The sequence below is a fragment of the Sturnira hondurensis genome, unplaced genomic scaffold, assembly GCF_014824575.4.
Source record: "Sturnira hondurensis isolate 20B ecotype Veracruz unplaced genomic scaffold, ASM1482457v3 Scaffold0022215, whole genome shotgun sequence".
NCBI classification, from domain to species: domain Eukaryota; kingdom Metazoa; phylum Chordata; class Mammalia; order Chiroptera; family Phyllostomidae; genus Sturnira; species Sturnira hondurensis.
This window is the reverse complement of record NW_028094846.1, coordinates 12,496,511-12,702,718: the sequence shown is the minus strand read 5'-3', so window position 1 is coordinate 12,702,718 and position 206,208 is coordinate 12,496,511. Positions and strand designations below refer to the sequence as shown.

The 206,208-nt window shown below is 47.2% G+C and overlaps 1 protein-coding gene and 1 non-coding gene across 2 annotated transcripts; both read right to left on the bottom strand.

Moving 5' to 3' along the window:
• Positions 1 to 29,800: 29,800 nt before the first annotated feature.
• Positions 29,801 to 145,973, bottom strand: CUNH1orf21 (chromosome unknown C1orf21 homolog). Its single transcript, XM_037034871.1, has 5 exons — positions 145,754 to 145,973; positions 115,627 to 115,721; positions 56,590 to 56,666; positions 49,466 to 49,526; positions 29,801 to 30,602 (listed from the first exon to the last, which is right to left on the bottom strand). The coding sequence occupies exons 1-5, from the start codon at positions 145,845 to 145,847 to the stop codon at positions 30,564 to 30,566; spliced, it is 366 nt and encodes a 121-aa protein (XP_036890766.1). The 5' UTR covers positions 145,848 to 145,973; the 3' UTR covers positions 29,801 to 30,563.
• Positions 145,974 to 163,883: 17,910 nt separating this feature from the next.
• Positions 163,884 to 163,990, bottom strand: LOC118979285 (U6 spliceosomal RNA). The gene has a single exon (XR_005064875.1). It is a non-coding gene; the product is annotated as a U6 spliceosomal RNA (small nuclear RNA).
• Between the last annotated feature and the right edge of the window lie 42,218 nt (positions 163,991 to 206,208).

Sequence of the window (206,208 nt, the reverse complement as noted above, 5' to 3'; positions counted from 1 at the left end):
ATCTGTCACAGGGGAGTATTTACACCACAGAGATTGGAAAGCAGCAAATGCTACGTTCAGGGCTACTTCTTCATTACTTTTATATGTGTGTTTGTTTACCAGCACACTACTTGTTGGGGACAGTCCCCAACAAGTGGCAGGCTTTGCCGCTTCTCAGTGAGATGGTCCTGCCGAAAACGCTTCCCAAGGTTTGTGTAGCTTTGGTAGACTTTGTAAACATGCTGAGTGAGAAGCATGAGCTGCTCCTGCTTGGACTGGAGGAGAACAGGGCAGCGTTTGTACTGGGGACCTACAAGGGCGAACCAGAAGAGTTTCTGTTTATGTTCCTAAACCTGGAATAAGGGGATTAAAGGAAGAGCCTACGAGGAAAGGGCAGGCCTGTCCCCAGGAGTGGCCAGGACCGGTTAGTGCGAGTGAGCAGGAAGTTCCGTGTTGCAGAGGCCCCCTGCCCAAGACCAGGCTGTGGTGAGGAGTGGAACGCGCGCTCGGAAGGCTCTCTTGAGCCAGGTGGGGAGGATCGGAGGCAGAGGGTCTGCGTGCTGCGAGCGTCCGCAGACCACTGAGCAGCCTTCTTCATCTGACAAGTGAGGACGCAGGGCCCGGCGCAGCTGGAGGACTTTCCCAGATCCACAGTTAAGGGCATTGAACTCCCAGTTCAAGGATCCGCCCTGCCTGGCCCGCTACCCAATGGGTTGTGGGTAACGTACCTGTAGGCACATACATACGAGCCGAGTTGAAGCGCCTTCAAGCAGAGTCTTCGAGCATAAAGACTCCGTTTGTCTTTCTTTGGGAGAGAGCAATACCATAGACCGGGCAGCTTACAAACAACAGAACTTTTTTTCTCGCTGTTCTGGACACTGGGAAGTCCAAGATCAAGCCGCCGGCAGAGTTGGTGTTTGCTGAGAGGCCATTTAGGTCCATCAATGGCTGTTTTTTCACTGCGTCCTCATGGGGTGGAAGGGGTGAGGGATTTCTCCAGGGTCTCTTTCATACAGGCACTAATCCCACTCATGGGGGCTGCATCCTCTTGACCTAGTCACCTCCCAAAGGCCCCACCTCCTCATCCCACCCCCCTGGGGGTCAGGGTTTCAACACATGAACTCTCAGCAGGGGCCACATACACATGCTCTGTGGGACTGTGCAGATGCGGGAGGGGGAGGAACTGGTGAAAGGAAGAGACCGGAGAAAGGAAAAGAAGGAAAATTTGGTTTCTCGATAGTCATGAGAAATCAACTCGTGACTGGTATGGAAACTGGGTCTAGCTTTCCCAAATAATATTTTATTTATATTAATGCCCACATTGAGAAGACCCACAGCCCCATCTGGCCTCCGTACAGGAAGTTGGCCCCTGCAATTATTTGTAAGTCCCCCACATCCACGTGATGGGGCAGGGCTGTATTCTTCCTCCCCCACGTGTCCACTCTCTCGGCAGGCCACTGCCCGTGCAGCCTGGGTTCTCCGGTGGAAGTCAGGACAGAGTTTGGGCTTCACGATGTTTGCTAAAGAGCAACACCTGTGTGAGGATGGGAGCGAAGAGGATAGGGCACGGGAAGAACTTCAGCACGCTCCCAGGGAGGGCTCTGCCAACCTGGTGGAAATCGCTGCAGAGAGTTTTGCTGTCCAAGAGTCTGTGTCTCGAAGGCCCCAGGGTAGAGCTACCCAGGAAGGGAGAGGCCCAGCAAGAAGGTCTCCGCAGGGAGGGGGACACCCCCCCCCCCCGCCCCCCGGAGCTGAGCCCTGGGGGCTGAGGCCAGTGCACCCTGCAGCCCAGCTNACCGCCCCCCCCCCCCCCCCCCCCCCCCCCCCCGCCCCGCGCCCTCCTGCTGCCCCCTCATCAGAGGGCAGCCTCCCTTATTCCCCCTCTGCGTTGCTGCTTATAGGAGAGAATTCCTGAAGGTCCGGGGACGTCAAAAGGAAATTAGGACCCCGTGGAGAACAGGACATAACCAGTGTGAGACAGGACCACGCCCAGAACTCCCGGGTGCAGACTGTTTCCTGCCGGTTCCTCAGGCAGGCGCCCCAAACCTGTGCGTGTAGTATTGAAAGGGGAAACAAAACAGTATACAGGCGCCGTGTTCCTCAGTAGGCACGTGCACAACTCATAGAATCCTCAGTAGAGGTTTTACTTAACTGGGTATATAATCTTAAAATTCACGTAGGAGATCGAATGCCCAAAAACGGCCATAAAATAATGACAAAAGACTAGTAAAGCAGGATTCTCCTACCAGAAAATCGGTGATTCGCAAGTGTCCCTGTAATACAAACCAAAAATGGGCCACAGGATTTTTTTTTTTAAATCAGTAAAATCCCTGGAACGACACGGAGAGCCCAGGAACAAACCTTCATACACAGAGTAACATGATAGGCTGTGATCAACAGGGCTGGCACCAAGGGCCCACTGGGAAGAAGGTCATCCCTATTCCACACCGTGTCCGAAAATAAACTTCTGATCGTTAAAGCCCCAAGAGCATAAAAAGCAAGTTGGAAAAGACATTGAGGCATCTGTAGTATTACCTGCCTGTTGAAGAGAGCATACAGAGAGAAAAACCAGAAGTGCTATGCAGTCTACTCGAATAAACACGTTGAAATAGTGGACTCCATCATACTTCTAAAGGGCTACTTTGTCATCTTCAGGTCAGACGGTTTAAAGATAGGATTTAAAATTGAGTGGGGTAAAAAGTAGCAAGTGATGAAGCGATAGAATATCTTCCCAGGCACCGCCCCCCCACCCCCACCAGAGAGCTCATTTCTGAACTGTTTACTGAGGAACCTTTTTATTTATTTATTTAAAAAACACTTCTCTTTTTAAAAGATTTGCATTTATTTATCTTTAGAGGGGAAGGGAAGGAGAGAGGGAGAGAAATATCAATGTATGGTTGCCTCTCGTGCGTCCCCTGCTGGGAACTGGCCTGAAACCCAGGCATGTGCCCTGACTGGGAANAGAACTCCCGGGTGCAGACTGTTTCCTGCCGGTTCCTCAGGCAGGCGCCCCAAACCTGTGCGTGTAGTATTGAAAGGGGAAACAAAACAGTATACAGGCGCCGTGTTCCTCAGTAGGCACGTGCACAACTCATAGAATCCTCAGTAGAGGTTTTACTTAACTGGGTATATAATCTTAAAATTCACGTAGGAGATCGAATGCCCAAAAACGGCCATAAAATAATGACAAAAGACTAGTAAAGCAGGATTCTCCTACCAGAAAATCGGTGATTCGCAAGTGTCCCTGTAATACAAACCAAAAATGGGCCACAGGATTTTTTTTTTTAAATCAGTAAAATCCCTGGAACAACACGGAGAGCCCAGGAACAGACCTTCATACACAGAGTAACATGATAGGCTGTGATCAACAGGGCTGGCACCAAGTGCCCACTGGGAAGAAGGTCATCCCTACTCCACACCGTGTCCGAAAATAAACTTCTGATCGTTAAAGCCCCAAGAGCGTAAAAAGCAAGTTGGAAAAGACATTGAGGCATCTGTAGTATTACCTGCCTGTTGAAGAGAGCATACAGAGAGAAAAACCAGAAGTGCTATGCAGTCTACTCGAATAAACAAGTTGAAATAGTGGACTCCATCATACTTCTAAAGGGCTGCTTTGTCACCTTCAGGTCAGACGGTTTAAAGATAGGATTTAAAATTGAGTGGGGTAAAAAGTAGCAAGCGATGAAGGGACAGAATATCTTCGAAGGCCCCCCCCCCCAGAGAGCTCATTTCTGAACTGTTTACTGAGGAACCCTTTTATTTATTTATTTAAAAAGCACTTCTTTTTAAAAAAGATTTGCATTTATTTATCTTTAGAGGGGAAGGGAAGGAGAGAGGGAGAGAAATAGCAATGTATGGTTGCCTCTTGTGAGTCCCCTGCTGGGAACTGGCCTGAAACCCAGGCATGTGCCCTGACTGGGAATCGAACTGAGGATCCTTTGGTTCGCAGGCCCGTGCTCAATCCACTGAGCCACACCAGCTAGGGTGGGATCTTTTTATTTTCATTTTTACCTTGGGCAGGCTGCTCCCAGTCTATCCAGACAGGTGCTACTGAAGAAAACCTTCCTGGATTTCAGCAGAATGAGGTGAGGGTGTGTTCTCTCCCTTCTGCTAAAGATTGCATTTTCCATAAAATTGGAAAAAAAAGAAGTTGCAAGCAGAACTTCATCAATCACAACACTTAAGAAATGCAGAACCCAAGCTTTGGATTTTATGCCATAAATTGAGTAAAATGTAGGAAACTGTCTTTTCTGATTCATTGTTGAAAGGTTTTTTTCAGGCTCCGCTGAGAAAGAAATGCCAGTCAGCCATAAAGTAGGCAATAAAGAGCTTTATTGGGGTTTGTGCTCTCGGGCGCGGTTTCCCCGGTCTACAGAGTGAGGCTGGGGGAAGTTGCACCCAAGCAGGGAATATCGTGGGGTTTTATTTTCCTTGGGTCCCCGTGGGAGCTGGGGATTGGTCCCCTTTGAACAAAGCAGCAATACAGCATTGGTGGGCTCTTCCTCTGTCTCAGGTTACTGTGAGGATGTCCGTCTTGGCAAAGTCCACCTGGAGCTTCCTCCTATCCCCACCCACCCTAACAGTTGTCTACCTGTGGGTCCACATCTTGCCCTGGGAGGAGAGTCATCCCCCTTCTTAAAAATAACTTCTCTCTGCAGAGTCCCAGTTACTGATGAGAACTAGCCTGTGCAAGAACACCCTTCCATGTGAAGTCAGTGATGCTGTCAGACTCTGAAATATTCTTACGAAAAACATTAAAAAGTCACATCATGCAGATTCAGCATCACATTGCACCATCAAAGACACAATTCTTTAAAAAACGAAAAACTCTGACCAAATAGAAAGTACTTTTTGAACTGGCATGGGGGTTTGATCACAGACCCAGGAGGAAAAGGTAACGTAGGGTGGAAAGATTTGGAATGTGTGTTTTTTTCATGACATAAATTTATCTTATTTATTTTTTGCAGAAGACAGGAAAGTGTTTTGTTTGGGAAATGATTGTCTCGCCAGGTACCATGGCAAGGTATGAAAAAGCAACATTCTTTCTCCCCAGCGAGAAAGCTGCTTTGCATGAGCCAGGGCAGTTTTCCCCTGAAGGATCCTGTCTCAGGTCTGCCTGTATTGCATTCGCTGTAGCGGAGTTAACTCTCTCCAGTGAACTTCGTCTAAGGGTCTTCTCCTGCCTTGCGCTCTGTTTTTAATTGACCGCCAGACTTTGGCCTCGAATGAAAAGTCCCAGACCCTTTCAAACAGCGGGTGTTTGCCTAGAACAAATCATTTGTTTGTTTTTCATTGATTTCCCTTCCTGACCCAAATACTACGTTGAAATGACACTGAAAGTATCGACCTAAAAAGAAGAAAAATTCAAGGGATTTGCTCCATTTAAGAAATATGTGTCACTGCTCTGAAGCACGAAGGACAGGCAAGGCTGGGGAAACCAGTGAAAAAACCGTTCGGGTTTGACTTCTACTTTTATTTCGCTTTGCTTTTACTTTATAACAGTAATAGGTAATACGAGGATGCCCTGTCTGCTTTGCAAACTGTTTTAACAGGCAGATTTGATCTTCACAGCAGTATAATGATAACACACTATGATTATCCCCATTTTATGACTAAGAAAATCGAGGCTCTGAGAGACTGATGTTACCCAGGTTTTCCCATTAACAAGAAGCAGAGCTTGAAATCAAGTGTCGTTATTCCGACTTCGAATTCTTTCTCCCCACTTGGCCTTTCCAAAGAAGACCGGAAACCGTGGAAGCCATTTACATGGTATGTCTTAATTAATTCTCTTTCAGCAGGCTGAGACCACTTTTTCCTGCACAGTATACCAACGTCTAAATCTTCTAACAGTAAGGATTCACAGAAGTATCTTAGCGTAATTTACTAATACCTGCCGTTTCTCGTGTACTTCCCGGGTGCCGGATGGACATTTCCTCTAATTCTCACAGCAAGTTGTCAGCAAGTTGGGTACGACTGTCTCCATTTTAAACAAGGAGAAGCTGAGAAGCCCAGAGAAGGTCAGTGACTCCCTCTGACTCGTCCAGCTGGTGCGTGACGGGTGTGAGATGTGTGTCCTAGGACACCTAATTTCTCAGTCGTGGTCTTTCAGGTGCCTTGTGCCACATTCTGTACCATTAACAGCCTCTCTGGTTGGTAATGGCTGTTGTGCGCATTCTCCCGCTGAGCTCCTTTTCTCCTCATTGGATGGTGCGGTGCCTTTGAATGACGTCCACGAACTCCCGGATTCTCCTTTCTGTGCGAGCTGGAGTTTACTTAGTTCCCCTTCACTCGAGTGTGGCCTGAACTTAGTGACTCACTGCCACCAAATCGAATGCGGTGGAAGCAGCAGTGCGTGACTGACTGCTGAGATCAGACCATACACGGCATTCGAGTTCCTTTCTGGTCCTCTCTCTTGGGTAGCTGCCCCGGGGGAGGGCAGCTACCCTGTCCTAAAGGCCCTCCAGTAGCCCTCTGAAAAGACGGTGGAGGTGAAGGGCCGAGGCCTGGTGCCCGTAACCGATGAGGAACTGTCAACAACCTCGTGAGTAAGCCACCCAGAGCCTGTGGGGTGTCTGCACCAAATTCAGCATCAATATGGTGACTTCCCAGGGGCGGGAGACCACCAGCTTGTCTATGGGGGGAGGGGGTGTGAACCAGCCCAAGTCAGAAATGGAGCAGGTCAAAATTCCCATGCTATCCCCGTGTGAGTGGCCACCACACTCCAACCTGGGCCACCTAGTGAGATAGCGAGATCCCGCCTCTAAAATATATATCAGGAAAAAGAGACAAACAGCCAGCCAGCAAGTAGGATGGCTTGGGAGGGGTAAGCGGTGCCAGGAGGGGGCAGGCTAGGGCAAAGAGGCAGGAACGGCTGCTTGGGGTGGGGGTGGGACAAGCTGAAGTGGAGGGGTGCCTGTTGAGAGGTTCTGTGGGACACTCAGAGGGACACCTCCTGTGGCAGCAATGAGAGTGGCCTATTCGAGGAAGAGTAAAATGACACTTCCGGATTTCGGCACAAGGATTCGCAGAACAAACGCCCCTGGGGTTGCAGTGTTTCGGGAAGAGTCTGTCTCTGCAGGTCAAGTCCTGTTCGTTTTGGTGAGAAAATAAAAACCATGTGAACGACAATGTCTCCCTTTTGGCCTCGGCTTCCGGAAAGCTCAGAGCCCAGTTCCGTTCCTTCCGATGGCGGGTAATCAGTTCACATCTCAAGGGTCTAGGAGTAGCTGCCTCTCTCTCATTCTCTCTCTACGCTCGTTCGCCCTGGCCTTCCTTAGAGTATGCTATGTTGCCGCCTCAAGTTCACCTGGAAGAGGGTAGAAGAGTTAGGTTTCTCATTGTCAGCCAACGGGCTCCCTGCTGCAAATAAAGAAGTAGCAAGAGAACCGCAGATTCATTGCCTCGTTCGCTTATCACACAAACTTGGTTGGCTGTGCCCCAGGTTCCAGGCACTGGGTCGGGCCTTTGTGGAAAGAGGGAGGAGGTGGTTCCTGCCCGTAGTGTGTTCCCTCACACGCTAGGGTACAGTGCAAACTGAAAAAGCTAAGAACTATAACGCATCTGATGGAAGCTGGCACAGAATGGGAGCCCAAAGAGGGCAGTGGCTCATCCCGGGGAAGACTTTGATGGGAGCAGGGTCTGTGCACAGGGTCCCGGCCCAACCTCGTGGTAGGAGGAAGGCAGCATCAGCCCCTTCACCTGCCCTCCCGTGCCATGGAGGGTGGGGACCAGCCACCCAGCTGGCGGGAGGTGTGGGCATCTCCAGCCCCAGGGCACTGGGGTTTTAGCTACAAGGCTTTCTGGACAGAGAGAAAACGAGATTGAAAATGTCTCAACTCCACATGTCCTATTTTTAATTGATTTACACACAGCCTCTTCAATCACAGTATTAATATTTAATTGTCCTGTCAGGTCAGATCCTTCCTGGTTGGACAGTTAAAAATGGCTGGAGACAGAGGGGAAATGAGGTGGGTGGACGGTGTGAATTGAGGAACAAACCTCAGGACCGAGGAGGAGCCGACCCGGCCTGGCGTCCTGGCGGGAGGAATGCCCGGTCCCTTCTCTGCCTGGGTCCCCGCATTGCCCACGTCCCTAAGGACAGCAGTGCGTCCCCCCGAGCCATGTAGGGAACCACGGGAGAGTCTGCGCAGCACCATGGCCTGTGGAGCAAGTGAGGGGGTTGGGGAGAAGCCAGGAGGCCAGTCCCAGGAAAGATCCAGAAGATGACACGTTCATGCCCCATGGTTTTTCCCAGTTTGTGAGGGGCCGGTTGATGTTTGACACCCGATTTACAGGCATGTTTCTGTGAGACACAGTGCCCTTCTTGGTTGCCCAGCGTCTCCGCAGCAAAGAAAAATGGCTCGAGAACTATTTCAGGTAGACACCCTCTCCAAGGCAGGGAAAAGTGACTCCATGTGACTCATTCTAAGAGGCTATTAATAGGCAGGAGATGAGAAGGATGAAAGAATGGGATTTCATTCAGCCTTAGCCACTTGCTTTATTTCTATCTCCTTTTTAAAAACAGACACCAGCAGGTAAAGCTGGTCTTGCCAGGCTTCTGGTGGCGTGGGGGGTGGGGGGGGGAATGGCTGCCCACCTCCCCTTCTCCCCCAGTGCAAGCTCCTCACCCTCCAGGCCTACCCCAGTCTGTTCTGATGGTGGCCGATTTCTGGGCGGAACCAAAGCCTAGCAAGTCCGGAGACTCACAGCAAATCAGGCTGAGGGGATGCTTCGTTTTCAGCAAGCTCTGAAGAAAAACGTAGAGCCATATTCAGAAAAGCCTTCAGCGTTGCTTTCCTGTGTGTGCGCGTCTTCTTGGCCTGGGACAGCGGTTCTCACAGGGAGGCAGCCGCCAGAGCGGCCTCTGGAAATGCGTGGCTGCATTTGGCTGTCCTCATGCTTGGGTCGGGATGGTGCTGACAGCCTGAGACGCTCTGGACAGTGTTCCCAACCGAGGACCGTCCTCCATTCCCCATGGCTGCTGGGCACTCCTGAGTGGAGTCCAGAACACTCGGAGTCTCAAACTGAGCTCCACCGGGCGCAAAGCGTTGGTCACACGTTTTCAGATGCATGGAGCTGTCCAGGGGCGCAGCTGTTGTGGGAATCAAGGAAAGACTGAATTTTGTTCTGTTCCAGACCTTGCCGAGAGTTGCTCTCCTTTTGGGAAAATCACACCCCTGTTGGCAATGCCACTTGGGGTGTTGGAGTCTCCACAGTCGCACACCTACACCAGCCTGCACTGGCAACAATCAGATTCATGGGGCTTCTGTTCTAGCATGCAAACCCCCGGCTGCGCCACGCGGGCTGCTAATGTGGCTGCACTTAGACCTTTACATAATGACACACTCGTGATATTGTCATGGTTTCTTTTATTTCTCTTTTACGTTTCCATTAGGGCATTATGCTCTTTTTTAGAAAGGCATGAAAGTGGGGAATTTTAATTTAATTTCAGGAGCATAAAGGGGGTGTTATAGAATATTTGTTGGGGGGAGGCATTATAGAATATTTGCTTAGGGTCCTAAACCCCAAACCAGGATTGATGTAACTGGTTTAGGTTTTATTTTTATTTTATTTTATGTTTAAACCCTCATCTGAGGATGTATTTATTGATTTTAGAGGGGGAGGAGAGGAGAAAGAGAGAGGTGGATAGGAGAGAGAGAAAAACATCAGTGTGAGAGAGAGACATTGGTCGGTTGCCTCCCATATGCACCCCGACCTCAGATAAAACCCGCAATCTAGGCATGGGCCCTGACCAGGACTCAAACCCACAACCTTTCGGAGTAGGGGATGACGCTCCAACCGGCTGAGCCACCTGGTCAGGCAACTGGTTTAGGTTCTAGGACAGCACAGGCAAGTGGAAGAGCAGAGCCACGCAGGTGGATCATCAGCATTTGGACTCCCTGAGTCACGTTCTACTTTGAGGCTCAAGTGCGTCTGAAAACACAGCTGCCTGCAAACACGAGGCAGGTCATGGGAGGGAGTGAAAGGTCAGAAAAGCGAGAGTGAGGGGGCCGTGCCTGGGACCACTGTCACCGTGGAGCCTGCGGACCTGGGGGCTCAGTGCCTTGTGACTATTGCCCTGCAGGATTGCAGGCACAGTGTTGCTGAATCTCCTATTTTTTTCAGTGGAAGCCGAAAAGCTGACATGTTGGCAACTGTATTCATTGGCACGAGGCTAGTCTGCTCTAATGGAGAGAGCCAATAGTATAATGCATTGAGGAACTTGGGTGTTGATCTCTTTTGCAGGTCAGGGTCAAGGTCGGGCCACACCTTGCACAGTGTTATTAAGGCCCAGACACAGAAGTGGCCAACCTCAGTTCCACTTCTGCATGTTCTCTGATTGGTGGAGAGATGTCTTTATCTGGCCAATCGTTGCTTGTTTGTGACACTGATGGTCTCTGCTGCAGTACCTAAGTTAAGTGTTTAAAATGCTTTGTGTGGCCCTGGTGTAGCTCAGTGGATTGAGTGTGGGCCTGCAAACCACATGATCGAGGTTCGATTTCCAGTCAGGGCACATGCCTGGGTTGCAGGGGATGCATGAGAGGCAAGCATACATTGATATTTCTCTCTCTCTTTCTCTCCTTCCCTTCCCCTCTAAGATAAATAAATAAAATCTTTAAAAAAATGCTTTGTGTGGACTGAGCCTAGGCAGACAGCAGGGTGGGACTTGGCCCAAAGACCACCAGAGTTGATCCATTATTTGGAGATTTAAGTTCCACACGTGGGGACACAGTTCAGAGTAGAGGAGGGGGGCAAGTGGGACAAAGTGAGTTGGCAGAGGGGCAGAATGCTCAGAGCAAGCGCTCCTAAAGGGGCACATCTTAGAGGATAGAGGGACATAACCTTGAATGCAGTCGAGGGAGTGTTCATGCAACTTACCCGTCCCACCTCTAGGAGCCCTCTCCTGATAAATCCCTTTTGGAACAGCCTCCATGCTCCTGTTACGCATCCACTCCCGGTGCGGTGGCCACCCCACCCACTGTTTTTCCAGCATCTTTTTGCCTTCCCATCTAGGCTGCAATACATTCTGCTCACCGTTTCGTCCCCAGAGTGCTGTGGGGTAATTGGTAAAGGGTAGGTGCTCAGCAAGTGCTGTGGGGTAATTGGTAAAGGGTAGGTGCTCAGCTTGATGAATGACTGAACATAATCCTACGAAGAGGAGAGAATGAACACATGGTTCTGAGCCGGTGCAAGGGGGTCACAGTGCTTTGTTGGGAAGATTAATCTGCTCATTGTGTTCCAGAGGCCAGAGGAAGCTAGAGAAGACAGCGTGGGTGGCTCGTGGAGTAGCCGACTAGTGAGGCGGGCATCCTGTGTGAAGGGATGATGGGCTTCGAACGGCTGATGGGTGGGGACTAGAGAATTGCAGGCCCTGCTTCTGGGTGTTCAGTGAAAGCCTGGGCCAGGGCTAACAGCTACAGGTGGTGTCAGCCACGGAGGGAAAACCCGAGTCGGGGAGACAGCTGTGAGCAATGAACTGGTTGGGGGTTCCGTGGGCTACTACGCTGCATTTAAATAAAAAATTCTAAAAGAGGCTACTTGGGTGAAGGAGCCATTATGACAGGCTTAGAGGCACAGGAAAGAAATATTCTAGAAAAGCGCATCAGCCTCATTAATCTGCTAGCAATAGAGAAAGAGCCCGATATTTCTGACCGAAAGAATAAATTGCAAAAGGGATGAATGGCGGTTATGGTTCGGACTAGACTCTGTGGAACAGCAATAGGAAGGACCATCGGGTCTTCTCAAGTCAGAAAGCTTTGGGTGATGCCAGGCCTTGTGCTCAGGCCCATTGAGGAAGGCTGGGGTCCCTGAGGAAGCGGGGTTCCCCTGGATGTGGGGGGGACTGCAGCGAGTGGTCCGGTTATCCCTTACTTGAGTCAGTGGTGTAGGAAACAACGAGCAGGTGGCAGGCCTTGCGGCGCAGGGTCACCCCAGCTGCTGACCAGTCACATCGACTGGCCTGTGAAGGCTTTTATGGTCCCCGGGCTGGCAGGAGGTCCCAGCATGGCTAGGGCTATCTTGCAGGGAGTCAGATATGCATATTCTTAGAATCAGGTCAAGAAAAGGGCTTCTCTGCCAACAGAGCAGGTACCCGGAAGTCTCAGTGCCAACTCACGATGCTTGCAGGAGGCAAGATTGAAAGGCTCAGCGTGGCTGGTGGCCAGGCTACAAGCAGAGCTCAGGAGCTGGGGAGGGGGAAGGGTTGGGCTTGGTTTTAGGTCTTGCAGAAGGAGGCTGTGAGTGTGGCTGGAGGGGGAAAGGAGGCAGAGGACCATGCTGATGGAGAGCTAGGCTGGAAGTCGTTAGATTTAGATTTTTTGAATTCAAGTTTCACCAAGAACCAGGTGACCATGAGTAGGTAATTTTTCTTCTTTGTGCCCTCTTTTCTGCATCTGTCCTGCTCTGGCCCAGGATTTTGGGGGATGGGGGTGGGGTAGAGGGACATATTTCGAAGAGGCACAGAGTCCCCGCTGCTGTGAGGGGCTAATGTATCAGTGACTGTGATTTCTCTGCACTTTATGGGCGCTTCATGGATACTCACTCAACAAATGTAAATCAGCGACAGTTCCTGGCTCGGGGACCCTAATCTGGAGGGTCTAGAGCAAGGGTCAACTAGGAATAAAAGGTTTGGGCCCCCAAATTAAAAACAATTCACCCCCAAATATTTCCTCCTTCCAAAGATGATGCTCCAAATAATCAAGATTCTGAGTGAGACTGAAAAATGCACTCTGGGAAAAAAGATTAGATTCCTTTGCAGAACAACAGATGAAGTATTTTTGAAATCACCGAGAACAACCAAGATCAAATATCCAAACCCACCTGATGAATTGATCAGCCAGGGAAAAAGACATTTCCATTATCCAAGATGTTAGCAAGACTTTAAATATAGGTATCTTGGAAACACAAGGATGTCATACTTGGAAGGGACCTTTAAAGATGAATTCAGCCCAAGATACTTTACAGATGAGTGGGGAAGAGATTATAGTACAATGTGAAAACTGCACATGCTTGAAGTTTTACCTTCTGTGCTGCATGGGGACCTGACTACGACGCAGCGGACAGCCTGGGCACGGCGAGGCTGAAGTGGGGCGATGTGTGCTTTGATCTCACCCAGCATCTTCTCCTTCTCCCGGTCTGTCAGTTAGGGTGCTGTCCTGGAAGGGCCCTGCAGGCCAGCCAGCAGTCGGAGGGACTGGTTTGGTGTGGGTGCATGATCCAAGCAGGACCCATTAAAGGCTTTTCCTGGATGGCTGTATGGGTGGTTCCAAAGCTTCCTGGGCCAGGGAGGCGTGCCTCACTGATGGCAAAGAGGGAGCTGTTCGAGGGAGGAGAGAATGAGGCTACTCTGGAAGGAAGAACGAGCAAGAGTAGGTAGCTCATTGGTCAATGGATGCATACCTGTGTATACGCAAAGAAAGAGAAGGAACCAGCTCCTACATTTGCTAGTTCTTTTGCCCGCGCTAGTTTGAATTAAAGTCTCTGCCACTTGCAAACAAAGTATTGTGATGAATACAGTGGGAACACAAGAGAGTCGTGACTTTTCGATGATTAAAAGCTGATACATTGGTTATAGCGGGGAAAGAAATGAGAAAACCCAGATGGTCTTCTGCTAGTTCTCTGCAACGTTTTAGCTAAACTAATTAGCTAGTTGGGCACTAGCTAAGTGCCCCAACCTTTTCCCTGAATTTCAGGGAAAAGGTTGGGGCACTTCCCACAAGTTGCTATTCTCTGAAAGCTCCCCATTTTCACTGGCCTTTGCAGATGTCATCCTCTCTGCTCTTGGGTCACTTGCTCCTTTCCCTTTGTGTCTCTCTTTGGCTAACTCTTGTTCATCCTTTAAAGCCTGGCCCTGACCCTCTCTCAGCCATTCTTTCTTCTTTTGTCAAAAATTTACTGAGCCAAATGCTGTACTTGGAGCTAGGAATACGGCAGGGAACATGACATTCATCCACCTAACCAACAGATATTTCTTAAGTACCTACTATGTGCCAGTCATAGCTTTAGGTACAGGACATTTAGTGGTGAGTAAGACAGACAAGGCCCCTGCTTATATTCTGCTGGGCGATAAAAGATGGAACTCACTTAGGAGTGAGATGTGAGTTCCTGCCATTTATCTGCCCTCCTTAAGAGGGATTTCTTACCTGTGTTCTATTGCTTCATGGGTGAGAAAACAGGCCCAGAGAGATTAGGCTGCCGGACTAAGGTCAAATAGCTGGGTGGAGCTCAAGCCAGGATTTAGCTCTAAGTTCTGTGTCTGCAGTGAGCTGAGCCCCTCAGGTAGGATGTGAGGAACTTGACTGACCCTCCACCCTGCATCCCTGGCCCCATTTCTTCACTCCTTCCCTCTCTCCATCTGCCCCTCCCCCCCATGACTGTGTGGGCCTCTGGCTGGGTTCCTACTCTGTTCCATTAATCCATCTACCTTTTCTCGTGTGCTATACTGTGTGTGTCCAAGGTCACACTGTCTTTCTTTTTGTAGCTTTACAGTAACTCTTCAATCAGGTAATGTTGGTCTTCCAACTTTGTTCTTCTTTTCCCAAATTGTGTTTGCTATTCTACATCCTTTGTATTTCCATATAAATCTTAGAAGCAGCTTGTACAAAAAAAGGCTATTAGGATTTTGCTCATTTTGGACGGATGAGATGAACACTATTCCTGACTTTGGGTAATCTTTGAAGCAGGCTTTTGTATTTCAGTAAATGAATCAGTTTTTAATTACGCTGAGTTTGTAGAAGCCTGCGATTCTCCATTTCTCTTCTGATTTCAGGATGCAGGGAAATGAAGCATCGCTCTGGTGACAGAAACAGCTGGAGGGTCCCCGAGGCTCCAGGGCCATGGTTTTGTCCTGAGAGGAAAGCCAGCTTCCTCCTTCAGGGGACTTCCATCCGTGTGTGCCATGGTGAGAGGTTCATCCTCACAACTCAGATACCAGTGAAGCTGTTTCTCATGTTTCCAAACAGCCTCCCTCCCCCGTTCGTCCAGAGCAAAGGCCATCTGGTTTAGGAAACATGGACTCATCACAGCCCAAGAACACCACAGGCCCCAGGAGTGGCGTGTTCTGGGAAGGGGTTGCAGAGAGGCCCAGAAAAAGCCAGGGCAGAGGCCCCCTCTTGCGGAAGCATCATGGCCAGTGGGGTGTCTTCCCCCAGTGGATTGTCACAGCAGGGCCAGGATCCCCAGACTCCGCCCCCCAGAGTCACCCCCCCCCCAACCACCCCGGGGAGGGCTGCCCTCAGAGAGCGGCCCTTCAGCAGCAGGATTGTTGCCTGCTCTTCGTACTGAGGATTGTTAGCAGGTTCTAAAGAGACCATTCACTTTTCCCTTTGAGCACAGAAGGGTTTCTCAGCTCCAAAGACCACCAGGGACCCAAAGGTTTCAAGTCAAAACATCTGTCAAACCGCAGCCCTCGGCTGAGATGCAGGGCTGGCCAAGGGCTGCGAAGGAAAACAACCACCCAGCAGCTGGAAACCACTGAGTACACAGGAGGCTGGGTCACTTCGCTCCCTCCGAGGCTGGGAAACAGCGTTTTTAGCAGAGTTAATCTGATGAAGCCACATTCTTCCCTCCCAGTGCCTGCCTCCACTTCCCCTCTGCCCCAGGAAGTAAACCCAGTCCCGAGGCTGGGCCCGGAGGCAGGGGGCGCAGGCATCTGGAGGACCCAATCTACCCTAGCCCCATCTGCACCCCCACTCCTCAGTCCCCAGTGTACAAAAACAAAAACAAAAACCTTTGGTAACATTCCCAACACACACTACCCAGACCCTACTAGGTCCACTGAGCACCTCTGGGGACATAAGTGTGGCTCTTGGGGCCCTGGCAGCCACCTCACAGATGACAGATAGCTGGGAGGTCCTAGTGGACCCAAGTGGCCACTTTCTGGGAAAAGGTGGCTTAACCCAGTGCTTCGGGATCTGGGACAAAAACAGACACCAAGGAGGTTGTTCGCAAATAAGACTGTGCCTAAGTGCCTGTGGCTGAAGCCGCAGCACCGGACAGGGAAGATGCCCAAAGATATAGCCATTCCCTGCACCCTGGCCCACCAGCACTTGTGGGCTTCTGTGGATTTTGGGGGGACAAGGACTTCACGTTGGGGTTGCCGGAGCTCTGCTGGCGGAGATCTGTCCTGGGGCTGCACCAGTGGAGGGAAACCCTGACTGTATTGAGGCCCCACTACCACCTGTGTCTTGGCTGCCAGGACCTGCATGGACCAGGACCTCAAGATGGGCAAACTCCTCCTGGGTGAGGCGCTTGAGGCAAACGTAAGGGGTTTGGACTGGCAACCACAGTCGAATGTGAGCAGAAGAAGACCCAAGGTGCTGAGCAAGAAAGGGCACAGTTTCCAGGTGGGCGTGTGATTGATCCAGGTGTGCCTTGTTAGTGGGCAAACTGCCGTTTGAGACTTCTTGTTTCTCTTGGGATCAAGAAGAAGGGGCTTCCTCTCTCCTGTGGAAGAAGATGCTTCAGGCAGATCCCACTGCCCTCCAGCTTTTCACAAGCCGCTCTAGATGAGTGTCCTAACTCTTGCCTGTCCCCTCATCTCCTGCCTCATCATTGCACCCAAGTTTTCAGTCACTCCCAACAGTCACTCCCAGCAATCAAAAGCTTCTCACTGTCCTGAGTGAAGGCAGGCATGGAGACACCCATGCTCAAGCGTCCCTGGAAGAAAGAGAACCCAGTGGTCCCAGAGATGAGTGAAGTGGTCGAATGCCACCCTGGTGACATGCCACAGCAGCTACACGGCGTCAGAGCCTCCGCACCCTCAGAGTGGGGGCTGGTGAAGTAAGAGGGGACTGGGGATCCTGCCAGCATCCCCGTCATCTGGTCAGCAAGCAGGGGGGCTATTCAGCCAAGTACGGGTTCAGGTGACAGCTATGTGGTAACAGCGTGAGGCTGTGGGCTTCTATGTCTCCACTGTCTCATCCCCTAGGAGGATAGTAACAGCCTGTGGGATGCAGAGCGTAGTGGCAGAGAGAGTCCCACTCATCGAGCGCTCCCATCCCCGCTCCTTGAGTGTTCCTGAAATGGTGTGAGAGAGCCCTTGCAGAAGGCGATGCCAGTGGCACGCCCTGGGAAGGCGACGAGCCAGCCTGATGACCTGCCCTGCGGACCTGGTCTCACACCTGCCAGGCCACAGTCCTATAGCTCAGTAATGGCTGTGGGCAGATCATCTTCTCCAGGACCCAGCTCGTCCTGTGTCCACCGACGGCAGCTGCGACCTACGTGGAGAAGGTGTGGGGCTTCCTCAGGCAGAGTGTGAGCCTTCTGGGGCTGAATGTGGACGAGCTGCTGAGCTCATGCTTGGATACAAAGTGCCGCTGAGCCTCCTCATGGGCCTCCGTCCCCCCATGCCTGGTGCCCCTTCTCACCCTCACCAGCACCCTGGGCCCACTGTGGGCAGCTGTCATGACGCTGTGTTTTTTTGTAATGCGTCTGCCGTCCTGGAGGCTGGGGACAACACTGTCCTCCTTGCAAGCTGGGGCTGCTGTGTAAGTTTGGGTGTGGCCTTGTGGCCTCTTCCCCTTCCCTCTTGACCTCATCATGTGGATTGTACAGAATATTAATAGTGAATTCAGGAACGTCCTTTCCTTGGCTTTATCCTCATTAAAAACACTTGAATCTTTACTGAATTAAAGGTGCCTGGATTGTTATCATGGGCTCTCAGGGGCTGCCCGTCTCAGCCAACAGCAGCGGCAAGAACTGAGTACTCCTGAGGCAGGGGGCAGAGGTGGCTCTCCAGGTAGACCAGATGCCCGCCTTCACTGGCCATTAGTCCAACGAGGCATGTAGCAAGTTCAAGCAAATTCAGTGACGGCCCGACACATTAGCAAGTCCTCCACAGAGTTCCTGTGACACAAGGCGGTAGCCTGGGGAGAGCTGTGGGAGAGACCCTGGGCTGACAGGGGCTGAGGATGCTGCAGGGCCCCTTTAGTGGGAACAGATGTTTCTGGTCTCAGGGGAAGAGGGGCGGAACTTAGGAGACCTCTTCTGAATGACCAGTGCAGACCCCCACTGTCTCCAGGTCATCGAACTGCTGAGCTGAAAAACTGGAAAAGCAAATGGAAGCGCGGGAGGCAGTGAGGGAGAAAGGAAGGAGGCAGGAAGGAGAGCCAGGAGCCCTGAGTGCTGGTGCTGTCAAGGCAAGACTGCCTGTGCGCACTCGTGCGCCTCCCAGCAGCTGTGTCCGCCAGCGAGGGGCTCTAAGCGGTGTGCAGTCCAGGAGGCCCACGTCCAGGGCTGCCGTCTCCCTCGAAGGAAGGGAAGGCGAGGGCACACCGGAGGGCAGCTGGAGGAGGTGGCTGATGCTGGTCTAGAGAAAGAATGGGATCGGACAGAGGTGACTACGGCTCGCCAACTCCAGGAGCCCAGGCGAGTATCACTGTGACTGAATGGTCACGAGCCAGGCCCCTGGGACAGGAAACCTGGTCCTGGCTCTATCCACCTACTCCTGTGTGGCCTTGGGCAAGTCCCTCAGTTTCTCCGAGGCTCCGCTTCCCCAACCATCAAATGTGGGGTCAGCACTCACTTTAGAGGGGTTATTGGGAGGGTGTCCTGAGAGAACATTGGGTCACTGTTCAGTACGTGGCAGCGACTGTTGTGAGGATGCATCAGTTGGGGATCCGATGGTGGCTTTGATGTCACACGTCCCCTGAACCACGTGCACTCTGCCGGTGTTTGGCAGACTCAGCTTCCGCTAAGAAGCCCATCGAAGCTGGGACTCGAAGGTGGGAACTCGGTGCCCATCACAACCAGCTCTCCATGTGTGTGGATGCTTCAGGTTGCCCCGGGGACTCCTGCTCATCCTGGTGACCCAGTTTCCTTACATTCAAGAGGATCCTCAAGTCCTTTCCTTCCAGTTGTGTGTATGTCTTCGAGGGGGGCTTGGCTAAGGGGGAGAAGGGAGATGTTTGAAGTCACCACTGTGGCCTGTGGCAGGAGCTAAGGGGACCAGAACCCCAGAGGCACAAACACTGGATTATCTCAAGGATGAAAGAGGATTTAAGGTGACTTGATTTAAAGCTTCCCTTTTTTCCAGGCAAAGGCCTGGGAGCAGGGGTGGGAACTGCACACAGACAGAGCCTTGTTAGTGACTTGAATTTTTCCCCTGTAGAGGGAAGGCGCTTTGGGAAGGGGTTTCTCTTCATGTGCCCCTCCCCTCACACGCCATTGAACCCGCTCTTTCGATCCCAAAGCCCATTTGTATTCCAGTCTGATCGTGAGAGACGCGCATCCCTGGGGGCCCCAGCCTTGGTCTGTAACTGACATGAAATGTTCCGGACCCTGGGGGAGCCAGCCAGCACACGTCCCTGCACCTTCCCCCACAGCTGGGCCCCCGGGCTGCGGGGTGGTGGCAGGTCCCCCTTTACAACTGCACACCATGGCACTGTCTCTGTGTTGGTTGTAACCGAGGCTCTCATCCCTGACAGCACAGCAAACCGCGAGACCCCAGGCAGGTCAAGGACCGAGTGCCCAGCATACCAATGAGCAGGCCTTTTGGGGACCGTTGGAGCAAGTGCTTAAAATTCCAGCCGGGAGCCTGGCTGCTCCTAGTGGGGAGCCGCTTGTGCATGGGGTAACACCAGCTGGTGATTCCCGAACTTACCAGCAAGTCAGCCTCTGCAGCCCCCGTTATGAATTAGAGCACCTCACCTTTTGCGAAGGTGCTGGGGTGTATGTACTCCCTGTTTTTCTGTCTACTGAGCAGAGGGACTCTACGGAGAAGAGAGGCAGCCACTGCCCTCGGCCCCTTGAAAGCAGGAACCCCTCCTTCACACAAAGGCTTTCTTGGGGGGTGGGATTCGCCTTCCCTGAAGTTTATCCATTTTGGAGGAAGGGCCTCATTTCCTGGACCATGTGTTCTAGCCTGAACGTGGCGCCCCCAGCCAGGGGTGTCCTGAGGGTGGGGGTGCAGGGCTCAGGGCCAGGGCCAGGCAGGAGCAGGTATGGGGGTAACTATGAGGGGTAACTTGTGCCCAGGAGGGGCATAGTGGCCGATGGAGGTGGCAGGCTCCCTGCCAGGGTGTCTTCATGAAATTCTCTTTCTTCGGAATGTCTGGAGGAACATTGTGTCTGGGTCCCAGATAGACGAACCCCTTGGGGCCTTTGCCTCATAAGCCTAAGTGCTCAGTCTTTCAGGGGTTGACTCATTTTATTGTCCCACATCGAGGGACACCCCTTTGAGTGTCCCTGGGAGTCCCCACTTTGTCTCCTGCCTCTCCCTGCTCTGTCCACATTTCATTTCCTGCTCCTTCTCACCATGAAGGACAAGGGCGGGATGGTTGCTTCCTGTTCTGGGCTCTCCTGTTGTATGTACAACCCTGCACCCCACTATTCCATAGCTCCCAGGGGTTATTCTGTTCAGCTCAATTGCGGGCGTCCATCTCCCATCTCAGTGCCACGCAGGGTAGCAAGTGGCTCTGGGACCCTCCCTGTCACCTGGGGAGAGACTTAAAAATGCCCAGCCCCCACTCTGGAGGTCCTGACTCAACTGGCCGGGGACACCGTGGTCTGAGAAGCTCCCCACGTGATTCTAATGTGCACCCACGGTGGAGAACTGCCTCCCACCCACCTGCCCCTGAGGACACAGACCGTCAACAAAAGCTTCTCACATGCCACAGTGAGGTAGCTTGGCCCAAGGGACACCACCTCTTTCACGTCGTGGGTCAGGGGCATTCTCAACCCTACCCACGCCCGACCATTTCCTGACTGTTTGTATCATCTGCTCGAGTCGTAAAACTCTCGGGGGAGCCACGTTCAAGCAGGGGAGCTCCTCCGATGTTTGGAATTGACTGAGTGAATCTTAAGCTATTCACTCAGTTGTCCAGGTTCACGACACCCCATGCCAAACATCCTCCTGAACATCTTCTAGGTTGCAAACCACAGTGTGTGAGACGTGTAGGAAGAGGTCATGGTCAGGTCCCAGGGACTGTGTGTAAGGTTCCCAGGTGGGCTGAGCAGCCCTGGAGGGAGCACTGTTTCTACTGCTAAGGTACACCTGGGTCAGGAAGGTCGAGTGACTGGTCCAAGGGCTCGCAGCTCGGATGGTGTGAGGGGGAGCGTGTGGGGGGCATGCGCAAAGATAGAAAAGGGTCACGCATCTTCTTTACCATTGCTCATTCTTACAACCTCATCCAATCTGCGGGTTTGTGATGTTGCACACGCTGATAGGACAGAGCGGGCTGCCTGTGAGAGTTGGAGGCGATGAAAAAAAGATTGGGGACTTTCTAAGTGGGTGCTTGATGCAGTACACATCCTGTGTGAACAGGAGAACTTGCAATATTGGAAAGGAGAAGCTCTTATGTACATAGAACGAAGAGAGAAGACCAGCGGGACAAAGGTACAAGATCTTTCTCATTTATCATGGCCCCTCCCTGAGATCCAGGAAGGAAGAAAAGCACAAAAAAGAACCAAGGCAGGTCAACTGTTAAAAATTATTTAATAGAAAGTCCAATGTCAAAATGTAACAATAAACAAAAATACACGTGTATAAATATGTATATATAATTAGACCTGTACACTTTCTCAGACCCTTCTCAAAATGGAACAGAATCATCATTACAGCTTGGTGGCCAAATCAAAAATAATATTCAAGCGACGTGAACCCCCTGGTGCTCTGGGGAAAGTACCACCGACACACATTGACGGTTCGGAGAATTCCAGTCATGAGAGAGGGGGGTATTGCCAGATGCCCTTCTCCCGAGACCCACGGATGGGAGATGAGCGGCCCCGTGGCTCCGCCCGTTGTCCCTGATCTTTCCTTAGCACCCATAGTCACTACTGCCTAGGGCGGGGTTTTCCATGTCAGTTTATGCTGTTTACAAGTCGGCTTGGAGATTTCGCCCTGAGACCTCCCTATTCTGCAGGCCCAGCGCCTGAACGATGGTTTGGGGTGGGTGCCATCAAGATGCGCCGATTCGCTCTGAACACAGCGGTGTCCAAAGTGAGTGTGCACATACCAGGGGGTCCCCAAGGTCCCTCCTTGGGGGTCCAGAGAGAAAAATACCAGAACCTCCGACTATAATATTTTGTATCTTATTCTTTTAAAATTTCTATGTCGTGTACTTTTTATCATGTGCCTAATACATTGGTACAGAGGTGGGTGAACACAGGCTTTGGATAAATCAGTAAACCTAGTTTTTGCTGACAGGAGCGCTGGGGAGGCCGCCCTGTAGGGCTTCGTGCCCACCACCGAGGCCTCACAGGCGCTCAGAGGAGCTGCCGGCCCGGAACCACTCAGGCCTGACCGAGAGCTGGTGCCTCCTCATCATGCCGCCAGGACAGCACAGCGTGAAGGGCCTTCTTCCTCCATAAGACACAAACGTCCCTTTAGAGAAAAGAGCGAATGTGCAGCCATCCACGAGGGGCGGCCCTTTTGCTCTCTTCCTGGTGATGGAGTGGGGATTCGATGGGGCAAACAATGAGGAGAGGGTGCCTAAGGCCTGGCTGGTCATGTGCTACGACCACCCCTCCCAACCCCTCCCAGGGGACCTTCTAGGGCCTTCATTCTAAAGTAGGTGTGTGTGTGTGGGGGGGGGCAAGGGTTCTATTGGTTTCTAGCATCTCGATCCACAGGTCAAATTCTAATCAAAATGCCTGGGCTTCTGGGATCTTCGTGGGCGAACCAGGAGACACAGAATTGGAAATTCCTCAGCGAGGAGCCAAAAGAATGTCTGGGAAAGGAGTGGGTGTCTGAACTCCCGTCTTCCCAGGGGTCCGGAGGCTGGTGTTGCTGTTGAGTGGGCCAGGCTGCACCCCGGGGGCCGGGCGTGGGGCTCTCGCTAAAGGGCCCGGCCCTCGGAAGCATTCAGGGCCCTTGGGGATCCCCACGCCACTCAGCTGGGACAACTGCCCTCAGCCCCAGATCCCTCCAACCTCTCCAGGAAATTAGGTCACTTGTTTGAGCCTTTTCTTGAGTTTCTAGAAACCACAATGCACCACAGCTGGTCTTTCGGTTTATCTAATTCTTTCCTGCTCTTCATTGAGTTTCTAATTATTTGTCTGGTGAGGGGTGTGAGTGAACAGGTTCTTTGGAAAACCTTAAAGGCACTGCGAGTTATCTCCACAGAGACCCCGCTGGTCTCTGGGCCTTCCCTGCCTTGTGCCCTAAGAACGCAGGGCTCTGAGCTCCAGGGACCTCACTGTCCCCACGAGGTCCATGGCAGCCGTCCAGGCTTGGGGGTATTTTCCACGTGCATGCAGTCCATTTGTGCTTGAGCTTTTCTCATATCTCCTTCTTTGGCGGGACTCAAGTGCACGCTCTAGACACAGCACAGGCCTGGCCACCAGGAGGGACCCCACCCCCAGGGGGGAGGCTGTCCAAGGGTCCAAGTGCAGCTGCCTTTGGGTGGAATGAATGGAGGCGTCACACAATAAGCCGAGGAGCCCTCCGCTGCCTCCCCTGTATTCATCTGAGGGTGCACCCTCACCCCCGCGTCTAAGCCAGCCTGCTGCCAAGAGGTGTTTTTAGCCTTGGTGGCTCTACAGACAGGTCAGGGTGACCCAGAGCTGTCCCTTGGGTCCCTAACCCAGCCCCGGCCCGGATCACAGCCCTTGAATTCAAACAGCTTTTGGAGAGAGAACAAGCGGTTGGAGTCGGGGCTCCCAGAGAATAACTCATCTCAGCAAGAAGTGGGCGGTTCCACGGCAAGGAGGGGAACGGGTCCTGCCGCTGCCCACACTGACCTCTCTGGGTGACCTTGGCAGTGACCTCTGCTTCAAAGGGCAGAGTATTACCTACAGGTCTTCTTCCTGCCCCTGAGTAGCCAGCAGAGCCCACGGGGCCCTCTGGGATGGGTCGACGGTGGCCCTGGCCTCATCCTCTCTCTGCCTCCTCCAGCTGCTTGACTGCACGCAGGCCCCCAGGCCACAGTTGCTCCTTTGGTGAGTCCCATCCTGTCCCCTCAGCCTGCGAGGCCATCTGCAGCACTCTCTGTAAGTCCTCTGACAATCTTGGGGGTTGACCTCCCCTCTGTGAGGTAGGCCCCTGATCCCCAAAGGTGCTCGGCCACCTGGTGAGATGCTCTCACTAGTACTGATCCCTCCCGTGGTACTTCCCACACTGTCCCTGGGACGAGTGGCAGGCTCCTGGAGGGTGGGAGCCGTGTTTGGGTCAGCTGTGTATTGCTTGCTGGCGGTGACTCGGTTCCGGTAGTACGCTGGGGTGCCTGGAAGTTGAATGAATGCGTCCTTGCCCTCAAGGAAGGCAACGCTAAGCAGGCTATGTCTGGGACACCCCCCACGAAGAGGCCCTAATTCCACACACAGGTGCTGGAGCGTCCCAGTGGAGCTGCTGAAATGCCACAGTCAAGGCCACACTGGAGGAGCCAGATAGTTCCAGGAAACAGCTGTGGCTGTATAGAGCTGGAGTCGGCAGGTAGCCTGGGGGACCCGTCCCTATTGTGCCTGGGGGGGGGGGCGGGGAGGGCAGGGCCGCCAGCCATGATGTCCAGGCTAGAGGCCCCCGTGAGGCAGCTGTGCCCGTGACAGGGCAGGCTGGGACAGAGGGGCACAAGGCAAGACGGGGGGCACACCTCTGCTCTCCTGCTCGAGTCTGATTCAAACTTTGCGAGAGTGACCCCTAGCTTTGCCCATTTTGGTATTACTGTGGTTAACTAACATGTTCCTAGACATTACCATAGGGATTAGGAAAGGGCAGAAACACAGCTCTTCCTTGAACTATTTCGGTGATAAAGTAGTTACATTTTCTTCTTCCATGTACTGTTATGTGCGTGTGTGTTCAGGATATAGATCCAAATTTAGAGTCCTAATACGACAGCTGCCTGGTTCTGCTCCAGAAAATTAGATACAATTTTTTAAAAATGAATTTGCATCTCGCTTTGAACAGCAAAGCTGGCTTGCAGTCTATTGCGAAACTTCCCATGCTCCCTGGACTGTGGAGACAGAGCAGCCCCTGAAGGTTTGGACTGAAATGTCAAGAAACCCAGGGCTGTTCTCTCACTTCTGGGTCTAGGCCAAGGGGCCCCCCAAGGCTCCAGAGCTATTTTTAACCCTAGGGACCCTCGGGCAGTTCTGGCTGAGTTTATGGTGTTCTTTTTACTGCCTCAAAGTGTTACTCAATCAAGTTCAAAGCCTTGAGCTAAAAATAACCCCTGGAAAGGGAAGAAGGGAGGAAAGACAGTATTGGAATGAGGCCTTTGGTTTAGGGGTGAGTCTTGCTGAATTAAAGCAATTTCTCTGACTTCCAAGAGAGAAGAGCCATGTCCCACATTATGGTGAATGAACCCGACAGTCACCTGGTTACAGCCACCTGGTTAGAAGCAGAACCCTGGGGACAGTTTTCAGAGGAAAACTGGTCATAGGAGCCCTCTCTGCACAGGGAAATTCTTTTGATTCCTTCCAGATAAATAAGAGAGGGTGGGGGCGGGGCCTCTCTAGGCAGCACCTTGCACAGTTGCCATGGAGATGTGAGTCCTCTTCTTTAGAGGACGGGCATTTAGGAGCCAGGGGAGAAACTTGGGAGAATTCTTCGGCTCTTCTTGCTGGGGACAAGTCATTTAAATGACACCCAAGTCACTACAGGACTATCTCAAACACTTAAGGTCTAGCATGAGATTTACATCTCGTTTCAGTGCTTACACTAGCCCGGAAAATGCAGACCGCCACCCCGTTCAAAGATCAAAAAAAGATGTCAAATCCTGGCCCACAAGGAAAGCTTTCAAGTCAATACTCCAGACTTTTCCTCCATCTTTAGCGATCAGATTTTCCCAGTCTTCTCTGCAAGGCTGCTCACCTTAAAAAAGGTGCGGCCTGTGATAAAACAAGCCTTGGGGAGGTCAGGAAAAGAAGCCACAGATGCAGGAGCCTGTCCTGGCTGCAGCTGAAATCTAACCAAGGAAGCTTAACCAAGGTTCCCTTTCTACATGCGACAGAAAGTTCCCAGGAGAGAGACAGGGGCCTGCATTTGCAAAGTTGCCTACTTCTCCTCCGGGGCACTGATGTCCTAGTAGCCAGCGGCCTCTCCCGGGTTGTGTGTAGCTCATCAGATACGGGAAGGCAAGTCAAACCCTCTGGTGGGGAAACCAAGCAGCCGAGGAGCCTAAGAGAGATTCTGGAAGGTAGGTGGCCCCAGAGGGTTGTTTTCACAGTGTTGCGAAGGGCAGAGTGATATTAAAGAAATGGGGAAAACACTAGAATGACACCTTTCCTTCTTTCAACATGGGCTTTTATGTCGGGTAGATGTACTCTGCATGGAAGATACGCTACTTAGGACACAGGGGAGCGCGCTCTCTGTCCAGTGTGATCGTGCGGGTTACACAAGACGGTTATGAGACGGCCCAGCGCAGGACTGGCCAGAATGAGTACAAGCAATAAATATCAGCTCCTTTTCTTCTTTCGAGATTAGAGTGGACCCCAGATACAGTACAAGCCTCTCCTGGAAAAACACCGCATGGCTAGTGAGTGCGAAGGTTCATCACCAAAGGAACAACACGTCTACCCACACTCCTCGTGTTCTGCCATAGCTTTTTGGCCCTTTGCAGGGACATACAGAAAGGTGACTGGAGTCAAGGACATTTTCCCCACGTCCATTCATTGGCACGAGGCAGTTCATAGGCCTCGGTCGTGAAATTCCAAAGGCTTATCGCAGGGACAGTGTGAAAGCCGATCGCCTCACTCAGCTCGACGCAGGTGTGTGGGCGCCCATGACCCCCCTGTGACCTTGAGAAGCCGGAGTTCCTCCTTCAAGCCACCTTCCCATTATGCCCTTAAATACAGAGGCCCCCTCCCTGCCCACCACGCCTTCTTTTGTCCCAGGGTTTAAGTAACTTCACAATAAGTTTAATTTTTGAGAGGCACAAAGAAATAAAGCTCTGAGAATGCCTTCCGGGGAAAAAGCATGAAAGGCAGATTTTATGTAAAATTATAGAGTGCAATCTAATACATTTTTTAAAATGAGGGAATTGGGAGAAGGAAGGAGAGAGCCTCAGAAACCAACTGTTTTGTCTTTCATAAGGAACATGTTACAGTCCTGGAATCCAAGATTCAGAGTCAGTATTTTCCTGGATTCAGAATTTAATAATTTTTCTCCCTATAAAGCTGACATTTTAAACCTTGCTCCCCCCCGCCCCCGCCCCAACCCCTGCCCGAGATGGGTAGAGATGGAACACTGCTTAAACTCTGGCTCAACGTCTAGGCAAGATCGATTGCAATCAGCATGCCAACCTGCTTCACGGGCTCCTGGGGTAAAATTATTACGAGGTACAGTCTCCGTTTTCAGCAGGCTCAGGGGACAGTCTGGGCCCTTGGAGAAGAAAACTGTCTCCACGAGGCTGGAAAGACAAAGTTATAACCCTGGGCCCGCTCCCAGGGGCCGTCAGGGTGCAGGCCTGGCCATGCCTGATGGTGGGGGAGGCTGGCCCCAGAGCACAGGCCTGAATAGACGACCGCGGCTACTCCTCGGCCAGGTCATCTCTCACTTGGGTCATCAGAGCCCATGGGGACATCAGAGATGGAGAGAGTCCTGTCTCCCAGCAGGCTGTGGAGGCTGCTGCTGATTCTGAGGGGACCTGGCTAGCTGGCATCTCTGGACTCATTGTCCCTAAGTAGGTAATCACACCACTCTGAGTCCTGGCCTGGGACCAGGAGGCAGCCATCACTGAGGTAAGAGCCTGCATCAAGCTTCTCTGACAGTAACAAACACGTCCTCGGCGACGACAGTGGTACTCCGCGATCTTGAATCCCCGCCAACCCAAAGAAAGCCATGCACACACGGCTGAACTTTGACGGTTCTGCAGCTCAGGGCACATAAGGCCTGTGTCACTCAGCTGTAAATCTCGGTGACAGTCTGTTTTGCCCAGTGGCTGCCAGGCAGCGGGCTGGAGGATTGCATCCCGGCACACTGCCACGCTATCCACTCTCTCTCCTAAATGCTCCTCAGTCCATTTCTCGTCCTTTTTCTGCCTCCATCCGCCAGCCCATTTCTCTCTCTCTCCCTCCCTCCCTCTCTCCGGCCATCTCCCTGAGCCTCAGAGATCACAGCCAGCGGAAGCTTCCGAATGACTCCTTCCCTTGTATCCGAGACAATCTGCTGCGTGTTCAGATCCGCGGGGCACAAAAAAAGGCAAAATAGTTTCACTTTAGAAGGCATTAAGAATAATGTACAAACACAAATCACTTGACAATTTTATGATTAAAACCAACCAAGGGAAACAGACAGTTTTGGGTGCCGCTCACATCATCGGGCATTTCGTTTCATGCCAACCCGCTCAGCCGCCCCGGCCGTCAGATCTACTTCTGGATGTACCCCATGTGTGTGCAGATCAATCACTTGTGCACTTCAAAGAGGGCCCCAGTGTCGAAACGGGAAGCCAGGGCGCCCGGCAAAAAGTCACTGTTTCACGGGAACCGGTTTCCGGTTGTACGAGACACTCAAAAGTCAGGTTCCCAGGAAACACGTGGTGCTGTGGACACGTCTGTCGTGGCCAGCAAGACGTTAAACAGGACTGTCAGGAAAATGACATGAGCATGTTTCATCTTCGGGCAGAAGGCGGTGATTTTCTGGGAAGACACAACTTGAGACAGCGGAGGGGGTCACGTGGAAGACAGTTAGCGTTTGCTTCGTAAGAACAAGAAATCCGGGGACAAAGGCATCCGCACAGCAGTGAACCAAGGCCTCAGTGGACACGTCTGAGGTGGGGCTTTGCAGGAAAAACTATTTTAGTTACTCGGCCAAAACCACCCAAAGGGAGGGAGCTTAGAACCCTAGGCGACTCGGCTCTCCCTGCATTTTTCTGCTTGAAGCAGGATGAAAAGCCTTAAATTTTGGCTGCTTCTCTATTTATGTAACAGCCACAGCTGCTCCCCAAAATAGCTGCTGCTGGCTGAAAGAACGAAGGGCTTTTGTTGTGAACGTTCGAGTCCACTTTCTATAGCTCTTGAGTGAGTTTCCTTCCTTTTCCTTTTGCTCTTTTAAAAGGACACGAGGAGTCTCACCGTTAGCTCTTCGATGGTGCCGTCAGTGTTAAAGTCAGGGCTCATCTTCTCAGCAAGAACAATTTAGCTTCTTATTCTATTCTGCAGCAGGCGATCTCTTGGCTACCTGGTATGGACTAGCTAGCCCCGCTTCGGAGAGTGTCAGGGAGACCGATGGCGAGGCCCTGTACGTTCACAACCCCCAAAGAGGCCAACAGAAGGGGCGCCTTCTGTGTTCGGGTGGGGCCAAGCCCAAACCTGGACTGCCGGCAAAGCCCTGAACAGGGTGCCCTCCCCGGAAAGTAACAAGTACAACCCTCGTTGAGGCTATCGGACGCGTTAAAAAAATACAAAAGTTATTTTCTCCTTTTGATGGCTGTTGACTTTGTGACAACATTCGTTAAAAATATTACTTCTGTCTTTGGGAAGAGGTCATGCTCTTCATAAAATATGGAAAAATAAACTCTACCAAACCCACAGTTGACATCCCCCAGGCCTGCCCCGGGGCTCCGGGTGGCGCATCTCCAAACACCGTGGGAAGAGCCAGTGTGCTGTGTTTTCGGGTAGGCGAACGTGTCTCACCGTGCAGCCAGGCAGGGCTGCAAGGGAGAGAAGAAGGAAGTGGAGGAGCTCCTGGGAGGGAATGAGGGAATGAATGGGAGGGTTGATTTGCCAATGAAATGACGGTAACAGGGTGGTTTGGGGTCCTCCTATAACCTCGTGGGATGTCCCCTCATCTCCTCTGACCACTTGCTGCCCAGCTAATGCTCGGGGCAGGGGGGTCATTAAAGGGAGGGTAGAAAGCCACTATCACTGGCTTTGCAAAGAAGGGCTCCTCTTCCACACCAAGGATCAAAGTAAAACACTGGACTGGATGAATGGGAGAAGACAAGGATACATAAAAACAGTAAAATGTTTATTTTCTTAGAAAAAAAAAGTGGGGAAGAGGGATCCGAAACGAGTGCGATCACACTTCCGTTTGCATCTGCGCCAAGCCAAGGTCGCAAGCTTAATCCTCGAGCCGATACCTAGTAAGTGAAACCACCTGCTGCTGGCGCCCGGGTCACGCCCAGCAGTCGGGTCACAACATGCTTTTAAATCGGTAAGAGTTTCTCTACTTCTTCTTAGCAGAGAAAGAAGGCTTGCCATAGCAACTATCCCATCCCCCAAGCGCCACCTCTGGCCCTTGAGAAGCAAGGCTCTGGACCACTGGGGAGAGACGGGGAGGAAGGAGGGAGGGAAGGAGATGCTTCGAAGCGGACCAGTCTAGAACAGAAGTTTGACAGATCTGAGTTCACCACTACCTCATCTTATAGAAAATAGGTTGGACAGCTTCCGTAAAGCCAACGGTATCTTTAAGGTGGAGTCGCAGAGTTTGGCTGCATACCTGGACACAAGAGAAGTGAAAAGTTGCAACGAGTTTTAACTAGCAGCAACAAAGAAAGTTCGGTTACTGTGTTTGTTTGTATGTTTGTTTTTAGCAATATTCCCTTGCAAGTTCATTAGGAAACACTGGAGTTTACTGGGGCATACGATATGGAACGGTCTTCTTCTGCCAGAGTGCTGTTCCTTGGAGAGGACCGACCTTTGCAAAGATTTCAACTGGGGTGTCACCTATATATACAGTAGTCACTCCTGGTTGCAGAGCTGGAGTGGTGCTATGTGATATCTTCTTCTTCCGAACAGTAATCTCGACCCTGGAGGGGAACAGAAAAGAAGGACGTGTGAGTGAGAAATTCAAAGCCCAGCCTGAGACCGTGACACGTATCCATCTTCTCCCCACGTAGGTCTCCTAGCACCAAACCCCCAGGCTTCCTCAGCGACCACCAGGCATGAGATAGAGACATCATAAATATGTTTTATAAATGGTGTGCACCGATTTACGAACTGCATGCATATACCGCCAAGCATGGCAGTTGTACCAAGCCCCAAACAAATCCTCCCTTTATAGGGGTAAGAACTTTTACTAGGCACATACAAGACTCAGCCTTTCACCAAGAGATTAGCAAACGGACGACCCATTCAGGAGACCAATTTCTTCTGAACAAGAGACACTGAAATGAAGAGAGAACAAGTCACTTTCAGCTGGGGCCAGGGCTGCTCACATTCTACAGCTCCACGTCCACGCCCGGAGTTTACAGTTTTACGGAGGGGAAGGTCTTCGTTTTCATGCACTCTAAATTAAAACAGCCTTACAAAAAAACAAACAAGGACTCACTGAATAGGACCTATTTTAGGACTACGTTTGGTATGTGTGGGATGCACAAGAAAGGCAAAAATGCTGATTCATTTGCTAACAAAACAGGTTCCTAGCAGGCTTCGGGACTCCATACTGTGGTCGCCTTTGACCATGACCTGTCTTCTCTCCAGGAGGATATACACTCTAGGGAGACACCATTAGGGCCAGGATCGAAGCTCCGTGTCTGACCCGGCTGGGTTGCCTCAGCCACAGCCCACGGCTTCCTGGTCTGCAATCCACCATGCACAGCACAGGAGTAAAGCACCTCCTTGCCACAGTGTCATAGATTAGGGTTCCGTGTCACCCCAGCAAACTCAGTAACAATAGTTCCCGGATTAATGCAAACTGCCCCCTTTGACTTTTTTCTTTTAAAATACATACTATATGTTTCAATTTTGGGAGGGGAATTCCTTTAAAGACAGAATTTTCGAAAACACTGGGCCTTATTTGTAAAAGTACCTAAAACTGCAAGGTTATAATTTTGCATAAAACCCTTTATTAAATGTCTTATGTGTTTCTTTCTTACAATATCTGTATATTGGAAATGTTACACATTCTCCTAAGAGAGAAGTGTCATCGTGACGAGTCACTGTATCGCCTGGCCGGGGGCAGTCCCGGCTCTGATGCAGCAGCTCTGGGGTCTGGATTAAGTCGCCTCTCTGAGTCTGTGCTTCCCCGCATCTAAAATGAGGGTAAACGACAGCACTGACGTCACATGGTTGTGGAAGGCTGGATGAGTTCATAGTAGTGAGGTGGTTAAAGGGTCCCTGCACACAATTCATACACGTTGTACATATGTGTGCATGCGGGTACGCCTGTATTTGATAAACTGAAAAAGGCTACCACGCAGCAAGGTGGTCAGGGGCGGCCTGCTCCCAGGCTACCTGGCCCCAGGTTGCCTGTTCCCCGAGAATGCAGCTCACTGATTGGCTCTACTTTCCCTCCCACATCAGACTGCTGACCCCACCCCGCCGCCCCTTGCAGAGTGTCTGACCCCAGTGTTTTCACCAGCCTTGTTTTACTTGCCACGTGAAAACACCTTCTGGGCAGAGAACCTGGGCAACCGGTCTTCCTGAGAAGGGGAGCATGCACTCAGAAGTCAACCCCGCTGAGGGCCTCCCTGGCGATCCCTCCCAAGCAAGTCGTGACCCGTCCGGAGCCTGGGCCCAGAACACTCAGAAAACACTCCCTGGGCCACATGGGGAGGAGCTGGAAGGGACCCTGACACCGGCCCTCATAGCTGGGAGTTTATTTCGCGCATCCGGACACATCAGCACAACGCTGCACACCTACCCAGGTGAGGCTCTTCACAGACCCTCCGCACGGGGGGTGCAGGTGTAGACCCCCCCCACAGATGTGGAGTGTTCAGCTGGAGGGAAGGGCAGGCTTGTGGAGTTTTCACTAAGAAAGGACAGAGGATCTTTCCAGGGTGTATGTGGCATACACACTGTCGTGTGCCATCAGGCAAATTACTGGGCTTCGGTTTCCTGGGGATAATTGCGGCCTCTGCAGGGTTGCAATCAGGACTAAAGGGGAAAACTATAGTGTCTGGTGGGCAGTCAATAAATATTTGCTGCTGCTGTTAGTTAAGACAGAGGCCATTAACCTCATGCTTGTCCAGTCCCCTGGCACAGGGATAGGGACCTCCTTCCGTGTGGCTGTCAGGTGGGGACTGTGGTCATCAACTGTGACCTGATGGATGTCAGGGCATTCCTCCTCTCACTTCGGCCTTGCACCCAGGACAGGCCAGAACGTCATGTTCCTGATGGCAGGTGCCTGAGTCCCTTCCCTTATTATATCTAAGTGAGGCCTCGAATCAAAGTGAAGGCCCAGCTGGCCAGCATGGGGCTCAGAGGACACCTTATCCACAAGGAAGACTTGGACCCAGTGATGGACAGGCAGACAGACACACACACACACACACACACATGTCTCCAACTCTGTCAATGAGTTGCAGGGTTATGAAACAGAGGGTGCACCTCAGACCCTCCAAGTTTACGGCGCCCATAAGAAAGCGCCCCCCTTTGAGGAACAAATCTATAGAAACTTCTGTGTACACCTAAGACTGCAGCTTTCACTTCCCAAGCATCCCCGCCCCCTGAAATCCCTACAATTGCTGTGAGAAGAAGGAAAACCGGCTTGGGTGCCTTGCAGACAGTGCTTCACTGGTGTTCACACCAGCCCTGTAAGCAGAGAGTGGCGCCCTGTGACTTGTGGGCAAACCTCCGGCCAGCCCAAGAGCCCAGGATAATCCTTGCCTTTTTTGCTACGACTGTAGTTGACAACTAAATTCAAATTCAAATCAGTTTCATTTTTGTTCGTATCACCTGTCAGCGGCTCTGAGAACCAAATATGTGATAAAGAGAAAGCTTGGAAATCAGAACCATCCAGAGGGTGAGCCCTCCTCACCCAGGGTCCCACCTGCACTCCTCCAGCCCTACGGGGCAGCTCAGGGCACTGGCTTCTATAACGGACTTCCCATCTCATTTAAATTTTGAAAGAGCTGTGCTAAAAAAGAGGACCTTCCAACCTTCAGCTGTCAGGAGGCAGGAAGTGGGAGGAGCTGGGTTTGGGAAATACACAGCCATTCTCTGAGCCGAAGCGCGCCCTTTCCCCTCCTCGCAGGGCTGCAAAACGGAGGTCTTTGTCAAGACGCTTGGCGACGTCGGAACCAGGGACAGTTGGACACAATTCCGCTCTTGCGCAAAGGCCGCACTGAAAGCTACAGAGAGCACCATCCCTACCAGGGCCCCCAGCAGCTGGAAGACCGGAAAGGCCCCACGACGGTGACAAGGAAGGTTTGTTGGGGGAACGACGACGCGGGCACTGCCGTGCAGACACCAGAAATCGCAGCTTTTGCGTACTGACAGGTCCCTGACCATGTCCCTCCTCTGAAGGGAACACCCAACACCCTCGTCAGTCATCTGCATTCCTTTGGGAAACTTAGAGAAGTTGAGGTCCACTCAGAACACACATTTCCAAGGTTCTAGGGTAAACGTTTTTGTTTGTGGACATATCTAGGCTAAGAATTAGAGATTTTAAGGAGCAGCAAGGGAAAAGACCCACTTATAATTATCCTAATTTTAAATTCTGCAAGTTTAACGAGGAATACTCAAAGAGTGACTTTAAATACTAAACTTTTCCTGCAAAGTCCCTACAGCACCTTTTTCTTCAAGTTTAAGGAGATAAATAGCATAGGGCCGGCCATCCAGTTTCAGGGGTAATTTTATGCTAGTCTTAAACAGACAGAAACAGGGTGGGCAGAAACTCACCGATACCTTGTCATATCCTCAGGACTTAAACTAGTGTCGGGAGCATGTCCGATGCTTGATGAATACTTGTTGAATACACAAAAGGATGGCCAATATCTAGAGAGTTCGGAAACTGTGGAGTTGGAAAAGGACCTGGTGGTTGTCCTCTCCGACCTTGCACCTAACGTAGGATGGGCCGCCTTTTACCGAGTTCCAGACAGGAACCAGAGGAGGGGTCTCCCCAGATTAACAGCATCCCTCCATCCATTACCTGCAAATAACATGGCTGCCATCCAGGTCTCCCTCCTTGACACATATGTCAGTTTCTGCATGTGTTTTTTCTTAATGGACCCACCCCAAATATTACCAACACTGAATAAAATATCACAGGAACACAGCCTAAGAGAGGTGAAAATTAAGTATCTGACAAAGGGAATCCAAAAGAATCCATGTGCTAAATCTTAGTAATCGTTGAACAGACTATAAAACTGAACTTCTATCAGACCTCTGGAGCGAGACATAATACTCAGCCTCAGAGGAGAAAGACAAAGAAGAACTCATCTGATCATGCAGAAAGGAAATTTTGCACGTGGAAAAATAATGCAACACAGTAAGAAGGCTCATCCCACAGTGGGAAGAAGGCCTTCAGCGTGCAACATGTAAACGCGAGAAGCTCACACCTGCCATGAAATGAACCAGTGAGAGGGTCTCCTTGCTCTGGGGGAAGGGCGTGATGTGGAAAGTCCTTCCGGGCAAAGTAAAACCAGCGCGCGCGCACACAGCCAAATGGTCCGCTTCGGGAATCAAAAGTACAAAGGAAAAAAATGAGAGATTACTTAAACACGGCCATGCCCCATTCTGAGAGTGCCCAGTGACGTGCAACACTCACACGCCACTGGCCTCGCTGTGTGGTGGAGAAGCTGCTTCGGAGAGTAACTGGGTGATGGGTATTGAGTCATAAAAGTGTTCACACCCTTCATCACAGAAATCAGTCTCGAAGATAAACTCCCAAACACACGTTTTTAAAAAAACCATATGCACTGGGTCCCTGGGGCTGGGGGTGCGAAGGGGGACTGACTACAAGCAGGCAGGAGGGGGTCTTACTGAGGTGACGGGGATCTGGAGTGTGGGGAGCGATGGTCATGCAATTTGGTAAATTTACGAAAATTCACTTCATTGTACATGTCAAATGAGTACATTTTATGGTATGTAAATTATACCTCCATAAAGTTATTAGAAGTATATCTACACATATTTTCATTGCAGCACATTTTTTAGACATAAAAAAAATCAGTTTGCTACCTCCCCCAAGCGGAAAAAAAATACTGAAATATAATAGCTCCTGTACTCACTGCTTCCAAACAGACAGCACCACGGGGACCAACCACCCATAGGTCCCAGGCAGGAAGGTCCTTCTGGGGTAACACTGTGTTTTCATACATGTTGTTCTCTTCCCGCACACCCCTCCCAGGCTCCTCTCCGTGTCTCTGTCGTCTTTACCATCTCGCTCCAACATCGAATCTTCAAGGGCATTTCCCCCGGTTGTTGGAGGGTGAACTGGTCTCTCCCTTTCCCAGGGGTCCTTCCATCCCACCACCATGTTTTACAGCAAGCTTAGCCAAGACGTCTTTCTGACACCTGGTGGAATCCTTGTGTGGCCCCTGTCCCACGGTTATGGACACTTGGGTGTTTGGAAGGAGGCCGTGCTGTGTGTGTGTGTGTGTGAGTGTGTCGGGATGAAGGCTGTTGAATGATGTGATACGGGAGGTGTCCTGGGACTTTCATAAGTGGAGCAAATTTTTCAAAGCCCGCTGGAAAAAGCAACCCTCTTGAACAATGCAGCTGATTGATAAAGGTAAGCAAACATGAGTTTTTGAAATGAAGGCTCATTATAGTAGTTTGTTTAAATGAGGCTGATTTCTGTCTGGAGGTGTGAGCTGTTCCACTCATCACAAAGCAGATTCTTGTTTGTTGACCGACTGACTGACTGACTGACGAGTTCATTGCCCTCTCCTTCACCACTCAGGAGGAGGTCGGGAACACCTGTTCCTCTCTGGCATTATTTTTATTCTCTGCTTCCTGTCTGTGATTCATCTTCCCCCTCTCTCTTTCTAACTGTGGGCTTCCCGCGTCTCCATCTCTTGACTCAGCGATGCCTCCTGCGTAACCTTCCACCCTGCACTCTAGCTTTCCAAGCACCGAAGAGGCCCCTGAGTAATGAAACACAGTTGCCGCATCTGTGTTTTGGCCCGTCTTCCGTCCCTGCCCACCTAACACCCCACCCCCAATGTTTTCCTCCAAGTACCACCGCCCAGAGACAGCCTCAGATCCAAGTGTCTGTGAGAATCTGGACACTTACGCTCTGTCCCGGAACCAGGAATAACAGGGTGGGAGAGACGAACTCTGCCACTGGAACATCTGGGAACCCAGAGCTCGAGTCCAGAACAAACATGAGGAGGAGGAGGCGGGAAAGGGTGGAGAAGTGGAGTGAAGGACACCCCAGGGGCAGCCGGTCAGTGCTCCTCCCGTCGGGTGGTGGCCCAAGGCCAGTGCTCCGTCCCTCATCCTCGGGGCTGGACGGGGCAGGGTGCCGCCAGCCAGCGAGCATTTCGGCAGCATTTCCATTTACGGTCTGACAACAATTGATAACAAACGCCAACGGAAGGCCAAGTAATTAGCTGTGCTGTTCAAGTCTCCTCCTCTGACTTACTTCATCAGAAAAATCAATGGAGGCATTAACTAGTGGGCTTTATTCTAATTAGGCTCAGGTCTCATTTGTAACGAGCGGCAGGAGGAGGACAGCCTCCAACTGTCCCTGTGACTGCATGTAGCAAGGATCACTGGGAGGACAGCCTCCAACTGTCCCTGTGACTGTACGTAGCAAGGATCACTGGGATAACTACAGCAGTGACCCCAATTCCAGGACACTGGGTGTTTCATCTCCAAGAGAGAAGAAGTATCAACTAAGCAGCTTTGAACCCCCCACAAAATGCTTATTAAACCCAGACCCTCGGTCTATGGACAAAAAAGGAGGCTATTTTAGAAGCTTTAAGGCACACAGTTTCTCAAGATTTATCTGATGCTGGCACTCAACGTGACTTCAGAGATGCTTTGGGGCCACACGGAGGTGAGCCGGAGTGAAGGTAGAGAGAGAAGCAAGGGTGAAGAAGGGCTAGGGCGTCCGTGTCTCTAGGCCATAGGGAAGTGACGTCCTAGAGCGGGGATTGGTGACTTCCTCCGTCAGGGGGCAAACAGTAAACACTTTAGGCTTTGCATTCCACATGGTCCCTACTACAACTCAACTATGGTGATGTAAGCGTGAAGGCAGTGACAGACAAGAGCAAAAAAAAAAAAAAAAAAGAGAGAGAGAGAGCGAGCATGGCTACCTCCCATTAAATTACTTATGGACACTGAATTTGCAAGTTCACATGATTTCTCACGTCAGTAAATGTTATTCTGCTTTTTGTTCGTCCTCACCCTTTAAACACGTAAAAGCCCTTCTTATCTGGTACACCAGATCTGGCCCAGGGGCTGCTGCACAGACTGGGACCACCGCCAGGGGCTCAGAGGCCGGCCTGCCGAGGGTTTGGCCTTCTTCCTCCCACGGCAGTGGCCATTTCCATCTTGAGAGACCTTTCTCTTGAGACCGGACCACAGCGCGCCTCCAAAATGTCATTTCATAAAGTCGTTCTTATTTTGCAGACAACAGAACCATCCATCAAAATCAAAATTAAATTAAAAAACTTTCCCTGCAACCCTTTCTTCCTAATGGATGGCGTGTTCAGGTTTCATTTAAATCTCTGTCCACAGGTAGGGCCATTTTAATATCGTTTCAATTTATAATAGACACAGTGTTTTATTTTGCCTTTTCCCCCCACTGAATGTTACCTTATAAAATTTTTCCCTGTTGTAACCGATTCCTCACAGTGATATTAGATAGACCATGATTTTTTAGTGGAATTATTTGTGGAAGACTTACAAGCCATTTAGTGGGCTTAATTCAAAGGGGGGTTTTAGTTAAGTCTATTTTCAGGTATAAAAGTTCAGGTTTAAATAGCAGCCTTTCACCCCCGAGCCAGGACAGCCCACTCGACAGACTGGAGACCCTCATGGGTCTCCTCCATGGTTCTCTTCCTTTGGGGCAATGGCTTTAGCAAACCGGGGATTCAATCCAGAGATGTGCCTTCTAGACAGACTCCACGGAGCCGTTTATTCTGAACAAACTGCTATACCATCGAATTTAGGTAGAACATGGCTGGAGGTTTGGGGAGACTAAGCACATACTGCCTTGCCTTAGAGTGTTTAATTGAGCACAGTCAGGAGTGAGATGGGAATGTGCCTTCTTGCTGGAGCAGAGAACCCAGCAGGCCCTCCTGACCCCCTCCCCCCACAAGGCCAAGGCCCTGTGGATGGTACAGACCCACCCAGTCACAGCTGGAGAGTGGAGGATGCCGGGTTTGCCCCTCTCACCGCTCCACGGGCTAGCAGGCCCGAGAGGAGAGAGTGTGAGAAGGCGGTTCCTTTCCTCCCTCCCCACAAAGAGAAGCGACACTGCTTGCTGGACCACAGCACTCACCTCCCCTTTTCTCTTTGCTTTCAGAATAGGAAGGACGTGCATTGGGCCAGGAGGAGAACTGCAGCCATCGATGGGCCGTCTCTACTCACGGAAGGCAGAGAATATGAACTAGCCAGGGAGAGAAGTTGCAGGGGAGAGAAGACTCAGGGGGCAGTGAGGAGGGGGCGTCCTGAGCCCAGGGTTGAACAGAACATGTCCGTTTGGCTTCCCTCCTCTTCCAGGATGTGACTCCGGGGACCAAGCTGCATCCCGGAAGAGGAAGAGGAGCAGGGTCCATGGGACTTCATTATGGAGCCTAAGGAACGAGCAGCTCGGGAGGATGACAACCCAGGGAAGTCCTGAGGACACAGGACAGGCCGGGGCAAGCCACACCAACTGGATTGTGGGGACTATTTAGTCTAATGAAGCTCTGATTAAGTTAAGGGTGGTCACACACTGGGCCAAGCGCCCCAAAGAACAGCAATCGTTGGCAGTCCACTGCCTCTGTAGCCTTGACCGCCAGAGCCCTTAAAAACGGGAGCGATTTCAAATGATATCTAAAAAGAGTTTCGGGGGGGTTTCGCGCGTGGCTCCGCGCCCGCATGTGGGGGCTGCTTGAAGGTTCTCTTCCACCCAGCTGCACACGGCGACACGGGGAAGGGTGATCGAGGCCGGCGACCACGCCTAATCCGCTTTGTTCCACTTGCCATTTCCTGTTTTCAGTGACTTAATTTTGAAAAACGTACAAGGTACAGAGAAGCGTAAAGACTAACAAACATCAGATGTGCCTCACTTAGACGTAAGAACTAGCAGTTTTTGGTAACACTTGCTTCTAGCCGCCCCCCTCCCCACTAAGAAATGAAACTACCATCTCATCGCCCTTCCCGTCCCCCAGGCACAGTGCGGGCCATGGGTTTGCTATGTGTCCCTCCAGCTCATTTTAATGTTCGTATCATATTCATAGCACATCAAGTAAACTGTGCTTTACGTGTGTATGGATGTCTAGAATATATAACAGGGGGCATTTACAAATATAATGTATACACATGTAGCACACAATTGTGGGCATGTTTGTGTGTGTGTGTGTGTTTGTGTGTGTGTTTGTCAGTGCCTCGTATACAGCTGGCAAGTGTACGGTATTTTTTGTGTTTTGAAATTTGTGTGATACTGTATAATATTTATCATTCTGCATGGTCCTTCATTCATTTAATAATATGATTTGCTATGTAAAATAATATACATCTCATTCATTTCTTTAACCTCTACATAATACTGTGGCATAGAAATATATAGGCTTTTATTTATCCATTCCTCTATCATTACACACGGAGGCTGTTTCTGCTTTTTTGTTTTTGATGTTATTGTTTCCTTTGTTTTGCTATTAACACAGAATGCTTCAGTGAACTTTACTGAGTACAAGAAAATTCTAATGATATAGACCTATAAGTTTAATTGATGCTTTTTATTTGTTTGTATCAATAGACTTNTCACGGAAGGCAGAGAATATGAACTAGCCAGGGAGAGAAGTTGCAGGGGAGAGAAGACTCAGGGGGCAGTGAGGAGGGGGCGTCCTGAGCCCAGGGTTGAACAGAACATGTCCGTTTGGCTTCCCTCCTCTTCCAGGATGTGACTCCGGGGACCAAGCTGCATCCCGGAAGAGGAAGAGGAGCAGGGTCCATGGGACTTCATTATGGAGCCTAAGGAACGAGCAGCTCGGGAGGATGACAACCCAGGGAAGTCCTGAGGACACAGGACAGGCCGGGGCAAGCCACACCAACCGGATTGTGGGGACTATTTAGTCTAATGAAGCTCTGATTAAGTTAAGGGTGGTCACACACTGGGCCAAGCGCCCCAAAGAACAGCAATCGTTGGTGGTCCACTGCCTCTGTAGCCTTGACCGCCAGCCAGAGCCCTTAAAAACGGGAGCGATTTCAAATGAAATCTAAAAATAGTTTTGGGGGGGTTTCGCGCGTGGCTCCGCGCCCGCATGTGGGGGCTGCCTGAAGGTTCTCTTCCACCCAGCTGCACACCGCGACACAGGGAAGGGTGATCGAGGCCGGTGACCACGGCCTAATCCGCTTTGTTCCACTTGCCATTTCCTGTTTTCAGTGACTTAATTTTGAAAAATGTACAAGGTACAGAGAAGCGTAAAGACTAACAAACATCAGATGTGCCTCACTTAGACGTAAGAACTAGCAGTTTTTGGTAACACTTGTTTCTAGCTGCCCCCCTCCCCACTAAGAAATGAAACTACCATCTCATCGCCCTTCCCGTACCCCCAGGCACAGTGCGGGCCATGGGTTTGCTATGTGTCCCTCCAGCTCATTTTAATATTCGTATCATATTCATAGCACATCAAGTAAACTATGCTTTACGTGTGTATGGATGTCTAGAATATATAACAGGGGACATTTACAAATATAATGTATACACCTGTAGCACACAATTGTGGGCATGTTTGTGTGTGTGTGTGTGTTTGTGTGTGTGTCAGTGCCTGGTATACAGCTGGCAAGTGTACGGTACTTTTTGTGTTTTGAAATTTGTGTGATACTGTATAATATTTATCATTCTGCATGGTCCTTCGTTCACTTAATAATATGATTTGCTATGTAAAATAATATACACCTCGTTCATTTCTTTAACTTCTACGTAATACTGTAGCGTAGAAATATACAGGTTTTTAATTTATCCATTCCTCTATCATTACACACGGAGGCTGTTTCTTTTTTTTTTTTTTAAAGATTTTATTTGTTTATTTATCTTTAGAGGGGAAGGAGAGAGGGAGAGAAACATGAATGTATGGTTGCCTTTTGTGCATCCCCTGCTGGTAGTTAGCCTGCAAGGAACCGGCCTGCAACCCAGGCATGTGCCCTGACTGGGAATCGAACCGCGATTGTCTGGTTCGCAGGCCCACGCTCAATCCACTGAGCTACGCCAGCCAGGGCACACGGAGGCTGTTTCTGCTTTTTTGTTTTTGATGTTATTGTTTCTTTTGTTTTGCTATTAACACAGAATGCTTCAGTGAACTTTACTGCGTACAAGAAAATTCTAATGATACAGACCTATAAGTTTAATTGATGCTTTTTATTTGTTTGTGTCAATAGACTTCTTTACATATTCTGGCTGCAGATCCTTTTGACGTTTTTAAGGGTTGCAAATATATTCCAAACTAGTTTAGCGGAATAATAAGGTGGATACTGACCCCAGACACTCACCCGGCTCCTGTGTCTATTTTCAATTTGTTTCGAACCCAGAAGGGAAGCAGGGTATGCCCAACCCCCAAACCACCAACGGCCAATTCTGAGCGTGTTGGTTCTCCTCTTCTGAGTGTATTTGGCAAAATAGGACTAAGATGGGGGCAGCCTGGAAGGTTCTGCCCCCAGAGAGCTTTCTGTCAGGAGGGGACAGAATGCATCCCCACTCAACAGGCTTTCAAAGAGACGGGTAAGTGCCCCGCAGATGACAAGATATCGCGGAAAAAAATTTTCTAGAAATGTATCAAACATACGATGCTTCGAAATTCTTTCCCAACTGATACAAATGGGCAGGTGTCATTCTCCACCACAGAGGGTCTGTTTAGCGGGAGTTTAAAAAGTTGGTGATAAATTCCATAAAATACTCTCTATAGTTCTTCCCAACTCAAAACCGTATGCTCCTAGATTAGCAGCTCCCTAATGGCAAGGACCCAATTTTATAACTCATTACTCTCCCAATTCCTCATTTCTGGGCCCCCAAAATACATTTCAATTAAGCTTATTAAATGAATTAAAGAAATCAGTCTTACCATTGTAATGATTTTGCTAGGGAGAATGATTCCCTTTCCTAACTTTTGACTATTTTTTGTTGTTGTTACAGGCATTTTAAAGCTGGTATTAATGAATACTTCTAAAAGCAGGTTTTATAAACCCACAAGAGTTAAAAAAGAATAAACCCTTCAAACAAGAAAAAATATAGAGACTCAGCCGGACGGAACTGAGTCACAGGCTCATTCTGTTATCACAGCTACAAGCTGGCACTACAGGTTAGTTACTGACAAATCTAATTCCGTAACATCTTTATACCACATAGCGGGAAAGTGGGTCATTGCACTGGGAAGTTCCCTCATCTAATAATCAACCTGCAAGGAGACACCTGTACCACAGGAAAGGGTTTGCTCCAGCAAGACGCATGCTGGTAAGTCCTGCATTCTCAGTTTCAGTCTCAGCCTCCCCACCCCAAACAGTCCCCAGCCCCCGCCCAGATCTTTACAAATGGCCTTGGTGGTATGGATACAGGCCTTGTCAATCAAAGTGAAACTACCAATCACAGAGCATTACAACACTCATAAACGCTCTGCTAGAGAATCTAAAGTGATTTTTCTCTAATTTCCAAGACAAGTTAGTATTACGATCCACGGTGTGTGTGTGTGTGTGTGTGTGTGTGTGTGTGTGTGTGTGTGTGTGTGTTTGGTGAGGGCGCAGAAGATCAGAAAGGTTAACCAATTAGCCTGGGGTCACACAGCTGCTGCTGGAGCTGGGGCTGGGATTTGGCCCCCATGGGGGGCACAGGGTCTCTCTCTGCTCCGTGTTGCCTCTTTCCCTCAGTCCCTCTATCCGGTTTCTCCGCCCTGTACCTGCTCTGTGCCTACTCTGCTGCTCCTGGTCGGAGCGCCTCCCATCTCACCGAGGGCCCTTTGCTGCGGGACTCTGCCTGGCCACATGTCCTTCCTTTGTGATGTTCTGCTCCTGCTAAGCCCTGTGGCCTTAGCTGCACCATTCATTCACTGAACAAGTTTAGTGAGTGGCAGTTTTGTCCCAGGTTCTGGGGAAACAAAGACAAAGGAGAACCTGTTCTTATCCTCACAGAACTGCCTGCTCAATGCTTCTTCAGTCCTTTTAGACATTCTTAGATCATAAAGTGGCCATCACAGAGGGTGGTGTCCTCTCCGTCCCCAGGGCCCTCTGCCCTGAGGGCTAACACCACGCCCAGGGCTGCCAAACAGAATGGCCATGGGGAGGCAGGGAGGAGGGAAGGGCGAGAAGAGGATGGGAAGGAGAAGCCGAACACGGACATGTCAAAGGGAGGACGTGTCAATGTCCCTGGGTCTCTGCTCTGGGCGGGGCCTTGGTCATCTTCCCTTGCACTCGGGGTGAAAGGACCTCGTTGACTGAGCCTCCTGCTGCTGTGGAGCTCAGAGCATTGTCGGCCACATCACTCGTGACAAACTGAACAATTCTTCTTTGCATTCAAGTACTTACTGCCTTTTCCAGAACCCGAACACTTCCCATCTGCTCTTCCCTAAAAAGCCAGACTGACAGAACCTCGAGAGCTAAGAGTCAAGTCCTCCAGGAAAAAGAAAGCAAGCAGACACTGCGTGCGTGGCACTTCGTTTAGGCGCACTGCCCGCTTTACTTTCCTGGCTTCTCCACCTGCTACGATCAGCGACACTGGAAAGCTAAGCTCCTTCGAGTCCGGAGCAGGCACACCACCTGGCCAGCGGCTCCTGCAGCGGACTCACCATCACGACAGTGGAGAAGTCACTGTGTAAAGCTATGCAGTAGGGAGGTAACAAAACACCTCCTTAGCTTTGTCATGACACCTTTAATTTGTCTGACAGACGAGAAACGCTACACGCAAGAGAGGAAAAAAAGGCAAAGCAGGGAGATGACAGGAAAGGAGACACAGGAAAAGGTGGGTTACTAGCAAAATCGATAGCCACGGAGCAGGCAATTATTAAACGGGATAATTATGATACGGGCAGCCCAGTCCACTTCCAAAATGCACGTCAGTAACAGCATCTCTTCATCAGTGCTGAGGGCCTGGGCTGTTACTGAAAGTAACAGGTCGGGGAGGGACACGCTGTGACTTCCTGCACACACAGGACAGGCCGTGTGACATTCTTAGGACCTCAGATACAACAGTGACATGTTTTCCCATCCCTCACACGCACTGGTGAGGCCTTTACACACACCCCAGAAAGTAAAAACTAGCATCAGCTATGCCTGCCAAACGTTATGTTTTATTCTACGGCAGCTCTCAGGTTAAGCAGCCTACTACGGGGACAGTTTATAAACAGAACCAAACATTGCAGCTCGCAATTACACGCAAGTCACCCTCTCCAGATGAAACGCGACCACCTTCTGATCTCTGATAGCCCGATTCAAAATGTGTTCAGATTCACCCGACACGATGTTAAGAGAGGAGCCCTTGAAATAAGTAGAGAAAGACAGACTGACAGTGATTGTTCTCACCAACAAGGTTAGTTCTGGGGCCAAGAGTCAGGCCACTTCAGGAACCCAAACAATTGCTAAGCATAAATGGGTTTTCAATAGATGTAGAGATCTCCAGATAAACACACATCTTTCAAAACCCGCTGACTCCCAATCTACACCCTGCTTTTCCTCAGGCATCCCTTTAAAATGTCACACTGAATAATTCCAGGCAACAGTGGAGACTCTCAAAATCCGACAGGGGCCAAGGACTGGGAGTAAGTTTTGTGAAGAAAGGGAAGTAAGAGAGAATGGGGAATGGGTTTGCATGTTGTTATTTGCCCTGTTTCCTCGTCCTCGTTGCCGTCAGAGGTCCACAGGGATAAGGTCACTGGGGCCGACCCACCAGCCTAGTGGGGCCCCAGATCCCGGGGAAGCATATTAATGAAACACACCCTTAAAAAGTCCACATGTTCTTTGCCCGGGGCCCGTGGACGGGCTCCAGGAAATCACAAAATCCTGACATTTTGCTTAAGAATTCTGTGTATATGATATCATGTGCATTTTTATAGAAAGAGTCTTTAAAACTTTTACAAGATTCCCAAAAATGCCCAGTGGCCCAACAAAGCTGCAGAAGTCTTGCGTGAGAGAAACTAAGCAGACGCAAATGGCATTGTCCTGAGATATTCTTCGTGTGATATTCAGGGTTGTGTTTGAGACTCTGTGGTCATCAGCTGTTCTTACATCCCCACGAGGCAAAGTATAACTCCCTGCATTTTGCCTGGAGAAGATACTGATATTCAAGTACTTTAAAAAAACTATCGACTTTTTCTGCTTCTTACAAGTAAACTCAAATGTAGAGCAGAAAGCATGTTGTAAAACCAGGTGTCACAAATTACTCTAAATTTGAAGTTATTTCCAAATAAAAGTTTAAATTAAAAAAATGAATCGGGCGTGATCTGGATTTGCTATTGTATTGAGAAACTCCCACAGGCCCAGGTTTAATAATCCAGATACTGCCTTTCTCCTCTAAATACAGTGTTTAAAATCATTATCCTGCTACGTGGTAAACTATTGCTTTCTTTAAGCTGCAAAATTAATCAAACGTCATCACTTCCCAGGAGGTGCGGGGGGGCGGGGAGGCGGCCTGTTAATCGTGCGGCACAGCAACGATACATCCAAATGGGATAATGATGAGATAGATGAGCAAAAAAACAATGAGGTCAAAATAAGCAAGACCCTCTCATTGCTTCACAGGGTTTTTACTCTCCCCCACAAAACAGAGGTCATAAAGGTGTTCTGAACTCTCACTGATCTCCTGACAAAATCTCTCCCTTTGTCATGTCCAGAGATGGCTCAGTGACCTGGCCTTCCACCCACCAGCAGAGTGAAACGCTACCCAGGGCCCAACGAGCTGTCTCAGCAGCTCCTTCATGGACCAGGCTCACATGGGACACAACACGCCCTTGTGTTCAATACAGAAGGATGTGACTCACAGTGACAATGGCGGGCCGGGGGGTGGGGGGTGGGGTGGAGGTGGAGAAGGACTGCTCCATCAGCAAAAGAATTCGACTTTTAAAGAAATTCACTTTCAAAATTGAGTTCCTCTGACAAGGGACGGTTTCCTACTTATTTCGTATCCCATATTTCTCACTTATTTTTCTATCCTGAGTAACAAGCCTAATATCTGGTACTCAGTAAGTGCTAAATAATTGTTCAAGGCACTTTTTTGCCACCTGCTTGTCTATGCCACCATTAACTTCTTAGGAAACCATGGCTCCACCTGGGACACAAAGGTTAACTATAGCCCAGCACTGTGACAATGTCTGAATTAGAACACCATGGTCCAAAATAAGTTTCACTGTAAATTTCAAACCATCTAATGGTCCTGATTTCTTTATACTAATGGTACTCTTACATCTGTCTTTAAAAAATCATTATTCTATTTTGTATGTCTATCTCGAGGGAGACAGAGTAGAGATTTCTTTTGGTATCAAGAGGAGAATTGAAAAGCACATCCAAGCCACATCCTATAGATATTCAATAAACGCAAAGGATGAATCAAGGAAGGGCAGGTTCAGAGCTCCCTCCAATCTTGTGTCTCATCAATGAAGGAAATAGAAGGAATTCCTGGATATTTCTGAGAGAGATTAAACCTCAAAGTTCAAGGTGTCTCAGAGTGACTGCCCATTTTCAGCATGACCTTGTAAGTTTAATTATTTTTTTAAAAATCAGCCCTATAAAACCTAAAGAATGACTTGTGTTGCATTTATGGTTATCCTCATGCTAGCTTGGAGCAAAGGGATACTTAGCAATGGTTAAAATGTTAGGAAACAACTTTTAAGACTCCAATTTCCAATTTTAAACTGCAGCAAAGATTACATTAAGCCAAACATCGATATTACGAGGGAATCTTTTAATTTTTAGAGGCCTAATGATTAAGTCCTATGCAGGACACCTACAGTATTCAGAAGGATGGGCTTCACACAAGAGAGGGGACACAGGAAAGCTTCATTCAGAGAGGACAGAAAATTCCTCCAGAAATCTGTGACTGGCTGCATGTCACAGATTAAACGACAGCTCTCCGTTGAGCGGAAATGTATCCAATAGTGGGAACACTTGTTTATGCGGAATCCACAAGTGCTTCTTTGTCCAGGGAACTTGACATCTGTCTAATAAGCGATGAAGCTATCAACTTGGCTTCTGTTGTGCCAAACACACCATACTCCACACCCCATGCAAACGGAGACGAGGAACATGGAATTTCGGATGGGAACAACGAATTTCAGTTTTGAGTAAACAGAGGGAGAGTTCCAGTTCTGGAAACACACCGGGAAGGAGTTAGGTCATCTTAAATGCCTCATCAGATTTGTATGTGTTGTTTAAACGATAGACTACAATTCAGGTTTTAATTTTTTCAGACCAACTCTGACTAGTAGGCAGATCTTGTGGTTGCCAGAAAACTAGCAGAGGAAAAAAAAATCCAAACAAACTGAGAAAGAAAAGATCTTCACCAAAACCATGGGTACAGACATTTCTTTTTATGCTTCTCGTTACTAAAACAGAATGTTATCGGCGCGGTGAACAGCGTTTGAACCAATCTGTGAACCTTGGAAATTAGTCCTGGAGGAAATGTTCCCGGTGAAAAGTCGTGCACAAGCCAAAATTAAACTAAAACTGAACATGAAACATTATCCTCCTAAAAGAGCATTTATGCACAGTCAGGGAGCAGTACAGACAAAACCACCATTTACATTTATTCTCCATCTCTGTTTTCCCATTGGTGATGGTTGCTGGTCTTTGAGCTATTCATTAGCAGACTGTACAGTTATCCTCAGAGTGGACCAGCTGCTGAGACACTGAGGAGTGTAAGACCTCTGTTGCCTTCCACTGAGGGACAGGGCAACTTGGGAATTTATGAGGAAATGCTCAGATCAAAGGACCACAAAAGAGAAATAAAGTTAAAACAGAAAAACTGCCAGAGGCAAAATTGGCCTGTGATGCCTTACCTGAAGGACTGATAGGTTCGGATTGAGGATTGTACTCTTCTCCAGAATAAAGCTTTCAAGTGATAACACTTGATTTAATAGTTAAAGTTCGTCCCATGTGCATGGATGAATTTGAAGTCCCTAAGCACGGAAGCCTGTAATGTTACCAGAGTCCGTACTTTGTTCAGGTGATTAGCACGTGGCACCCTGACATCATAGATATGGTTCCATGTCCACACGGATGGACTTCACACCCTCCCGTCGATGTGAAACCCACACATTCCTAGAGAAGCAACTTGGAGGCTCTGCTTTGGAGCCACAGAGAAGTGGTATGGTAATAATGATTATTACCATGATCGTTAGCTTTGCAAACCCAGCTAAGTCACTCAAGCACGCTGAGCCTCAGTTTCCTTGCCTGTAAATGGCAGATAATACAGGTCTCAAAGCCATTTCCCTGAGGTGGGTGTTGATTGCAATACGTACAGGAAGTTTGTAAAGAACCGAAAGCAGTGACAGGCACGAGGTAAGACCTGGCAGGTACCTTCTCGCTTGCAGTCTGAGGTCAGAGCTGCGCTCACGGTGCAGACAAGGTGCTCGCGAGTCTCTGGCTTCACGCACTTTAATTCAGAACCCATGGTAGTTCAGGATACTGGGAAGCTCCATTACACCTTAAACATTCTCATAGCCACATTTTTTTTTGGAGTAGGGAGGGGGACTTTTGCTTTAATGTTCCACCCAGCCCCTTACAAAAATAACTTGGTGACATAGAAACCAGAATAGGGTTACCCTAGCTCCTGGCGCAATTAGCCTCAAAACATGTACTTTATTTTACTTCTTACCTTTTCGATTTTTTCATCCAGCATTCTGAAGAATTCTTGTTGGCTCTCAGAGATGTGCATGCTGAAACACAGAGAGTAGTTAAGTGCGTATTTCAATTCTTTTGCAAACCTCCCGCCCTCAAGAAAAATGCTGAGTCCCTGAGCGCGGAGGCAGACACTGATTTACAGCAGACTTCTCCACGGAAATACTCTGAAGTTATAGTAAGAGTAAGTGTTATTACAGCGATCCTACAAATGCACTTCATAATTGTCTATCCGTGCCTCTGATTTAAGGAATACGATTTCCTTTCACTGTACATGTTATTTATAGTGATGTTACTGGGAGGTGTGTGCCAGATTTTTTCTTCAGATACACAATTTGTGATTTAAAAAAGCACAGGCAAGCAAGCACATGGCCCACTCCACCCTGTGCGCGACTGTACAAAAATATACCCCAGTTATTATACGGAGATGTGTGTTTTACAAAGGTTGTCAGCATCAGCGTGCTCTCCAGCTGACAGTACAGTTGTGGGCTGGCAGCAAATGTGCTGAGAACTTGCCATTGGCCCCCGAATGCTGATTGGCATCGGCGACAGCGAATGTACTCTTCTGCGACGGAAATTCTACTGGGATAAAGGAGGAAGTCAGGAGGCAGGTCTGGGTAGCACTGCCCTGTGTCTGTGCCTGTTCCACCCCACTAACAGCATACATGGGGAGGTGAACGTGGCCACACGGGTAAGGAGAGCAGGGAAGCGCACTGATGGGAAGCTCGGCAGGAGGAAGGGGCCTCGGGGTGGAATGGTTTTGAGACTGTAGTGTCTACCTAGCACGTAGTTGTGGGTCCCAGGGAGGTTCAGGGTGCTGGGCTGAGGGACACACTACACAGTGCTCCTTCCGCCTACTGTTAGTGTCTATTCACTGTTGTGGCTGCGGGGGGCGGGTGGGGAGAGTGGCTCTGGAACCGCTTCTTCCCTCCAAGTCTGGACATGGTGAATAGCCCTCAGCACGGCGCCTCATCCTTTAGGGCTCACAGACAGCGACACAAGCGACCCTAAACCCTCCAGCCCTCCCATGGCAGACAGTGGGGCTCCCAGGAGGCTTCCCCCTGCGTGCAGCACGGAGATTTAAAATCTGGGGGCACGCTGACATCAGCTCTGACGTCAAAGGCAAACAGTAAGCCCACCTGGGCTACGATCCGCGTCCATGGGCATAAAGCACAACTACTCAGGCCACGCAGATCTGCCTCCGTCACGTGGTCGCTGACGCGAGGTCTCTGCTCTGCTTCAGAGACAGGCTGTGTTCCCGCAGGTTAGGAAGGCAGGGCGGGATCTGGGATGATGAGAGTTCAAACAGTCTCCTCTGACTCTGGCTGGGCAGAAAAGCCATCCCGCACAGTTGAGTTCTCCCAGACTCCTTACGGTTTTACGTTCAGCGGCAAACGTTTTTTATTTGAGCCACTTTGGATGCAAGGCTGCTAAACTGCACCCTCTCTCACAGAGGCTCTGTCACAAATGCTACTTAACTTCCACTTCATGACGGGCAGCCACTTCCAGGGTCTTAAATCACCACAGACTTCTGGGAAACCCGGAGAACTGTCTTTAAGCACAATGGCCCTGAACGCCCGGCTTGTGTTCTTCGCCGGAGTTTGAGCTTTTCCCTCGTTTCTTCTTGTCGGAGGAGGTACCAGCCCTCTTTCGGTTTTCTTCCCAGTTGCTGCCTCTACTCTATGCTTGGAACCAGTGTGGCCGGGTTGTTAGAGCCGTGTCTACAGCTGTGTAAACAGGCTCCGGGGGGAAGCTGGGGGACTTGGTGTTGTGCGCCGGGACACGAACAGTCTGGCACCCACTGTGGCTGCTGAGACAGGTTTCGGGAATCTCTCCTGATACTGGCCAAGCTCTCCGCAGATAAGGCTGCTGGACAGCGCTGGGCGCCAGAGCAGAAAGGCAGGATGACACAGATCTCTTAATGTATACCTAACCACATATATGTTACTTTCCCTTGGAAATCCCAAGAGACCTCATAAAAACAGCATGTTTAGGATTTGATGTTCATTGTAAGAGCTTTCGTGCTAAGCTTTTTAGCATATATTACTCTGCATATACCAGGAAGGCAATAAATGTAACATTAATTGATCTCATGGTCTCCACTTAAATGTATGTGAGCCATGACCTCAGAGGGCAGCGCCGTCTCTCCGCAGGGGGGAGGCACAGACTGCTGACGCCTCATCTGTAAGCCCAGGGGCGGGTCCGAGGGGCGGCCCACACTCACATTCTCTGACGGCGACTGACTTCCATTAACTCTTTCTGGAATTGTCACAACCGAAAACGAGGATGTGTGGTTAATACTCAACATACGCACATTAGTCAGACAAAGGGCAGTAGTCGGACAAAGGGCAAGTGTCAGGTAAAAGGGCCTCTCCAAATGTGTCTGCCATCCCAGGGTCAACAATGTCCAGGCTCAGGGGTCCATGTCAAGGGCGTGGGGCCAAAGGAGAGGGTGACCACCCCAAGATGGTAAAGCAAAACCCAAAGCCAAAACCTCAGCGTTTTCAGCTCTGTGTGGTTTAATACATACTTTGTAGCCATTTGCATACAAGACAAAACAGGTAACCCTCGATTAAAACCAACGGGACAAAAGCCACACAACCCAGAATTAATTAGACAAGACCGTGTATTTTCAACCCCACCTGGATCCTGCACTAAAGCACGAACCTTACTCTGGGGCTGAGGTTCAAGTCAGGAAGCGAGCGAGCATCTCCCTGTCCACGTGTGCCCTTTGAGAAACAAACGGTAGCCCCCAGCCCGCCTTCCGTCGGGTGAATCTCTACCCTCACACCCGCTCCCCGCCCCCGATACAGAAACGCTGTCTGATTTTTCCTCGTCTGCGGGCGTTCCAGCCACCAGGCGTGCTCCTGCCTCATTTCAAAACCCACCAGGAAGAGCCACGCGCCAGGCTGGTTCACTGCCCTGCCCCCTGGCAATGCAGCTCCTGGACTGTGTTAGGAGGCTGCGTGGGAAAAAGGTGACTCATTTATCATCAAATCCTGATGCGCACACGGGCTCTTTCCCACACACTGCTGTCCCTGGAGGGGAGGCAGGCACCAGCAGGCGGCACAGATGCCCGCACGAGGACCCTGTTATCTGGGCGTCATCCTAGGGATGAGGTACCCCCAAATCAGGAGGCTTCCTCGGCTTGTTCCCATAAGTTCGTTTCAGAGAGAAGTCCTGAAGTCTCTCCTGTAGGGCAGAGGCAGACCATTTACTCTGATGAGATAAAACAGCTCACACGGATGGACTCCTGCTCAGAAAAATGTCTTCTTCTCACGTGGGAACCTCGTCAACACAGTGGCATGAATACTAGTTTTTACGCTGAAAAGTAGAAACTGCACGGTGAGAAGCAGTCCCTCGACGCCTAGCTAACAGCTCGATTCCAAAACGCTTCCTAATGCGCAATTTGAAGACCGTGAGCAGGCAGCCAGGAGGAGAAGGAGCGCACTGGCCTTCTATCTCTCCTCAAGATGTTGGGAGGGAAAAATGGAATTCTTTGTGATTTCGTTTATAAAGCGAACTTGATGCTAAATTGGATGAATTCATCTAAAAGTCCCTTATGAAAGCCTGCATGCTGGTGCCTGATTTGACTAATGAGGCTTAACAATTTCGGCAATCCTGTTTCTCTGTAAGGACTGCAACTCCACCTGGAAAACGCCAGCGCCCCCATGTGGAGGGCTTGCTGGGGCCCCTGGTCTGCGACGGCAAAGCTCGTGTGAGTTAACCCGCAGCCAGCAGGGGCTCTCCTTCTGGTACTTCTCTGCTTCATGACACTAAAGATGATAACTGAGCCTTGTGGACAAGTAAGCGGATGATCAGAAGGTGGGCCCAATGGGCTTCAGAGCTGAAAGATACGATGCAGCTGTTATGTTCCATGACTTAAAAAAAGTTTCCGAATTAAAAAAAAAAAACAAACCTCAAGCCAGCAAAGTATGAGAAGGCAAGGCCTTGATTCCCTGATAACGTCAGCTGCAAAAATGACATTTAATTATTCACTGGGTTCCTGGCAAATCTTGGCCCCCACACACTTATTTCTTCACCATCATCATGATTATTTTTCAGTTGGACCCCAGGGAAGTGGGGTTACGCCTAATCCCCACAACATGACACACCCTTGCTTGTAGTTCGTGCGTGGTGCACGCTCACTTTTTAGCTCATTGATTTTGTGAGCGCCCATGAAAACAAAACAAAAACCAAAAGCCGGGACCTTGCCAACAACCTGGAGCTAACTGACCTCCCACCGTGGCTTATTCAGTTGCAGTAACTTTTTACAGAGAGGGTCCCGCTGCGCGTGATCTTCCAGGGCTCACTGACCCCTTCCGGTGTGGCATTTGCCAGGCCCATCCGGCCCTGTGCACGGCTCCGGTACATTCATTTTAACTAATTTACGTATTCACTTTCAATGAGGTGATTTATCATGACTTGGCACATCCCACTGTGTGAATACAGTGCAGTTTATTTTTCCCAACTTCTGGTTCGAGGGCATTGGGTGGTTTCTATGATGAAGGCGTCCTTACCAAGCCATTGCGATGAGCACTGGGAGCATGTTGTTATTTCTTGTTCCCCCCAGCCCTATCTGCCTATCTGGTTTTCATTTTCCTCTGAGAACACTGAAGCTCAGAGACCTTAGGTCACTTGTCTGAGATCACAAAGGCCCTAAGAATGTGCCCCACACATTGGAGCAAACGAAGGCGTGAGAATCATCTGCCTTTGTCCCATTGTCTGGTCCGAGACCGTCCTTCCACTCACGGGGAAGCACAACTCATTGTCTTCTTTTATACAACGGCATAATGAAGAAGAGTTTCCTTGATCCCGTGAATCAGCAGGCAAGAAAAGTCAAACTCTTCTCTGGCCCCTCAGAAGGATTTCTGAGTTGAATTCCAGGAACCCGATGTTCTGACTCACAGTTTACAGGACACACACATACACACACACACACAGAAGCATGCTGCTGGGTGAGGCTTTTTCTTCGTAATTTTAAAGTAAAAACATGAGCCAATTTAATCAAATTCCCCGATGGTCAGCCCACGTCACTTTGCAAAGTGTTCTGCTTCGGTGTGTGCAAGTGGAGTCAGCATGCACTCTGAAGGCAAAGACCTTCTCCTTAGTCCAGTCCCTTCTCCTTAGTCCAGTCTCCGCCAAGAACTCAAGAGATAAGGGAAGCATTTAAAAATAGCTCGAATCCAGTAACTGGGATGGAAAGATAATTAGGTCCTGTCATCCGATATCTGCTGTTCCGGAAGGCAGATGAAGTTCGTGTAGAGAAAAGAGATTACCAGGGAAGTAAACTGGAAGGGCTGTGATTGGAGAGAGCATCACACTCACCCAAGGGCGCTAACATGGGCCCGGTCAATACACTGACATTAGAAATGACAAGTGGATCTTGAACTGTCTCGTTTTCTTTGAGAGTGAAGAACCAAACCCCCGAGCTTGTGCAGCACTCCCTGCAAAGTCAGAATCCCTGTCTCACAGCAGCCGTGGCCGAAGCAATGCCACAGACGCTGAGCCAGGTTAACCTGGTCCTGAACGAGGTTATTTCTCTCTCCACTTCCTGGGAGGAACCAGAGACCAACGCAACTTCTACTTACGATTCTGACTTGTGGGACCCTGTATGTAACGGTCCAATTTATTTTGGAGCGGGGTGATGGTGGCAATTGTGTGATCCGGAGCCCCAGGGGGGTTGCTAATATTTAAGGGGAACACCGCCAAGAGACTTGTAGCCTCTTTGAAGAAAGGGGAGGTGGCTTCAACATCACACAAAAAATCCATTTTGTCGCCAGACCAAGGCAGATTCAGTTCTAGAGCAACGTAGGAAACGACTCATTATTCTCTCTAACTTTTTGATTGTGAAAGACATAACACAGAGTAAAGAAAACATAAAATGCTATTTGTCCGTTTTTACATGATAATGAAGGGACACCCCGGTAACCCACGAGATTAGGAAACAGCACCCACAGTCCCCCCCCCTCCCATGCCATCAGAAAGAACCACTATTCCCAATTTAACACCTTGCCGTCTCCTCGCTTGCCTTTGTTATTTACTGTAGACAGATACATAACATAGTGCTTAGTTCCGCCTGGTTCCGAACTTCATGTGAATGACACTGTATGTAGGCCGGTACGACTACCTGCTTTAGTGCTTCAACCTTACATCGTGAGATCCCTTCACCTTGACGTGTGTGGCTATAGGTCGTTCACGGTCACTGATAAGTACCACTCCTATCTTAAGAATGTGCCCTATTTTTTGTTAGATGTTATACTTTTGATGGACATTCGGGTTTTACCTCCAAGGGCTTCAAGAGCGCACAAACAGAATGCTGCTATGGTTACCTATGCAGGTGCGCCCATGCGAGGCTTTGTGTACCCGAGAGTGAAGCTGTGGGGGGAAGGTACGTGCAGGTACAAAGCTACTAGGTACCGCAAGCTGTTTTCCAAAGCAACTGGACCAATTCCGATTCCCACCCGCGGGCGCTAAAGGTGCCCGTGTTCTACATCACGATGCGTGCTTCTGTATTGTCAGACTCCTAAAGTTTTGCTAATCTTGGGGTGTGAAGTGTCATTTCTCTCACGTGCACCAGCCATTCCTGTTTCCTCATTGGTGAAATGGTTGTTCACGATTTTAGCCTGTTTTTCTGTGAGCTCTCTGTCTTTCACTCACTGATTTGTAGAAATCCTTTATATCGTCCGCAAATCCAAATACTGTCAGTTGTACGTGTCACGAATGATTCCATCATTGTGTGGCTTTTACTTTCCTACAGTATGTTTTGCTAAACAGTTCTAAATTTTAATGGGGCCGAAATAATGAATCATTTTCCTTAAGATCTATATCCTTTGTGATTTATTTAAACTGTTTTTCTTACCCCTCAGCCATAAAGATACTCCCCTTTAGTTTCTTCTCCCTGGTCATGTAAATGCCTGCTCTGTCATACACCGTGGGGCTGCCTGGGGCTCCCTAGTCTGCTCCGTGGCACCGAACCCCCCTTGGTCGTAATCACTGACGCTTTACAAGAAGTCTTGACTATCTGGTAAGCACATTGGAATTTACTGAGGAAATAGTTTCAGCTTTAAAAACAATATAAAAATAGGCACTAGGACTTACTTTGCTCTGGGTTGATGAACTAATCCCGGAATCTCTTTACTGGTTTTAAGTCTTGCATTTGAACTGGCACTTTTTTCCTGAAACACATAAACATACACACGTAAAAGATGAGGCGAGAACCGGCAGTTCAACCATCGCACGAAGTTCCCATCCCAGAAGCGCTCTGTGTGTTTGGGACCCTCCGCAGCCGGTCACTCCCCGAGGACAGAAGTCCTCGCAAAGATGCTTCACTGTCTGGGTAGAACCACCAAAGGTGGTCACGAAGAGAGAAATTTGCTTTATAAGAAATCTGTCTGTGACGCAGCTCTGTGTAGAAAATGATGTGTCGTTAATATCTGATTTTCAGGTTGAGTGACTAAAAACAGCAGGAATCAAAGAACAGAAGACTCTAGTGTCAGAAAGAGCAGAGAAGCACAGCCACGGCCCCTGATGCCTCCCCCAGGCTGGCTGACCGGGTGTGTCATCGACTGTGAACACATGACTGTGCTCACCGACTCCTAAAATTTGCACAAGGTTGCGGCTGTGACGGAGGCGAGAGGAGGGGTAAGAACGACGACTGTTTTCCACCCACTACAAACATTGGGACTGAATTCAATAGAATTAATAATATTCAACATTAGCCTGTGTTCAAGAGGCCCTTTTTGGCTATCAGCCTAATCTGATTTCTTATTCCCAGGAAGCCAGCCAGATGGGAGAGAAACATCCTCAAATCTTAAAAATACTGATGTATCAGTAACGGTAATACTATTACTCTGTATTTTTAGACGTCATCTTTTATTTTGATTTAAATTAAATTAATTTTTTTAAAGAGAGAGAGAAGGGAAGGGGTGGGAGAGAAACATCGATGTGAGAGAGAAACATTGATCAGTTGCCTCTTGAATGTGCCCTGATTGGGGACCAAACCCCACCACACAGGCATGTGCCCTGACGGGGAATTGAACCAGCAAATATTTTGCTTCAAGGGACAACACCCAACCAACTGAGCCACGCCAGTCAGGGCTATAGACATTATTTTTTTTTAAAAAAATACATTCAAAGTGCTTTGTTCTTTGCTCACCAAACATACCCCTAAATGAAAGAAAAGACTATTCTACAGCAATTGAAGAGCTAACCATACCCTCAAGGAACCAGAGGTGAGATGATAATTAAAGACCCAGCTAAGGGGAGAAACAGAACATCTGTGGGCCAACCCACCCTCCTCACCACTTGCAAAGCGACAGTCCCAAAAGGAACACTTTTGAGTTCAGATTTCTCCTAGGCCCACAAAAGCCACTTACATCAATGAAATTCCAATGACGTATACATTCTGGTGGTGGTTTGCTACTGAGCGTGAAACATGAGCTTATCGGTAGAACATTAGCATTCCAAAACATAGGGTAAGGGCGTGGTTTTCTAGGAAAAGAAAGAATCATTGCGATCCCTTTGCAGCCTGTCTTACCTTCCTTTCCTCACACTAGACAGGAATGTTTTTATGGACCTGTAAAGCATGAAATCTAGATTTGTTTTCTCTTCCGGTCTAGTCGGGGACAACCAGCGACCTCCCTAATTTCTTACAAAGCAGGTAGGAGAACAACCGGAAATGCCAACGCCCACATCCTCGCTTCACCTTGGTGCCCGATTTACGGGCCTGGCCCTGTCATCCACTATTCACTAAATTATAAATTTTAGTCCATTTCTAGAGCTCTGCAACTATCACCCCAGTCCAGCTTTAGAAAAATTCTTTCATCCCAAATCATTTCCTCCGATCTGTCTGCAGTTCTCTCTTGCTCTCAGCCACCGTCCCAGGAAACCACAGCCTGCTTTCTGCTCACACACAGGTTTGCTTCCCTGGATTCATGTAACTGGAATAACACACAGCCGGGCCTTTTGCACGTAGCATAACGTTTCTGAGGTTTCTCCACCCTGCAGCACGTTTCAGTACTTCACTTATCGCCCGTGCTAAATAATACTCCAGTGTATGGCTACCCCACATTTTGTTTATCCATTTATTCCTCCGGAAAGTGTCTAGTTTGTGGCTGTTATGAGCCACGCTGCTATGACCGTATTCATACAGGTCTCTGTGAGGACGTGCATTTTCATTTCTCTCAGGCAGATGCCTAGGAGTGGAACTGCGAGATTGTATGGTCAGTGTATAGTGACATCTTAAGTACAAATACTCAAGATGTCACCCAACTATTTTCCAAAGTGGCCGCATCATTTTACATATCCCCACCAGTACTGCAGGTGGTTCTTGCTTCTCCACATCCCGGCCAGGGCTCGATTATTGTCATTCAAGTGGGTGTCTGTCTCCTTGTGGGTTTTATTTTAAAAATGTGACTTGGACTGGTTCTTGCATTTCCTTGTATCCTTCAGAACACCTAGCGTCCTGCTACACGGGGCATTCACATGCCTGCCGGTGAGCTGCCTTTGCACCAGTAAGTCAGTTCTGTATTTGCTTATAGACGCCATTTAACTTCTACGCTGGGTGTTTACTGGGGGGAGGGGAGGTTTAAGGAGATGTCTCAAAAAACACAAGGAAGCGAACAAACAAGAGCAGGAAGGGCCGGAGGAAGAAGGAAGCTGATGGGGCCCCCGATGGAGCAGGGCCAATGGAGGGGTTGTGCCCGGCCACGTCTGGGCGCACTGGGAACAGAAACGGGGAATTCAACTGGGAGGTGATGGAAGAGGCAACTAAGAGTTTGTCTCCCTTGGCAAGACAAAACTATCTTAATGGTATTTGACACTTACAAATGAAGTACCTAAAATAAACCAGGGGCAAGGAAGACTAAGTTGAAGCCACTGAAAGACCCTCGGCAGGCAGTTTGCAAGCAGTTTTTTTTTTTTTGGTGAAAGGTCAACATTTTATTAATTATTTATATAGTTATACAAATATTCGTGGTATTATGATTGTACATGTTGTTACTATTTTATTTGTCAATCACGTTTGCATTCAACATTATTTTGTCTTTGTTATAGGTGTGAGGCATCGCAGACTCAGGGAGGAGAGTTTCTCGTGATCCATTCCTACCGGCATTGGAATCACCTGGAAGTGTGTTAAAATGCAGATCCCCAGGCTGAGTGTGCATCTCTGGGACCGAGGCCCAGGAATCTGCATTCCTGACAGGAGGCCCAAGTGACCTCAACTCAAAAAAAAAAAAGTTTGAGAACGTCTAAGGCAGAGAAAAGATACATTCGTGCTTAGGATCCCCCAGCTGGTTTTCCGCCCACCCAGCCCTGGGGTTCTGTGAGCTGCCTTGGGGTCAGCAGAGAGGCCGAGCCGAGCAGAATTCCCCTGAATTCGTTCACCCCCAGGGGCTCCATCAGCTGAAAAGAGCCTCCATTTCTCCAAAGGGCTTGCAAACTAACGTCGGGTAGGGACAGGTGTATTTCAACCGGTGTATTCCTTTGCTCAGAGTCATTTTCCTTCGTTATGAACAGAACACGCTGGTTAGAGTCGAGAGTAAACTAGTCCCTCCCTCCCTAGTTCCTCTGATGGCAGAGACAGTCAGACCGTCTGTATTTACGCTGCTGCTTTCCAGCCCCTGGGGGGCGTCTCCCCAAGGGCAAGTCGGGATGCCAAGATAGCTTCTCTAAAAAATCCCCTCGAACGTCCCCTCCCTGTTGGCAAGGGGTGAAACCGCCTTCTCCCTGTCACTTCTTTGTCTGCCTTGTTTCTCTGAGTCTGAAAGGACCCAGGCAGCGGCCTCCCTGGGAGGGTCCCTGCGTTGGTTCTGGGTTGGAAGTGTGGGAGAGACCTCATTTTCTTTCTCTGGGCCCAGCGGTATAAAGAAATCCCAGGGGCCGGATAAATGCAGGAAGCCGGAGGCCTACAGAGAAGAAGAGGGGGCGGGGACAATAGCTCCCGAGACTGCTAATGAGGTCTCTGCCCAGGGAGGGGACACAAAAGCACCAAAGAGAAACTCTCAAAGCATCCCGCCCTCCACACAGGCTGTGTTTTGGGTTACATGGGGACCACTGCGTTTCGGAAAGGACGTGAAGACTAGAATAGGTCATTTATTAATGAGAATTAGGAGACTTAGGGGGCACATGCATATTTAAAACCCAGGAACAGGCGGAGCTAGAGAACAAATGAGTAATCATGCCAGCTTGGGGGAGGGACCCCCAGAGGGTACTGTAAAGAAACAAGCTCATCTGATGCTGTACTCGGGATCTCCGGAGTGGTATCAACGCAAGAGGACACTGCCTCCTTCCAACATAAGGGGATTTTATCTTCCGTCTGTCGAACGATGCTGATGAGCTGAGCCATCCTCACTCCGTGAGAATTCGGATGGTTAGCAAACGGCAAGGCCCACGCCACCAGATGCAAATGTTGACGTACCTGCCCGCCCAACGAGAGGATTCGAATTAGCGGTGTTGTGCTAGAATTATTTAGTAGGGATGAAGTTGGCGAGAAAAGTCTCCAGGTTATGGACATTCTTTTTCCTGCAAAATGCATCCACGCACCTCATTTTATATCCAGCAAATGTTAAGTGGGGTAAATCTGTTTTAAAACCCCCAATATTTTTCCATGTAGTTGCTTCTCCAGGCAGATTGGAAACATTTAAAATCATCTTAAAGTAAACAGCGATGTAAGAAATTACTCAGAACAGATTTAATTGTGTACTCGAGCAAAGTCTTTAGGGCACTATGCCATTAATTGAAAGGAGGAAGTTATAATGTTGTTAGAAATTACACTTAGAGCTAGGAGTTAAGACTATTGTCAACAAGATGATGACAGTATCCAAGTTTTTGGGAAGAGTAACGTATACACACCCAAGAGAATTAGCCCATTTGGAGGAACCATATTCAATTCTTGCCCAAAATGTTTGTTATCAGGACAGGGTGGGTTATGTGGCAACGAAAACAACCCCGGATATCGTAGTTCAACCACGGACAAGTTTATCTCCTGTGCCTGCTCTGTGTCCGGTGGGCAAGGGGGCTCTGCTCACCCCAGTCACAGTGGGAAACCACAGCAGAGAAACCTACGGGCCCATCCGTCACTAAATCACTGTTTAATGGTAACTCAAGTGCCAGAGGTTGCTACGGGAAGATCCGAGATATAATCCTGGTCCACTAAGAAATAAAGAGGAAGGCGAACAGAGGTTTCTAAACGATAGCAGTACGTGGGGTGGGTGTGCTCCTGATGGATGACACCTCACTCTGATAAGAAGGTCAAGGGCACGGCCTGGAGAAGGGACCGGGCAGGGCTGCAGGGAGGGGAGGAACGAGGACCCTGGCAGAACAGGAGAGAACAGGGCACTCACTGAGAACCGGGTACAGCCAAAGAGAGCCTGGGGTGCCAGGAGGGATGTAACACAGTGGTGAAAAATGCCATACAGTGACAAGGTGGGCAGGGGCTGGACCAGGGAGGACTCACGCTTGGGCGTTTGGATTTTCCCTTGAAACAAAGGGGCCAACTGAGGGAGTTTAGAAGCTTCTGGCAAATGCCAGAGATGGACGCAGAGAGGTGGGCAGGATGCTGCGCCAGTAAAACCAGAAAAGAGCCCATGAAAGGCTGAACTAAGAGGAGGGAGGCACGCAGAGCCGACTGTGGGAGACTGGGACCTTGGAGTCAGGCCGCCCCCACTGCCGCCCTGCCGGCTTCTTGCCGTGTGACCCTGAGCGGGTTTCGAAACCTCTGTGCCTCAGTTCCCTTGCCTGTGAAATGGGAATGAAAGTAGCATTACTTCCTTGGGCTGCCTGTTGTGCAGGGAGTGGGTCATCAACGATAGGTCAGTAATCGGAGAGCTGCTCTGGGAATAGAGATGAGAATTGAGAGTTGCCAAGGAAAACCCTGTGGGCCCACTCCATGCCAGGCACCTTGCTGGGCTTTGAGAGAAACAATAAGAAAAAAAAGACAAAAGAGATTCTGAAAGAAATAACAAGGAAAAAAAAAGACAAACAACAAGGAAAATAGACAGACAAGAAAAAGAATTGCAAATGTCAGAGAAAAACGCAAATGCTAAATTATAATAGGAGAATTCGTAAGATTTGAGGTCAACCAAATGTATAGGGGAGATGGAAGAAGAAAAGGTGTCGTGGAGACCGACGGCCCAATTTTTGGCTTAGCTGACAATTTTTCTCCCTTGCTATCATGCGTAACGGATGGGCTGATGTTCCACCCGAAGGTATCTTTCTGGGCAGCAACGCAAAGGTGACGGGGCTGTTAAGGCAGAAACAGGGCTGGGCAGAAGCGCATTCCTGCTGAAGCAGATGAAACAAGCTTCAGGGCTGGGAAGCAGTGCAGGTGTGGAGAACATCTGTACGAAGGGCTGGGCGTTGCCTGGCTGACCGCACAGGTGTGCTCAGGCCCGAATGCACCCGGGGGACCAGGCAACGGCTCCCCTCACTCCCCGCTTCTCATCTTAGTGCGTCACCTCGGTTTCACCTTCTCACGACCCTGTGGCAAGCCCAGATTCAATCCTTCCCACTCTGTGACCCAGCAGGCTAGAGGGCCTTCCTGGTCAGCCCCAGGACCATAGCGCCCCTCCTGTGTGGCCGCTCTGGCGGGGGTGGGCTCTCTCACAGGAGGGGAGGGTTGCTGGGAGAAAAGAAGCAATAGTGGCCCCAACGCACCTTCTATCCTTCTGCCTGTGAACTCTTAGTATGACATTGTTTTCCCTATTATTACATATTATATATTTTAAAAATGCATAAACTCTCTGTGGCATATATTATGATTTTTTTAAAGTGTGTTGTTTTAGAAATCTTTTTAGGTTTTCCCATACAGGAGTTATGAGTTTCTGACGGGTGGGAAAGAACGGACTCCTCTTTTGCCTCTTATTTCTTCCATATCCCTTCTGTGATTCGCCCTGTGATTCTAAATTTAGCTCCCTGCCCATACACTCTCTGAAACCTCCTCTCCCAGCAGAGGTCGGAGTAAAGAGGGATGTGGATGTCTCACTAGTGCCCCGGGCTTTCTAGCCGAGACCAGCGTCAATTCCTCGTGCTACGATTATTCCACAATGTTATTCCACAATGTGGATGGACGCAGCCAGCCGTTAGACCTCTATACACAGTCCTGACAGGCAAGAACCCAACCCCGAGTTGTTCCCTTATTGATGTACTTTTAGCCCGAGGCTGGGAAGAGATGGGTCGGTGAGAGCTAACATTAGGGTTGAAAGCTCTTTAAAATCGACATAGGGTACTTCGGCAATAAAGCATAAGCACTACTTTTTTTTTAAAAAAAAGATTCTCCTTTTGGAGAAAAGGTGCTGCTAGGTATTATCGTCATGCTAAACTTTGCAAACAGAACTGATCCTGAAATGCTTCAAGGGGTGTGTATAACCACGAGTGCCTCTATTTGCCCGTCTCCCTGATCTTTGAGGAGCTTTCTAGAAAAGCTCCTGTACTTTTCCACATTCATTTATCCCCACGGGCCCTCAGATTCGTGCACCCGCCCATACAGAACGCACGGGAGGCGAGTACTTCCTGTGGATGAGGGCCAGGATGGGCCTGGGCACCCTGGGCGGTCTCGCCCCAAGCTGGGGAGACACGGGGAGAACAAACGGTCCGTCATTTCTGATCTCTCTGAGACTGCTTCATTAGGAGGCTTTCAAAGGAGTGGTGCGTGAATGATCCGAGGAGCCTCAGTTTCCGTGTCTGCCAGAGGTGCTTTCTCAATGTGCGTTCTCAGGTGCTCTGTTCTCTCTCTAGGTCCTACGAGGCAGGGAAGTCTTAAGAGACAGTTTTCTTGTTCCCTTGTTCTTTGCCTCTCCACTTGGGTGAAAATCTTTTCCTGGGTAAAAGGCCCAAGAAAAAAGTGGAACTGGCAACGAGAGAAAATCTAGTGGAGTGAGGATGTGTTGAAGCATTTCGGTGAACGACACCGGCCTGGCTCCATTCTTCACGGACGAGAGCCATGGAGGTGCGTCTGGCCGAGCTGAACCACAGAATCCTTCAGGGCTGGGGGCGGGGGGGGGGGGGGGGGGGGAAACTGTCAGGTGACTATTTGGAACGCACGGCTTATTAATTCCTCTACACATATTTAAAACCACTGAATGCGTGAAAATCACGTTGATTTGGAAACAACAGCCTCCCCACACTCACAGTTCACAGAGCAATTTAGACATTCCCGGTGCAGCTGACACCTGTGTTTGCACGGAGTCACGCACGCCCTTGGGTCTTCTGATGTCGGCCTCGCCCCTTCTGATGTGTTTGAAAGAAAATGCAGTTGGATTTGTCGTATGTTTGCTGTCTCGGAAATTTGATTCCAAGCTGTAAACACCATTGCCCGGTAGTGGTGTCCACCTTGCTGTATTATTATTGTTTCAAAGTAGCTTTCCAAAGGCTGCAGACATGACTCACAGAAACAATAACTAACTTAGAATTTTTTCTCATTGCGCAACAAGACTGATTTTGTCAGGAGACCTCTATAAGCTTCTAAAGACTGTGTTTGAGGCTACTACGTTTCCCCCAAACTTTGTCTTCGAAATAACAAGAGCATCCTACATCATGAGGTTCAGATACAAGGTTGCATCCACTTTTCTGAAGAATAATTACAAAAAAAAAAAAACCCCTGCTCACATTCTGGCATACACTGTAACATGGTGGAAATGCTTACTCGGTAAAGATGACTTAAAGGATATCTTTTAACAAAATCCAAGTTTTCCTGCTGACACTTAATAAAATCAGTGGAGACTCTATCCCATTTTTCAAATGGGGTACTGAAGTAAAATCTCACAAACGTGGATGCTACACCAGTTGTGCAAGCCATTTGGTAGAAAGCACGCTAACGACAAAACAAAACGACCCCCAAACAACGTGTTTTTATGCCGGCACATTGGCCTGCACGCGCTGTTCTTCCCTCTCTCCCTCCCCCACACCTTCTTCCAGCGACTGTTACGGAAGATAAACCGCTGGAGCCCAGACATAACCATCTTTAATTTGCGTCCACGTCAGACCACGCGCATGTATCTCACCGAAGCTCCCGTGATAATCTGACAGCAGAGAAACGGAGCTTTTGATTGCTTGTCACTTACGGTCTCTGATAATTACAAACCAATGGCAACAACAAAAATGACAGGTGCCACTGGCGGCACCCTCGCAGGCGGCAGACCCCACTCGGGGCTGCTGGGCACTGGGTCAGTTCGGAGCAAATGCCAAGCGCGGGTCCTCGACGGGATAAGAGCCTGGTATGTGCCAGCAATTATTACTACTGTTGCCGATGTTGTTACCTGTTACTCCCGTCCTCCCCACGACGACTACAGGCAAGCGTTCACAGAGGAGGAGGTTAAGCAGCTATTTTGCACGTTGCCGAAGATCAGAGACTTACTGGCCAAGAGGATTCGGAACTCTGCATTTGTACCTGTTTCAATGACTGCTTTGTATTTGTTAAAAAGCCAAAATATATATAAAGCCAAATATAGAAACTAAAGAGGGTGGGAGTACAGGCAGCCCAGGCAACTTGAAACTGCCCCCTTTATGTTTCAATACCTGAAGGCGAGACAAAGGCCTGGGATGGACACCCAATGTCAAAGGCACAGGCAGACCCCTGGGAGTCGTGGTCATTGCTGAAAAGCAGTGCCTGCACCTCCCAGATCAAAAAGCAAGTCAAGGCCAGGCAAGCAACAGGAAGGGGAAAGATGAAAAACAACAGAGAATCCAGGGACCGGGCACACGTGGTAAGAGCGGTCACCACTGAGAGCCTTGGCAAAGGCACTTAAATATAATTTTTGGATATATTACATTAGTTTCAGGTGCACAACACAGTGATTCAATACTTATGCTCAATGTGAAATAACTATTGTAAAAAGTCTAGTTAATATCTGTCACCATACGTAGTTACAATTTTTTTCTTGTGATGAGAACTTGTAAGTGTACCCTGTTAGCAACTTTCAAATATGTGGTACGGTATTATTAACTCTCGTCACCAGGCTGTGCACCACACCCCCAGGACTTACTCATTCTACACCTGGGAGTTTGTGCCTTTTGACCCCCTTGACCCCTTTCACCGACCCCACTCCCCTTCTCTGGAAACCACTCAAATTTAAAATTTTAAACCACATGAGTGCTACTGGCCAGATAACACAGAGGTCCAGTGGTAGTGGAAGCTGTCTCTTATCACGAAAACTAATTGTTAAATATTCGGGAATTTTGAGAGGCAGCTGTGGGGAGTTTGAAGTCAGCCTCTTGAGGGTATTTATAGCCTGGAAATTGGCAAACAGTTTAAATCAGTTCCCAACCCCCCCACCCCCGCTGATTTAGCAGCACTGTATATAATTATATGGAAATGATTATTTTAAATTTGTTTGCCATCTTTACTCGGATCCTTGTTCTGTGCTTGAGACAGGGTTCACGACCATGGTAGGGTGGCCTTATGTAATTAAGTGGGAGCTTTTTCCTCCAATAAATACCCTTTTATATTTGGTCAAGAAGAACTACAATCCAGTGGAGTGTTTTGGGTAGACTGGGTTGGAATGACCTCATGCTTTTTTAAAAAAAAAATTGGGTGAAAGGGGCCTCCGTTGTTGGCTTCCCTGGGCTCAGGTCCTAGGGCAAACCGGTGCCGAGGTCCTCTGCAGGGCACAGGGGCCTCTTCCTGCACGAGGACAGGAGACCCTTTCCCATCCCAGCTCATTCACTGCCTGTCACTTCTCTCCCAGCGACGCCCCTGCCCCCAACGCCAATCTCCAAAAAGCACGACTTGGCCACGCCCACCTTCTGTGGTCACTCGTCTTGCAGAAAAGCTCTATTTTACCCTCTGCATCGGGCGGTTGTCTATTTGGGGGAGTTTCTTTGAAAGAAACATTGTAATCTGCAAATGAATGTTTCCCTGTTTAACCTTCCAAAGAAGAGAGAAGTTCAGACTCCAACAACACGCGAGGCAAAGAACAGAATCCAGCTCAACCGAGTCCACCAGGACTTTGAAGGCGGCTCTAGAAAATTCTCAGGCTTCCTCCCAATGCCGGCGGAGCGTGCGAGCGAGAGAGCAGTGGCAAGGAGAACCACTGCGTCCTCGTCCAAGTTAGGGAACCACCGCTGCTCTACGGCTCCTGTGTCCTCCTGACAACTCGAATCCACCAGAGAGGAGGAACCAGGGCTGCAGAAGCGAGTCAAGGGAGAGCCGGGGCCCCATCAGCCTTGGGAAGAAAGGCAAAAGAAAACACCACGTGGACACCCTCGTCCCCCTGGGAGAACCTTTCTCCCTGGCACAGGCTTGTGTCTCAGCTCCTCTGATGACACGTCCCTATTTTCTTACCACAGGTTGTTTTAAATGCTTCAACCTAATAGAACGTAAGCCCCTTAAGGACACTGAGAGTGCCTAGTCTCTCTTTGTAAGGATTTAAGGAATGAACGAACAAATGGACACTGGCCATCCGTTGCTGGGGTGCTACACTGAATGTGGCAATGCGCAACGACTGGGCAGAAGGATCTTAGGCATGAACTTGGGAGGTGAGGCCGAAGGACATGGAGACCGGAGGGGAGAGGGAACGGTGCTTTTACTGTAGCTAACACACTAACACACGCCAACTGTGCTACAATCCTGACCATGTCACACGGGACCTTCCACAGAATACACAGCAACGCGGCGTGGTCAAACGCACAGAGACAGAGAGTAGGACGGCTGCTGCCGGGAGAGGGGGAGGGGAGAGCGGGGAGTCAGTGTTGAACGGGTACAGAGTTTCAGTTTTGCAAGATGCATAAAGTTCTGGAGATGGATGGTGGGGATGGTTGCTCAACAATGAGAATGTACTTAATACCACAAGACGGTCCACTGTTAAAAATGTTGAAATGGCCCTGGCTAGTGTGGCTCAGTAGACCGAATGCAGGCCTGCAAACCAAAGGGTCATGGGTTTGATTCCCAGTCAGGGCACATGCCTAGGTTGTAGACCGGGTCTCCAGTTTGGGTTGTGCAAGAGGCAGCTGATCGATGTATCTCTCCCACGTTGATGTTTCTCTCCCTCACTTCTCCCTCTCTAAAAGAACAGCAAATAAACAAAATCTTAAATAATAAAAAAAGTTAAAATGGTTAATTTTATATTATGTATATTTTACCCAAATTAAAAAAATGCATAGCCAAGGTTGGAGGGAACTCTCGCCTCCAGTCTCCCCGAAGCTTCTTTCAAAAGATTTTCTCATTTGCTTCATCTAATCTATTATTTTATGGTCTCTCCTTATTTTTACGTACTCCCAAACCAACAGAAAACAGATTCATGTACAAAGGTCTGTGAAAATATTTACTTGTAAGCTGATACAGTCTTCAATCTCAAGGGACATTGGCATGTCACATAAGCCACGGACAGCAGGGACCCGCAGTTCAGACACACTGGGAAAAACTACACACACATCCCACCGAGGCTGAGAAAAGCAAGAATTTTAACGATACGTAATTCCACACACTCAGAAGCTTTTAATGCCCGTGGACTCTGAGAACTCAGAGCAAACTCACTGTGAAAGAAAACAGGGTTCATGGTTTGTGTGTGACTCCAAAGTCAGCCCACTTTACCAGGGAAAGATAGAAGCTTCCAGGGAGAGGCAACGAAGCCAGACTCCGGACCAGAAGGAACCAAGGGAAGTAGGGTGAGTTCGACAGCCTCACTGGGGAGGCACCGGTGTTCAGAAAAGAGGGGCGTGTGAGGTCCAGAGAAGAGGGTCCTGGGGGGGGGGCGGGTCTTCAGACTCTGCCATCCTGAGTCTGTGAGCCGAGCCTCAGCTACCTCCTTTGCCAAACGGGGGCAATGGGATGTCTCTCACACAGCACTAGTATCCTGTTCACTGAGACTAAAGTCAATGATGCAGCATTTGGGAGAGGAGAGATAGTCATTCTTAGATGTTATTGTTACCTATCCTCATGATGTATTATATTTACTACTAACAATAAATTCATTATGATATATGTATCATATATATATATGACACACACACACACTTCTAGGAAGTAACCAGGTCAACCTCAGGGTTCTGTCCCGAAACGTTTCTTGCCCTAATGTCGTGGGTCACTGGGAGCAAGGAAGGCCCCCTAAAGGAGGGAAGAGTCCAGCTCCTGTGTTTTATATGGCTGGTAACTGCTGTCTGTACAGAGTAAAGGACTTGACGAAGGTCCCCCTGCCGGTGGCAGAACTGAGAACCCGTTCTGTAATCCAGGCCTCCTTTCTCTCTGCGGTGGAGCTTCCGGAAGCGGCAGGGTTCTTCTCAAAGCAGCTGGACGCTCAAAGCTCACCTTCTCATTCTGAACTGTGCGCCAGTAGGGGGTGGGACACGCAGCAGGTGACTCGCTCTGGCCTGTGATGGCGGAATGTGTGACGACATCAGCAGGCAGTTACCGAGTGCCAGCTCTGTGGTCAGTACACCTCAGGAGCAATCCAGGGGTGTTCTGGGATAAGCAAGCAATGAACAGATCCTAAAACATGAACAAGCCTAACTAAGATGCCTTACAGATGATCAGATAATGATCTGCCCTCAAGAGACCCAGGTCTGGCCCCCTGCTGTCTGTCCTAGTTAAGCAGGGGACGCTAGCCAGCTGACTGGGCACACGGGGAGGGGCATGTGGGCTGTAGGCCTCAGGGGTGTGACAGGGCTGTTTAGTTCTCGACTTGCCAAGGGCAGTGGGCTTGGGTCTATTTCCTGGAGCTGGCAGGGATCCCAGAAAAGGTGCTTCTCATCCTGTCTTGGAGAGTCCAGACCTCCTTGCCAACATCCTGGGAGCCAGACGGGGAAGGCAACCAAGGCCCTCCACGTTCAGAATGCAGACTTGCACTTCAAAGCCCAGATTTCAGTGTGGTGTCCTCGCCTCTGCTATTGATACTGACGTACAGTGCATCCTCTCGTTTCAGGCCACTTTCACCTCCATTTCCAGAGACGGCGGGAGCCAGCAATTTCTGAGCCTTCTGTTCACTTCACAGTGTAATTGGCTTTCTTGGGTTTGCTAAGTCAGTTCCCACTCTATCTGTTTCCACCTTGCAGAATGTTATGTTGTATTCTGTTCTCTCAGTCCTAGAGGAGTATAATTATTCTGCAGAGTCCTTTAACTTTTGTTTTCCTGGCATTTCAGAAGGAAAGGAAGGGTACCATCTCTATTCTTCCTGCCCTACCTAATACAATCTGGGCACTTTGTGTGCATTGTCTCATCCTACAGCTGTGTGCAGTGGGTGTTATTATTATCTCCATTTAGAGCCGAGGAAGCCGTGTCTCAGCAATTTGCCCAAGGTTTCCCAGAGGGTTTGAACTCGTGTCTTTCTGACGTCAAAGCCCAGGCGGTAGGTCATGACCACACACAAGTATCCACAGTGAGATGATGGTGATGACCGCTGCTGATGTGGTTTGTGTGTATTAACGGCAATGCCCCCTGTGAGACGGGCACTATGACTATGGACCCGTGTTACAGGGGAGGAAACTAAGTCACAGAGTGGATGAGGCGCCTTCCCAAGATCACATAGCCCCCCCGAGGGTGGCTCCACGGGCTGTGTTCTTCACACCCCCCAAGGGCAGCTCGATATACCATGTCTACCTTGTGGATTCCCACCATCTCCTTCAGGAACCCCCTGGCTCTGCCCCTTTCTCTTTCCTGTACGACTTACTCCAAACGAAAACAAAAATCTTACACAGCAACCAGAAGAACAGAAGAGAAGCCGGAGTTGAAGTCATGTCATTTGGAAAATATTTGCACAAGAAACTATTCTGCTCTATTACGCTACCCTTGGTTTATAGTTACCTTCAGATAGCCAAGTCAGGAACCATGCGAAGAACACGCCAACATAACCATTCATGTAATAAAAACATAGTTTTTAGAGAGGAAATGGCAAGTAGAATTTGCTTCCTGGTCTGATAGCCTGAAATTATACGTGCTAGGGGGCGCTATTGAACAACGTTAGGGGGTTTTGTTCCCTTGGTGTTCTTTGGATTTTCACAAAGTCATCCCTTGGGGTAGGGTGAGCTTGTAATGTTTAATTAAAACCCGTTTAACCTCAGCCTGGTAACTGTTGGTCGACACAACACGGCAGAAGAAATTTTATAATAAGTGATATTCATTCTATGGGCAGTAGGTTCTTCCTCATGTAGAGCCAACTAATCACCCATTATTTTCCTTCCCACTTGCAGGTCCGAGAACTCAATTAAAAGATAATGAAACGGAGGTGCTAAGCCCAAAGAAGGTGTCGCTGTCTCCAGGGCGTTATTGATGGTATAAAGGCTGTGTCTTGGGGCAGGTAATAGAATCCGTGAGCTAAAGGAAGCACAAAACCAAATTAGTGGAACCAAAACATTAGCAGCGAGGAAATCTTAGCTCTGACTCTGTGGCTCTCCAATTAAGCTAAATTACCTAAGTACGTGCTACGAAATCACGAGGCGGTAAATGCAGAGGACTAGGAAGGTTAGGAAGTCCAACGACGGGGCTCGGGCTGAATTTGGCCACGCACGCTCAGCCCAAGGCAGAGAACGTGATGCAGCTCACCCACGAAAGGCCAAAGGACATGCAGACCCGGATCCAAAGGCCGTGCCACCAGGAATTAATATGTATCGACCTATAAATGTTTATAAATATATATCCTTCTCTGAACTCTCAATAGTGCTCTAAAAAATGGTTCGTTCCACAAACCGATGGTTGCCAGATGGAAGGGGAGGGTTGGCAGGCTGGGCGGAAGTGGGGAAGGGATGAAGAAATACAAATGGACAGTTACGTAATAGTCACGGGGGCATAAAGTATGGCCCAGGGAACAGCCAATGACACTGGGGTAACTGTGGACAGTGTCACGTGGCCTTCTCTGGGTGGCCACAGTATGAGGGATCCAAATGTCTAACCATTACGCTGTGCACCTGAGACTAACGCAGTATGGAAAGTCAAGGGTAGCTGAAAAATCAAAACACTCAGAAAATCATCTACAATTGTGCCTACTGTACAAAATAATTTTCGTAGCGGCCAACATTGTTTTGACGGAAGAGTATCTATTAAGGCCATCACTTAACACGTTTGTAGAACTTGAACACTTGCTTCTTATAAGGGACTAAGAATCGTCTGCACATGCTGCAAGGCCCTATGTGGGGAGCGACAATTTACCGAGATGTGACTGCATGGCCTCGCTCACTCCCTCCCTGCTCATACATCGCTTCTCCCCGTGGACTGAGGGACTTTGGGTGGAAGGCACTCAAGCTACAGGCGCAGCCCTGATAATTTAGGCAACGGCAATAGCAGTTGAGGCGAAAGGAACTCAGTGGACACTTGTTGATGGGCAGGTTGTACAGACAGGAATGTGAGCAATAAATTAGCCCCCGGAGTTTATCCAAGCTTATGGGCGTCTTCCTAGGTTACCCAGGAAGACCCATTACTCTTGTTAACTGTGGCTTCAAAGTGGAGGTGAACCACCTAACACCATTTTGCTGGAAGAACCATTTACCTTCTTGAGAGTTACTAAGTGAAACGTGATTTTTTCCCCTCCCTGTTCTCAAGTCCAAGATCACTATTGCTTATGATTAGAAGACCTGACAGCTTTTGGAGTGCTGGGGTGAAGTGGTTTTCCCGGCTACACACAAAACCACATGAACGACTCCGTGTACTTGTTCTTAAAAACCACTTCGTTTGTGCTTGGAAATAGCTTGCGGCGGCATACACAACACAGAGGTCCTTCCTCAGCTGGCAACTTGGAGACGACTATTCTGGGATGCAGGCTAAAAAAAGAAAACCCTAAAAGCCTTTTTGGTGGGTGTAAATGAGATGATTTTTTTTAAAAAAACAGGGGAAGAAAACCAAAGTGGTATTTATATTTAAAGACATCCTAAAAATACACCCATTCATTCAGTAGGCAATGTTACCGACTTTTAGAACCCAAAGTGGCTTTTTAGGGACCAGTTTCAAGGATTTTGGAGGGAAAACACTTTGAGTGTGGTATTGGGGCTCCGGCAAGTGAACTGGTTACAGGCGCTTTCACTCACACCAATTGATTCCGAGATGCCAGATTTGGGCTTCATCTTGTCACAGAATGTACGCTGTCACCCAGGAGACACCTACTTAATTATATCAGGTGTGGGGCCTCCAGCCCTGCTCAAGGAAGTTTGGCAAGGTTCAACAGGAAGTTTCTCCACTCCCCACCCCGTAGGCTGGACACTAGGGGCACACACTCTCCTGTCTTTGAGGGGGCAGTGATGCAAGCAGCTCCGAAATACAGGAACAACGAGATGCTCACCACTAGAACTGGATTATTCCACCAAGGCCAGAAATGACACCTCCTTGGCCCAAAATTTCTCATCGAGGACACAGACAGATGAGATTGCACCTAAGAGTGCTTAGGCAATGCTTAACGGAATTAATAGTTTACAGAAGGCCTTTCAGCACACCTGAGAACACCGTTTACATCTAGGCAACTGGCAAATGAATGAAAAAGAACTCCTGTCTGTCTATTAAAACAGGCCCCAACTGAAGAGCTGCCATTAGTCACCATCTCATTAATCTATAATCAAAGGCTCATTCGAGATAAAGGGAAGACTTCATGTCGTAGGGGGCATCTTTGCCAGGGACGGGCTTGCTCATGATGGTGAGCCGGAGGTCACGCCTGTCACACTGGAGAGCCCTGGGAGCCTGCTTCTGGGGGAGCAGGGTGTGCTGGTCTGGGGTTGGCCACCGGGAGGGGACTGTTCAGCCCACGTAGGTGATCCTTTATCCACAGACAAGATACCTAAACAATGACTCTTGGCTAATTACAGATTTTCTGGGAAGAGAGGACACTCCAATAGTTGGAAAAAAAAATCTGAATTTTCGAAAAATATTCTGCCTTGCCTTTTATTTTTATTTTTATCCTCATCTGAGAACACTTTCCCTCGCTTTTCGAGAGAGAGGAAGGAACAGAGAGAAACATTGAACTGGACGGAGGATCAAGCCTCCAACCTAGGTACATGCCTTGAGCAGAAAACTGCACACTCGCTGGTGAAGTCCCCCCGGAAGGTCCCACTTCACGTCCGAACAGCCCTGCCCCAATCCCAGCGGCCTCACCTAGAACTCACGGCTCCATCAGTTGCTCTCTGTGGTAGCACTACGAATATACAGGTGGTGTTTTTTTTTATTAAGTTAAAATGAAAGTACTTAAAAATAAACCCAAACTAATATATAATCAAAGAGCACCAAAATCAATCTACATGCTTCCTACGTGGAAACTGCAACTTGAAGGGGAAAACATTTTAAATTGAGCCTCTGAGGCTAACTCCACATGGCAGCAACAATAACGGATCAATTCCTGTTCCCCGCATTGATATTCTCGAGAGTCGGGCACAGAGGTGGAGAATTCTAATTGGACGGGTAAGCTGCCGGTCCAGGCCCACAGATACATCAGGAAACAGCCTTAAGCGGGGGCAATGTTTACCAAGGAGGAGAAACGCTGCTGTTCAAAGCAAGATAAAAACTGATAGAAAATCCCCACAACTAGCATTTCGGGAACAGAGTGGGAGGGGAAGGAGACACAAAGGTTAGTGAGCCTTGTGATGCTCTGGGCCACTTTCATCACAGAATGACTCAGTTGGACAGAAAAATTGAAGTGCTTGTCTGAGCTGAGACACCCCTCCATTCATCTTTCCCTTTCTGAAATTATAGCTGTTATCCCCAACAGTCAGATCACCTTCCCCGCCCCCCCCGCCCCCCTCCCCCCGCAAAGGGTGTTGTGCAGTTCCTTCCCTCAGCCCGGTCCCCCTGGGCCCTGTCCCTGTGCCGATGTCCCCTTTGCATGGCTGGTCCTGTTTTCCCTCCTTCACTGGTTCAAAACCCACAGAATTGTTCCAAAATAAAACTTAACAGCCTTTTTCCTGGTTAAAAGGATTCCACAAGTATGCAAACCTGAAACAATGATCGGCTGTGGTCACACTCGGTAGTGACGGTGGGAGAGATTCCTTCCTTCCTGTTTTGCTTTTACATAAATAGGATCCCCTGCCCCGATTCTTTCTTTGGGTGGCATGGCCCAGCCCCCAGCAGCCTTCTTCGAACAAAACCTCCTTTCACCAGCAGAGGCCGGAGTCTCTCTGCCCGCACCGGAGAAAGGGTCTGCATGTGAGGCTGACGCGCAAAGCCGGGTGTCAGCAGGCACTGCGGGCTCCTTGTCTCAGGCTGGGGGTGGGGGCGCTCGGAGCCAGCCCAGGCTGCAGCCAGCTCTCCTGGGCCTCGGCTGCTTACCCAAAGACACCAGATAAAACCCCAGGAGAATGCAGCCTGTGGTGATCGCTGGGAAGGCCTCCCAGTGTGTGTGTCTGTGTCTGTGCATGGGTGTTGTATGCATGGGCCTGTGTTTATCTACATGTGTATGTCTGTGTGTGTCTTGCATGAGTGTGTCTGTGCATGTATCAGTGTGCCTTGCTTGTGTGTCTCTGTGGGTATCTGTGGGTGTGTGTTTGGAGGATGAAGGAGAGGAGTGAGCAATTACTAATTAAGATAACCTTTTTTACGTATCTTTCTAGAATAGACCTCAAAACAAAGCCGAGAGGAAGCACAAAGCTTTATCTTCCTCCAGCAGTCATCCCAGCCTGGGGTGAAAGTGAGTTCACGCCAGGGGTCCATTGTGTCTAGAGGACCTGGGGGCTGTGGGCTGCTCACGCAGGGACAGTGTGTCCAGCACCACGTTGTCCCCAGGGAAACTGTGTCTTCTGCCAGAGGCTGGTCAGCTGAGTCAGGAGAGAGCTCCGGTGTCCCAGGGAGCTGTGAGGGATGTTTCCTCATGGGAACTTCTGACTCAGCCAGGCCTCCCACCCCTCCCACAACACGCTCCCTGTGATCACTGCCCCCATGGGAGTGAAATAAAGGGGGGGCTTTACCAAACACCTGAAAAGACCTTGGGAGTACAAGGTAGCTAGGAGGGTAACAAGTGTGTTTGTGAGTATGTGCATGCAGGTATGTCTGTATGCACATTCCACGTAAGGAGAGAAGGCCAGCAATGCATTTCCACAGAAGGGTGGACTCAGTGAGAATTATTCCATAAGGAGAGAAGCACCATCTGCTTGTGGACACCGGTGCCCTCAGCTCGGGTCCCGAGGGGCTGCATCAGTGCACTGATGGCTTCTTGGTTCTGGGGGTCCAGCAGAAGACCCCACAGGAAGCCAGGCAGGGTGGGTGAGGGGTAGGGGGGAGAGCAATGCCACCTGGTAGTGTTGAGACTCTGTGACTCTGTTCAAAGTCACCTATCAGGTATCTCCTTGAAATCCCAGGTACTGTTTAGGAACCTCAAAAAGGACAAGAGGAGTCTGCTCCCATACAGCAGATAGAGCCAGAGAAATCGACTGATGGGTCGATTCATTCATTCATTCCACATTAACGGAATTGAGTCTAGCTACGTGCCAGGCATTGTTCTAGGGACTGAGAAGGGGGGGAAAGATTAAAGTTTGCACCCTGCTAGTGCTTTAATTTTAGTGAAGTCTGAGGGCAATAAAAATGAGCAAATATATAAGCAATATCGAGTCCAGTAGTGAGAATCAGTAAGAAGAAAATACAGCAGGATCATAGAGTGGGTGGGTGGGGGGTGGTGGAAGAGAAGACTGTCATTTACCTAAGAAGGTCAAGGTCTCCGGGATTCGGGGAATGTTTACACTGTTGTTAGACACAGACACACACTACACTTTTGAACTTTATAGTAAAAAAGAAAAAGGTTCCATTTTTAAGAATCTTCCAGCCACTGAATTAAAAGAATCCAATTTAACTTACAAGGCATTTTTAAGGAACTGCTCATAAATTTTATTGTATTTAGATTTTATTTTTATAAATTACACCTCCAGGGAAGTGGGCCATGAACTACAGCCTACACATTTTTGCTATACAGAGACTTCCTTAGATTGGTGTTCACTCCATTCATTGAATGGAGGGATGGATGAATGAGTGAATGAATGGGGTGCTCTAACCCAGTTAGCAGATGGGTTCAAAGCCATCACTTTTAACTTGACTCTGAAGCCTCTATTTGGGTAAAATTGTAGTAAAGACCATGACCATGTGATTGCAAAGATAAAATAGCACATTTGGAGTGTGGAGTGCAGAGCTGGGCAAACAGGAAGCATATATACGGACACCTTTTGATTTAAGAATAAAATAGCACGATGTGATTTATGTGCATTCTAAACTTTTTTTTTTAAAAAAAAAATCAAGATAGCTGGTGAAATAACCTCTGAGCCTGGGATTATTAATGGAAATCCAACAGTCATTCTCCAGAAAAAATGGAATTAGTTTATGTTCCTTGGAGTCATACAAAGGTACAAAATGCTGTCAATTTCCTAGACAAAAAAAATTATTTTAGTATTTTTTAAAATCTTTTTTTGCTACTAATAAGGTTAATCCTCTCTCCCCATGTCTATTCTTTTCTTTCTGGTAAATTATGTATTTCATATCCTTGGCCCATTTAAACAACTAGGTTGTTAGGAATATCTTTACTGTCTGACAAAAACATTTTCTACATTAAAAGATGTTAAGCCTTTTTTTTCTGTAGTATTTGTTGCAACTATTTTTTCACAGGGTGGCATTTATCTGTTAAGTGTTGACTGCACTTTTTTGATCTAAAGAGTTTCAGATTCGCACACAGCAAGCGTGAGTCATCTCTGCCCGGCTGGAGCCCCTTTCTGTCCAATTCACATCTTTTTCTTAGAGAATCTGCTCCCGCCAGAGTAGGTAATGGGTCTTCTCTCCCGCCAACCAACGCTGGGTGGTTCAGCAGGGGTGCAGTGGGGGTGCAGCTAGACAGAAGGAGGCAAACACAGGCAGTGCAACTGAGCTCAGATCTACTGCTCAGATTCCTGGTCCTTCCAGATTCCAGAACCACCGCTCTGTGTCCACCACGGGGAGACCAGTCGGATCACAGTCTCTGCCCTTGGATTAACCCAGGATCCCTCCCCAGGAAACCCTCCACTTACTTGTGGTGTTTTGCCTTGGTGCAGTTCCTCACACTCATAATTATCTCTGTGGGAACATGATGGAATAAAGTAATTCTTTCCCTTGTGGTTTCTTTCACTGTTTTTATATTTCAATATCCTTCCCCACCCCAGTATTGGTTAAATAGTCACCTATTTTTACTCCTAAATTTAAATTTTTTTTCTTTAAAAACCATGTAATTCTCTAGCTCTCTGGAGTTTATTTTGGTATGTGGTTTGCTGAATAATTCTTTTCTTCCCCCATTGGTTTGCTGTGTTCCAGTGATCATAAATGTGTCTGTGTGAGAATTTCTGGTTCTCTATTCTGTTCCATTGATTTCTATGCCAGCCATACATTTTTAATCATCATAGCTTTATTACATCTTTTAATATTTGAGATAGCAAGTTTCTTTTCACTTATCTTTTAAAATTTTTCATAGCTACCCTGCCCAACACTATTTTCTTATCAGAAAATACGTGTTTTTTTTTTTTTTTGCAGGGATGGGTAGGGGGTGGGGGCAATGAGGGGCTGGTCAAGGAGTGCCAGCTTCCAGTTACAAGATGATTAAGTTCTGGGGATCTAACGTACAGCATGGGGGTTAGAGTTAATAGTGCTGTATCGTAGACTTGAGATTCAGTAAGAGAGATCTCAAGTGTTCTCACTGTAAACAAAAAAGTAACTACATCGAGTGATGGATGTGTTAATTAACTTATTTTGGTAATTATTTCCCCATGTATACCTATACTGAATCACATTATACACCCTATATATATGTACTCTTGTTCATTATACCTCAATCAAGTTGGAAAAAATCCACTAAAAATAGGTGTTTTTTCATCATGTCACTAACTCGACTATCTCAGGCTCTTGGCAGCCAGTTACGTTTTCATGAAGCTCAGTAAGTCCACATTTCCAAAACTAGGAGAGACTTCACTCCTTCGGAATGCCAGAAGTAGTTAATGCCTACCATGATGCCTGATCATTGGCCTTGTCAGGTGAAATGAAGACGTTGGCCAAAAGAAATTTAGCAAATAAGCTAAATTTTACAATTCAGCAAATGATAAAAAGACAGCATTACAATTTGCCTTGGGAAAAAATGGGATGAAAATAACTCAGTAGCCCACAGAGTTAAAACAAATTGATCTACTTTCCTTCCAAAAGGTCTTTAAAATGGACATTAATAGACTTTACAGCTTGATATGGGACAATAAGCTTTCCTTCATATTTAATTACTATTTAGATTTTAAAAAAAAGATTTTACTTATTTATTTTTAGAGAGAGAGGGAGGGAGAAAGAGAGGGAGAGAAACATCGATGTGTGGTGGACTCTCACGTGTCCCCATGTGTGGTTGACTCTCACGTGTCCCCTACTGGGGACCTGGCCCGCCACCCAGGCATGTGCCCTGACTGGAAGCAAACCAGCGACCCTTTGGTTTGCAGCCTGCGTTCAATCCACTGAGCCACACCAGCCAGGGCTTAGATGTTTTTTTATACTGTTTGTTTTCACATAACAATACACAATGGTTACTGGTACCTTATGGAAAAACATCCATTAACATTTCCAGTCAACTCTTCCATTTTGTCTTTTAACCCTAGGAGGAACTTCTGCATATGATTAGGTGTTCTCAGTGACATATATGTTCATCTAAAGTTATACTATATGACTACGTAAAAATAAGTAGGAAATTTAGTCACCGGGGGACTTTATTGATAAATTTTTCATTCAAAAAGAAAAGAGATACGGGTAAAAAAAAAATCACCTGCCACGAATGTCCCAGGATTGCCTGGCTGGCAGGACCCTCCACGCTGCTCCGCACCTGAGTTGTCACACATCACAGAGGCAATCAAACAGCCAGAAAGGGCCCTCAGACACGCCCCACAGGCAGAGAACAGGTGGGGAATGCCGTGTTATTAACAGAAACTCAGAGAATAAAATATTTATAGAGCAACAACTAAAAGGGTAAAAATGTTCATGGATAGGACACCTTTCCTTTGTTTGTTGAGTACACAGATGGAAATACACAGCCTGATGTCCTGGGTCAACATTTCGGGTTGTTACGAATGTCAAACAACCCTTCCTACAGTTCTTGTGTGAAAGTCCCTCCATGCCACCTTCCCAGAGAACAGGATGTTCACTTTGATTGTTCTCATGAATGATGGGAGATGTTCAATTAATCGGTTTAAGTTTTTCAATGACTCAGATGGTACATTTCAGGTGAAACAGAAAAACATACCAGGCTTCATTTTCTCCATGTTGTATGTGGGAGCGGACATTCCTGTGGCGGTGTGCGTATGTCCACACGTGTGTGTGCGCGCGCATGTGTGCTGGTTGTGGGGACGAGAACAGAGCTTCCTTATGACTTCCCAGGGTTCCTCCTTGTGGTTCTCAGAACCATGTTCCCCAAAGGCATCCCGAGGACTTGCCTAGAGCAAGGATTCGGTTTGCTGGGGGGGGGGGGGTTGAAAAAAGGATTACTTATTTATTTTTACACTATGGGGAAGGGAGGAAGAGAAACACTGACATGAGAGAGAAACACTGATCAGCTGTCTCTCATGAGCACACCGACCAGAGACCGAACAGCCAACCCAGGCACATGCACTGACTGGAATCAAATTGGCCACCTTTTGCTTTGGGGATTGACGCCCAACCAACTGAACTCTATCAGTCAAGGCTCCTTTGCCGTTTTTTAAGGAAGAAAAATAATAAATTTGTATGTATCATTAATTGGATGGGAAGTAGGATCCTAAACACGAACTTACATAAACAGAGATTGATTATATTTATAGACCCCAAAAAGGCAGAATAATTCGGATCCTGTATAAACAAAAGAATGGTGGTCCATTTTAAATTTCTTAGCTTGGCCTTCAAGGCCACCTTCAATCTGGCCCTACTGGCTGGTCCCAGGAGGTCCTTCCCTGCACAGTCCGGACCCTCTGGCTTCACCTCAGCCTGCCCCTCCTCTTGGGCGCTTTCTGTAGTCCCAGTTCCTGGATTATCCCAGACTTTCTCCTACTTCGGGGACTCAGAGAAGCTGATTTCCTCTGTCTGGAAGACTCTCCACGGCCTTCCCCCCCACCCCTCCCGCATCGTTGCAGTAACACCTACTCATCCTTCGGGTCTCATCCCAGCCCTCCCAGCTCCCCCAGGGCCGCCAGGCTCCAGGGCCTGGGGTTCGGCTGGGCAGACTGTGCTCTCTCTCAGTGAGGGCTCCCAGGGAAGGTGGGGGGAGGCGCAGGCTGTTCTACTGGCCAAGTCACATGCCCTGGTACTAGGCTGTATCTGGCTGGAGAAAGATTCCTTTGTGTGAACCAGAAAAAGGCTCCGTCAGCTTGCCAAACTGTGTTCCCACAGGTTTGCATGTACCTGGAGGGACTTTCTTTCCATCTACTCAGAAGGTGTGGCCTTTTCTAATTTGCACAAAGGCACTGTATTATTGGCCTTGCAACTTACCCTGCTTTTACATATGCAGCTGGCTTATTCCTTCACAGCATTTCTTGGAGTCTGTAGTCATCGATTCTTCTGCTTAATTGTGTAGGATCGGTCTCTTATACTAGACAGTAAAATCTATTAGGGCAGCGACGGTGGGTTTTTGCTCACAATTCCATTCCAGTTCTTAGCACAGTGTTTGCTGTAAAGTAGGTGCTAAGTGCACGTGTGTGGAATGAATTAATAAAAAAGGGAGCCATGGAGATGCTGCAATGGAAGAAATTGGGGCACGTTGAAGGTATCCAGCAGATTTACTCACACTTAGTAAAAAAAAAAAAAAGGAAGGATTCGACAGAGAGTAAGACGCGGAAGTTGGCAGACGCAAAGATACACTTCGTAATTTCATAAATCAGAGCGGAATTTTCAGGGTGGCATTTCAGCCCAGGGCAAAAGAGCAACGTGCTGCTTGGAGAAGAAATCAGAGTCAGACCGGCGGTACCTCCACAGGCCGCATGGGAATCAGGGAAGTTTTAGACAGGCCAATACACTGGGAGGAAAACTAAGGGAGACAAAAATCTAATGATTCATACGATTCCAGGTGAGCCGGGCGTCCTGGAACTTGCAAAACTTGTTACAACAAAAATTCTTGCCCAACTGGCTGGCGATACTGAGGCAGGAAGCCTCCACCTGTCGTTCAGCCTGCTCCCTGCACAACAGGAAGACAGGCCGCAAAGGACACGCTGAGGCCAGGGTGGGAATGGACAGTCCCGGCCCCGCAATTCCTGCAGTCCCCGGGGACCCAGGAGAGAAAGGCCTGCGTTGTGCAGTGGCGAGGGCCCAGAGGATGGGGACAGAAGGGGACGATGGCGGGTGGGGGGAAGGGGAGGCCAGCAGGAGTGCTGGTGCAGGCTCTGGTGCCCCAGTTCTCAGTTTTAAAGAGGCAGAGCAGAGGGAGTCCTCGTAGCCGACAGCAATATCATGAGTGTGTATGGGGCCAGGTGGGTACTGGAAATACCAGGGGACCGCTCTGTAAAGTACGTGACTGTCTAACCCATGCTGCTGTGTGTCTGAAACTGATACAGAATGATAGTGAGTGGAAACTGTAACCGAAAACAAACAACCAAACAACTTACTCATTAGGAAAATAAAGGAAGTGAAAAAGATGAAAAGCAATCACTGGTAACAGTATTTCGTTCCAGAAAAGACATGTATGCTATGCCAGATTACATCGATCTGTATAGTTAAAAATTATGTAAATATAGGATACAGCACTCTCGGCCATGATTCTTTATTTAATAATGTGTTTTAAATACATTTTTATACCTGCAATGTAGATCTTGCTCTTATTTTGACGGCTGCAACATCTTCCACAGTATGAGGTACCATCATCTATTTAGCATCGAGATGGCCATTCAGGTTGGTTTTTGTTTGTTTCAAAGCAGCCGCATGTGGTTGGCAGCCCCCAAGGAAGCCCCCCCAAATCTCCGCCTTCTGGTTTTCACCCCTTGTGTAGTCCCCTCTCACCATGTACTGGAGTCAATCTACGTGACCCAGAGTCTAAGGCAGAAATCATAGTATGTCGCTTTCAAGATTAGCTCATAAATGACTGTGGTGTCCCAGCGGGGCTTTCTCTCGTGTGCACTCTGTCTCTCTCGGTTCTTACGTTCAGGGGGAGACAATGACCCACCTTGTGAAGGTACTCAGGCAGCCGGTCGGAAGGCCTAGGTGGTGAGGACCCGAGGCCTCTCAACAGCCACAACAGTGAGCTTGGAAATGAACCCTCCAGCCCCAGGGGAGCCAAGGGACAGCTGGAGCCCTTGTCAGCAGGAAAACTCGCGAGAGACCTGGAGCCGGAACCACCCACCTGAACTGCGCTCAGCTCCTGAACTCAGAAACTGGGTGAGGTAATAAGTGCTTATTGGTTGACGCTGCTAAGGCTGGTGGTAATTTGTTATGCGGTAACAGAGGACTACCTAGATCAAAGGAATATACATTAAAAACTTTGACAGATGTTGGCAAACTGTCTCCCAAAGGGTGGCAGCAACGTATAATTGCACCGACAAAGCACGAGAATGTTGGTTTCTCCAAACCCTGCCGGCACTGCACACCATCAAACCTAAGCAGTTTTGCTGAACTAATGGGTGAAAAATGGCATCTCGTTGCTTTGATCTGTGTTTCTCGAATTTCAAATGTTCTTTTGGATGTATGCCATGCACCATCAGAAATGCAAAGGACAAGACGCAGTGTAAAGTCCCGAATGATTTATTAGGAAACGAGAAACTGCGGGCCACCAAGCCTCAACCTGTGAGCTGCTCTCTTATCATTTAAAAATTCCACAAAATGATTAATCTTATAAAAGGAGTAACCACTGAAGTTGAGTTTGGAAGTAGAAGTAATCATCTCGCTTTGACTTTCTCAAAAAAGCACAAAACTTTTAAGTTATTTTATCTATCTATCTATCTACTTACTTTTTTAGAGGTAGGGGGAGGGAGGGAGAAAGAGAGGGAAAAAACCACCAATTGGGCACCTCCTGCACTCCCCCAAATGGGGACTTGGCCCGCAAACCCAGGCATGTGCTCTGACCAGGGTTCGAACCAGCAACCTTTCGGTTTGCGGGACTATGCCCAACCCACTGAGCCACACCAGTCAGGGCAGAACGTTAAGTGATTTTAATAAAAGGCACGACATTGAACCTCAAACTATGATCCCTAAATCAGAAGCGATCTAAATCCAAATATTAATTCCCTTTAATGTTGCTGAGCTAGAATGTCAAAACCAGAAAAAGCAAGAGTGACTGGGATTAAATGGGAACTAAATGTCTCTATTTTCCCAAACTGCTTAAACGAAACATTGTAACAGTCTCAAGTCAAATATGAACTCCACTGAGTATTTCTTTGGCTTTGGTTCCTGGTGAGTATAAACGGTTCTGGAAAATATGTAAAAGCTACAAAGAAGATTGGAACTCAGTGATACTTGCGAGACACCAGAATGACACTCTCACTAGAGAAAAGCATCTGAACCCCCTAAAAGGCCCCCCACGACCAGCACCCTCCAGTTCCACCGTAAGGAAGGCAAATGGCTACTCAGTTATTTTTAAAAATGAACATGATTTTTGATGTTTCACTACATTATTAAATACAAATTTCTACCACCAAGAGTCATAAAAAACATTTCGAGAAAAATAAATCTGTTTTTTGCAGCAGTTCAGTGGACATGACACCCCAGGGAAATTCTAGAAAGCCTTCCTAAACAGCCAGGTGTCTACGGTCAAACGCTAAGACCAATAGGTTGCAGAAGACATACAACAAAAATGTTAATCACATACATGAGTGACTCAGAGGCTTTGAATGGTTATTAAACTACCTAGCTGACTTCTCACTTAATCTGTGATCATATAATTTGATTACCATTGTTGCTTCCTCAGACTATACTGATCTGCGGATGAAAACTCTGTACGTGTGTGGGTGAAAAGATGGCCCCTTCTCAGGAGACTTGCTGGGGCCCCCATGCCCCTCCCCCTCCCCCTGTTTTCTGGAAGAGAAACCCAGGGCAGTATTAGGGTACTAAAGCTGTCTTGCTGCTCTGCGCTGCTCCAGGGACACCTATGATGGGCAGCCTCTCCCACACCTGGCCCTCACCTGGGTTGGCCTACCTGTCCTGTCCTGGATGCGGGCTTTTGTGAGGGGCTGTAGCCACTCCTCCCCACCCCCCTCCCCTTCCGTCAGCACACACAGATGTTCTCCCCGGGGTGAGGGAGGGCTCTCTCTCCCCTGCTGGGGTGCATCTGGGCCCCCAACCAATGTGGCCTTGCTCTTTCTGCGGCCCTCGGCCCTTTTATTTGGATGATGTGCTTTCCTTCTCCCAGGTTTGGGTGGGAGGACATTTTGGTGACACAACACTGTCACTCCCTAACGGATACGCCCTGTTCACAAAGACAGTTACAGACAAGGCTGTGGATCCGAAATTTTCTTTCCTCTCAGGATGTCGTGGCCATGGGAGGCAGGCTTGTGAGCTCGGGCAGGGGCTCTGGGCCATGACAGTGAACTTGATCTGCTTTCTCCCAAGGGTCTGCAGGATCCCCAGGCAAACACGAGGATGATCACTCTTGTCTTCTCGTCGCTACGTTCTCCACATGACTTGTACGCCACAGAGATTATCCAAAGACCTAAGAACGCGAGAGCGCGGCCGGTCACGTCATCACAAACCCTGTGAATTCTCCACCTATGGGAGGGTAAAGGATTCTCACTCTCAGAGCAGCTCACAATGCTGACCTGCCTGTCAGGTGCTCATCTCTAACCTCCCCACAATGAAAGACGGGTTTTGCTGAAATATGCATTTCCTCTCTCTGAATCACGTTGATCCTATAATTTTCCACCCTTGAGTGAATGCTACTGTGAACGGCGACTAGCTCATTCCAGCCCCTGGAGCCAGCCAGCCTGGCTTCGAATCCAGCTCCATTTCTACTGGTTGCACCTCCCCAGGCAAGTCACGGAAGTGCTTACAACTTCCTTATTCCTAAAGTAGGGATATTAAAGACGTCTCCAAGGTTGTTATTGATAAGCACTAAGTGAATTATGCCTGTAAAAACACTTAGATCGCTGCCCGGCGCGTAGTGGTCGCCGTTAGTATTATCGTAGGAGCTGCCCTGCCTGTCCTATGTGCCAATGTCCCCACACCTGGGGAGATCTCCCCAGAAGGGCTGGGGCTTTTGCTCAATTAATTACCCAGCGGTAAGTGGCTAAGCCGCTGAGCCTCCCGACGTGTTGTGACAATAACATGCTGACAACCAGAGATGACTGCACCCCGCACGGAGGAGGAACTTGCCTGAAAGCAAAAACAAAATCACAGTTCAGGCAATTAACCACCCTCATCCCTCCTTTCCCAGAACATTCGACTTCAGCACATTCAGGAACTTCTGCACTGGAGAAACGGTAAGAGGAGAGCTGGCCAAGCTGATGTGCCACACCTGGCCAGAAGCCACTTGGATGCCGTCACCTTCCCACTCAAGTTCAGACGGTTCTGGCTGAGCCACACTGCACGCCAGCCTGCGTCTGCCCACGGCCTCCTGGTAATTCAGTGGAGAGGCACTCCATGGCACACCTTTCTCAGAAAGCCAATTAAGATCCTAAGTTTCCCATCTGGACCGCCAGGTCCACTCAGCTCATCATGCAAAGGACGACAGCCAGGCCATTGCTCCTTAAGTTTTAACCAGAGAAGCCGATGAACAACTCAGGCTGTCTGGGCCCTCCACAGTATCCGGGAACCACGGTGTGATCTCCCAGCATCAGATCCTGTGTACGGATCTGATATTTTTCTCCCTGTCAGCTCCGCTAGGGTCTGAAGACAGGATTTATACCCTTATTCTGCCACCTGAAGAGATGCAGACAGGCCACCTATAACAAGTCCTGGCCCCGGGACCTAAGGAAGTGAAGCCATGGTTCAGTCGGCTCGGGCGCAGGACAGCAGGCCGGACGTGCAGCAGATCCAAAGGTCAAGGCTGTCTCTGCTAATGATGAGCGTGAGCCTCATCCCCGAAGCTGATGCTCTGAGATAATCCTTTTTTAGAATGTTTGCTTAGAATAAACAAACAAATAAAACTGCACTTTCCGGGGTGGGGAAATCACACGCTATTTGTTACTGGAAAACGAGGGAAGAAGTGTAATCTGTATTTCATTTACTTTAAATGAACATCCGGACCTCGGATGTTCACAGGAGACTGGGAGTTGTCTTCAGAGGTCTTACCCTCCCCCCCCATATGGTAGAGTGTGCATGGTAAGTACATCTTGCACAGCCATCTCCCGCCTCTCTGACAGCTAGGTATGACCACCTGACTATGTTCTGGCCAAGGGGATATGAATGGAAGCTGTGTGTCAGCTTTACATCTTGTTTTAGAAGGACAGGGTGTGCCTTCCCCTTGGTTTTTTCCCTCTTTCTATTGGGTGGTATATGGACACGAGGGCAGGGGCTGCAGCAGCATTTTTAACCACAGGAGGAAAGCAGTGTGTTGAACATGGCAGAGCAACAAGATAGAAGGAATCTGGAACCCTGGAACTTACACAGTTTCGTGTAAAGTTTACACAGCAGCTGTAGAGTGTTTATGCCAGGACTATATGTAAGAGAAACACATGTTTTTCATAAAGTGTTAACTATTCTCATGTCAGCTGGTTTAAATCTCTTGTACTCAGATGAAGAAACTGAGGCCCGAGAGACTACAAGATGTGACCACGGTCACAGAGCTCTCCCCTCTGCAGACTGCCTGTTAACAGGATGGAAAGTTATTCATCTTTCACGTTTAATGGCTACAAGAACGAACTTCCTTCCCATTTCTTCTTTAGTGATTGAATGTCCTAATCAGAAAGGAAGAACAACAGAACTTGATGCTGAGAACTACATCATTTCAAGTTTCTTAGGATAATCAACTTGGCCTTTTCAAAGAAATGACTTCATTCAAGGTAGACTGCCAGGGTTCAAAGCCAATGGAAAATTCTGAAGGTTTTGACTGAGGCAACAGCCAAACTGTTGGAAGGTAATACTCCAAATACATTTCCCCAAGTCCACAGGAAGACGACAAGTGGGTTGTTCTGTATTTGGACTTCTTCCTGAGACGGAACAGTAAGACTTTGGGCGTGACTGGAATTTAGTTCTGCGGTGCAGGCACCCAGCTTTAGGTACACATGCAAGAAACCACAGGTTGCGTTAACAAAAGTGAAGTCCACCCATTGGACCACATTTGCTTTCGGTCAGCCTTTTCACAGGAAAGAAAGGGAAAACAGGTTCTCAATTCACCATTTCCTCGGTATTGTCATCGCTGCTTTAAAATGACATTCGACAGGAATTATGCGGTGTGACATGATTCATGCATCTGATGCCATAAGGAGTTGCGAAACGGCCGGGAACGATTTCAGAGAGCGAAGACCTCTGACCTTATGGTTTTATGCTTTGGATGTGGTTTATGGAAAACAAGATTTTTCTGTCCTTGGGCACGTTCGCCAGAAGCATTTCTTTTAGGTTTTACTTAGTGTCTTCGTGTTTAGAGGGCTGAAAAGAGTCCCAACGTCAGAGAATCAGGGACCACTCACTCCTCAGCTGACCAGCCATCGGAAGGCAAAGCCACTTGGTCAGTTTCACTGACCCCTCTTTCCAAGGTCCCAGACAGCTGTCCTGAGTCATTCTTACCATACTCGCAGAAATGACTGCTAGTGTGAATAGGACCCACTTTCCTACAAAAAAAAACAAAAACAAAAACAAAACCCTGTTGTACTCTCACTTCTCCCCTAGCTCCCATAATCTGCAATTTGGAACTCAGAATTGCTAAAAGGGGACACATTGGTGGCGGTTCTTTTTAAAATCTGATGTCACATACCTTCTTGAAAAAGATCACAGGCTTCCCGTCGCCTAGAGAGTGCCTGAGCTTCAACATCTCGAGACCTTCCGGTCTACCCAACCTGCCTCTCAAGACCTATCTTCCTCCATTGCTTCTCTCTGCCTCAACTACCTTGGACTCTTCTCTACTCCAGGGACTTTCTTACCTCGCCCTTCCGTACTCTCTGTCTGGAGTGATCCCTTATTCCCACTTTTCTTCTTACTATCCAGTGAGCGTGGCTTGCCCTGTGGAGAAACGATCACTTCCCAGACCAGCCTACCTATACAGTGTCACCAGATGAATTTCTGTATCCACGCTGTCTGCTATGTTGCGAGCTCCTCCAAAAGGGGAATCCTACCCCAAGTTTATCCCCAATGTCTGGGATAGCTCTTGGCACACAGAAGTTGTTCAATACATGCTTGCTGAGCCCGGGGTGGTATCACTCAGTTGCGTGGAGCACCATCATGTAAACTGGAAGGTCACAGGTTCGATTCCCCGTCAGGATACATGCCTAGGTTTTGGGTTCTGTCTCCAGTTGGGGCACATACAAGAGGCAACTGATTGATGTTTCTCTTCCTCTCTCTCTCCCTCCCTTCCCCCTAATATCAATAAGCATGTCCTTGGGTGAGGAAATGTATATATATGCACATACAAACTTGCTGAATCACTGTGGGAATAACAGAACAGGGTCCTAAACTCTACAGTCTACATCATTAAAATTAAAAACCCAGCTAGATATGTAAAAGAAGTAATTGATAAGAGTATCCTTGTGTTTCGTCCTTCGAGGTGAGACGGAAAGAAGCAAAAAACTGAAGGTGCCGAAAAGTTGGCTGACGAGCAACTGACGAGGCATCCAAAGACTAGTCGTTTGATTCTCAGGTCTGAACTTCCTGCCTCCCTAACTCTGGGCGATTTACATTCATAAAATTAAACTCTAACTCCCACTGCATGCTAAGGTGAATCTCAGGGGACAGCTGGCAAGGACTATCCCTCCGAGACTTTCTTCTCCTTGTTTTAAAGTAGTTTAAAGCGGACATGAAAACATCTGCTGGATTTCCCTACAGTATGAGGTTCCCACGAGCTGCGGGCATGACAGCACTCCACACACTAGTGAATGGCACCTGAGGGAAGGCAGGATCATCCTGGCAGGGAAAGAGAAGGACACGAGCACCACGCACGCACCAGTCCTCTTCAGAGTGCGTATGGTGGGCCAAGCAAGGTCGCACAGGTGTTAGGGTCCAAAGAAAACCCGGAAAATCAGGACAGCCCTGGCGAATGCTCCCCCTGACAGGGCCCACCTACTCTCGGGGACACTCCCCCTGCCACCAGCTCCAGTCCCCAGGGGTCTGAGTATCATGAACCGGTGGCAAGTCTGGATACAGCAATGAAACAGGTGCACCTGCGAGGCCAAGACATTTACGAGACAGAGAAGAGGGGGCTTCGCTGTGCACCACCCCCAGCCCCGCCCCAATGTGACCAGAGCTGCACACTTCTCACTGAAAATGACCACCAGGTAATTCAATGTTACTCTTTCCTTACATGAAAGAGCCAATAGCTGCAAGTATTTTAGAACATTGATTTTTGAAGTTCGTGAGCCATCCAACCTGGCTCAGTCTTGGATCTGTGGCAAGCATTGAAAACCAAAGACGGTGCCTCCTTTAGCACTGTGTTGAAGGTTCCATTTATCTCCTTATTCATTCATTTCTCTAAGAATACTTATTTAGCCCTAGGACATGCTCGGCAGCAAGCGAGGTAGCGGGACGCAGCCATTAACAGCCAGAGGAGTCCTAAAGCAAACAGGCACACAAGTAACTTTCATTACAACTGTGACCAGAAGACATGTAGCGTTCATGCCCAAATGAAATCTGTGCGGGGGGGCAAGGAGGGCTGGTGAAGGGGTGAGAGGATGGTCTCCCGAGGTGAGGGCGCTTGGGCTGAGACGAGGGTCAGTGGAGCTGGCCCAGGGAGACAGGAGAGAAGGCGGCCCTGGGCGAGGCCACAGGTGGGAAGGAGCTTGGCCAGAGCATGAGCCAGGAGATGAGGGGTGAGGGGAGCCCAGAGAGGCCGTGCCGGGGTCCTCCAACTCAGGTTAGAATCCCCACCCCCACTCCCCAACAATAGGAAGCCACGGTGGGATGGGCTTTAAACAGTGGAGTAAAAAGATCAGATATGCAGGAAAAAATAAAAAACAAAACAGGACTTGAATATGCACAAGAGCAATAAGACACAGAGAACTGGTTAGGAGTGAGGTTGGGGACCCCTTCATTTTCTAGATGAGACACTGACCCTCAGAAATGAAGTCACGGGATCGAGAATACACAGCAAGGTACAGGCAGAACCTCCTATCTCTGAGTTTCGGTCCAGGGCTGTTGTTTTTATTTTATTTTCCTACAGTGGCACCCTCCACCCTGTAACCGTGAATTTGGAGTCATAGCTTTCGCACCCTTTGACTCATAACCATAGAACCGACTTTGAACTTGACACTAAGGACAGCGGCAATCACTTCTCAGGAAGCTGCCACGTGCAGGCAACTCGTTAGGGGCTTTCCACATCTAATCTTCACAATGATCTTGTAAAGCAGGTATTACTTTTACTGTTTCACAGTTTGAAAACACTGGACTCAGACATATTTTTAAATTGCCCAGGTCACCCAGGTCACTCAGTGTGATCAGGACCCACCGCCACTTGCCTCTGGCTCCAGACCTCACCATCGTACCCCACTGACCCCAGGTTTATTGTTATCAAATGCCAAATTCCAATCTGGAAAAAATCAGAATGGGAAGGAAAAGCTTTATCTCCTTACGTTAAAGGGAAAAACTCTACATATGATTGTCTGAAAATTCACTAACGAAAAATATGTAAATAAATCAAATATATACATCCATCAGGAGTAATAAGAACTGAGAAAATCCAGAAGAATTTTTTTTTTTAGTTTTAATGTACCACACAAATGGCATACATTTTTTAAAATGCTCCAACAACCTGTTTCAAGAGAGAAATCTTGGCTGTAACCACGTGGCTGAGACAAGAAGAAAATGTCACCTCAACACGGTCTGATCCACGATCTCAACCAAAGAAACTGTGCTGCTGGTTACTGAAAGGACAGGACAGTAGAGAATAAAAGGATCGTCTTTGACAGTCCTGTTCCCAACCCCTCAGACAGGTGGAAATGAACAAAGTCAGCTTCCATATGGTGAACACTCCAAAAATTGGAGATGTAATATTTAAAAAAAAAACAGAAAAAAAAATCTGACCCTAATGAGAAAGTTACATTGCTCAAAATAAAAAAGAAAACGTAGGAAGATCTGAGAAGCAATAATAATCCCCCCGAAATAAACCTCGCACACCATGCAAGAAATTTTCAGGACACAGCTGGCATTCATTCCCAGGGAGATAAAAAGAAACATCCCCGGGAAGACACGTGAATAGAGCAGGATGCACTCAGTCCGGGACAGAAGAAGTAAGATCACTGCATACAGTAAAGATTAAAATCAAATGCAGAAAATTGGATTAGTGCCTCAGAAACAGGTGCGCGAGACATAGATGGAGGGCTCAGGAATCGTCAGGAGTTGAAAAGAACCTGGGAGAAGATGGCAGACAGACGATTGAGCGGCGGAGATGCAACCTGCAAGCAAGGCGCTTTCTAAGGGGAGAAGAACCAACAAAAGATCGTTTTCCAGAACTTCACACCAAAGCCAAATGCAAACAACCTACAGAAGGGAGACTGGAAGTGTTACTGCCCATAAGCAGAAACATACATGAAAGCAGAACAATTCAAGAGACACAGGCAAACAAAAATATTCTGGAGTCTAAATCCAGAAAACCAGACCCTCTCAAAGAGGGGGAAATGAGCAGAGCTTTCGTTTTTCCGCTGTGAAAACCGAGTGTATGGGAGGGAGCAGCGGAATGATGGTGTAAGGGCTGCAGGGTGTGTGTGCAATCTGGAGAGTATCGAAATGGCTTCTGCATCATCCCAGTAGTATTTCTACACAAATCGGAGACTATGGCCTCGAATATCAGATACAGAAAAAAAAAGTGGAAATCACTTAATGGGATGATACTGGTATTGAAAGGGCTTTGGTGACTGTATGATCAATTTGCCATTCAGCAATAAGAAGGCGGCAAGACCATTGATTCAGGAGAGGACACTTGCTGATTTAAAAAAAGGGCTGTAAGCAAAAAAAAAAAAAAAACCCCAAGTATTGACTAGTGTTGATAGAAAAATCTAATTAACTGATGAAATTATTGACACAAAAGAGAAATATCAGTAAAACTTTAAAAGAAAGAAAAAAAATCAAGACCTTTAAAGTAAATGAATAAAGCATGGGAAAGGGAGAGAGTAAAGAGAAGCCAAAAGGCACACCATTACTCACTATTCTTAAAATAGAGTATACTTTGTCTAAAGTGGTAGTTATCATCATCATCATCAAAGTTATTATTAATATGGCACTTATTATGCAGTATTCTAAATGTTTTAATCCTGAAAATAAATCTGCGTGGTGGGTACTATTGCCTCCATTTCACAGATGAGGAAACTGAGGCCCAGAGTGGTAAAATCACTTGCCGGGTCCCAGTGCTAAGGAAGTGGGATTCTAACCCAGTCCGCTTTACTCTCTTGCTTTGCTATGAATCGTAAAATACAGCGTGTCTGGGACAGATAAATTGGTCACTACCTTAAAGTGATCTCTATCACATTTAAAGCAATCACAATCATTAGAACAACTGCTGTGTGCAGCGGACCTGACCTGTGACTGCCAGGCACTGCCTGCAGCCTTGTACAGAATCGGTTCATCAAATACCAAAAGCCCTGGGAGACACTGCAAAGAGTTTACTTTCACAGTAAAGGTAAACCATAAAGGTATTAAGATTCTTTCCCAAGGGTCACCTAGCTCGCAAGTTGCAAAGCCATGACTCGCTGAAGTCCAGGCTCCTTCTCCACTGCACTACATCCCAAGTATAGACAGGATGTTTACATTCTGAACGGCATTAAAAGGCACAAGGTGTCAGGCTGACTTAAAAAAAAAAGGCACAGTGACTGTTTGTGTCAAGGTCACCGATGATCTCCTATCAGCTCAGTTCAACAGAGTCTCTGCCCCCAGCCCCAAGCACCTGGCTGAGGCCACCACCCGGCCCCTCTTTCAACTCCCTCCTTCCCCAGCTGTCCTCTCCTGCTCCCCCCCATCTGACTGCCCTGCCTTTTCATTCCCCTTGCCTGGGCTGCTCAGTCTCCGCCCGTCTCCCCTCTCATCAGGGCTCTTGGCTTTGAGCAAGTGGTCCTCTTGCCATCCTATAACAACGGTGACCAAATGTTAAACACCTCCAGATTTTTGTCTGGGTGCACACGCACACATCTGTGTGTATCCACATCTGCCTGCTAAACATACTCACACATGCATGTAACTGTAGCATCTTCATCTCTCTGAGAATAGCTCAACATCCGTTCTATTCAAGGGGTCGGTCTGTTCTTCCCTGCCCTTGGTGGCTCCGTATGCTTACCATGCGGGGACACCTTCTATAGTCCTTGTCACAGGAGGCTGAAATTGGCTACTTGCTCATGAATCTCACCCACCAGACTATAAAATCCTTCATCTTTAGCTTCTGCTTCCGAAACAAGCAGTAGAGGTATGGTACAGATACTCAAGAAATGTTTACTAGTTGAAAAATAAAACCAAGAGTGGAAAGGCAGCATGAAAGAGGATATTGCATTCAGTGACATTTTTAAAAAGAATGGATTATTAAAGAAAATAAAAATCAAAACTCCCAAAAAAAATAACACGGCCTGGAGTGTCCTAATTTTTATTCTTAGTGAAATTAGCAAGAGTTTTAAGAATAACTAAAACACATTGCCAGAGAGACTGCCTCTTTGGGTGTTGAAACCGGCCGTCTCTGTGTGCTGCTGGTGGAAGGTACTAGGCAATGCGTGTCAAAAACAAGAAAACTATTCATAAGCAACAGCCCAAAGGACTCGCTCCTGGAAACTCATCTGAAGAAATAAATCAACAGAAGAAAAGGGCTGTGTTGGAGGATATGCTTACAGAAGCATTATGTAGTACATAATAATGAAAAACAGGAAATAGGACAGTCCCCCACAGCAGGACAGACGCTAAAGCAAATCAATTTAGAGTACTTTTACACATCCATTAAAGTTTAACATGATGACTCTGAGGGATAATGGAAAATGATAGAATGCTAAGAAAAGAGTGGAATGCAACATCACGTGCGGGCTGGGACTGCCACGCTCTAACACTAGTACTTACACCCGAGCAAGGACAGAAAGCATCCGAGAAAAGAATTCACAAAAACGAAAACCGTGTTGCGATGGTGAGACTTTGTGTGTACTTCTGAACCACTTCTGAAGATGCAGCTGTCACGACATGGAAAAAAAAAAAACGCAGGCTGAATGCCACTTCTACACTTTATTAGCTATTCTTTCTGCCTTAGGCTAGAGGCTTCACTTCTCTAAACTTAGCTAATTCACCTATAATACGAGGATACGATGATTCTGTCCCTTAGCAGATTAAATGAATCCAACTTCCATGATAAACACTTGGACAGTACTTACTACGTACATGGCACTGTCTGTTCTAAGCACTTTACAAATATCGCCTTGTTTTAATAGCAAAACAACATGTTACGGTGATGCAGAAGAGGCTCAGTAATCTCCAGTGACAACAGCAAGATGACCTTCAGGAGCGTGCAGCGTCCGTGGGATCAAATCCAGCAGTGGCAGCAACCGCTAGCATTTGCTGTCTGCTAAGTGCTTCCCTTACCTCCTCCCATCATCGCATGGAGCCCTTACAAGAGTCCGTTAGGTAGGCCCTATGGTTGTGTCCTCAGGATACGCTGGCTCAGAGAGGCGATGTTGTTAACATGCGGGTGCGTGCGAGAGCTGAGGTCTGCACGGGCGTCTGTCTGATCTCAGAGCCAGGTGCTGAGTCAGCAGAGGATGATGACCCAGGGTACACGGTCCTTGTGAACCCGAACCTTGCCCGCACGCGCCTCTCTCCAGATCTGGGAAAGTTCTGAGTTCACAGCGTGACCTTTGAAGCTCTGGGCCTCTCTGCTCCTGCTGTTGTTCTGCAGCTGGTCTTCCTCAAGACTCCTTCGCCCCTCAAGGCTCCGCATTCCAGAAGCGTGAGAGACATGGTTAATTGTTCCACTGTTTGCTGCTCTTTGACATAGTTATTTGTGCTTCCAAGTCACCAGGTACCACACTGTTTTCATGCTTTTTGCCAGCCTGTTTCTTCCAAACCACGAGCTTCACAAAGGCCACGTTGTACACAGTCTTGTGTACTGCTGTACTCCTGGTCCTGCGCACAGGTCCCAAAGATCCCCCAGGGATCACGGGTCAACATTGGAGCATCATTCGTTACATACAAGAGATGGTGCAGCAGGAGTCCATGTTTCTCTATGCTGTTTGTCACGGGGCTTTGACGTGATAGGTAGTTTGGCGAAATGAGAATGTAAAGGTACCCCTCCACCAGGAAGACTTCCCTGATGTACTAAGTTTGGGTTAAGTACATTAGTCCCCTGTGTTTACCCACCAGGCATGTTCGTACACTCCGTCGACTTTGCCTGCTCACTGGCCTGCCTCCCCTCTTCTAGAGGGGATTGTATGTATTCCTCATAATTCCCGAAACCAAGGACAAAAACAGGCACGTAACTGGTGATAATGGTGATCGTTGACGGACGGACTGAGTGAATCAATAAATGAGGGGGCTTGACACATGTTTTCCCCAGGTCATTGATAACACATTTACTCTACCACACCAGTGCCAACCTTAGAAAGCATTTCTAGTTCACGATGCTCCTAAAGTTGCGTGTAAAAATTAAGTGGACAACTTCAAAAGGGGTTAAACTACTTGCCCACCTATGCCGAATCTTTCTGTACTCTCTTCAATGAGTGGGAAATCCCTGGAGCTTTTCACCCCATTTCACAGGTGGCAAACACAAGGCACGTGGGCCAAATCTGGCCCGGCACCTTGTTTCTACCCAGTAGCGGCGCCAAGCTCTCGCTCAACTGTTAAGGAGTAGTTACGTTTATACAGTCCTAAAATTACCTTCGCCCTCTGGAGGCAACCGCGAGGCTGATGGGGCCCCTGGGGAAAATGAGATTGACACCCCGGCCATAAAGGAGTTATGTTTTCCTCTAAAAAACAGAGTGGAACCTTTTGAAAAATAAAAGTGTTTTCTGCTTACACGTTCTTTAAAAACACACAAAATAAGAAGACTCATTTAGTGGACACGTTCTCTCCCTTTATCCTGAGATCAGCTCAGGGCTGAGCAACTATTATTAGAAAGCTCTCAGTTGAAGAAGACACTTTCAAGAAGATAAGATGTGAGATACTGTGTGTCCAAAGCTAATTTTAATTATACAGCTACTAGGGTTACTGAGATATGCCAAACATTTAGCTAATTAGCAGGCTCTTGAGACAAGAGGCCTGCCTGGAGACAGATGCAATTTTTCCCCATTAATGAGTAGTGGATTTTCACTGGTCCTGAGAATTTACTTTGTTTTCTTTCTTGAATTCCAACAACGTGAGCTAATTTAAATCTGAAACTTCGACGGTAGCATGAAAATGGAGATCTCTCACTTTAAAAGCAGTGACCCAACATCCACCACCATCTTGGAAAACTTTTGTAGGAAAGTGAAACAATCATTAATATTGATTATGATACTATATGTATAAGCTTGAAGACCTGAAACTGAAATTAGTTAGAAGATTCTGTTAACAAAATTGTATGGACGATGCTCAATAAAATAGTAAAACCTAAGTTACAAGCACTGAAGTGCCCGAAACCCTCTAGGAACTGGTAGGTTTTCAAACGTATGATACAGAGAGAAATCAGAAAATAGAGACCAGGGCAAGACAGCTGTCTTTAGCATACTAGGCGTTCTACCAAAACGACCACATTTATTCTTCAATACAACACAGATAGGTAGAAATCACTCCTATTTTATAGTCAAGAGACCAAGGCTCGTGGAGTTCACGTAGGGTCATCCAGCTAGAGAGTAGCCTGGCTAGGTTTGATGCTGAAGACTGCTCTTCCCAGGCTCGTGACCAGGGCCAGCCCAGATCTGAGAAGACTTCCTGGACAACATAACTGGTTTTGTTTCCCAGGATTTGTACATTTACCCTTTTGGGTAACTGGTGTTTTCCTTAAGTATGAGGTAGATATGTTTCTCTGTCAGCTTTTCTTTGAAAGTGGAAATTTGAACCAAGGACATAATCCAGGTCTCTGAAGTCAACGGGATTGCCCACAATCCCTTTCACAGAAAGAGGTTCCTACACACCCTGACATTTGAACACGTAGATGGCGGCAGCTGGCTGTGGTTCCCGAAGATGACTGCTACAGTCTCTCTCCGCTTGTGCCCCTGTGCAATGCAACCTTGCCACCCCCCACCAGGAGGCCCGGCCTAGACTTCCACTCCCTTGAATCTGGGCGGGCTCTGTGGCTGCTCTGACAAAGGATCGGAGAAGGCGCTGCTGCCTCCAGGAAGCCAGCTGTCACATGAGAAGCATGACTGCACTCAGACCACCGTGCTGTGAGAAGCCCAAGCCACGCGGGAAAGTCACATGTAGGCGCTTGTCGGTAGCCCCAGTCGCGGTCAGGGCCAACGTCAACTCCCAACCCCGTGAAGACGCCATCTGGAACATCCAGCCCGGCTGAGCCTTAGCATGGCTATAGCCCCGGCCAACAGCCAAGTGTAAGTGCGTGAGCACCCCTTGGCAGGAGCTGCCTGGCTGAACTCCGTTCATCCACAGAAACATGAGATAATAGCTTGTTATTTTAAGGCCCCACACTTTGTGGTGGCTTGTTAGGCAATAATAAATCATCAGAGCACTGGTGGTGTTTGTTTTCTTGTAACATGAAGCAACTATTTCTTTTAAGCAACTGGGAGTAGATCTTTGGAGAAATACAGGGTCTGGCACGAACAACGTCCCTCTTTTTATTACAAAATCTTTTATTACAAAATCATAAGCATGTAACTCTGTAACATAACAATATCACACTCAAGCATACCATATGCCATTTTAGGTGAAATGTTTAAGTTAAAACTAGAAATTATTACACCCATATTATTACCTTATCAGCCACAATCAAGCAGGCCTTACTTCCGCCAGGCCCTGTATATTAAAATATCCTGTATACCTAATGTGGTCGCTGGGCAAATTCTCTAATAGAGGGTCGTTCTTTTAAAGAACTGGGGAATGATAAAAATGTACCCATATAAACATTCTTACATTTTGGGCTATTTCTCAAAAAATAGGCTATACAAAGTGTTCTGTTCCAAAGCTGATGCTTTTATTTTTAACCAGCGCACAGAGTGAGTTCTCAGCAAAATGATTAGCTATATTTGCAGTCCGTTTACCATCAGGCTGCCAAACACTTGTCTTTTTAGAACAATAACCACTGTACTTGAACAGCAATTTCAAAAAAGTTAAAGAAAAGCCTAGTGCCGTCAATCTACAAAACACTCTTTACTTCATTTCTTAAATAAAAGTTGTACGAAATTCAGCAGTTAAAAAACAAACAAACAAAAACCACTAACCAAACACCAATTACTTCTGGAAGTTTCAGAATGCCGGTCACCTCATTTATGTGCGTGTTTTCTGCCGAATCCCCCCTGGCTGATGAGAGAGAATTCAGCACTAGTGATATCCCAAGTCAAAGAATAAAATGTGAGGAATGGCAGGGGGTGCCAACGATACTTAGAGATTAAGTATAAAATAAAATAATGTGGCCCCGGGCCGGGCGGCTCAGCTGGCTGGGGCATCGGCTCATACACCTGAAGGTTTGGGGTTTGATCCCTGGTTGGGGTGCTTATGGGAGGCAACTGATCCATGTTTCTCTCTCACATCAACGTTTATATTTCTCTCTCTCCTTTCCTCTAAGATCCCTGAAGCATATCCCCAGGTGAGGACTGAAAAGGAATAACGATAATAATGCAAAAAATAAAAGGAAATAATGTGCAGACAAAAGAAATGAAGTCTTCGCTAGCAGATGTCAGAAGGCTAGCACAGATTTAAGCAAGTCTACTCAACTTCTGGGTGTGTTGTTCAGTTTTTGGTGCTTTTAACCGTGACCTTAAGGCCAGGCAAGATACTGAATCATAAAAGAAAAATGTACTAATCTTCAAAATCCTGCACTTACTAATAAAGAGGGAGGCAAACGTGTTTTTAAAAACTTGCAATAACCAAGCAAAAATAAAGGAATCAAGGTGCTTCGTCAGCACATTCTCCATTCTCTGGGCAATTTGGATAACTCATCTTTCCTGTCATTAACTCGAAACATTAAATTTAAAAATTAGTGCCATTTTGCCAAATAATGGGAATAGATTCACAATAGTATTGACATTGTATCTTTTTAAAGAACTAAAAAGCCAAAGCAATTGCCCGCATGTGAATGTATCTACCTTCCGGGTTTACACAGTCTCGGAAAGTTACACACAGATGCACTCCCCCGCTGACCAGGCCACCGAGAGCAGAATGAAGTTTCCACTGGTTCTCAACTGAGACAGGACTTGGCCGAATGGCCCCCTTCCCTCCTCTCACCACGATGCCCGTCGCAAGGAGTAAAAAGGAACTAGCATTGGAAGTTGTACACCCACCACTGTTAATCCTTGGGTTTTAAATGTGTTTCGCATAATTTCCTTTTCCTGAGTTTTAAAAGGAATGCATGTTTACTAAGGAGGGCAACATTTTACATGCAGAAAAAACATTTTTTTTGAAAAGGAGGATGTTCCCTAAGCCCGCTTCCCAGCGATAACTCCCCCATACTCTGTTGGGAGTTTAGTCTTCAGAAGCAATGTGTGAGCCCGTCCCAAAATTCCTGTGTATGTCCCAACACTGACATGGCTTCTGCTTACACAATCAGAACCCCAAGCCAGTATTTCTGAATGCTAATGTGATTTCTTGGTTTAAAATAAAAAAAAAACTCTCAAAAGCCAAATAATAGAAAAGGAAAATGTTGTGAATCAAAAAGGTAAAATTTAGACAGCTCAAACTAGAAGCTTATGATTTAATCAAATTAAAGTATATAGGAAGAGTATATTGTGTAAATTTGATGAGACGAATTAAGTTACAAATGAAGTTAATTTCCCATGGAAACCAATGACACAAAAATAATTATAATCATCGAAATTTATGTAAAAATAAGACAAAGGAGGTTTTCATAGCTAACAGTAAGTTTAAGATAAAAGCTATTTTTTCCATTTATCCCTGTAGGTACGTTCATCTTCACCTTAAAGCAAAATATCACTATTTGCAAAAAAAAAAAAAAAAAAGGAGAAGCAAAACAGTTTTTATTTGAGGAGTAAAAAAACTCACCCTAGCTTCAACTCAGAAAATACTGTTACGGTTAGTGGGTAATCTGAATGCACCCCCAAACTGATGGCTGCTTTAAGCAGTCACTTTTAAGAGTACTTTCTCCAAAGAACAAGACCCATAGCATCGGTGGAAGGACTGCATCATTTACAAGACTCCCAGCTGCCCTGAGATTGAAGCAGGAACCTTGTAAGTTTTGAGGTTCTTGGTCTATAACCTTGGTAACGCTCTTCGTCAGGAGTCTGAAATCCGCTGAAGGACCCCAATCTTCTGGCAGCCAGTGAAGGGATACTGTCCCACTGAACTGATATGTTTCATTCCACACTGTTGGAAATAACTGATGAATATTTCAAATGTTTTAAATACACTGCCCTCTGAGTTCTGCATCCTAATGGAATGGATGTACCAGTGAAGGGGTGGGTGACTGATAGCAGAAGAATATGCAGTCTGGGGTAACTTCGGCTCACGTAATGATTCACTAAATGTCACAGTTCCTTCCATCTTGTGCAACGTTCTCGCGAGGCAATGTTCTGGGTCGGATTCAAAGGCAATACTGTAAAGCATGGGTCAGCTTATCTGAATAAGGTCTAGGGAGGCCATCACTTAGGAATTCCTGCTAAAGACATTCACGTGTGAGAACAGAATTAACCAATTCTCTTTTTGTCCTGCTTTCTTTTCTGGATTCCGGTAAAAGGAAAATCTCCGATTCCAGCAAAACTAAAGCCTAAGGAATATAGTCTGTTCATTTATTCATTCAGCATTTATTAGTACCTGCCTTATGTCAGGTCCTAAATAAAACAGGCAAAGATATCATCCTGGTGGTAGACCTTCCAGGAGAAGTTACAGACACATTTTAAAAGGTGAAAACTCATTAGCAATCAGGGAAACGAAAATCAACACAAAAAGATACAGGTAGCAACAACTAAAACTCGCAAAAGCCCCCACATATTGAAGAAGAGAAATGGGCACTTTTTGGTACAAAGGCAAGTCGGCCTAAGATTTCTTTTTTGGAGAGAGGGTAATGGAGTGTACATGTCTCTCTCAATAATCCCATGTAGTGGGATTTATCCTAGGGGACTGACTGGAGACAAAAAGTATTATGGAAAACTGTTCACGGAAGTGCTAAATTATAGTATATTCAAAAGGTGCAGTGATGGTATATAAGATACAAGTCCACTTTTTATACTTAAATAAATTTTATCATTGTAAATAGTTTTTCACTGTTTATAAATAGACAAGTTCCCTGACACCCTAACCCTACGCTACCAGTTTCCTCTGTTACCACCTTCCTTGAGGGTGGTACTTTGTCACAATTAACCAACCCACGTCGATCTGATAGTCCTATTTCCTGAGCTCTTCCCTGGTGTCCTTTTTCTGTTCAGTAGCCATGCCTCCCTGGGCTCCTCTTGGCTGTGATGGTTTCTCATAGTTTCCTTATTTTGATGACCTTGACAGTGTTCAGGAGTGCTTGCAAAGTAGTTTGTAAGCCAGTATTTCTGAATGCTAATGTGATTTCTTGGTTTAAAATAAAAAAAAAAAAACCTCTCAAAAGCCAAATAATAGAAAAGGAAAATGTTGTGAATCAAAAAGATAAAATTTAGACAGCTCAGACTTGTAGAACGTCCCTTGAACAGGATCTGGCTGATGTTTTTCTCGTGATTTTTGACTGAGCTCCTGGGTTTTAAGGAGGAAGACCATGGAGATAAGATGCCATTCTGGTCCCTTAGTATCGAAGGGATATATTATCAAGATAACGTATCACTACTGACATTCATTTTCACCCATTTTCACCACGGGGCTGGGGTAGTGTTTGTCAGGGTTCGCCATTGTAACCTTGCCCTTCCCCCTCATTTCCATCCTCTGTTTTTTCTAAGGAAGTCCCTGCACACAGTCCGAACTTAAGAAATGGGAAGTTAGGCTCCGCCTCCCCAAGGGCAGATACATACATGATTTGAAATTCTGCTGGAGAGATTTATCAACTCTTCTCCATTTATTCCATCATTTATTTATATCAGTTCAGACTCATGGATATTCATGTTATACTTCGTATAAAGTAAACACACTGCCTCCTATACCAGATTGATAGTACAATCTAAAACTATATTATTCATTTCGTTGCTCAAATTGTTTCAGCTGTGGCCGCTAGGAACTCTTTCAGTGGGCTCCTGCGTCCCTTCGACAGGTCACACTGCTGTCTGTGCGTGAGGGTGTGAGTGAGTGAGCAGGTCCTAAGCTCCGGCATTGCCAGCGCTCCCGGACCATCTCCTGTGTCCCTCAGCCTTACAGCCAGTCACTCATGCAAGCAGTGCTGGTTCCTTCTTTGTTTTTAGAGACAAGACCTGGGCACTGTGTGTGCTTATTGCTACTGGGGTGACATTGCATCCGGGTCCCCTCAGCTAACAAACAAGTGTGTGTGTATACATGTAGCGACACATGCACATACCTATATACACACATGTATCTACATATATACTGCACATAAGTATACACCTAGATGCATGCCCATACATGTGTGTGTTGACATGCATATACATATATCTAGCAGTACTTCTACATGTATCCATCTGTTTCTCTATGAGGCCGAACGTCAACACACACCGATGTCTCCAGCTCTAATCCTCTGCCACAGGGTGACCCTCGTACCTCCTGTTGAGGGCCCATCACCTCTCACTCCAACAGTGAGAACCTGGCTTTACCATCTAACATCCGCTATTTAATTCTAGTCTTTTCACAACGGTTAACTCTTAGCTCCTTAGTAAAAAAAAAGAGAGAGTATAGTGCGTATGTACAGTTGCTTTTCCTCCTAGTCTCACAGTGTCCGTTCATTTCCACAGTTTGGTCTGCAGGTCTCTGCCCCCACCTGCTTCGCCGAGGTTACTTCCTGCATTTGTAATCTGTCGGGTTGTTCTGTCAGTCTACATTCTGTCCTAGAGTCCCCTGACCCACTGAATGTCATTTCATTGTGTAGACGTTCTACGAGTTTTGACGCACACAGAAAGTCGTTCTCTACCATGACAGCGTCATACAGAATGGTTTCACTACCCTAGAAAAAGTCCTGTGTTTCACCTATTCTGCCTTCCTTTCCCCACAAATCCTTGGAAATCATTGATCTATTTGCCATGTCTATCATTTTGCTTTTCCAGTGTCATAAAAGTAGAATCATACCATATTACCTCCTTCCAGACTAGGTTCTTCCACTTAGCAAAATACACTTAACATGCAGCCATGTTTTTCATGGTTTGGGAGCCCGTTGTTCTGATCACTACAGAACACCCTACTGTGTGGCTGGGCCACAGTTTGCTCATTCACCCACCGAGGACATCTTGGTTTCCTCCAGTTTCTTGGTGACTATAAATAAAGCTACTACCAACATTTTGCACGAAGGTTTTTGTGGGATCTTAGTTTGCCAATTCACTCGGGAAAGTATGCCAGGACCATGGTTGCTGGACATGGGGTAAGACTCGGCGTAGCTCTGTGAGAAATTCAGGTCCACTTTTCCCCCCAGAAAAACTATATTCCTATGTATATTAGGAATAGAAACACACACAATTATTATGGGATTAATGTCTAATTTTATTTTTTTTACTCATTTCTCTATTTCCCAAGGATGCTTTAGAATAATTCAAGCAAGCAGCACATTTATAATCAGGGAAAAGTTAATTTAATTTAAAAGGACAGGTAAGTAGAGAATAACAAGGATAAACCAAATCCAAGAGCCACGCCTTGTTTGTCTCATTTCACTAGATCACCAGCTCCTAGCCAGCAGACTGGCTGACAGGAGCTCACGCCTTGGGAGTGTTAGGACGTCATAGGGACCGTCTCACTTGAATGAGATTCTCTGTTGTGGCCCTACAGTTGGTGTTCCTTGTCACTCATTTCAGGCTCAGCCTGCCCCAGATGCAGAACAAGTAAAGGAACCCTCGTCAGCATCTGGGAGACACACATTCGTTCCAGCCAACCTTCCAACAGCAAAACATGCGCTTTGTTCCTGAACCACCCAAACCTCATCTTTTAGTCCAATCCCCAGTTTCCTGTCTTGTTTCTGGTCTAAGTGCCCTCAACCGTGCAAATCCATGAAGCATTCTTTAAAAAAGGGATTCCTCCCACTAAGCAAGCCCTCAAATGATCTAGTTATTAGCAGAAGCCTACGAGCACATGGAAACCTGGGCTATACCATCACACTCTGGGATGAACAAAAAAATGGAGCCAGCTCATTGAGTTTGGGAAAATATCACTGTCATTATCAATTGCTTTAATTTCCAAAGAAGGAGGAAATTGGGCATCTATTATCATCTACAGCACCCAGTAAATAAATTAAATTAGACTGATTATGAACAAAGCAGGCAGTGACAATGGTACCTTCATACACCTATTAGGATGTTGACAAGCTAAACAATATACCCTCCTGCCTCTAGAGGAAATGTATGAATTTTGTCTGCCCGGTTATTTATTTCTCTCTTCTCTGAATGACAGGTATAGAACTTGCTGTCAACATCACCAAGAATCTTTGAAAAACAAATAGGGCTGGTGAATCCTTATCGCTGTTAATACTGGGTATCATTTGCCCCCCCCAGAAAAGTCCACAAGAAGAGACACATCGCGCAGCTCAGACTCTTGGAAACATTAAGGTTTCTTTGGATACTCTCACCTCCAGGACATAAATTATTAATTTCGGGTGAGGCTACCTCACTGAGCGTGCCAACCGATGAGTGAAACTTAGATGCTTTGGTTTTATTTTTAGCATCATGCAACAGATAAGAGAGAAATATGAACAACCTGCAGAAAAGGCACACCACTGTGTTACTGCTCTATATCATAGGTAGCGAACACAAGGTCCATGGGCCGAATCCAACCCTCCACCTTGTTTTATCTGGCCCAGCACCTTGCTTCTACCCGGTGGCAGTGCCGAGCTCCTTGCCTCTAGTTAAGAGTAGTTACATCTATACAGTCCTAAAATGACATGCGGCCCTTTGAAGGCAACCGCGAGGCTGATGTGGCCCCTGGTGAAAAGGAGTCTGACACCTTTGCTCTAGACAGTCTAACAATGATGGTGGAGTCTTAGGTGGCCCTCCGAGTTGTCACTCGCTTCTCCCCATGCTGCTGTTGTCATTGAGCCCCTTCGGTTAAAAAATGCCTGTATTTTAGGTAAATAAATCTAATCTGAAAAATGACCAAGTGGGTCAAATCGAATCAATCTTTTAAGAAGGGCTTCTTTCTGCTTTGTAATGAAATATTATGGTTTGCTCTTGGTGAAGAGGCCCAAAGTCTAAATCCAAGGTATTATTCATGTTTGCTGTCCTTCCCACAGTTAAACAGGGAAAGTGTCAGAGGACAAATGAGACGCTGTCCTTTGCTCAGCAGAAGAAGGTCGGGAGTAACTGTGTACAACAACTTCTAGGCAGCTCCTTGCATCCAAGGAGAGCGTATTGAAAAGCCATCACATTTTGCAACAATGCTGGGAAAAGGGAAGTCACTATCAACACCCTCGATCTTCAAATGAGACGAGCAGAGGTCTGTTCTCATTATTCTGTAGTTATAAACACTGTGCACTGGTTAAAGCATGTGGCCATCTATAAACCGGAAATTAATATGCTGACTTAAAAAAAAAAACAGCCAAAACACGCCAACTAACCAAACAAACCCGACGTGTCCCATCAACCTCCCAGTCTACTCATTATTCATGCCACATCCCCGTGCTTGGCTCGCACGATTCCTTCTGCTTGAAATTCCCTTCCAGACCTCGTCTGCCAGTGGCAACTTGCTGTAGCTCAGGGTCCTGCTGCAGCGCCTGCTCTCTCAGACTCTCCCTGGGTTTCCCAGCCAGGGTCCACCGTTGCATTTTGGTTCTCCCATAAGGTTTCCCTAGGGCCCCTGTCAGAGGCTTACTGTGTATGCATCTGCCTCCCCTTGAGTTTCCTGAGAGTCCCAGCTGTGCCCTGTCAATCCTGACGTTCCTCCAGGGTCCAGACAATGCCTCGCTGGCAGTGAGAACTGAGAACACTGAGAAAAGGATTTATTCTGGAAGTATGTTGTGCCAGGGACCTAAGGATGTGCTCACCTGCATGTGGTCAGTTTAGCGGGCTCGTAGGGAAGAGAGAGAGGAAAAAGCCATTTGAAATAGGATTTCAGCCATGTTCTGTTCTGTCTAGCTCTTTGGATAATTATAGGAGTTGCTCCAAAAACCACCTTCAATTTATTGATTTCTGTATCTGTTAAGTGTCCACTTTATTTTTTTCCCTATTTTTTACTTAGAGAGGAAGGGTGAGAGAGAGAAACATAGATGTGAGAGAGAAACACTGATCAGTTGCCTCCCATATGGGCCCTACCTGGGAATTGAACACGCTACCTTTTGGTGTACAAGATGACGCTCCAATCAACTGAGCCATGTGGCCAAGGCTGTTGAGTACCCACTTTCATACTGCTCTTTCTCAGAGAATGAAGTCGCTATGTCTTTGTTCAAGGGGACTGGCTGTTAACTCTGACTGAAAACCATAAGAGTGCTGTGCTTTAATTTTGTCTCCGCCATGAAATAGCAAAACATCTCAGAAACAAACCCAGGTGTCCTTTGGTGACAACAGCAATCACCATAATTTGTGTTGGGCTTTATGTTTACGGAGCACTTTTGTGGGCATGCTTTCAATCCTCCTAACACGGCATCCCTGAATCAGGGACTTTGCTTCTGTTCGACACTTGAAAATGTAGCAGGCTGGTTCGACAATCCCTCATTCTTAGAGAATTAAACCCTACTCCTGTTCTATGTTCAACAAATTAGCACAGCACCAGAAAAGCCTGTAAGACTTTGGAGGTGCCTGGCTCAAGGAACACGAACATGCTGGCTGGGCATAGAACGTCTCCAAGATCAATAGCATCCTCCCCTCCTCCCATTCCTTTGGTTCCGCAACAAACAGAACGAAAGAGAATGATACCACCCAAACCTCTGCTCTCCTGGGCTGTTATTCCCTTAAGAAACTAAAAGGTTCAGGTAGATCAATCACGTCTGGGTTCCCGACACTATTCATCTAATCACCTGGGAAGACCCAAGGCTGACTTCGACGTCACAGGCGTGAGAGAACAGGAAGTGCGGATGAGATCACTGGTTGGAGGCAGGGGGTCTGGGGGAGTGAGTCTTAGGGAAAGTGATGTCTATGAAGCTGCCCCAGGAAGAGGCTTCCCGTGTCTCAATCAGACACCCTCAGGACCACTCTATCTTCGATTTGGTTTGGGAGCCCTCAGCCCTCTGGATTTTCCCCAACCAGGAATTATCTCCCTCCAGCCCATTCCAGCCTCAGCTGGAGCTCAAACCCAACAGGAGCCTGGAAGGAAGGAGGAGAGGGAACAGGCGCTTCCCAAAGCTGGACTCTGTAATATGTTTTATTTTTTTTTAATTTCACCTTATTCTCGACAGTACTAGGAATGTTTAAATGACTTGGGAATTTGGGGCAATTAAAAATCACCGTCTTTGTCTTATTTGGTTTCTAAAAACACTTCCTTGACCTTCCATGGGAGGATGGACACTCAGAGACAAACAGTCCTTGTTCAGATCACCAGGAACAACCTCTAAACAGAAAAATCAGTTTGCTAATACATTCGCTGCTCTAGAAAGTCACTGAATGAGTAAACCTGGCTGTGTCTGTTAAAAGGAGGCGTTTAATAGACTCTTAGAGGGTTCCCAATTGTGAGAACACCTTTACGGGAATGTATATATCTTGGTGTAATAAACTTACACTGTTCATTTACCTGTATTTTATTCCTCCAGATATGCTCTAATAACGAGAGGGATACAGTGACTGCCAGAAACCGTGCTGAGTTTGCAGACGCATCTTATTTCATTTTCACAACCGCCTGCTCATAAAGTGGGTTTGACTGTGACACCCATTTTGCCGAGGAGGAAACTGGGCCTTGGCATGCTTACCTCCCCCATTAACTCAGGTACCCGCTGTTGGTAGTTTCGGACACATCCATTCAGGTTTTTGTCTGGATCTTATACACAGACTTGTCCTGTTTTATTAAAAAACCTTCAGTGATATCCTATCTATACATATCTATTCTATAACTTGCATTTTCCCATGACAGTTCATAAAGCTTAGTCACTCCATATAATTGCTTTCTACTATACTACAGCTATACCATTCTCCTACTGACAGACATAAGGCTATTTTCAATTTTTCATGACTAGAAACAGACCTGCAGGAGAAGTCTTGCGCAAGCTTCCCCAGGCACACAGGCAGCTGCCTAGGCGAGCGCCAAGGTGTGGAAGTGTTGGGTCATGGGTGTGTATGTTTAACTTTTAATAGATTCCGCGAAATTGTCCTCCGAGCTGTTTACTACTAGCATGTGAATACATATGTTCCTACAACCATGCCCAACTATAATACTATCGAACTTGAAATATTTTTTTTTGCCATTTTAAAGGATCACGTTTCAAGTTGCATTTTCCTGACTACCATAAAAAATGTATTAGGCGATGCCATCCAGAGTGGTAATTAAAGAGTGAAGCCTGTTGAAGCAGAGCCATGTAAAAATGTTTATATTATTCTATGGTAGAAACACAGACGTGCATTTCTTCTCCCTTCTCTTGACAATGAGAACAAGGTCCCCTTAAGTGAAGAACCACACCGACTAGGGCCCCACAGGCTCCCTGTGTGACCCACAACCTGATGACACACATCGAGGATCCCTGCTTTGGTTTCTTCTGTGAACATGAGACCCTTGTGAAATCACCGGAGTGTGGCATTCACTTGAACGGGGAGCTTTCAGTGCTGGGCCTTCCCCGAGGCCCCCTCCAGCGTTCCATTCTCACTGAAATAGCCGCTCTCCTTCCACACTTGTGTGTCACTGGTGTGCACATTACTTACCTAAATCACGCCATTACAGTGCCATTCAACCAGGACAAAGAGGCTGAGAAACCATCACACCGGCTCTTGGAAAACACACAGTTAACTCAGGGAGCAGAGGCACAGGGGTGTTCTACAGAGTAGCCCACCGCCATGCAGGGGAGCATACCTTTGGCGGCAGTCAGCTCCTTTGGGAGAGAAATCTGCGTGTCTTCCAAAGCAGTGAGTTGGGTGAGGGAGCACCCACTGGGCTAGTGACGTGGAGCATCTTTTCCTATGCTTGCCGCCCAATACCCTCTATCTGTTCGTTTCATTTACCTACTTTTCTAATGGATTCTCGTTTTTCTTAATTATTTACAAATGTTCTTTATAAATCCCTGATATTAATCCTTTGCCATTTATATTTCCCCCAGGCTGTTACCTACTAACTACTTTTGTGGCATTTATTGTTTTAGAGAAGATTGAATTTCAATCTAATGAAATAAAACCACTTTTCTTCCTCCATAGCTTTTGGCTTGTGATAGGTTGTTTAAGAAATTCGTGCTGGTTTTCCGAGGCTGATGCCTCCCTTTGCTAAGATTCTAAACACATCCTACGTTTTCTGTGAACACTTCAATCATCTTTGTTATTCCCTGGTTCCAAATATAAACAGCTTGAAGTTCAGAAGTTTTCAGTATTTGACCGAAATTACAAAGCTAGAAATGATGAAACCAGGACCCATATCGCTGTATATCTATACATCATCTTTCACCCACAGCACCTTCCGCAGGAAGGAATTAAAGTCCGAGAGAAGTACTGTGGAACATACGATGCCCAGCGATGTTGAAAACTGGGATAAATGCACATCTCTGTACTGAGTACGTAAATGGTTGATACACAAATGATTCATCATCAGCCTCGGAAAACCAGCACGAACTTCCTCCACCCACAGAAACTGCAGTCAGAGGACCCAAGTGACTGGAGAGCTAAATATTCCAGTGGTAAAGTAAGTCATGGGAATAAGAAATAGAGTAAAAAACCTTGTAGTAACTATGCACGGTGATAGACAGGTACTAACTAGACTTACTGTGGGGGTCACTTTGTAAGGTGTATTCATGTAGAGGCACCACGTTACACACCTGAAACTAGTATAATATTGAATGTCAACCAAAATACTACTGAGCAAACTACTAGACGAAAACTGCTACAGGTCCAACTGCTCTCAGTCATCCAGCGCCCCATCAATTCAAGCAAACACACGTGTACTGAACACCTAACACATCCCAGGCAATGCTCCTCATCTCCACACACACCCTCGTTTTTTGCCCTTTGCTAGACTTCTCCACGTAGATGTTCTGCAAGCTCCTAAAGCTTTGCTTGCTCAAAACCAGCTTCTACATTCACCATGTTCCTTCAGTTGTGGTCGCTTCGGTCACGTGCCTTCTAATTGCTACTGGGAAGTGCGCTGTGCAGGGTGGGATTTATGTCCGATGTGCCTCTGTGTCCTCCAAGGCACAGAGCCCAAGACCCCAGTAGTACAGGTGTTCTGTCAGCTCCTGCTCCACTGTCACATGGTGTGATCAGTGGCTCAACTTTCTCCCTTGAGGACCACACTGTGATCTTGTCAAGGGTGGGCAAGAATGAGGGAGGGAGGGAGGGAGGGGGAAGGAAGGAAGGAAGGGAGGGAGGGAGGGAGAGAGGGAGGGAGGGAAGGAGGGAGGAAGGCCTTGTATTCTTAGCAGACACAATCTTCCCATTGATTGTACCACTTCACTGAGGTCACTATTTATTATGACTACTACTGGTCACCTTTCCAGGGGGTCATGATCTTGGTATATCCCGATTCTTCTGGTTTTTCTTAGTATCTATAATGAGCTGCCATAGCTTGTTGCCTCTCTTACAGCCCAGCCCAAATCCTTACTACAGGGCCTAGCAGAAGGAACACCTACTTGAATGTGGTTGGTCGGGTAATCATGTGAGTGTAATAATTTATAGTTTCAGTTTGAACATGTCACCTAAAATGTCATATGGTGTGCTTGACTGTGATATTGCTATGTCCCAGAATTACGTGCTTATGAGTCTGTAATAAAGGAGGGAGAGTTATTTGTACCAGACCCTGTATTCCCCCTGCCATCACCTTGGTTCCAGCTTGTTGTTTCCTGCAAAAACTATTATGAATTACCTCCCGCCTGTGCACCCCACACCAAGCCATATACGCCTGCTGTTGCCACACAGTCTTTCCCGAATCATAATCTTATCATGCCGAGCTCTTGCGGAAAACCTTCGAAGTCTCCCTTGAATCCACGGAAGTGATTTCAGACATCTCAGCCGGACACCGAGGCTCTGTCTACATTTTGATGTCGCGAGAGCCTCAACATTTTGATTCCCATCAGCATTTTGATTCCAGTTTCCCACTGCCGCCCCACCAACACTCTCTCTTCTTCTCGTTATTAAATCCGGTTTGCGTTTCTTAGTTTTATTACGTCAGCCTGGGGCACTCGTTCCCATTCTGTCCTGCGAGGCCCACTGGACATGCCAGCTCTTTCATGAAGCGGGGGCCGATGCCCCAGCAGACGGATCTCGGCCTCCTCTGATCTCGGCAGCACTTTCTATCGCCTCCTGCTTTGGAATCCACCTCCCCCTGTTTTGTTTCTAGTCATTTTCCGCTTACCTTGTACCCTGCAACTCAACGGCCTGGGGTGAACCTCTGTGCTTCCCTGATTTTTCTATTTTTCTGCAGTCTAGCACAGAGCCCTGTACACAGAGGCCATCACTAACATATCTGTTGAACTGTTCTCTTAACTCTTTTGTACGCTCCTGGGGGAGAGACAGGGACTTTATGTCTTTATACAAAATAGGCAATCAAACTGTAGAAATTCAAAGGCTCGGCAAACATATTCGAGGCAGGATGACGTGACGCTGATGACCATGGGGGCTCTGGAGGCAGAAACGGCCTGGGTTCAAATCTCAGCTCTGCCACTTGCTCATTGTGGCTTCAAGTTACTGTTCTAAACCTCCCGCCCAGCAGCTGTGGGGAAAGACAGCCTGGTGGTGGCACTGTCGGCAGGATCCCACGAGTTGTGCACGGTGTAGATTTTGAGTGCAGTGCCCGGTATGTGACAAGCACCTCGTGAGAGTTAGGCGTTATCGTGTAAAACAAAAGAAAAGAATAAAGGATGTGAGAGTCAGTCTTTCCTTCCTCTTTCCATTAGTTCACCGTGAGAGAGTTCTAGATGAATACTTTAAAGGTTAATGCCACGGCTGCACGCATTTTGAAAAATCTGGCTCTGGAACTGTGAAACTATTTCAAGAAGTACGCTTTGACACACAAAAGCTTCTTGACTCTTAGACTGTTTTCACGGATTTAAAATCAAGACTTGGCATCGATTTCAGCCACCTCCCAATGTAAGTTTCAGACTTAGGAGGCCAGAAGTTTTCCCAAGCAACATACATGGTTAATACCTGGCTAAGAACCCTAAAGGGATGGAGCAGGCGACCAAGATGACATGCGTGCAGATAGGTGAACATCATTCACTTTTGGAAAGCAGTCTGGAGGCCTCAGAATCAACGACTCCCATTTCCTCTCCACTCCTCTTGGAAGTCTTCATACACTTAAAGATTCCAGTGTAGGGTCCCAGCTCTGACTGGCGGGCAGAGTAAAGGGTGTGGGGGTTGTCGCGGGGGATCCACAAGCAAATAGGACCAGAAATTTCCCTCTCTTTGAATCTCCACTCGGTCTGCAGAGCAAAGCCCCAGCGCGGATTCTGGCCGCAGGGCTGGAAAAAGGTTCAGGAGCACCTAGGAAGTGATTCTAAGAGAAAAGGGAAAACGGTGACCTGGCCTAAATGTGACCAGAGCACGCGGAGGGAAAACTCACACGCTGTAAGAGAAAGGTCATGGGAAGCAGAGACACACGCTGGTCATTAGATCCAGGAAATGGCCCCTGCCAGGCTGGTCACCGGTGTCTTCACGGGAGTATTATTAAAGATGAGATTCATAAATCAAGCCAGAATTACATCGAGCACGGAGAAGCTCTGGTTTTCAGTAAAATAAAGTAGGAAAATGACTGCTGATGCTTCAGCTACTCAGGTCTTCTATTTATCTGTTCAGTGCATAAAAGTCTGATAGTACTAACTTCTCCTATTTAGTCATAGCTACCTTTCCCTGGATTTTAGTGTCAATGTTAAAATAGGCCACAGGTTACAATGAATCTCCGTGACTTCAGTGACACCTTAAAATCCAAACCCCATTTTTGGAGCAAGGTTTTATTACAAAGTATTTCCACTCCTTGAAAGCGATCTACAGTACTTAGCTGTTGATACGTTAGTGTTTTGAGTCATGTATCAGATGTTCAGGAAAAAAACAGAGGAAAAAGAAGTAGCCCATTATGTTCATTAGCATATCGTGGAAAATGACAGCCTTAAGTCTCACGGGCCCTGTTAGCATTCTGCTAACCCCCTCTGCTCTGGCAGAAATCATAAAAACAAAGCACATAACAGAAAAAAAGGAGTTTCCGTCAAAGTGAAAATATTTTATGGCACTGCAAGCTTCTTAAAAATGTACTCATTCAAACATGAAAAAATAGCAAATAATCCCAAAAGAAAACAGAAAAGCTATTTGGCTCCATCACAGCTGAACACACGCATACTCTGAACAATTTATAACCGCTTGTAAGAAATCAGCTAACATGACAATTAACTAAATGTTTTCATAGCGATGGAACATTAAGTTGAAGCATGCATGTTGATTCATATTAAAGAAAAAGGTTCCCACCCTCATTTCAGGGCATTATAATTCTCACATTAAGTCAAAACCTACAGCACCTTTACCGCAACTACAGCCCCTCTACCACAAGATGTGAAACGCTGACTGTTTTGATGGAGACCTACCTTAGAAGCACATTATTTTCCTAGGAAAGGCAACTTCCCCAACACACTCCATGTTCAGAATAATGAAACGCATCCATTTAACCCTGACCCGGACAGGAGCGAAAGGGGGCGGAGAGAAAGATAAGAATGGTCCTCTCCCCCTGCATCTCAACCCTACTTCAGGCTTTTTTCTTTAAATGTAACCATTTTCAAGCCCTCATAATTTGGCTATTGTTTCCCCTGGAGCATTCTCTATCAAGATTAAAGAAGGGCTAATTCAGGAACAAACAGGATACAGGAATAATAATGGGGCGGCTTCCAGGCAAGCTATAAATAGTGACGGCATTTTCAAGAAATCTCGGGCCCAGTATGTAAGTTGCCATTTAAATGTGCAGTGCGGATTTTATTACAATGGTGTCACCAAAATGCGTTTTTTTTTAAATATGAGAAATTCCATTCTTACCAAGTTTTCTTGGTTCCTGGCTGCTATTTTCTGCTCGTCTTCTGCCCCGTTTTTCATGTATTTGACCTCTTCCACCGGTTTGATCCTATACTCATCTGAGTATCAAAAAAAAGAAAAGAAAAAGAAAAGATATTTTAGAACTTTTTCACAAGGGTAGGAAAGTGTCAGTGAGAAAAGCGCAATAGCGTCATTTGTTGGAGCCATTTCCCTGTGTCCTTTCTACGGGGTCCATTTAAAATATCTGGACGGAGCTTCAGCAGTCTCCTTTTGGGAGGCGCTGTCCTCTGTCTACTGGGGCAACCTCAGCACCGTGCTGGCAGCTAATGACGGCGTCCTTGCCTGGTCCTGTCACAGAAAGCAAACGGTGGCAGAGGAAATACGCTGTTCCATCTCCAAAACCTTTTGGAGTCTGCACACACCAGGCCATTATCACGCCATGGCCTAAGGAAGAAGGTTCTCCTTGTGAACTGGTATTTTCCTTACAAGAATGTGAGTTCAAACGCCAGAGGCAGTGATGTTCAGCAGTTCATTTACGCCTTACTGTCTCTCGGGCAGGAAAATAAAAACAGTGAAGTGCTGTTTAAGACTATAAAGAGTTTAATTGATCAACAACAAGATATAAACAAGAAGGAATAAATGTTTCCTATTTGTAACTGCCATATTAAATGTGGGGCAGTCTGCAGCTATATCATAAGCTCCACACACACACACACACACACGCACACACTTTCATTTAACTTCTCTGTAAGCCACATGTGTGAAGAGACATAATTGCCAATGGATGTAACAGGGGGTATATCACTCAGGGCTGGAGAGCACGGGGGTTCCTGGCGATACCCAGACCTCACGACAGCGAGGGAGAGCATGCGACAGACCCCGACATGGCCAAACATCGTGAGACAAACTCAGGAAAACCTGCAGCCAAAGCCCTCTTCCCGGGTGGAGGGTTCGTGATGACGATGATGACATTCTCATCGGATTCCTGTCAACAGGATATGACTTGGGCACACTAAGTCAAAAATAGGTAGGACGTTGAGTCATCTTTAGTTTGATTTGTCGGGGGAAAAATCCCTGGAATTACGGACTTAGAAAATTTCACGAACTAACGCATGGGCTACCGCCTAGCACTTGGCATGAAATAATGTCTATGCCAGGCTACCTGAAAGATGCCAGTCACTAAGAGAGACTGTACATCAGCTTAGGAAGTTGCAATCTATTCTCTTATTGCCTATGATTAATTTGATATAATGACTATATTCTTATATAATTTCTTGCCTTTCATTTATACCATTTTCTTTAGTTCCAGGCTTCTTCATACTATCCCTTAAGACACTAGCCCCAAAGACATTTGTTATAGTAACATTTCAACAGCTAATTACGCTGTTCAAAGGTTTCTCAAAATTATCATCCTTCCGAAAGTAACACATTTGCATATGTCTGAATAAAGACTCCTCGTTCCTGGCTAAGCCAATTGTTTTTTTCCACCTGACAATTCAAGGTGGTGATTGCTCCTACTCTAATTCCTTTGGAAGGAAAAGACTGGTGTGAGGCTGCGGTAATGAGCCCTTTATAGGGCCACCAAGTCCTGAATGCACTGACAAGTTAATCAATGAATTCTGGTCTACAATTACAACACACGAGAAACTCACATTCCAATTTCGTATTCAGAAGATAAAAAAAATGAAAGTAAATTATAAAACTGGCACATTTAATTAAGAATTATTTACTCAGAATTTGGAAAAGCAGTTGTTAATAATAAAAAAAAAAGACTGACAAATTAGGCACCCAACATGATTACAGAGATAAAAATAAAGAAAAAAATAATACTTAAAGATGGGCCTCCCCTTAACTTTGGTTTGGGACATTAATATTTATAAACCATGGTTCTCTGGGATAATTACTAATATTTAACTGATGTAAATTGTGATCATAGTTACTTATGGTGAATCTCTAATCATTTAAATATAGCTTGTGCACACACATACATAGCATATATTTTAACACAATTCCAGTGGATTGTATGATTTTCGTCTACAGGACCCCAACACTCACATGATAGACTGGAAAAAACACAACATTTTAGGATCTAAGCGATGTTCCGGGAGAAACTTCCGACTGGCCCTTTGGCCGGCTGGCTGCCCAGCGGATGCTCCTTCCAGAGAGGAGCGCCCCGCCCTTGCCCCTGCCTTCTCCCTGCCCCTGCCCTCTCCCATCCCACCCAGCCACCCCCACCGCTTCGAGCTCCCCAGCAATCTGCAGTCTTCAGTCTCTTTCATCCCTCCAGGGAACACAACTGAATTGAAAGAAGCAGACACACTATTAATATTTTTCTAGTATTTTACTTCAGTGAAATGGAAAAGCTGCTAGCTGCCTGATTTTCAAAGCAGCATTATCCCAGCTACAGACTTTCTTTTAACACCAAGACAGAACCATCCCGGTTTAGCAAGAAGGGTAGGTTTGAGCGTGCCATGAACCATCCCGGCTGGCTAGCCGCTGCCGGGTGAGACGACCCCGCTAAGACTGGCTACAAAGAAAAGCAAACGAACAGCCACGCCTACAAAAGGTAGGTCCAGCCGGACCTATCATTAGTACTCACACCACACACTGCACAAAAGTCATCCTGGCAGGAAACAAAAGGGCCAGCAAGACCCTGGGACGCGCCACCGTGTGTACACAGCAAATACATAAAAATGGTCTGTCAAATTTCTCAAAGGAATGAAGAGGTCCATCTGGAAATAGACAACTCATCACCAACGTGTCACTCATTTCCATGGCGACGCAGCCATCAGGACGGACGCTCGCCAAAGGGCCTCTGTGCAGACGAATGAGCGTCTGGGACTATTTACAGTAAAAAACCACCGCTACAGAAACCCCGTTTTGCGTTCGTGGGAGGCACAGGGGACTCAACGTGGGACTGCAGGCCCCCTGACTCAGACCCCACACTGGAGGAAGTTAGCACGGCCACTGCCCCCAGCCCGAAGGTCTTGGCAGCAGAACACTGTGCCGACTTGATTAAGAGGAAGGGGAAGCAGGACCGTCTTCCTCTGGCTCCTTCACCCCTGCTCACGATTTTTCTTTTCCTCCTATTGCTCTTGTTGGGCGGCTTATTCAAACGCACGTCAGAAACTGTTGGCTGATACCCCGTTCCCCGCCGCTCCCCATCCTTTCTATGTAAACAGTTGCAAGCTGTGCAAACCACAACCGATCTGGGTAAAGGGATGCCCTTGGGGTTAGTTATTGCCAGCATTTCATTCCTCAGATTACATCAGAGGGGGCCAGATCGCTTTTGCCGTGGCTCCGTCACGCTGAAAACAATGTGTTTCCCACCAAATCTCTGTACCTCACTTTGGACATAAAGTATATCCCATGTACGTGCACACACACACACACACACATATATGTATGTATATATTAATGTTTTTAGATCTAGAAGGGGTCCATTGGCGTGGCTGGCTTTAGGTGAGTATGGAATCAGCCCCATTTTCTGGATCCCATCAGCTCTTCCGCTATGAACAACTTCCTGGCCCTACCCCAGATCTCCCAAGCTTTGCAGACAGACCGGCTGCTAAGTTTCTTTTATAATCAACAGAAGTGACTTTAAAAGGAATCAATCAGATGCAGATGAGTTCTGGGCGAGTTTGTAACACCAGGATTATAAAAAAAAAAGTTCACTGTTTTCCTAAGTGCACATGTTAGGTGGAGAAGAAGGAAGACAGCAGAAGGAACCTACGCCGCTGCTCTCCGAGGTAAGAAGGAACTTGCCCCTCCTTCTGTGCCTTCCCACCCAGAGATCCGTCCATAATGACAAGCCCCATCTTCTCCAGCACCGTCCTTATTTTAAAAATTCCATGCTAACGTCCTCATACTGAGGCAGCCCAACATCTGGGGGTCTTCACGGAATGCCCTGGTTGCCGCTCCATCCAGAATCTGCATGAAGATCCCCAGCTAGACTAATTAGTACCCTACGCCCAGGAACGTCGTAGGAGGGCTTGGGAAAGGAGATACAAGAAGTAGTTACAAAAATAAACAGACCAATTAAAAAAACAAACTATTCTGCTTTATAGCACACACTTATTTCCCTTGGGCTTCTCCCATTGAACATTCTGTCTCCCAAGTGAACTAAATTTGCGTCCCCAAATCCTGGTACAACGTCAAATTCTCGCCTAGGATCTTTATTTCCTTACTTGGTAAAATTTTCCAACAGACGAGCATTCATAGTGGCTAACGGCTTAGCCTCTGGAGCTTCAATATGTCGCCTTATGGGCTTGGCTAAATTACTTCTCTTTTCTGTGCCTCAGTTTCTTCATCTGTAAAATGGGAATATTTACGGTACTTGACCTCACACACAGCCACATGAATTATAACATGAAGGTGGTGCCTAGTCCACAGTAAATGCTCAATAAATGCTAGCTGTTGCTTCAGGAAACCCTGCGGGTTCTTCAGGAAACTCTTCTTTTTTAACATCTTTCATTGTTTTAGCGAACTCTATTCTTAATGCACAAAATCCATCAAGGCATAAAAATCCGAAATATAATGTAAACATCAATAATGACTTCAACCAAAAATTGCGACTTCGCTGTGTTGACAAATGAGGAGAGAGAGGAAGTGAGACAAGGGGTTATTGTCCACAGTAAGCCTTTAGTATTTTCTTGGACTGTATGCCTATATTACATCAGTGAAATATAGCAAATAAGTTTAAAATCATAATAAATAATGTTTATGTTTGGAAAAACAAAACATAAAACATTGTTTAAGTGAGACCAGGGGTCTCCCTTAATGCTTCTCTCTTTCTCTCTCTTTGTATATATATCTATATATGTGTGTGTATATATGTGGAGATATATATATATATGTGTGTGTGTGTGTGTGTGTGTGTGTGTGTGTGTATACATATATATCTTTACACTGTTATTGCCATCAGCTCACAGCCTCCCGGTGAGGGCACAAGAATGAATAGGTAAAGCTCCCGCGTGGAATAGGCAGAATGACTGTCTCAGAGCAGGAAGGGGGGAGACCGCTCCACAGAAAGTGACTGGAAGGAAAGCCTTTTTCTGGAAGCACAGAGGCAGGCCTCTGGGACTAGAAAGCAAACCTGGACAGATGAGGCGACTGCATTAAGAAAAAGGAGCCTTCGGAGCTCTCTGTCCACCTCATCAGCTGTTCGTGCCTCCGTTCGTTTACTCATTCGACAAACATGCCCTGGACCTCCGCTGGGTACTAAGCCTGGGTCTTTCTCAGGGCTCATGAGAGGCAGTCCGCTACGCGTGCTTTCTGGGCGCCTTCTTTTTCACTCAAAGTGTCTGGCACGCAGAAGGTGTTAAATAAAGCCTTTTTAAAAAGAGCGTACGTGCTGACCTTAGTTCACAGGTAAATAAACATTTCCCCTAATGAGCGCTTCGGTCCTTTTCAGTCTTTTTTTGTCTTGGGGTTGGTTTGTTTTGTCTTTTTCACCTGCTCGGTTTTCCAAAGAAGAAAAAGATCTCTAAGAAAAAAAATACCAATACCATTCTTTGCCTTTTTGCATACAAGTACATAGGTGTGAAACTGCCCAATTCAAGTTCCCCTTGGTCTGTGGACGTCCTCAGTGTGAAGTTCTTGGCGGCACTGTATTTAGGCTTTGAACTAAAATTCGTATTATTCCCCATTAGGAATTTCCTCCGCATCTCTCTGTTCACTCAAAGATTGTCCTAGCCCAAGTCTCAGTTTCTTTATGAAATCTTTTTTTTTTTTACTCTCTCTAGGCTAAAGTATCTCTTCGCCTCCAAATTCCTAAGGTTTTCACTAAAACTTGCCAAAAACTCCAAGTTATCGCTTTCACATGAGTCAATTTAAACTAACTATAAACGGCTCCAAGCTTAAGCTAAAACTGAATTCTCTAAGAAATTTTATGTTTCTAGACCCTCATGTGGAACATCGCTGGGCCAATGTTAAGTTCAAAGATGGCTGAGCCATGGCAAGCAGGCCCACGTGTTAGCTGAAGCCTTGAATTCAGTGGCATCACAAAGTGTTTATAGCTCGTTAGGGCAGCTTTAACCATTTGCTTGACTCCAGTGAAGGCTTTGCATAAGCCGCGAGTTTCTACATAAATATAAAACTAATTACAATAATATTTATGTGACTGCGAACATCATAGATAATACATGTCACGAATACAGAATAGTATCTGTAGCTTGGTTCAAAATTTAACCTTTTAATCGCAGAAAATCACTCTGGCTTTGAAAGTCCCGCTGCTTTGTCCTTTGAGGGGTAACATCTTCGTCTTCGGTCGGGGGAGAGGTTGAGGGCTGTGATGCTGCTTTTCGCCACAGCCCTACCCCTTAGTTGTCTTCTGCTCTCCCCCACCCTTCAGCTCCTACAGATTCAGACACCTTCACTGATAACAGATGCTGGCATGGCACCGGGGGCCAATCCCTTCATGTCCCGCTAATGACTCTCAACCGTTTGGAACTGGGAAGAGACCCCGCCCACCTCACTCCAAGGCTTTCTGCCTCTCTCGGAAAGAAGGCGCAGCAAAGGCGGAATGTACATCCTGAGACGGACCAGATCCTCAGCTGGAGGAAGGAGAGGAAGAACATACAAATGAAACATGGAAAGGGCCAGAGCGAGAAGACACAGAGGACGTGTGGTCTGTCCTAGGGGCCAAGGAAATGCCATTGAACGTGATCGCAGCCCCTTCCCCCTCCGCAGCAGTGAATCACATGGGTTGGAGTGCCGGCTCTAGAGGGGACTTCTCTTCTGGATCTGGTTTCTCAACCTCGCAGCTGGGTGCCCTGGAGGGAGGGGACAGGGCTCTCTAAGCGAACGCAGTGAGCTGAGATGACTGTGCACAGGGTGCTATGGTCTCTTTGCACTCTAGGGCCTTGTCCACGTATCTGAAGAGGACAAGATGAGAGGTGACATGGCTGCAAAGACAGAGAGGGTGATAAAGCTCCTCTCACTAAGCACATTTAATAATTAAGACTGGACCCCTGCAGGCCCCATTCTTGAATCATTTAATCATTTCAGAGGCCAGACAACACATTTCCTTCATTCATTTGGGGTTCATTATTCAGTGACCAGGGGACCATTATCCAGTCATTTAAGGGCCCCCAACATTCATCTCTGACAAGCTCTGACCGAAGACGTACAGCCTGATCCAAACCCAGCCTGGATTCCTGCAGGAAAGCACATGCTGACCCCAGGGCTTTCTGTGGGGAGGGGGTTTAATTCTAGGCCATGCGGTAATCGTTCCCAGCCAAGACATGGCAGGAGTGGCCGAGGAGGCGGCAGAGCCTCACCCAGCAAGGGAGGGTGTGTGTTATTCTGACAGCAGTTTATCCAGTCTCTCCAGAGCCCCAGTCAGACTGTCCAAGACTGTGGGCTCCCTACCCATCACAGAGCTGTCCACTGGGACACCCAAGAAGCTGGGGACCAGCTCAGTCCTCTCTGCTACTCTCAGTGGGGTTCCTGTTATCCCTAACAACCAAGATAAAGGCCCGCTCATTAATATCTTTAATAACCTTAATAATCACTTAAGACGAAAGCCTCCCAATGGTGTGTCCTCCCCCTTGCTTTGATTTAATCCTCATTGTCAGCCAGTATTACAAGCCCCCTTCTACCGCCGTAGAGGTTAGTCTTCGACAGGCTGGCCAAGGGAGAGCGATGAGCCCAAACCCAGGCTGGTTCGATTCCAGGGAAGAGAGTTTTGGGGAGATGATACAGGTTTAAAGTATGAATGAGTTAAAAAAGGATTTGGACAAATTTCTGTATCACAGAGATATGTATAAAAGTTATAAAGATGCCCAACTTTCATGGGTAACAGCAGAGAAGGTATCAGACCCTTCCTGGCCAGGTCACCGGAGCCTTTGGTCTGTGGAAGACACCGTCGCTGGGTTCAAACTAGGAAATGATGTGATACCCCAGCACATGCGGTGAACCTTTCACCCCCATGGCTACTTGACCACTGCTTCCTCTGATAAAGGAAAACTGGGTTCTCTCCAATGTACAGTAATTATTGCAAGGCCTTTACCAAACTTATTATTTTAGAAGAAAACTTCATTTTAAGGCCTCTGCTATGCCTACTGTAACTTTGATATAATTTTCATAACCTCATATGATCTTAGCATTAAGACCAAGCAATAAATCAAAGATCTCTTCCTTCATTGAAATGAGAAGGAAGATGAAGGGGAGGAAGAAGAGGAAGAAAGAGAGCCTGCTAATGTTCTGGATCCCATTCTGAAAGCCTAACATACAACCACCCACTTACTCTGGGAAGTATAACCATTCATGTTTCCATCCTACAGATGAGGAAACTGAGGCACAGAGCATTCACCTACGTAGCTGCAGCACCGAGCAAATCGGTCTGGGCCCAGGTCTTGAACCCAGGCAGTTGGACTCAGACTCCAGGCTCTTGTTCGAGTTTCCCACACGTGTGCTAGAAAGTGAATTTCTGATAAAAATTACCTTTGTGCCCTGATTTCCATTACAGACCTGTCACAGGTTATCACAACATGTATCCTCTCCCTGAATGAATGTCCCCCTTAAGATAAACCTTTTCAGGTCAAGACATTATAAAATAGAATCTAAAATAAACACGTAACATGATAGTCTTTTCAGAGTAAACTAGAAGACGTAGCAGCACGTAGGAAAAGACACTAAGTGTCTCACACACCCTTCTTTGCACATAAGATCGATAAAACTCCACCACCATCAAGAGGGCCTGAAATGTGGGTTGTTTTTCTAGGACCGGCCATACATTTCTGCTGATTCATTTGCAGTCAGTTCTTCACTGCCATCCTCGATCAATAGTCGTGAATCTGAAGGCTGGTCGGTCAGGATTAGGAAAATGTATGACTGTTCCAGAAACTCTTCCCCACTTAATGTGGTTGCCACAGAGTCATCACAAACAGCAAACAATTTGGCCAGTGGTGTGTGTGTGTGTCTGAAGTACATTTTACTGTAATGTCCATCTGATTTAATTCCTTCAATTGGGTTCTGACTTAAATGGTTTCCTGTGAAGGAGAAGAGTCTCGGATAATAACCAGGACAGAGAAAAGCATTTAGCCCTAGAGCCTCCTAGCAAACCATCGGCCCTCCCATCCCCGAGGCACCTCACCATCAGGCCCGATGCGCCTGGGCTCTTTGGAAAGAGCAGAGCGAACGAGAAGAGAATAGTTATAGCCTGAAGCAGAAAACCCGAAGTGGACAGGGATGGAGGGGAAGTCTTGCGGAAGATTAGAGAAAGGGGGAGGTTTCTGAGGTAGTCAAGGGAAAGACAGATGGAAGGTCACCAGGCTGGCAGACAGCGAGGGATTCACGGGAGCGCATTTCAGGCGGCTGCAGAACCAGCATGCCTCTCTGGGGTCCTTCGATGCTCGTCAGTGAAAATGCAAATTGCTTGTCAGTGATTTTTCTTGTTTCTTATGAACATGTCTCCGGATCGAAGCTGGCTTCCAGGGCCTGACTTGACCTGGGTTGTACCTCGCACAAGGACAGGAAAAACTGGGTGGGGTCATTGTCAAGTTAAAGGGATCCCCGAGTTTATAAGCATCAGCACGGAATTTTGAAAAGGGAAAAACACAGCGGAAATACAATTTGTGATAAAACGGTGTAGCTTCTCCACTTATGAAAAATATTCACGATTTGACTTTCCCTGCAGATCTCATGAGAGACGCTCGTGTTCAGAAGGAAGGCGATGGGCTGCTTGGAGAGGGCTCACACACGATGCGAGTGAGGCAGACGGCTCTCACTCCTTTCTCTCCTCGGACAAGTCAGTGCCTCTTCTCTCGGGAGCATCCTTCACGTAGAACAAGAGATCATTTCCGGTTGCTGTGAATCACCAAGTGATTTCCCTTTGGAGACTGAAGTGTGTTCCCATGGAGGCAAATAACGGCTCTTTAGGAAGAATATACCTGGGAGAGCTTAACAGTGAGTGACACAGTAGATAAAAGCACACTCTCTTCCACCCTGGCCAGTGTGGCTCAGTTGGTTGGAGTATCGTCCCGTGGACTAAAAGGTGGTGGGTTCGATTCCCGGTCAGGGCTCACACCCTGGTTGTGGGTTTGATCCCTGGTTGGGGAGCATTCCAGAAGGCAACCAGTTGATGTTTCTCTCTCACACTGATGTTTTTTCTCTCTCTCTCTCTTTCCCGCCCCCTTCCTCCCTATCTAAAAAAAAAAACATGAAAAAATGCCCCTGGGTGAGGGGGAAACACAAACCATTGAATTCCACCTGGTTGGTTGGAACTAGACTATTTCAGTGACACATGCAGCTCCGTTTGTTTATAAACAACGGTAGCAGTTGTGAATATTCATCTTCTGGGGAGGGGAGACAGAGTCATTCATTCCTAAGGGCGTCGGAGCAGTTCAATTAAATCCCCATCATCCAAACTGGATGGCATAGTAATTCCGGGGTCGGCTCTGTCGTGAGAGCCTGAGGACACAGAGCTGATGGAGGGGTGTCCTGAGGGACCTCAGCCACCACCTGCATGTGAGCTATTTAAATGCAAATTAGGATCTCCAATATTCTCGAAGATAACGTTCCACTTTGCTTCCTTGAGAGGGATGCGGAGTAGCAAAAAGGAACTGTTGTATCACCTGGCACCTGTTAGAATGTCTGTCGTCCACAAGGTAGGAGTCAGGAAGTGTTGGCAAGGATGTGAGAAAACAGAACCCTTGGGCACTGTTGGTGGGAATGCAAACTGGCACAGCCACTATGGAAAACAGGATGGAGGGTCATCAAAAAATTAAAAATAGAGCCACCGTATGACTCAGCGGTCCTTTTTCTGGGCATTTATTCAAAGGAAGTAAAGTCACTATCTTGAAGAGATATTTGCACCCCCATGGACATTGCAGTATCATTCACAATAGCCAAGGTATGGAAACCACCTAAATGGAGAAATACATAAAAATATGATCCATATTCAAATATATACTGGAATATTATTCAGTCACGAGAAAGGAGGAAATCCTGCCATTGATAACAGACGTGGATACATCCCCACAGCATTGTGCTAAGTGAAATAAGTCCAACAAAGATAAATGCTGAGAGATCTCACTTACATGGGGAAACCGAAGAAGCCGAACTCACAGAAACAGTACAATGGTGATTTCCATGGGCCGAGGGATGGGAGAAACCAGGAGATGGTGACCAAAGGGTACGCGAACTTCCAGGCATGAGCTGCCCCTGTTCTGGAGACCCGATGTACAGTGTGGCGGCTACAATTGTTGTACACTTGAAAGATGCTAAGAATGCAGGTTTTGAAGTTCTCACCACAAAGAAAGGGACCTATGTGAGGTGATGGATGTGCTAACTAACCCTTTTAGGGTAAGCATTTTGCAATGTGTGAGTATGTTAAATCACCATATTGTATACTTTAAATTTAAACAATGTAAAATATTAAAAAAAGCAGTGAAAAAAGAAGAACTGTAATTTCTGAGTCTTTGGATGACTTAAACATATAGCAACGTATGAAAGGCCTGCACAAGTCTAGCTAAATAGGCCAAAGGCGAGTTTGGGAAGACAGCTCACACTGAGGCACACAGGCGCCCTCAGTACCTTACTTAGCACATCCCTTGAAAAAGTGCCGCTCTCCTGCAAGTGGGGCCTGCTTTTCTGAGCTGCTGCTTGTGCTTGGGGGCTGAGTTAGATAAAATCTCAGAGTGCAAAGGGTTTCAAGTTGAACACATGACCTGGCCCACGGGTGAAGCAGCGCATGCAGGGTGTTGGAGGGACGGGAAGAGCCAGGTGAGGGGAGAGGGAGGGCTTGTAGGGAAGGGAGGTGAGACTCAGGCACCCTTGGCCTCCAACCAACTTGTGAAAAATGAAAAAGCGAGTCATGTCTCAAGATCCCTTCACACTCAGGGTGCGTGAAGTTTCTGAGAGGCCAGGAAGTTTGGGGGCCCTGAGTGATTCTGTCCACCTGGGCCGGGCCCTGGGCCTCGGTACAGCCAGCGCTGGAACCCACGGGGGAACTGAGCTGCATGCCGTTTGTGAAGTAGCCGGCAACCAAGGAATTTGCCTCAAGGTTAAAAAAAAAAGGTCAAAAGTCATGGATGTAGAATTCTGATCTTATTAGTCTTGCTTGTAGGTATGATTGAATTTTAGTAATATAAATGTAAGCCTCAATTTGGTCCATTTTTTACTTTTCTTTCTTGATTATTTTATAATTTTTATTCTTTTAAAATTATAATTTTATGGTGTATGTTGTTACAGTCATCCCATTTTTCCTCCCGTTGTCTTATGAATCTTCCCAGCCCTATCCTGGGAAAGTCTGTAGTTTTCCTGAAACAATAGTGTCATGTTCCACCCCACGTGGCCGAGGCTGAGAACATGGTCGCTGCTTCAGAACTTGAAAACCTCATATCTTGTGAATGGCCAAAGAGGAAGAGCTTCTTATTGGTACAAAATGTCACCTCCCATTCCCACTCCCTAGTCAAAACCCCATGGACAATGAAGCTTGCGTTTAAAGGCTCCCCCAATACATCCTCAAACTAACCATGGCTCACTACCTCCACTGATATCTCCCTAGTCCAGACCACCGTCCTTCCTAGCCTGAACCGGCCTCAGGCACCTTCTTGCACACCTGCCTCTTACAGTCTGTTCCCCCCAGAGCAGCTGGAGCAAGCCTTGGAACTGAGCACCAGAGTCAGACGGCATCCTTCTTCCACTCCTCAAACCCTCTCCAGGCCTCACTCCAGCCCAGGACGCCCTCTGAGTCTGCCACCCACCCCTGTGCTGGCTTGAGGGCCTCAGGCTTTATCCAGGGCCCTCCTGGCCGCCTCCCTCAGGAACGGGGCCCTGATGCTACTCTGAGACACTGCTCCGGGGGATTCTCAAGGCTTGCTGCCTCTCTTTCTTCTACTCAAAAAGATCCGCTACTCGGATGGATCGTCTCAGACCTATGAGCCTAAAAGAGTCACCCGTCACCCTCTCTCCCCTTTTTATTTATTTATTTATTTATTTATTTATTTATTTATTTATTTATTTATCTTTAGAGGGGAAGGAGAGAGGGAGAGAAACATCAATGTATGGTTGCCTTTTGTGCATCCCCTGCTGGTAGTTAGCCTGCAAGGAACCGGCCTGCAACCCAGGCATGTGCCCTGACCGGGAATTGAACTGCGATCGTCTGGTTCGCAGGCCCGTGCTCAATCCACTGAGCTACGCCAGCCAGGGCTTCCCCTTTTTAATTTTTCTCCTGGCTCATCCCCACCCAACAGTGGATCATACATCTCTCTGCGTCACTTCCTAGGGTGTCAGCAAAACGAGGGCAGCCAATTGCCTGATCACATGTCACATCCCCTAACAGAGGCCTGTTTAACGGTTGCTCAATAAATATTTCTTGAATGAACAATCGCAATTTTTCAGAGTTCTATTGGAGCTAAAAACATGTTGTTCTTTCAATGTGAACACTTGGCAACTTAATAACTGCATTAGGGGAAATAAGGCAAGAACAAAGGAGAAACGCCGTGGTCCAAACTCAAAATCCACACATTTTGAAAATAAAGAAGCATTCCGGGAGTGAAAGAAGGCAACGGGAAGTAAAAGATTAATGACAAAAAAAATGTGTGTTAAACAGCGGACACAGTAAATGCCAACATGCTGGGTGCAACATTAACAATAAACTCCTATTTCATATACAGTTTCACCATTTCTGCCTTGGTCGTGGGTCAAAATGGACAGTGACATTTACACAGGGAAACACGGGCACCTGCAGCTAGGAGGGACGGCAAACGCAACTCAGCTGGTCCCCAGTGGGGTTTTCAGGATGGAAACAAAGCGACATCTAAAGGGACACCTGTCCCGGTCTGGATTTGCATCACAATTTAAAAGTATTCATTAGTTTCATAGGTTGCCGCCTTTCGCGCCACGCATATTCACTTCACCCTTAATCTTATACCTTCCATTCTTCAGGGCCATGCCCAGAGCCTCTGGGAATACATTTAAAGTAAAGATGTAAATACATATCCATTTACATCATAACGAACATGGACTTGAATCACCTTCGAGGCAGTGGGCTGCACACACCCATGTCCCGAGGCCTTCCTCCCTACCCACCAACTCTCCCTTCCCCAGCAAGGGCCCTTCTATCTAAGAAACTTCACCTATGCAACCTTTGAAAATGCCACCCAGGGCCATTTTTACACACAGCTGAATAGTCTGTTGGTAATTATATATGTTAGCAGAGTGTTATTTATATATGCATTAAATATTACAACCATAAGACTATTATCTCTGCCACCTTTTAAAATTTGAAGCTCTGGCTGGTGTAGCTCAGTGGATTGAGCGCGGGCCTGCAAACCACAGGATCGAGGTTCGATTCCCAGTCAGGGCACATGCCTGGGTTGCAGGCCAGTTCCCAGCAGGGGACTCACAAGAGGCAACTGTACATTGATACTTCTCTCCTCTCCTTCCCTTCCCCTCTAAAGATAAATAAATAAAATCTTTAAAAAATTTGACTTCCTGTAAGTTTTGACTTTCTCTTGCCCTTTTATAGTCTGGCTGGACCAGCGCAGTATCGCTATATATATTAATAAACAAAATCCCACCTGGAAAGTGACCAGATTACAGGACAGTAGTTCTTGACCAAGTCGTTAAGCTGGGAATTTAAATGTTCTCTTTTTGTCTATAGACTTTGTTTAAAATTACCTTCTACTATACAATTCATTAGCCCTTTTGACTAATAGAACCAATGCACTCTACCACTACTGTTAACCACACTGTGAAGCGGAACATCAGCACCCTGATCCGCTCCCCGACTAGAAGCTGCACAAACAGGCATCAGTGGAGGAAAGATAAACACCTGGCCAGACAAGACAGAAGCGGGGACAGGGCGCCACACACTTCCAACTTGCTCACCTTCTAGCTCCGGAAGATACTGGTAATACTTCTTTTTAATTTTTTAGAAGAAAAAAATTACATTATGAAGCAGTCAACACCTTAGCCAACTCTGGCCCAGAAAGCTGTTAATTACTGAGCACTACCACCACCATTGTTTCTCTAAAAAAATCAAAACCGCATCATATAGAATCTTTTCAGTGGCTGCAGAGAAATGGAGAACAGGGCATTGAATGAGCTGTCCACGGAGTGGGGATCAAAGCGGAACCTCTGATGCCCCACTTTCCCGGAGGCATCACCAACGCTGAGTCCACTCACTGCCCAGACGCAGCAACCGAGGCTCACCAGTCTCAGTTACCTTGTGGCGGATTCCAGGAGGCCCCAAGATCTCCGGCCACTAAGCCTGTGCCTTCCTTGTAGACTGGGACTACTAGGCTACAGCCATTTGTTTCTATGTGTTTTTAAAAAACCTTACACACTATGTAGCCCCCTGTGATCTTGAAGGGAAGTTACTTATGCAAAGAATTATAGCAGAAAATTGGAGAAGAACCGAGAGATTGAGACTCAAGTCACAAAGGATGAGGACAGCTCGATTTAACATGAATAAGGGGACAGTCCCCACCTACATGGCCCTGCTGACTTCTTCTTGTTATGTTTTGCAATGAAGAGCAAGACAAGGCCCAGTGGCTAAAAATAAATGTAAAATGGGGAATGACCTCATGGTTATTTCCTACCTTTCTGTTTGTTCTCAAATCTTAAGCAACGTATTGGGCTGAAAACAGGTAAATAAAACCTGTTCCTTGACCGAGCATGCCACAAGTTGGCAAAGTGAGCACCTCCCTCAGAGCCAGGAAGTTCACTGTCAACAGTGATCTACGGTGGTGAAGTCAGCGTTGAGAGGTGGGGGTGGGGGAAGAGCATAAGAACTTGGTTATTGGTAACCATTCCTAATGGCTACTTCTGCTAATATCTCCAAGGGGGCAACAAGGACATGAAAATACAGAACATTCTTTTACTAAGCTAGGATCTTGACCACAGTGCTTTTCATATGTTATAACCCAGCTGGCTTTTCATATGTTGTGACCCAGGCCGGCAGTGGCTTTAAGTTAAGAAATAACTTAAATAACTTTAAGTTAAGAAATAACCCTGAAGAGAAGGGAGAAAGGCATAGTGGTTAAATGTACACATTTGGGGACTAAACTAAGAGATTCCTAAGGTATTATAGGATTAAATAAATCCATCCATAGCCAAACACCTGAAATGATGCCTGACACATAAAAAGTACTAAACAAACGAGTAAACTCTTTTTAGAAAGTATTCTAAGATTATTCTCTTTTAAGAGGGATGTTCATCCTAGGGTGCTTCCAAAATTTTTTTAATTTAATTTTTTTTGAAAACTTCCTTTAGAGGAGGAGAAGTTGGAACATGCGAAGAATCCCAAAGGAGCACAAAGGCTTGCGGGTCACCGGTGCCGCCCGCAGCGATGAATCGGCAGCACCCACCCATCCCTCGTCTCGCCTGGGGAACACCGAGAGGCTTCGGGGCAGTCCATGTGAGTGCACGTCAAGTACACACTGTCCTGGGGTCAATGGAGGCACTCCACGTGCACACGGTTCGTAACCAGACGGTTCCATTTAATCCCGTCACTGTAACACAATGAAGTGAACAAGCGGACACACCCAAACAAGGAAACGAAGCCCCGACTGTTGGAAACGTGGTCGTCTTCCTATCCCCAAAGTCTAGAGAATGCTGGATCAACCATGCGATACATTTCGCTTTTCATTTGGCCCATGGAACTGCAGAGCCAGACAGAGTCGGACATGCAGATGAATTCCCAGCCTCTAAAACACAGGCCTGACTTTCCTTTGGCTCAGAAATAGGTCCCCCAGACCTCAGTCAACAGGAGCAGGCTCAGGAACTGAGTACGAAGCAGGGGGCGTCTTCCTACCAAAACTTGTGACTGTTTGTCGGCATGAACCAAGGGAAACTCATTGTGAAACACGGCCCGTAACATGCGTCTGCTCTTCCTTCCGAGCCCTGGAGTTCACTGCTACGGATGAGTCACAGCAGTGAAGGTGCCACTGAGAGGCATGGCCCAGAGGGCTGTCATCCGGGCACAGGGTTCCGGCCAAGCCAACAGGCCCTGCGTGCAGCAATGCTCGATACACTAGAACTTGCCGAATGGCCAACCTGGCTGAGAAGGGAAGTGGTAGGCGATCTGACGCTTTGCTCGCCCTCTACACGGAAAGTTCCTGGACCACGGGAGCTGCACCTTGTTCATTTGAAAAATCCTTATTAGGCCCAATAGGGGCCTCCTCTTTCTAAGGCTCCCAATCTGTTCACTGAAAGTCTGAAATCAGACACAGTGAACAGGTAAATAAACAGGCTCTAAGGGAACATGCTACCTGGATGAACTCAAGCAAGTTACTCACTTCTCACAGCCTCCACTCTCTCACCTATAACTGGGCATAACAGAACCGGGTCATTATCATTAATATTGGTTCACTACTACCAAACAACGTATGTACTGGGCGCTACCATACATTAGGCAATGGTGATGTGTGATTCAATTGTAAGTATTATCTCCAAGGAGTCGACAATCATAAAATAATAGTGATTTCCTGCAGAGGAGCTAGATTTTCCCCTGAGAAGGAGGCGTCTTTATTTTTTCATCAGATTTGACCGCTCTGCCCCTGGAGCAGGCCCCACCGATTCTTCCCACGGCCGTGGTCCTCGTGGGCATCCTGTGCCGACACTCAAGGCAACACTTGGTTTCAGGTTTTCAAGTATCTATTTCTCACCAATTTATTTCCTGTGGGTAAATGGTGTTTTTTTCTGAAGTTGAGTAAACTCTTTGTGGGCGGGTCACCTGACTCTGTTTCTTTTGTCTCCAGGACCCACAAGCATGCGCGCCTGTTTACGAGCAATTGTTTATGATCAGCTGAAATACTCCTCCCCTTGTAACTGGTCCATCAACAACCACTGACCGAGGCCCTGGCCGGTGTGGCTCAGTTGGTTAGAACCTAGTCCTGATGCACCAAGGCTAGAGGTTCGATCCCCAGCCAGGGCACATAACAAGAAGCAACCATTGAATACATGAAAAATGGAACAACAAATTGATGCTTTCTCTCTCTCTCTCTCTCTCAAACCCCTCCGTCTTTTTTTTCTGTCAAAAAAAGCATTGACAGAATTACTATCTCAGAAGTACTTAACTGGATGAAGCAATTTTCCTCACTGTTGAGAATGCTGTTATCAGAAACACAATTAAACTGCGACACCAATCTATGATCACAAACTACTCGGCTGGAAATACCGAACAGCTGAAGAACACTCAGGAAGGCTGGGTGGGTGAATGAGTAGCAGGCCAACTCCTGCTCTGTCCCAGGGGGACAGACATGCCATTGTCACCTCACACTGTGTCCCAATCCTCCCTCTAAAAATTGGGGCAAAGATTCAGGGTTTACCTGCAGTAGCAAGGTAAACCTGCGTGCCTCTCGAGGCGTAACTATGGCCACAGAGTGGGATTCCTCTGTCACCACACATGAAGGATTTCTATGTGACATAGGACACCTAGAGAATTTACTCTGGGGACACTGTAGGGTGCAGTAATAAATAACAGAGTCGTATCCTGATTCCCGTGTGGCAGCATACCCTGACTCATCTGGTTCCCGGATGCTTTAGTGATAATACAGCCTCACCAGGTATTCGAGGCTGTGTTCCTTGAATTAGTGTTTCAGGGCTGGTCAGACCTAACCTGAGGTGGGGCTGACCATTTAGCTTAAGAAATGAGCCGCAGATCCGCCAGACTTCCTGTTCAGTGTTTTCTAAATGCTCAGCCAATTTCCAGACCCCTAGCATAGTTTCGATTCTCGTTACTGCCTGTGTGAGTTTTGTAGTGTTTTGAGAAAAAAAAAACTAGTGAAAACTTTCCAGATATGTAAGACTCTTGTCCTAATGTGAGAGTTTCTAAAGTGATTTCCCCACTGGCTTGGCAAAGCTTCCCCATGTCTGCTCAACGCACCTCTGAGCCTTCCCACCGTCTCCTGGCCTGAAACTCCGGCTCTGCCTCTCTCCCTGCATCTGCTGTGCATCTTTTAAGACTTCGTCTGCTGAAACCTCAACTGTCCTGGGATAAGAGAGCCTTATGCACTGTCATCATGCAATGCTCACAGTTTGTGCTGAGATGCCCATCTCTTGTATCATCAGTTCCTAAAGGGCAGGGACCAGGTTTAATCCATCTTCAGAGCCGGGTGCTTGGCCCCTGTGCAGTAGTCGGTATGCACCTGCAAAACTGAACTAAACCTCTAGGTTTTAAGCAAAACTGGGAAGCACCAGAGATCTGACTCCATCTGTTTACCTGGGTGAACATGTCTGTCAGTCAAGTCCCGGTTGCCCAGGGCTCTTCCCGTGACAGGTCGGGCTTTCTCCTCTGGGACAGATTTCACGTTGCTCCGAAGGCCCACCTGAAGGCCTTTGGAAGATGGGCACGTAAAATTATACTTATCAAAATAAAGAGTGGTGCCGAGTGATACACATTAACTGGGAAAGGTTGAAACCATAGAGGAAAATACAAAGAATAATTAAGAGTCACCTGAAAGGTGACAGCTGTCCCCAACAGAGAGCTTGCCATGGCTGACAGTTTTGGCGAACAGCCTTCCCAGCGCTCCTTTGATGCCCTTGTACAGAGCTGCACACACATTCTAAATAAATCCAACCTACAAGCGAGATGTGCTTTCCAAAGGCCCTGTGCACCTTTCACTCCACAACGTGCTGCAGACCTCTCCTCACCTCAGGGAGTACAGAGTGCCTCAGTCTCCGACGTTCGGGGGTGGGCAAAAGTAGGTCAGAGGTATAACAGGTAATGTGATAATTAATAGATAATAAGAACACAAGGATAAACTGCTGCGTGTACTCACAACTATGAGCCCACTTTTGCCCACCCCTGTGTGTTCCATCGGCGAGCACACAGGTTCGCCTTTCCAAGTATCTCCTTATGAGGACGCCCTGGCAGTGGTACTGAGGAAGCAAAGGGCGTGTTCTCATTTATATGATGTATATGTGTAATTACACGCATGACTGAATACACATAACATGTAATTATATGTAAAATTCACTCATTTATATTTATATGTAAATATATAAAGATACTCTTTATATTTGCTATATGTAGATTAAATATATTAATATAAATAATGTGTCTATATCAAACACATATGGATATATAAATACAAGTTAAATATATATTCATATTTAACATACTTGAATATATTATATAATTTACACATAATCTACGAATATACATTTATATAATGCATATAAAATATATATTTACACATCATGCATGAATATATAATCAGTATATTTATACATTCACATTTATGGATATATATATGACTGAATTATATATAATCATATTTATATATACTGCATATAATATGTAGTTAAATATATAACATAATATAAATATAGTTATATAAAATTACATATAATTTAGTCATATATTTAAATTATATCTATAAACCCATATGTAAATATATATAAATATATTAATTAAATACATTAAATTTATATGTAAATACATGTTTATTAAATATATAAATCAGATATTTATGCTTGTGTGTGTGTGTGTGTGTGTGTGTATATATATATATATATATATATATATATATATATATGACTAAACAACTACAACTACAACAACTTGGGGCCCCCAGAGAACCATCCTGGCTTCACACTCCCTGTGACAGCATGAGGCAGGTGCCTCGCCCCTCCCAACGTGAGCGGTGAAAAACGTTTTGTTTTGCTTTTTTGCGGGGGCTGTGTGGTTTATCTGATACCTACGTTGTATACCTTTCTGTATGTTTATTCTCCTTTTGAAATTTCTTTTCAGTTGCCTGATGACAAACTCCGTCTAATTTCCAATGGGAATGTTATTCCTTCCTGACAGATTGAAGAGCCTCTTCGTATTGGCCATGTCAGCCTTGGCCGTGTCGCACATACTATTCTCAGCTTGACGCTTGTCTTTTAAGTTAGTCTACGCTGGTTGGTTGGTTGGTTGCCGCTCAGAGATTTTTCATTTCAATTTGTAATCAAACTGATCAGCTTTTCTTCAATGGCACCGGACTCTAAAGCATTACAGAGGAGACAGTTTGCAGCCCAAGACTTTAAAGTCACTCCTGTATTTCTTTATAGTGCTTTTATAGTTTCGTGTTTTGTAGTTCAATCTTCAGATTCCTCTGAACAACTCTAATCTGAAGAGATGAGTTAGGAAATTGAAACAGTGCCAAATTTGTGCATCTTTTTATTTCACTGGGTGATGGATGCGTTTATCCAATTACAGTCACTGTGTCTGCTGCGTCTTGGCTTCTCCACGGCGCTTCGCAAAGAAACAAACGCCCTAGCATCTCTAAACATCGTCGCTGTACAGGATAAACCCGAGAGCAGGAAAACGCTGAATCAAACCACACACACATACACAGAGGGAGACGGAAAGGGGAGGGGTTGTATTTGATAAACAAAAATATATTTGTTAACTTCTAGGGTGGGACATTTTTTAACCACACTTTTATAGAAATAAGGCATGATATATTTACTGCTCATAAATCATATGCTTTAGTCTTTTGATTTAAAGATATATTCGCACACCTTACATACAACAGAGGCTGGTCTAGATCAAAACAGAGAAAGAACATTATTTACCAAATAAAGAGGTAGGTATTATGTGGATAAATGAGGAAATGACACATTTGCCATCAATTGATTATGCTTCCCCCACCCCTCAACCAGTGTGATCAAAGCTGCTGGTGTGATGATGACATTCGTAAATGACAGTCACCCTGTGTATCGTGCGGCAAGTCCTGTTCTGAGGGCTTGACCTCCATTGATACCTGCAAGTCTCACAACCGTCCTCTGAAGGCACGTAAGTACTAGTATCACCCAAGCCATACAGATGGGGAAACTGAGGCAAAGAGGGTCTCGGCAATTTGCCAAGACTGCATGCTAGTGAGTGGCTGAGTGAGGATTTGAAGCCAATTTGCCAGATCTCAGGCCCACGCCTTTACCACAACAGTGAATTTCAGGCCCCCTGGAAACAGCGCTAATTTAACTACAGGCGTCTGCAGACGCCCTCCTTACAGCTGAGGAAGAACTGGGGTAGCCAGTGAGCCAGTACTTCCCAAAGACTCCTGAGCAGAGGTTGCCTTGCATGTGGTGGCCCAGACAGACGCCTTATCCCAGAGAGAGAAACGCCCCTTAGCCCACAGTCAGCACTTTCCACGGGGAACGAAGTCGGCGACACTGTGATAACTACGTTCGGTGTCAGACGGGCACGAGACTTCTCGGGCGATCATTTCATAAATCACATGTTACAAACATCTAATCAGTACGTTGTATACCTGAAACTAATACACTATGGAATGCCAACCGGCACTGAAAAATTAAAAAAAATTTTTTTTAGAGAGTCGGCATCCTCAGTTCTGGTCACAGTCCCACTTCTTCAGGTAAGTGAACTGGCACGGTTCTTGGCTTGTTTCCTCTTGTGTGATGTGGGGAAAACAACAACCAGCACGTGGGAAAAGGCCTCAGCAACTATAAAACAGGAGTCAAACAGTGTGCTTTTGATGTACCAACTCAGCAGCAAAACACAGCCACACTTAAGGCCCCAGGTACAGAAGGCAGGTCTCTGCGGCGACCGGGAACGAGATGGGAGCCCCGACAGGTGCTGCTAGGGAGGCGCTACCAGGTGGGCACTTACAGCAGAACGGGTCCTTTCCGCCACACCAGCTGGGGTTCCAGGAAGAAGCGGCTGTTCTGAATTTCTGAATTCTGTGATGTCGCTCGGGAGAAAATACCTCTGAGAAGTGTGATGGGTAAAGAAACCCTCTCAACCCCTCTCTTGTTGCCGAGTCACTTTTGAGAACTTCCCCGGCACAGAACTAGCCTTGCCCGCAGCCCCTGTCCTCCGTGCCTCTCACTGGACGGTGCCAGAGGGCCAGGAGGCGCCTCACAGCATCTTCACTGCCTTCTCCAATGCCAAGTTCATCCTTATTTTCTGCCCGTGGAAGGGCTCGAGGCAGCGACAGAGAAGAACAGGCCCCTGGAGGAGCAAGAGCAACCAAAGGAAACCCCCAAAGACACAAAACGGAAGGGACATCACCAAGGGCCCAGCCACAGGGCCCGGCCAATGGTCTCTGAGAACGCAGAGGCTCCGTCGCTGTGCAATCAGGCTGCCTCCGAGCATTAAGTGACAAAGGTCCTCTTTTCTCCTTTTCCCTGTACCTAACACTAAGAGTACAGGCTCGCAAGACCGGTTGGCAAGGGAGAAAAAAAATTGCACTTGGATTTTTTTCTTTTTTCAATAGAGAAACCATAGAGCCTTGCTTCATTTTCTGTCGTAGAAGATCCTTCCAAACAGAAACTTCATTCTGACTCTGGCTCAGCCAGGTTGCTACGCACCAAGGGGCTTCGGGCAGGGTATGTTCTGAGGTGGGCAAGGGGGCGAGCGAGGAGGCTGGACCAATCTGCTCAGCTCTACAGCTAATGCTCAAGTGCTAATTATGAAACAGGCATTGTTCTAAGTGCTTTCCATTGTTAACACATCTGGTCCTCCACACAGCTCCCGGTGGTGGGCACCATTATTATCTCCACATTATACAACAGAAGAGGAAACTCAGAAACTAACGAGGGTAAGTTACTCGTCGAAGACGACACAAGAGGTGGGGGAGCTGGAGCAAACCCTGGCTGGCAGAAGAGAACTTACGATCACCCCCCCACGATATAGGCTTGTCTCCGCCCTCCCGTCAAAGCAGTAAGTACCTATCAGATGGCCCAGAAAGCAACCAAAACAAGACAACGGACCTACGGTATGGGGGGCAGCTTCTCGGAGTCAGACACTGGGCGGAGACACCGTCCCTTCGGCAGTGCACGATGCACCTCCGGGCCAAGGTGGGCTGACTTCTGTAATTTCACCAACGCCTCGTTCTCTTCTTGTTGTGAAGACTGTTTCCGGGGCTCAGCTCAAGACATTGTGGACGCTTTAGTGACTTAAACCCAGGGCCAGGCTCCCCAGTCATCCTGACTTCGCATTTGTTTCCAGCTGGTTTAGGACGACAACCCAATTCCAGCACAAACCCATCAAAGATGTCTCCTGTCCTTAAGGTTCTTGATGGACTCAATGAAAACAAAACGAGGGGAAAAGATTTGCTCCCTGACCTTTGGGAAATAACAACTTTAGAAGTCCATAGAAACTTCCTAAGTGAGCAAAAAACATTACATTAGAGGCAGCTAAAAACGATGACCTATTGGCATAGAGGGATGAGCAGGTTCGCTTGCTTCTCACCCGCCGAGCCGCCTCGAAATTTCCGTTTCTCTGCCGATGCTGCGCCCCCGAAACCCTGCTCCCCCAAACCCTGCTCCCCAGCGAGGCGCGCCTCCCTCCCTTCAGAGTCAAAGCGGAAGGGGAGAGCTGTGGCCTCCAGTCGAGGGCTCTTCTCTTTGACTCCCTAGTAAGTCAACTCCAAAACTGGAACTTGAAAGGAAATGCCAAACACCAGCGCTCCCTAGCAGGGTCTTAAAGCAGCTCTCTCCGGGAGAAGCACAGTGTGAATTATGTATGCACTTTAAATGTTTCTAGTAGTTACATTAAGTAAGTAAAAAGAAAGTGGTGAAGTTAATTTTTTATAGTGTTACATTTAACCCAATGTATCCAAAGTGGTATCGTTTCAGCATGTAACACAAAAATGATGACTGTTATTTTATATTCTTCTCTTCATACGAAGTCCTCAGAATCCTGGGTCTATTCCACACTTCTATCTCATTTAGGTAAGCGTCGCAGGTGGGCAGCGGCTGCTCTACTGAATGGCACAGATTTAAACCCTCTTCTCTCTGTTACTGTCTCACAAACACAAACAGATGCATGAATCTTCATTTCACACCCTCAGAGATCGCTATAGGAAGAAACAGTGAATTAGTACTTTGCCTCCAGCTGCTCTGAATCTTGAATCTGATAAGTTTGAATCTGATAAGTTTTCTCAGTTAGTCTTCACCGTAACCTGGGAAGTTGGTCCCTGTAACATTTCAGATGGGTGACAGTTTGGCATAATGTCACACACACACACACACACACACACACACACACCCCTGTTACATGTCCTCGGGTCACATTGCCTAGACCAGAACGGAGGTCACACAGCAATATGGAGCCCAAGTGAGAGAAATCAGCCAAATCCCTTACGCTCAGTTTTGCACCACCGATCCAGAAGGATTTTCTGTAATAATCTCAGCACCTCCACTGAAGGGAAACTTTATACACATTAGACTCTCTCAGTCCTTAAGCCAGATTCAGCACCGATTAAGGCCACACAGTCATATGGGAGGGGACTGGCATGGTCAGGGCCCAACCTGACCCTTGACAACCTCTCTGCCTCCAGCTCCGGGCATTCTGGGAGCCCTCCGTGCTCTCTGGGCAATGCGGTCCCTGCCTGCAGGGGACTAAGCAGCTCATCGTAGGGGTGACTCACACACACACAGTGAAAGATCAGACGTGGAAACAAAGGGAACCAAATATGTAAGTAAGTACGAAACAGACAACTTTCTGAAGGGGTTAGAAAAGCTCTGTGCAAGTTTAGGACAAGCAGGATTCAAAGAGATGAAGGCAGGAGACGGGGGCCGTGACAAGCAGAGGTGCTAATTGGTGTCCCGGAGGGCGGGAGGTGTGTGGAGAGGTCACAGAGCGAGTGGTCCGGTCTGGCTGAAGAACAGGGACCAGGACGGACAGAGCACGAAACAAGGCTGCCAAGGAGGGTGTGAGCCGTTTTCAGAGGTTCTGAATGTCCACTAAGGATTGGACATTAACCAGATTTTACTGGTTAAGAACTCCATGCAACAGAATGTTCCAGAGCAGGAGAATAACAAGACAGAGAAGTACTTTAGAAAAATCTGACACAATCTGACATGGTGCAAGAAATGAACATTTAAAAACAAACAAGTACAGCCTGGCTGGTGTAGCTCAGGGGACTGAGCACGGGCCTGCGAACCACACGATCACGGTTCGATTCCCAGTCAGGGCACATGTCTGGGTTGCAGACGGGGTTCGTGGAGATGCGCCAAGAGAACCCCGCGCTATTCTGGCTTACGGGCTCCACCAACCTAAACTCCGGTGGCGGGAAAAGTGATGTTAGAGGAAAGTTCAGAGTCACAGGATCTGGGAACTGGAAGAGACAAAGTCCTCGACTTGAAAGCCTTTGCAAGACAAAAGCCTACATTCCTGGAAAAATGGTCATGGCCTTCATGCAAGCAGGGATGTCAATGTAACTGAAGAGCTTCCCTCTCTCGGGGAGGAGGGGCAGAAGAGACCATGATCCCGGGTTCGAAATATTCATCTCCCTAATCAGACCTGAATGTGTTCTATGCACCTACTTCCATAGACTGCGTGAAGGACTGTTGAAAGAAATCCAAGGATCACTTGCTTTTTCTTAGAACTCGCTTAACTAGGTCACGATAGTCACTTGAACCTGCTAGTCACTTACTTTGTGAGAGCCGGTTTGGCAACCTGCTTGGCTGTCCTCAGACTGACCTCGGCAGATCTGCCGTCCACTCTTCACCTGTGCTCTGACCAACCAGGGAAGGAGGTTCCAACCTGGAGATGAGCCTCTGGCCTGGATTTCGCCTCGGAAAGGACCACGGTATGCAACACAAAACTCTAGATCTGAAACTTTTTCCGCTTCGATATTTAAAGTGAAAGCCCATAGGTAAATGCCAGTGCTAAACTTCCTCCTGGATAACCTCCTGATTTATGAAATCTAGACGTCAAGACGCTCGTCATTGGTCACTTCACCCTTGATGGTGGCACAGTCTACACAAATTCCGTCACACGCACTTGGAATGGTCAGGCTCCCGCATAAACCGAAACATCACAGAGACCAAACTGCTTCATAAAAACAGAAATGACCATTTGTAAGAACACAGTGCTAATCAGTGCTTCCCAGCAGGTCCCCGGAAGCTACAGAATGAAATTCACACCCACAGGAAGAGACGGAACGTGGGTGTACACACGCCGAGAGACACGTAGTTCAGAGCTGACCCCCAAGTACCACGCTTCACAGGCTTTGTCAACACGTCAACGACGTGTGGTAATGACGTCTTCAAACATTTAAAAACTTTGAGCTTTTAAAAAGTGAATGAGGCCCCTTTATTCAGTTAAAAAGAGGTGAGTGGTTTAGAAAGCAGGCTACAACTGTGCAGGTTGGAATACAATCCAGTCGTGGAGTTCTCACTGCCTCTCTCAATGGGTGGGATAACTTGTCTCCAAAGATGCCCCCCCCCCTCCCTGTCGGCACAGAAGAGAAGAACCTTTGTGTTCCCTTGTCCCNCCCCCCCCCCCCCCCCCCCCGTCGGCACAGAAGAGAAGAACCTTTGTGTTCCCTTGTCCCTGGGCGGGTCTTCTGATTTGTGGCTTTCTTGGACTTTGAAGCCCGGGTCTTAAGAGATCTGGCAGCTTCCACTTTATCTTTCGGAAGACACACTCATGTGAAAAGCTGAGACTGCCCAGCTGGAAACAGAGGCCTAATGGACAGGGAGGCCTGAGCCTTCTTGGTCAGCTGAGCCCAGCTGAACTCCACGCCGAATGCGGCTCTGCCTGGAGCCCAGGCAAAAAGAGCAGATGAACCCCAGCCACCCATAGAATTATGAGAAGAAATAAATGGGTGCTGCTTCAAGCCACTGAGTTGGGGGTTCTTTGTTGTACATGGTAATAGATCACTGAAACCGTGGGAAACAAAAGATACCAAATGGTTAGAAGCGGCCCGTTCAGACACGGCCAAGTGATCAGCGGCCATCTGCGACCATTTTGGGGATTGTACACTTTTGCTTGGAAACTGGTTTCAATGGAGAGACACACACAGGACCTGCTCTTGTCCTCTTCAAACACTGGCACTTGGCAATGGCCGGGGTACTGGCACTGACAGGCACACGGTGCCGTGATGATTCTCCCCCCAGGGCTGGAAAAACCACCTCTCGTGACGGGTTTACGAAGCTCTCTCCCTCCTTGTGCTCCTGCCCGTGTTTATTAGAGAGAATAACAAGATGACGAATGCAGGCGTGAATAAAACTTGCATATGAGTATTGGGAGGATGAAGAGAAGTCAGCAGAGGCCCCAGCTGCACGCTCCGGCCCGGACGCCGTACGGCCCCACACACTGGGCCGGCCCAGAGTGGACTGGATGGTCAGCCCCTGTTCTTGACCTTTCTCCACAGGCACACCCTGGCCGTGAATGCACTGTGGTTAGATGTGCTTCCCTGCCTCTTGTCTTTGAACCTGTTCATGTGACTAGACTCGATGGCTGGTACGGGCGCCAGCATGCCAGCTCAAAGCCCAAGCTTAAGCAGGCATCTTGTACCCTTTGAACTTTTGTACCCTTTGAACTTTTGAACTTGTACCATCTTGTACAGCTTGAACTTTTACTCTTTGCAAAAGGAGGGCATGCCCCCTTGGCTCATGGTCTCAGGAGGAAGATGAGCGACATTAGGGCAGAGCCACTCGGGCTGACCCACCAACAACTCGTGACCAAGGGACATGTGCTCACTGCTGAACGCCACTGGGATCTGAGCCAACAGCTACCCAGCACAAGGCTCCTTTATTAAATATAACATTTGAAGACTACAAATGATACTTGAGGACAATGGAAAGCCTTCTTGGCTATAACAGTTGTAACTAAATTAGCAACCGGATGTTTAAGTTCCAATGAGTTGTCTTTCCAGAAACTGGTTTCGATACTCTATCAGGGGTGTCAAACTCATTTTCACCACGGGCCACATCAGCCTCCTGGTTGCCTTCAAAGGGCCAAATGTAAGCTCCTCAACTAGGGGCAAGGAGCGCGGCACGGCCACCGGGTAGAGACAAGGTGCCAGGCCAGGTAAAACACGGTGGAGGCCCGGGTTCCGCCCACGGGCCTTGCGTTCGCCACCTGTGAGATCTAGATGCTTGTTTTCTGAAGATGTAAGGTTTCTCTTCTCAGCTCTAAATCCTATAGCGTCACCACTAGAAGCACATTCACTCCAGGCTTCTTACTTCTTACTTGCGAGTACTTCTTAAAGCAAAAGCAAAACCCTCCTCCCCACGCACACGAGTCCCCTTTGCCATTCGCCCTTCCGCAGCGTTCCCCAGTCCTCACCGGGGTACGGAGGCAACCCTTACGAGGGATCAAAAACTAGGGGCTCTCAGTGCAAGAGAATTATTTGCAGTGACTAAACAGTGCCACTGTAGCTATTTACACGTAACCATCATTTCAGCAAAGTTCTTCACCGAACAAGAGATGAAGAGGTGCTTTCGGGAACACACGGGCCACGCAAAGGTCAAGGAGCGGGTATTGTTGTTAAAGTAATTCAACAGACGCTGCTTCAACTGTCTTGTACTAACTGGATTTTCGTACTGACACCCAGAAACAATTCATCGGGGCAAGAACTCATCTTCCGAAGAACACACTTAAGATGAGATGAACTCCAAAGCCCAGGAGTGGCCAGGCAGGGGCTGGCGGTGGCCAGGGAGGGCGCTGGGCTTGCTGTGCCATTGGTGATGAGCTCAATGGCTGCCTGAAGACCACAGTCATACTGAAGGGGAAACCACTACCTGCCCCTCGGACTGCTACCTCCAGGAATGAAGACCCGGTGGCGTCAGAACTTCGAACGAAATCTGGGGTTTCATGCGAAATGTCCTGATTCTCAAAGGCCATGTTACTTTACATCGTCAAATACGCTGGAAGTCGAACAAAAGGTATCGGCAGGCCATAGGCAGCCACGGGTTGGCCGTGTGCGACCTTCAGGCTTGATGTTCTAAAGTCAGCTTGAAACATCACAGAGAGGCTAGACGATGATTCTTAAATTCCTTGTATTTGTATTTTTGGATTTGAAATTTTATCATCACATAATGCCCCCCACACTCCCCTGCAAACACTTCATTCTCTCATTTATAAATCCTCACTCCCTCTACTTTTGGACCTCGCTGTTTTCAGTCCTAATTCTCTACCAGAACACCTTATATAGGTGTCCCACACACCTGTGTAGGTCCTTCTAGTTATTAGAAACTCAATGCAAATGCTGGCTTCTGCATAAACCCCCATGATCCTCCTCGAAGTCCCCTACATATAAATTATAACAAAATTGTCCAGTGGGTCAGGTCTGCATTGATTTCTATCCCATCTCATCAGCTCCTTTCCCCTCATCCCCCAAACGCTGTAACACAGTTAACACCACCAGGATTCACCCCCATGGAAGTCAAAGGCCTGGATCAACAGGCCAAGATCGGGTTCAAGGGCACTCACCGCCAAACACATCTCCGTTCTGGTAGTTCTTCCCTTTCTGGGCTTCCTCTTCATTTTGAACAGTGGCAACATGCTTGGCGGAGGCACAGCCCATAGTCTCATTCGCTCAGCTTCAGCCGGGCTGAACTGCAAATCATCTCTACAGACACGGGGACATCTTTCTTTTCTTTAAACTCGAAGAAAAGCAACCTTCCCGCTGCGTCCGTCAAGATGTGCGCACCTGCAAGAAGTGAAAGCTGGATCAGAATGCGTGAGACGCAACCCACGTCTGGGTGTCTTTCTGTGCTGCGTGACCACAAGGCACTGGAACTTCTGCACGGCCTCATCGCACTGGGGGTGCGACAGCGTCCCGTAGAAGGCGGTGCCCCAGGGGCCATCCCACTCATCCCCACACGGCAAGCAGGAGCAGGAGGCATGGCCCTTGCACTACACGTGGCTGAACTTTCTGAGGAGATACAAATATATGCATATATTTATTCCAATAAATACCAGAGCACTGCTACTTGCCACCATATATGTAAAGCACATGCATGTTTGCTAATGTTCTGGAATGTGAAAAACCTTCCGCCGGGGCCAGGTAGCTCAGTTGGCTAGAGTATGGTCCCGCTAACGCTAAGATTGTGGGCTTGATTCCAGGTCAAGGCACATACAAGAATCAAGCAACAAATGCATAGATAAGAGGAACAACAAACTGATGTCTCTCTCTCGCTCTCAAATCAATCCGTAAAAAAATACTTCACAAAAAAAAAAACCACCAGAGGAAGGAACGCATGTTTATGAGATGTACATCACTCAGGCAGCTGCAGAAAGTTCTCCCTGTTCCCCCATCCTGTCCTGCAGGCCTGATCTCAGTTCCTCTCACTTGGCCAGGAGGGGACACTCCTCCCACCAGGTGGCTGCTGAGGGTCACTGGGATTGTCGCCCCTGCTGCTGCAGGTCTGCGTCCCTGGCCAGCACTTATCAGAGCAGCACCCCCTCCTTCCACATCTCCAGCTCCACCAGGCAAGATTGCAGGTGTGCGCTCCCAGAATGAGTTCCTTCCTTTTTAAAAAAGAAATGTGGGAAAACCACCTCCCAGTACACAGGTGAGCAGCCAGATGAGAACGGGGAGACCTCCCTTGCCCGTCTGTTGCCAACTCTTCAGAATAAAGAAAGTGAGACTAGAAAGGAGAGGGGGAAACCCTAACAGAACTCCCAAAGAACGGGGGCAGTCCAGGGACAATTTGCAGTCATTGTCCTCTCTGGGGTTCTCTTTCCTCTCCCCAACTCTGATTTCGTGTTCCGGCCTCCCGTGCTACCCAAGAAGTGCACGTAAGACTCTAAGGCGTGAATGATCCTTGGCTGCCCACCCTGGAAAAGCATGGAGTGGTGTTTGAAAGTTGTGTTTGCACCCAAAAAAATCTTCCTTGAATTTAAAAATTTGAAATCACACGGAAGTCAAATACACTGCAGCAGGCTAACAACATAAAACCTGTAAGAATTTTTAGGAGACTTCTCTGTTCTTCAGGCATGGAAGTGAGGGACCTGTGACCAAGCAGATTAGAGGCGATTTACATTCAATTCAAGGGATGATGACTCAGGATGTTTCCATTTCGTTATTTTAAAAAAACAAACGACAAAACCACTATAGTTCAATGCGAGCACTCTCCAAATCATAAGTCGGCATGGATTTTGTTTCTGAAAGATACACACGATATATTTTACAGCAGTAATTTCAAGAGGGGTGTTTTTTAATTTTACAGCTTCCTCAAAATGATATATTACCATTTTGCCCATTTTGAAAGTGACAGGAACCCATTTGAGAGACGTAAGATCTCCAGTTCACAAAGCTGACTGTGGGTCGCCGGGGAACGTTTTTTACTGTGTCATCTTCATTCCGCACACAAACTATTGCCTAGCTATTCATTCATTTAATCAACAGATACTCACTGGAAACTACTAAGTGACAGACCTGTGTTTGGTAAGTCCTGGGTACACAGCAGCAAACAAGACAAGATGGGGTTCACCCCCTCCACCCCCACCGACCACAAACACTCAGAGAAGGGAGATCAGTAGCAAGACCAGTTCCACAGTGACGTAGTCCTTCCACGGCAAGCTGAGGTCACCCCACAGCCATCCAGTGGTTCAGCCTGGTGAGAAGGAGTGTAAAGGAGACCAGGTTCAAGGCCTGACCGCAGCTAAGCAAGTCACCAAAACAGCCCCGAACTGCATCTTTCACGCCTGATGTACGTCGAGGTTTCGATTCTACAGAAAAAGTCTCTTACTTGACCTCCATCCAACAGAGACCTCCAACTGAACAGATCTTCAGAAACGCACCCCTAACGACCACTACGGCAATCTACTCAAAAACATGCCCTTCGGCTTGTACTAGCCTTCACATAAACCCTGGCAGGGTTTTTAGCTTCCATTTTTCCATTAGCTTTGCCCAGCCTTTCTCTCCCAACCCCCACAAGGTTCCACTCCTTTACCTCTTTGAAACCACACCACTCGGGGGGGGGGTGCATCTGAGCGTGCAAACAAGCGTGTAGAGACCACAACACCGAGCAGATCTGAGAGCCTCATTTTCACATATTGTTACTAACGATATGCTATTTCTGAAACTATAGATCACAGCGTGGGAATGAGGCTGAAACATCTCTTTGCTGTGTAATGGAAACTTCTAACTAACACCAAGACCCACTGAGGATTATTTTTTAAACGAAATAATCTATATGATAGGATCGTCAGCCCCTCTAAATCAATGGGGTCTCAATAATTGCCCACAGACAACAGTGTGGTGATGGCAGGAGGGTGGGGGGGCGGTGAGTGGAAGTGGAAAAGGGTATAAAGGGGATAAATGGTCATGGAAAAATACAATGAAAAATAAACAATGAAAAGCGAACAAAAATAAGTAATTGCCCATGGCTTTGTGTAAAAGTCTCCCCAAATGGTTGTATGACTCCATACGTGTTCCAAAGAATAAGTTGTAACCCCTAGCCACGTGCAATACACTGATTTAATTTAGCTCCATCTTTACAGGACACTTTTCCTACTTTTGATAAAATGCATTAGCAGATTTGTAAATCCAATTCAAATTTTTTTTAAAAGGACTAAGAAATGTGTGACCCTGTAGTGTGTTCTTCCCGTCCTTATGCCTCTTCAGTTAATACTTTAGGTACCATTATATCAGGAGAGAGTTCTTTTCTTTGCACAGACAAGTCCATTACTTTTCTATGAATATATATTATATACAGAAGATATGTCTAATCTTTTATAAGGAAACATTATGATAGTTTTTTCCAATGCTGTTCATTTTTAAACATTTTTTCAGCTTCATTGAGGTATAACTGACAAAACTGCAATACAGGCAATGTGGTGATTTGATGCGTATTCATCGTGAAAACATTCCCACCGTGGAGTTTTAAGTGTTAACACATCCATCACCTCACACATTTATCTCTTCCTTCCTTCCTTCCTTCCTTCCTTCCTTCCTTCCTTCCTTCCTTCCTTCCTTCCTTCCTTCCTTTCTCTCTCTCTCTCTTTCTCTTTCTTTCTTTTTGTGAGAACAAAAGTTTTACTCTCTCAGAAAATCTCAATTACACAATACAGTGTTATCATATAGCCAGCATATTATTTTTATATACATTAGATCCTAAGACCTTATTCATCTTATAACTCATAGCTGGTGGCATTTCACCAGCCTCTCCCCACCTCCCCCACCTCCCAGCCTCTGGCAACCTCCGTTTTTCTCTCTGTTTCTATGAGTTTGACTTACGTGACACTGGACAACCACGTAGTATTTGTCTTTCTTTGTTTGGCTTATTTTACTTATTAGCATTATGTCCTCAAGGTTTATCCGTATTCTTGTACATGGTAGTATTTCCTTCTTTTTTTCAGGGTATGTATAAAACCTCACGTTTTCTTGCTCTGTTCACCTATTGATGGACACTTAGGCTGCGTCCACACCTTGGCTGTTGGGGATCATGCCGCAAAGGCACGGGAGTCTCTCCCTGAGCTCAAATCCGGTCTCTGCCGGGCAGTGCTATCCCTACCTCCGTGTGTATTCCCGGGGCGGGCATTGCTCGTGGCTTTTTTCTTTACCTTCAGGTTTTGAACTAGAAGCACAGTTTCATCAAAAAACCTACTCTTCTAAAACTGGGAAGAAAAAAAATAAGCAGCATCTGTTTTCAGAAAAATCAAAGAGCTATCTGACTTTAAAAAAAAAGTCCATGGGAAAATATTTATATTTACGTGATAGGATGGATAATTTCACTTTCCTCCAATTAGTCATGGGCTTTTTCATTTTGGATAGGGATACCAAACATGCTATAGATAGTTTCGTTGTCAAGAAAGATGCTTCTAGAAATGAATTAAAAGTGGCAAACCCCGTAAAGAAATCCTAGGCCAAAAAGAACGTGAATATACCACAGGCGACTTGGAGGACTGGAGTATATCAACAGCTGACTGCGACAGGCATGCCAAGAGCTGTGAAATCAGCAGCTAAGAAAATGATATGGCCATATTACCAACAGATCAGGAGCACCGTACCCCCTTTCTCCCTCCGATTAAAGAGGGAAGCTGAGAGAAGGCGACATCTAAAACCCTTTTTCTTTTATCAAAGAAAGAGCCAACATCTAAGCTCCATATAGAAAAAATGTATGTACAAATAACTGGCCAGTCTGTTTGCCCATCTGCTGGGCTTCACTATAATAAGTGTTAATACAGCAGCCCACTGCGGGTGGGGGGGAGAAAGGCAGTTTAAAAGGGATTTCCAGCCGTGAAGCTTTGGTGTCCTTGGGCCATTGTTAACACCCTTTCGCACTCCGCTGTGCGTGTTAAAAATAATGCACAAAGAGATGTCGAGTGTGACGTGAGGATAATCTGAGAAAGTCAAAGCTTCCTGTTACAAGCAATTGCAGGCATCTGAGGAGATGCCTCACACTCGTCTGGTGGCAAGGCGGTCAGTCAACAATACGCTATTGTCTCCAAAGAAACAGGAAGGGTGGCTTCTGCTTTCTTTGCGGGAAAACTCTCGCTTCCACAAATAATGGTGCACAGACGTGTCTCTCGGGAACAGGAAGAAGACGCCCTGTGCAAGATGATGCATTTCTGCTGGATTCTCTGCAGTGAGGTGTGGGGACGAGGGGGTGTGGACAAGGTGACAAGTGGCAAGAGTGCCGGAGGGGGAGTGGCCGTGGGTCACATGCCTGCATCAGTACCAAGGCTGGACTTCCTCTCTCTGACCCTGTGTCTTTCATTGTATGACCAACCTAAACTCATGCACAAGCCATGCTACGGAGGAGGTTACCACCCACAAAGAGGCCCTTTCGCACCTGGACTCAATTTATGCAGAAACTTTGTTTCAACCCTTATCAGTTAGGACCTCCTTGGAAACTTCTTTTTGCCCCCCGAATTTCCAGAAACCCCATGAGATCTAAAGATTATAATCAATGATGTTTTGGCCCAAGGGTGTTGATTTTAATGGTGTACAAAGTTTAAAGACGAACAGGGCTTAGCTCCCCCTTTCCTCTTTTCTATCCAGCTTTTAATGAATAAAAATAAAATGAATTTTAAAAGTATTTCTTGTAGGAAGCTGGTTAGAAGAAGCTCTTGAAGTAACTCAGCAAAGGATTTAAGAGTTCAGTGCCTTACCTTGCACCTGAACACACACAGGTAGGTTCATGCACGACTAACACTCTTTCTGGGAAGGTAGGACAAGAAAAGCCTGGGTCCTGATTAAAGTCACCCACCCACCCCAGGGTGAACCTATGTGGAATTATGCTGCTTCTAGATTTGGTCCTCAGTGTTCAAGGCTAGTAGCCGGAACTCCTGGACTGCAGAAGTTCTTTACATTCTGGCCACTTCTTAGACCAGAATACCGAGACTGTCTAGGGGAAGCTGTCTATCTGTGTTGGTGGGAAACCTTCTGTACCATGACACCATGCTGGTTCACCACGTCCCTTGGGAAAAAAAACACATGATCTCTTGGTCAGTGGCCTAATCACAGTAGCAGCTTCTACTCTTTTTTTTAAAGAATTTTTTTAAAGATTTTATTTATTTATTTATCTTTAGAGGGGAAGGAGAGAGGGAGAGAAACATCAATGTATGGTTGCCTTTTGTGCATCCCCTGCTGGTAGTTAGCCTGCAAGGAACCGGCCTGCAACCCAGGCATGTGCCCTGACTGGGAATCGAACCGCGATTGTCTGGTTCGCAGGCCCGCGCTCAATCCACTGAGCTACGCCAGCCAGGGCTGCTTCTACTCTTTTTAAGAATTGTTTGCAAAATCCACGTAGATAGTGAAATGTCTTGAAAATCATTTATGAATGCAGGGCAACATAAATGATGCCCTGTGTGTGCTTTGCCACGCCAGGTGCGCGGCATTACTTGTCAAAGTCATGGCATTTCATAACCATTGGGTGGAATCAGTTTGCCACAGAGCTCCTGTAGGTAGCCCCAGAGAAAATGAGTGAAACAGATGAAAAAGGGAAAAATAAAAAATAAGACATGGTAAGAAACTGCCCTGGCTGGTGTGGCTCAGAGGACTGAGCTCCGGCCTGCAAACTGAAGGGTCACTGGTTTGATTCCTAGTCAGGGCACATGCCTGGGTTGTGGGCCAGCTCCCCAGTTGGGGGCACATGAGAGGCAATCACATACTGATGTTTCTCTCTCTCTCTCTTTCTTTCTCCCTCCCTTCCCCTATCCCTAAAAATAAATAAAATCTTCAAAAAAGAGAGAAATGACAAGATACTGAAATTAGAAGAATTATGAATTAATATAAAGGCACAACTTGATTTGAATCTAAACAAGTAAGTCGGTCATGATTCTTCCTTGAATGGCTGGTGGGACACATCCTGGGGGGGGATCTATGTGTTGAAACACACTGTGAAGAACGGGTCCGATTCCTGCCCTTGAGGGGCTAGTGCTCAGTGGGGCTAACAGAGCGTAAACAACGAAATAAAATAAAAGTCCAATGACTAATGCACACTGCAGGGGAAGAAGGGGATCGGGGATGTTCTTGAAAGTCATAGGCTATTTCAAGTTAATTAAATTCGTGCTTGCCTCAGCTTATGTTTTGCAACGAGAGATGCTGGGACATCCAGCACGCTCACTGTGCAACTCTGAGGCCTGGGCAAGCGTTTGCTGACGAGGACAGTGAAACAGATGTCCGTCGGCTTTGAGCTGTTGATCCGCTTTAACACTATGAAGTACAACAGAACGGAAGCTGGATTAACCCCTCGGAAATCGGAATGTCACTTTCACGGGGCCAAGGACGAGTCGAATGCCATTGACCTTGCCTGATGCCCACAATGGGAAAACACGTATGGTGCTTTCATCACTCAACTAAGAATCTCAGGCCGGATTGGTGCAGCTCAGTGGGTTGGGCGTTGTTCCTCAAAGTGAAAGGTCGCTGGTTCGATTCCCAGTCTGGGGCACATGCCTGGGTTGTGGGCCAGGTCCCCAGGTGGGGCATGAGAGAGGCAACCAACCGTGTTTCTCCCCTTCTCTTTCCCCTCCATTTCCCTCTCCATAAAAATAAATAAATAAAATCTTAAAAAAAAGAAAACTACTGTGTTCCACGTTTTTTATTCAGTTCCATCTTTAAACTTAACACCAGCCTGGCTCATGTCTCAGCCTTAAGCCGGTTACTGGATGGATAAAAAGAAATATAACCAACAGACATAAAAGGTAACGAATTATCTAAACTAATCATTAGAAGCCAATGCGAGAATCCTTCCCAAACAACAACAAAAAAAGCCTGCTTATATTTTATTTGCAGACTTTGGTACTAATATTTCTGTATGCATATATTTCATGGCCTCAGGATTACATACTTTTAACAAAGGGATGTAGTAACACTTTGACGAGATCTGAATCCTAGAAACTCAAAAACAGCGTTTCCCCTCAAAATCTAAACACGCATCCCTCCTGCCTCCTAAAATAACCTTTCCTGCTGTCCTGCCTCCCTACTAAAACGAATGAAATCACCCATGAGAGTCTGGTGTGAAATCTGGCCTAAGATTTCTCTCTCTCTCTCTCTCTCTCTCTCTGTCCTCTGCCATGGGCCACACACTCCCAGGTCTGAAGGGAAGTCAGCAGTGATCCAGGGACTGAGCGAACCCACCAGGCCTGCAGGGCTGAGAGATGCTGACTCAAATAAGCATCCCTAAGGGGAAGCCTTGGTATCTGAAATTCTGTCTTCCAGAACCTTCAAGTGCCATCCGAAACAACTCCAGATCTGGAAGCGCCCCGGAAGCTTAGAGAAAGCAAACAGGTAAAATCTTTTTGTTGGTCAAGGGACTTAGTGTGTGTGTCTCTCTCTCTTACACACACACATACACACACACACACACACACCCCATAAAAATTCTACAGATGCAAAGATGATACCCAATATTCTGTGGTTTTGTGAGGGAAGGGGTTGAGTATCTTTGGGTGAGTTACGAAGTTCACAGTGCCCTGGGGCCTCATTTATAAGATGCAATAAGACTGTAGGAATTTTGAGAGGAATAGATTAGATGCTATACGTAAGGTGCTTACGACAGTACCTCACCATTAGTAAACAACTGGTACGTGACAGTTATTGTCATCATCGCCACCATCATTAGTACTTAGCTTTTAGGAATTGTACCAAAGGAGGCAGGCAGACAGAACGTTCTGTAGCAGGAGAGACCTTGGGGTCACGTGCAGCCCCTGCAGAGTGGGTCCAGAGCCGTGTCCGGGGGCGGGGAGACCAGTCTCTACACCATACATCCCTGGGCTCCAAAGGCAAAGGCTGCTGTGTGAGCACAAGGTGAAGGTCAGAGAGCTCTCCCAAGCTTTGTGACAGTCTCATTTCTTCCTGCTGTTATGTGTTTATTTGTCTGTATTCGCCCCCAGGGAGAGTTCCAAGGTAACCACCAGGCCCTCATCATTCTCCATATTCCTTGTGGCACTGGTCAGGCACACAGCAGGCCCACAGTAGATGCTGAGTGAGTGGATGCCCTTAGATAACTCTTCTCACAAAGAAATGCCGGGGGCTTTTGAGAAAGAGTACCTTCCTCAGCCCCTGTCCCAGGTCACTGGCATGGACAGTGGCATCTTTACCTCACCAGTAACAACAGTTAAAGATGTTCGTCACAGACAGTTTAAAATCAAGTATGGTATACACGCTCTGAAAAGCCAGAAAGGGAATGATATGTAATATTATCCTGGTCTGAAGCAATTCTGAAACCTTTTGACACGCCGTTGGTCCTAAGCTGCCCCGGAAAATTACACTAATTATTTATTTCAACAATCATTTGGTGGGGGGGGGGGGAGAAGCTTTTTAGCTCTCAACATTCCATTACAGACCAGAGATTCCAGCATGGTAAGTCAGCCAGACCTTGGTGCGCATTTCCTGACTTGCGATTAAAATCTAGAGATGTTTCGAGATGCTTCTAACACTCACCCATTTGAAAAATCAAGATTTTTTTTTGGTTTGGGTTCAGTTTCTTTTTTTAATTGCTGACGTTTCAAATCTTTGATTAGTTCTTCAAGACAAAGAACTATTTCAGAATGATGTTCTGAGAAAACCAAACAAATTGAAATGATAAAACTCACTTTTGGGCAGCACAAATCAATACCCCTTTAGCCTACTGAGTTTTCACACGGCCCTCAAGAAATGCACAAGACTTTGGGGAGCTCCCCCAGATTTTGTAGAGCTGGGCCCAAAATGCACTCTGGGCAACCATCTACTTCAAGAAAACAAAAAGCAGGAGCTGAGAGAAGAGGCCCAGGAAGACAAAGTAAAGTCGGCTGATAAGGGCCTCCCACTTCTGACTCACAGGAAATGTTCCCACCGCCCAACGAGTTTGCTCCTGACTCCGCAGGTCCCTGCACTTGACCGTCTTCATGTCTGTGAGGTGCAATGGGGTTTAAGATCACTGACGACAGAAAAGGGAGGACGGAAAGCTCCTGGTGGCCCTGATGCTCTGCCTCAGCCTCGGAAAAGCTATTAAAGAACATTACGGGGGGACGGGTTATGAACGAGTATGACCTCAAAAATGTTACCAAAAACCTGCAGTCTACTCTGAAATAATTATTTTCAATCAGCCCAATGTTCCCCAATTGAAGCAGCATAATTAGTGAACATGGTGTTCTTTCCAACTTGTTCAGCAAAATGTACTTAGAGAATGAGACCAAAGTGACAATCTCGCGGGGAGACTGAACGCTGAGGGCAGGGGCAATGGCACTGGGGCCCGCCCACCAGAGAGCACAGGTCGGCGTCCAGACTGGAGCAAGCTCGCTCGGGGATCCGCACCCAGCTCCAGGCTGGCACGCAGTGGGCACAAGTGTTCATCTGACCGGCTTGTTGAAAAACCCTTTTCTTCGACAAAGGGACAGCGTGGAACGTTTAGGATTCGACCAGCTTCTCTGCTGCCCAGCTGTCATCTCTGTGGGACCTCCCGTGGGTGGCCAGGCTGCGGCCACTCTGGTCCTGAATATGACAAAGGCACATCTGGCAAGCTGCTTAGCATTCCTGCATCCGGGAGGATGCCACCTCACTGTCACCTCTGTCACAACACTGCCACCACCACCCCAGGAAGGGTACTGTAAACATTTTCCAACATCAAGAGCTCCCTGGAAATTCTTAGAATCCAAATTCAAATTTGTATGTGTAGATTCCTTTCTGGACCCAGCCTCGAAACCTCTCACTTATTTTATTCCTCAGCCTCTTCTAGGCTCTATTTCTTTGTTGTTGTCGTTGTTTTAAAGATTTTATGTTAATTATTTTTGGACAGAGGGGAAGGGAGGGCGAGAGGGAGAGAAACATCCATGTGTGGTTGCCTCTCATGAGCCCCCAACTAAAGACCTGGCCTGCAACCCAGGTATGTGCCCTGACTGGGAATTGAACCAGTGACCCTTTGGTTTGCAGGCCGGCACTCAATTCACTTGGACACACCAGCCAGGGCCCTAGGGCTCTAATTCTTTCTGGACATCAGAATGGTCCTACCGGCAATTTTAAAAGCATCAGAACATGATTAAAAATTTTAGTAAAAAATTATGCTTCTCCTAAGTTAGTAATTATCCCATTCATTTTCTATAACAAAGACAAATTACGATCCTTAATGCACTGATTCTGTTGGCTCCTTCCTGGGGACTGTCAAGCTCAACCTGTCCTCGGGGAAGCCAAGGTCCTTAATGCTACAGACGGGGATACTGAAGGCCAAGGAGTTCAGGTGACTCATTCAAGGTTCGCCAGGTCCCAGACCCCCTGACCCACCCCGTCACCTCTTCCTACTGCTCCAAGGTAACTAGCATCCTCCCCATCACCTCAGGTGGTCCTACAGACCACCCTTCCCCGTCAACATTCTGCTCCTGTGCCCACCTCTCAACTGCTTACGGCTTTACTCTTCCAGAAAGAAGCCCCCACACCATTCTGTCCCTTCCTTCCTTTTCTCGCTGATCTAAACTCTTACTCGTAGAGTCAATTATTTGGTGTTTCTTTGGGGGAAGAAATCATCTCTTGTATTTGTCTTGCTGTGTAGAGTGCGCTCCCAGGCAGAGAGTAGGAACTCAACAGCCCTTTTCAAAACGGTGGGCTGGCTTGGTCTTCCTACCTCTGTACCTGAGACCTGCCCTGCCTAGAAGGCTCTCCTTCCTCACCTCTGCCTGGCTAACTTCTACTTCGCGTGAGCTGTCCTTCCCAAATGGTCCCAGCATACCTGAGAATCCCCTTTCACAGCCCTCATATAGTACCGGATTCTTAGTTCCTAATTGCCTATGGCTTCGACGAGTCTAGACTATAAGCTCCCCGAGAGACACAGACTATATGTTTCTTGCTCCCTATCGTATCCCCAGCTTCTAATGGTGCTTAGCTCAAAACACGTGCTCAGCAAATAAAAAATGAATGCTTCCTGAAAGAGAGTTTAAACTTCGTCTGATGGAAATCAAGGCTTTCCAACGGCATCTCCAATCTCATCCCATTGTTGGCAGGCTCCAGTCCAGCCTCCAGCTACTGGCTGCAGAACAATGCTCCCATTCTACCCTCGACTGCCTTTGGTCAATTGTCCCTTAAACCGGAAGGCCTCTCCATTAACCTCTGCCTGTTATTCCAAGTGTACCCATTCTTCAAGGTTCAGAGCAAGTCTTATCACCTCTAAGAAACCTTGCCACAGACCACACAGATCTTCGCCTTCTCTACATGTGTCCACACGTGTCCATGCAGCCATTCATCACCGATGCTTGTTGTTACATGTCCACAGTCACCTTCCCCTGTTAATCTAGCCTGGCCTGTGGGACCGCCCCTCTTTCTGAAGTCAGCATTTACCCTCATTTAGAAAATGATTACACACGCAGTCTTGGGACATCTCCTGGACCATTGTTTTATATTATTGGTCTCTGTGCATTTTTGTCTTGGTGTCCTAATTCATTTATGAATTTTTCAAGGCGAGTCATGCTTTTGAGGTCTTTGATTCTCTGCGCAAAGTAGGAGGTTAATAAATACTTCTTACTTGATGTGTTGGCTAGAAAGCAAAAGTGTACAGGCTGAGAGAATTATGCAAATTATGAAAAAATCACTTTTTCCAAAAGTGCAGTTGAAATTGTTTAAGTATTCGAGGCTGTTTAAAAGATCTGTTGATGGTATAATTATACCATAATTTAATAAAATTACTTTCTGAATCAAGGTTATTTTTAAATAGAAACTTTTGTCCATACGATAAAAAATTCTGGATAGAAGAGAAAATGTACAAGAAAAGGAATGAAAAAAGCAAGAAAGAAAAACATATGCCCAAGATTGACACTCCCCACACCTAGCTGTGGGGTGTGCGTGGCTGCAGCATCCACAAATGCATCAGTTAACTTTTATCACAAGGTCAAGTTCATGACTGAGTTACCATCATGGCTCCACAAAAGCCTGCCCAGCAACTGCCTGCCCATGAACAAAACAATTCTCCCAGTATTGCAGGGGGAGGAGGAGAGGAAACCAGTCTCTTTTTCCCAGTTGGCCATCAACGTTTTCTTACGATTATTTTTTGATGTTCTGTGTCTAACTATTTCATTTATTTATTTCCTATCTCACCATGCTCCTCCCCAAAATATGTCCAGCAGCTGCTTTCAACCATAAATACAATCTTGGAACATAAATGCATGCTCAGGATTCAAAAATTCAGAGTTCAGTAACCTAGCAACCGAACGCCAAGACCGCCGAATCTGTACCCTCCGCTGCCGCATAGCCACATACCCCTAAGACATAAGTCTGCAAGCTCACTGCTCACATCAGGCGTGGCTGACCACAAATCAGTACTGGCCAGCAGTGAGAAGGTCACAAAACACAGGAGGCTTTTTGCTGGGCTCCAACGGCCCGAGTGTCGAGGACTATAAATAGGAAGTGTACACCGTACACAATACCAGAGCCCCCTAGAGTGGCCAATTAGAATTCAACCCTAGGAAAATCCAAATGAGCCACATCTCACACATGCCAAAAGCTGAACTCGGGGTTTTGTAGAAACCAACAAACGCACCCACCACTGGGAGCATTCTGCCTAATGAGGACGAAAGGGGAAAGAAGAGGACACCTTAATGTTTTATTTGAATGAATTAGTGAAAGGTGAATTCTCATCCCCAAGACACACTCCAGGAAAGACTCATTTTAAAATAAGAGTCCTAGCCACCTCCTTGCTGTGTAGCTTGTCCTCATCTTCTCTACCTCGCTTTAATGAACCTGGGTTTCTGGGGGCATTTTAGCGAAAGGTCCTTCGTTTCTTAAAAAATACATGTTTTTTTCTTGGTTCCCCTCCCCTACACCATAGTGAAGGTCATGCATGATACAGGAAAACAGCAGAACGATGTGGGTTTTCTTAATCAACCCTTCCAGCAGTGGCAAAAATAAATGGAACGTAGGAGGCTGTTTATCTGTATGTCAGGGAGAAAGCGAACTTCTCCATAGGGTGACACAGTCATTTGTTTCCCCCAATGAGGCCAACAAATCAAATGGGAATAAAACAGGAGCCTACCCTTCATCATTCATGGTGCACTGCGTTCGTGCTAGATTAACCAGTCTCTTTCCTTGTTAGACTCTCCAAAAAAACAGATGTACAGTGACATCAGCAAAACAGCCAAAGATCATCAATCTACAGGACAGGAAGTGCAGCGGCCAGACTTGCATCGTTTTTAAACATTAGCTGGCTCCCGGCTGCTGGCTCTGGCTTTGCTGTGCGGGGTCTGGGTTCCCGAATAAGATGTGCCTTTGAGTAGCAGCAGTGATCAGCAGGCTTTCTGGGTAGCAATGCCCTAACACATGAAGACCCAAACCTGCCAAAGCTCTCTAGATCTGGTGGCTTAAGGCAAAAAAAAAAAAAGTAGACCCACTGAATCCAACGAGAAGCACCCAATGCTGTTCCTCCCCCCTCTGACAAATTTATTAGATGCTAGAAACCAACAACATTCTGTCAAGAAGCCCAAAGACAGAGTGTGCAAGGCACCAGGAAGCCACACGTCTGGCTCTAGCACAGGCCAGGAGGTTACCATGCTGCTTGTAAGAAACAAGTCAGTTCAAGCCCTGGTTGGCTGAGTGCTCTGAGGTCCACGCAAGAGGCGTGGCCAGACAAGGAGTGATACAGGCGCCCCTGGTTTTGGGAGTGGGTCAGGGGCCGACAATGAAAATGCCATCTCTACCAGTGACGCTCAGATGGTAGCAGGTGCCTGAGCATCTTCATTTTCTGTAGAGAAAATGGACATGAGGAAGACAAGAGAAGTGAGGACAAGCTGGAGACGAGGAAGGACACCTGCTCTCAGTGCCAAACAGGGATGGAGAGCTGGGGAACTCAGGGCACCCCCGGCCTCACGTCCACCCCCTTTCCCACTTGCAGAGCCTTTCACTCACCCCACCCGGGCTCTGTCTCACTCACCCCACCCAGGCTCTGTCATCTGCCAGGGTCTGCACTGGATGGAACAGACGACTCTGACAGCACAATTCCAGAGGCCAGTAAAGTTCATCCGATGGAGGACCCCCCTGGAGAGATGAAAACAGGGAAGGGCCACCTTCAGAAACAGAAGTCCTTGCCCCATTTTGATTGCCTTCGCTTGGGAGCCACAGGGACTTGGCGAACAAACATAAAATCAGTGAGAGTTATTAGCGCGTGTTCGATGGTACTGAGAACATCGCCGACCTCAGTACCTCTGGCTGGCACACCCACAACACGGTTTCTGCTGAGCGTCCCTGGAAGCGCCTTTCCTTTGGGGTGTAGACATTTTTAAGGGGGTCCCATTTCTCCTGGCAGTGGTGTGGTTGCTAGAATGGGCAGTGAACCCTGGGGCCTGGGGACTCACTCAGTGACTCCCTCCTGCCTCTTGCAGGTTCCACCGCCCCTAATCTATTTTCTAGCGCCACTTCGAAACGGGGTTTTGAATTAAATCTGTGGCAAAGAGAGTTTCCGATGGAAATGTTGTGATTTTGTCTCTGTCATGGGCTGTCTGGGCTTTCTCTGTTGTGGGGGAGCTGCATGGGGAGTCGCAGGGTGGAAGATGACAAAAGAACAGGAGAGAAATGGGGTGTAAGGGAAAGGCACGCCGAGCAGCTGGGGGTGGAGGGAGGAACCTGGGAACAGCCAGAGAAAAAGCGAAAGACATAAAAATCAAACCGAAGGGAATGAGCGCACAAGCGTTGCGAGTGCTTTCCCCGGCAGGTCAGCGCAACCTCTGGACCTGGTCAAGTGTACAGCTTCAGGAAGGCTTTTGCTCTCCTTGCCGCCACCTCCACCCTCCCCACAGTGTCCGTCTCCAGGACACACCCGAAGTGACAAACACAGGTGCTCCCTTATTCACTTAAAAAAAAATCTATCCCCAACTCCTAGCAAAGTGACTGACGCATAGAAGGTGTTCAATATGTGTTTGCCACATATCGTGAATCCTGAAAATGAAGGTGTTGCTCAACGGATACCGGCCATAACAATCTCAGGGCAGCTTTGGGATCTTAGACGGAGAGCAGAACACATAGCAATAAATGCTTCAATAAGAAAGGAAAGTCCGTCAGTCCCTGGGAAATACACAAGGAAAGCTGTGTGCAGGTTCTCTCCATATTCCACGAGGCCAAATTAGGCACTTCTGTACCCGGCCTCAATCCCTACGGGTGCAGATTTAACGGTTTGCACTCTTTGACCTACAAGCGTTAAGGCACGCCTTAGAAGAGTCTGATTTACCCTTCACCTTGTCCAAGAACAACTTGTACATTGGGAAAATACAGCCCAGTCTGTTCGACTGGTGAACTTCTTGGATAGCAGACCTTACTCAATGACTTCCTTCCCAGACCACTCACTAATTTTCTTTTCTAGTGAAGATGGGAGAAACTGACATGAAATTTAGGGCCCTGGAAATGTCTATGATATTAACATTTCCAAGAAATGAATCAAGCTTCAGAAACAAAAGTGGCTCAGGCCACAGGGGAGAGGGGAGGGGATTTCGGGGGGAAAGGGGAAGGGTTTGCAGGAACAAGTATGAAGGACACATAGACAAAAATAAGGGGGCAGCTGGAGACAGGAGGGAGGTGGGGAGGTCTGGAGGGGTGGGCTGGGGTGGGGGTAAAGGGCAGAAAGCTGTACCTGAACAACCATTAAAATAAAACAAAATTAAAAAAATACTAGTTAGAGAAAGACAAACAAACGTGCCTAGTAACAATCAGCACAAGGTGATTTCCACAGAAAGCAGCAAGGTAATCTTTATGTAAATATAACTACTACTGAGATATTCTGGCTTTGTTTTTAAACCCTACACTTGGCTTTATTCAAGGAATGGGAAAACCTTTCATAGAATTACCTCTAAAACAGGGAAACCCAATAAAAGTACAAATACTACTCCAATCCCTGTTTATTTAAATTGCTCACAAACTCATTCATGCGAGAGTTCATTTCTCACTCTTGTTGAACTTCCAGTATTCTATCACGATTTTTGTTTCCTGAAGCAACTTCTAATTCCCCTTAGGCTCCAAGTGAGCCTAGGTTTGATTCTTTCCAAGGCATATATTTAGAAATGAATGAAAATTAACTTTGTTATGAGAAAATTTCCAGGCTCTTGTGATAACTCAGAACAAGCCAGACTGCTAGACAAGCCGGAGTTGGTACAAATCAATGAAGATGTTGCAGTGACATACTTTTGGAGCATGACTTCAAATTACAGCAAAGTCAAAACCAAACCCATTTACTATTCAGTACAAGACTGCCAAGCATAATATATAGTTTTTGGGGGGGCGCGGTTGTGGGTTTTTTTTTTTTTTTTTGCTTCAAACAGCCTAGATCTAGCGGTATAGACGTTAACCCCTTTAGAGATGATTTCTTTTACTTGTTTCCTCAGTGGGAACCAACATAGATGAACGAATGCCTCGGAAATTATGACAAACCTTTCCCCCTATCAATCTTTGGGTAAACTCCCCAAGAGAAGCAAATATTAGCAGAAGACGGGCAAAAGGGCAAGCACCATTAGAACAGCCTGTACCCTTCACCACGAAACAGTAATACTTCCTCTACTGGGATCACTTGCCCAGCCCGCAGACACCTGGCTCCCAGGCAGAGCTCCATGAGGGCACGATCCAGGGTCCCCTCCGCCATGCAGCTCTCACACCAGGCACAGGACACTCCACACCACTTCCAGAGGCAGCGTGGGGCAGTCAAAGAGATTGGGAAAGACTCAGGCTCTGCTATTTATCAGCAATAAGGCCCCGAGAAAGTGAATTAATCTCTTTTTTTGTTGTTGATCTTTCTAAAAACAAATTTTATTCTTTTTTTTCAAAATTTTTTTATTTAATTATTTTTCAAGTACAGTTTTCTGTCTATTACTCCCATCCCATCCCACCCCTCATGCTCCCCCCTCCCTCCCATTTCCACCCTTCTCAGTTGTTGTCCATGTATCCTTTATATAGGTTCCTCTAAATCCCTCCCTTATTTCCCCTGAAATTCCCTCCCCTCTCCCCTCTGGTCACTGTCAGCCTGTTCTCTATTTCAGTGTCTTTGGTTATATTTTGCTTGCTTGTTTGTTTTGTTGTTTAGCTTCCTGTTAAAGGTGAGATCATATGGTATTTGTCCTTCAACACCTGGCTTATTTCACTCAGCATAATGCTCTCCAGTTCCATCCACGATGTTGCAAAAGGTAGGAGCTCCTTCTTCCTTTCTGCAGCATGAAATTCCATTGTGTATATGTAAAAAATATGGAACGCTTCACGAATTTGCGTGTCATCCTTGCGCAGGGGCCATGCTAATCTTCTCTGTATCGTTCCAATTTTAGTATATGTGCTGCCGAAGCGAGCACTGAATTAATCTCTTTAACCTCAGTTCCCTCTTCTACAAAATGGGCATAATACTATCTACATGGTAGGGAAGTTCTGAGCACTGGAAGCCAAGTCTACAAAGCAACTGCCAGGATCCAAGCACTGAGCAGACACTTAATAGAAGTTAGCTATATCTTATAAATACGTGAATATGCATTAGGAAGTACATGCACTTTTGAATGATAAAAATGGCTATTATTGCCTAAGTGATCTTTATACTAAGTCTCACTCTCATACGAAAGCCTCAGGACTCTCAAAGTTGGTGCGATCACCATTTCCCGTATCTGGGTTATAGCCCATAACAAATCGGGTCGAGAATGGGGGAAGCAAGTACCCTGACAGGTGGCACGATGCCCATCACAAGGCACAGGAGAACCGTGGGCAGATGCAAGAGTCCAGAAGAGTCCACCGGGCAGTGCAGCGACAGCACCTTTTGCTGACCGAGGCCCCAGACCAACGTGCACAAGAATGATCACAAGAGGTCAGAGTGCCCTCGGCAGATTGATTCCACTTCCGAAGACGAGGCTGACAAAAACCTGGATAAAAAATATTTCTGTCCCACGCACTATTCTCTACTCCCTCCGGCTAGAGTCCACGTCTGTGCCCTCGGGTTCTCACAGCGCCTTGCTTGCTTCTCCGGTGCACAGCTGCTCACAGCAGTTTTATTGATCTTTGCTCAATAAGTGCTTGTCCACTGTACCAACTCTCCTTTCCAGATGGCAGATGCAACTCTAGTCACTTCTACGCTTCCAACTAAGTTCCTTCCTATGAGGAACATGAAGTTCAGAACACTCTTTAAATACCTTCACAGTTGACCACTTCTGCAGTAAGTCCGTCTCATGGAGCGTTTACTTGCAACTCTAAAATACCAGCGGCAGTGTTACAATAACGATAAGGCAAGAGATAACCTCAAACCAAATGATCTCCGTCACCTTCTCCAGGAAGCTTCCCCCGATGACCTCTGCCTGGTTTGGTCTTCTCGCTCTCCCCACATGCTCAAACCATTCATTCATTTTGTTCAGTCAATAATCAATCACCCTGCTGTGGGCCAGCACTAGACTAGGCACCCCTGGACATAGAGAAATATATAGATGAAAGTGTTCGGCTCTAGTGGAGTGATCGGTAGGGGGTAAAAGATGAGCAATTAAGAAACTGCACAGAGCGAGCATAAAACCAAGTAGGGGAGATAAAGTCGAAAGGCACGTCCCTGCATGGATTCAAGGAAGAGTGTGCAGAAGGCTGGGTTTGAGGTGACACTTGGAGAATTTTAACAGGAAAAACTATCACACCTGGGACTCCTGCTATCACGATTGTTTCCTTAAAGAGGAAGAATGGCACTATCTTTACTGCAAGAGGATGCAAACATTTCATAGAAGATCATTAGTTTCTATCTCAGAAGTAAAGGCTTCGTATTGCCTTTCATTTGATTCATCACAGAGGAAGTTAAATTTAAGCAGGAAGCAATGAACAGAGGCCAGGCGCCAACCTGACAGCTCCCAGCAAGCAAGAGCCAGGCTCAGGAATATATTCCACACAGAGAATTATGTAGTTTCCTGATGTGTTTTCAGGGACTATGAAAAGGCTGGAAAGTATCTGACACTCACTATCCCTTAATCCCTGAAGTTTCACGTGTGAAAACTAACAGCTATTTCTTGAAGAACAAGTCAAACACAGCAGTTATAAACCAACAACCCAATGAAAAACCAGTTTGGGTCAAGCTTTCTCCAGGAATTAAAAATCAACACAGGTGGCGGAGTCTAGCAAAGTCGAGGCTTTGGAGCAAAAGAGGATATTCACATCAGCACGTTCAGCAAACTCATAAAAAGACGAAACACTGACATGCCGGCCAGTGTTTACCCTGGGTTATTATTTCCTTCGGGAAGATGGAACGCTAGTTTCCTGAGAAAGGCACATCTAGTAAAAACGTGTTACTGCACCATACAATAGTCAATACTTTACGATTTCACGGAAAGCAAAGAAGGAATTGCAAAACCGAAGCAAAATGACGTCAGAAGTGCTGCTTTCTCCTCCACCCACACCCAGGCAATGCCACATCTACCTGGGTCTTCAAAGATGCCAAAGTCCTAATGAAGGGTGAGCACAGAGCTGTCCCCTCTGTCCCTAGCATCTCTGGGGGAGGGAATGGGGCTCCGTTTTTCAGTATAAGCTTAGCCACAACAGGACTCTGGCTTCCTCCCCACAAAGTGATGTGGGCCGTGGTTCCCACCACTTCAAGACATTTCACAGGGTGCTTGCTGCCCAGCCCTCAGATTTTTTCTAGAAACAGGTTGTGCCTCCTCATCGGCCAGCGTGTTTACCATTTAGGAGGGAAATAACCCTGGCTGAATAGAGACCATTGGCCTCTGGAACACAGCAGTTCTCCCAATAAAAGCCACGTATGCTTTTTTCCGATGGCACGTTTTCCATTCACAAGGCCGGAGAAAGCTTTTAAGGCACAAACAACGGCAGTGAGGCAAGGCTACCCAATTTTTTAAAGGCCTTAAAAATTGCACATCAGTAGAGTGGTTTGTAACAGCAACTGCTGGGTCACCAGAGAGATGAAAAAAGCCAGATGCAGTTGACACGCCTGCCCCACAAAACCTGAACAATCTCCCCTACCTGCTGTGACACCCCAGACAGAAGGATTTGTAAAGTTTGTGTTCTTTAACTTCAGAAAGGCCAGCCAGCGTTCGCTGTGAACCATCAGCCGCACAGACACACTGTGGAAAGGTGTACAAATGAGGGCCTTCCCAAGTGCACACGGTGGTTACGCCCTTGTCTTGCCACCGGGCCAAGCTGAGGTCAGGCTGCTATTACATGAGGCAAACAGGACCTTACTTCACAAGCAGAAAAACACAGAGCTCACTCTGGGGGCAACCCTTCCTTCTGCTGTTTCCGACACACACAACGCTATCCAACCACGTGCACCCAATGGCGCCTCCGCCAGGGAGATGAGAAGTGTGACGTCCCTTTGGGTGGATGGATAAGAGAGCTGGTCTCACAGCCACACTTGCAAAGAAGGGGAATTTTGTTCCGACTCAGGCTGTGGGGACTCTCAGCAAAGTTTTGGAAAGGGAACATAGCACGCCCCTTCACAGGAGACCTGAGGGTGAGTCCATCACTCCTGCCTGCCAACCAAGCCTTCTATCTCGTCAACGAGAAATAAGCACCATCCAAGAAGCATTCCAGAAACCTTTCAGCAGGAACACATCTACGCTGCACACACGCACACACACACGTTTCGTGGGAGTTTAAGCAGCATTCCGCACATGACCCAGGCAAGTTTCACTTAAGTACTTTATTTTGGCTGTGGCTTCTGATTTTAATGGTAAAGGCAAAGCAAAAGATCACTTGGGCACTGATTAGGGCTTTTATTCATCTCCAGTAACGAACTAACATTAATATTTACTGCTAAAAACAATTATTTATAAAGGATGTCATCACTCAATGGAACATTTGTTCATGAAGTTTATAAACATGGGAAACTTCAGCTTTCTGATGCTTATAATTCACTAATGGCCTTCTTGTGAACTTGCAGCAAAACAGGCCACCAGTGTGCGGGATACTCATTTTGGGGGGAATTCTGTCGTTAACTTCTAGTTCATTTGTTTTTGATCATGCTGCACAACCCGCTGTTTTATAGAGGAATGTGTGTGTGTGTGTGCATGTGTGTGTAAAATTCTTTAGAGCCGTAAAGCAGAATATTACGATGGTTGGTGGGCAGACTGAGATTAAAACTGATGTTTCAAAATTGGGTAAAACCACAAAATGTTTTTTGAAAAGGCACAGCAATTCTTTTTATGTGATTCATTTTTTAAAACCATAGCTTTAATAAGCAATTTTTACACTGACAAATTCAGAGGTAAGCTGAAACTTTTTTCCCCCTCCATCCTCATGGCTGCTTTTTAAAGAAAAAAGAACTCATTAGCACAAAAAATGAGTTAGTTTTTCTCCCTGACCTTTATAAATCCTTTCATCCAGATAAAATTTAATTGAGTTTAATATTGATATGGACATAGAAGAACACAGGAAATTTAAAGCAAAAGGCAAGCAACTGAGCTGTAAGTTTATTTTTGATAAACTTTCTCTAGCTGTGTGTGTGTTTTATTGTGTGTGTGCACTTTGGGGGGCATGCCACAACCTCCTGGTACCTTACTGGGACTGTCAGTTCTGCTAATGTCATCATAAAACTCACAAATGTCTCATGCTCTGTATTTTCGGCAGATTGACATCCATTAAAATCCATATATAATCAGGCAGACAACACAGTCTACCACTGACACCCTTCGCTAAGTGAGTACTGCAGGTGAGTTGGCTAGACACCTACCCAGTTATGATGGGGGGTAGGGGGTGGGCTCCCAGGGAGGGCAGCCTATAGCACCCCGCCTGGACAGGGCACTGGGCTTAAAGGGCTCCTTAGAGGGTGGGGGCCATGCCCAGTAAGTCCAGTAAAAGAGCATTTCCCTAAGCCAACCCCGAGTGACAAACCCTTTGGCAATCGCTCTGCAAGATGACCCACACACCATCCCCTCAGTGACAACAGCAGCCGCCCACCTGTGACCTCACTGTGGTAATAAACAAGTGACTCATACCCCTGGAATGGAACACACCACACGCCCCGATCCGTCCACAAGATGCCTGCCTCTATCTCGTGGTCTGTGTGTTACCCAGACCCCACACACCAGGCAAGGAAACTTTCCTGTGGTTTCCAAAAACCTTTCTCTCCCAGTTTCAGGACTTCAGGGCTCGCACACCCTGCTTTCGGCACTGTGACCTGGCTGGACGAGGTTACGAAAGACCCGAGGCGTGTTACGTGGAGATACGAACTCCCAGCTGCTCATCTATGGGCCTATAAATAGCTCCGAGATAGAGATCTTAATTTTGACTGGCATAATGTGAAAATCATTGACAAAACCTCCCCTGACTAAAACTGCTCTCAGAAGATTTAAATATTAATTTTCTGGAAAAATGGGTCCGCTGTAACAATATTGAGTTCAGTGGTTCTTGGGTGGTAAGAAATCTAGTTAAAACCCGATTTTCATGGCTAAAAATACTACAACAGAAATTTAAAAATAAAATTCGAGTAAGTTTAGGAGGAGAACAGTTTTCCTTCAAAGCCTTTACCCACTTATTTTAAAGGGAAGTGTAAGAAATGGGAGCGAGCAGAGGAACCTAGAAAGGGAAGAAATAAGTCCCCAAGCTTGAAAAGGGTCTCTCGCCTCCCCCCTCAGGGGCTGCTCTGCACACATCTCCTCTCTTAAGGGAATGGGGTCCATGAGAAAAAGGCCCCCCGTGGTCTCCCTGCCACCATCTCTTCTCAAGAGCTCCAGGTGGTGCCCACATGTCGGGAAGAGTCTCTAGAGGTCAAGGTCAGCGTGCATTCAGGAACTGCTTATGAAACACTCACGCTCTTAGGACTGGGCAAAAGCCAGATAGTCTCGAAGATGCTATGGAGTCCAAACAGGTGGGCTTAACGCTCTGCAGACCATCATAAAGCAATGAAAGATAATGACTCTTCGTGGCAGTATGTGCCGATGGCAAAGGGAAGGACCAGAGAGAAGGGCCGTGGAGAGACTTGAAGGATAAGGTGGTCTTTCCCACGCTGTCAAGATGGGTGGGCCAGGTGGACTGAATTTATAAGCAAAGCCTAGGAGATTTGACGACTACGCCATGCTCTAAGCAGGTCCAAGGAGGGAGTGTTAGGAAACGGGCCTGCTCAGAGAGGGAGGGGCCTTGCTCAGACCTGTGAGCCACTGACACCGTCAGAAAGGCAAAAACACCAGACTTCCGTGTTAGCGACATCACTTCTGGGAACAGAAGGGATTGGACCCCAGGCATGGAAATTGGTCAGCAGGTGTTTGGGGGGCAATCCAGGAGCCAGGTGAGAGGTGCTGAGCCTCCACACTAAGACACTCTGCCAGGTGAGGAGGGGGCACCAAAGATATCATTTAGGAGGTAAAATGATGAGAACCTGATGGCTATTTAGAGGCTGATGTTCCGGGAAGGAATAAAGTGAAATCTACGAAATTCAAAGGTATTTTGGCACGAAGAGCAACTGGGTCCATGGTAGAACCATCACCCCAATGTGGTATCATTGATGTATCAGGGGAGATGCAGAGCAGGCAGGTGAATGGACAGGGCCAAAGCCCCGGACAGAGTTGCGAACCAGAGGTCAGACACGAGACACCAAATGTGCAGGTAGAGGTAAAAGCTATAGGAGTGACTGTTCAGCAAGCACAGCGTGCCGTGTGGAAGTTCTTGACCTTCTTGAATCACAGGTCCTTAAAAGTCTGATAAATGGGATGAGGCTAACCACTACTAACGGGGTGAGCTGCACCCCTAAAAAGTGTACTTTATATACACACAAAGTGTGAATGCCAGAGGAATTACACATCCTTTGAAACTTACCCATGAGCTCACAGACTAGGAACTCCTAGTACAAAGCAAGAAGAGAAGAGGGCTTAGGAAGGAGAATGTTATGAAACAGGGCACGGAAGAAACAGTGAGAACTGTCCGGAGGCGTAGGGCCTTGACCATGACTGCAGCCCCCTCTTTCTAGACGTGCACATGGAGTAACAGGCAGAATGTAGACAGAGCCGGGTCTCCATAAAGAGTTTTTATTGTTCTTTTTAATTTTTTTCTTGTGCAGGATTTCAAACATTTACAGTAGCGAGAACAGTATAACGTGGCCTCTTGGACCTATGTCTGAACTTCAAAGGTGTCAACTCATTTCACTCAGTATATTTCTCAACAATGATCGGCTTTGCTTCATTTCATTCGCATCAAGGTCTATCATTTCACTCCTAAATATCAGTCTCTACCCCTGAAAGGACCCCACTAAAACAGCATAAGCATGCCACCATTATCACAAATATGTCTTTAAAAAATAACAAGAATCAGTAAAATCACCAAATACCCAGTGAGTGAAACACTTCCCCCCAACTGCCTCCTATTTTTTCACGTTCTTTTCAGTGTGTTTCAATCAGGAGCCAAATGAGGCCCACACATCCTAACTGACTGATGAGCCTCTTCAGCCTCTTTTAATCTGCAGGTTCCTTTTGGGTGTCTGTCCTCCGTGGCCCACTTGGTCATTTATTCTGTACAGGTTTGTTTTGCTTTGCTTTGTTTTTTTTTTTAACCCTGACTGCACCCTGGAAATACCATTTGATGTTCATTTCATTCCTCTACATCCTGTAAATTGGTACTGGGATACAGAGATGTGATTAGATTCAGGTTCCATATTTTGGCAACGATACTTCGTAGGAGGTGTGGAGTTCCACCAAGAGACGTACAGGAAAAGGATTTTTTTTTTTTTAAATGGGGCTGACACATCATGCCCATCTGCTATGGGGAAGAAATGGGGTTGAAGAATAGGAAAGAACACAGCATGAAAGGCAGTGGATAACGAGAAAAACAAAACCAAAAATACACAAAGCAGCTGCAAACTCTACTCTTCAAGCCCCAGGTTCTGGGCCCAGTCCAGAGGCCCGGGCTTCTTCCCATAGATTGGAGGCAATACCTGGCTCCCCCCCCCCCACAGCGATNAAAAGGATTTTTTTTTTTTTAAATGGGGCTGACACATCATGCCCATCTGCTATGGGGAAGAAATGGGGTTGAAGAATAGGAAAGAACACAGCATGAAAGGCAGTGGATAACGAGAAAAACAAAACCAAAAATACACAAAGCAGCTGCAAACTCTACTCTTCAAGCCCCAGGTTCTGGGCCCAGTCCAGAGGCCCGGGCTTCTCCCCATAGACTGGAGGCAATACCTGGCCCCCCCCCCCGCCCACAGCGATCCTAAAGGCACTGAGAAGACGCGGTTAGTCTGCATTTACTTGGGTGGAGAGTGCGAAGTATTTCCTAGATTTTAAAAAGTCTATCATTAAAATGTCCAGAAGTAGAAGTTTCTGTGCTTAAAGAGTTAATCTCCCCAGAAAATTCACTCCAGAGGCGTCTCTGCCACCTCACCCACGTGGGTAACTATTCTGGCTTGTAAAGGCAAGAGCCCCTCTAACCACATCCCTGGCCCACCAGGGAAATATTTAGCCAATAATATAATATTGATGTAAAGCGGGAATAAGGAAATCCAAGGCTACACATACAGTTTTAATTATTTTTCACCATTATCCTCATGTGACATTTTTTTCTAGGGACCAAAGCTTTCATTTCACAAAACGCACCTACAGGAATCACGGGACCCCCCCCCCCACCATCCCTGATGCCCCCTAAGGAACACATTCATTCATTCTATCCACTTGCCTTCCCGGTAAACCTGTCTCATCGTCCGTGACTTTCTTTCTGCCCTTGCCTCAAAAAGACGAATTCTATTTCAACATCTCAAGCCAGTAGGTTCCAACTCGCCGCGTGTTCCCGTGCACTGTAATTACTCCGCAGTCAGAAACAAACGCCAGGTCTAAAAATAAAGCCTGCTTTTATTTAAAGCACAGTAGTATCAGGTTAAAAAAAGGGGGGGGGGCGCTCAGATAGATTCATAGTTTTTTTGTGATAAAATTTTACCTCTGAAAAACTTCCATCTGAAAACAAGCCTGTTGACATCATGAGGTTAAGTGGACAAGTTAACAAGCAAGGAGCGCTACCCAGAGACCGGTCCAGAGGCCAGGGACCGTCTTCCGTGAAATGCAAAAGCTCAGGGGAGCCTGTTAAATTTCCCCCGGCACCTCATTCACCCGCCACGGCCCAACTCACATGGCACCTCCACGAGGAGGCCTTTCTGTCCCCATGGGAGTACTACTAGGGCACCATATCTCGCCACTGTCCCTTCCTGGGTCACACACCGTACACAGTACACATCACGCTGCCCATGAACAAGCATGACATGTCCAGACCATGTGCTCCCGTTGCCTCCCTAGGCAGGGGACCATGTCAGGCACGTCCACTTGGCACAAACCCTGCCTAGTGCTTCTCATGTATTTTTCACACGCTGAGCAAGGCACTGTCTTCATCTTCCTCATGGCAACCTTGTGATGGGGACAGGAAGAATAGAGATGATAGATCCTTCTTTCAGATTATACACCCCTCCCTTAGTTTTGCATGAGGAAATCCGGTTCAAAGGTATGTGATCACCCCAAAGTCTCCCTGGAACCCAGTTGATTTTGAAGGGAGATGAGAGAGAAGACCAACAGCCCAAAGGAGATTCACAGTCTTCCTGTGCAGAGGCTGACGGTTAGGTGTTAGGACATCTTTCCAGGACTGTCTTCCGTGGGGGATGGGGCCATCATCCCCAGAGATACACATTAAGCAAACTGGGACCAAAGGCATGGGACGAGTACTGCCCCCACACCCACCCAAAGGCAAGAATTTTCTAATTGAAAGCATTTTCGGTTATCAGCTCATTCTAAAAGGTCGTGGCTTGCTTTGAATCGTGATGGATGATGTTGTCCACAGACGCACAGCCTGACCTGCCTGGCCTCCTCCTCTCCTGCCCAGTAAGGACAGAAAGCTCTCTACCTGTGGTGGAACCCAATGCATGCCAGGCTTTGCTTGGATTGCAGCGCCTGACACCCCCTCCCAGGGACTGCAGTTCCAGGGAGAACCCACTCTGGCCCCCCCACCCCTTCTGCAGCTTTAGAAAAGGGAGCTAGTTACAGGGACACAAAGCAATCAAGTCCTAGGCACTTAAGCACTGTCCCTCAGGCACACACACGAGGTTGGGAAGGGGGCGGTGTGGACCCCAGAGGGATGAGTCACCAACTGTGAAATTAGCAGGGACAATAACTTGGGGCAAAGAATCCTCCCAATGCCCCTGAAATAATACCAAGTTGGCAAACCCTTCTTTTGTGGTTGTAGCGTTTATAAATTTTTTTTTTTTTTTTTTTTTTTTTTTGCTTTGAGGGCTCCAGGAGACCATACATGGCACCTATTCAGGATGACTGCTACTGGAGACCCAGTCGCCTCCAGGAGAGAAGGGAAGGAAGTTACCCTGGTAGTTATAGACTTGCCTGCTGGTGGAATAGAGAATCGGGCACCCCGTGGCAAACAACATTTGGGATTTTAAAACCAGGTAACGACTCACACCAGAACACCTACTGCACCCCCAGTTCCCAAACACTGAAAAGCAGCTTAGGGGAGACCTAACACCACACAGTAGCATCTCACCCAGAGCTACTTAGGCAGGGCACCCAGGCACAGCCCATGGAAATAAGATAAATTTGCACGTAAGGAGAAAAAAAAATGCCAAGACTATAGCACCTAAACCTCAGGGATGATCCTGTGAGCAGGGGAACTCCTTCCAGGAAAATACACAGTAAGATTCTTTATTTAGTTGCTTTGCTCATGGTTTACTTCACATTCGGAGCTCAGCCTATTGCCGTTGTTATTACGAACTTCCAACTGTAGTGCTTCATACGCAGTAAGACAGAACAGAGACAAAACAAATTAAAAGGCCGCATTAAATCATTTAATGTGTCAATGATCTCAGTATTGCATTCCATCACTGGCAGCCACCACACACACAGCACCGACCAATTCACACATTCATGGAAACTGACAGGCCGCCTGTCATAGTCCTTTGATTTAGAACTGGGTTTTTTTTTCACGTACACAAACATGTTTTGTTCAGCACAGAATGTATCCAGGAAGATGGCGATAAAGATCAACCGTGGAAGAATAAGCACTTTAATCTGAACAATCAAGTAAACGGGTGAGGGTCCTGACAGTATTCCTAGGTCTAAGCAGTCACGGCCCAGAGAGCAAAAATAACTTTCTCCGTCCCTTAAGTCATGGGATCAGAGCCAACCCAGCAGACGTCACAGGGAAACTCATGTTCAATTGTAAGTGAAGCTCTAACAGTTCCGGCTCCCTCGGGCTGCCTGGTCCCTAGAGGTTGTCAGCCAAAAGGAGGGGTCACCACCATTTACGGGGGTCAGTTCGTGGGAGACAACTTGATAGATGTCACAGGTGTCCCGGGTTACCTGTGATTTCCATTGTGCAGATGAGGAAATAGAAATTCAGAGAGGCAAATGGCTTGGCTAAGGCAGATGCTAGACACACCAGTAACCTCTATTAAACTAGGTCCATCTGACCATAAGATCCTTCCCAACTCGGAGAGTCTGTGATTGTAACAGATGATACGAACAACTACCATTTCACCAAATATTTATGACGTGCAAGCTTCTAAGCAATTGGCACACATTTGCCCATTTAAAGAAATCAGCGCCGCCGCAGCACGGAGCATTCTATTGGCTCTGAGAATCCGCGGTACACTCGACGGGGCTGTTCTGTCCACGGACAGCAGCGTAACTGAATGGAGTCCAAGAGTTGGGCCGTGATATTCATTGACATCTACCCGTAACTTACCAACGAATACCCACCTCCATGAACAGGAATACTTGCTGGAGGCGAACACTGCTAAAGGGGCCTACGTCTTTCCTTAAGGATTGCCAAATTCTTTGACATGGTTCTAGACCAAGTCCAAACAATCTAATAGTATCTTGGGTGTCCAGCAGCTTCAGATACACTAAGAAATTTCCAGTTAGCTCATTGCACATTTACTAGACAGCATAACCAGGCGGTATCAGCACAGTGGTTACGATCAGCAGCTCTAGCGAGTCACCTACAACACGGGGATGACCCCGCCTATCTGAGGATTGCTGCGTGGGATTTAAGTGAAGTCATGGATGTGCACGGCTCCAGCACAGGACAATCACAGGACATCGCTACCGCCTCTTATTTTGAAATGGGCTCTCCTAGAGAGAGTAAGAATAGAAGAACGAAGAAACCAGTGAAGGAATTCAAACCGCGTTACAAGACACAAAAGCACAAGTCTGGGATTGAGCCTCTGATTCAGGAACAGATCTGACATTTGATTTCTAGACAAACCAGATGCTTCCCTTCTTTTTTTTTTTAAAGAGGAACATTGAAAAAAATAATACAATCTCTCTCGGGCTAGGAAAGGTTTAGGAAAAGAGCTGCGGGAATTAACTAGGGAATTAACTAACGGAGAAGGAGAAGCGAAAGACCCCGCAGAGTGAAACAAGGAATGAGGAGAAACACGGTAATCCACTAAAAATAACTCAATCACAAAACCAAGAGGAAGCTGCCTTGAGGTAAGAATGCATCTGTACCCTGCAAATGGAAATTTCCACTCACCAAATGAGGAAGCTTTTTTCTAGCCGCAGACTTGGAATCTGAAGGAAGCACTTCTCCCCTGATGCCTCTCCAAAGGTGGGAGGTGGGATTTCCGTTTACCTAGGATGTTGGGTCTAACGACAAAACGCCAAGTAAGCCTCTTCAGTCCAAATATTAGGGAGAACTTGGTAAGACTCCCCCCCACCCCTGTATTTTTTTATGTATGCCTGGCAGCAACACTCAAAAGGAAACGCAGCCTTTCTAGGACTTGATTTTCTTGGAAAACACAGAATCTGGCTGGTCTCTCCGCCAGGGCCCTTTAATTGTAAAAAGTAAATCAGATCTCCTAAAAAAAACTTTTCACATAAATGCTTCATGTATAACTTAATACTACATATTTTTATTGATACATTTTTTTAGAGAGAGAGAGAAATTGATTTGTTGTCGCACTTAGTTATGCCTTCATTGGTTGGTTTTTTTGTATGTGCCCTGACCAGGGATTTGAACTCATAACCCTGGTGTATAGGGATGATGCTCTCACCAACTGAGCCACCCAGCCAAGGCCAATACTGTATACTTTTAAGTGACATACACTTCACAAACTTTACAAAACACTCCTCTCTCCTTCTCCCCTTGTCGGCATGGCTCTCCCACCCAAATATATACATATTTTTTGGATTTTCACATTACAGCCTTTAAAGTGTCAGAGATGGAGGTGTTTTTCCAAACTTACTACATTGGAATGCGTTTGTTTCCATCTCTTAGTACACTATTCAAAGCAGCTTTTAGAATCATCAGATTTCCTCCAGAAAATATTTAGACAGGTTCCTCTCATACTAAAAAAAAAAAAGAAAAAAAGAAAAGAAGGGAATCGATATATTGTCTGGTGCTATCTTAAAGCAAGTTTCAATCACGCTGACTTGCGCCAAGACATTCAGTATCTATTGCGGAGAAATCAGATATCAGTTCCCACCACCCTCTCCTGAGACCCACTCTACGATCCAGCTCAGTGGCTCCTCACTCTCCCGAGACCCGCCCACAATCAGAACAGGGGAAGTTAGAAGCAAGAAACAAGTCTCCTATTAAGTCTTGTGGTTTGGCTTCTTTAGAGAAATGTACTTGTTACCAAGCTGAATTATTACTTCCCTTTCATGGTTCCTAAGGCAACAACCAACAAAAAACTTGAGAAATCATCAAGCTCGCTGTTTATCCTACTTTTCCAGACATTCTTTACTTTGCCCACCTTTGTAATTCCAAAACACACAAGACCATGCCCAGTAGCATATGTTGAGTGACCGACCTCTAGTACGCTACAAATCTAGGCATTGCTGGCCAATGTCTGTTTTAACTAAACCATAAACGCTTTCCAAAAAAAGAAAATCCAACCCTTGACTTCTCCAGTGTCTTCTGAATGTGTTTGTGTGAATAAAATGCTTCCACGTAGGAATTTTGATGGAGTAAGTTAACACAGGGCTTGGCAGGCAAATAGCTCTGAGGTAGGGTCTGGATTTTGTCACTTACTAGATGATATTATTGTCCTCACCGTTAAGATGAGGAAACTGTGGCTTCGAGAGACCATGAAGTGAGTGCTCAAGATGAAACAGCCAACGAGTGGCAGGACCGGAACTCAGGCCTCAGCGGGGAGTCTCCAGGCAGCCAAGTGCTGCCTGTTTAGCCATCAATGAAGCTTAGAGAGAGTTTTCTAGAGTCGTTTCTCACCGAAGATACCCTTGCTGCATTCAAGGCAAACACATTCACGGGCTCTCTATCAGTTTTAAAGAACTTTGCAAGGCTTGGAGTATTCAAGAATGACCACGCACAGCCCCTACTCTCCTGGGGCATGCCACCGAGTAAAGTCGTACCATCTATCAGCCATGCTTCTTAACCAGAGGGTCACCACTAGCTTTTACACGTGCCAAGACATGCTCCCCTCTGCTCTGGGCATGCTCCCCGAAGGTCCCCCTGCCAGTCACCTCTGGCCTGAAGCAACCTCGTCTACGAATATCAATGTGCCCTGCCAAGATGATTTTTGACCTCTGAAGAAAACAGGCTGGAAAGCCTCACACTCTGGTACCAGAGGGGCTGTGTAGCAAGATGGGACAGTCTGCTCCCGGGGCACCAAGGCATCCAGGAAGGAGCACCTGAGACCTCCCCAGGGGGTCTAGACAAGCTCCAAGGTCGCTTGCAGCTTTCTCCTTCCTGAAGGGGAAATACCATAGGCCAATCGAACTTCTTTTCTCAGGATAGTACCCACCCAGGACTCCCAGGACGACATGGAGTCTGGACTCGAGCCACGTTCTGTATTATGGTCATCCAGAATGAGAAGGAGCCCGCTCTTTGAGAGCGCCTCCCTATGTAACCTCTTTAGCCTTCCTCTTTCTCGTTCTCTGGAAACAGTGCATAACACGGGTCGTGCCTGCACCATAACTTGCTTAAAACACGGGTTCCTCCACATCCACCCAACGGGCACCCAGACAGCCTGACACCCTCAGCCCACCCTCACCCCACATGTAGAGAATGTGGCTATCTCTACGTTCAGGGAATGCCACCAGGGAGAAAAGGGGCCTCAGGCAGGACAGGAACCGAACATACAGAGTTAAGAAAGGCAGGAGGAAAAGCAGGGACCAAGCAAAGGTCTGGGTGGGACAAATTTCTTTCTCTATTGTTGTTCAACTGCGTTACTGAGAGAAGAGCCTTGACTTTGAGTTTCAGGTATGTTTCCCGGGTTCATTCCGCGGTGGCCCTGATCGGAAGATCAAACCCCTTTTTGTGCATCCGAGATGATTTTGTTTCCTGAAATGAACAGTTGTTGAAATGTAGGGAAGGGCAGGAGGGAGGCGGGGCGAGGCAGCGGGGGGAAAGGGCGTGGAGAGGGAGAGATTCCTTCCATGACGAGACTGAAGCAGTTTAATATTTTAATCTTCTGAACAAAAACTCCAAGAGGATTTCCTCACCCCATCCCAACACCCCACTCCCATACGAATTCCCTTTTGTCTCGTCTCCTCTTCTCCACGGGGGACAGAGAAGCCTCCCCATAGTCACAGATTCTGCAAAATTGGTTCCTCCTTACCCTTTGGGACTCGACTCAAAGGTCCTGCCCTTGGAGGGACCCACTAAAGTGCCGTCCCCCAACCCCATCCAACCTGGTCACTCAATCTCACTGCCTCAGTTTATCGACTTTACAACACTTACCAGTATCAGAAATTATTATGTAGAATTATTTCTTTACTTGGTTACAGCTGCTGCCCCCTCTTAGAACAGATGTTCCTTAGACCTCATCTGCCTGTTTATAGCTGTATTCCTGGCACACAGACCAATGCCTCCCTGCTAAGTGTTCAGTGAATGAATGAGGGAGAGCTACAGGGGTGAGAGACGGGAGGAGCCAGGGGAACGGCAAAGGGAAGAATGGGAGTGTGTGCTCCAACCACTAGTCAGTTTCGAGGGGCGTGAAGCCGTGTGGCGCAGACCAGATTAATGTTTTGACCTTCAGAGAAGCATACTGCTCAGCCATGGGATCCTGGGCATTGGGCAGAACTGGGTTCCAAGGCTGCTGGGCCTCAGACCCGCACGAGTGATGGGTTTTTTTTTCCTATGGGATGCTTCTTTTAATGGACCCTCAACTTTGCCACGTGATCCATCTGCACTCGCGTGGTGTGTGTACTTTTCACCTACCCGTGCCGCACGCATCCGGTTCTTCATCTCCTCGCCCCTTACTCTCAGTTACTGTCCTAATAAACACCATCAAGAGAACAGGTGCCATGAAGTGAGAAAAATCCTGTCTTCGCAACAGCAATGCCACCAGCTCAGCTGCACCTAGGCCACGCACTCCATCTTCTAACCTTCTAACACTTTCAATGCCGAAAGTGTTCCTCCTGCTTAGGCCTTCCTCCCCACCCCGTCTCGTCTCCAGAGGACTGCTCTTCTGCCATTTTCCCCTTTCTCTGCATCGTCAGCACCTCCTTTTCCATGGGGTCATTCTCATCTCAGCATCCTATTCCCCCCTCTTCCCCACCACGCTGCTTTCCTCAGATTTTTCAAAACTCTTTGCCTAGGTAATGGGAACCACTGGAAGTATCTACATGGGCAAGTAGTGCCTTCAGATCCGCACTGTACAAAGGGAAGCACACAGTAACAGCACATAGGTTCTGCATATTTTAAACCAGTCCGTTCTCAGGCCGCTGCAGACAGGGGGCTGGGAAAGAAAGCCTTCTGCACACCTACCCTTCTCTCTGCCTGCTTGATGGAGAGCTCCGAGCCCCTCTCCTGGCAGCCTGAGCAGAGGGAGAAGGGATTTCCTAGGGCCACAGTTTTGGACCAGAGCAGGGGTGACTCCAGGGCACGAATGCCACCACACACACACACACACACACACGCACGCACGCACACATTACCCCAGTGGCACCTGGGGTGGGGACTGTCAGACCTGCTACGCCCCCGGATGCCATGAGGAGACGGCCACATGCTGCCTCAGTGACGGCAGACAGCCACCTGCCCACAGAAAGCCCAGAGGGAGGGTGAATCCAGGGCCCTGAAAACGTTCACCCTCCGGTGTCTGGGGACCCGCTGGTGTCTGGGGAGCACTCAGAAAACAGCACTACAGATGGTCCTCGCACCACCAACTGGACGACACAACGGTGTGGGCCTCTTAGGGCTGGCTTGGAGACCACTGATCCTGAACTTCAGTTCCCAAAGTTCCATGACTGAATAAAGGTTAAATAAAACAGACTGAGGCTTATCTTCAGGTATCAGACATAGTAATGGAAAATGACAAATTCATTACTCCATATTTCCTTCCTCTTCACTAGAAAGGAGAAAAGCAAAGAAGAGGAATTCCCAGTCATCTTAAGGATTCTGCGAAACCTCTCATGTTCTCCGTTCAGTTCCTCCGCAAACATCTGAACTCACCAAAAGCCTGTATATTGGGCAAGCGCACAGGGCTGTATTCTTCCTTCTTCTTCACACAGGCATCGGATCTCAAAAGAAGGAATGATGAATGGGTACAGCTATAAATATTTCAGGGCTAATGAGAACCAAAGGGGAACTGTAGGAAAATCTGCTGTTCACGGGGGGTGGCTCCGGGCACGTGCTTGAGTTAACAGGTCGTGACCCCAAATAAATTCCAGAGCCATTTTATCAAATAAGAACTACAAAGACAAGCCCTGGCTGGTGTAGCTCAGTGGATTGAGCCCGGGCCTGTGAACCACACGATCGTGGTTCGATTCCCAGTCAGGGCACATGCCTGGGTTGCAGGCCAGTTCCCGGCAGGGGACTCACGAGAAGCAGCCATGCATTGATATTTCTCTCCTTCCCTTCCCCTCTAAAGATAAATAAATAAAATCTTTAAAAAAAGAACTACAAAACCAAAAAGGACTCATACATTTCATTCTAATTTCACCAAACCCTTTTTAATCAACAATGTCTGTTTTTCAAAATGCAAGTAACTGACTGTTAATTAACATATGACTTTTCTGTGTGGACATTTTAGATGTTTTCATAGAGCGGTTGTCACTTCATTAGCAGTGGGGGAAAGGGAAACATCAATCAAAGTCCTGTAAACAATGAAGTGCGTTATGCTTGAAATAGCAACTCCTTGTACGTGGGGAGGAGCTTAGAGTGGAGAACATTCGGTGGGAGGCAAGGTTGACTGACTGGAAAATTTCTTACCATCCGATGTTACTTTGGGGCAATATTACTTGCACCATTACGTTTACAAGATCGCAAATGACAGGTGGATGCTGCCTAGACTTGCCAGAGTTAGGCAAAAAACAAACAAACATCAGTTAAATTTGAATTTCAGATGGTAGATAACATTCAGTATAAGTATGCCCCCAAGTATATCACGTGGTGAATACTTCCATTTTAAACATTACTTGCATTTTTTATTGTACTGCATTTTACCTGGCAAACTGCTACCTGCTGGTTCGCTAAGCTGCGAAAACATTTCAACCAACCATCAGGAGAAAAGCACATCCTTCTAAGTACCTCGAGTTGCCCTCAGACCACAACCCGGTCATTCTTGTATGCCAGATGGCGCCAAATGTGACTAAGCAGACACCTCAGCACAACATCCACAGTGTCCATGGAGACACGTTCAAAAACTGTCTGCTTCCTTTCCTAAATTAATTTAGAATCATACAGTCAACAAAAGTTTAGAATCGGAGATTTGCATACATTTCTTTTTTAAGAAAGAAAAAAATTATGTCATCCCCAAGCGCAAAGAAGTCTCCTCCAAACGGCTACCAGCGTGGTGTCAGGACAGTGACGTGGGCGCCGCATTTAACCGCAGGAGAGCCAAGGAGAGGCCAGCGCCTCTCCAGTATGAGGATTTGTTTATTTTTCCCACATTAACCTCTTGTTAAGGGCCCTTTTGACAAGTGGTGATATACACAGAGAAGAAACGGACTGTGAACTCCCTGAGGACCCAACGTGGACTGAATTCATCTGTGTAACTAACCCAAGTATCTGCCACTCGATCGGCACCCAATGAATGTCTAATGGATGGATGAGGGAATGAATGAATGAATGAACAAATGAATGAACAGCTGTGTGTGTAGTCTTGAGCCCTGAGACCACATGTGCTTGGACTGAGGAGAGCAAGTGAGATGGGGAACGGAGGGCAGGAGGGGCAGCTGGAGGTCAGCGTGATGGGAGAAGGCGGGATGACCACAGACAGTCAGTTTCATCATCCTAACCAGACCCTTTGGTTTGCCCTGCACCCCCATAATGATGCAAGGAAGCCATCGCTCCCTGCATCTGGGCCCTCAGGAAGCTGATGGACCTCAGCCCAGAGTCAGGTCAGACCCAGGACTTGCCTCTCTAGGACCATTTTATGCACAGTAGGCAGAGGCACAGGGAGCGAGTGACCCGCAGGCTCCCCCAACTTACAGAAACACCTGCAACCCTAGGCAAACGCCATGAGCTCCAGAATCCGAAAGGAAATCAGAACTATCAACGGTAGTAAATGCTTGCTGAAGTGTCTACAAAATACTACCTTTGGTCCATAATCAAATGCAACTTGATGCTCCAAACATATAAATCATGTTTAATGGGGGACGTGAGGACATGTTACTGATTCTGATACACTATGAAGTATGACCAGCCTTGTCCATCCTTGTAAATTACCTAGTAAAGCACCTCTCACAACATTTACAAAAGAATAATTTCTTCTGCTCCCTCCTCTCCTTCTATTCTCTTCCTCCTCCCCAGAGCTGATCCCTGCAGGGGTGCCCTGATTTTCAATGCTTCTCTGGGCAGCAATTTCGTTTCCCTGTGACGTTTTACCCAAAGTGACGCATTATAAGGGACAGCTACAGAATTCAGCGTAGGTCCGCTGGGAAAGCTTCCAATGGTTGAACAATGAAAAGAGACACAAATGTTAAAAATGGCTTTGAACGCATGCTCACCATGTATAAATGACTCGTGCCCAGGGAGGTGCGAACACCTCACCCTGCCCATTGACGTGGTGGCCATCTTCATTTTATAAACAGAGAAGCGGAGACTCAGAGAGGTTCAGTATCAAGCTAGAGGTCACACAGCTGAGCCAGGATTTAAATGGGGATGACTTGGGCTTCCAGTAGAGACGGTGATGTAGGCAGGCATGCCTCACCACTTTGCACAACCACATCAAAATTACAACTAAAATACAGACCAACCATCACTCAGGAACATCACAGATCAGGTTGTGTCTGCAGATCAGGTTGTGTCTGACAACTACGGCATTGAAGAAACCCCATCCATCCACAATGGTAGCAGGAGCGTGAATAAACCCCACACCTACGTGGATAAAAATTCGGGAGGGATATCTTGGGAGCGAGGAGTCCCAGATCCACACCAGACCCCAGAGCCCAGGATTCCAATGCCAGGAAGATAAGTCCCCACAACTTCTGGCTGGGAAACCAGCAGCAATTGAGTCAGTGGAGGAGGCTGCTGGAGCCCTTTGCAATTCCTCTTGGGGAACCCCCCACACACACTCACCTACTGGCACTTGCTCCCTCTGAGCTCCAGCACCAGGGTGCCAGCTTGAAGGGCACCAGTGGTGTACAGGGAGAGACTGAAGTGTTTGGCATCAGGGTGAGCAGAGGCCATTGTCCTTTTGCTAAGCCCTACTCTTACTGAGCCGGTAGGCTGGTGCCGTATCTGAGACTCCATCAACCTGGCTAACACTGTGTGACCCAAATTATGGGCCCACCCAAGCTGCTTTTCCTTATGAATGGTTGGTCTTAGCTCCTCAATCCTATCAAACAAGCAAGAACTGGCTTTAGTCTCCTAGCAACAGCCAGATCAGAGTCACAACTTGGCTTTACCTGGGAATCTCCAGGCCCAGCACAAGTGCAGCCATCTCAGATTGCTTTATAGCTCAGGCAGGGTGCCCCAGGCAAAACACAGGTGAGGTTACCCTGGCCTTCACCACCTGGGAAACCCCAGGGCCAGTGCACCCAGTGGACAGCGACAGACCACAATGGAACACCACTACCCTGCCCCTGCACAGGTGATCCTCCACAGAGGGTGGAGGTTATGGTAAGTGGTCACAGACAGTCCTTGAAACTGACTGGCCTGGGGAAATCCCTCCCATTGATCTACCAACAGCAACCAAGGCTCAACTACAAGAGGAAGGTGTACTCAGCCCACACAAAGGGCCTACCTCAAGTACGTAGCTTAGGTAATAGGGGAGGCTGTGCCAATGGACCCTACAGGACGCCTACTATATTAGGCCACACGACCAAGACAGGCAGTCAAAGCAGCTCTACCTAATACATAGAAAAAAACACAGGGAGGTTGCCCAAACCAGGAGAAAAAGAAGCATAGCCCAAATGAGAGAACAGATCAAAACTCCACAAAAAGAGATAAATGGAATGATCAGCACTCATTCCTGGAGATCAGCAATCCATCAGATGCAGAGTTTAAAACACTGTTCATAAAGATGCTCAAGGAACTTAGTGAGAAGCTCAGCAGCATAAAAAGACCCAGTCAGAAATGAGGAATACACCAATTGAAATAAAGAGCAATTTACAGGGAAACAGCAGTAGAATGGATGAAGCCAAGAATCAAATCAACGATTTGGAATATAAAGAAGCAAAAAACAACCAAGCAGAATAAAAACAAAAAAGAATCAAAAAAGTGAAGATAACAGTCTCTGGGACAACTTTAAGAAGTCCAACATTTGCCTCATAGGGGTACCAGAAGGAGAAGAGAAAGAACAAGAAATTGTAAACCTATGTGAAAAAATAGTGGAAGAAAACTTCCCGAATTTGGTGAAGGAAACAGACATGCAAGTCCAGGAAGTGCAGAGAGTCCCAATTAAGATGGCTACAAAGAGGCCCACTCCAAGACACATCCTTAGTAAAAGGCCAAATGTTAAAGATAAAGAGAAACTCTTAAATGCAAGAGAAAAGAAGTCAGTTACTGGAAGGCTGTCAGATGGGAGTGGTGAAGGGGAGAATGGGTGAAGAGGTGAGGAGACAGCGAACTACGATTAGGTAGTTAGAAAATAGCCATGGGGATGTAAAGTATAGTATAAGAAATAGAGTCACCAAAGAACTTATATGCATGACCCATGGACATGAACAATGGTGGGGGGATTGCCTGAGGGAATTGGGGGTGCTGAGTGGAGGGAGGCAGAGGGGCGAAAGTCAGGACAACTGTAATAGCATAATCAATAAAATATAATAACTAATTAATAAATAAGTAAATTGAGATGACTTGATCATATTTTAGATAAGGCATTGATGGCTCTAGCTCTGAGGTCAAGTGGACAATAAGGTCCTTGCCCAAGAGCTGTTCACAGCTGAAAAAGTGTTAGGACGGCCACATCTCAAATGGGCTGTCTAGGGTGGGGAGAAGGGGCAAGCAGGAAGAGAAGAAAGACCACCAAACAGATGTTTCCCAGCAAGGGTGATGGGAAAGACAGAAAAGGGGAGAGGCATACTTCTCAGACTGATGGCAGAGATAATCAGCCTGTGACACGGAGCTGGAGAGTCACTCCGTTAGGAGGCAGAGCGTCCTGACCCCTGGAGCTAGGGGAAAGACAGTGGGTTCATTCATTTCAACCACCTCGTATAACAAAGAGAGACCCGAAGCCAGGAATCAAACAACACCCCCGTGATCACACAGCGGAAGATTATTCCAGTCTTCCAGTGTCCACTCCACGGCTCCTCTCCCCACAACTACCTCCTGGAGCCTGCAAGTGAGAAGTAAAATCGCAAAATAACTTGAGGGAGTAAGGGAGCTGGGACACCTACGGGATCCTGACCTTGAAGCTTCTGAGAAATCTCTGGGGAGGCACAAGCGTGAGAGAAGGCGCTTCGGCAAACGGAAGGAGCCGGGTCAGAGGTTTCTGTTGTTGCTGCTGTTCCTTTTTTGTCAAATGGAACAGATCCAGGAAACCAAACCAGCAGATTTCTGTCCTAGCTAAAAGAGGGGCTTTAGCCAATTTTTCTAGGTACCAGGCGCCAACACGAATTCACTAAGGAACTATGCCAAGTTAACTTTGTACCCCGTTTTTTCACAGAGATCTTGGTAAGCGGGAAGAGCCTGGTGTACTGAGTCTCGTCAAGTCTCAGGCAGGGTACGTGGCAGTCTGATACCTGGAGATGTAAATGGCACAGGAAGAGCTGGATTTGGCATCCATGCAATCTTCTTGAGACACTGTCGCCGGCCCCACCGCAGACCTGGAAACCCCACCTTCTCCATTCCCACCTTCACTTGCTCTGCTAGTGAAGGTGACACCTTCCTGGGGCTCGTTCACCTGGCTGAACCCCGTACGTGGCCTGTTGAGCTGAAGGGTCCTGAGTCCCTGCTCACCGGAGCATCTCCGTAAGTGTCAGTGGAATGAATGAATTCACACTTGTGTTTATATGGCCATTATCTACGGAGCGCCACCCATGGGGCAGGCACTGTGCTAAGCACCAACAATACCTCACTTCATAAGACACAGTCCCTGCCCTCAAGGAACTTGGTGTCTTGTGAGAGGGAGAGGCATCGATCAAGTCGACACACAAAGAATGATCAGAGTTACAAAGGGAAAGTACCAGATGCTAGGAGAGGGGACATCAGGGAAGTCTTCTCGGAGGAAATGACACTTAAAGCTAAGAATCGAGATAGGAGTTAGTCCATTAAAAGAATGGAGGAAGAGCGTTTCTAAAAGGAGAAAGAACCTGTGGAAAATCCCTGAGGCAGGAAGATACAGGGGGGGCAGTCAGAGACCTAGAAGGCCCGTGGGGCTGGAATAAGGCTGAGTGCACCCCGAAAAATGAGAGGGCCAAGCCCCGGGGTGGGCAGGGCCCACTGAGGCTCCTTCCTGCAGAGCACGGGGGATGCCACAGAAGGGCTCCCAGCAGGGGAGTTCTCTGACCACACAGGATTCTTTAAAAAGCCACTCGGGCTGCGCGTGCAGAATACCCTGGAGAAGGAAAGTGGAAGAAGGCCGGGCAGGAGGCCCCTGCGGGAATCCTGGCACGCTCTGGGTGAACAGACAAATGATAAGAGCCCTGTTGCGTTGAGTCATCCCGAGAGGAACGAGAACCCACGAGTCCATTCAAGCTTGGGTAACAATTTGGATATCTTCATGGCACCTGGCCACACTCCTCCTTAGCTCCGCCCCTGGTCTCTGTCCCTCCCAACATCTGTCATTTTGAGGACAGAGGAAGGAGGCACATTCCTGGGCCCAGGAAAAACCTCAGTTAAGGCAAAGGCAGAGAGGAGCGGGTCAGCTGGAGCCCGGGGGGCAAGGCAGGCCCCCCCCCCCATCCACATCTTAAACATCAGGGTCAGCAAATAATTTGCCAACTTACAATGCCCTTCTATGTACATTGTTTCACTCATCTCGCCTTCCCGCCCAGGTCAGTCAGACTGATCCTGATTGACAGCTAAGAACCCTGAGGCTCGGCTCACCCACCCAGATGCGTGGACTGGAGCCAACACTCACACCCAAGCGGCCAGGCCCCGTTCGTGAGCCTGGTTCCACTCCCAACACACAAGACAGGCAACACTAAGAGTGTGACATTTAAAAAAAAGAAAAAGAAAGACCGCTCTTTAGGTTTAAAAACAAAAATGTCTGTAAGGGCAGGATGACTACACACTCAACACAGGCTCACAAACACTGTATTTTCGGCGAATGCAAGTTTCCTTAAAATCCATGTATCATGAAGAAACTATGGTAAATTAAGGGCCCTCTGTGACCTTGAAGTCAGATAGCCTTCAGTGTGACTTCCAGTAACTTCCTTCCTAAGTGAAGCCTCCCCCTTAGAGACTGGAGCACTTAACAGACCCTACCAGAAAGGCTCAGAGACAGATGAGAAAGTGGAGGTAATGGAGTTGGCATGGAACCGGGCACATTCTGTTGGTTCTTTTGTTCCCCCCTTGCTTTTATTCACTCTCATTGCAGCTCTTGGCCAAGGTCAGAACATATCTGAGATACCACCCTCAAATTCCGGTTCCACATTTTATGACAGTCAAAATTTACAGGAGGTCTGGGCAGGATTGGCCATAAAAGAAGGTTCCAGAACACACTAGCCTCACAAGTCTCAACACCTAAAGGCCTGAGTTCTTGTCCTAGTTTTATCACTGACTAGCTCTGTGATCTTGGGCAAGTCATAACTTATTTGTGACTCAGATGTTACCTGGGAGGTGATGAGAGTTGAGATATGAATTCTAAATGACTTCTACAGCCCAAGTCGGCCCCTGCAGCCCTTAAGTTTTATGAATCCTGCCTTAAGAGAACCTTTTAAGAAAAAAAGGATTTTCCAAGAAGGACTTGATTAGGAGGTCCCATGGTACAGTTTTTAAAATGATAAAAGCAATCACGTGAACGAAGAGAACATTTGGTTTATTTTACAAGAAATAGGAAAGTGGGGCTAATAGGAGAGGGTCCCAAAAGGAAGCAGCTTTTGAACTCGGGCTAAGGAAAAAAGGATTTCCCAACACTAAAAATGACTCGACATGGATCTGCAATCACTCAACATTGTGAGGGCTTCGAGAGCAGAACAACCTCGTTTCCCACTGTCCACTCTCAGCACCAGGTTCGGTAAGTGGCACATAGAAAACTCTTAAGAAATGACGGACAGATGGATGGGTGGGTGAATGGGTGGATGGATCGGGTGGGAAAGTGAGTGGATGGGTGGGTAGAGGCTGGGCGAATGGGCTGGGTGGATGGGTGGATGGATGAGTGGATAGGTGGGGTGGATAGTTGGGTGAATGGGTGGGTAGGTGAATGAATGGGTGGGTGGGAGGAGGAGAAGGAAGAAAGGAGTGACGAAGGAAGAAAGAAAAGAGGGAGTTGCCTCAGGAGGCAGTGAACTCCCCCAGCTGGGTTCATCCAGGCATCAGCTGTAGAGGGGTTGCACAATGGATTTGTACCCCACATGGGAGGTTCCACCCAAGGTCTGTGACATTCACTTCCTCACTTCTCTCCCCACTAACATCCTACATGGTCTCGTCACATTAATCTCCCTGAAGGGCAGTTCCGTGATGTCACCCTCCTACTCAAACACTCAATAGCTCCCCTTGCCTATCCAATTACGTCCACGATCCTAACAATGAGGGCTCCATTCTGGCTCTGTTTTCAGGACTTTTATTCTTTCTTCAAATCCCAACTTGGATATATCCTCCATCAAAAATGATCACTCTTCACAGCACCGCCCCCCCCACACACACAGTGTATCCAAATTCTGTCTATTGTTGTACATTATGGCAGACAATTATAAGGCATTTAGTGAGACTGGGAAGTCCCTGAATGCAGGAGGAATCTTCATCTCTGTATTCATAACAAGTACTGAGTACCTGACTCTCAGAGGTTATTCAGTAATAAGAACAGACTTTATTTATGTCTTTTAAAATTTTTACTGAATTTGTTGAGGTGCTACCTGTTCATAAAATGACACAGGTTTCAAGTGCACAGTTCTATCACCCATCATCTGTACACTGTATTGTGTGTGCATCACCCAAAGTCAAGTCTCCTTCTGTCACTATTTATCCCACCTTTGTCCTCTTATTGTGCCCCTACCCCCTTCCCCTCTGGTCATCACCACAGGGTTGTCTGTGTCTATGAGGATTTTTCCTCTTTACCCCTTCCTCTTTCTCATGCAGCCCCTGAACCCCACTTCCCCCCTGAGAGCAGTCAGCTTGTTCTCCGTATCTATGAGTCTGTTTCTATTTTGCCTGTTAGTGTATTTTGTTCATTAGATTCCACATACAAGTGAGATCAGATGGTATGTGTTTTCCTCTGACTGGCTCATTTCGCTTAGCGTAATACTCTCCCGGTCCATCCATGCTGTTGCAAAAGGCAGGATTTCCTTCTTTTTTTTATGGCCAAATAGTATTTCATTATATAAATGCTGCTTTTCTATCCACTCATCTACTAATGGACACCTGGGCTGCTTCCAAATCTTGGCTATTATAATAACACTACAATGAACATAGGGGTACATATGTTCTTTGGAATCAGTGTTTTGGGTTTCTTCGGATGAATTCCCAGAAGTGAAATTGCTGGGTCACAAGACAGCTCCATTTGTGATTTTCTGAGGAATCTCCATATTGGTTTGCACAGTGGCTGCCCGAGTCTGCATTCCCACCAACAGCGCACCAGGGTTCCCTTTTCTCCACATCCTCTCCATCACTTGTTGTTTGTTGATTTATTAATAATAGCCACTCTGACAGGTGTGAGGTGATTATGACATTGTGGTTTTAATTTGCATCTCTCTGATGATTAGTGATGCTGAGCATCTTTTTCAATATGTCCAATATGCCTATTGGCCGTCTGTATGTCCTCTTTGGAGAAGTGTCTATCCAGAGCCTCTGCCCAATTTTTAATTGGATTGTTTGCTTTCTTGGTGTTGAATTGTGTAAGTCTTTTATCAGTTTTGGATATTAACCCCTCATCAAATGTATCACTGAGAAATATGTTCTATTAATTGGACTGTTGTTTCAGTTTGTTGATGTTTCCTTTGCTATGAAAAAACTTTTTAGTTTAGCCCTGGCTGGTGTAGCTCAGTGGATTGAGCACAGGCCTGTGAACCAAAGGATCGCGGTTCAATTCCCAGTCAGGGCACATGCCTGGGTTGCAAGCCAGTTCCCAGGAGGGGATGCATGAGAGGCAACCATACATTGATATTTCTCTCTCTCTCTCTCTCCTTCCCTTCCCCTCTAAAGATGAATAAGTAAAATCTTTATAAAAAAAACCTTTTAGTTTAATGTACTCCCATTTGTTTATTTTTTCTTTTGTTTGCCTTGCCTGAGAAGATATATCAGAAAAAACCTTGCTATGAGAAATGTCAAGATGTAACTGCCTATGTTTTCTTCTAGGATTTTTATGGCTTTGAGTCTTACATTTAAGTCTCTAATCCATTTCACGTTTATTCTTTGTACAGTGTAAGAAGGCGTTCTACTTTCAGTTTTTTGCTTATTTCTGTCCAATTTTCCCAATACCATCTATTATATAGACTTCCAGCCATTATTCAATAAATAATACGAATGATTTATTATTATAAACCAGGCGTTGTGTTAAATTCCTGATACACCTTATCTACTTGGGTCTTCATTTAACGTTGTCCCCATTAAATAAACAAGGATGTGGAAGCTTGAAGGACAATAAATAATTTGCACAAGACACGGCTCGACTCAACCCTGGTACTGTGAGCCTTCAAGACCTGGGTGGGAACAAGACAATGCATAGAAGCCAAAACATGCTGTTCTTTCACCCATGGAACGGGCATTTCGGAGCCATCGGGGTCAGTCTCCGTATGGAGAGCTCCCGTCCACGGGAAGCTTACAGTTTAATGCGTGAAACAGACAAACCCGCGATGACAGCCAGCGCAATAATGCTGTCAGAGAGGTACGTACAAGAAGAAAAACACTTCAACCAAACTGCAATATTAATCACAGCAAGGACTTCCCAGGATCAAGCACCTACTACACGTCGAGCAGTATGCTGAGAAATCTTATCACAAGGCTTTATAAAGAAATTGCAGTCTAGCAAGGTTAGAGTGTAGTCAGGGCTGAGACCATAGTTTCTGGAGTGAAAGTGCCATTGTTCTACGCTCAGTGCTGCTAACTTTTTAGCTGTGTGCCCTTGGGCACCTTACTTACCTCTTTTGTTACCCTCCTCTGTAACATGGGAATAGCACTTCCTACCTCATAGGGATGTTGTAGTGATTAAAAGACTAAACCTATGAAAAACACTGAAAAGGTTGCCTGGTATATGGTGTTGCGGGAATTTCACTTACTAATAAGTAACTTGATCAAGAGCATAGCAAGTAAGTGTCTGATACCAGCATGTGTATCTTTAGCATACAAAAGCCTTTCTCGGAGATGCACCTAAGAGGAGGAAGTGGCTGAGGTGAGCTGTGATAGGCAAATGAAGGGACAGGCGTGGTGGAGGGGTATGACCCCTAATGGGGCAGCCAACAGTCCATACTGCCTGTTGCTGCACTGCTGTTCCTTCTTTTCTCCTCCTGATTGTTACTTCTCCAGCCATCTCGACCCACTGAAGTCCCATCCATCAGCTAACAAAGCCGTTCCATTAGACTTCTTCCATGAACGTGCCCCTGACCTTGCTCCCATGGGCGACCTCTATGGATAGGGTCCGTCTTGTGCATACAGTAGTATTTACATACACTTCACCCATACAAGTATGCCCACACATGCACAGGGGGGAACTGAGAGCCACTGGGATTCTGGAACGCCCCACACTCCTGGGGCAGGTTCTTCAGAAAGCCCCAGAGACAAGGATCATCGGCTCGAGTTCAGAGGTCATTGTTATGCTAAGTAGTGCACCAAAGCTGAACTTAGAAACCATCCAAACTGCAGACATACAGTCCACTGTCTGCAGTATTTCCTACTCACCCTAGCTCATCTGGGGGGGAGGTACACTGGGACTTTTTATCTAAAACTGTGACTCCATCTAAGTTGTTAAAACACAGACAGGGAGAACTTGAGACAAAAGAAACCAATACTCCCCCCCCCCACCAAACTCATATTTATCTGAAACTATCACATTTGCTTTCTTGGCTTCCTTGTAAGCTAGAGTGACAGACAGAGAAAAGGAATTTTATGTTAAAAATTGTTAGAAACACAATAAAATTGCCTAAGGTCAGCCGATGTCAAATATTGTTTTATTTTAAGACCGAAGTAATTTTATTTTTCTCACGGCCAATTTTTGGAGCCAACACCTTAAGAATGCAATTCAAACCACAGGGTAATAGCCAACCAGGGGGAAATGACCCCCCCCAAAATGGTGAAAGTGTGAAGTTAATGGCTGTAATGCACAAATGTGAATGAGCCCATCTATTTCCCCTTGTTCAGCCCAGTCAGAGAAGGGGTAGGTAGATTTGTGGTCACAGTATCATCAAAGTGACAGAAACAAAGTAGACAGATCAAGATAATCCAAAAATTAGATAATCATCCATTTTCCATATAATTAACTTGGCATCTGAATACTGACTAATCTTTATTATAGGCCTCGTGTTTTAAAAAATCATGGGCTTAAAAGTTCTTAGAAAATTACAATGAAAGAAAATAATTTTTGGCTTTTCAGGATTTTTTTAAGGCATTAACTTAATTTTAATGACTACAGGTTAAGCCCCAGGAAGGATAAAAATACATTTGATGCCAAATAAGACATTTTGGGGCTTCTCCAAAGCAGGAAGACTGGCAGATTGAGTAACTGACCAGCGTGCAGAATGAGGCCTGATGGGAAGACAAGTCCATCACACAAAGTGATTTTCCTCCAGTCTAAAATTAGATATATTAGAAACACCATCTTTCTTTAGGTAAAAATGGTATATTATCACACACCAACCTTTTTTACACCACTGAAGTATTTCGGTTCCATAACTTCTTGACAGCTAACTTTACACCCAAGTAGACCTAGCGAACTTGTCTAATAAACTGTCACAACCAACCTCACGAAATCTCATTTCTTTTTTGAAGTATCGAGTCCATAAACCCAGAGCTATACGGACAAATGCCCCAAAAGTAATTTTCGGCTACAAAAAACACCTCAGCTTTCAGCCCCCAAAGGCATAGTGTTGGTAAAAATAAATGGAATTGGTACTTTTTTCCCTTTTTGCACGGCCTAAATCTTGGCTCTTGGAGAGTAACAGGATGTTTTCAAGACTTCCCTGAAGACCCCCTGAACTTCTGGATCTCCGATGCCCCCGTGGTACAGCGGCAGACCCAGGATTTCCGATCGTGATTCCAAATTCTATCCTGACAGGAGGCGTGAAAGGTGACCTCGAAGATGGCCTTGTCCCCGTTGTTCTAGAGGCAGCGATTGGAGTGACCCTATTACAGCCGAGTCAGACACACACAGTAGGATTTCACCCGCGTGTGGAAATCTAAACAACAAAGTGAACAAAACTGGAAGAGACTCATAGACACAAAGAGAGAACTGGTGATTGCTGGGGCCGGGGCTGGGTGGGGGCACTGGGTGGAAAAGGCGAAGGGACCAAGAAGCACAAATTGGTAGTCACACAATAGTCACGGGGAAGTCAGTCATAGGAAATACAGTCAGTAATACTGTGATAACTACATATGTATGGGGCCGGCCGGGTACTGGGAATACTGAGGGGAACACTATGTAAAGTATATAATTGTCTAATCCTGAAGCCGTATACCTGAAACCAATACAAAATAAAATTGAAAGAAGAAAAACACCTGAATCAGATCATGTCATGCTCCCTGCTCAAACTTCCGAGCACACCCCCACGGCCGCCTCCCCTCTCGGAGTAGAAATCAAAGCGGGACAACGACCCCATGGCCCGAGGCATTCTGGCCCCTATGCCCCGCCTCCTGCTCTTCCTTTGCTCCCCTCCCTCCAGCCACCAGGGCTTCTCTCTGTACTGGCTCTGGAATGTTCTTTTCCCAAACGGCTACCTGGCTAGCTCTGTTACCTTCCAATCTTTGAATAACTGTTTCCCTTCCAATTAGATTTCTTTAAAATGACAGGTCCTTGAAGCTCTCTCTCTTTTTTTTTCTGCGCACTTTGCAAACAAACAACACGGCAGACCTATTTATCGTGTGTCCCACTTCCTGTCTGTGTCCCCAGCTGGACTGCACAGTCCCTGAAGGCGGGGCCGGGCCTGCGTCCTTCGCCGATGCATCTCGCGTGCCCAGTGTGCAGCACGTGTTCAACAGGTATTTCCAGAATGAGTGCACGAGATCTCTCAGTTCTCTACCTTCTCCTGGTTCCAGGAAGTATCCAGCACTTCCTGCTTGGTAAACTCAGAACTAGTTAGTTCCCTACCCAGGAAACTGAGTCACTAAACCGACCCCGGAAACTGAGCAGCTAAAGTCCAAAAACATTTCGATTAATTGCCACCGTTTATTGAGAATTTATGATGCGCCAGATACCGTTCTACATACGCTTTTTCATCTGACCTTCTGTAAAAGCAAGTTAGAAAGACATTGTATTCCTCCCTACTGTCCTTAGGGCCCAAAGACACTTAGGTTCGGAAAATGTATGTGGATGGCCCAAGATCACACCGCTGTGAGTGTCTGTGCCGGCCTTTCCGCAGACAGGTCCAGGGCTGCCTGATGCCCATTCTACTGCCTTCATTATAAAATTGATCCACGTGGACTCATCGATATGGAGAACAAATTGATGGTTGCCAGAAGTGGGGGAGCAGGGGTTGGTGGCATTGAGGGGCTGGGAGAAAAAGGTGAAAGGATTAAGAAGTACAAGTTGTAAAAACAGTTACAAAAATAGTCATGTAAAGTGCAGCCTAGAGAATTCAGTCGATAACACTGTAATAACTACGGTGTCAAATGGGTACTAGACTTACCAGGGTGTTCACTTCATAAGTTATATGAATGTCTAATCATGGCGTGGTATGCCTGAAACTGATGTAATACTCTATGTCAAGTGGAACCGAAAAACTGAAAAATCGAACTAATGAAATAAAATGGATTCACCTCCTCACTAGCACCTGTCAACAGACAGACCCCCGTGGACGCGTCAGAGAAAGACCCCAAGGTGCTGTTAATCCTACAGAGAAAAAGCTGGACACAATGAGATAAACAAACAAATGCAACGAAATGCTGCGAAAGCTGCTGTGCTTTCGTGATGAAGCATATGGTCGTTGCAATGAAATAATTCTGACACCGTTATAGCCAAATCGACAATAACAGAACATAAAAGGGAGGTGGCGTGGCCCACTGAATTCAGCACGGTCTCCCCAAACTCTTGCTGTGACTGCTGCCCCCCCCCCCGCCCGCCACCCTGCCTCACGGAGCCTCAGCAAACTGGCGCGATGCTACCCAGCCGTAGGGACTGCCTGCAGGTTTTAAGACTAAATGAGAAAAACGTACATGCAAAATTAGTGAATTTACAGAAGGAAGTCACTGCATCAATCATACAATGATCTCCTGACCACAATTTCTGAGGCTGGTTGGAGGGGTTCGAGGGCCATTTCACAAGCCCAGCAGAACAAAACCTGAGCGACTGAGACGGCTGAGCCCGGCAGCTCCCAGAAAACGGCAGAAAAGGGAAGGGTCCCCGGGAAGTGCTTCTGTCTGACTCATCTCAGTGGTGGACCAGCGTCCTCGTTGCCACCAAGCCACAAAGGAGACAGGGGCCATGAGCAAAAGTTTCCAGAAGGGTCAGCCTCTGCTCAGGCAGAAGCGGAAAGAGTCCAAACCAGTCACCCCCTTTCACGGCTTGGACTAGGCGGTGTGGTTGTTTAGTCAAGGCTGGGGGTGCCATGTGCATCTCAGAGGCCACTGTCACCTCCTTAAGCAACTCCTGAGCCACAGACACGGGGGCAGGGAGAAGGCCCCCCGAGGGTTCTGCTGATCCCCCACACAGAACACGACAACGCTGTCCCAACAGTCGGACATGGCCTCCTTCCCAAACCGTCCGTTAGAGCTGCAATTCGCCTGGTGGTTTCTCCACCAGACACTGACTAAGGAAACACCTGCTCCCACTTTTCCAAGGTGGCGGATGGCGACCTCAGGGCCTAGGGACAGAGCACAGAGGACGATCTAGCATGTTGATGTCAGAAACTGCCTCATTCTGACGAAACATCTGAACCTTCCACGTGTCACATGGGTAACTGAAGTTTTTCTTTCCCTTGATAATTTTACACTGTGAGCTCAAGTGTCTAAAATTGGATTACACGTAAATGCCAAGCGTTTCTCTGGTGATAACTGTTAAAAACCCCAACTTTAAAATCCTTGTTTCAACTGTTTTCATCAAGATAGCCACCCTGAAGCCTTCATTTTTGATGTCTATCGTTTGCAGAAAATTTTACTTTATTAGTGATATCAAATAAACCAGTCATCCCTAGGGGAAGAATTTTTTTTTAATGAACACCCTTCCGAGTACTCCCAGCCACTCTGAGAGCTGTCTTACCACATGGCTATCTTTGGGGGAGGGGTGTACGTAGGATCTAACTGTACCCAAAAAATAGCATTGTCGCTATGGAAGCAGCTCTAAATTTTGACTGTTTCTCCTGTTGCTTGCAAAGGCCATATTCTTTATAGGCAGCTCTCCTTTTCACTGCAAAGGGCTTTGAAGGTAAATCCACCCACCAAGCCTGCAGCACGCCCTGCCTGGAACAGGCCATCACCCCTCCTCTTCCTGGGTGAGCTCCACTCTCAGCTGCACGGCAGCCAGGAAGGTAGAGAAGGGGTCAGCTAGAACATGAGCATTCATCAAGGAAAGGATAAGGCGGCGTTCTCTCATGCCTTCCTTGGAGGAGTCACCGACGAGGCCCATGCAGGCCCTTGTCCCTGGATAAACCGGCCTAATTCCAATCTCTTTCCAGACACTTCACTAGCACCTTGTCTATCAAAATCGGGCTAAGTGCAAGCAACTTGTTTTAAAATAAATGCCACACAAGTGTTACACTCGCAAATACGGGCATTTGGGAGTCCATGCAGGGACACCATGAAGAGGGCGGCTCAGAAAACGTTGGAGGCCCTTCTTCCTGAAATGCCTTCGGAGCCGGCCCATCTCCAAAGCTCAGGACAGTGCGCTGTCGTTCTCTTGAGATGGATTGGGTTCTGGGAAGCCACCAAAAGGCGTTCAGAGCCAAGCTTGTCGAGCTTGCCAAATAAGGTAGGTAATCACGTTGAGTAACCCTGGGTTTCATAACAATGAGGTGTGACCATCAAGGACATGAAACTGGTTTTCTTCTGAGGATCACAACCAGACTCTGCGAGCAAGCTCCGGGTGATGGACATTCTTACTTTTCATGGGTTTTCAAGCCAGGCCAAGATCTTTGGAATTAGTACAAAATCACCAAAGCTGGTCTGAAGACGTTTCCCACTGGGAAACATATACACATGTGCATATACAATACATTAAATGAATGATTTCTGCCAACTGCCTCCTAAGCTAATGTTCTGATTAATTCTCACAAAACTTTATTCTTTTCCCATTATCATTCTCATAAATTAAAATCGTTCACTGTGATGGATAACAATGTTGACTTATATGATTCCTTCAAAGGAAAAAATGATTGAATGGATAAAAGGAAAGTCTTATTTAGCAACTTTCAATTGCCATGGCTTTAAAGTATTGAGGATTCACCCAAGGGATATTTACTGAGCATCTAACTAGCACAGAGAAAGAGAGAGAGAGAAGGAGGGAGGGAGGGAGAGAGAGGGAGAGAGGGAGGGGGAGGGAGAGGGAGGGAGGGAGATGGGGGAGGGAGAGAGAAGAGGGGGAGGGAGAGAGAAGTGGGGGAGGGAGGGAGAGAGAGAGATGTTCAGTGTGTCAGGAGTAACAACCTAGATGTCCTTTCAGTAAAATCATCTCTAGGAAAATGACTTTGCTGCTCTGAAGATGTCGTTTGTCCCTGGCAATCTTTCCAGCCTGGGATTGCCTTTTCTGCGTTACCCAAGTTGTTTTCAGTAAGTAGGACGAACAGCGTTTCCTATCATATTCCTTAGGGGAAGATTTCTCACACAGCGGATGGGTCTTCTTACTCCACGTTACGATACCTAGAAAAAGTCTGCCCTCACACGCTGGGGTCAACACTTCTGGAGCTGTTCAGGTGTCACCTCTCCGTATTAAAACCCCTACCCCAGGTAAATTCACCTTCTTGAAATAACCGGTGCTCCAGGAAAGAGACTTGGAACCCTCCAAGTCTCCTACTCGCACATTCAAGTCCACGGGTGGAGGCAGGCCCACTAGTCTTCTAGGAGCCTGAAAGCAGGGCGCTGCCGCAGCAGACACCTCAAAGTGTAGGCGGTGGCTTGCTAATTTCACTCCTCTTCGCTGCGGCATGACCCTGATACTTTCTCTTCTCCTGTCACTTCGGGGGAAAAAGGCTTTTCAAACACTCCCGAGTTGATCTCAGGACTCCTTCGTGGGTCACCGCCCAGGGTTGGAAAACACGGACCAGGTGTTTTTTGACAGTGTGGCCCGCAGAGCACTTCCACTAGAACAGAACAGGCACACACACACACAAAAAGGCAAACCATTCCAGACCGACTGCAACGGATTATCTGTCGGTAAAGCCCAGAAACTGTCATTTCAGTGAGTTTCCCCGGCGATTCTGAGGTGCGCCGGGGTTTCAAAACGTGTCTAGACCGGCATCTGGCCCTGAGACGTAAGGAAAACAGGTCCGAAGAGGCGGCAGGATCTTTCAAGACTATACCACTAATTGCTAGTGAAGCTAACAGCAGGCATCCTTGCCTTCTGCATTCCTGGACAGCGTCCTTTGAAACACGTGCCAGCCAATCTCAGACCCGGCACCGCACAGCTTTACTCCATGGTCAAGTTCGCCACTGCTGTATCGCCAATGCCCGGCACAGCGCCACGTCTCAGGAAGAACCAGAGAAACGAAAGTTCCAAGAAGTCAGGAGCCCTAAACTCACACACGTGGCCAACCCAACAACCAGCACGTGGTTTAGGAAGTATGAACCTTCCTCAGAGGTACCCGTGACCTAACAAAGCAAATCATCTCCCACGTTGAAAACATGAAGTAAAGGAAGCAAAGGCACTTTGCTTTCCCGCCACCCAGACCAAAACAGAACATGACATAAATGACCCAAAGGTGGCCAAAAGAATCCATAAACTAGGAATGGGAAAGAATAGGTACAAATGGTTTTCCCAGGTTTTAGCACAGGGACAAATACCAACGAAAAGCCAGTCGATCTAGGACATTTAATAAATCTGTATGTAAGGGTATAAAAGTAAACCACAGGATTGGAACGCTGACTGCCGAACAGTTCTCCATCAGAATGTCCCCCTCCCTCCTCCCCCCGCCAGTTACTTTGGGTGTACACGGCCAAGCCCTAGGGCCACCGACACGGCCATTCCCACCACAGGACCAGTGCTCTATGGAGTCTCTGCTGAGTAACGTTCACCCTCTCTTCCAGAAGCAGCCCAAGACGGCTTGTCCCGGGGTCTGAAATCAAATTAATGCCCCATGCATTTATTGAGCAACTACTAACTTCTGAGTCCAGTGTGAGGCTGTGGGGAAGTGGGAAGAGATACACTTAGGCTCTGCAGTTCTGGAGTCACATATTTATTGTAAACAAAAATCTGTCAGTGTGTACAAAAATATATGGTTGTTATTAACCATCACACAGGCAGGTACACAATGGCCAATGGATTTACCGGGGAGGAAGGAGGGAGGAACTGAGACATGTCTACAAGGGAACTTCTTTTCAGGGAAATGGGCACATGTGAGGCACTGAGACCTTTCTTTGCTCCTCCTCTCCGAGTCTGAGAGGCCTCCTTTCTCCTTCTCCTTGGGGCTTCCGTGGCCAAGGGTCGGTGGTGGGAAAAGAGGCTCAAAGACGCTCCACCACATGCACACACCGTGCCTCACACACGTGGCCCTGTCTTTAAGGGCAGAGACACTTCTTCTGGGGCTCAGGGAGTCAGGGCAAAGCGGACACACCTTCCCACATAATCCCCTGAATTATGTAATTCACTTCCCACATCTCCCAAGCTTCTCTGTGTTGAGACAGCCGACCAGGCCCACAGACTCCACGCCTCAGAAACATACTCCTCTGGTAGTCAGGGCTGACCAGAACTCCTTCAGAGGTTTACTGACAAGCTCCGTCGCTGGTCAAAACAAGAAAGTAATGTTCTACGGGTTTGAAGCACCTTCATGAAGCAGAAAAGAGCAACTGGGACACCCTTTGGGTGGTCCCATGGGATGCCTCTCCTGATCACAGCAGCTTCCTCGGTTACTTTCGTCGTCATTAATCACCGTGAGGTTTAGCTCAAATAAATTCCACAACTGACTGCAAACACACTGTATAATTTTTCCAAGGATGTGAGGACGAGCTTCCTCTCTGAAGCCTGAGGACAAATATTAGTGTTTGAAGGGTTTTCAGGAACAACTATAAGGGACACATGGACAAAACCAAGGGCAGGGGGTGGGATCCGGGGAGGGAGGGGGGATGGCTAGGGTGGCGGTGTAGAAGGGAATACAGACAACTGTACTCGAACAACAGTAAACTAAAAATTAAATTAAATTAAAATAAAAGAATCTCCCGCACATATATCTGGTCACACGTCGACATACCTACCCATCACAACATGCATGAAGCCTTTGCTTGAAGAATTTAAGAAGCTACTCATGGCGGACGCTGGGGGATCCCCGGATCACCCCAGTAACACAAGTGCCCCAAAGAGATAACAGAAAGAAAAGCAGAGATGAGCTTCCTCTCGTTTGCTCTTGGCATTTTAGGATGACTCTAGCCCGAGAGTCAATCCCTGGAGCGCGTGTAAAATGCGCTGTCTTACACTGATTGTTCCCTGACTTCGGTCACCAACAGAATCATGTCCAGAAAGACTCAGCTGGATTTTCCCAAGTCCAGCTCAACTGTCCTCACTCCCTGAGCAAGAGCAACACACTGGCACCCGTGCAAAGCAGGGACGTATTTATGTATCTGAAAGCTGAATCTTGTCACCGAGAATGTTTCGTCCTCTCTCCTGGCCACAGGGAGTCTCGGGGCCAGGGCTGCAGACCCGCTGTCACAGAACGAAGCAGAGCCCAACAGGATGCATCTCTGGGGTCCGACAGCCTTCTGGCTCCAGCTGTTGGACCCCTCTGCCGCTTCTGCTCTGGTTTCTTTGTCTTTACTAACGTGTTTCTTTAAGAAACAGACAAGCACCTAAGCATCATTAGTCCTGTATGAGGCTTCTCTGAAGTGTCCACCATCAAGAAGGACATTCCCGAGCACGGTGACACGTTCACGTCACCCTGAGTCTGTACCTCTTTTCTCCGAGAAAAGCTACTGCCGGCCTGCTGACAATGACAGGGTGACAGCCTCTGGCCTTCACGGTGGGTCGTAGTGCCGTCTTCCTTGGAGTGGCCCCTCAACCCGGCTTCACAGTTTTGTATGAAAATCCTTGATTTATCTGACAAGAATGCTGAGAAACGGGCACTAGGCATGTAGACTGACTAAACTAAAAATAGAGAAATATAAAAAGCAATCAATGCTACCGTCTTGGCCCTCGAGTGCATCTTGCTAAAGAGACGTCTGTATTTCCACAGTAAAGGCAGAGTAGATGGTTTGAAATTTTGTTCAGTGATGAACAACCATAAGAAATAGTTTCTAAATATGCAATTATCTCAGCATAATTTCAGGTGTCCCAACTACATGAACAGCACCAGGAGAGCATCAAATAAGTTTGAATCATACAGAACGAGGTACCCTCTCATAACCAACTCAGGATGAGGCATTTAAAGAGAAATTCGTGTAACCAGTGACTGTTGGTTAGGTATGCTGACTTTAGGAGAAAGACAGCGTTGAACCCTCCACACTACAGTTTGAAAGAAGTGTGGAAGTCTGCCCAGGAGCCACACTGTACTGCAATAATAATAATCATAATAATGGTAAATGTTTTTAATTATTTTGCAATCATGAATAAGGGAGTCACGTGTCCTAGTCCACCTGTGGAAGAGACCGAGAGAGCCTGGAAGAGTTAGCACGTGTTCCAAGCCCGGTGAAGCCAAACCCTGAAAACCAGATGGGATCTCATTGATTTCTGCATTTGATCATAAACATTCCCATAAGGCACATATATTCGTGTTTAAGCCTCCATATATATATATGAATATATATATATATAATGAAATGAAAAAACACTGGCAATAAAACACAGAGAGAAACAAAAAAACATTGGCAATAAAACACAGAGAATCAATAGGGTGTTTTCTCCAAACTGGAACCATTGCATTTATATTCTCTCTGTAGGATTTTAGAATTGCCCAAGAGATACAAGCCTACCTGAGACAGAGATTTTGGGGGGGGGGATATTTTTGGCAAGTTAACCTTTCATTACATCAGGTAAAATAAATTCTAAGCACATATTACAGGTAAATGTGAACACCGACAAGTTCTTGTTCAACGCTGTCATTGACCATTAGCCATCCGCATCCACACGGAATTCGTTGTAATTCATGTCAGCCTACAGAAATAGGCCCGTCTGGAAATGAATCGGCTTTCATTTCTGTTTCAACCTTGCACACCAAATCCCAGCTCGAATCGAAGACAGTTCTGATGCTACTACGAATTTAGTCACAATCATTCAGCATGTTCACACGCCAGGATGGAAGTGTAAAATCCAGATGTCCACCAGAAAAAATCCTCGATTTCGGCATAAGCCTTCCCCCCAAGACAGACCCCACCTTCCTGAAACGGCTTCACCTACCCAGTTGCAGGTACACAGTTATCAGGATGTTGCTCCAAGGCCGTATTTTCTAGATAAACAAACCAATCATAGATCTCACATCTGACACAGTTCTTTCTTTCTTCTGCCAAACAGAATAAACTCTTCAGTTAAAAGAATCTTGCAGTATATTAGCTATTATCTTACAATTTAAGAGCCGACACTTCATTTCTAGCTGACTGAAAAAATAACTTTCCTACTCTCCTGACACTTTCTTCTCCATAGTCTATCACTTTCACATCCCGTAAGTTTGCCAGTTTTTCATACTTTTCCCTAGTCTGCTATCTGTCTCTCCCTGCCATTATACAAATTTATATGTATGTTTTCATTCTCTTCTGCTGGCAGCTACTCCGCAGTGTTGCTGGAGAAAGGGTATAAATAAGAACAAAGCCAACTGAGAGCACAGCTTCGAACAGTAGGATATTACTCAGTAACCCACGGAGAACGGAACTGAAACAACGAACACCCAGAGTCCGGGGAGTTACCACTGTGTTCAGTTCACTTCTGCAGGTGTGTGTCCGGGCCGGCCATGGTTCAGGCAAGGGGCCAGGAAGACAGGAAGCTACAAAGATGGGGCAGGCCATGTGGACCACAGACAGCGCTCACTCTGCGAGGAGTATGAACTGGTGGTGTGTAAAGAACTCCTCATTGGCCCCGGCTGGTGTGGCTCAGTGGATTGAGTGCCTAGCCTGCAAACCAAAGGGTCGCTGGTCCGATTCCCAGTTGGGGCACATGCCTGGGTGGTGGGCCAGGTCCCCAGCAGGGGGACACGTGAGAGCCAACAACACATGGATGCTTCTCTCTCTCTTTTCTCCCTCCCTTCCCCTCTCTCTAAAAATAAATTAATAAAATCTTTTAAAAAAAGAATTACTCATGCACGACTATGGCAGTTGTGTTAGTTGAGAAAGATCACTTTCTTCTTATTCTTTCTGTTTTAATTCACCAAGCTACATGATGGCTCCCTTTACCCAGGACAAATCCTGAAAGTGGGGTGTGTTGAAAATCCACCTGCAGGTCATTTCCTGCTGTCTCCCCACCCTCCCCCCAACCTCTAGCATACAGGCCACACCCACACCCATTCCATTACTATCTCCTTTCAGGTGCTTGCTCTTTCCCAAAACCACCAGAAGGTGGTTTCTTCCCACAAAGGCCGAAGATCAGAACCAACGCCAACACAAGAGCCTACTCATGGAAAAGAACAGACTTCTGGTCCCTCAGCTGTAACGCACCTGAACCAAGAAGAAATGACGGCGAGTCCTTCCTCCAGCCGCCGGCCGGAGGTCGTCCCAGAGCTGCACGGCACGCCAAAGGAAACTTCCTTTGGAAAATGAGTGAGAATGAAAACAAAAAAAGGGCTGACTAGAAAATGGAAATGTTGGAAACTACCCACAAGTCACCTCCCAGGCTGAAAGAGCTCTGGGTAGTCTGGTGGAGAGAGATAGCTGACACCCAAACCCATCCCGCCACTGAGAATAGCCGAGAGCTTACCGCACAGACTTAGTTCTACAATGTTCTAATGGAGCATTGTCAGGATTAAATAAAAGGACCCCGCTTTGCCATTTGGGGTATGCATGAGACTTCATCAGATTGGGCTGCAAGAGAAAAGGTGGTGAAACCCAACCAGGCTTCCAACAGCTTTTTCAAAGGTCAGAGAATCCCCAAAGGATGGTAAAGCCTTCGGGGGACATGCCTTCCCGTTCAATCCATTCAGCGGCTCAGTGGCCAGGCCTGCTTCCAAGGGCTTATCAGGGGTTCCTCACTTCTCACAAATACCTAACACAGATAAAAAGTCCTCTTTGATGACGAACATCCTAACTTACAGCTCCATTCAGCAAAGTTACAACCCTTAGCAAATGACCCAAATAATAACCCTTCGTGGGTATGGGTTTGAAACAATGAACGATAAATAGGAAAAAAATCAAGTCAACAAAAAGTCCAGTACAGCAGTGTTTTCTCACTGATAGGATGAGTCCCACTGTTGAGACACAGAAGTGTCTTTGGGGACAGGGGTGGCCAATAAGCCCAGACCCTCCATGCCCAGGGCTGTTGCTCCAGAACAAATTCGTTCACCTTCTTGGTTCATGCTAATCCCTGAGAAGTAATGTTTCAGTTTGGGCTTTAGGTTTCACCTGAGGACACACTATCACCCACAAAAGTCACCCCTCCCCCACTGTGATGTTACAATACGAAGAAAGAATTTCCAGTTTTAATAGAGCAATTTTAATGTATTACCAAGTGGGGGAATAACTACTGGGTCATGTAACTACTCAGCAAGGAAATGCTGATTTGCTACAGTTTTGCTTCAGGACACTTTTCCTCTTCTCATCTGCCCAACCTCAGTATTCTTGTCACTGAGTTATTCATTCTCAAGCTGCTCTTTCTTGTGTTGAATGTTCCCAGGTAACAAAGTGAGAGTCAGGTTAGCGAAAGTGAAAATGGGAAGCCGGACTCCCAGTGGCCCACCTCGTGGTTTCGACA

Bases quoted from the DNA above. Each gene is read 5' to 3' on its own strand.
- CUNH1orf21 (XM_037034871.1), bottom strand. From the start codon at position 145,847: ATGGGCTGTGCCTCCGCCAAGCATGTTGCCACTGTTCAAAATGAAGAG. The intron at 56,667-115,626 runs GTAAGAATGGAA...TATGTGTTTCAG, and splicing joins CCAGGAACCAAGAAAACTTG to GAAAAAAGTGCCAGTTCAAA. The intron at 49,527-56,589 runs GTAAGTCCTAGT...TCTGTGTTTCAG, and splicing joins GTTCATCAACCCAGAGCAAA to CATGCACATCTCTGAGAGCC.